This window comes from Coturnix japonica, chromosome 2 (assembly GCF_001577835.2).
Source record: "Coturnix japonica isolate 7356 chromosome 2, Coturnix japonica 2.1, whole genome shotgun sequence".
Classification (NCBI taxonomy): domain Eukaryota; kingdom Metazoa; phylum Chordata; class Aves; order Galliformes; family Phasianidae; genus Coturnix; species Coturnix japonica.
Genome location: NC_029517.1, coordinates 33,814,054 through 34,079,961, shown reverse-complemented (window position 1 = coordinate 34,079,961; position 265,908 = coordinate 33,814,054). Strand labels below are relative to the sequence as shown.

At 38.9% G+C, this 265,908-nt stretch overlaps 1 protein-coding gene and 1 non-coding gene across 4 annotated transcripts; one reads left to right on the top strand and one right to left on the bottom strand.

The window, feature by feature from the left end:
* The first annotated feature begins 10,297 nt into the window (after window positions 1-10,297).
* LOC116653060 lies at window positions 10,298-10,456 on the top strand. The gene has a single exon (XR_004306468.1). It is a non-coding gene; the product is annotated as a U1 spliceosomal RNA (small nuclear RNA).
* A 46,248-nt stretch (window positions 10,457-56,704) lies between these two features.
* Window positions 56,705-265,075, bottom strand: LOC107309305 (ubiquitin-conjugating enzyme E2 E2). Of its 3 annotated transcripts, none has more exons than XM_015853993.2 (6): window positions 264,774-265,075; window positions 261,360-261,548; window positions 253,635-253,685; window positions 94,964-95,096; window positions 80,741-80,888; window positions 56,705-57,456 (listed from the first exon to the last, which is right to left on the bottom strand). In XM_015853993.2, the coding sequence occupies exons 2-6, from the start codon at window positions 261,533-261,535 to the stop codon at window positions 57,359-57,361; spliced, it is 606 nt and encodes a 201-aa protein (XP_015709479.1). In that variant the 5' UTR covers window positions 261,536-261,548; window positions 264,774-265,075; the 3' UTR covers window positions 56,705-57,358. The 3 variants fall into 3 exon arrangements, with proteins under 3 accessions (XP_015709479.1, XP_015709480.1, XP_015709481.1); XM_015853994.2 differs by having other exon boundaries at window positions 261,360-261,543; XM_015853995.2 differs by lacking the exon at window positions 253,635-253,685.
* Between the last annotated feature and the right edge of the window lie 833 nt (window positions 265,076-265,908).

The window sequence follows — 265,908 nt, the reverse complement described above, 5'->3', positions numbered from 1 at the left end:
CTGTGTGTCCCTTGTTGATGAAAGGAGGGCTGAATTTAACTCCTTTGCAGCATAGAGTGTCTGTCACCATCCTCATGCAGGGGGTTTTGGAGGATGAGACTGGTGGTACAAGCAGTGGGTGCGGGAGGTGAAAGGACACAAACCACTTGGCTTCACAAATGCTACTGCTTAGGGAACAAGTTCTTAAAAACAGAAAATCTTCACTTTCACTGAAAACAAACCTCTTGCGCTTTCCTGTCATCGCAGGAAACCTGCCTGAAAGTCGAGTAAGACAACTGATATTAATAATGAAAGCCCTTCATTTCTGTAGCAGGGTTCAGGGAAAACAAAGATTTGTGCAAAATCGCACATACACTTTTCTTATGTTAACAACTTTGTTGGGGGTTATCTGCAGACTAACCTTTTCCGCAGCGTATGTTTCTTAGTAAGCCTATTCAAAATAGTATGATAACCAGCAGCAGTGGTTATTTACTTTGAAGCCTACCCAAAAACACACGCTCTGAAAGCACTTACTAATGTCTTCTCTCGTGCAACTGTTTCAGTGGCAACTCCCACTGTGTGTTATGGCTCACCTTCTAGCTCATGGCCAAGACTAGGCAACATTCTGTTCTCCTGTGCTAGCCACACCATACCCCTCACCAGGGAGAGAAAGGGACCCAAGGAGCCCACTTCTGTGCCCTGAGATGTTATTGCAGCTTTCTCACCCATGATTGTCCTACCAGCCCTGCACAGACACCAAAGAACTGGAAGAGAGTCTAGAATATGTTCCTGTTGTATTTTCTAGGAAATAGGTGAACTGGCTCCTCCAAGTGTATGTACTTTATCAGGTGAGATTTCCTTCTTACCAGCACTTCCTCTTTCTGTCTCCTAACTTCATTTAACTTCATTTTTTAATTTTTTTTTTTAATTATTATTATTATTATGGCCAAGTTGCGCAAATGACTTGCAGAGAAAAACTGACCCAGATTACTCACTTTCTTTGTGCCCCAAGCGTTTTTAATCTATGGCGCTAGCTCAGTGCAGCAACTGAATAGGATTAGTCACTTTTCCCTCTGGATTGAGTTTGGAGGAGGCTGCAAGGCTAGATGACTGGAGTCGAGTTGCCTTTGGGGCTTTGAGCTTAATTCACAGCAGAAGCTAGCCAATTCAAATCAAATTGAGCCTGATGTTAGAGGAAGGTGACTAGGATTAGTTCCTTTGTACCATCTCAACTCCAGATATATTTTCAGCATTATTCCTGGCTGGTTTATTTGGGCCCAAGATAAAGCCCTTTATATTTTCACCAATTCCAGTGAGTTTTGCATCAGGCCTTTTGTGGGGAGCAGAAAAAAAATGATCATCTGTTTGACTTTCCTGACATCAGCTCACTGCTAATGTCTTGTATGCTGGTGGCTGCAGGAAAACCAGAAACATGCTGCTATCTCACACAGTCCTGTGATGACACACTTTGCCCTGTGTGTGTGACTCTATGACATAAGGTCAGATAGCAAGGAAAATGCATGATGAGCTCAAGACTCACGACAAAGCTATTTGAATAAAGATAGGCAGAAACCCTGAATTGAGCCAAAAGAGGAAGGAACTTCATTCAAATGAGAAACAGAAAATGCAAGCACTCATTACAGTGACATAATGTTAATGAATCTATGGGGTTACTCTTCAGTTTCCTGCTCACAACTCTCTTGCCATGACTTAGTGATGCAGCCCAACTTCAGTTGCTGTAATTTTCTCAAACAGTATGACTTTCAAGTCCTTAGAGCTACATCTTTTTCAGTTTGATTCTTTACAGAAGGGTCCACAGATAGAAAAAGACTTGTTTCCTTTGCTCTTATTCCAGCGCTAGAGAGAACTTTGTTGTGGAGGGAAAAACTTAGGACTCCTTGTCAGACCACTGCTCTTTGCCACTTGCTCTTTGTTTGGTTTGAGACTAGTACTGGGAGCTATCTCAAGGCCTTGGTGAAAGACTGTTGTGTGATCAGAAAGTTCCATTACAGATTTTGGCCTTATTAAGGTCCTGGCCAAACTCCCACAGACTGGAGTGTGGCTGGAAATTAATTCCAAAGGCTGACAAGGAAGTATAGTTGTGTGTAGCCACCCCTATATTCTATTGCTACGCTGCTTCTTTCATGCTCCTCCTTCAATGGGATGTGGTTCATTTTAGTAATTGAAAAGCTAAAGATGATGAGATCAATTCAGTTTCACAACATCATAAGAAGTTTCATGAGAAACTAGCTTGGATTAATCCTTAAAATGGTTTTACCTTGAAGATAGAATGATTCACCGCTTTCTCAGTTTACCAGATCTATAGCTAGTACTTAGTGCTGTGCCCTGCAAGATATATGACTTTTCTGTTGATGTCTCTAGCAGTCACTCCATGTTTCTGATTCACATTTTCCCTCCTGTAAAAGAAGAGAATAATGTTAATTGAGTGTTAGACTGAAATGTAAATTGAGGTGCTTGTACAAGCTTCACTCATAGCCACCCATCACAGACTTCTCTTGTCACTTACTCTTTATGCCTGATGGATCTGCTTTTCTGCAGAATGCTGCTTCCCCAGTGGTCTCTGCTTCCTTTGGGCTTTGTGGTAGCTGGCTCTGCTTTTTTTCTCTCTGTCTCTGCAGTGTGTGGGCTCACTGGGTTGCAGTATTCCTTACTCCTCGGCTTTTTCCTCCTGGCACTGTGCGCTTCCTCAGTTCAGATGTTTTTCCTGTTTCTGCTTCTTTTTCAGTTTACTGAAAGGTACTGCTTTATGGTTTGTCAACAGTTCTCCATGTCTACATACTACCTTTTCCTGGCAGCAGTGCTCAGATCCTGAAGAAACTCAGTAAGTGGAATTATTATTGTAGATTAAGAAGTAGATGGATTGTCATCAATCAGTCCTGCGCTAGGAAGGCTCCCAGGAAATGGCATTGCTATTGGTAAGAGTCCTGGGAGAGGTGGAAAGCGTTGGCCAACATTACCCAGATGAGAGGGCTTCTGGAGGCAGTGGGCTGAACAGCAGCAAGTGCACTATTTTTGCCACTTTTGCAAACTTACAAAAATTCTAAGTTGTTGTTTAAACACGTGTTTGCTTTTTATTTGTCACCACTGTATGGCCAATAGCAATGGCCACTGCTGGACCAAATCAGTATTTGATGCTTTTCCACTATCTTAACAAATAGACTGGGACATTCCTGGCGTAATACCAGATGTAGTCTAGAAAAAGCCAGTCTAGGACAGTTTTGCCAGCATGAAGTGCGGCTCTTGATGTTGTGTTTTGCCCGTACAACTGCCTGCACAACAATCCCAAGAGAACTTTTTTTCTGGTGTAAGCTCAACCTTGAAATGTGTCTGTCTTGTAACAAAATAATCAGAGAGGAGAACTGCTGGGGACGGCTCATTAATAGTGTATGCTCGTGGCTTATGCCTCTGCCTTTGTAGAGTGCTTTGTGAAATCCAGATGAAAAGGAAAGTATTTTTCATACTGTCGACAGAATGTTACAGGTTGACCATAGTCTCTGAAGATGTACCCTGGAATGTCTCTCGCTCATTGTGGAGATGCGGATCCACAATAAGACGTACAAAATGTTGGTCTATAGTGCTGAATGGGCTACTTAAGAACTCAGCAATAAATGGATAAAATAACATTCCCAGTATCTGAGACAAAGGAGTTTCTCATTGTATAAGTAATACTTCACACTTACAGTCCTTTATTTCTGCCTTTTCAACTATTTCTCTGTGTCACAGTATGTGCCACTCTCGCTCAGATGGGTTAGCACAAGAAAATCTGCTTTGCTTGCTCATACGCTGAATTGGTAATAATCTTATTCTAGTTTATTCTTTCTACTAAAAAAAAAAAAAAAAAAGTAAGAGTGATTCTCTGTCTGCTCCAATTCTGTGGATTTGTAAATCCATGCAGGGTAAAAATCCACATGTTCTAACTTCTCAGAAAATGTATTTAGTGAGGATTTCAATTGACTCTTTCAACCTCTGCCTCCTCATCTAACAAAGGTTCTTCTCAACAGAGAAGGATCAGGAGAGGTGTTCAGGGCTCAGTAATTTCACTCTGTGGCTTGACTACAGTTCAAGACTTCAATGGTCTTCAACTGCAATTTTTCTCCCTAGGCCTCCTTATTATTACAGAGCCCTTCAAAAGGCAGCAATAGAAGCACTCAAATTTTTACAGATCCCTGATGCTGCATTCTTGAGAAGCCAGTATATAGCACTTCTTTTCTTCTTTTTTTTTTCTGTGGTCTGACCAGCACATGAAAACAAAGAATAGTTCACGCATCAAGTTGTTAACTATTACTTATTTTTAACACTTAAATCTTTTTTATTTCTTTTTTTTTTCCCATATTTATTGAGGGATATAAAGAACTTTTTTCTTTTTATTTCCCACATAAATTCCATAGTTAAAACAGGTGCATGCTACTAAAAACTCCACCATTTGTGAGCCTTTCATTTCAAAGCTTCTTAAAAGCCACTGTCCATTTTTTTTTTCCTCCCTGATCTAGGCCATGGTAACTCACAGGTGCCAAAGGTTATGGAAGTGTTCACAGCATGGACCAAGACTTCACACATACTGTTTTCTCATTATCCCTTCTCACGTTCATGATCATAGAAAGTCCATGTAGCATCTTCAGCAATTGCTTACATGGAAGTAGAAGCTTAGGAAACCTAAACACCTCTGAATACCTATAATAGACATTTCTTTTTGTTGAATAGCGTTGTATTGTTCTGCTCTGCTCCTATACAATTATAAAAGGTGTCTTTGAAATGTGGTTTCTTGCTAAGCTAAAGAATGTCATGTCAGTGGCCTGGAGGACAGCTAGATATTTCAGGCTTTGTCCACACAGGCACATTTCACACTTCACCTGAATGCAACTACACAAGTATAGATAAACAAGCATCACCTTGCCTGTGAACTCCTGTCTTGATGTAAAAAAACTTTCTCCAGTTCAACTGGAACCCTTTCCAGAGCAACATAAGTCGACACTGAAAGAAGTCTCACTTTGGTAGTGTTCACATGAGAACTATATCAGTATAATTATAGAACATGACATAATATAATAATCTCTATTGTTGTACAGACATACTTGGAGAAACTTTATTCACAGTATAGTGAAGTTGCTTCTCAAATCCTTTAATTCAGTGTTATATAGAGTTAGATCTGAGGCAGCAGGTCCTTGCTCTCATGATGTGTTTGCAGTCCTTTCTCAAATAATTCATTACATTTTCTTTCTCCCTTTGACTTACTCTTTTCTTTCTCTGTCCTCAGAGCCCTACATAGGGTCTTTCTCCATATTTCACTGTCCACAGTTCTCTTCTCCTTCTTTACATTTTCTGCATTTTCCTCTTCACACTCTTCCTTGGTTTTGGCTTTTCACAACTCCCTGCAAGTGACTCCATGAATTCTGGCTGGGGTGTCCAGTTATCCAACCTTCTGTTTATACACATCTTCTCTAATTGTATAAAATGGATGCATAAGTCCTCTTCCCCACTTCCTTCCAGGTGGCTGCTTCTCTAGCAAAAAACACTGTGTTAGATCCTTCTCATTACTTCTTGCTTCTTTCTGACTTGCAGTCTGTTCTTGAAATGCCCGTGGAAGCAGCTTTCTCTCAGGAGATCAGTAACAAAGCAAATACTCTACAGTCTCATCAGTCCCACCCTGTACTTTGAGAGCCACTATTTATTGCACCAGGTAGCATGAGAAAAATAGCAGCTCTCTGGAGAGTGACTGTATTTTCTTAAAACTTAACCAGGCTTTAGGCATTACTACAGTATGGACATGACACACTGACATAATTGCAGAAACCAAATTCCTGTTTCAAGAGGTTTAACTTATTTCTCGGACAATATCCCAAGTCACAAAATATTTTTATAGGACTCGATTTAGCAAGACATCTACCAGCCTAGAGACATATGGCTGGTAAGAACCCAGTCATCTGTGGGCACTTAAAGTAAATACAAAGAACAAGTCTCCTATCTCAGAATATAATATCCATAGAACTGCGCGGCTTAGTGGCATTTTGGGTGGCAATTGTACCACACCTTGGAAGGGTTGCTTTGGAAAACTGAGGTAAAAAAAAAACAACAAAAAACGATAGTGAAAGGGACACTGAGCAACAGATGCCAAGATCACTTCCTCCACCAGCTGTAGGCAGAAGAGAGTGAAATCTTTTTGCTTCTTCACTGAGGATTTGCACACAAATTGCTGTGCCCCCAGAAATGAGACGTACATTTCAAATCCCAGAATTTACATGTTGAAACTACAAACTACAGGAGGTCTTTAAAGGACAGGCTAACAAGAGAGGCTTATTCATAAGATTTATTTATTTTTATTTTTTAAACAGCTAATAACAAAATGGAAAATGGAATACTGCCATTTTTTTCCTAGGAATTTGTTGTCAAGGAAAGTGGAGATTTTACAAATAGCAGAGACAGGACTAACACCTCTCCAATACCGCTTCTAAATTCTGCCACTGTTTATATTTTAAACATTTGCTAACCTCGAAGATATGCCCATTTATTTTTTGGTCGTGTCACAGAAAGATGACACCACCCTTTCAAATATATAATGTCACATGGGACAAACAATGAAATGCAATTCTCTGCGCTCTAGGACAGTGCAGGTTCATTCTACATGGGAGTATTTCGCTAGTTTGCTTTGTATTTAAATTCATCAGGCCTCACACACTGGATGATGAAGTCAATAAGGTTCTTACCGTTAACTTAATCTGTTTCAAACCTATTCAATGAATAGTAGCAGATTTTCTGGAAGGAATTTGTTAATGGAAATGCTGCTGCATTCTGCAACTCCCAGGTATCCAGTGGAAGAATCCTTTGGTTGCCACAATGTCTGCTGCATCCATGTGTTGTGTTGTGGCTGTGTCACTCAGATATTACGATCTTCTTTAATTTAGCTTCCTTGATCTCCATTCAGCTATGCCTTTTCTCCTGCTGTGCAATATTATTTTCCTGCCTTCTAGTTTCTGTGCTATTGGCAGCCCTTTCTCTCCACTTATCAGAAAAGCAAGAGAGAGGACAGCGTCACACTTGAATGATTTTTTATAAGGTTGGGATATATGGTAGGTTTCACAATAAGATAGCCTGGCCAATAGAGTTTGTATATATAGATTTTTCGTTTTCTTTGCAGCTATGGGATCAGCTTGCACAGTAAAAGAGAGAAAAAGAAAAGCAAAGAGACAGATTCTGTTGTTGCACTGGGATAATTCTATTGACTTCTGCAGAATTACTTCAGATTTTTGCTGGAATGAAGGGAGTTCAGAGTCAAGCCCAATGGATCAGTTTACAGCGCTTTTGGAGGCATCAATTTACTTCATCATTTGGAAAATCTTACTTCCGTACTGCTGAAGATCTGGGACAATTCTCAATTCTAATGTATTAGGGGGTCTGCTCTGCAGTGTATAGATGTGTTTGCTTAATAGAATTAGAAATCTGTAAAGTAAACTTTATACGCCAAGCCCTGCCCTCTCTTGTGCTTGAGGGCAAAGCGGAGAATAAGATGCATAGAGAATTTCCTGCCCCTGTGCAAAGAGAAAATCTCATGAGTGTTAGCCTCTAGCAAAGCTGGATATAGCCTCCCTGCCAGTGATCATTTACACAGCCCTCAGGAGCAAATTCTGACTAGACACAGCTCTGAGCACTTTCCTTCCTGGGCACAGGATGCCAGCAGCCTGCTGCAAGGAGTCTTGGGATTTCTCTTGGGAGTGCCTATTCTGAGTGGAACCTTTGCTCCCCTTCACTGTGAGGACAGTGGCCCCTCTTAAATGGCTTAATGTCCTATCCCTATTCTGTAATAAGACAGGCTTAAGCAAGCCTACAGGTCTGGAAGGAAGGCTGCTTTCTTCATGTATCAGATGCAATTACAAGAAGCATGCTTCCTGCCTTCAACCACACACCATTTTATTTTTGAGGAAAGGGATTCTGTGGTAACTAAAGATATGGAAATGTTGCTGTTTGGAGCTTTGTTGACAGATTTTTGTGTGTGTGTGTGTGTGTTCCCCAAGGTGTGAAATCACACTTGGCAAAAAGCATCTGAACACTCAAATGTGTCATTTAGTGCCCTGAGTGTTTACGTCCAAGCCCGTGCCACTGATGACACAACATGCTGTAGGAACAAAAGTCTGTTGGCTGGAAGCTGAACTGGTTTCCTAATTTGCACCTGTGTGCTGGCAGACAAGCATCCATCAGTCACTGACTGCCATGTTTCCTGGGTACAGTGGGCACCCGCACGGCCAAAAGCATTTCTCAAAGTACTAATGGGGTAGATAGGGTAGAAAAAGAGAAGATTAAAAAACAAAAGGTAATAGAATTACAAGAAACAGAACTGAAAGGGTTGTCAGGAGGCTGGATTGACTCTACCTGTGTAATTCCTGACAGATGTGATTAAAAAAACTCTTTGAAACGCGTTATGGCCACAGAGCCACAGATCGAATTTGTTAGGAATAAATCACTCTTTACATCTGCAAAATCTTAAAGCACCGCTCTGAAGTGGTGAATGGCAGTTTGAGTCACTGTGTAAAAGTTCCCATATCTTGTTTTACTTGACTTTGTATAAAGTGTCTCTGTATTTATCTTCAGAATGGAAGAGCATAGATACGCACGGTTTTGTAGCACTCAGCAGGAGATGGAATTTTGCTAAAGCAAGACTTGTGTGACATGCTTGAAATCGGGCTTATAACCACCTTGTACAGCTTGCCGTTTTATGGGTGGATTTTGCATTCAAGGAGAACAAGTAAATAAAAGGAGGGAAAAAAAAGAAAATGAACTCCTGTGCAGCTACATCATCTTTCAAAAGATACTGAGGTCAGGTCTCCTCATTAGTTCCTTTCTTCATTAGCATTGGAAGAACAAAGAACAGCATTTATTTTCTATTCTAAAGATTAATTGAAGTGAGGGGCGAAACACTGAAATTGGATTAGTAAATTATTAACCAATTTCTATGTAATAAGAAATAATCTATTACAGATCCTATCCCTCCATCTAGAGATCTGTCTTAGGCATTTGTCTTTAGGAAAGAAGGTGGAAGGGATAAGGGGACACAGACTAGAGACTATCTATCAAGTCAGCTACTGGAACGTTAATAATGAAGACCTTTGAACTCGGCAAATCTCCTGTATCTCTCTTAACTGCAACTTACAAATTGTCCCAGGGCTGCTGCCTGATCTAATGGCCTCTTTTTAATTTTTACCCTCCCGTTATTAAAAATGCCCCCGTTACAATCTCAACGGCTGACAGTGGAAGCAACAGTTAAGAAAACCCGAAGCTGGCAGCCTGCCGGCTCAGGAACTCCCTGCAGCCTGTGAGTACACCTCCACCCACTCGCATTTCTGGAGAGGAGCCTGATGCCAAGGCGAAGGAGGTGGCTGGGAAGTGAGGATTCTGCCTTCTCTGGTTTCTGAGGCTGCTTGGGAACAACTGGGCACTTTTTTTCCCTTTTGAGTCAAACCCTTGACAGCTGGAAGGCTTCCCCATCTCTTGTTTCTAAGATTAAATCTGGGCTTTGTTTTTAGATACTGTAACAGTAACACAAGCATCTGACGAAACCAACAGACTCAGCTCACGTCAGGTTCTCACTCAGAGGAAGAGGCTGTGTCTGCAGTGAGCGCTCCTCGAGGGTACTTCTAACCTGTCCCACCCGGTGTCCTGATGTGGGAAGGGACAAGTGGGTTTTGTATTATGGTCTGGCTGCTCCACATTCTTTGTGGCCCCGAATGTCCTCGTTGTATTTTAGAGATGGGGACTGAGGTGGGATTTGGGAAACTCCCATCCTGCTGTACCCGGGCTGTGCTGGAATTCACTGGTTGGGAATTTAACACACAATTCCTGTGTATTAAATTCTTCCTTCCCACCTCCAGCCTGCAATGAGCAGCTTCTTCACTCATTGTACCCTGCACTCACCTTTAACAAATGACTTCATCTCTAAGGGCGAGCTTCCCTCCCCAGCCTCCTTCCTTGGTTCTCAGCGCCCATATCTTCTCCCAATCTCTGGCGAGTTCCGGTACCGAGCCGAGCCGAGAGGAGTCAAGCTCGGCTCGGCTCGGCACCGACTCGGCGACAGGAGGGGGAGCTCGAAGCGCGCTGGCGTTAATCCGGGATTTAATTCAGCCCCGCAGCGATTCCAGCCTCTCTCTTTGCAAGAAACCTCATGGAGAAAACAAGAGGCGCTGGCTGCAAGTTGCGCCGGGAGAGCTTCCACTTTACCATAATACATTTCTTTTTTTCCCCAAGATGCACTGTGCAAGTTGCGGAATCATCTCATCTGGGTTCCCTTTCTCACCAAAGGTTGGATCCGGTGATTCTACCTGGCAGTAGCTGCACCATGATCAGACAGGGCGAGGCTCATCCCCTGCACTCCGGGTGTGCTGACCCCTGCGATTTCCCCAAATGCGGGAAACTCGACTGCATAATTTGTGGTAGTGGGGGACTGTGTTTTTTTCTTAATTGTTTTCACCTTGAGTATTGTGTTCAGTTTTGGGCCCCTTGCTACAAGACATTGAGGCTCTGGAGCATGTCCAGAGATAGACAACAAAGCTGTGAGAGAACTGGAGCACAAGGCTTATTGGGAAGCGGCTGAGGGAGCTGGGATTGCTTTGTCTGGAGAAGGCTCGGGGGAAACATCATCACTCTCTACAACTGCCTGAAAGGAGGCTGTGGCAAGGTGGGTGTTGGCCTCCTCTCCTGCATAACTGGTGATAGGATGAAAGGGAATGGCCTCAAGTTGCTCCAGGGAAGGTTCAGGTTGGGTATTTGGAAAAATTGCTTCTTGGAAAGAGCTGTGAGGAGCTGGAACAGGCTGCCCAGAGAGGTGGTGGAGTCACCATTCCCAGGGGTGTTCAAGAAACATGTAGGTGTGGCACTTAGGGATGTGACTTAGTGGGTGTGGGACGGGCTGGCAGTTGGACTAGATGGTCTTAGTGGTCTCTTCCATCCTCAATGATTCTATCATCTTTTGAGGTCCCTTCCAACCTGGGTTGTTCTATGATTTTACAGTTCTAAATTCAAGAGAAGGATATACAAGTCTGTGCAGAAATACCCATCTGTATATAGAGTAGAATCTGGCCACCTGAATAAAGCTCCTGCCACACACCTTTAGGCTCAGCTGAAGGTAATGCTGAGATTTCTGAAGTCAGGGCACTTCCCTGAAAAACTTCCTCTTTGACTCAAGGGCACCACTAAGAGAATTGATTTACCTGTTTTCACTCTTTTCTGTGAGAAGCTGACTTCTTGGAAAAATTCCCTGCGCGTCAAAGCACCTTCCTGAAGTCATCTCTCCCTAAGGATGCAGAGGAAATCACAGCTTTCAGATTGCATTTGTCAAGACAAAACTAACATCAGCTTTTATGGAGCTAAGCCACTGGAAAAACTTGTATTGGTTTCACAGCAGCAGTGAGAACAGGATTCCATGACAGAAACCAAGTCCTGCCTACCCCAGCATGCAGCCTGCTGGCATGGCTCAGGTAGTCTTTAACATGGACGTTATTTTTCCCAGTGCAGACAGTAGTCTTGTAGAAGACTGGTCTCCTAATTGTGCAGTGATACCTTTGAGAGAGATTTCTTTTATGATCCCCTAAGTGCCTGCATAATTCTCCCATATAAATTCAATGAAAATCCCCAAGTTTGCAGTCCACTAGTCTCATACGAGATAGGTATCTAAGGTAAGGTATCCTCCTCTTTATACTAAAACTCATGAGGATCATTATTACTGCAAGATGGCCCTATGATTAAAAAGAAAAAAGAAACAGTGCCACTTGCACTGGAGGAGAAAGAATCCAGGCTGGCATCAAGGCAGATGGAGCCAAATTAAAGGATTTCCTGAGTGGCAGTCCCAGACAGTGTTGTATCTTCCCTTGCTGAGGAATAGCAGGAGCAGGGTTCTCTGTAAGCACAGAAAGCTTTATACAGATATAGATCTGTGATATGTTTAAAACAGAATGAACTCACTTAAACTATCTGAAAATGTTAGTGGAATCATAGACTCTGACCTTAAAGTAAAAAATGATTTGCAACCTTTATAGTGGTGTCTTTATCATAGTGCCACGATTTAAAGTGTGTTATCCGCTCAGCTACACAATCTTACCATTCATTTGCAGTTGTCATTTTACCTACAAAAGAGTTCACCTAATATCCCTCAAAGCAACAGAAGCCTACTGAGTATTACAAGGGGGAAAATGTTACTAGTATATTAGGCAGAAAGACTGTAAAGTTCAAACAGAGGCAGTTGTGTGTGCATACCATGTTTCATGCAAATTATGCTTAATAGTTAAACACTGCATTATGTTTTGCCTGCTGAATGAAAGTTCTTCTTTAGTTATTTTTCTAATAATCTGTGTAACATCGGGGACCTAATTAAGGCAAACCATTCCAAATATGTCTACTTTGCTACCTAAACCAAATGGCCTGATTTTCAAAAGTACTGAAGCTATATGAGAAGCTTGGCTCATCTTACTATTTGGTCATTTTATATGTTCTTATGAGAGATTTAGTTGCCCTGTGTGAGATGCCTAAGCAATATTTTTAGACTAATTATTTTAAACATAAGTTTGTAACAAGAAAATGAAATCTATGAAACATCTCTAGTAAGTTTATTTCTCCACTCTCTTCTCCCAAGATCACCAACTCAGCTATAGGAAAAGATGCTGACCTACAAGGCTGCATCAAAGTAAAGGTGTTTCTGCAGGAAACTTCTTGATTGCAAAAGCAGCACGTGATGCATACATAATTAATCCATGCATGGCTAAAGGCTTTTTACAAGTCTGCAAATGGAAGATTGATCAGGAATAAATGCATCTGATGCTCACGCTGAAAAGCCTCACATCTGGTGGGTGGGAGTGCAGGCAGAGCAGCACATGGGATCTGCACTCCCTTGTGAAGGTGTATGCTGAACTGAAGGCTGGCTGGCTTCAATTTCACTGGCTTAGCAACTGCTGAAGTATGGGTTTATCTTGCCTGGGGTAGAGTTTAGAATACAGTAATCTATTCCTAGCCAACTAACAACATCTAGTAGGAGTATTTTAAATCCTAAACTTTTGGCATGGTCCGTACACAGATTTTTCACTGATATAACCAATGAAACTTTTAACATTATCTAGTGATTTTTGTTTTTGTGAAGGGATATCTCCCATAGAAGCAAATCTCTGTTGGCAAATGGCATGAAAACTGCATACTGATACTTCATATTGAAGGGCCAAAGTGGCTGCCAATACAGATGCCAAATTCTCCTTGACTTTAGCAAGTGATCTACCTCTGAAAAGACAGGAGCATCATGTTTCCTATCCGAGGGCTGACTGCTGGAAGCAGCTGTGATTCCCAGTCAGGTGCAGAATTGCTGAGGTCTCTGACAGGGAGCTGGTGTCTGAGCACCATCAGAAACATTTAGGCTGATTTACCAGGTTCCTCTTTCCTTCCTCAAAATCTAGATAAACACGATGACAAATTAATTGTTCAGCACTGGATGCCATACCTTACAGAGAGATTTACAGAGCTGTTTGTAGCAGGTGCTTTGGCTGTGCTGTTTACTGCTTAAATGAGAGACCAGGCAAGATTTTTATATTCGTCTCCCATAACATTTAATGAGCAATATTTATGCTTATGTCAGAGATAGGCTTTGAGCCATCATTATTGGCTGCAATTTTGCAGTTTAATGCAATGTACAACTTCAGTACTCACTGTTATGAGGCACTGTTAAGTGGCAGTGGGTCTTGTAGTCTGCTCTTACAAAATACAGAGAGCGATTATAGTTTGGGAGGCTGGAAAGGCTGGAATGTTAGTGAATTATGAAACCATTGACTTTTGTGTCCTGAATCTGAAGAGCAGCCAACCAAAGCAGTGTGCTTACTATATATATAGTATAAAATATATATAGTCTCACATTGTATATATATGTGTGTATATATACGGAGACCAAATTCAACTCTATAAGCCTGTCTTGAATCAAATACACTAAAAAAAACTTCAGTGATGTCTCAAAGGTGACCCATAAAGAAGTTCTCAGACAAGTTTGGTCCCACTAGCAAGGTACTATCCACCAGCTGCCTTCTAATACATGACTTGATGTATCTGTTTCTTCTGTTATGTTGCCTTCCTTTTACAATGGACCAAGGGAAGAGTAAAATCTCCCATCTCACATGTAGCTATTTGTTGTGTCCTATAGTGCAAGCACTAGCCTGAGTTGTTTCTGAGGGAAATATGTGACATAAGGGTAATTTAAAGAGAACTTAAAGGATAAGATACTGCTGGGGCTGAATCATTTAAAGTACTTACATCAAAGTACACTGATTTGCATAAGTATCTATGCTGAGGTGTATATTGAGAACCCAGAACCTTAGGGAAACACAAGGTGCTTTCTCTTTAAACAATCTCTTACTCATCATAGGTCAGATTCAATGACTGTGACAAAATGCAACTGATGGACAAAGACTACAAAAGTACTTCATGCCAAGGCTTCCCCTGAATACTCATCTTTGTAGGACTGTGTTTGAAGTAGACAGCTTCTAGAGGCCTTTGCATGGAGGACTTCCCTCATGGAAGGCAGATGAAAGGAAGGTAAAGGATAAGCAGTACTCGTGAGTGGGCTTGTGAAAAGAGAAAGAAAGGGTCTTTCAAATGGGAAATTGTCAAATCTGAAAAAAGAGGCTGTCAAAAAGGACTTTCACACGAACATACTTTGGGAGAGCTGTTCTTCAAGGTGTCTTGAGACTGTATCAGACAATTAGAACAAGTAGGTAAAGTAGTGGCAATGATCTTTGAAAAAAGTCCTATTTCCACTTTCCATTTTGTCATAAACTGTCAGGAAGTGTTACACAGTGCTATTAAACAGCTGTTATCTTTCTTCTTAAAGTCAGATGAAGTAGCACTGGTAGATAGCGTTACTCTCAGTAGGTGTGTGAAGAGTTAAGGAAATTCTCCCTGCCCCATATCTAGAAAATCTTGGATGCTCTGGATACTTTTTCTTTCCGATTTTGGGAAACTCCAGTTTTGTTCCCTCATCTGGATTTAAATATCTTGCTCCCTGGTGGGTGCTGTCACTGCCTGTCACTGCAGGTGGCTCCAGATCTGGGTAAGGAGAAGGTGGAAGGAGAAAGGGGGGTGGAAGAGGAGGAGCCCCTGCACTAATGGGGACAGATGTCTAAGAGCTAGGCTAAGCAGCTACTTTCCAACATGGTTTTGGTTTTGCTGCTGACAGACAACTGTTCTGTGCTGGTATCTACACTTGCTTCACGTACCTGGAAAGGACTAAGGCTGTATTTTAAGCCTGATCTCACTTGCTCATTGAGATCTTCTTGACTGACACCAGCATAGATGAGAATCTGATGTTGGGTCTTATAAAAAAACCCCACATTTCTAAGCACATTTTTTTTCACATAATTAAAGCTGTCATAGCACTGGTACTACCTCAGAGAGAACTGAATCAGTAACACAGTCACTTGGCTCCATATTCCTGCTTCTCCCGAGGCAGCCAAGCAGCAGAGGGGCGGGAGGAGCTGCGATGGATGTGTTGCAAAAGCAGCCAAGTGCAAGAGGATAGGGGGCGAGGCAAGCAATTTCCTGCTTCAAAGCACTACCCAGGGAAGATTCCTAGCTTGCACAGAGTGGTGCAGCGGAGGCTGTCAGCCCACAACTGAAGGAGATGGTTTGGATGCTGAACCGCTTTGTGCTCACCCCGTGACTGGGTCCCAGCTGAAGCTGTGGGGTGTGAAGGTGGAGGCAGCAGTGGTGCTGTCACCCCACTGACAAAAGGTTGTCCTCATGTTGTCTTCTTTGCAGGAGCCTGAGGCTGTGAGGACTCACTAAGTGCATCTGGGGTGAGCATCTCTCTCTGAGCATGGCTTTGTGGCGGGGAACCACAGAGGACAGCTGCACTCTTTAACACCTCCAGTGTTTGTGCAACGTGAGGGCATTCAAATACCTGAACACCAATACCACAGACTACCGGCCAAGAACTGACGTTTAAGTCTCACTGCTCTCAGCCCACAGGGCCTACAAATCCCACACTTGAGCTGCTTCCATCCCCTGGCTGCGAGGGACGGCCCTGCTGCTGGTGCACAGCAGCCACACACACCAGGCTGCAAGCAGGCAAGAGCCAGGCGCGTGCACGCTGCCGCTGAAGACAGGCTCTGTTTGCACAGTGTAAGGGCCCAAATGCCGCTGGGAGGAATCAGCCATTTCCAGGCTTTTCAGAGGAATATTATAAACAAAGCGGAGTGAAAGGAAAGGTGTATAAAATGTCTTGACAGTGCCTTTTAAGCGAGTCACCATGTGTTATTTTAGCCGAGTCTTTATTCATTTCTACTTAATGCTGTGTGCTAAAGGTCTCGGTGCTGCTGGCAATACTCAGTGGAATAATTTTAGAGCAGCCTTAATAGAATGAGCAGAATAAAGGACTGTTCAAATACACTACAGCAAGATAGCTTTTTAATAGAACAAGTTATCCAAAACACTGATGGCTGGGGCTCTGAATGGAAAAAGATCTCCCCTGTGTTTAATTACCCCAGCCTGTCTTTATTTCCCTCTTATTATTCTAAACACAGTTCGCTTGCGCTGGACACAGTCCATCTGGAAAGTTGGTGTTTGATCGATGATGTATCCAGTTCACAGGCTGGAGGTCCAGGGAGGAGGACTGCAGCCAGTCGTCCTATCCGACCTGCTGTATGTTGCAGGTTATGGCATCCAACCCATGAGGTTATAGTGGAAGGAATTACTCTTTGCTGTTATTCCATATTCAGGAAAGCTGTACTGAAGCACACACTTAGCTTTAAATAATGTGCTTAATTCCCTTACAGACATCGCAGTTCAGTGTGACTTTGAATTTGAAAGTTTGGGATCAGACACTATGGGGTGCAGGAACTCGATTGTAATTGAAAGCATACTTTGTCACTCTTAGTGTAAAGCGAAACCTTAAGAGTTTAGACTATAAAGTCAGTTGGCTTGCTAGTATATCTCTGGTGAGCATGTAACCTGCTTTTCTTGGAGATGTTAAGGCCTGTAGAGGTTCAATACCATCACCAGTTGCAATACCAAACTGCTACAGGAAGCAGAAGTGATATCCCTTTCCATTTCACTTATTGGAATGGCTATATGAATCAATAGTATTTCATTAATTCAGTAACAACCTCTGCTAAACCTCTCAAAAGACAAGAAAGAAGAGAAGCTGATTTTGTCTTCATTTTCAAGGTTTTTTTTTTACTTGCTTGGGGAATGGAAGAAATCTCTGCTGCACTGTAATACCTTACCTAATTGAGCTCTTAGATTAATGTTTAAACTTCATTTGCAAGTCCATTACTAAATCTAATCAGTTACAAAGGTACCATTAAGGTAAGGATTTTTTTTCTACAGCTGCGCTCAATTCACATTTCCCCCCACACAACTGTCCAAGGCCCTCACAGTGGCTGCAAGTACTGCATTATAGATTTTGTACTTACACCAGGAGGGAAAAAGAAACCACCGAATATCTTCAGTAGAGATAATAATACACAAAATGACATGGAGTTCACATGCTGGTATAAGCTATAAAAGAGTAGGTTAGATCTTGAATCTACTCAAACTTTCAGTTATCAAAGGGAAACAATACTAATGTTCATTCTCTTAAGAAGTGATGATACTGCCATTGAGAAGACTTTTTTTTAGGTCCATTACCTGCAGGAGTTATGCAGCATGGCCAGCGTTATCCACAGCATCTCCCAGTATACTGAAATCCTGACAGAGCCCAAAATTTTCAGGCCTGCATAATTTTCCACGCTCACATACATCTCAGCCTTGTTGCTAATAAATCCTCTTCACATCATAAGCAAAATATTCCTTCCAAGCTACACACCAGAATAAGACCACCAACTTCTTAGTACATGGAATAGTGGACAGTATAAATACTAACACACGTCTGACCTAGCTGCAATTGAATGGATGACTTAAAGCCAAAGACTCTCTCTCTCCCATTACCTAATCCCTGAGACATCCAGACCCCCATCCTCATCAGCACTTGAAAAAAGAAAAATTGGATTTTATTTTTATAACTGTTCTCAGAATATAAACAAAGCTAAAATTGAGATATAAAATTCAATGTTGTGATGTTCTGCAGACACTGGTACTTTCAGGGAAGTAAAAAACTTGCTGCTGTGTCTGTGCAATCGCAGAAAGCTCTGACTGTCTGGGGGGGTCAGACCCAGATCTGGGAGGCAGAGGTGTTTAATGGAATTCGCTAAGAGTCAGGGGGTTTGTCACCTTCTCTAAACCTCCTGATACACATATCCATTTCTTGATCGCAGAACACTTTTTGCAGCCCACTTACCCATCCAGCCTAGGAATCTCTGTGGGAAGCAGTGGACGGGAAGGAGCTCTGAAGAGTCCTGAGACAAAAGTAGCTCTATTGCTGGAGGGGAGATGGTGTTACACTGCACTGGTTTGTCCGCTAACATGAGGAGCCCTGCAGCTCTTAGAGAGCACTGCTATTCAAAAGGATGCTTTTTGGTGATCACAATATCTGTGATTAGGGACAAGAGAAGTCTTTCCACTCGGCTATTTGGATTAAAAGGCTCATCATGTAGTAACCAACGTGGTGCTTGAAAGCTGTGAGATCAATTCCACCCCGTATCACCTGCCTGCTGCATGCCCTTGGGCTTATCTCTTAGCCTCACTGCTCTGATTTGACAAACAGGGATGATAATTGTAATATTAGCACTCACCTAGTAGAGCACTTGGAGATCTGTGGATAAAAATGTGCTGTGTAAGGAATTCTGCTATGATGTGCTACTGCATTTCTGTCTCCTCAAGCTGAACAGAATGAGAGCCAAGAAGAAAAAGAGAAGGTAAGGATTAATAAATATGCAGCTTGTGATGGTCTCTCTCCTAGGATATAGTAATAGTAACAATGAATGCAGAAGAGGAGAGGGGCCAGTGTGCAGCAGAAATGAACCCTTAGACAATGCTGGCATTATATCCATGGATCCTCATCTCCTTAGCCTTCAGTTTCTGCTGCGTGCTTGGAGCCTGTCATGAGAATCCCCAGCAGAGGTGTCTGGCTGCACATCCTTGGCTTGATCACTCTGCCTGCCTTAAACATTAAGAAAATGAAGGACAGGGAGGGAGAACTCCAGGGTTCAACAACAACAGGATCTAAACTATTTGACATTCTGGTCCTGAAATGCCAGCTTTTAAATTATCAAGGTCTTTTTGTTTCCTTCCTTTCTTATATAACTTTTTCTTTTTTTTTTTTTCTTTTTCTTTCTTTCACTTTCTCTTTTTTTCTTTCCCTTTTCCTTTTCCAGGTGCTCAGTATTTCCTCATGTAACAGTGTGCAAACATTTTATCAGCAAATACTGGAGGGTGGCAGGGGGGGAATCAGCTATCTAAAACTGATAAAGCAATTTGGCACAGAGGCAACAGCTATCACTTCTAAATGGATACGAGTTTTCTGAAGTATTTTAAGTTCCATGGATAACACACAGAGAACTGTCTGCTCCGAGGGTGGATGAGAAGTTGTGCTTGCTCGTGCTGTGACATTTCTACCTGCTCCACTGCCCACGTTCCTGGGACTGTGTCCTAATGAAAGGAGTTATGCTTCTTGGCTGTACAGTGCCAGCCCATGACACTGTGCTAACAGTATGTTTGGGGCCATTACTTAAGTGATAATCTCACTGCTCCTTTGTTTTATGAGGCAATAATCTGATTCCCATGTGCATAAAATGAGGCCAAAGGGTAAATAGTCTGTTATAATGAGGGAACAATATTAAGACTGATGAAAACTAGAGGTCAGTGCTATTATTTCTGTTATGACACCCATTCATTTAATAATCCTTGTGTTCATATCCTAACGGCAGGGATCCATGTCCTGGGTTTTCAAGGCACTATCTGTACCCTAATAAATGCAGATATTATCCTGCTGTCTCTTGTATCTAACTCAGCTCTCTCTCTATATGGTTCCTCATTACAATCCAGTCTAAGAGGCTCACAACCTGTCTGTGTAGTGAAGAGCTACTGAAGGGGGACCAGAGGCACTACAGAGAAATTCTCTGCATGGCCTAAAGGCATGGAAGTATCATCAGCAGGACATGGAACTCAGTCACATTTTCTAATTCATTATGAGCTTCCCAGTCTATGGGCTTCCCTTCCCTTCCCTTCCCTTCCCTTCCCTTCCCTTCCCTTCCTTCCCTTCCCTTCCCTCCCTTCTTCCCTTCCCTTCCTTCCCTTCCCTTCCCTTCCCTTCCCTTCCCTTCCCTTTCCTCTACCTGCTCTTATTCTATTATCTTCTCTTTTCACTCAATTAAATTCCTGTTAGGTAAATGCCTTCTTCATTCTATTAGATATATTACGTCTTCTGCCTGTAGAATATATAATTATTATTGTGATGTTATTATTATTACTATTATTATTAATTATTATTATTATTATTATGTAGAGCTACCTAGGAAAGCATGTACCAGTACTATGCACAGAGTGGTAGATGCTTCTTTTCACACATCAGCTACAGGCAAGAATATTACAATAAAAGCAGTAATAGGAAATCTGCTGAAGAACAGTGGCCTTACTATATGTTTTCTAGCTTGCCTAATGCACAGTATTCAATATTGCTGCTGCTTACATTATATATATATATATATATATACATACATATATATATATATATATATATATATATATATATATATATATAAAACAAAACTTACTGATATTAATATTGAGAAAATTTGATGTGCAGTTCTCAGTGAAATCAGCAGGAGTAGAGCTGGCTCCTAGCAGGGCACATCCAAGATCTTTGCTTAAACACATCTTTTTCAAGTATACCTCCAGGGTGAGTTTTCAAGGAAGCTTGATGAAATAGCAGCAAGCTAAATTTGATGAAGCAGGGAAGCAGGAGTGACAGACAAAAATGAGCATTTCTGAAAAGGGTACGTTTATGAATTCCCTCCAGGTCTCCTAGAATAATGTCTCTTGTTTTGGTGAGAACCAGATAGGTTCAAAAAACAAATCATTGAGTACTAGTATTGTGAAAATGAACTTTATGATAGAAGCCTATATTCTCCTGGATATTGAAAAGGTGGTGTATCTGCAGAATAACCTGAAGCTTGGCAAAACAGTTTTCTCCAGCAATGGCAAACAGACTCTTAAATGTCATTTAAAAATGCTTCTATGTGCTTTATGAAAAAACAACCCACAGAATGCAGCTTTTGAACCAAAGCAGATGGGTTTCCCAGGTGTGCACACAAATCTATGCAATGTAGTTGATGTCTACTCTAATTGCTGTGTCTAGATACAAGAAAATTGCACAATAACTGCCCGAATGTCACTGAACCTGATAAAACTTCCTCTCAAAAAGTCTGTGGAGACTCCTCCTAATTTCAGTGGACTTTGAACTGTGCTTAGTATTAACTATATTCCACAGATAATAATAGGAACCTCCATATGATTTGCTTCATTTGCTAGCAAATGAAGGCATTCATTTGCCTTAATGAATGTCTTGAAAGCATAAATTTACACAGAAGGAAATAAAGAAATTTTGTTTCCCAAGACTGCTGGTAGGAAAGAATTTAGCAATGGGAATCCCTACAAAAATAAATCCATTTATTGCTCTTTAATGTTATTACTAGAGTCTGAACAAACTCCTGCTTGTTAGAAGCATCCTTCACTCCCCTTCGGATGCCAAAAGCGCCAGTTCATCCTTTCCCAATTTGCAATACCTTTCTGCAGTACCAGAATTCATTCCTTTTATTCACTGATGCGCGGAGGTTAAGGTGAAAAGCGATCATTAGATCATCTGGTATAGCCTCCTGTGCATCACAGGCCATTAAATTCTGTGCAGTTGCGTCTGTAATGAGGCCAGTAATTTGCATTGAGCTAAGGCACAGCCTGATTTGGAGATGTCATGAGATGGAGAATGACCTCTTCCTTTGGTCATGTGTTCTGGTGCTTGATCACTTTCACTATTAAAAAAAACCCAACAAAACAGCCCTTAATTTTCTAATTCCAATGTGCCCAGCCTTAGTTTTCAGCCATTAGTTCGTATTATAGTTTTCTCCCCTAGACTGCAGGACCTTTCTATTTTCAGCCTACAACAAAGGTACTTCTGTACTATAATCCACTCCCTTCAATATTCTTTTTGATAAGCTAAAGCATTAAGCTCTTGCATCATTTGCCACAAAGGTTCCTCTCCTTCTGGAGGCTCTTTCCTGTTTCAAATATCTTTTAAACATATGGACATCAGAAAACAGATGTTGGAATCAATATAACCTGCCACAGTTCTCTATCCAGTAAAATCACTTCCTTAGTCCTACCCGCTAATCATCAGTTTAAAAGTCCCAAGGTAAGACTGGTTGTGCTTTATCACAGAATCACCTTTTGAGTTCATGTTGAATTGCTCTACTGCTATAATATTTTTCAGACTTGTTCTTTAGCAGGGTGAGGTCTGTAACTCTGGCTCCATTCCATGTTGCTAAATGAATTACTTTACGTTTTACTGCATTAAAACCACATTTTGTTTGAATGATCCAGGATTGCTAAGACCTAGTGGTTGGCCACCCTGCCCCCAGCAGGGGGTTAAAACAAAATTATCTTTGAGGTCCTTTTCAACCCAGGCCATTCTATAATTCTATGATCATGGTCAGTATGTATGAATGCTCTGTCTTCATCGTTATCTTTATGTCATCCACAAATGTTATTAGCAGCAATTTTGTATTCATTTCCAGAGCATTCATTTGAAATGTTGAGGGGCTACTGAGCCTAAAGTAGGTGCTGCAAAACCCTTGAAGAAACCCCCCAGTACCATACCATACCATACCATACCATACCATACCATACCATACCATACCATACCATACCATACCATATACCACACCACACCATACCATTACTACTGCTTTTTGGAAATCTTAATTCCATGTTTCCACGCTCACTGTAGGCATGTTCTAAGCAAATTGTGCAATGTTGTCTTATAAAAAATACAGATTGAAGTATTATGTTAAACAAATCAGCTGGTAAAAAGTGTATAGATTTGAAAAACTCCGTTTGCTTGACCTCTTTTCCATAAAGTCCACTGACTGGAAATAATTATATTTCAACCCTCAAATTCATAATTAATTGAGCCTTGTGTCATCATTTTTGGTTTCCTTTTTTCTCTCTTTTCTCTGAGAACTGAAATCCATCTAGCCAGTCTGTACATCCTGCAGTGATCCTGGAACTTTACATCTGTTAATGACCAGCACAGCAACCATGCAATTGTGAACTTGGAGGTGCTCCTGAAGTTCAGGTGCATCTTACCATAAAATATCTAATGACAAAAGAAACTGGTACAAACTATTGGGGAACTGACCAGGACCATGGACTGTATGCTGTTGGGATGCTTGCAGTAGCTTGCACTGGCCCATGCTGTAACTGTTATGCTAGGACTCCTGTTGTACATTAGGAATCTCTCCAGTGTCTGAAGCAGGTAGGACCAGAGGAGCACAAAGTCAGCCCTCCTGTAGACCAGAAGTCTTATACAGCTCCTTTCAGTACACCTTAGGTGGGTGTTTCTGTTCTGCCTAACACAGAGATGTATTAAGTACTTGTTTTCAAGGCTGTCAATTTGACACTTTTCACAAGGACGAATATGATGCTTGTTCTCTCCATCCCAAAAACAAGTGACACAGAAAGTTAGCATTAAAAATGACAAGGTGCCCAAAGACATGAATGTCTTTATATAACTTCATTGTAAGACATACATGCACTACTCACTGGCAATTGACAATATTTTTGCCCTGTCCTCTCTGTAAGCAATTTTACACCCAAGCCTCCATTTCCCTACTTTCTACGTTCCCAACAAATACCCATTATCATTTGGAGCATTTGTATTCTGTGGTTCAGAACAAAAATCTAGTCATAAAAACAGAAAGCCCACACTAGGAAATAAACTATCAGTAACTGATGTTACTAATAACACCAGAACTCTCTGGAGCCCTATATGATGTGGATAGTTAATGTACCAAAAGTACACTGTGGGCCTCCCTGAGCTCAGTCAAGGTTTCCTTGGTCTTGTTGGAAAAGGGCAAGTCTTCAGTATTCCTTATTAATTATCTTTATTATCAGACTCAAAATTACTTGGATCAGGGCTCTGCTTTGTTTATGGTGTCACTGATGGAAAAGCTCTAACTTGCACTTAGGCCTGAGTCATAGTAAGGAGTAACCAAAAAGTGGGCATCATGAATCTCCCTACAGCCTGAGTGTTGCATGGTGCTGTGTTCACAGTGGGAAGACAAAGTGGCAAATGGGTGATTCTCTAGTCCTTGCTAGGCCCTGCTACCAGAGTGTTGGGAGCTTGTTTCTCTGCTACCAGTCTCATTTACAGTTGGAAACACATTTTCTTCAGCTTCTAAAGAAAATACCAGTGGTAATACAGTATCACAAGGTCAACTGCAATCATATATGTTATCAGTGGTTATCTGGAAACCACATGAAATAACAATCTCTTTCCTCTGCATTATGCTCTTGTGCAGCTCCAGCTTGCAGATGAGAAGCTGAAAGTGTTTTTATTTGTTTTCCCTGCCATACAACTTGTTCATGACTTGCACAGCCTTTTGTCTTGCAAAGTAGCTCCAAAGTCAATCCGTTCCCATGAACATTTCTGAAGGCAATGGGAGTGGAGGTACCACTGCTTGAAGTACAGCCCTCCATGCACCTTCTGCAGGCCTTGAAGGTGTTGGTCTAATTGCTACTAGAGAGGGCAGAGAAAGGACTTCCTCAGCTATTTCATGGCTGCTTGAATACCCACAGTGAGAATAACAGTGTGAGCAAGATGTGGGCTGCATCTACCTAGTGTAAGGCCAAGGAGGACTCAGAACTGCAGAAATAACTTCTTGCCTCTGTTTCATTGTTTCAGACAAATCAATCCCTTATAACAGACAGAAAAAGGATGCTATGAGTGCCTGGTAACCATTTCTGGCAGGCAGGACATGGGCCCAGCAGGTGTGGAACCTCCAGCTGTGCCCCAGTGGTGTCAATAGCTGTGCAGCCTGCGTGGGATGGTGTGGCACATTCCTTCTATGGGAGGAGCAGGAAGTGGTGTCTCTGTGGTGTAGGGGTAAGCAAACCATTCACAGTTGTCGGGGTTTCATCTTCTTGCAAGTGAGAACTTTGTTTGTAAATGTGTCTTTGTCATTCTGTGGGCTCTGACAGAGTGCCACTTTCAGGAAAATATTAATGATTAATGTTGAAGACATACAAAAGGATGAGACTGATGTGGTGTCTATGGAGAAACAACCGTATTGTGCCACAGTTTACAGAAAACCAAGGCCATGGCCAGTGGATGCTGAATTCCAAGCCACCACTTACCCCCATACCATACACTTTCTCTTCAGACTCCCAGAGATGGGGCCCTCTCCCAAAATACAAAACCCATGGATTCTTACCCTGATACTTCCCTGTCCTGACTTCCCCCAGCAGACCAGGTGGTAAGGACTTGGAGACTTGCTCAGCATCAGTGAAACTGCAGGAAACTTCCTCAGTTTTCCCAGGCTAGGAATTAGTATCCATTCAGCCTCCTCCTTCCTCCTCTGCTAGCACCAGCTGCCACAATGCATTGTGCCCTATAAAATACTTTCCATTCAATTCTGGTGCCCTCAGGTGCCCTTCTCCTCCCCCCTGCTTCCAGATGAACACCTGTGAGAGGCAGATGGTACAGATAATCCAGAATATATTTCTTGAGTCCATGTAAAGAAGTTGCCAAGCTGCTGATTTTTTGGCACTGTGCCTTGCAGCATCCATGGCTGGTGAGAGACGTAGATGCAGCCTGAAAATAGCTGAAGAGGAAATTTTCCCAGTGTCTCCAGAGGTGTGGGGAACATGGCTGCTGCTGTGGGGCTTCACTACTCATATCTACATCAGTGCATTTTCTGGCTTCTTTGGCAGAGGGCTCAGGTGCCTGTGCCCCCAGTCAGGCAGGTGTAAGGGATTCCTGGTGCAGCCCCACATGGTGCACGAAGCCTGCACCAGTGACCTGAAAAACCATCCATCACAGCTGAAGCTGAATTTTTCCAGAGCTGTCCTCAGGAAAAGGAGCTGGGACATCTTAGTAACACATCAGACCAAAAATAACAAAGAGTCAAGACACTGTGCTCTTTCTATTGTGTGGGGCTCCTGGGCAGCATAAATCCTTGCACTGCCTGGCTAGTTTTGAAAGGCTTGCTTTTATTGCTCAGGGTCTGCCAAACACTTTCTGGACATGAAGGAGGGCACAGTCTTTGCCTGAGAGAGATGATGGTTAGTAGTAGATGAGCAGTGAGGAAAAGAAACAGAGAGCAGGAAGAAAAAGGCATCTCAGTGCTAGAAAGTCTCTGGTTCACCCCAGTATATTTTGAGAAGTTACAGGAAATGTAGGTTTATTTAAACCAGTAACATTTCCTTTATTAATTATTCTTTATTAGCTCTATAGCTTTCAGGGTCCAACATCATTTACAGTTTTCCATCACTTTGCAAAAAAAATCTCTCTTGCTCCTTGCCTCTCTTCCTCCTCACCCAATCCAGGACATTAAACACAGGGGTACCTAACCCCACTGAGATCAAATAAGCTTAACCAGATTTAGGGACCTAAATACCTTGGAGGATCTAGGTTTTAATCAGCTCATTGAATGATCTCCTATAGTCAAAATGCACAAACAAGGTCTTAAAGCCAGTGGCTTTGCCACCTGGTGCAGAACAGGCCCTGCAAATGCTAAGTCTGAAGCAAAGGGTTGGGGAATTCTCATAGAGGGATGCTGAGGTGGAGGTTGTATACATCCTGAGCAGAGGCAGTCCTCCTGGCCAACTCCCTCCAGTTTTATTTTTTAGCACAATGCCATATGGTATGGGATGCCCCTCTGTCCTTTCTCAACTCCTTGTGCACCCACAGCTTCTTCACTGGCAGGGCAGTGTGAGCAACAGCAAAGGCCTTGACTTGGTGTTAGCGCTGCTCAGCAACAACTGAAACATCAGCGTGTTATCAACATTATTCTCATCCTAAACCCAAATCATACAAGCTACTAGAAAGAAAATTAATTCTATTGCAGCTGAAGGCAGGACAGGAGAGAATACCACTTCCCATGAAAGGATGCAGGCAACAAGGCAACTTCAGTCACATGCAACATAATACAGAGACATCAAGGAACACATAGCCAGTCACTGCCTACTACAGAATGCAACATTGCTAGGTAATGTACGAGGAGAAAGCAAAGGAAACAGAAACAAAGAAAAAAGCACCTATAGGTTGAAGAAGTTTAAAAAAGTAGATAGTGTCAGAGAGAGTGTCAGTACTGTAGTTGCTAAACTGTGAGCAAATTTGGGCTGTGGCTTTTGGGAGAGCATTTGAAGATTCAGGAAAAAATTTTAGAGGAAAATAACCTGACTGTTTTTTTCCTGGCTCCACAAAGGACAACTTAAGAGTTCAATCATATATTTAAATGCAGTGTCCAAATACTTTTTGAGTAGCAGCAGGCTTGGGGCTGAGGACACTTCCCTTCAGTGCTGCCTGCTGTACCTGAACACACGTCCACTCACTACTAGACACAGTACACTTGGTTTGCTGTTTTTCTATATTAACAGGCCTTGATATCATAGCAATGCTGTTAGCATAGATTAGAAAGGGGCAGAGCATTGAAGTAATGACTGCCCTATTAGTGGTAGTTCTTGGAGATATTGTTTTATTCAAGGAGCAGTCCTCAGGTCTGGAGCTGTGCTGGGTTTTGGATGTAGACTTCCTTCAAGGCAGTTGTTTAAGGAACCCTTACAGATTTCTTAGACTGCTCTCCTTTCAAGTCAGCTTTCCAGCACCCACTTCAGCTTTTCTCTTGCTTTAATGATGCTAAGAAGAGCTCAGACCAAGAGAGATGAAGGAGAGCAAAGGGCAGTGAGTATCTCCTCCTGCACTCCTGTGGAAGCAACACTACGCCCAATGGTACTTCAGGCTACCACTCTCCACCAAGGAGCTGCTCATTTCCATCCTGCTCACACACTTGTCAGCTCTCCTGACACAGCGGCTTTGACAAGTACCACCCGTTCCTTCAGATTCAGCTGAGTCCTGATGCACAGCCCAGTTCCTGTTTGCTGAAGAAGCAGGATTTCCCAGGTTTATGAAGGTACCAAAAGACTAGTTAGGCAGTTCCACAAATCCTGCTCAGTATCGGTGCAGCAGCAATGCTTAACTCTTGACGCAAACAGGAAGAGCCAAGGACTTGACCTGAAGAGATATTTTTAGAATGAATATATCATAAAAGTATGTCCTCTCTGCATTTTCAGGCAAATATCCACCCTTGAAGATCTGCCCCCACAGACTCCCTATCATTCCAGCAGTGCCTGGGGTATTGGGTAAATGTCGCAACATTTCCAGTGAAGGATTGCATCAATGCAAATTGTAATCAGGTCTGAGGAATCAAATCATCCTTCCAGGTACATTTGCATGACCCTGATTTCAGGAGGACACGGCTCCATGTGCAAAATGGGGATCTCTCTGATCTGTCTGTGTTAAGAGAGATTAGAAATTCATCTCAGGCCCTGTACAGCTGCACTGTAACCTGCAGGGGAATCCTTGCATATGTGTTCAGCTTTCAGGTGAGCTTTCACTGTTCCTAATTTCCTTTTATAATCTCCATTTCATGTTTACCAGCCCAGGACCAGATTCTCAGCTGGTGTAAATCAGCAGTGATCCACAACAGCCAAGTGAGCAGCGCTGCATTACAGCAGTGGCGGGGACAGCCCTTAGCTGTTAATTTTGCTTTGCTCCTTTGACAAGATAGGAACAATCTCTTTCAGAATTTGAGACTAAAATATTTTCTAAAGATCACCTCTTGAATAGGCCCGTAACTCCCTCCTGGCCTCCACCTCTGCTGCCCATAGAAACAAAGAGCACAGAGCACCTGGTGCATCAGGCCCTCGGGCGGCTCAAGGACTTTGCCAGCCCTCTAATTCTGGGATAATGATAATGATCAGGCTTGCAGTGAGTCTTGACACATATTTATTAATTGCAAGGCGCGGCTGGCATTGCACTTCGCTAAGACAAACACTTGCAGAGCAGCGTGCGCAGAGGAGGCTGGAATTCACCCAGCCATGTGTTGGCAGCGACTGGAAAGGGAGGAAATGGCCGACTGCCCTCCTCCACCAGGCCAGGAGCTCAAAACCCTGCTGGAGGAGGAAGGACCTCCTTTCAGGGAGTCTGGCTTTCCTCTTGGAAAAATGCCACCTTTCCTTTTCCACCAGACAGCTTGACACCAGGATGAGGTGACACCAGACACATAGACCCCCAGCTTGGCGCGGAGGAGAAGCCTTTGTCGTTTTAAGTAGTTTCAGTATGTCTGGAGATGTCTTGTGGAAACAAACTCTACCTGATAAAGTGCCAGCGTTAATCCATGCAATGTATTTAAGTGTGGCTGTTTAACAGCAACATATCAAGTTAATGCAATACTGATGGAATAAGAAATGGCATCAGAGTGTTTCAAAAGATTTCTTATCACAAGGGAAAAAAGAAAGGATTTTGACTTCCCATTTCATTTCTCTGTGAATGAGAACACCTTCACTATTTACATTATTTACTGTTTACCGTAGTAGAGTCACTACTAAAAATCAAAGTGATTTGCAGAGCCCTGCCAGTTCCTTTTATATCTCCTTTGCTGACTCAATAAACATCTGACACTCTGGTATTGTAACTAAGCACTGTACTGATTCTACTCTCATTGAAAACATCTTTCTAAGAGAGAGGAATTGTTCTGCTTCTGCTGAAAATGTGATTTGTCTGGCGAGGCATTTGTAAAAGCTTTTTTCCCAAAATGTTACTGTGGCAATTGGAAGCAGTTAGGCATGTACAGTAACTTGTGAAGCTCTGTGAAATCTTCTGTTATGCAAATACACTGCTGTATACATAGCAAAGAAGAGCTATGGGCACGCTTACATGAAACAGAGCGGCGTTAACAAACAATTCGCTTATATGCTGTGTTGAAAGAAAACGTCATACTGGAAAATGATGCAGTAAATATTCCAAAAAGCCTGTAGTGGGAGAGAACTGATTCTGAATGTGGACCAGCTCGTTCTGCTTGTCCCAGAGCGGCCACTTTGAAATGCCAGAGAGCAGAACTGGGGTTGAGGACCTGAGCTAGGCCATGAGGAAGGAGGACACACAGACATCAGGAGGCAACCACAGGGCATCACAGTTCCCCACCATCACCAGGCAGAACTGAGCCAGCTGGGTGTCTCCCAGAAAAAGGTGGCCTTCCTGTCTGAAGAGGACACAATGCCTCCAGCCAGTATCTGCTCCTGGGTCAATGTTCAGGCAGAGAACAGGCAATGGGAAGCCAGAAAGAAAGGCGTAATGAAACTGCACCACGTTGGATCCCAGCCACAGGCAAACTTTCCAGGTTAAGTACAGAGGAATTTATGAGTGCATAAATCCCAGAAATGGAAGATAGGAAAGACCACTAAAAGACTAGTCAATGCAGGCCTGTTTTCTACAGGGAATTTCCCAGTGTGTTGACAGTTTTAGGAACATCAAACAACAGGGCTCTAGCTTTGCTCTGGAAACCACTCAGGGTGCTTAGGCATCTACCCAAAACCTTTCAGCATCTCAGTGCATTTCACGAGACAGTCCTTGTGCAGCTTTATAGCAGCTTTGACTGCAGAGCACCACCCTCACATCTCTTTTTATGTTCATCAGAGGATGATTTTGTAATGCACCAAATCCAGAAGTGAAGGTAGTCACTTCAGGCTTCCAGGAAAACTGAGTCAATGGGAAGAACAGTAGGGAAAAATCTTCCTGTGCAGACAGTCTGGGTTTGGATTAGAGTGAACTGGGAGAAAGCATTATAATAATGGAGCAAAGATGCTGCATGCAAAGTTATTGTGGAATATCTACAATGCATTGCAGATACACTCTGCCCTGCAGCAGAAAGTTCTCTGCGCAGTCAGGTTCCTAAGATTTCAGTTACTTCCACAGATTGCTTCTAGAAATGAGGCTTTTAGCAGCATAGATCACATCTTCAAATGGTTCTGCTGATGTGTACTGGGGCAGACTGTGCATCAGCAGCTACTCCCCAGCAAATTCCCAGAGAAGATGTAAAAAAGAGAGGGCACACAGAGAGATCGAGGAAACCGCCTCTGCTCCTAACATCTGAGAGTAAGGCTGCTAGAGCGAGAACAGAGACCTGTTTGTGCTTAAATTCCACATTATACCCTCTGCAGAGCTGAGCAGAGTCTGCTGGCATTTTGCAATGATTGCAAGAACTTCAGTGGTTAATTATATCCTCTGTTTTTGCCTTGCTGTCTCTGTGCACATTCACATGAGTACTAAAAGAAGCTTACTGTTCAAATGCCTAGGCTCTGGGCCAGGAGAAGTGCCTAGATAGAGAACTGTGAAACATCTTCTCACGTGTGGTGATAAAGTGCTCGGGGACATACTATATAGAGCTCTGAGTATGTCTGCAAAGTCATGAAACGTTATGTCATCAGTGCTGCAAGTGCTGCAAGGTTGTAAGCTCAGAGCAGCCTGTTGGCCATAGCAGGAGATGAATGAATGGCAGCCAGCATTCAAGGGCTGTGTCACTGTGAGGTGGTCTTAGATTCATAGAATCACAAGGTTGGAAAGGACCTACAAGATCATCTAGTCCAACCGTCCTCCCATTACCGTAGCTACAACAAACCACTAAACCATATCTCATAGCTCCTCATCCAGACACCTCTTGAACACTGGCAGGGACAGTCCTTTTCAGCCCTCTACCAAAAGCTGTAGGGATGCAACTGACCAAAACGTGTAGATGAGTGTAGTGGAAGAAGCAGCTGATGAACATCCTGGGCAAAAAGGCAGGCAATAATGAAAAGCAGTTAGAGTGGCAGGACTGCCAGAGGCTCACAGAGGACTCTCAAAGTAGTGATGTGCTGAACCTTTTCTTCTTGGTGTGGGTTGCTTGATCGCTTTCAGCATGAGAAAGGGGAAGGCAGTGGTGTGCCACTGTGGCATGCCAGGTGAGAGCCAGAAAGGAATGAAGTGGAGGGGGCTGCAGGGGGTTGAGAGCTCAGCCACAGCTGGAGGAAGGTGGCTAATGTGAGCAAATGGCTTGTTTTTAGAATTGATCTCTATCTTTCATATAACATTGTTCTCACCACCATTTAAGCACAAGTGAAATGTCAGAAAGGACATTCTACTGAGGTCCCTTGCTGCAAGCTGGACACCTGTATGCTTAGGAACAAATTGCATTATCCACACGCCTTTCCCTCTTGTTTTAGAAAGGGGTCCTCCCTTAGAAGTGTAGAATCATAGAATCATTAGTGTTGGAAAGTCAGGTAGTTTAAAGATCACCTAGTCCAACTCCCCTGCAATGAACAGGGACACCCACAGCCAGATCAGGCTGCACAGAGCCTGATCCAACCTGACCTAAAGCATCTTTCAGTGTCCAGCCACTGTAGAGACTCCCTTGTGTGGGGATCTGGGCAACATCCAGACAGAAATCACCAAACACAACTAGTGCTGAAATAGATGAAGGTGTCTTACCTCCTAGCTTCTCTCCGACCTTTGGTTAGCTCTGCTTACCAGTGAGGTGTCTTCCTTCACTGAGACTGTCTGTACCAAAACACTCAGTAGCCTTAGGCATCATAAGGCATACTTGACTGAGCGACCCATGATGAGACCCTCGCTAGCACACCAGGATTAGGCAGGTAGCACAAAACCCATTGGAGTCCATCTTCTTTCCTTACAAATCACTTCAGCTCCAAGCTCTTGAGCAATCCCTCCAAGGTGCCCTGACTCATTCTTCCTCCTGCAGTTCCTCAGCTATGGCTTTTTGCAACGACTGCAGTATTTTCTCAGAGCTTCCTGGCTCTCCCCAGGAGACAAGAAGATGCGCGATCAGCAGCAGGGAGGTGCGTTGGGCTCAGGTCAGCACTGCAGTTCTGTCACGCCCACAGCACAGTGTTGCTGCTGATCCCGGTAGTTTGTGGTCATGAGCAAGCTGCTCTGGACTGCAAGTGCCCTAAAACACAGGCTTGACCATCTGGCCAGCATGATTGCAAATGGGTGGAGGATGTGCAGGTACTGATCAGTTTTGGCATGACACAGGATGCAGTGGGAGTGTGACTGGAGGCCGAGCAAATGAGCAGAGAAGTGTTAATCCCTGCACAGTTCGTGCTGTTGGCGAGCAGAGCGAAGATCGTCTCCAGCATTAACACACAGAAGAAATCACATTGTGTGGTTGAAGGGTGTTTCAGCTGATGGGGATTGCCAAGGGTCTTGTGCCAGCAGCCTCTGAGAGCAGCATCAGGCGTGGGCATCAGGAGGCACAGAGCTGATTTCTGTAAGGCTCCTGGGGCAGAGTGGCTGCCTCATGGCCTCTCTCTCTCCTCCCTGGCACTGCCCAGTAGTGAGGCCTCTGAAGCTGGTGGTTACTCCAGGGGTGTGTATCCATAGGTCAGGGTATCGTCATCTCTATGCAAATTCAAATAATCTCAATGAGGTCCTCTCTTGCTTAATTTTATATCTTTGCTCAAACCTCTGCCTGAGTATCTTTGTGACAGTGGCAAAGTGTGGCAGGAAAGGGTTAATTTGTTGGCGGGGAGGGGGAGGTTTACAGGCAGAAGGGAGGAGCAGGAGAGCATTTCTGTATTAACATGCAGCTGGTTAATGCAGCTGAATAGCCCTGGCTCAGCTGTTACCTTTCTCAAAGCCAATGGCAAATGATGAAAAACCGTGGTAATATCTATTAAAAGTTTGTGGAAGGGGCCTGCTCAGTGGGAGCTTTTCCATCTCACATACAAGTGATGATTTAGAACAGAGAAAGATCCCCTCGAGGGGATTTTGTGAACCAAGCAATGCTAATTAACTCCATTGTTGTATTTTGTTTTGAACATAAGAGTCCCTCTGGGATTGCAGCACTCTTTCCTCCTGCAAGAGATTTCCATTTTGCACCACTGTATAAAATCTCCTACACACGCATCAGCAAAAGGGATTAACAATAGGGAGAAGCATATGTGCATAGTTTCATGGGGTTCTGGGGAGGAATGTCTCCCCTCACCTCCCAGACACATTCTCAATAGGGGCTATTCTGTATATCCTTGCTTTCTCTGTTTCTTTAACCTTGAATTAAAAACAAGTGTACATCAAACACTGGGCAGCACCTCCCTTTGATCTTCAGCATATTCAAACCACTTCCGAACATGCTGTGCTGGAGTTTGTTTTAGCGGTTAACTTGTTTGGGCACAAATGCAAAAGAAAAAAGGAAAAAAAAAACCAAAAAAACACAAACCCTGCACCCAAAAAAATCAACAAAATCCATCAACATCAGAAGTGGAAGCACTAGTCAGATGCTGATTTGCTCAGCTACAGTTCATCCCAAAAGGAAAGCAAGAAAATGAAAGCTTCCATCTGTCTGAACCCCTTACCATCCTGAGTAAGCAACATGACAAAGAAACTTGACTCATTCTGTGCTGGATCTGCTCTTGGTTCTCCAGACTTCTATTATCCCACTCCAGCTTGCCTGAATACCCTCCTGTCTGCTCACTTGCCTTACACTGAGCAAAGAGGGTTGGAGCTCATCCCTGAACTCTGGCTGCTACAACGTAGTATCTGCTTCAGCAAAGCGAAGCAGGAGCATGGACAAGAGCAAGGTACATCAAGCCTTTTAGGTGAATCAAATAGTTTTTAATTCATCCCCAGTCACTGGCTCCTCTGATTGAAATTGGAACAACTCTGGGAGCTACCAGGAGCTCCCCACTGTCAACCATAATGGTGATTTGATATGTACTCCGCCACCAGGGATTTTGCAAATAAGGGATTTTCTCCTGTGCCATATAATACTTTGTATTCTTTTTTCACACCGGAATGCCCGTAATCTGGGCAATATTTGAAGCTTCTGAATGAACAACAGGAAAAACATTCAAGTAGCATCTACAGGAGTGATTTTTCCCTTGCAGTAGCACATTCAGTGATCACAGCAGAAGGTGCTCCTGAGACCTCTCTTGTTCAAATGCTGTGATGTTATTTTATGCTGTAGGGTCCTGGCAGCTATTACTACAACATTGGGACTGTCTATCACAGCAGAGGCCAGAGCATGCTAGTGTACATAAAACAACAAAGCAAAGGGTTTTTCAGAGTCACTCCATCTGAAAAGACCACTAAACCTTTTCTGCTTGAGAGTTATTGGTCTACATAAATACAGATCTTCTTTCTTTGTGTGTGTGTGGTTTTTTTTTTCCCTTTTAAATTCTGTCATTCGTTACTGAAAAAATAAAGGAAAAAAAAAAAAGAAACTCAGTGGAAGGAACTTCCCATTCCAAAATCCTCAGCTTACTTCTAACACACTTAGTGGTGAAATGACCTCAACATAGACACTTACGTCTACATGAGATAGTCAGAGCAGAACCATAGGTTTACCCCCACCAACAACTGGAGAAGGGAGGATAAAAACCAGTCTATTTCTGAGAAGCATTTCCAGAGCAGTGTTCTCAATAGAAGCCCATATGCCAAAGCCTACTGTGTTTTTTTTTGTTTGTTTGTTTTTTTTTTTTGTTTTTTTTTTTTTTGTTTTTTTTTTTTCCCACTCTTCAATATATGTAGTTACAAGAGAAGATTTATGTGAATAGAAGAATCCCACAAGGGTTATGAGGCCTTGGCACACGCTGCTTAGAAAAGCTGTGGCATCCCATCCCTGGAGGCATTCGAGACCAGATTGGATGGGGCCCTGTGCAGCCTTAGCCATGGCAGTGGAATTGGAGTTTTAAGATCTTTAAGCCCCTTCCAACCTAAACCATTCTATGATTCTACATTTGTCCAGTCTTCATATAAGCTCATCTTCTTCAGTGGCCTGCTGACCACTGTTTTGTTAATATTTAGGTATCAGCATTGGTCATCATCACACCAGGCATGATCAGCCTCTCGCAACACATTAGTCCTTTATCCACTACCCTGAGCAGCCCCATCTTGTGTACAGCTTATGCCCAAATGCTGATGAGCAGTTTCCTGGCAAACGTTTGATAAGGAGACCAAATGATATGTGAGAAAAATGAGCCTTGTTATAACTATTGTGGACCACAGAGAGCTAAAATGCACTAAAAGCAGTGAAGGCTTACTGCAGACCCCTGTAAGCAGATTTTGCACAAAGCTTTCAGCACCATGAAGGCATTGTTTCTCTCATCTCTCTTGTGCTGAGTATAGAAGACAGTTGAATTCTCAGAGGTTTTACTCACACTTCAGGTTTTCCTTCTCATCTCAGCCCAAAGAGGTCTCAGCTGACTCCTCTGGGTTCCCAGGTGCACATCCTTCAGCCAGGCCAGCTTATGTCTAGTTTCTTTACTTCAGCAGCAACATAGAGATATCTTTGTAGTTGCCACAATACAGCACAATATAGAAGTTCACTTCGGTACTCTTTTCTCTCCTGTGACACGAGGTCACACAGCTAAATGTTCTTCCAGCCATTTCCTGTGCTTTGCATCACCGTAAGAACAGGTTTTCCCATGTCAGATAGAAATGAGAGATAGGGCAGTTAGTTAGCCCTGCTAATCACACACAGCACAAGCTACTTGCAAACATTGTTTTGTGTTGTGATACAATAGAAAGTGCATCAGTGACTGCATAGTAGTCAAGTCCTAGGCCACAGCAAGTGAGAATATGCTGAAATGCAGCAGCTGTGGACACAGAAATGAAAGGAAGAAACTGCTCACCCACAGAAGGCCTCAGGTACACAGGGATTTTCAGCAAAACACCCTCATCCCCACTGCCAACCCTTTAATGAAGTCTGGGAAGAGGTGGATCCTGGCTTCACCCCTTCTGAGCACTCAGATGTATTGGATGCACCTGAGCTCCCCTGGGTTGATCCTGCCTTTCTACCATGTGCTCAATCACTGGTTCACTGTGACTCAACATTTCTGCTACGTGTGTCCATGTTCTTCCCTGTCTTGGCCTAATATGAGCAGTGGATATTTTCTAAAGCCTAAATAACACAATCTTGTGATTGAGCATGCTTTTCCTGAGCTAGAATCCACCCTGTTTCAAAGCAATTTCTTCATGCAGTGTTCCATGTTAAATTTTTAGGAGAACAGGGTGAGATTCAACCTCCAAACCTTGCAGCCCAACTGCAAAGCCCATGGTTGCCCCACCTGATAGCAGATCTAGAGGCTCTTGTATCACACTTATCCATCCCTCCTCCTACATCCATCCCTATGAACCCCATTGTTAGGCAGAAGTGGGTGTTGTGCTATATTGCCCCCAAAGCCTTGCTTTAAGCCTTTTGCAACCTTTGTGTTATAACCGTGCTCACGGAAGATCAGTGATCAGGCTTTTAAAATTAATTTATATAATTGGATCTTTTAATTCTTTTAAAGTGGAAACTAAAATGGTATTGCTCACAGCAAAAAAAGACATTCACAAAGCCAAATGGTTGGTGCCAAGGTGGAGATGTGTCTCTGGGCTGAAACTGAGCGTACCACACTGGTATGGATTCTGATTGCTGATAGGGTGGTGAATGTCTAAGGAACAGCACCAGTTTCCATAAAAATACTTCATATTCATGTCAGCATACCTGAGAATGGGTCTGCAGGAGGAGCTTCAACTTTTCAGCCCTGCAGTTAATTAGCAACCATTTCAGATTATGGTTTTTATTATTATTATTTTTTACTCAAAAATTTAATAGATTAATAAATACTGCAAATATTTTTGTAACAGCAGGGCAAATGTTCCATTTGTGTAAAAGCTCAAGATGCCGTTTGAGTCAATCTAACTGTAATTGTTTAATTCAGCAGAATTTTTGGCCCGCTGAGATATGACTATGAGAGCTGTGCATAGAAAACCAGAGCTCAGCTAGCGAATAACCATTCTCATGTGCTCATAAATGAAAAGCAACACTCCTAATGAAGTGCAGTATATTTTACCTCCTGAATTACATGTGCAGCTTTATATGGTGTTTTCACCTTTAAATAAAAAAGCAATTTTAATAGATCCAATCCACCACACTTGTTTCTAAGAACTGTTTTTATTGTTAGACATACCCACATTGGAACGTACAAACCTGTTCTACAAGAAAGCTCAGTTTTCTCCCTCTGCTTGCAACAGTTCACTCTTTAATCAAATATAAAGAAACTCTGCCTGTGTTCTGTGCTCACCAGTGTTGTCAGTTATCCAAAGCAGCCCAGACACCAGCCAGAGGCGTATGGCCATAAACCTTGTCGGCCTTTGCTTCAAACCAGTAGTGGGATCGGCATGCTGGAGCTCAGGGGAGCTGGCAGCACAAAAACAGATTTCCATGACTTGCCAATCCTCCTGGGTACTCCATCGCTCTGTGTGCCATGGAAACATGGTGCAGACAGTGGGAATGGGCAGAGAGCCCGTGGATAAATTCTGCTCACAGGTATCCTCGTGTAAATGCAGAACAGTGCCATTGGAGCCAGTTGGCTTAACTGGGATTTTCACCTAGACTCCCAAAATGCCTGGAGAAATAAGGCTCATCTTGGCAAACAGCGCCAGGAGTAAAGTGGAGCAGTGGAGGTTAGTACTGCTGTCCTACTGCCCACATTGGTATGAAGTCATTTACAGCTCTCTGAGATTGCAGTGCTGCCCATATTTTTGCTTGCTTGTTTGTTTTGGTTTTGCTTCGCTTTTGTACTTTTCCAAAAATCCCTGTAAAAATAAAAGCTGTGTCGCTGTAAATTAAAAAAGCCTCACGTAATACAGCCAGAGCAGCGCATACTGCACCATGGCACCAGGGATGTGATCTGCTGTAGGAAACACATGGCTTTATGTTTAATGAAGGGAGCCTGCTGAAGGATTGCAGACCAGGAGGACACACTAGATTTGTTGTTTTATTAGGTTCTGGGTTATGTACTTCTCCTTTTGCTGGGTATCTGACAACATATGCCATTGCACTCACAGCTGAATGAGCCAGAGGGAGGAGGGCAGAACCACAGTGTTTATGAAGGACTGAAGCACTTTATTTTCTACCTTTTGAGAGAAGTGTTAGAGGTAAAGAAAAAAAAGAAAAACTGTATAATTTTGTTTAAACTAGAAACAGATGAAAAGGGAAACGATATTTAAATAGGCTGAGGAGAATAAACGTTCTCCAAGAGAACACAGAAGGAATTGTTACACATGTATAAAGCACACCACCAACTTGAATTCATGCACTTAAGAGGTAGCAAAAAAAAAAACCCTCTCCAGTTTATCGGGGCCAGATCTTAAAAATACTTCACTGCCTACAAGATGAATCAAAGGCCCTTTCTTTGACACAAGGGATAATTTGCACTTCGTGGAGTCAAGATCTACAAGCCTGTAATCAGACAGGACTTCCAGGTACAGCTTTTTACTCTCTGTCTTTGGAACTGTCAGAAGCTGGTGGGTAAGGGGCTGCGTAACTGCAGGTCACTGTCAAAAGGGTCCATCCCAACCTCCTCTCTGACCCTGTTTATCTCTAACTGCTTCAGTCTGGATTTTGTGATCCCACAGCCAACACTGCTTTGTTTCATGTCTGACCAACTTCTCAGAAAACTGCCCTTTCCACACATATCTCAGAAGCCCCTCGACATCAGGTTAGCAAGCTGTGTCAGTTTGCCCGCAGCTGTACAGAACTAGATTTGTGGCAAAAAGAATTGAACTGGAATCCATGGCTAAAGCAGAGAGAAGAGCTGGTTCACCTCTTCCAGTAGCAGCCTGTCTTTGACCCCTGGACAGAAAGCACCGTGGGCTCTATTTGCCATTTCCAAGACCTTCTATCTTCAGTGACCAACTCTTCATAGGAGGATCAGGCTTGCTTATCCCCCCACAAAACCTCTTTCCTTGCTTCAATAGGACATTTCAAGCAAAAAAGCCTGAGGTTCTGACTAAGATTAAAGATTAAAGGGCCTTTTTTTTCCCTCTAGCTCTTATTTTTACTCATTTTAAATCTGTAAGATATCTCACTGTGACCCCTCCTTTTGTTTTGAGCAAGGGGAAACCAAACAGCAACCTTCAGTCTGTTTTAGCATTGTACATTCTCATTCCCTACTTCACAGCTCAGTTGCAGATTAAATTTCTGGGTAGCCTTCAGAGCCAGTTTTTCTTGCTGTGTCATTACATACTTACCTTCAAAACAGTTATGCAGACTCTCTCATATTACTGTACAGGAAACAAGCAGACTCCTGTATAACTTTGCTCTTTAGCTCTTCTCCACCATCAAGATCAGTGCCTGGATCTTCTCATCTCTTCATACTATTGTGGGTTTCACGCATTTGGCACTTAAGTGCTAGCAGAGCTCTTACACTTAAGAAACAATTTCACCTAGTAATAGCTTTGTTAGAGTACTTTAATTGTGTTTCACAATGAAATCATCACTATGGCCATTGACACCAACCCCTTAGGTGGCAATCCTGAACACTTTTCACTCTCTCCCCAAGCCCATTGAGGGTCACTTTATGAACACTGTGGTAGAAGTAATTTTGCACTGGGAAAACCAGCTTCAGGATAATAACAGCTGGAACTTCTCCCTCCCACACAATGCAAATAGCCATTTGTTAGGTACTGGAACTACTGGATGCTCTGGTGACAGTGTCTATCAAAACTAATAACCAACTGTAACCCTTCAGTAAGGGAACCAATGTATTTTAGCATATCTCTGAAAACATTAAGAGAAAGTCCCAGACCCGTGGAGTTTTGTTTATAATTGCTGCCAGACTGATAAATCCTGGAGACAAAGGAGTCTGTATAAACCAAAAGATTTCCAGTAGCACAGGAAAGCTGTGCAACACCGAGCTATCATCACCTTGTGACAGACAAAGCATTTATAGTTTACTGTCAGGAGGACTCTGGCAGAAAAGCCTTTGCCTGCACCAGAACTGGCTGACCTTTTGCAGTGGGCACAATAAGGCAGCAAGAACCACTGAGCTGTCAGAACTTCTGCAATAAACCTAAATCCCCTTTGATAAGGAAGGAAAAAGCATACAGCTCCCCACCACCTCCTAGTAGCACCTCAACAGTGCCTTACAAATGTTCTCCATAGTTTGAGAACCAGATGCAACATTTTCCTGCTGGCAGTACCTGTTTGGTTTCCTCTAGGTAGGTGCTGAGCAATTTAAAATCAAGTTCCCCAGGTGCTGGCATTAGAGTCATAAGAGAGTTTTCATTTCCTATCATGCTATCCTAACCTGACCTGCCCAAGAATCTTCATCAATATTACAGCAGCAAATAGCTTGGCAGCTTCCTTATACATAGCTTACACCCTCTATGCCTTGTGCTCTGCATTTGGTACCAAAAAGGATATTTTAGAAATACTGGGAAAGTGTTTGAAGACATGTGGTGATAAATGTTCTGCCTATCATCAGTCACAGTGCACACATTGCTTACACCTGGTACCTTGTGACTCACTCCTTAGTAAAGACACAACTAAGAGACTCCAAACAAACCTGAGACAGATATAGTTGCACTTGTTATATATATAAAATCCCCACAATACTGATCACATAGAACTTAGTGACTGCTCTTTGTTACAGTAATTACAGTAAGTAGATGTACTTACTACAGCATCAAAAGTAGCAATCCATCCAAATCTTTTGCTTGATTTGAATTAAAAAGAAGCAATTATTATTTTCCCAGTGGGAAATCTCCAGCCTTGGGTGGTGGGTTTGAAATGCAGTCCTATACCCCGAGCCATAGTCTCAGAGCCTAAGCCAGAGCACACCTGTTATTGCAATGTTTGAGCAGTTATTTAAACATTAGGCTTCCACAGCTACCCCCAGAGTCCCTCAGTGCTCACAAAGCCAAGCTGCTCAGTGGCTTTCTCATCCCCAAAGCCTGTTCTGTGCTCCTATCATTCCCACACCCTTATGGTGGTTATTTGCAAGGTCAGTGTGAGCCCAAATCATTTAGTAGAATAACTGGATGTGATTCCAGCCCCCATGAAATAAACACAAATTCTGGATCTGAAAAGGATGAGGGTTCTTCCATGTGTCTTTGATTCAGGTCATGAGATGCTAAGTAGAAGGTTGGACTCTCTGTTTCACATTTTTGCTAGCAAAGGAGAAAATTCTCCCCTCAGCATGCTGATTTGCTGCAATTTGCTTATACACCAAGCTTCCATCTGCTCTGGCAAGATCATAAACCTCATGCCTTGGGGCTGGGTTCTGCTAGTCCTTTGCCTTTCTTGCTGTCTCTCTTTATCCAAGGATAAGAAATGAGGTGAGGATAATAGCATTTTATTGCCTCACAGCAGGGCTGTGAATATAGTTTAAGATGTTGAGGTTAGAGTAAGGGGAGACCTATACAAAGCTGGGAGGAGTGGCTGACACACCAGAAGGCTGTGCTGTCATTTAGTGAGACCTGGGCAGGCTGAAGAATTGGGCAGAGAGGAACATTGTGAGGTTCAACAAGGGCAAGTGTAGAGTTTCATGCCGTGGGAGAAATAACCGCATGCATCAGTACAGGTTAGGGGCTGACCTGCTGGAGAGAAACTCTGCAGAGAGGAACCTAGGTGTTCTGGTGGCCATGAGCCAGTAGTGTGTCTGTGAGGCCAAGAAGGCCAATCGTATCCTGGAGTGCATTAAAAAAAGCACTTGTGTGATAGAGCACTGGAACAGAGAGGGTGGAGAGTCTCCTTTGGAGAACTGTAAAACAAGCTTGGATGCTTTCCTGTGTAGCCTACTATAGGGAATCTGCTTTAGAGGGGTTGGGCTGAATGATCTCCAGAGGTCCCAACCAACTCTTGTGATGCTGTAATTCTGTGATTCTATATGTTCCTTAGATAGCTGCACTTATTTGTACCTAAAAATGGAAACCCCAAAGATGACTGAAACTTTGCATGTTTCCCTCCCTGCTCCAAGCAACTGAATCTATTTATCTGCATTTTGGTCAAGATACTGTGCAGCAAGTCCCACTCCAAGCAAGGCTTTTCTGTCTCCCCTTTTACTCCCATCTTTACAAGCAAAACTTGAGTTAATTTGTGACAAGAAAACAGTAGAAGCTCAAAGTAAAGCTGTTTATAAATTAAAGAACTAAGGGGAAGATTAGACAGAAAACGAGCCTCATATTTTTTTCTCCAAAATTATTTTGATTAATGAGGAGAAAGATCAGCAGCCTACCTATAGCTGCTATGGGGAAGACAGGGTGAAGAGTGAATCCAGACTCAAGTATCCCCATGGTGCCACCGCATGACGCTGCACAACCTTGATATAATGAGCTGCAGGGTTAGATCCCATGCAACAGCACTATAACCTGTTTTTCCTTGCAGATCCTCTTTCCGGTTTGATGGGATCAGCTTTAGGGCACTAAAAGGTGACAGGTATAGCATATATTTGTGAGTGACCAGGGAAAGGGGTGCTTTCATTCCTGCAACACTGCTTTCCTCCAGCTGTAATAAGAGGCCCAAGTACCCCAGGGTTCTCTGCATGTTGCTGTGGCATGCAGCTCTGAACTCATACACAGACTTCGCACAACACATAGCAACACACCTGGGCCCTTGGCCTGATGCAAAGCATGCTGAAAGTGGCAATGCATTTCCACTGATATTTCTGGATTTAGTTTTTCAATCAGCTCTCAAATGAAGTGCCTGAGATACTGCTGCTTCCTTTATTAATGTTCTGTTTAGGATCTCTGTAATTATGTTTAACAGCTTTTGTGGGCCAGCAGATTCCTAGACAAAATTACCTGGATGGCTGCTCAGGTCATTTCCACTGGTTTTGAAGTGCTGTGCAAGGAGAAAAGGACTGTTATTTAGATGGATTCCCCAGCCGAAACAACATGAGGCATCATGCTCCCATCCTCTTTGTCTTGCCCCAGCAACAGGGAGAAAGTACCCAGCACTGTTTCATTAAGGCCTTGGCATGCTCCTTAATGGCACTTCTAGTAGTGACAGGCACAAAGGAAGCCCTTATCCCCTTTCACTTTTCCCATCTGCGGCCATTCATGTGCAGATCCATCCAGAGATCAACTCTGGCATGGGAGATAAGGGGACCATGATGCTGGGCTTCAGAGATTACTACAGCCAGGCAGGCTCTGGGGGCCAACACAGAGCTGCAGGAGGGTGCTGCATTTCGAACTTCACTCAGTGCCTGCTGTCCAGAAATGCTATCACACGTGACCTGCTCCAGGCTCTGCAGAGGGCTGGTGGGCGCCAGCATTCTAGTATGATTAGGGAACAAGATCTCCTGCAGCGAGGAGAAATGTATAACCAGCAAGCAGGGCAAGGCCAGTGCCAAAAACATATTGCTGACACATATTTGCCAAAGGAAATTCTGCTTCTTTTCTCCAGAAGTCGCAGTCTTCTTTCTGGCATCATCCTGCTCCAAATGAGGAGGTGAAGGGAGGTCTTCAGCAGAAACATCTATTGAAAATATGCACTGCTCCTGCAGCCTTTGCAGTGACAAGCAGATAAGGGAATGCAGTTCTTAAAGATCTGCCTCCTTGACTATAGTTGTGCTCAATTTATAAATTCTTCTTGTATTTGTAAAATGAAGAGAAACAACCACACAGTGCTCCTAGTCAGACTTGCTGAGGAAAATGCTTACATCTGGGAGAACACTTAACTGTATCCTTGCACTTGTTCTTAAACCACCCCTAAAACTGGTTCAGGCTACCACAAAACAACAGCTTAAACTAATTTAAGTGCTGCCTGCTGCAATTCCACCCGCCTTCCCAGCCCTGGATGTACATTCCCTGACTCCTCTTTGTGCTCCTCTCAGCCTGCTCTGAGCCAATTGGAATCTCAAGCCAGATGCACACCCTCAACACCCAAGTAGTCATCCATCCCCTACCAATTTAGCATGCTGAAGTGACTTTTCATGAGGTCAGATGTTTGCTGGAGCCAGTGTGAAGGCAGGGGTAGGACAGCACGGTCACAGGGTGGGACAGTGAGGACATGCAGTTCAGAGCTGAATGCAGAAAGCTGGGATCCTGCTGTGCTCCTGCTCTCTCCATCCACAGCTAAACTATTTAATCCCAGCCCTTGCTGAATGATGTGAAGCCTGACTCTCTTCCCTCCACACACACACAGGCTTGGTTCCTGCAGGGTCAGTAAGCTGAAGAAGCAGCACAGCAGGATCCCGTACCAACACAGCAGTGCACGACTATGTGGTTCTCTGATGGGAGAAGGAGGCCATGGATTAAGTCAGACCTTTCAAGGTCGGTTTAAAGGAATTTTAAAGTAGTCAGAACCTAATACAAATAAGGAGAGGGGTGGGGGCGGAAAGGAAGCAAAACCACACAGCCTGGATAACCAATGCTTCTGACAGGATACCCTTCACTAAGGGTCGATGTACAGTAAATGTGAGGATGTGTTTATCCGTGATGAATTCTCCTGCATATATTATGTAGCACTGTCTCTTCCACACCTCATATGTAGCTGTCTGTACCTATAAATAGCAATGATGCCTCGTGTGCATTTCCATATATTACAACCTGTGACAGTGTGGTAAAGGAGAGGAAATGAGCAAAGGAAGTGGTGTGCTCTGCCAGAACAAGCAAACTTAGCAGGGCCGTGGTAAGTAAACTCTGGGCAAACCAGTTCTGTGAAATATTCCAGAAATGTGTGGAAAAGCAAAGTGCTTATTGAGGAGATGCTAAACCGATGAGTTTGTTGCATGATGCAGAACAAAAGACCAAGTAATCTTGCTGAACAGCTAAAAGACCAAAAAGAGTCCTTGCATGCCCCAAACTACACTGCTGTACAAAGTCACGAAAAAGGAGGAAGAGCCAGAATGAACTGGCTGGAGTGAAGCTGCTCAGCTGCTCTGGAACAAGATGAGAGAGAGCACAGGGAGAGGACTCCTGTAAGGCTGATCCCAAGACAGAGCCCAGCTCCCTTCTGCAAGAGGCTGGAGAAAGAACTGTTGATCTCTTTCCTCTTTCAGAATGAGTAACCTTTGCATTATTGGTTTGCTTTTTCTCTCCCTTCTCACACATTTTACAAACTGATGAAATATCTTCAAGACTTGTTCTTTGCTTTTTCTTTTTCTTGTTTGGAAATTCAGCCTGACCACTGTGCCTAAAAGGCTAATGAGCTGTGAGTGACAATACAAGATAGGTTTGGTGGCATCCTAACAGACAAAAGTGTTTTAATGAAACTGAAAGAAAATCTCTGGTTATCATCAAGGAAGCAAGAAGCTCTTTACTAAATAATCAGAAGTAAGCCCTTTGGTAGGAAAATCAATGTCATGTGTAAGTGACTGGAAGCTGAGGTTTCATTCTTGGCTCTAGCAGATCTTCCACTGAACCAATTGCTTTGGGCCAAGGGTGTCTTTTGACTTGCCTAGTGGAAGATATGCACAGTTGATAGTCTCAGCCTCCCAGGAACTTCATCCTGATTTTCACTATGAGCCTATCAATACACAGCCCAAAAGATGCTCAGGCTCACTGCTTAGCATCAGGGTTCTCTTCCACCTTCCCAGTCATGAAAAGGCGAAGCTAGATCTGAGCTAGTTGGAGTTATGTTGAAAACCACAAGATTTATAAAGATCAGTTCCTTCTCCCCACTCCTTATGTCTCAAATAAATAACAAATCTTACTTAGACTTTATGAGAAGTAAAGTTAAGCTCTCCAGGCTTGCTATTTTAATCGACTTCATCTAGTTTGCTTCAGCTTTGAAAGTAGTACAGTTTTGAGCAATGTCTGATTCATTGTGGAAACGGCATACGGAGAGAGAAAGAATAGTAATGAATCAGTTCCTCTAAGATAGAAGTACCACATGGAGGCATTTCAGCATTGCAAACAGGCCAGGTAGGCAGCATTACTTTTTCAAGCTGTGTAACACATTTCATTTTAATACAACATTGTAATTTGCTTGGCCTGAAAGCTTTCACTGGATGCTACAAGTCCATTGAGAAGACGAGGACTTCTGGCTTTATCCAGTTTTACTATTTTCACTGTAGTGTGGAAAAGATGTATATATTAAATGTCAAGATTGTCTCTTTCTCCACAGCTGGATGGAAGCCATGGCAGTTTAAGGCATTTGCTTTATTTTTAGAGTCCAGAAGAGAGCATGACCTATGTAGAAAAGAGCAGAAAAATACAGTGGTTATGTGACTGCTCCAATAATGGGTCAGTTAAGGTGGTCACCCTAACTTAATGAGAAGCTCCAGACAGAGGGCCATTTACACAAGAACAGAAGTTGATTCAGGACCATCATTATCTCAAGACGGTAATCTCCCTTCTAATTCACATTTAAGAGCTACGGCGCTTCAGAGGTCTCTCACTCTTTCAGTCCTTTAAGCTACATGTAAATCCCTCCCATTTCCCATCAGCTTTCACCTGAAAAAGAAAATACATCCCACGGGTTTTTCAACTGTCATCGCTGAGGCACCTCCCAAAGCTTCCGCGGCTGGAACGTAACAGCTTTTGACTTTGCAATAAGTTTCATATGCCGACAGATTTATAAACCTTTCTCTTTTACCGTTTTTAATCTCCACCACACAAGCATCTGGAGCATCGGGACCCTCAGTAAAGCATTCCCAGACAAAATGCCATGCGGGGCCAAGCTACTGGTGGAGCTGAACGGGGAGTAGCAAAGCCAAAGGGAACGCATGGCTGCTGAGGCTGGTGGGCTCTGGCCAGGCAGAAGCATCCCTCTGTCTGCATTACGCTCTCTGACATGGCCTTGCTGTTGCCTAAGTGCACGCTTAGAGTACACTGCTTTTATTGGAGCCCAACCAGGAAGAAGAAGCATGTATTTAAGCTCAGAGAGTAGGTTTAGAAAAAAATAAAATACAGAAATGAGATGTTTAAATTCAAATTTCAATAAACAGAAAGGCAATCGTGATAATCAGCCTTCCATCATCACAAGAGCCCTGCTCACCCTGCTGCAGTAACACCTGGCTCCATCAGTGGCTGCATACAAGGACAGGTGGTCATCATCTGTCCCCTGTCCTCTCAGCCCCCACTGTGATTCCTCATCATCCTAGGAGATGTGTCCCCTATGTGCAGCACTGGGCCCAGCTGCACACAGCTTTGCTAATGCTGCTAACGGCATCTCAGCTCACCAACTCATAATTGAATCTAATTTTCAGCCTGCTTTTTATATTTTCTTTTTCTCTCACCTGAGAGAATAAACATCAGCTCCTGTAAGGCAATCTCATTTAGGTTTATACCATGTTTTATGTTCATATTTTCAATGCTGCAGCCTTTGAGTGGCAAATCCATGGAGGACTATTTGTAAGTACTTCTGTGAAATTAAAGCAGACCCCTACTGGGGGCAGGCACTTTAGCAAGTAAAATAATTTAAAAACAAATAAGTATGAAGGAAAAACAATATCCTAAAGGAAAGTTATTTAGCCAACTGTAGCACGTACATTAGTGAGATCTGATATACACAAAATAAACACTTTTCCATGCATAAATTTTTGAAGGACTGGTGACGCAGATATGAAGCCATTTAACCATTATTTCTTTTTTTCCTGCTGAATTTCACATTAGATTTAATAGAAAATACTGCTTATTTCTTCCCCTCAGACAAAAATAACTCCTGTATAGAAGGTGTAGACTCTGAAAAGAAGCATCCATTAACTAGGGATAAGAAGACAGAGAATGATATAATTTGCACAAGGGGAGGTTTAGGATGGATATTAGAAAAAGTTTATTCTCTGGAAGAATAGTAATACATTGGAACAGGCTGCTCAGGGAGGTGACAAAGCCACTGTCCCTGGAGGTGTTCAAGAACCTTGTAAATGTGGCATAAGAGACACAGTTACTCACCATGGCAGTGCTGGGTTAGTGGTTGGTGTAGCTGACCCTAGTGGTCTTTTCCAACCCTAATGATTTAGTGGCTCTGTGGTTCTATGTGCTCTGCTTGGTGGATCATGGTGGCCTCACTCATCTAGGAAGCATGCATGACTCATGGCTCTGGAGGCCTGTGCCTCCACAGGTCATGGGGAAGTCATCCTGTTCAGAGCTATCACCTCACTACTACTTCCCTAAAGAATTACCAACTTTAATATGTTTTACTTTTCCCAAAGTCTTTAACAAAAATCTGAAGATGATTATTTTTTCTCCTTCTCGCTACACGGTTGATGATGCTACTCTCACACAATGGTCAAAAGTAACATGAGCCAAGAGGAGAGCAATTCTCTGAGCACAGTTCTGCTTTGGCCAATAGCCACAACGTGGGCCTTGCTGCTTTCTGGGATCAGGAACATTCATTGGAAGGGATAGACCTGTAAAAAAACAGTAATAGCAGCTCAGTGCATGGACTTTTTTTTTTTTTTTTACTTTAGCAAGCTTTTATTATTTGCAATAATTTTTACAATTCTAATTAGGCTGTGTAATAGCATCTCTCTCCACAGAGCAGGGTAATTCCACAAATTTCAGGGCCGTGTACCACGTGTTTTGTGGCAATGGCTCATTCCTGTTTTGCCAAGGTATTGTGCAGTGCTAAACAGGCTCTCTGTAGTTTGGGACATTCATTTGCAACTGCTAGGTGACATAGTTATCCTTATTTCACCCCTTTGGATAACTTTATGTTATATCTCAGCAGTTATCTGATATTTCCCTCTTTTATTTCATTACTAAATACCTACTCATCAGTTCCTCTTAATGTCATTTTGCTAGTTTTATAAAAAAATCATAGAATATCACAGAATATCCTGAGTTGGAAGGGCCCTACATCCAAAAATCAGACCCTATGGCTGAGAACATTGTTCAAATGCTCCTTGAACTCCAGCAGCCTGGGGCCATGACCACTGCCCTGGGGATCTTCTCCCAATTCCCAGTCACCCTCTGGTGAAGAACCTTTTCCTAATACCCAACCTGACCCTCTTCTGGTACAACTCCACACTGTTTCCTTGAGCTGTAGGCCACAATGAGGCCTCCCCTCAGCCTCCTCTGCTCTGGGCTGAACAAACCAAGGGACCTCAGCCACTCCTCATACACCTTGCCCTCCAGACCCATCTCTGTAGACTCCCTTGGAACACTTTCTAATTGTTTTCTGGCCTTTTTGTACCGTGGTGCCCAAAACTGCACACAGAGCTTGAAATGATGTGGAACAGCTGGGAAGAGGAAGGGAAAAGACGCATGCACAGAGGTATTTCTTTGAAAAAGACAAGAAAGACCTTTACACAACCTCTTCCTCCCTCCCCACACCCCTCCCTTCAAACACTAGAGTTTCCTAACATCGATTCTTCAGGCTGGTGTTTGCCAGTGCTGTTGTGTGAACACTGTGTGATGCTACGGGGACAGACTTGTCCTCATGTGAAGAAATGTGCTATGGGAGAGCATTACGTACTGGCAATTTTGTCTCTGCGCGTGGTCTCTAAATTATGGAAAAATCTTTTTGGTTCTGTGTTACATTGAATTTGAGCATGCCAGAGACATCAGTAATTTTCCAGAGGCATAGCCAAAGTGACTGCATAGAAAAAATTCAAGACTGGGATTATTTATTCCTGGCCAGGCATTTGACTTAAGCCATGGCAGGAAAAACTTCAGTTGCCATCAGCATGTAGCTGGTTACTCCACTGTTTGGCTCCAGAAACCCCCACTGTGGCACTGAGCGTGAGGAGGATGCAAGGAGGGTTGATCCCCGCAGCCCCAGAGCCAAAGGTTTTAGCAGGGGCATGGGGCTGCCCTGCTGGGGGTACCCCAAGTGCTGGTGGTACCAGGGTGATGTGTCCCTGGTCACAGCTGTGGGCCTGGTGCACAGCAAGAGCTAAGCAAAGCTGTCAGACTTGAAGGAAGCAAATCCCAGTATATTTTGCTAAAAGAGTTTGGTAGCCTGCAGCTAGAAGGGTTTGTCTTGACCTGAGGGGGATGCTGCAGGATGTATAGATGACAGGAGGAAATGTACAGCGCATGAGTGCAATGTGTATTTCTGTAATTATTTTACTTCTCATTTCCTCTCGGGCTTTGACTGCATCCCTTGTTCTCTTCCTCCAGAGGCAAAGTGCCACTCTGTGAAAAATCAGACTTAGTTATTACACCTCGCAGCAATAGCCACAGCATTAGCACGGCTCAAGGGCCAGATGTCATTTCTCATTTGCAGACTTTTCACAATACTGTGTACAAATTGAGAGGAAAACGTTGCAAATGACATTATGTTTTTGAAGACGAGGGCAGGCAGTGCTACACTGAGGAAGCAGCAGCGTGTCCTTCCACTAGAAAATTTCAGTTGAAGTTATTCAAATCTCTATCTGAAATAGACAGAGTTTACAGAGTAATGAAATATAGCATTTCATGATATATATCATGAAATAGAAGCAAATGCGATTATTTCTTTAAGCATATCAATTATTAAATTATCGTAAGAGTGCATGCATATAAATAATTCTGGGAGCCACTCTGATTAGATTACTTTGATATGACGGAGCGTGTTTTGATTATTTTTGCTGCTTTGCAATAAGGATTGAAATTCTAAGTAGATTTCAGGAAGATTTTCTTCTAACACTGCATCAAGGGGTAGCAGACAGACAATAAATAATAACGTAGAACAGGAAACTGTAGAGACTTTTTAATTCACACAATTACATTCCTGTATAAAAGATAATGAAGTTCTCACTGAACACAGATTTATTTATTTATTTTTTTAAGAGTTTCATTGTATTTATTAGATAAGCAACATGTAGGGCATTTAATACAAACCATTCTGCTCCTGCTTACAGAACTCCTACAAGACCAGTGGGCAGTGCCGCTGTGAAGTGGGTGGCTGGGAGATCTGTGGACAGTATCTGTGACATGCGCTGAGCACTGACAGCATCACCTGCTCCTTTCCTCCACTGAGCATAAATAAGTCTTCCTTCCTCACCTTGTGCAGCTGGTGGCCATCTCATGTACTGGAGTTAGCTCCCTTCTCCATGAGGTGTTGGCACACCGTGATGGGACAGTGAGGGGCTATGAGGAATGATGCAGAGTGGCTTTGGTGGTTGGAGTTTGGTGGGCTCAGCAAAGGATTTGTTGATGAAACTCAAGGGAAGAAAAAAGCAGAGAAGTGGGGGTGAAGTAGAAGGCAAGAGTGTGGTCCAGAGGAGGAAGGAAGAGATGTTCATGCAGCTTCTCGGTGCTGAGCAGTAATTGCAAGAGAAAGAGAACTACAAGAAATGTAAATGTAGCAGTGACTACAAGAAATGTAAATGTAGTAGTGACGATGGGCAAGAGCACAGAGACGCTTCCCTACAGGCAGACTCCAAAGCGCATCGGCACAAGGTGCTTCCTTTGCCAGGTTTATGCCAAGTGGAGAAAGGAGAGGGGCTGTATTGAAATCTGTGTGGCAGGAGCTCCATTCATGCTAAGAGACTGCATTCAGGGGCTTACAAAGGGCATGAGTCAACTGCAAAGAAAAGAGGCATTTCACAGAAGCTGAAGTGTGACCCTTTGTTTTTCCTGACCCCAAGGTCACCAGTGACACAAAAGGAGACCCTAGCACTGATTCCACAGTAACAAATGCCTGTTGTGAGTGAGTGTATTTGCTGAGCAGTGACAACAAGGAGTGACTCGAGGTGCATGCTTTGAGCCCTTGTTTCCCAAGGGACAGAGGGGGAGAGGATAGGGCTGCAGGAAGCTCTGCCCACTGGAAGGTCTATGGGGAACCTCTCTTGAAATGGTTCACTCGCTGACCATGCTCACTACTGGGACAGCCGCAACAGTGGGATTTTGGATTGGGTGCTGCAATACCCAAGGAAAAAAGTACAGGTTTTACTTAATTTTTAGGTGAAGAGGAATTTTCCCAATTTAGGACTAGCAAGGGATTAGGGTGGCTTAGGAGCATTGCCTTTATCTCAGTCTTGCATTAGCCCATGACCACCTTCTCTCACATTCAAAATCCATGTGAAAAGGATGCTTTGCTTTGCCCTTTCATTATCTTGGTGTGCTGCAGCTCCCCGTTAAAGTTCATGACAGAATGAGGGTGCAGAATGATGGATTTAAGGGTGTCATAAAAGCTCTTCCTGGCAACTGGCAGTTCCCAGATATATTCTGGTTGTGACCCAAGAGAGGCTTCTGGAGGCAACCGGGACTGCAGAGCTTTTGAGCTGAGGAAACATATTTGCATATGGATGTCATGCTAAGGAAGCAGGGCAGCACGGATTTCATTACTGCTAATGACATGTGGGAGAAGTGATTTAGTTTACAGCCAGTGCCAGCGGTGGCACAATGAGGAAGCACTTAGTTCATGCAGAGCTTTATCTTGCTTCTAAGATCCCAAAATCTGCAGCTATGGGAGGCCCAGTGTTATGTGACACGGTCTCGTTAGCACTGGAGCACAAGCAGAGCTGTCACTGATGGGAAAGAAGAGGGCTTCAAGATATGGTGCTGATGTCGTAGAGGCAAGAACAGGAGTAGAAATTAAAGGAGAAGAGGAGGAGGCCAGGACAGAGAGCAACTAAGGTCAGAAACCCAACAGTTAGAGGCAGCTCTGAGGGGATCACAATGGCCAAGGCAGGACAGTTGGACTTGGGAGCTGCTAGAAATTTTATTCCAAGTCCTTCTTTTAACATGCCCAACACAAATCATTGGAAAATGCCCTGTGCTTAAGACAAGGTGTCAGGCTGCAAGGTGAGGAGAAGAGAAATTTCTTAGAAGGAGGAAAAGGACCCCAGGACATGTTGAAGCTGGAGTAGCTGGGAGCTGCTACATGGTAAGAGCCCTCCACCCCATCCTCACCCTCATCCTCCAGCAGAGAGCTACCTCTTCTTTTACTGCTGCAGAAGGCACTGCCTCAGGCAAAGGAGAGCAGAGGGGCCTAGGGCACTTTCTGGGTATAATCATTAAGGTAGAAGGAAATCTGAATTCCTGGGTAGCTTCATGAAGAGCAGTTTGAACTAGGATCAGTTTTTAAGGTGGTTTTTCAGCTGAGAGTAATGAATCAGTGAAGCAGAAGAAAGCAGCCAGGGAGAAGGAGAGGGTGGTTGAGAAAGAGGAGCAAGTCAGAGGGATTAATGACAGAGATAAAACAGCCATGAGCCTGGTGCATGCTGTAACAGCAAGCTGAGATAGCAGCTGAGAGCCCACACTGCACCCAGGGTGTGCTGGGCCAGCAACACCCTCTGCTTTCACAGGAGCACTGCTAGGAGCCTACCTGCAGCTCACAGCTGGAAACCTGCAGCGAGGTTTTTAAGCAGGAATTATTCCTGCTTTATGCATAGCGCAGCAGCTGTTTTTAATGGCTTGTAACCATTTGGCTGCAATCACCCACAATGCATGTAATTAAAAATGTTATGAGCTGCTAAAACTCACTCCTGGAGCAGTCTGCAAATGCTGTCTCTAAAAATACAGGATGTTTTTGGGTACCTTAATTTAAGCTACGTTGTGTTATGTTCTGGAGAGGGAAATTAGCTGGTCAGTTGGACAGGGGATGTGAAAACTACCACAGTGATTAGTGAACGGGAGGATAGTTTGGAGAGGTCTCTGAATCAGAGCTGAAATCAAGGATGTGCCACAGGGGTATTTATTAGGGCTAACTGGAAAGTCAATGTTAGTGGTTATTGCAGCTGAAGTTAGAAAAGCTGTAAGATGTCTTTAAAGGCCAGCTTTAGTCAGCTCTATGCCACTGAACATGCTTTACTATGTGCCATCTGAACGATCTTCATACCCAGTTGCAGGGGGCAGCATGTGGACTTCATTTAAAAAAGACAGAAAGAACATGATATAGCATAAAAGATGAAACAAGAATGAGATAAATTTGCATGGAACCTGAAAAACAAAAGCTAGATGGAATAACATGCAGTATTTTCTAGAGGAAAAAAGAAGAAAAAGAAACTATGCCAATACATTATTTTTCAGTGAGGCTCTGGTGGCAGGCTGAAATCTGCTGGGAACGGCTCATTTCTCCTCAGCAACAACAGCAAGATTCAAACAATGCTTTGCATTTCCCAGGTTCTGCAGATGAAGAAAGAGAACTACTTGGGAGGCAAACAGAGCAGATTTGCAAATAGAGGAGAATGTTTTATGACCAGACTTGCAAACACTTGGCTTCTGTAGACGCCATAAGACTCTGCATCTGCTTTAATGAACGTAGGTTGATCTCTTCTGATTATTCCTTTGAGATTCCCACTGTTCCTAAGGAAGTAGTTTTATATTATCTGTGACAAAGCCAGCATTCAGCTTAACACAAAGGGCAACTTACCTGAAAGCCCAAACTGCACAGATCTTGATAAGCGAGGAAGGTGAGCTGGAGCAGACATCTATGAAGCATTCTGTGGTTCCTCTTCTGAGGTACCTCAGCTGTCTTTCAGTTACAGCGTCATCAAAGGTAGAATGGGCTCTTCTGTTTATGTCTTCTTTATATTTTGGCAAAACAATAGATGTTAGTAGGAACATTTCTTTTTCAAATGTACCTAGGAAATTACTGCATTCTGTTCAGCTGAGTGTAAATACAGACTGCAGAGCAGCAGAAACATACAGTAATTCATAAGAAAACTGAAATTGGTCATTAATTGCTGTCTCAGGGGATAAAGTTTTTTCATGGCGTGAATCTCTTTTGCAGATACGATAGCAGCAGAAGTAATGTTATTACTCTACTGGGCAAGACTGAGTTGTCCTTCTAATCCCTTTGCTCCTATCGTATTTTTACAGCGGGAATGTAGAGGTACTTAGTAGTAAATTGGATGGTGGAAATATCTTCCAAGGGAAGCACATATAGCAGTTGTTCCAAGAAGGTGTTCTAGATTAGAGAAGTCTGTCTTCTGAATTTATTTCTTTTTCTTTAACTTTTATTCTTTCAATTCTGTATCAGGGATCCTTTTGGCCTCAAAATCTTGCACAACTGGGCCTGTAGGCAGTTGGCTTCTGCAGACACCAGAACACTCCCCATTTGTTTTGATCAAAACAGATAATTTTGTCAAGATCCACATGGTTCTTGGGACAGTAGTTTTCATATACTACCTAAGTCAAAATCACTGTTCAGCTTCTCTTTATACAGAAGAAAACTTACCTGTAGATTCAAACTGTACAGCTGTTTAGCTACAAGCAAATGGATGAGGGAAAACCAGAACAGCCTGGACATGCTGTGCCTCAGAGTGGTTGCCATAAGGGACCTACAGTGTCACCTTGACTTCTTTCATTTCCAGGAAAGCTGGATCTGGGTTGACATGCAATGGGGTTGGGTCTCCCTGTATCTTTATGTTGTTCCTATTTTAATTTATCTTCCCTAAGATAAAATCTTCTTTAAACATAAGTGGAAAAGAGAGAAAGAGAGGGCAGCCAAGGATTGTATATGGCATCTGTAACATTTAATTATATGAGACAGGGATTTTCCAGGATGCCATTGCAACACAAAGAACATTTAGATATCAGCATCACAGTATATATTTTCTAAATCACAACACCCACGCATTTCCTCAGCCAAGGAGAAGTTTTCCTTCTATGGCTGCATATCTAAAATTAGCCTGAAGGTCAAATCTGAATAGAAATACCCTTGCCTTGAACGTGCTGGGAATGATTGGTGCAATGGGCTCAATTTTCCCATTGAAAACCTTCATTTATTTTTCAAATAACAGTTGCTTTTACAATTAAAGAGCTTGGAAAAAGGCAAAACGAAGCCCACTGTATAAAATCATCATCAATATTCTGCTTTCATTGCAAGGCTATTTTTATAGCCAATCATTAAAAAAGTAAGAAGATGGATACAGTGAAGCTATACTACAAAAGATACAGCACAAGGCTTCAGAATAGCTGGGCCGAGCGTGTGAAAGAATGGCCTTTAAATTTAGAAGATGTTTGTATATGAAAGATGCACACAGTGAAGAATCCTAAGTTAAGAAAGATGCTATTAAGAACAAATGAATAGTTTAGGTCTAAAAATAATTGCTTAACCTGCAGTCATATTGTGTGAGGACTGCGCAGTCTACACTGCTGCACAAATGCGAAAGCACCGTCTTGCAAGAAGTGCATTTATCAGCCACAGTGTTTTATTGAGTGCTTTAATAATACAAGTGTACATCAACTGATCCACAGTCAAAAGTGGCAGGTCCCTAAGAAATTTACAAGCACTTTTCTTTTAAGTAAATCAAAATACATATTAATTTGTTCAATGCAATAGCCTTTTGTGTGGGAAACAGAAGGCTAGTGATAAACACAGTCTTAGTAATGCACAGTGATTCTTGATTTGAAGCTTTTATACAAAACTTGTTCCCAGTAGCATGCACCCACCATTAAAGACTTCAGTACAAAAAAATAACCCTAAACACTACATTTAAGTAGAAACGAGATATAATTCTGAATTTGTTTGTTTTCCCAAAAAACACATGAAAGAAAAAAAAACCAAAACACATTAATACAAAGCTTCGTGACAAAGCTCTATACTATTACAGATCCAACATTCTTTGCACTGATAACCAAAATTCCCTGTCTACATTAGAGGGAAACAGCTTTCAAGTTAACAGAACAAAAAACCCCCGAACAAATAAAAATAAAAACAGAACAATAAAAGAAATGGTTCGAAATTTAATAAAAAATAAGAATGAAGGGAAGGGCTATTGAAGCACTTAGTGAATGTGCTTGCACAGGTCCAGCAAATCCTAGAGGAGGTTCCTATGTGGCGTATCGCTTGGTCCACTGTCTGGCCATTCTGTCATGCTCTGCTCTGTTAGTCATATACTGAGTGGCAATGCTTCCAACCAGGGGGTCAGCTGAAAAGGAAACACAAACCGTGAAATACTTGTCAGCCTTGGAAGGAAGAAAAGACTGTCCTCAGATGCAGATTTATTCTGTCCTCTTAGTTTTAAATGTAAGAACAAGATGTCTATATATATTATTCTCATTTTGAAAGCATGCATGCACACAGGAGGAAAAGAGCAAGAGCACGGGGAGGAGCTAGTGGGGCAATTAGTTGCAAGTTTCTGGTAAACATATGACTTGAATCATTTTCTAAAATTATGCCTCGTGAGCAAATGTTCCAATCATTTTAGTTTGGCTAAGAGTGAAAAATAGCAAGAAGAATTTCAGATGACAAGAATAAAAACACTAAAAGCCATTTATTTACAGTATTAAACTTCCACAGATACCCATATTGCTACCTAAAAGGAGGATGGGCTCCAAATCTATGAACAGTTTGTCGTTTTCATTTTGCTTTCTTTTTTTCCCCAACTGTATTTTAAAAACTTTTCAAGCATAAATAAAGGTCAGAAATGAGGGTAATGAATACTGTTATCAGAGCAGTAGAAGTTAATTCCAAACTTTGGGAACTGGCATTCAATTTGTGAGATCTTGTTGAGCATTCGTGTGTCCAGAATGCTTCATGATTCTGTCTTCTAAGCTACTTTTGTATTTCCAAAAAGAAGAAATAACCAGAAAAAATCTGTTCTCGTTAATCTGGACCTACAAATTACTTTCTAGGTTATTAAATAAAGCCATCTAGCCCTCTAAGAAAAACAAACCAAGAAAAGACTTTCCCTGAGTAATCAACGTTTTTCTCCGTTCAGTACTGAGATTCTCCTCTTTGGAGGACCCATACTCTTGGTAGTCCTCCAGTAACAGTAAATTTCCTGACTATGCCATGTCAGTTCTGTGACACTTGCATCCATTTCTTTCCTGACTTAGGCTACATGCACGTGACTTCTTATTAGGGCTAGTTAATAATGAGCTCCACAGTTGACTGAAGATGGTGCCATTGAACAATATGAATGTCAGCTTCCCCCAGTACAGTCATAACCCGAGTGTTGTGTTTGCACAGCATTATTAACCACAAGGATTCCCAGGGAGAGATGTCATGCTGTCGGTAGAGCAAAGTCAATCCGAGGTTTTTATTTGTTTGTTGATGATAAGCATTTATGATAGGATAAGTACATTGCTTTAGACAAATCAATTGAATGAGTTGCTGCCAACATCACTGAATATTAGCAGATAATAACTAATGAAAAAATACTTTGCTTTGAATGTGCACTTTCAGGAAGAGCCCATGATTTGAATACTAAGTTTGCATCTTCTGAATTAGTAAGGCAAGTTACCACTGCAGCTGTGGCATACTAAGACCCCATAGTCTCAGTCTGCAAGTACTTAATGCATATGTTTAACTTCAATAACTTAATATATCCAGAGGAGGTCACTGAGGCTCAGACTTTGCTATTTTTACATGCGTAAGTGTCAAAGAGGTACAGCTGAGCTAAGATCCATTTAAAAATTTTCAGAATAGAAAGTATATCACCTTTGGCTCCGCAGCCAAGGAGAAGAATCACAAGGGATTACTGGAAGGATTTTGTTCAGAACAAGTAGGATTCTGACAGTCTCCTGGTGTTTAAGGAGTGCAAAGTTGTTCACAGTTGGAATGAGCTTTGAGGCAAACTGTAGGATAAACGAGCAACTTGAGTAATGAGTGTCTTGACAAAAATTTAGGGAGTAGTTGGAGGGAACTGGTTACTGTGGATCAAGGCTGAATTTGACAGTATTGGTCCAAGAAACACTTCCATGCAACTATGGAGAAAGAAAGGGAGTCATTGAGCAATTGCTGTTGGTAAAGGTGGGCTTTGACCTCTGAGGCAGCTGGTGGTGACTGCTTAGAAGAGTATCATGACATTGCCATCTGCCACGGGCAGAGTTGCCACTCACCAGCTCAGGATTCCATCCAGCCTGGCCTTGAAAGCCTCCAAAGATGAGGCATCCACAGCTTCTCTGCACAGCCTGTGCTACTGCCTCACAGCCCTCTGAGTAAAGAATTCCTTCCACTTAGCACATGTTTAAATGGCTGCAGCTAAGGTCCTCACAAAACTTGATGTTGCTGCATTGAAAAGCAATGTGGTGTAATACAGATTTACTCAGTTCAAGTCTGAACATCTTTTCATGTGCAGGATGTGTGTTTACAGAAAAGTGTCTTTCACGGTCAGAGTTGAAAACCAATTCCCTGATAAATGAAAGGGTATTGAGTATTACATAATCATCCCTAGCATTTGATTGCCTGTGTGGGTTTCTATCTATGTTTCCCTTTGGGCATAAGGATATATTTCAATAACATATATCTGGAAGAGTTTGGAAAGTGTAGGCTTCTTCCTTCACCTCCTCCCAGACACCAGGAGGTCGGCTAATTTCTTTTGAAGTGGATGAATCCATGAGAGCAGTTCCTGACATGAAAGTGGTGAAATCAGCTGAAGCCCAGTAAGGTGGGCTTTCTCCTGTGGAAAGAATTCCCAGATCCACATACTGCTGCTGATGTCCTACATATTGCTGAAGTGAAGACACAAGTGTATTCCTGCATGAAGCTGCACACCTTCAGACCCCAGCCATGTAGTCCTTGCTGGAGGAAGCAGCTATATGGCAGGCCCAAGGAGACAGACACTTCTTGTAACTCTCAATGAGTCATGAGTTGGCATCCTTACAGAGCTCATGTGGACAGGTCATAAAATTGAGATTATCAGACAAACTGAATGAACTGAAATAAAATAATTTCAAATACTTCATCCTCAATGTGCATGGGCTCTGGCCATTGTGTTCAAAATACTTGATAAGAGAAACCCCAAAACTGTCCCCTCAAAGTAAGAAATGGTTGAGCACAGGCCAGTTCTTAGCTGGGCTGGAGAGTATGAGGAATACTGCAAAATATCCATCAGCACAACAAAATGCATATTTATAAAACAACCGCTGCATAAATAATTGAAGAAGGAATAATCTGGATTCGTAGAACTGCTTTCCCCATGTTTCTCATTACTATAAAACTGTTCCTTATTTCCCATTTGTATATATCTGTTTTATTCTCATTGTTAGAAATTTGTTTCCATAATTAGTAAGCCACTCTAGCTTTTTATTTGTTTGGAAGTAGTGTGATTCATCGGTGAACCAGGGACCACTTCAGAAATCTACTCCAAATGGGGCTTTGTCCAAATGTCAGTGAAAATCAGGGTTTGGAATATAAAGTTATGCAAAAAATACATGATCAGGATGACCTAATGAAATAAACTAAAACAGAGCCACAATAGATTAGTAACAGCACAAACTAACTTTCAAATATACAGAAATCAAGGCAAAACTGGGGCAAAACTTTGTTACAGAGAACACCAAACACAACCTCTGGAAATGCCACACTCAGAAACTCAGGCCCTTACAAAAATGAACTCAATCAAACCATGAGCTACAACTAGCATGGCAAGATGCTCATACACTGGGATCTCTCAGGTCACCAGATGCACCATGCCTGGCTTGAAACCTGCTGTGTCCTTGGTGTGATACCCTGTCCTGTGGCCAAGCAGAGACATACCAGCCCTCAGGGTGCCAGAGATTTGGGAAGATGGAATAACAAAGAATGACTGTGTGCTGCACTCAGTGTAGAGAGCTGGGTGAGTTGGAGTTTCTGCCTCACTTAAATGTTGGATATGCTGCTCTGTAATGACTTGTCATCTTCTTTTGCAGCCACTTAATGTGACTGTATAAGGAAGAACATTTGTGTCTCATATCTGTTGTAAAGCTAATCAAATTTACAGCCCAATTCTGGGGAGTTAATGCTTTAGGGGATTTGGATGTGCCGAGGTTTGGTCATTACAAAATTTCAACTGTGTTTAATGCTAGTTATACTGCTTTATCATTCAAAAGACAGACTATAATTCTTCTATAAAACTACTTTCCTCCAAAATAAATGAAAATATATTGCTATACTGTATTTTTCCCTGCTTGTATTTTTACAGCTATTTCTATGTCAGCAAATAGCAATTTCAGAGCAGAACTCATCTCCTGGGCTTTTCAATGCTCTTTTAAAAATACAGCAAACATACTCTAGTGAAATAAAAAAGAGGAGATGATAGTGTATTTAACAGCTTGATTTCAATGTCTCTTCTCCATCAGCCACGCAATATGCAAAGAAATTCCAATCGTTAGTACCAGTGTGGTTAAAGAGACACACATTTAGTATTAAAATGCACATTATGGGTGTTTGTATGCATTATATATATTTACGAGCACTTATAAAATAGAATAATATTTCGATTGCAGTATTTTACAGTTTTAATGGAAAACAGCTGATGGAACCAGTTATTACACCACCATAAATGAGTTCTCAGAAAGATTTCTGGGGCACCTTAAAAACTAAAAACCACAACCCTATAAAAATCTCACAGTTTCTTCAGCCAAATATTTACAACATATACATATATATATATGTAGGTCCAGGTACAGGTTCAGCTCTGTATCGGGGGAATTCTGAAGAACTGGCCTCCAGCTGATGAAGCAGAATTAAACTGGAAGAATTGCCAAAGGTCAGATGTAACTCGAAAGGCCTTAGTCTGTCTCCTGAGCTATATAGCACTCCTTTAACATAGCTATAAGAGGTATCCCATTGAGACGCCCTATGAAACTACTTGCACTGAAACATCAGTCACCAAAAACAAAATCTGCTTTCCTTTCTTTGAGCCAGCTGTGTGAAATGCAGAAGAAAACAAACAAAGCAATCTTTACTTGTTTATTTATTTAAAGCAATTTGGACTTGTGCTACCTATTTAGAAGAGTTTTTGATGTATAGAACCCTGATTGTTTTTTATGTAGAGCTACCTCTCTTTACCAGTATTCTGTTGTACTGTTTTTTGACTCAATAATTAGGAGTGCTAGCTTTTTCAAAGCCTCTTAAGGAAAAAAATAATATATATCTTTATATTAAATAATAATTATATATATATATACACACACATATATATATATGTATATATGTATATATGTATGTATGTATATATCAGATGCTCTCTATGCCATCTATAGTGTAGCTGCCTTGGAATCGTCTTTGTACAGCAAGATATAAACTTGTTTTCATTTCCATGTAGCCAATTCTACATATTTTCAATAACTACAGTTTGTTTGGTGATTTCAGTGTCAACAACAGTGCAGGACAGTATATATTCGCACACTGGTTTGCAGCGCAAGCTAAGATCTTTCAATCCATTCTTTTCTTTGGTTTGTTTTTAATATTGTACCAACCTTGAAAAAATAAGTCCCAAAAGCCAAACTAAAAAATAAAAACAAAATTAGGATTGTGAGAGAAAAAAAAACAGAAACAAATAGTCTGCTGAAACACAAGTTTCCTAAAGAGCAAATGTCGACAGTTTGATACGCACCAAAAATAAACTCAATTTGAAAAGTATATTTTACCTTTAATTACATTCTGATATTGTTTTCAGTGGCATCCAGTCACAGGAAGACCAGCCAGTGAAAACTGAAGACAAATTGGCTATCCCAAATATGCCATAGAAGAATTTAAAACTCCAAGAGGAAGGGATTAAGAAGAGATGAATTGTTTGTGAATAATTTTTATTCCTTGTGTCACTTTTCCTTAGGAGGTTTCCACAGTTTGCCACATGTCACCACTTTTAAACTTAATCAACTCCTAGCAGAACATGTCAAGGATGCTGTGTGTCTTGATGTGGAAAACGAGGTAAGTGAAATGCATCATAGAATCCTTCAGTGATCTTATAGCAAGAAAGAGAACAGCATTGCTGCTATCATTAATAATAATGCACGGACTAAGTAATTCTTTGGAGGCAGAGGCAGGTGAAGTGGGACATTGAATTACTCCACTAACCTTTCACCTTCAAAAAGAGTGCTCAGAAACCAGGGGACAAGTGAAAATGAGTACAGCACGGCACTAATCCCTGTTTGTGTGGCAATAAAACTGGCCTCGCAGTTGGAAGTCTGATCAACACGTGCTTATAGACTGGAACAACAGAATGACTCAAGACAGAACAAAGAGCAGTAGCAGGGCTCTGGATTGCTTTACACACCCTACAAGCAGAAGGGCAATTTCTTCCTGACTTTAATGAAATCACAGTTCCAACTATCAACTGATAGCACGTTTATCCGTCTACAAGGCTCTTTGAAAACTGTACAGAAGAATGATGAAGTGATCAGTAAACACTAAGAAAAGGAGAACAAATAAAATTAATTGTTTCAGTAAAGGAAAAAGTAATCCTTGGAGGAGAAAGGAACAAATTCAAGAAAAATCTAATGCTTACTAGGAGGTAACATTTTAGCAGTTATGTTTTCAAGCAGAAATGGTATCATACAGAGTGTAATGAATTCTGCTTCTTGTTTCAGGAGTTAGTTGTGCAAATTAGACGGGTCACATCTCAACAGAAAAATTCTAATACATATAGGCTACCTCAGCATGCCTAACTATCAGGATATACCTTCTGGAATTACTTTCCAGCTCATGTACCTCATTAGGCTGACAACTATGGTTGATGTAGCTCAGTGAAGTAGACAGCCATATGACCTTCAAGGGTTCCTCCCACCAAAGGAAAATAATGAGAGATGCAGTAAGATACCTGTGACATAATCTTCCCAGATATAAGGTGATCTACTATATTGGAGTCAGAAGAAATAAAGATTGACTTTGTTGTATCATTTCTCATTTTCAGTTAAAACCCAGGACAGTCCTTCCAGTCTTAACATAAGGAGTAAGGGAGTAAAGGGCAGATGCATAAGAACTCGAGACACAGTCTCACCAGGTATCAACAGTCACAGTAATGACATCCACATTTAGAGAAACAATAGCAAACTGGGCTATATACAATAGCTTAGAGACAGTATAACTTTAAAGTCCACATTTGCCTAAAGTTTTTGATTTTACACAGCTACACCTGTCTAGTGGTCACTGTACTAATGCAGGGCTAAAGGAGACTTACACTTTTGTACCAAGCTTCCTACTAAGTTGTGTTCACCAGTACATCCCATAGTTGTGGTTTCTCAGTCATCCAAGTCCTTGGGTACCTTTCTAGCTATACACCTAAGGCTTTCTCCTGGGAGAAACCAGAATAGGTGCAGGAGAAAAAAGGGAAAAAATAAAGCATGGAAGATTGTGATGTCTTTTTCTGTTGTATAGCCTGGGTATGTGGCTGGGCAGGTGTAACACCATAAAGTGATAGAAAGTAAAGTGATAATAGGGGGGCAAGAAAGTCTTCGGCTGCACCAAACAAATACAAGCCCAAATGCAGCAGATGAGAACACAGAAACAAAGGGAAGGAAAACAAACAAACAAACAAAAACACCTGCTTTCCTCTTAAAGACCTCAGATAGGTAGGAATCTCCAACAAGATACCCTTACCTCCACTGCCAACCTTTAAGTTAAGTCTGGGAAGGGGTGGATCTTGGCTTCACCCCTTCTGGACACTCAGATGTATTGGATGCACCTGAGCTCCCTGAGTTGGCCCTGCTTTCCTACCATGTGCTCAATCACTGGTTCAAGCTGTGACTTAGCATTTCTGTTACGGCAGGGAAACAAGGAAGCTAACGTATCATGCTGCTTACAAGATGTGAAATTCTAGAGTGCTCCATGGTCTTCATGGTTTGCAAGTTGTTATAAGGCCTCTAAGAAAGTTAAGTGGTCTTACATTGATGCCTTAATTTCTCATCCATGAAAGTGAGATAATGCTTCCCTGTCACACTGGATATTTGGAAAATAAGTTTGCTAAACATTGCAAGCTGTTGGATAATGTGGGAAATGTGATTGTATAGACCTATCATAAAGAAACTGTAAGTTATGACTTGAGCTCTGTAGAATTGTCAGAAACACATCTGACTTCTCTTAGTTCATACAGTGTCTGGAGAAGTCGCCACACAAATATTAAGGCATATATGACACAATTCCAATGTCCAAACTGATGTTTGGAGGAAAATGATACCAATCTTCAAAAATAAAAGAGCTCTACAAATCCAGTTCATCAAACATTCACTTACTAAAACATTTTGAATACATGGAAGGAGAAATTCATCCCTCTTTAGACTTGCATTTGATTGCTGTCAGGCTACCTACCACAGATCTGTGTGAAATATGAGGCTGCTTCAGAAAAAGATGTTCCAGAAATAAAGAGTATTATCTGGCCCGATTATACTAACATGACTCTTAAAGGGAAGCACTGGCAGTGATTCATCCCTGGATCTTGCCAAGGGAAATCATTCTTGTCTGAAGAGTAAAGGGTTTTTTTTCCGTCTGCTGTTTTTAGCAGGGTTTCTATAAACTTCAGTGGCTGACTGGGAGTTAGCTGAAGCAATCATGGATCAACGAGGCACAGTGTACTGATCTTGAAGAGCTGTCTTTAATTAGGGAAGAACATGCACCTATTAGAAATGCCAGCATGCTGGAACAATTAAAGTTCTGAAATAACACACTTTGCTTTGATGCTTGAATGCATCTCAAAATTAAAAGCATGGATACATTAGTAAAGTATCTGTTCATAACAATGAATTCAAAACAATGAATTCAGTAGAGAAACAGTTGTTGTTATTAATAAAAAAAAATTAATAAAAAAGTTATAGGAACTAAGAACTTGATTTGGAAGACGCTGCATGGTACATGGCTCAATAAAAATTTCAGAAAACAGAACAATATGCATTCAGCTTGTGGAAGATCACTGTGCATGAAGAAATTACAGCACTTTGATCTCAAAATGCTGTGAAACAACCAAAGTGCGAAGATTCATAATGTAACAGGTATACATCCATAGGTTGATAACTATATTTTCAGCAAAACTCTGAGGATATATATATATATATATGTTTACAAGATTTACTGAAGGAGGAATAGATATTTTATATAAATTCTGGTATGTTTAGAATTCATATGTTTTAAAGAAAAAAGAAGCAGTTTTCTACAGGATTTCTGTCTTCTTCCCATTGATTACCAGCTTTTAGCAAAGGGGTGACATACAGCCCTTAAACACCCCAAACAAACATCCCAAAGCAATTGTGTGTGAATGCATTTCCCATGACCATGCTTTGTATAGTGTTAGACATCCTACAGTCACAGGTACCAAATGTAGATTACTCTGCAAGAGAACCATTTGGTCCAATGGGATCCACCAGCCTTGTGGATGCACAGGTGACAGAGAGGGGAGGGAGTGTTACTGAACAGGCACTGCACTGTCTGGTCATCTGGTGGCATTTTGATGCTGGGAGGAAAACAAATCTCAAAGGCATCTTCATTTTCAAGAGAAGGGTCTGAATATGAGCAGTACCAAAATCTTCAAGTTAGACACGCACCAGGGTTATTTTAGGTCAGATGCATCTGAATCCTACGCTTGAATCTTTCCCTTTGTTCCTTTACCACAATTAATCTGTGGACCAACTAGAAAAGCCTACATACATTATGAATGCTGCTTATTTTGGTATAATCTCATTTTATTCTTCTCATCCTTTTAGATCTTGGTATTAATTCGACTTATTTAAATCTAAAACTGTTGTTAGGAATCCCACACAGAATGTCAAAGGAATAAAAGAGGCTTTTATTTACTAAAAGGCATCTCGGTGAAGAATGTTGTGCTTATCAAGGCCAATAGGACTCCCTTGCCGAAGTTCAGGGCCAGAAATCCCTTGGCAAGTTGAACATCTCTTGGAACAGAAATAGGAACTTCTGTGTGCTTTGCATTAGCACACCTCTTACTGTTATCCAATAACTCAAAACATTCTGGTCTCTTTTTTCCCTCCCTTTTTATTTTGTCTATACTCCCCATTCTCCAAAGGAACATGCAGAAGGAGGTTGCAGGCTGTATCTGACTCATAGCATCTAAGTTTATATCTATACCTAGAGACACTGGAAGGAACATGCCTGGAAATTTGTGTTAAGGAGCTCTGTCAGTAAGGCCCAGATGAAGCTTTTGATGGGGCAGACTTTCTAGGGCATTTCTGGACTACAGACATGGGCCATTTGAACCAGGTTGTGTGATGACAGCCTGTGACATTTGCTATCTAAGGGTGACGCTTGTACCAATGCACAATGGCTCAGTAATGCATGTAAAGCAGGGTGCCATTCTGCATATTTGTACAGGCCTACTTGCATAAGCATACTTGCATACTTGCACAGAGCAGTGTTTCCAGATGCTGATCAGTGATATGACACAGGGTGTTGCAAAATGGGAGCAGGGTGCTAGCTCTAGCAATGACTAAGGAATCAGCAGGTGAGTGAGAAAATAACCCCATTTGAGTAACCAAATGGACTATCCATTTCTAAATTAACTTCTGAACATGAATATAATTAGCTTAATTACAAACAAGTTCTAATAGGATTAGAAGGAAAAACAGGTTAAACAAAATAATTAGCATCCATCATGTAGGCAGGTTTTCAGCTCCTGGATAACTTGCAATGAAGTTACATGGCAACCCTGGATGAAGACAGAATGTATGATATTTGCAGTGACAATTCTAAATTTAGAAATAGATTAAATAACTGCCTTTGGATACTCTATCTTTCCTGTGTGAGAGATCACACTGATCCCATTGTTGTGGCTGGCTCAACAATAGTCCATTTGCCAAGGAATTTCAGGCACTGGCCTATGAAGTGCTAACACTGTTATTTAGGGAAAAAAATGTATAAGTTAGAGACAAAAATACTCATGAAAGATAATGAGGCCATTCCTTCTGCTAGTATAATGTTGTGTCTTACAGTTATTTCTACTACTTCACCACTTTATCTAATCTGCATTACAAAGACTGTATGATGAAGATTCCAGACCTTGAGAATTTCTGAAAATCTAATTCATCTTAAAGTTGCAAAATATTTCAATCCATAGAAAGGCTGTTTTTCTAGGCCTTGTCCAGATGGAGCATCCTACAAACAATTTACAAATCAGAGCTCTATTTTCATATCTCCAATATGAACATGAAATCTCATTGTTGGTACATTCGATCCTTAAATTCAGGACAGTTAAACAATACACTTTCCTACTTAAGAAATCAATTCCTATTCCAATTAATTCACCTGAACTGAAATTGCTATGGAAAAAAAAAGAGGGATTCTGGAAAACACACTGCACATAATTTGTTCTATTTGTTGCCTTTGATGGATTTGCAAAACAGCAAAAACCAAACAACTGTTTTCTCCTCCCATGCTGAATAACACAGAAAATTAACCACGCAAAATAAAATAATAAAAAAGAGACATATCTTGCAATAGTGTAAATCATCTCTGCAGGCAGAATCTGAACAACTCACGGATACCAATTTCTAAGATCTTACTCAAGAAAGTGAGAGGCTAAATGATTTATCAGCTAATGTATTTAGAACCAGGATTCTGATTCTACATTGTGAATCGGCTAGAGAGCAAAATGTAACAGGCTTCTTTTCAGGCACTTAAAGAATATGGAACAATGTGATTTCTATGGTGAAGCTAGAATAACTGTGTTTTAAGTACAGAATGAAGCAGCCTTAAAAATAGTTATGTGAATTAGCATCCTGAAGGTGCCTCACAGGCAGTTAGAAATATATAGTAACACATTGCCTCCTGCTTTTGCTTTCATGTAAGATAAAGTACAAAGGAGAAAAACCAAACCAACCAACCAACTGAAACAAAAAAATCTTCAACACTTAGTAAAACTGAACAAAGTCTAATTAAAAAGTCTGGGGTAAAATTTTCAGCAGGAATGATGCCAGTTTATTCCAGCTGAGATTTCACCTGTTTGTACTAATTGGAATAGTGGATATTAGATAAAATTATTGTGAGATTACAGAATAAACAGATAAGATGTGATGTCTGAAGTTATTTAATTTTTAGTGTTAATTATTTATGCCTTAAGTATACACAGATCTATTAGTGAGAAAATATATCTGTTAAGGAAACAAGAATAGTTCTCATTAGAAACAGAACTGTCTGAGCCCAGAAGTGCAGTATCTACTTCATTCCAAAGACCGTGGTGTAATTAAGGAAGTCTGTATTGGCTAGACAAAACCTGCATGAAACAAAGAAAATATGCATAACAAATATCTTCTGTATTATATATTTCAAGCAATTAACAGCTTTATTTCAACATTAGAAGTCGTAAAGCATTTAGCATTGATGACTTCTTTTGGTCTTGGTTCACACAAAGATTTTGTACGCATATGCATTAAATTAACTGTATTCTCTCTAAGGAAATGGCCTTAGGAAATCTCCACGGGCATTATCTTAAGCTACAAATGTTTACTGGAGGGAAAATGAACTGTAACCTTTTGTATTTGTACCATTTATCACTTGTGCATTTTCACAAGCGCTTTAAATTTTAAGATAGCTAAGGTAGCTTTACATTTATTTCTTGATACAGATGTACAAAGCCTCTTCACTTGCTTTGGGTTTTAGTCCATCTCTGATTTAATCAAATGCCATCAAAGTTTGGGCACTATTATGTCTGAAGTTCAATTTTTCTCACATTGCCTTAAGTGAAAAGAACACCAATCACCAACAATGGCGGTAGAAAATTTATTGCAAGGGATGAGAAATCATTAGCAGCGCTGTCAGACCTTTCCCATTTAAGGAATGATTAAAATCTAAGCTTAATCTTTGCTGGATAAAAGAAATAGACAGGAAAACAACAAACAAACAAAAAAAGTGATGGGTCATTTTATGAAGGAGATTTTAAAAAAGAAGCGATCTTGCTGATCTTTCCCATAGTAAGAAAAGAGCACGTACAAAAAGATGATCAGGTTTAGAGAAAGTTAAAAGGAACTAAATGCTTCATACACCAAATAGTTAAACACAGACAAAAATTCAGTGTAGGAAAGCTCGAAGATAATTTAGCAAAATTAAAAAAGAATTAGAAATCACACTGGTCATGGCACCATCTAAGTTACCGCTGCAGAAGCTATTACTGCTCATGCTTCAACACACAGTCTGATCATTAGTTGTGGTTAGGAGGGAATTTCCTCTCAAGTATTACTGTGTGAATAAAGTGCTTTGAGGGAATTTTTCACTTTTCACTGAGCTGCTGAGCAATGAGCAGTCGCAGGCAACATATCAGACCGAATGGAGCGTGATTGTTTTTCTGCTGGAGAAAGACTATACCATCATTCTTTGTAGAGTTACAGATACATCAGATGAAAAAAGGACAGGGTAAGAGCATGTGTGACAGCTACCTGGAGCTATCGTTAATGACAGTATTATACTTCAGATAGCACAAAATCCGGACTGTATTCTTTATTTTTAAAAAGGAATTTTTGCCATTTACTTTCTAAAGTACATAAATCTGCTAATATTCTTATGCAGATAACTCCAGAAACTTTGCAGAGAAAAAAAGATAGTTAAACCTTTATTCTATAGCTGTGTTAATCTTTTTAATGATGTCTTATGAGTTCTGAAAGGTGTAAATCTCAACATGTGAAATGCCTATATGCTCCTGAACAACACTCTTCTACCCATAAGGTGTTGTCAATGTGCAACTTAAAGGAGCAAAGGTTCAGGCCAAAACAAATAGTAATCCCAATCCATGCAACTTCTCCCTGCACACATCATTAGAAAATACTAAGATCCAAGAAGATGCTAAATCTAAGGTACAACAAGCACTGCTCCAAAAGTAATGCCTCCCATTTTTATATGTAGACCCACAACATCAGAGGTGGATGTTGGTGGTATGGCTGTAGAAACTGAACCTTCCCACCAACATTTCATTACATGCAGTTGCTGTGCAGCAGTTGGCAGCCAAGGGGCAGTCTGACAGAATGGCATCTGACATGGAAGTGCAGATGAAGCATATGAAGTGTGTGACTGAATTCCTCCATGTGGAAAAAAGCAGCACCCAATGACATTCATTGACGCTTGCTGAATGTTTATGGAGACCAAAGAGCGGACGTGAGCACAGTGAGGCAGTGGGTGGTGCATTTCAGCTGTGGTGACAGCAGTGTGAAAGGCAAGCTATGTTTCAGATGATCATGCACAGCTGTCACACTGCCAAATGAACAGCATTTCAATCAGTTCATCCACATGAATGGGAAGACAAGCAAGGAACCTTGTATGGAGGTGAATACTGGCTTCAAGGCATTGGAAATGATAGTGACAACACTGAAATATCACAAAATTTGTGCCAGGTGGGTCCCATGAATGCTCACACAAGAATAGAATGAACACTGTAAGCAAGTATGTCAGGACCTATTAAATCAACACGAGGCTGAAGGTGACAGTTTCCTGGACAGCATCTTTACCAGTAATGAGACATAGTGCCACAATCACGAGCCAGAGACAAAATAACTGACAACATATGCATTCCCCACTGAAGAAAAAGTTTTAGATGCAGACCTCAGAGCGTAGAGTGATGTGCACTGACTTTTGGGATAGGAGAGGGGTGATCTCTCTGGATTTCCCAGAAGCCAGACAAACTATGAATTCCGACTGCTACATCTCAGTGCTGACTGAGCTGAAGGCTTGAACTTCCAGAGTCAGACCAAAGAAGATGGCAACCTTCCTCTTGCAACATGATAATGCCAGGCCCCATTGAGAACTGTGGAGCACATTGCCAATCTTGGCTGGACTGTCCTACCACACCCACTGTATAGTCTGGATTTGGTACCTTCTGACTTTCATCTGTTTGGGCCAATGAAAGATGGACAGTGTGATCACCTCCACTGGCACAGATTTTTACCAGTGCGGCATGCAGGCTCTTGTTCATTGCTGGCAAAAATGCATAGCTAATGGTAGCGGCTCTGCTGAAAAATAGTATTTCATAGCTGAGAACTGACTCTATCAAACAGTCTTATTGAGCTTTTGTATCTGTTGTAGTTTCCATGGAAATAAATAGGCGACATTACTTTTGGAGCGACACACATATTTCCATGAGAACTACTCAGGGGATGAGAGTTCACAATTTTTTTTTTCTGCTGTTCCAATAGTCCCCACAGTTATGAATTGATGCTGTGGGACTCAGTCCACCAGTAAGAACAAAATATCCCCGAGGGCATTTGGGCCGGGTTGGATGGGGCCCTGGGCAACCTGATCTAGTACTTGATCTAGTGATTGGCAACCCTGCCTGTGGCAGAGGGGTTGGAACTTGATGATCCTTGAGGTTCTTTTCAACCCAAGCCATTCTGTGATTATATGATTCTATGAATATCTCATAACATTTTTATCAGTTTTATGGCAAAGCAAATTAATTTTCTTTCAATTCTTATCTATGGATAATTTTCATAATGTGCTCCTGCATTTCTTGCATTTGCTTAAGTTTCATTTTATGTTTATACACACATAGCTGTATATGTTTAACAGTTATGGGTGTACATGTCCACAAGTCTATAAAGATCAGCTGCAGAAAAAGTCTGTTGTTTCCTGATGGTGCAGAGAGTCCTGGTGGGACTCTGACATGCCTAAATCCCCCAGGGAGTACTGAAAAACCTGCTGTTTGTCTGCCTGCATCTAAATGCCTGTGACATATTGGTGCTGTGTAGGAGGAGCTGCACATGATTCAAACCATAGTGTAGTAACTGATATAGTATACATGCTATAGTACAGTACAGATGGCATACTACAATATCTTTTAAAGGGAATGGCAATAATCAACTATCTTGGATTTGTAAATATCACCTCTAGAATATATGATATAATCAGTGCTCTAGAATATATGATATAATCAGTCCATATATGCACATATTACTTCAATAACTGTATAGCAGGTTCTGGAGAAATAGCATGAGAACATGAAGTATTTAAAGATAAATAGGTACGTTAGGCAAAAAGAGCTTTGATGCAGCAGGCAGGATAGCTTTGCTCATGTGATTGAAGTGGATGCTGATGAGTTTTACCGAAGCCAATCCTGTTTTGGGTGTTGTCAGTCTACAGTCACAGAGAGCAGAACTAAAATGATCAGTTTAGTGCTACATTTACTTTCCATGATACATTAGGATAACTTATTATGGCCTTTATGTATGTCATGCACATATCCACTCTGCTTATAATCCAGAGACACCAATACAGCAGAGTGACCACATGCTACCTTTGTATTTCTTAAGAAAAAGCCTCAGGAGCGAGCTAATATCATCCAGAGATGTCTCAAGATAGAGACTTCTAAGAGAGACAGAAAGCTCACGCTGAAACTTAAAACCTAATAAAAACATTACTCTGTGAACTGATTCCTAACTGCTCTTTTATCATCTCTTATTTGTTGCCACGTTTGACTGACAAGGAATAGATTTTTTCCTGCTCGAGACACAAAGAGAGTATTTTTCCATTGTGCTGAAACAGTCTAGGAACCATCCCATTTCCTGATAGTATATAAACTCTGAAGAAAGGGGAAAAATAGCTCCAAGCTGAGGAATATAAATAATCTCAGACAACAGAACAATTTTATTGTTTACATGGCCCTCTGCTGCTTACAAAAGGGGTATGTGGCAAAACAAGACTATTTTGTTGTAAATCCTATGGCACTATTCTATGGCAGCACAGCTGGTAGCCTGCAAGTACCAGAGGAGAATTAAAGCATCAGGGCTAAGCCAGCCTCATAAAATTGAACAAATCAAATATTGTTTTGCCAATTTCTAAGTATTTCACTCATTTCCTGGAATACTCACCACATTTGACATATGTACTCTAACATATTCTGGGTTACTGCGGGAGTATTTAGGATTTTCCCATTTTCTATATGACTTGACAAAGGTGCTCTAAAAGGAAATGTTGCTCCATCACAAAGCAGTACAAAATATGTTTAAGCACGGGGAAAACTGGAAGTGCTTTTGATAAACTGAACAGAGCTGTTTAGCTGCCAACTGAGAAGGAGAAAAAAAACAACAAACAGAGATTTGATTGTTAAGTAGATTTTGATAGTATCAAAATGTGCAGATTATGGCTTTAAGGGAAAAAATTACTTGAATGAGGAAAATGAGAAGTGGCTCATCCCTTGAACTTGCTGTCATCCAGAGTTTCTACATTCACTTCACAACTTGGGGTGAGGGATTGGAAGGAATGATAATTGGGAAGCCTAAAAAATTGCAGAAGGAACATCTGACATGAACCGGCACTGACACAAAGCAGCCTCTGCTATGGAGGAGCACCAGATGAGAACAAACACCATACACACTTCCTAAAAAGCCCAAATATAGAGAAGCAGAGTAAAAAACACCACCTCCAGTCTGCCGAGCAGTGAGGGGCATGGACCTGTTCCTCATTACCCGGGGCTGGGTAGCTATTTTAAAGTTGGAACATGGAAGCCAAACTGCAGAGCTGTGACCACAAGGCAGCCAAATCCTTGCTCAGAGCCAAACACTCCAGCATGGAACAGATTTTATTTTTACAGCTATGTTACATTTTCCTTTATTAAGCTGACTTAGATTTATTTTTAAACTTTTTTTTTTTTTTTTTTTTTTTTTGGGCAGGCAACTGCTTTCAGAACTCAGCAACTCTGAAAATAGATCTTTTTGTTGGTAGAGTAGGCACCTATTAGACTATTAAAATGTGTGCTGGTATGGCTGGAGCTTAGAGGCTGAATAAAGGAGATATTCCTGTGGAATCTAAAGCACTGATAGATGCTCACTTTATAATCAGCCACAGCAGTGCAGGATGTTACTGCCCCTGCACCAGGGGTGACCACCCCGAAGTGGCATCAGGAGAATGGAGCATGTCCATGGGTATCACACTGAAGTCTGGCAATCAAGGTCATGATGGATGGGTTTTCCTCAGAGGTTTCAATTGAAACCACTTGACCAGAGAAGGGAAATTCTCAGCTGGCTGGCTGTGGTCTGCCAGTGCCTACCTGCTACATACCAGTGCCAATTGGTAGTGATGGAGTAATGAGGCTTAATTTTTCTAACCAATATGACAAATCCTCTATGTAGGCACTCAAACCTTTCCAAACAGCGAGTCTGCATAAACTATGTGTAAAACTTTAGGGAAACAACAAAGGAAAAAAAGAAAAAAGGATATTGAATTACCTCCCGTTTCTAGTTCCAGCAACATCATGGCTGGTAAGGGTGCTAATACTTTTAGCAGAAGATATTTAGGCAACCTAAATCATGCCAAACCGCACGGTGAGTTTATGGTTGCAATAGAAAAGCAAAAATAATGTTATCTGCAACTGCTAACTATAACAACCCTGTGATGAAAACAATCAAGTTTCTGAGAAATATAAAGGCAAAACATAAGGATGACTCATACAAAGAAAGCTTGAAAGCATGTCTCATGTCCCTAGGTGAGATGAGTAAGGATCCCCTAACCCTAGGATGTTGCTTGACTCTGCTCATCAAACTTAGATAAATGTAAGTCATTGCACGGTCATGTTACTCAGTGTGGGTTAACAAAGTATGAAACCATCCACTAAAGCCTTGACTCATGGCAATACTTGTAAAAATCAGCAGGCGTGTGTCTAATGGAGGTATTATATTTGAGTACCACAACATGCATTGAAAAGCCTTTAAACATCAGCAGTCTGTTTTTCAGACATGCTGAGTAACTGCAGCTCCTATAAAAATTGATGGGACTCACATGAAAGTAAAGCAGTGGTATCCTTCCAGCTCATTTACTTCTATATGTATGCTTACTATTGAGTACATGCATGCTTTCATCTGAAACTACATTCACAGCAAATTTTAAGTCTGTGATTGAACAATGCCTTACATTTTCTGGAGTATTTAAAGAGTAACAGGGGACAAGCAGCTTTACACTGCTAACATAAAATGCTGTTGCATCATCTAGGAGTAGAGTCACAACAACTAACCTGGCTAGTGGTAAGCCCAATTAAGTGGTTACTGCTGTCAGTTTGCTCACTGCCTTTGCAAAACGTTAATCCTTTCTCTCTTCCTCCCCTCCTTCCTTTTCCTTCCTCCCTCCCTCCCTCCCTCTCTTCCCCCCTCCTCACCCCCCTTTTCCTCCGTCCCTTCCTCCCTTCCTTCCTTCCTTCCCCATTTGTTTCTTCCTTCCTTTCTTCCTTTGTTCCTTTTTTTCTTTTCTTCCTCTCTTACTTTCTCTTCCTCTCTTTCTCTTTCTCAAATTTCCATGCATCAGTTAAATCTAGAAATTTGGCAGATGTTTCTAAAGAGCAAAGAAAGAGAGGCTCTCATGCGGCCTTTCATTAGTTATTTCCATTACAGTGGCCAGCTGAGTGTTTAATGGAACTGGACACATTTTGGGGAAAAAAACTACCATGGTTGCTTACAGCCTTGAGTTATCTCTTTTCCTGCTCTGTTCTGTACCACAATACAAACCTTGATCTGCAAGGAGGAGATTCTAAGTGCCCAAATGAGACCATGGGGCACAGCCTGTACTATAGTGACTAGTGGCGACAGCAACATTGAGGCATCAGGTTCAGTTTTCCTGATACAGAATGCCAATGGGGCAATCAAGGGATAAAATTCTCACTGGCGCTGGAACTCTAACGTGGAAAAAATGGTATGCAAGTAGAAAACATTGACAAAAAAGCAAGGGAGATTTAGCAGGTCTTGTTCTAATGTCCTAATCAAGGCTTAGCCATGTGTTATTAAGCAGATGTGGTTTGATGTTAGACTGTTCAGACATCAGGGATAATCAGGCCAGCAAAGTTCAAATTTTGCATGTGTGAAAAAGGAGGCCATGCACAGGAAAAAGTTCCATTGCAGTCTCGTCAGTGGTTCAATTTATTTTCTCTGAAGCATTTGCAAATGAAAATTTTCCATATGACTTGAGAACCTCTGGCAGGGTTGTGATGGGAATGACCAACTGAGAACAGTAAACATGTTAACCCAGCTCATCATCATCAGCTGTCTAAATATAAAAATAATTAATTTGTTTTTGTACTTCAAGTTCTGTAAAAATGCAAATCCACAGGGGCCATCTGCACTTTAAAGCTATTTTGGATTAAGGTAGTGTGGGAATTTATACTCCCCAGGCTACTCTTCCATACTTAATGCACAGTTGACTTTTGCTCCAAGTAAGACAGATTTTCCTGACTTAATACATTTTCAAAGAAGGAGGGTATACACATGGAGTTACTCTGGAATAACTAACTGCCCATGCAGGCAAGCCCTAGCAGCTAACACTGAAGTAAATACGCTCATCACTCAAGCACACAACCTACAAGCTCTTACTCACACACAGCTTTATGCAGATGAAGCCATATATCAGGTTTCGTAGGGCTTCTCATGCACATGCCAAAACGTTTACAGGACTGGGGCCCTGCTTTGAAGGAAGAGAGGTGTGCTATGCCCCAGAGTACCACCTTAAAGAGAAGCACTAATCCCCAGACTGAATGCTAGTGCATCCCATCATCTCTCCCATCTCTCTGATATCATTCCAGTTGGCTCTCCTGCACTCACAGATAATTCACACATGTTCGCTCATACACAAACACTACAGCACCCCTTCCCCCCACAAAAAAGTCAGCCAGCTGTTACAAAATTCAAGACATTTCATTAACACAGTTTACTGCCTGATAGTGCCAAGCAAAATAGAGACAATTAATAACAATCAGGACTGAAGGGACTGAGACAGCTTATAAGTAAAAGATTGTATGAGTTGTTTAAAAAGGACAAACTAGCTCCTGCCTTGAGTGATAGGAAACAAAGGACGGTGATGTATAACCACGGAGGAAAGAGACTCTCTCAATGTCTTTTGTAGATGACTGTGTGAATGACAGAAGCGGCAGGGGCAAATACCTCTTTTCATTTGCTCAGCCTGCTGGAGAAGAATAGCAGCTCTTGCCAACGAAGCTGCAGCTGTGCTCCAGCTCAGTTTAATCACCGTGTATGACTGAGGGTTAATTAGCTGCCATTCTTACTGCTATTTGTTGTTCTAATGAAGATTTGCATAAATGTAAGGCTAGGGGGTAACTGATACTTTATTCTTCACTTCAGAGGGGCTTGGGGGTGGAAAACTTACCAGTCCCAAGTGTTTATGTTTGTGGAAGACTCAGTGTTTCCTTTCCATTTGACCTGATCTACTTCTGACTGATGAATGGTGAACAAAGAGTTCAAAGTTGCTTATCAAATTGAGATCCCTGTTAGGCTGCTGCCTTTAAAATGGGGCAGATCAGCACAATGAAGAGAGGACCTGGTGATTAGAAAATCACTCCCAGCTGATAGAGAGCAAAATATATGCATATATATTTCCATGTGTATATAGATACACGTGTATGTGATATGTATATGTGTTATGTATCTCAGTGACATATAGAGATCAGTGATACCTACGTATAGAGATCAGTGATACCTATATCTATCTATCTATCTATCTGTCTGTCTGTCTTTCTTTCTACCTATCCAACTACCTACCTGCCTATCTACCTACCTATGTTCTGGGTGGATGGTATGACATGCTAATGATACAATTTCATAAAAATGAGTGGGACAAACCAGAACAGGCTCTAGCATATTAGGTAATACACTGAAAATTAAAAAGCCTTCTGTTGCACATCACTAAAATTTGAAGTTCATTTTTTAATATAAAAAAAAATGTATCTAACTCAAGGCAAGTAGTCTCAAAGGAAGGCAAAAATGACTCTGTTGTTCAGATACTGCTATCAGCTCCTCATAGGAGGGGAACTAGCAAGTAAAGAAATTACATTCTCTCCTCACCTCCCCCAAAATAGTGCAAATTTTAACAAGACACAGCAACAAACCCTACAACCACTTTGTATTTACAGAGTGCATTTAAATTGAAAATGACATGTCATAAAATTCTTTTATTTACTACAGACATGACAATGTTTATAGCCACTAACCAAAAAAACTGAAAGGTAACTACCAATTTTTAGAATGTTAATGTGGTACACATGATAATATCTTATACAGCTTTCAGTGTTCATCTCAACTATTTGCTCAGTTAGCACTGCTGTTTGACAACATCTGTAAACTGGTCTAAGGGAAAGAAAATGCCTGAGAGATCAGAGATGGTAAATTTCTAAGTTTCAAACCACTGTTTGGGACTGGTAAGCTTTCAAGGCACTGATTTGCCCCTAAAACAGGTGAGTACAACTGAATCCACATCTATTTTCAGTTTCTCACTCACAACACAGCTTTGCTATTAACTTCTGAAATGGTTGTATTTGCTAATAGACAGCTACTGATTTTGCCACAGTGACTCAGCAGGCAGCTCTTTACCTGGTCTCTAAGACACCTGAGCAAATATCTGTTTCCTATCTTTATGTACGTGACCACTCCACCTGACTGCACACAGGCACCTCTGCACAGGTTGGGATGGGCACTACAAGCAGTCTGTCTTCTGTAGAGGCATGCAGAGAGCATCCAGCACTCCAGAAATAAACGTATCTGAAACGGTACCACAGCACTCCTCTATAGCTCCTCAACACCTCTGGCTCTCAGATGGAAGGAACACTGCAGTAATTAATGCTACACACAGTAATGAACACACAAGGAAAAAGTGCAGCCAACTGCAATTGAAAGTTGACTTTCACTTTATCTGGAGCTCTGAAATAATTCAGACTTCTGCTACAGCGTGTGACTCAGCCCCTGATTACACAAGAATCTCACATTCCACACTTTGAAATGCACTTCTGTAGCCTTTTGGCTGGGGAGAAAAGTTCAGAAACAGGAAACCCAACGTTTTAAAACCTAGATAGTAATTAATCATAATACAACAAAACTAAGCATACAATAAAAAAACAAACTCAAGAACATTCAAGATGTGTAAACAGAGCTCTTATTTTTTCTTTATATGACTCTGTATACAAATTTTTGAAGGCTGCAATGAGAACCATTCATTGGCAAATTGATTAAGAGAAAATGGAAATTACAGATCTAGTGGTCAATTGCAGAAAACAAATCTAAAACAGCTGAGGGAATAGGTTAAGTGCTATGCGAGTTAATATGAATGACAGCTTGCTTTGACTGCTCATACAGGCTGTCCAGGATATTGAATAAACTTCATTTAAATTAATTTTCATTATTTGTAGATTCCGTGTTAGACATCCATCATTGTCGCCACTATTCATATTCTTTTCAGAGGCCATACTACCAGCATATTTAAATGAAAGCTTTCCTTTTCAATATTTATTAACTCATTTATCTTTCTTGGTACTAATGTCCTGGCACTAATTTACAAATTGGTGCCTACTACAAAGTATTTTCCCCTAATTAAACTTTCTGAATTAACAGATTTTTATTCCCAACTACTAAAAATACAAGAGGTCTTAATATCACATTTTCTTTCTTTACTGTGCTTCAATTTTAATTAATTTGAGACTTAAATTTTGGTCTTTTTTAAAAAGCAGAGCAGAAGAAGAGTGCACCAACCACATCCTAATCACTGACAGACTATGAACCGCAAAGGAATGCAAATGTATGAAAGTGAATTTGTCTTACCCGGGTTGCAGTCTGTGAGGAGGGAGCAGATGGAGAGGAGAACTTTAGAAATGGTTAATGCTGGACTCCAGTTGTCTTTTAAAATGTCCAGGCAGATGACGCCTTGGCTGTTAATGTTACAGTGATAGATCCTTGTCCGGAACGTTACCTAGAAAAGACAGCGTGTTGTCTAAGTGCAGCCATGTACAAGCCAATAATTACATGATTATTAAGCAATAAAAAATTGGCACAGGAGATCATTCTGCTTTTGTGTTTGAAATGTCAGTATCCTGTCAGTTCTGCTGTAGTGCTCAGGGTGAAGAGTTAGAAGAGGGTGGAAGGGGGGAAAGTGTTTTCAGTCTGGTTTTAGTTCTCACTGTTCTCCTCTTTTAGTAATAGACAATAAATTACATTAAACTCCTTGAGTCTGTTTGGTCATGACAGTAATTGTTGAATAATCTCCCTGCCCTTATCTTAACCTTTGAGCCCTTTTTCATCATCATTCTCCCCTTTTCCTTTAAGTAGAGGGAGTGAGAGAGCAGTTGTGAATTTCAACTGTTCATCAGGGTGAAGCCATCACAGTGCCCATTTTATAGATCATCCCAGCAGATCCTGTATATATCAAACTCAGGAGGTAACCACTTCTTTCAGCCTAGAATGACATGCTTCTCCTACAAGTGGAAGATATAGGCCTTTTATTTTTAAAGAATTTCAGCTATGAAAGTCTGCTCTGCTCTGTAGTTCAAACTGAGTACTGGGGCTACTGACAAGAAGGGAGAATAAAAACCCATTGCATTTTGGGGTCTCCATCAAGGAGACATGGTAGCTGTTCTACCTCTCATAAGAAAAACATCACACTAACACAGAGCAATTCTGTTTCTGATTAAATCAAGCAGCTTTGAGAAAATAATGGAAAGGAAGGTAATAGATTTCTGGTATCACAACATTACATCCAAGAATAAATGTGTTTTCTTGTAGGTACTTTTCCACATAATTCTGGGAAAACATTCCTGGAGCTCAGTGTCACAGACCAATGATCCATGTGATAAAGATCCCAGCAAAGCAAGTTCACCAGTTCATACATGCAGGTATGTCTAAAGGTATTGCCAATTGATAGGCAGAGGTTTTTCCCCTACATTTGTGGATGTTCTTATTCTTTTCTGACCTAAGTAAGTGCTTCACTTTGAATACCTTTATGAGAATGTAAAGTATTTCTGGCACAGTGAGATTAATTCATCTGAACACTACAGCCAACCTATTTTTTCTCCCACAAGAACTCCAAGCACGTCCAGCATTTGGAGTAAAAAAAAGGTTTTCTGTAAGAACAAGAAAGTAATATTTGGTGATAAAATGAAGTGCTCATCTATAAAGAGAAGTTACTATGAATTAGGAGTGCTACGAATGCACAGAAGCAGGGAACTGTCTTACACAAGGATCACGCCAAATGTGTCCATGAAGGAAGCTGGTATAAAGGAACTTCCTGTGAAGAATAGGTGATAGTTCATTAGGTCCCCAGACAGATTAACTCTAAGGTACTTGAGATATAACTGAATCAGGGAATATTTCACAGAAGGCTGTCCCACGACTCAGGCAACACTTTATCACCAGCTTAACTTTAAGGCAGCCTTGACCCAAGTGCAAGATTGCATACTGCTTTATTGAACCTCATGAGGTTCTCTTGGGCCCAATTCTCAAGCCTGTCTAACTCCCCTTGGATGGCATTCTGTCTCTTGGCTGTGCTGACCACCTCACACAGCTTAGTGTCATCCACAAATGTGGGGAGGGTGCACTTGACAATGTCAGCGATGAAGATATAAAAGAATATTGGACGCAGCACTGACCCCTGGGGGGACACCATTCATTGCTGATCTCCATCCCGATGTTGAGCCATTGACCACCACTCTCTGGACTTGATTCCACAGCCAGTTCTTTCTCCATCCAACAGTTCACTTATCAAATCCATATCTTTCCAATTTGGAGAGAAGGATGTGATAGGGTACTGCGTCAAAGGCCTTACTGCAGTCAAGACAGATGTCATCAGTGGCTCTTCCCTTGCCCAATGATGCAGTGACACCATCATAAAATGCCACTAGGTTGAATTGAGCAGGACTGGCCTTTGCTGAAAGGATGCTGGTTCTTCTATATCACCTCCCTGCCTTCCATGTGCCTTAGCACAACTTCCAGGAGGATCTGTTCTATGATCTTCCCCAGCACAGAGGTGAGATGGACAGGTCACTAGTTCCCAGGATCATTTTTATGCTTCTTAAAAATGGGTGTGATGTTGCCATTTTTCCAGTCACCAGGGACTTCAGCTGATTGTCATGACTCTTTGAAAGGGTAGATAACAGTAGAACAAAAGGAAATGGTTTTAAGTTGAAAAAGGCAAGATTTAGGTTGGATGTCAGGGGGAAGTTCTTTACTATGAGAGTGGTGAGGTGCTGGAAGAGGCTGCCCAGAGAGTTAGTGGATGCCCTGTCCCTGGAGGTGTTCAAAGGCAGCCTGGTCTATCATAGTATCATAGTATCATAGTCTTGTGCGGGTCCAGTATTAAATGTGGAGGTTGGTGGCTCTGCCTGTGGCGTGGTGGTTGGAGATTCATGATTCTTGAGGTTCCTTCCAACCCAGGCCATTCTGTGATTCGGTGATTCCGTGTGAGAGTTACTTGGTAACTACATCAACCAATTCCCTCAGAACTCTGGGATGCATCTCATCCCAGGACCTATAGTAAAGTTCTGCATGTGGTCATGAACCTGACCTTCACTTACAATGGGAGGGATGTTGCTTCCCCAGTCCCCTCCTTCCAAACCAATTGTTTGAGGGCTGTGTGATAAGCAGTTATCAGAGAGAGTGAAGGCAAAAAAAGCTGTTGAGTACCTCAACCTTCTCCTTGGCTGTTACCAGCTTGCCTGTCACTTAGTAGGGGGTTACACCCTCCTGAACTTTCCTTTTCTGGTTGAGGTAACTGCAGAAGCTTTTATTGAACTTGGCACCTCTTGATGATTTTAATTCAAGTTGGGCCTTGGCTTTCCTGACTCCATTCCTACACAGCCTAGCAGCTTCCTTGTGCTCTTCCCACAGTACCTGTCCCTGTTTCCACTTTCCAGAACATAGCTGGAAAAAAGTTTTTGCTTAATTACTTTTCCTGAAAAAAGTGTTTTTTCATCCTTCCATGAATAAAAAATTGAGGACTTTTTTCAGCAGTAACTGAATACACTGAGTAATTATATGTACGTGGTCTCATCAAATGTGAGGGAAACCCACTGAGTCCATTGCACAGATTAAATTATACTTTCAAATTATTTCAAGATAAGGGTCAGTTGTAGCTTGCTTAGGAGAATGCCATCAATTTGAGCCCATATTTTAATGTGCAACTGCTTTGTTATTTTAGAGGACAGACGAGTTGCCACATATTCTTTTTAAAGCAGCCAAGAAGGAACACTATGAATTTGACAGAACTCAGAGAGCCACTCAGATGAATGGAGGTAGTTCTTATCTTATTTATCTTATGTAAGCTGTTCAACTCCATTGACACATTAGGTTATTGGAGGATAAATGTAGTCAGGATTACATATGTTTGTAGTTGGAAGCCTATTCTTCACAAACACATTGATCTATCTTTTTTTTTTGTTTTTTTTCCTTCATCTTAAACTCATGACTCGGAGGAAGACACCCATTCGGGTAAGTGAGGATTGCTGCTTATCACTGACAAACAGGTCATCCGCTCACCAAACAAGTCAGTGCACTTGAAAATGACTATACAAATATACTGTGGCATTTTAACGACAGAATAAATACTGAAATTTTCAGAATTTCAAAAGACACTGTATGAATGATGGCTGTAACACACTGAGAACTGTGGATGGGGGGTGGGAGATCATGCTGCCCACAGGTGCTATAAAGCATGGCAGTACGTGTTGCCCAGGCCTCCTTGGCCATGGAGGAGAGACAACCCAGAAAAAGCAAATCCAAGTGTCAGATCCTGAACTGGCCCACAGATAATTTCCATGTCCTTTGGTGAACCAATATATACCCGCCTTCTGCCTGCCTCCCTACCCAGGCTATTTTGTGGAGAGATGCTGCAGTTGGTGCCAGAAGAGGTGACTGCCCTGTATAACTCCTCGGCTGCTGAGGAAGCCTGCAGGAAAACCATCATCTTCTTTCACCTTGCAAGTTCTTGCAGCGTCTGATGCACGGACTCAGATGTGAACGATCCAAATCATTTATTACAAGTTCTCACATCACTTATATACCTTCACAAGTTTTCTTTTTCTAGCTTTCCCATTCACCCCTACAACTTTCCTGTCCACCTTTACATGTCAACAGAGCATTCCACAAACTCTTCAAACATTCATGCTGGGTGCTTATCCAATCAGAGCCGTGAGCTGTTCTTTCTTCTTCTAGAGGTGTCCTTGGTTCTCATGCTGTTTATCTTGCTCCCAGCTGCTGCTCTGTACAGTCCTCCTTGTATTCCCACAAGTCCTGGCCTGGTGGTAGTTACACAATCTTAAATCTGTTGAAAAGGTCAAGCTTAGCAGCCCCATCCTATTTTCATATGGCAAAGAAGCAAAAGTAAGATGTGGGATAGCTGAGATGACATATTGCTTTCCTCATTCAGGCACTGCCTCAAATTGCATCTAATGTGGGAAACGCTGATGTGTAGCTTTCTGGATGCCGTGTTTGTCATATACACATTTTAAAGTTTTGCAAGGTCATCTCTATTATGTATGTATAGAGAAGTCAAGTGATAACATCATTCCAGGTTAGCTCCATTTTCTTTAATATGGTCATATTTTAACCTTTGATGCCACTTAAATGGTTCCTATAAAGGATGCATTCTAATTCCATTTACCCCCTAATGAAAACACCTAAACAATCCCATTCAGAGACTCAAGGGAGCGTGTGGGTGTATAGTAGGAGTTATTCTCAGACAATTGAATGGTAGAGGAGTAATTTATCTTTTTTTTGAAAGATAAGTGCTCTCTATGGATTTACTCTCTTTGATTCTGCAGTTTTTAGAGGATATCTCATTTTTTATTTTGAATAAAAGTTCAGGTCAGAGAAATGTGAATTATGGGAAATAAGGAAAAATAGAGCTATCTTCTGAAATTGTAGAAGTACTATAAAGAAGCTTTTGAAGGGTAATGATAAGGAACTTATTTCAGTTATGGAAGTAAATAACAACAAACTCATCTGTTTACCTACTGCTGAATGCCAAAACCTTCTGAGAATTGTAAAACAGAATTATACAAATAAAATAGTAACAAAAAAACCCCTTTGTATAGTCTCTAAGAAGAAAATGAGGTTATTTTTCTAAAGGAGGGAGAGGAAATGATTACAGAGAAAAGAAGTACATATAAAGCTATGACTGGCTTTTCATTGAGTGTAAGTTTTATGACAGAAAGACTGTTTACAAAACTGAGGAAGGTCAGAGTGAAATGGAATACACTTGAGTGACTGGAGTGAATTGATTGCATGCAGGACAAATTACTCCTGGATCTCTGAGTAATTTTGATCACTGGTTTTCCAACATGATCTAGTCTCAGAATCCGTCACTGTCTCAGTTTTGCTCCTAATGTTCATACGTTAGGTCTAAAGCCAAGAAGCCACCACGTCATTTGCAGCCATGAGGGTGACCAGCTTAACCTTTGGTGGGACTTGGAGGTAGGCATGTAAAAGCACTACAGCTCTGAAAGGGCCAACTCCACAAACACACCTTGTGCACTTTCAGACCTCACTGAATTTGTAGTTCCAAACTGTATCTAGAGGAAGAAATGTCTCTCCATTTTTGTGTATCAGCAAGCAAGGAACTACAACATACACTCAGGAACTGCATTATTCAGTCTGTTTTGGTTCAACTCCTATCCCCTGTTCTTCATTCTTCTCACTGAAGCTGAGTGACTGAGCAGGGACAGATTCAGAGTCCACAGGAGAATAAATGGAAACAAAACTCTTTTGCTTGGCCAACACTGGAAGCAGGACTGAGATCCCAGGGCTCTCATTCCTGCAGTTTTACAAAATTTCCTTTCACGCTCTTTCATTTCTTACAAGGGTGCAATCCTGCAGTCCTTCTTGAGATGAAACTTCTGTCTTTCTCTAATATTCCCCAGGAGTTCTGTTTTAATAAAACTGCAGTGGCACTACCTGAAGTGGAAGAAGTTGTACTGCATACAGAAAAGGTTATATATATATTAAAAAATACGATGCCCTTTATGATGATGTTCATGGAGCTCAGGAGGGAGTAAGAATTCTCATATCGGTTTGTCAGAGTTTATGAGCAATAGATTTGTCTGCTCAAACAGAAAGAATAATAAAAAACAAGAACAGGCCTGCACTCTTTAGTCATTTTAGAAAAATACTGTAAAGCAACCTAAGTGAACATTATTTACAGCTATGAGCGACACAATATCCGTGTAATAACCTTTGTGTTAATTAGCATCCTTAAATTTCTGACTGGGTGCACTTCATTTTATCTGTGCCCAGCACTGAGGCTGCCTTTTTATGACAGAATGATCCATCTCTGTTTTGCAGCTACAGATTAGTAGCATGCACACAAGCAATTGCTGGGATACTTAATGGATTATCACATCAAGTGTATAATAAATGACTGACCTCACGATACTCACTGTTTAAAGAGCAAGGTTTAAACATACGCCAAGAGATGAACTTCAGACAGTTCTTACAAAACTTTAGTTGGCAAAAAATAGTCACGGTTTAATACATCAAAGGGAAACATATGTGGTCAGTGTTAGCAGGAAATATTAACTCATAATTACTTTTGTTTGACCTACAGAAAAGTCTGATATGCAAACTATTCTGTGATTGCTGCAACAAAATGCATTGTGTGAGACAGTTAGTGAAAGTGATCATGATTTAAAAGGCATGTAATAGTATTCATATGAGGGAATCTTTTGCATTGTTGAAAATGAAACAGCATGCAATGCGAGTAATTATTCATTATATTCATGGTAATTATGAAGCTGAGTAACTACTCACCCTGTCTCAGGAAAAAAATATCAATATGAATAAGCACAGCAATGCTAAATGTGTGCTCTATAGAAATATACTTAGTTTACACACAGACATAATAGCAGAAAATGTGAAGGGGGATTTAAATGATCTCTGATGTACTCAAGAAGGCAAGTAAAAAAATTCCTAAACTGTACAGCTTTTTGAAAGCAAAAGAACAGCGTTAGAGAAAAAAAAGGAAATGAAAAACTGTCCAGGTTAGAGAGATTCAGAATTGAAACAATGCTGTAAGATGCAAAATGTCAAAAGCATTATCTGACAAAGTCAGTGTAAGTTTTATTAAAATGATTTCAGTTTAATCAGTGTAATCTTTACTATACTTAGTAACTACATATGGAAAGTCAGTAATAAAGTCTGTTTATAGGCAGCAACATTTTTAAGGACTTACTGCCCTTTTAACTTTTACAAAGCAAATCCTCCCTTACGTAGAATAAAACATTTAGGCTTTATTGTCCAAGACACACTTCCTCCCTGAGTTCCCCAAGTGCTCCTTTCCCTCAGAACTAACTTGATTTTTCATCTTCACAGTTTGTCTTCTTTAGTAATAACATAGATAAAACTCCCTTTCAGATCTATATACATGCATCTCTACTCATAAAAAAGGACAAGAAAGAGCAATGATGTAAGAAGTATTTTTACCTCATGAGCAGATTTTATGCAGTAGTGAGAATGTGTGCAATGTGATAGAACTACTTAGCTCCCAAAGCATTGGAAGACACTCCAAGGATTATTAAGTTCCAACAGGCAGAGCCACCAGCCTTCAGAAAGAAGGAAGATCTTTGTTGGCTAGAGTGATTTTCATCAAGACTAAACAAGTAAGTACAAAACAGTGATATAAATTAATATATTTAAGAGATAAATCCATTCATTAGAAGAAATGGCAATTCTACTAGGAGGGAATTCTCAGATATCTGAATTCAAAGGAAATCTCACAGATTTGCATGGTACCGTTCTATAAAATGTCTTGCATTTACTGGTCATAAAATATAGTTGTGGATGTCTTCCGGCCTTATGTGTTTCTTCCCTCCATGTCTCCATGATGCTGTAATTTGGGAATGCACTGAAGTTTCTGAAGGAGCACCTTGAGCTGACCCACACTGAGCTGAATAAGGCACAGCACTGCCTGCAGACACAAAGCCTATGATATACAGGGAGCATTACAGCAAGTGGTGATGAGGGGTCACCAGGGATAACAGTGACAAGAAGCCATTGTATTGAAAGGCTGGTCATGTTATGGGGAGGGCAAGAGAAGGCAGACTGAAGCCCTGCCTACAACAGAACTGAAGATATGGTACATAGTGGTGATTAGACAGCTTGGATTTAAGGGGACTGTGAGTTTGGGAGGCTCACATGTAAACTGTGTTAAAGGAGAGAGACGTAAATGAAAGTATGGGTCTGCCAGGTAAGATTTGTTTGAGCAATTTAGACTAGCAATATCAAGGAATGCTTATTTTTTTCTCATTTACCCAGACAAAGGTGTCCTTAACAGCCCGTCACTTACACACTAAGTGTGATAGAGGAAAGCAGAGAATAAAAGGAAGTGTCCATCATACACATAACTGAATTTATGAAATTGATACAAAGATTTTATCACGCCAGAAGGATTCCAAATAATGATATTTTGAGCATGGAGATTAGTGTTATACAGCAATTACATATAACAAACTGAAGAGATGTTTAATATTGCCATTAAGACCAGACTCTACACACCTTGTATATTATATTTACAAAGGGAAAAGACTCCCCGTGCAGTCTCAGAGTTAATTTAAAACAGCTAAGCTTTCAAATGCTGAGAACAATTTTTCAGTCATTTGATAGACATATGAGATTTACAGGGAGGAAATGGAGTTTTCTGTTATTTTAATTTTGATTTAGAGGTGATTTAGCATACTGCAGCTTTCAAGTCCTGTGAACCATTTTTCATTCAACTGAGATTAAAGTCCCCGGCAAGATTAATTGTAGAGTTGGGATTAAGAGATTTTATAAATCACTCAAATTAAAAAATAAAGCTAGCAGAACACTAGGATAATGATAGATATATCCATATTGTATCAGCTACAGCTAAATTGAATTGACACTGTAATAGACTGAACGCAGTCAAATATCTGTGTAGAAGTTATTAATGAAGATTATTCTTGATGTAAATGCAGACACCACTGCAGTGACAACTCTTGCGGGGAGTGTGCTCTTGTGGAGTGCCCATGGTTCTGCAAACAACTGTATGAAAAACTAAGCAAAGATTTCCTGGTCTGGCCAGACAGTATGCAGGATGACAGAATTATCACCCTTCCTTCAACAATTCTAGCTCCTATAATATTGCATTGTTAATTTGCCACAGTAGTTAAATTGTAGAAAATTTCTGGTCAAAAAGTTTGTATACTTATATATAATTGGCTAAATTCAATCTCTGAGCTTTAACAGGTGCTAAGTTCTGCACTTCAGTCACAAAAACATCCACCTACCTATGCAAGCTGTATATCCCATCCAAAACCCAAGAGACAGGGATGGAACGAGAGAGAGAGCTTTCCTCCATAAAAGTCAAGAAGAGAACTGTCTGAATCCATTAAGGAGGAAAGAAAGATAGCAGGAAAAAGAAATCTCAGAGATATTTTTACAAAGGGCTGAAGGGTTATTAAAGCATTGGAGAAATGCAAGGTTATTTCTTTGGCAGGCCATCTAAGCACTTTTCGTCATTTCTTTAAGTGGCTGCTTCGAATCAGCCGCAGCTTTCTTGATTCTAGAATTGGTTGCACTTTGAGGCAGACATCTCATTTTGGGGCTGAAGTGAAGCCTCCTTGCCCTATGACCAAGACTGAAATCCCACTAGCATTTGGCCTTTGGCAGAGATCATGTATGTATTATCAGCGTTTTGCAAACCCAGTGTGAGACCTGGGGCACTGCTGTAACGATGGAGCGGTTCTGCAGGTTGCCCGCTTCTTGGCTTGCTCAACTTATTCCCATGGAGTTACTGAAGCTTCCTTGCAGTGGAGGCCAGCCAGGATTTTTAACTGATTAGGGCATCCAAAAAAGCCAAAGTTAATTTGTCCATTCTCAGATGAGCTGTTCTAAAAGTCTTATTTTCTGGTTACACAGGGAAATCAAAGTTAGTCTGGGAAGGCAAAATGAAGCAAAATGCCATGAGTCTTCAAGGCAAACAGAGCTAAAGGGGCACTGAACTTTGCCTCAGAAAGCTGGGAGTCCAGTTTCAGAACAAGTTGAAAGACAGAAATAGACTGACTTCAAAGGGGAAAAATGAAAATCATGAGACCAAGTTACGCTCCAACCTACCACGTGGTATCGTCTAGTTTGTTGAAAAGAAAATTTTACTTTGATATTACGGTTATGGCTCAGCTTTAGAGAGACACTGACATAACAGGTGTCACTACAAAGGCAGATAGAAGGAAAACTGACCTTTAGGGGAAAGACTGAAGTGAAGACTGATGGTGGTGATGCTTGGGTGTACAAAGCCATGAACATAATAAAATGAGGCACATAGTGTAAGGAATAGAGATAAAGGAATAAAAACTGAAGAAAGCAGGTTAGCTATCATAGAATAATTAAATCAAAGAATGGCCTGGGTTGAAAAGGACCACATGATCATCTAGTTTCAACCCCCCTGCTATGTGCAGGGTTGCCAAATGAAAATGTCTTTGTGCATTCCCCTCATTCTCAAAAAACAGGTTGAAGCATCTTTTCTTCTTCATGCTCAAATTTGCTCTCAGATTTTTAATTTTAATCCATGTTTTCCAATATGAAGCAGATCAATATGGTCAGAATAAGCATCAACTCTGTTTATGAAAAGAATTTGGATCCTCTAGAAAATATGAAGATCTTTGTATAATATAAAACAAAAATATGGTTGCATCATTTTTTTAAAAAAATATAATAATAACAAACAATAAAGTACATTTATCCAGAATCCACTTCCAATATATTAATTTACTTTCTTAATTTAAAAATTATTTTTCACTTCCCAACATGCATTTAAAAATACACATGTATGGTAAGAGTATGCAACATCTCAAAATAGATTTGGAATAGGGCTTGTAGGAACACTTCTGCAGGTTTTAATACACTTTGGATTAGGCCCTTTAATAACAATAACTATGTGACACAGGCATTTGCCTTTGGAACCTCGAGCTGGGTCAAGTAATCACATCTGGGAAATACAGTTTCTGTTTCTTCCCTGGACTTCTGTGGTCACATTTTTAGTAGATCAGTTTTGACAGTACTCATTTAAATGTTTCCTTAGTTCCTGGTAAAAGAGGGATGAAAGTGGCCCACAGAAATCTCAGGAGGAATGTATGAATTCAATCATAGAAAGAAACATGAATTAAACCCTTTCTGCCATGTGCTGACATGGAGGTAACCTTGCCAACAGTTAGGGATACATTTAACGTCCTTCTCTGTATGTTCCACAGTTACGTATTTTCTCTCTAGTTTTCTTTCTTTGTCTTTATGTATATATACAGAAAAACTTTTTAGAGCCTTGAAGAGTGGGATATACTTAAGGAAATAATTCTAAGATTATTTACTCACATAACCTTAAGAACAATGATTTTAAAAAGAACCCCAAATATCACAAATCTCTGGTGAAGCAGAAGAGTTGCCAGCACACAGTGACACAGATAGCACTGTACAGTGATGCCATATGTTATATTCCACATAACCAGCACTTTTCTTTAGCTAGAAATAAGTGTTTTGAAAACCCATTTAGATACCATTTCCCAATGATACTGACTGGCAGTAGCTACTTTATGACCAGAAGCCATCTTTCCACACTGCTTTATTCAAGGGACTTCCCAGGTTATATAACCTGTGAATCAATTTCACAGTATCTGAAAAAAATGTGTAATGAAGTAGCAACAGTTTAAGATTTTCTACAGCGGGACTGAAAATAGGGGTTATTTATGACAGTGGCTCAAGTGAATAGAATAAGAATCTATGTGTACAAAATACACTAGTGAAATATTAGTTCTATCTGACACTATAGTCCCCTGTGCACATGTACTCATTTCTTTCTTATAGATAACAGTTTCTCACACCATAAATACTGCCCTTTTAGTAATACAATTTGGCATCATCAGGTATCTTGTCCTTTATCAAGCTGTACATTTACATATGATTTATATGCACACATTTCTCACAATGACAATTGGCTTCAAGATAAAGACAGACAAAAAATGTATTAAAAAGCAGAATAAGAACCACCACTTTGCTTGATATTTCATTAATAAGCAATGCACAGCTGCATTATTCATGTCTGAAAAAAATACAGTTGCCAAACACAACTGAGGGTGGACTGAAAAAGTCTTTGTCTCATGGGCAAACAGCAAACGATACTATTACATTCTATTTTAGAAAGATGCTGTTGTATACGTTGCCTAAAATTGAACAGATTCAACAGGAGAAAATGTAACACCGCAACTTGGTTTTCAGATTTAGTTCTTTACATATCAGTTTTGGATCATTGTGAGAACTTCATGTCCTGTATTATATTCAAGAAATCCATTCAATGGATATGTCAATACCCACTAAACAAATATACTCAATAAATAAATAGAAGTGAGAAGAAGAGAGCATTGCCTGAGCTCAGTGTTCCTGTGCTTTAATTGATTGACAAAAGCTTGCAGTTACAAAGTTTCAGTGTTTTTCTTCATTGCACGATCACAATTATCAAAATCAGAAAATTTGTGGTCAGCATAGATTACAACTCCCTTAATATTTGTCTGCAGCCTCAAAGTTCCCCTAAACTGGAACACTAGAAATGGGAAACAAAATTAGGTCATCTCTATCTGCTATAGCATGTGGTTTTGTCCCATCTTTAGGCCAGTGATTGGGAAAGTGCAGTTTACAGAATGACAAGTATTTTGAACTAATCTCTCACTCTTTTCTTAAAACCTTTTTCTCTGATAATAACTACTATGAACATTACTATCGCTGCATAACATTTTATTTACAAATGCTCCTCTTTAAATATATTACAGGAACCAAATAGGAATCAACGGCTCCCTCTTTCAGTGCAGTCTCATCTGCTATTGGCAAACATGATGTCTCAAACCTTTCACAACTGTGTCAAAAACTGGGAAGCATTTTTGGTCTCACAACTCTTATGGGGAGCTGTTCCAAAACCTCATTGTCCACACTTGGAAGGCAGAAAATTAAATTATTTTCACTTTGTTTCATAATACACAGGCCCATCAATTTATTTAATTCTATGAACAGCCTTGCTGGGTAAATTTTAATGTTTCTCCTTACGCTAGTGAATATGGGTGTTAATAATTGTAGTCAGTCTTCCAGATGAAGTCTTACAAGTGTCTTGTGTATGATGGCAGCAATTCCTTAGCTCTATAGGAAATGCCAGATGATGCATTTTAGGAGTGTATTTGCTTTCTTTTTTTCCCAGATGCATTAGTCTGGTGGTTTGCAATAACACTGTGATCAACCAGAAAAATTCCATTTGGACATCCTCTCTCAACAGTTATTACTATTGGTTATCAATGACATACTACTCTACTGCACTTCATCCCATTTCTGTTTCTCTGGCCTTCAAAACCACTAGATATTTCCTGCATGAAATTCTAAGTCTTCTCTGTCATGGTAATGATCTGCCAGCTTCATATTATTGAAAGAGTTTTACATTTTGTGGTTAGCATCATTACTGACAGCATTAGAAAACAAATCTGTAAGGAATTCTGTTAGTTCTTGACTTTCTATCCAATTTCTTGTCTTTGCTGACATATTTCTAAAGCCTTCCAGAAAGCTAACATAAAGCAATTAAATCTTTGCAAAGAGTAGTGTAGTCTGCATCTGGAGAAGTAATTTGTATGAGGTAGCACAAAAGGTGCACATTTTGTTGGGCTGCCACAGACCTGTGGTGAATTATATGGGTCAACTGGAAAGATTCTTCAGATACTTACAAAGGATGCAACTCAAATATAATTACCTTCATATTCGAAACAAATCCAAATCAAACAAATAACTGCTGGAAATTATACAACCATTTGCTAAATAAATCCATATCTATCCAACTGTACCAGAGACATGCAAGCAAATTTTAGGCAATCATTTAAATTCTTTCCATCAAAATACTCTGTTTAAATATTCATTATTGCCTTGGAATTTTTATATTTCATCCTACAAGAGTATGCCAACATAGATGTTAAAAATATCACAAGGAGAAGACTCCTATCAAACTTTTAATATCCTCCTACTAACCTTAGGTGGTTTAAAAGGATAGTCCGGTGAAAAGGTAATGTCAAGGAAGAAAACTCCACCTTCATATACTGACCCTGGAGGCCCCAGTATAGTTGACCTCCATTCATAAATGTTGTCTCCTTTGGGTCCAGCACTAAAATAGAAAACAAACAAAAAAATAACATAATAACCACATACAATTAAGAAAATACTGCATCAGTTACAGTCTACTAGTAGTAGTGCTGGATTTGCAGCAATGCTGTGGGTTGAAATTGAGTACTATAGTTGCTTAGTTAGTCCTGCATGACATATCTTACTGGTGTCCTGAGCTCTGTCAATGAAGTGATATACTCAGCCAGGAAGAGGTATTAAAATCACACTATAAATTATTCAAATAAGCACAGAAAAATTCTTGACGGTTTAATCTCAAATATTTTAGTGGGCAGATGTGAAGTACTTACTGTACTAGCATACAGAGACTTTGCTGAGATGCCTTGTCACTGTCTTGCCTCACAAGCCTTCCTATTTTCATCTACCTTCTCATCCACCTACCTCATCAGTAGCAGCATAATTACACACATTATTATACAGCACATACAGTACTTAAGGCAGTGTGGTACGAATGACCTTGCAGCTGCACTTTCTAAGTAAGTTACTATCCGAAGGACTTCTGTCACTAGTACAGAAAGCTGCTTTAGTTGGCAATTTTTACGCTATCTTAAAAAAATCATAAACAAGAAGCAGTTCAACTGTTGGATTCTGTTAATTCAAAGTTTTCACTTACTAACACAGCACTGAAACAATATTTAAAATCTGTGATGAATAGTTCTACACATGAAACAAGAAAAATCTCTTATCTACACAGTCAGTGCCTGGAAAAAGACAATTGAAAATTACTGAGTTTATTTGACATTACTATTCCAAATGCTTATATAGCCTTCCTTCATACAACATAATGTTTATCCACAGAAAGGTGTATTTTATCCAGAGAGGCCTTTTGAGGTATATGAAGACTTCTTTTTGGTTCACAGCCTGCTGATACAAGTCATTGAAAAAGGACATGAATTTTAATTAGGATCAGTTGAGATGGGAACTTTTGAATAACTGATTAATATTTTTCAAAGGAATGCAGTGTTCGTAGATTTTTCAAATCAGTGACATAGTATTGTCTTAAAGCATTTCTTGTGAAACCATTCTTGTTATATTTGCAATAAAGATTTCCACAGTATGCAGGGGTTAGTGAAATAACCCTGCGCATAGAACAGATGAAAGCTCTTGGCTATGCTCCATGCCTCACAATGTACCCAAGGCATACAATTATTATACGACATCATGTCATGTTCACTACTCAACTATTCATTTTGTTCGCTGAAAGTTAATAAAACCCTCTTTCACCTGAAATTCCTTGGGCTCCCTTCATTAAAACTTCTGACTGCATGATTCCCTTCATACAATGCAGTGACTTAGTGTGGCATAGTTCATTAGTCATGGTACCTACATCAATTTTCTCTAATAGCTGTTAATGCTTCTTGGCTTTCTAAACTATCTGCTTTCTTAACAAAAATGGGTTACAGAGAATATAACATTATGGAACATTAATTAGCTATCAGCCATAGTAACACAACTAACAATTGTTTTAAAGATAAAATCTGGCTTTTAAAATGTCACAGTAGCAAAGTGTTGACTGTTTGCCATCCATCCATCCATCCACCCACCCACCCACCCATCCATATTTCACAGTGTCTGCAATACATCAAGTTGCTAGCTGCCAAACAAATTTAATTTACCCAGTTCTCAGTTTGCATTAACCTTTGAATAATAAAGCACAGCTGAGACTGCTCTAAGAAACAAACCAGAGAATGAATAATTAAAAACACCTCCACTGCCTTTAGAAAGACCAATGCCGAGTCAACAGGGAAGGTTTAATTGTGACTGAACTAGGCATTAAAGGGCTAATTGAACTCTTTATGAGCCCAACAAATGTGGGACTACATCAGAGCTACGGTATACAAGGTTCACAGAAAGTAAAGCCTTAAAAAAAGATAATCAGGCAATTAGTTCAAATAGAAAGAAGTAAGAAGCAGGAGCAGCCTAAATCTTACATGAAAAAAGTCTATTATACGTGAAGGAAATCCTTTCTTATTTCCTGCATAAAAAATGTTCTAATACTTGGAGAAGAAATGACTCAGTTGATGCCAGCAGGTTAAAATGGAAGTGATATAAATGCCAATCCCTGAGAAACAGTTGAAAAAGCAAGTATCAAAAGCAAGCCCTGTCTTTATTAGAGCTTACGTAGCAAGCAGAGGATGGCTGGGCTTTTCTTGGGTTTGAGCAAGGCTCACTTTTTTATTCAAAAATTCCTCTGATAGTGGCAGTTTCATAATGTATATTATTTTTATTTGTTTTGTCTATTTATTTAATTGCATTAACATTTGAAATGAGCATTCATTAATTAAAATAGTTGGAAAATGCTCCATCTGTCAGTTGAACTGTTTCGGCACGTCCAGCTACAAACCCAGCCTGATCACATTCTGAGGATGCTGATTAACATTAATTGAAGGTTTTCTTTGCAAATGAGAGATGAAGCTTTATTAAGCGTTATTATTAATTTGAAGAATAGCTGGAATTGTATGGAGTGTGGGTAGATTGCTGTTATCGATGTTGCCTGTTGGAGGGTTTGCTGGCAGCAAGGCCATTCAGCTCATGTAAAATACGGATTCACACGCACAGTCAACAGCTGGTACTGAGGGCAACAGCATGCACAAGCATAACGTTTTTTCCCTTGCACATTAATAATACAACAAGTTTGACAGGTGTATTATCTTTGTTTCCTTTCTGTCCTAATTGTTAAGCCTTTTATTTATCCACATTATTGGCAACAAGCACTACGACTCATCAAGCTTCACCAGAGAAAATTCCCATATGTGCAAGACCTCAGCCAGAACCTGATTCTATAAGGTTTATAATGCAAGAGGATTTAATTGCCCTTCTCTCTACATGGATATTTGCCCAGCATGCTGAAGCCCAAATGGTTTACATTCACTGTGATTTATATTCCAACTCTATTAGTGTTACTGGCAACTGAACCACAGATCTCAAAGAAAGTAAACTCAACATCTCAGTGCCTGGAGTCCTGTCATCTCTGGGAGGACAGATTTGGATGTACACCTGCTCAGAAAAGGGCAGACTAACTGCCTTGAATCGAGCTGACCCAGACAGGGCATATAAGGGCTGATGCTGCCAACCTGGTGCAGAATCGATGGAGATGGCACTCCCAGTGCTTCCAGTGTTACCTCCTAGTGGCTTAGGGCCAAGGGGGTGCAGCTAGGCAGAAAGACCCTGGAGGCTTCAAGTTACCAAGGCTCATCAAAAGGCAGCTCCCCTCTGCCATTATTCCCCACAGAACAATGTCCGTTCCATGTGCCTGGAGCTGTGGGTGGTTGGATGTGGAGTCACTTTTGGCATGACATCAGCATGGGTGTGTGATATTCAGGAGAAAGAAATCAATAAAATCACATCCTTTGTACTCCATTTTCCTTTGCTTCTGCCTGTATCCTTCTGTTATGTCTCTGCTTCAACATGTATACTTGCAAATGAAATGTATGCACATAAATTGCAGTTAGTTGCAAAATACTTTAAATGCTGCTATAACTGAATTCATTTTGCTTTAAATACACTTAATGCACTGAGTGTTTTCCATTCCCTTAAGATGTTTTAGGCAGGCAGTCACTTGAAAGTAGTGCTGCTAAAAACTGCCTGTCCCGTACAATGAATCAAAAATCCCAGGCATTCCCTGCATTTAGAACATACTAAAATATTCAACTTGAAATGATGTCGAAAGGCTGTACATAAGCAACAGCTTCCATGAGACATACCAGATGAAAACTTATCTGGAGAAGTTAGGAGAGTAACGTTGCCTTTTAGTTTTATCAGAGCTGATTTGCCATTGCCAGAGTATAATTCAAAACAGTGAAAATACAGAAGGTCAAAGAAATAATGGTATCCCACATGTTTATCAAGTAGCCATATGGAACAAGTTAGTCAAAATAATGTTATTATTTTCTAATCTAACTTAGGTTTCTTGATGAGGGATCGCATGCCTCCCCAGTGTCTATAACGAGGTAGCATGACTTCATGCTGTGTTTGTGGTGAAGTGGAAAATGAGGACCAATCCAATGTCTTCCTTTGCACTCTGTCTCTAATCTTGTGGAAATCCACTTTTACAGTATAACTGTAATCTTTAGCACAAGGGAAAGGCTAGCCTGTAGCACAAGACAAAGAAGTAACCTCAGCTGCCTTCCTTGTTCTGATGTGTGATTGGTGTGTGGAGGGAGGCAATCAAGCCAAATAAAACAGGAAAGCATCATGGATGAGAATCCTTCCCATTCTTCAGGACGCAGAAAGAACTGGAAAGGTTCTTCCTGACTGGCTGAGGTTAAGTTCATTGTTATCCTCATCCTTTAGAATAGGGTGGAACCAGTCTGTTATACTAACTTTGTCCATGCTAACTTTCTTTGACATTCTCTATGGTAATTCATCTTTGCCTAATGTGAACTGCATCAGCACACAGAAGCAAACCTCAGAACTAGGGTTCCCCTGTATGAAGTGCAGTCCGTGGTGTACATAGACCCTCTCAACTATCTTTGGTAACATATGGCAGCAGAAGAAGGCCCTATGTAATGCTTTACTACTTAAGCAATTTCCCTCTGAGTAGAGAAGCTCACAACACAATCATCTCCCCTTACAAGACACACAGCACAATTTCTTGCAGTCTTGTTTTGTGCACATCTAAAGTCATGCTGGAGTAGATTCTGCCTCTAGCTGCCTCATTGCATGCTTCTGAGGAGCCACTTGACCTGAGGGCAAATTCGATATAAAAGTACTGGGAGATTGGCAAAATAATTTAAAAGTGCAGCTGGTGGGAGAAGAGGATGAATGTGACGAAACTGAAGACTGCAGATTCAGCTCTCAGTGAGATACATCTCCTGAGAAACTCAGATGAAGCCTAATTGAAACAATTCCAGTACGTAGCCCTGTTCTCTGTTTTGAATGCTGTGTTAAGCAAAAGCATTTCTTTGGTCTGTACCACAGCAGCAGGGCTCTGTGTCTGCAGGATAACCTAGGAAGAAGTATATCAGTAGAAGGCATACTGAACTTATCAATAACTGACCCATGTGCACACCCAGCTCAGGCCTATGCAACAAGACACAAAAGCAGTAGAGCTGAGAAGCATTGGCATCATGCCCTCATGAGTAGATGTGGTCCTCAGGCCTCCTTTCCTGCTGCTGTCTCTTTGGTGGTGTCAGTTGCACCGGTCATCTACTCTCTTCCCAGTTTCCTCCTCTCTCCATTTTCCACTCCCTCTCAAGTTTTCATCCCCTCCTCTTCCCTCATTTCTGACAGTTCTACCTGTATTTTCTGGTTTCTCCTTGAGGGTGATGTCTCTCCCTGTTCTCTGCATGATAAGGAATCACTGTTCCTTCTTCATGCTTCTTTCAGATTCACGCAGATCCCTTTCCCATAAGCACTTCCTTTTCTTTTTCTCTTATCCACAGGCATCAATGCATCCTGCTATTTTATGTCTTTCTACAGAAAGAAGGAGGGGACAGGAAATGGTGCAGGGGAATTTTATTACAGTACAGCAGTTGCTCATTTGATCTACTTTTTCTCCATTTCCTTTCTTCTGAGATGTACAAAATGAAGAGCAAGCAGAATGGGTGCTGCAGTAACAATGGGGTAGGAAAGGGAAAGGAATCACAGCCGCCTACCTAGATGCTTCAGTGATATCAATAGGTACTTTTATAAATGTATGCAATAAACAGTTGCCAGAGCAGCCAAGGGAATACATTTCTACAAAACAAAAACAAAGTGATAAGCAGCGAGCACTGAGACTGCCTGTGGCAATGGGCACAGTTGTATGGTTAATAACATCTCTGCTATGAATAAAATTAGTAAGCTGGTCTCCTAGCAGTAAAATCAAAGAACAATTAAAGAAATAAGCTCCTTCAGTATTAGAGAGAAGTACTGCACTTTGGCTACCATATTCATGACTTAAACCCCCATCAAGAGACAAACCTTACCCAGATTTTTACCTTTGAAATATGTGACTTATCTTCACTCTGAACACTTGCATTTATTTATTTATTTACCTATTTATTGTATAATTTTCTTCATGTAGGTGGTACAAAAACTATCATTATCAACAGTTTGTAAGGTGCTCATGGTTCTTTCTGGTTTCAATTTAGACCAAAGCTGGATAATTTTCAACAGTAAAATCTGAGGACAAAAAGGTCTTAACTACCCTAAGAAGGGATGTTTTTGGAGACTTGTTTACTTTTACTATATCTCATCTGCAGTGCAAAAGCTTGTTTTTCCATAATCTACATAGGTCACTGCTAAAGTAGTGCCTCCTATTTATTTCCATGGAAACTAAAACAAAGAGTACAATAACACAATGTGACAGAGTAAACTGTCAGCTACAAAGTACTATTTTTCATACATGGTCGCCATCATTAGCCTGTTTGTGTGGATGAGTTGACAGAGACTCATCTTGTGATGTAACAGCTATGCATGGCCATCCAGAATGCGCCTTGTTTTCCCTGCCGCTGCTGAAATGCACCACTGTGCTCACATCCCATTCGGTGCCCATAAACATTCAGCAAGCATCCATCAATGCCAGAGTGCCATGTGTTCTGCATGGAGGAATTCAGTTCTGTTTCATACACACACAGACTGTGGTCAGACCACACCTCTGCTGCCATCTGTCATGCAGCAACAGAATGTAACAGAATGTTGATGGGAATGTTCAACCTCCACTTCATACCACTGACATCAACCTTCAACATTGTGGGCCAACATAATAAAAGAGGAGGTAATATTTTTGGAGCAGCACTTGTATAACACTGAAACTTGGGTCTATGCTATATCCAGTATTTGGTCAACCTTCCAACAATTAGATGAGGTAAACACCATTTTGGGGTATACATCTTTCATTAGAATTATTTATTCATAATGGAAACTGAATGTGAAGCAACTGGGCCACTAATTGCTCAGAAAGGCTTTAGCAGAAAGAGATTTTAGACAAATCACTTTTACCACTCAGCTTCCACTACAGTGAGAAAATTCACTGTAATTCATTGAAAACCTGGCTCAGATCCTCTCTCTGTTCTTCCAGTTTTGTGATTAAGACCATTTTTTCCATAAGAAACTTAGAAGAAATAATATTACTTTGAGGCAAGCATTAAGGGAAGGAGGATATTAAGATATTTTTCTAACTCATGCTACAATCCCTTCAAAATGGTTATATCCTGCTTTCATCAAATGCTTTTTATTGAAGTCAGTTAACATTTCCATCTACACTTTGGAACCAATGTGTTCGTGGTAAATGCGTCTGGAAGAACACCTAAGACAACAGATCCCAATGAGCTGTCAAAGGGGCAGCAGGGTATTACTGGGTAACACTAGATATTATTTCATATACTTACTGAGAGCAATTGAATTCTGAACAATATGGCACTGTCTTACTGTTAGCCTCCTCTAGCTTTAGCAGGATGTTTCTTAGGGGTACATTTATCACCAAAAGCAATTCTCGGTTTAACTTTGGGGCTTCCAGCCACTTTCTTTCTTGCAACAAACCTGTGGCACAGTGTGCCTGAAGTCAGTATGAGGCAAATTTTTTTTCCTTGTGATTAAACTTCTCTGCATGCCTGCCACTGGAACCATTAAAAATTATTAAGGGAACCTGAAACACAGGTTCCCTCCTGCTGGAGCTGTGTTGTGTTTAAAATTCATGAGTTTTGGCCACAGTAAAAATAACAAGTAGATTAAGAACAAAGCAAATGTCACTTTATTATTCACTACTAAGTAATAACACTAAAAAGTACTAAAGGCATCCCAGCACTTTTGCAGACTGGTATTATACCAAGAGTACTGCAGTGCTGTTATCCTCTAAAGTCCTGTCTTCAGAGCATTCCTGAGACAGACACCATCATGAAGAGAACTGCTTCTTAATGCACAAAACAGTTATTTATATTACAGTATCTACAGCAATTTATTCACTGCAAACACCATTACACAGTGTATGATCACAGCATGCTGAGTATTCACAATGAGATTTTAAAAATGGCAATTTTGTTAAGTATTCTCCACTTTGTTCAGCTGAACAAAATTTTCATAAAACCTTTCACAGACGGCTTTCCTTGTTCAGCTCCGGAAACAAGGATTTGCCTCCCATGACACATCTATGGGTTCAATTCCCTTTTGCCATGTTTACTTTCTTTCCTTTTAAAACAAGATCACTAACTGCGGTCATTTCATAGAAATGAACAGTATAAATAAAATGTTTATTGGCCTGATTTGCCTCTACAGTAAACTATATCAGGAGTGTCTTGTAGTCATATTTGAGCTAAAGAGGAAAACACAAGTAACCATGAATGAAAACCACTACAAATAAATGAAAAGACATTCCTGGGACCTTTTAACATGACCTCCAACCTTGCAGCTTGCCAGGTGATATTATTTCCTTGTAGCTCCCAATTAGCTTATCCCTGAGGCTTTCTTTTCTTTCCCAGTATGATAATTTATTTTCCAAAATGTAACTGGTTTTTAATTTCACAACATTTCCCCTTACCCACACCAGCCGTAATTTTGCATTCTATCTCTTCCAAGTTAAACAGCAAACATGTCACAAAGCAGTGGGGTGGCACCATCAGGCATTACATTTATAAATTCTAAATCTAATTTAAAGGGATGAAGTGATAGAGTGTGGACAGATAGCACAGAAACCCCATAGCAGCCAGAAGATTTAAGAGGTGCAGCATGGAAGAAAGCATTCTTTAGAACAGCATTGCCCTTTCAGTTTCTGTGGAAACCTTAGAGGCAGCACAGAGGAAGAGAGGTAGAGCCCTGGCTAAGGCAGCCCAGCTGCAACAGACCAGAAAGACTTGTAATTTATATGTATATATATATATATATATATATAAATATATGTGTATATTTATATTAAAACTTTGGATATGACATCCATTTGATTTGTTGATTTGATCATTTATAGAAAAATAATCCCGAACTCCCACTCTTCATTGAAAATTATGAAAAATGGAAAAAGCTCACACATGGAGTGCTTTGTTTTCTTTTCTTTTGTTTTGTTTTGTGATGGATGGATCTGCTGAACTTCTTCAAAAGCATCCTTCACTTTCTGATGTGGAACTGAGGGACCTCACGTCAAGAATTGAGTTGGGTTTCCAGATTCTGGGGTGGAAGACTGCAGGCTAAAGTACACTGACATACAGCAGTGCCTACTATCTCACACCATGGGTTGATGACTCCTCTGAACATAGTGGGGATCAAGAGAAAGTAGAAGTGAGGGAAAGCAGTGCACCCCTATCATACATCCTCAGTTTTGCGTTACATTAGAACTAGTAATTGTATCATGAATATCACTGTATTTTACAACTTTTACAAAATGAATGGCAAAGCAGCTGCATATCAGATGAACTTTAATGCCTGACCATGGCTCATATATCTTAACCTGACTTTACAGTATCAAATGCCAGTGGAATAAAGACAGAGACTTTCACTCTTTTTCCAATTTCCTGCTTCTAATAGCAGGTGAACTGATTTTCTGAACAACTTGTGTTAAACTTCATCAGCTGTTTAACTGTTCAACTTCCACTATTCTTGCTTTTCTCAAATAGGTGACATTTTAAGTTTCAATGGAAAAGAATTCAGATACTCAAATGGGTTTGTCAGCTTTCCTAAAACTTAAGTATGAAAAGGAGATTTTTAATTGTTCTTCATTTATTATGACTATTAATCCTTTAAGATCAAGGGCACAATGTAATAAGGGAACATTTAAATTGAGACTGGATTTAGTAGCATCCAGAACCATGCTATATAATGATATAACTTACAGAAACCTGTGAATACATAATGAGGTCATTAACTTTGGTGTCCAAAATGTGAGTATAAAAGATTCCACATTTTGTTTAATATACAAAACCAAAGTAACACAGTGCTTTTGGTTAACTTCTATTTCAGCTACCTCCAGTCTATTTGAACTTGAGAATTGCTGACTACTGTTTGTTTAGCATATTGAATTTTTCATGTTATTATTGGCCATTAAATTATAAAATTAAATAAACAAAACAAATATGATCCTGTATGGTTAACTAGTGAAGCAAAATCTTTTACACACAATCAAAAAGAAATTCAAGGTGGATACGCAAGAGTTTTTTTTTTGTTTGTTTGTTTTTTGTCTTATCCAAAAAAGAACTTTACAGTCTCTTATTTTAATTAATATTAGTGTAAAGACACTCTTGGCGGTAGCCAGCCATTTCAGAAACTGAGAATGACTTACCCAGGGTGATTTCTAATGCATATATATGTGCATTTTCTGAGGATTATGACTACTACAAGCAAAACATCAATATTTTTCATTGTTTCTCAGAAAGATTGCTCAGCATACGCACCGCTCATTGTTTCCTCCACTTGGAAATAATTTCTCAAACAGCCTATTAAGAGGTTTGATTTGCTCAAGCCTGTCATCTTTAATAATTCCATCTGCAGGCAGTTGTCTGAATAGGAGCCTCAAAATTCTGATTCCTTATGCAACAAGAGTAATTGTGTAGTTGTTTTTTTTTGTTTTGGTTTTTTTTTTTTTTTTTTTGTGAAATGGTCTGACCCCGAGATTTCCTTTTTCTAAGTTCTAGATTTTCTAGAGATAAGTTGGTGATAAAACTCACCCAAGATACTGATGAGGGAAAGCAACAAGAACCAAAACCAAATAAATTAGTTTCCACAGAGAGACCTTAAGCACCCGGCTGTGTGGCCAGCTACCCTTCTGCCTGTCCTATAAACAGAAGAATAGGCTCAAAGAGAGACTCTCCTCATTTCAGTAAGAGATTCACACATGCTTACATGTGAACTGCTTGCTTACACAAGGGAACAACTTTGTATTATGGCATAGATTAACTAACATGATGTTAAACACATTATAAAACAAGTCATTTCCTCCTGAGTAAACAAGCCTATAAAGCCAACAGGCACAGAAAAAAGGAAATTTGATTCTGAAATCCATACACTTCAAAAGCAGATTCTTTTTATTTAGTCAATTTAGTTAAGAGGCTGTCTTATTTCTCCAGATCTCTGGTAAACAGAAGAAAATATGCTTGGAAATTGTTGGCAAACTGACACGCTTTTGTAACATTTGTTCTTCATTTGAAATTATTCTCATATTTCAAAATGGAGAGCAGCCACAGGTCCAAGGTGAAAGAAACCTTAAAATATCTCAACTTTTCATTGAGACTGGTTGACCTCATTGTAGGCCACTTTCTGACTTACCAGAAAAAAATGAACCTGACAATGTGCTCTGCAGTTTCTGAGGATGGAGGAATTTCTATCACTTAACCAACCAGCCCAAATGACGGGGGATTTAGGAAGCTCTTGAGGAGTGTTGGAGCGAGACTTCTTAAAGTGCACTTCCTCTGGGGTGGAAGACTTATCTGGATACATCACAAAGTAAACAGAAAATAAGACAGATGGGAATTTCCCATTTTTCTATCCATTAAGATTATTTTCTCCTGGAATATTCTGGGAGCATCTCCAAGACTGAGGTTACGAAGAAGCATATGTTGGACCAATCTTTGCCCATTTATGTCACTGGAAATCCTCTCAAAGTCTGAGCCGGAATAAACAGTGTAAACGTGTTAAAATTACCAGTAGTTCCAGGAATTCTTCTTGTGCCACAGCCTCCACCATAAGAACAGAGGTTTCCTAATGTGTTTTTCAGTAAGTTCATTTAGGACAAATGAGGCTGAGTCAACATTCTTCTCACTTCACCGATCTTCACTGCACTCCCAGGATGAGGATTTGTGATGAGAAAAATCTAACACATTGGGTTCATCCCTGATTTTATTCCAAAGCAGTAGGATGGAAGACAGACTTGGTGCATAGCTTGCAGGAGAAGGTTCCCAGCTGTAGGGCACACACAGATGAAGTCAGGGACCTGCTTGTAAAAGCAGCCTTCATCATAGAGTTGGAGTTCATGGGATCAGTCACACACAAGTGATACATTCTCTAATGAATAATCAACATTTCTAATTAGTAAAGGACAGGCAGCATTCTAGCCTGTATGCTGTAGTTGACTCATCTCACAGAAGAATTAAACTTCACCTATAAAGGTGCTGCTTTTACTTTTATTTTTGATAACTGTGATGTAGATTTTCTATATCAAGATATAATACCAACAATAGCTGAAATTGCCATTATACATAGGTTTCTCCAAATGTAATGCCTCCAAATTATTTTCATGGTAACTACAACAGATACAAAGAGCACAATAACACTATTTGATAGAGCAAACTCTCAGCTAAAAAACATTATTATTATTATTATTTTTTTCACACAGTCACCACTATCAGCATTTTCACCACTCACGAACAAGAGACTTCATTATGTACTCATAAAAATCTGTACCAGCAGAGGTGACCCACTGTTGCCATCACCACTGCTGAAATGCATCACTCACTGCCTCACTGTGCTCACATCCACTATTTGGTCTCTGTAAACATTCAGCAAGCACTGATGAATGTCAATGGGTGCCACATTTTCTGCACAAAGAAATTCAGTTACACACCTTTGCTTCATATACGCCTCCACAGCAGACACCGTTCTATCAGACTGCCCCTCCACTGCCATCTGTCACATGGCAACAAAGTGTAACTGAATAGTGTTGGGAAGGTTCAACCTCTACTAACATCTGCCACTGATTATTGTGAACCAACATAATGAAATAGGAGGCATTACTTTCAGAGCAGCCCTCCTCATAATTTCCTTGGGAACAACAGTTTGGAATCCTTATTCACACAGATGTTTTTTGCATGATAAAAATTACATTGTTGTTATTTTCCTTCCTATTTTCAGTCCCAGCTCATCTCCCTGCTTCAGCTGCTGGTGAAACTGTCTCTCATCAATGTTTATTTGTTCATAATATTATTGGTGGTGTGTATTCATTGCAGCAAGTAACAAAAGATGGTTTGAGTCAGAACTAGCACCACAAGAAGAACCACACAACAGAAAAACAGTCATTCTGAAATTTTCAACTGGAAAAAGATATGAAGCTTAACCTGTGAACAGTAGAGTTACATTACTTATTTTTATCATATTGCTTATCTTTATTGTCCTAATTGAGCTTGTTTAATCATTGCATATTCAAAGCAAACAGCAGATGACTGCAATTACAAGACTCTGCACTCAGAATAACACGGATACATTTCTATAAATGATTAATTGCTACATACCACAACCACATCATGGGATAGACAATGTCCTGTTACACTCAGGCTCCATCCAAATTACTGCTTTCAGAAAGACTCGCTAAGCAAAACTGAAAATATGTGTACTAAATAGGGGGATGCTGAAGAGAATGCAGGATGGATAGGAGTGTAATGTGGGGTAATAAAGGAAAGGGATTATTCACTAACAAAGAGTAGGGATTTACACAGAAGGTGTTTTCACCTCTTTGTGGTATTCACAGGAGAGCAAATATGAGTGGAGTAAATGGCTGTGAGCTACAGAAATGTCCATCTTGTGGTCTCTGGTTCAGTGCTAGACTAGATGGCTTTTGTCCAAGTTGTGTGTTCTTGGAAGCTCTTTGGTGGTCTGTGTCTAATGAGCAGTTTTTAATAAATTCATTTCTCAGTGGACAAATGTCCCAGGTCATGAGAATATTATTGCAGCTTTGCTTGGATGGAGGAAGAAATGCTCTTTGGCTTCATGTGCATTCTCCTCGCACAGACACACAGAATGCCATGAGAAAGTGTGCCGTACTGCTGCCTGTCTTTGCTTATGATTTGTGGGTTAAGTGGAAACAAAACTGTACAATTCCCTGTAGTGGTCAGTCCACAAACATCACACTGGGTGTAATCATTTAAACAGAAATAGGTCTTGTTTTTTTCTAACGCAGTGGAAAGGCCTGTATAAATAACTTGGATGTGATCAAAATCAGCAATGGTTTACCTGAACTGTTAGTGACAATTTAGCAGAAATCTCACTGTCTGAGAAACACTTAAATACGCCACTTTCCATATTAAGAGGAAAAAGTATTCCTCTGTCAGATCATATCGAATTACAACAGCGTGCCCATGTATTCTTGTCATTCGTTTCTGCACTTATGCTGGTTTCGATGCTTTCAAAATAATCCTTTTTCAAAATTAATGTACTTGTCAGTTGTACATTCTGGAAGGGAGAGCAGATGTTTCTTCACAACTGTATGCACAGCTTTTTGAAGAAAATTCTGTTTATTAATAGTAATCATTTTCTCATCGCTTCGCAATTTCTTAGATAATGGTGTAAAACACAATTTTCCTTTCATGTTCTCCGCATACTGAAGAGACAGATGCGGCTGTAAGAGACTACTTATACTGAGGGCAAAACTTAGTACTGCTTAATGTGACTTAATGACTAAAAAATGCGTATCATTTAGAGATGGCATGTAGTACTCAGCTAAGATATTATTATGGTCAATGAGTACACTTCCCTGCCAGTCTGTAAAAGGATTTGGAATTAAATCAGTTTTTATTTTATTTGTTCAAGTAGACACACTAAAAGCAGCTGAGCTAACCACATGAGTAACACAAATGGGATTTAGTTCTTGCTCTTAATCTTCTTCGAGACAGAAGCTCACATACAACAATATATAATTCAGCTTGAAACATCAAATTGAGAGAAAGAGGGAGAAAAAAGAGGACCGCAGAAAAGCTATTTTACAGCTGCGTAGACATGCAAACACCTCTAGGAACTTCACTTAATAAGGCCAGCCACTTCCAGCTATTGCACCACAGCCCACGACAATCTCTGCATGGAAGCATTTCTTTCAACCCCAGGTAGCACTATCAAGTTAGTGCAGTTCCCTCAAAACACATCCATGCCATATTTAAAGCTAAATGTACAGCACATGCAGGGCTGGAGCTGTGCTCTGGGAACAGCCACCCAGCTACCTCAACACACATCCATATGAAGTGCAGCAAAAATGACAGGAGAATGTCAGGGAAGAGGAATTTCCTATGGCTGGTGCCAAGTGACACTTGTGTAGCAGAGATACCGCAGGCTCCGCACAAACCTGATCCTGAATTACCTCAAGATAGGCTGCACACAAGGAAACAGCCAGCTCAGCAGTGTTCAGCACACTAACCACCATTTCCCTGATGGGATGCATCAGGCTTAGAGCTTCCCTCCTTTTTTCCTAAAAGCACCCATGTGGTTTATGTCTTCCTTTCAGGCACTCCATTGAAGGCCACGCCAGGTGTGCTCAGCCACTGGGCTGTGGTACTTTTAATTGTAAAATCTCCCACTGTAGCGAGTCTAGTAAAAGAAATCTTGTATATGCAAATTCATGTTGATCTACTTCAAATTGTTTTCAGTTTACCCCATTAAGAAATGTATCCTGAAGCTGTATTCTCAGGTCATAAAACCACCAAAGATTCAGAAAAAAATGTTCCCCAGAAGACAACAAGGCAATGCAGTCATGGAAAATTCAATGTGCTAAGCAGAGGCAGGAGGAAACTGAGTGGTGAGGCACTGGAGGCTGCTCAGAGAAGCTGTGGGTGCCCCATCTCTGGAGGTGCCTGTGGCACGGGTGATAGAACTCCCTTCCATTCTAAGCTGTTCTGTGATTCTATAATCTATGATCTTCCTGGTCTATTAGATGTGTAGGTCTGTCCTGGTCTGTAAATTGTGAAGCTAAGGTAAAGCAATATGTCCATGAAGCAGCTGGATGAACAGTTTCTTTTGCACAGGCCCCCAGCCATCACTCTGGGTAGTCAGATCTCCAAACATCTGAGGCTGGATCAATCCCAATAAAGGTGCTGTCAAAACTGCTGTGTACTCCTGTAGCACTTTCACACTCTCTTCAAGAAAGCTTTGCCCATAGTTAAGGGACAAATCTGATTTTTCAATGATCATAGGGGAAGTGAAGGAAGAGGCACAGGAAGGTATGGGGCATAGGGGTGTCTCCACATGTGCTCCATAACAAATATCAGTGCCCACCAAGCCCTGTATGCGGATGCCTGCAGGCATTTACCAAGCAGTGAGTCCTCCAGGGTGGGGGCAGTCAGTACTGAAAGTGAATTTTATCTATTTAAAAGATATTTCTGTTTTCATTTAGATTTTTATGCTTCTATTCAACTCATCAACAGTAGTGATTATTGGTGACTTTCGGATTCAGATCCTGTCAAAGTTTTAAAAAAACCACAACACTTCAGAATTTCTCTGCAGAAGTAAAAAGTTACACTGAGTAGCACGGGAAATGAGAAGAATAAATTAAAAGAAAAAGAAGTCTGGTTTATTTTATTTGCTGTAGTGTGTGTTATTTTTAACTTGCCAGCATAACTACCCCAGTGCTCTGGCTTCCTGCAGTACCACTGAAGAAAGTGTGCCAAAAGAAACAACGCATATAAATCCCACAGCTGCTTCTTCCTAAAACGTCCTGAGCAAAGAAATCCCCTTCCTGATGAAAATCAGAAAAGCTGAGGTAAACTGGCAGGTGAACTAAATTTGTCTTTCTTAAAAATATGGTTGTGTGAATAGGGGGTGTTCACGAATGCAGATGTCCAGATACCTCCTTGGATGTGACCGCAAATACTTCATTTAAATACAGAATCATAACATTTACAAATGGAAATTACACACATCATGTCTTTTAAAATCTGCCTTCCACTGTCCAGAGGTTTTTGTGGTAAATAAACCAGAATAAACAGCAGGAAGTAACAGCGGTTTAAAAATATATGTATTTTTTGAAAATGAGTCAGTATTAGTAACATCGACTGCTACTGCTGCTGGAGAATTTATCTAATTTTACATCTTATTGCATAAATAGTTTTATGCATGAGCTCTCATGTATTTCCAAAAAATGATGGGACAAGTCAGGTTAGATGACAAATAAAATTTCAGTGTGTGGTTTTAGGCACACTATTTAGGCAACAACACTAATTATTATTTTTTTTTTCTATTGGCATATCTCTTGCCCAAGAAAGCTTTTCATGCTTCTCTATAATAGCCACAACTATTTTTCATTTGTGGGCAATAAAACATTACAGTTATTCTTTACATATGGCATTGGCGTACTTGTTATAGCTATCCAGCGTACATTTCAATACCAAAATACATTTCTTAGTTTAATATACTACTAATGAGTCAAATAAAATTCAAGTGGTTTGGGGCTTCAGCTGACACTTTAACTTATTACCCCTGAAATCACATCAGGAGAAGAAGTGGCCTTGTAACTCTCACTGAGTGCTCAGGCAGCTGCATTGGAACTCACTATAGTATTCCCTACTCATTTATCATTCTGGGATTTAACATTACTTCTAAATTTTAGAAGAGACATTTACAGGGCTGATAATATTGTTTTTCAGGGGAGTTTCTGTTACACTACACAGATACCTAAGAATAAACATGCAAAAAAAACCTCAACCCCAAAACAGAGGCAAATATAAATCCCAATTTACTTTTTGTATCATTTCAAGCAAAAAACTTTGCTTCTTTAAAACATTTCTTGCTAGAGTGCCTCATCAGATATTGAGCTACAACCAGAAGCCCCCAGATGGAGAGCAGTGTTCCATGCTGAACAGATTTTCAAACACTTTGACTTCTCATGGTCAGGGAACTCTTCATTCATTCTGCAACATTACTTACAGAGACACACTGAAGAAAAAAGAGCAAGGATCAGAGCAACACCCAGCTCTTTCCCGTGGGCTTCCCAGCACCGCCAAGGAGAAGACCTGGCCTCCAGGGTTTAGAGAATGACGCTATGAAGCTGTCTCTCTCAGCCGCACGTACACGGCCTGCAGGCAATGCTCTACAGCAGGTAAACCTTAATAGCATGTTGCTGCAAACACTTTCTCCTGGATGACGTCAATGAAAACATTCACAGTACTATAAAGAGGAGTCATTAATTATCATCAGATCTTACAGTACTTTAGGACCTAGCACCAAAAATACAAACCGATGCCAATGACAATGCTTTGTGCCCATAAAGCTACTTAAGGACATGCGCTTTTCACAATCAGGTTCATTTTCACTTCCAGGCTGCAGCTTGCTGGTTTTGTCACTAAAGTGACAAATCCAATTTCAGAAACTGAAATATATTATCTTATAGTATTATTTTTCAGCAGTACACTATTGGGAGGCACTAATGAAAAAGGCCTTTTTTATTCTGTCGGACAATGAATAAACTCAACTACCCAAGGATGGAATGTTTCAGAACAAATCCTAAGATGTTCGTGTGGGATTTTCAGGGGGTTTAGTTTTTGTGGGTATGCAACATGAGATTAATATACACAGCAGGCAAAGAGCACAAGGCCTGTTATCAGCGCAGCAAGAAAGCCACACGTTTCATCTGTTCAGCAGAAGTTCACAAACAGGACACTGTGCCAAACATCCACATCTGCCACATCACATGGGAAACACATTTGAGAGATGGGGTGAAGGGATCTAACTGTTTCACTGCAGTGCTTCAGTGTGCAAGTGGCTGGCAACTGTAATAGACTTTTAGCTACAGAAACAGGTTCGGTCTCATTGCAGTGTATCCTGCAGGGAGAGAAAAATGAGAAAACAGACTGAGCTACCTCTAATGAGCAGAACACTTCAGCCCATTTTCACTGATTATAAGGAATCTATTTACTCTAAGCTGGGTGACCAAAATCTCTGTCAGTGGGTAGAATAAACATTACTTAGAGTGGAACCATTTGTAATATGCTTTAATTGGCAATTTTCCCTTAATAAATAATATAACATCTCACATAGGAGGATTCTGCAGCTCTATGACTTTTTGTCCCTATGTTAGAGATATGAAAACTGTTGCACAGAATAAGTTTCCTTAATAATGAATGTACCCTTTATCACAGAGATCACACTTGTCTGCTGTAACCACATAAATGCAAACAGAGCAAAAAAATAAATGAAAGACTCACACATATTTAAAAACATTTTTTTCTTTTTTTTTTCTTCAGAACAGATGGCGATAATATGAATGCAAAATAACTCCACACAGAATTAAGGAAAAAACTGATTTCATTAGAAGATGATACCTGACTGTTTAGAAATGGTGTTTTCACTTACATGTTTCTTCTGCAAGAAAGCACAGCCCAGAGGTTCAGCCAACAAAGAAGGGGTTACCTATCATTTTGTAGACTACACAGTGGTCTGCAGGCTAGGCAGAATGACAATGCCAAAATGTCACTGATGCTGACTTTTCAAGGGACAGTGAAAGGAGTTTTGCATGAATCTAATGTGCTCCAGGAAAAACTCAATAGGAAGTGAGAGCCCAATCTCATAGAAAACCACTGATTGTTGATAAAGGTGAGCTTTGTTGCTAGGCTCAAACAAAAATGAAATTATCTCTAAGTTTATCTTTCAAATAGGCTGTGATATACTCTGCTCTTCTCATTTAAATTAAGCAGCATATATCACATATACTGTCACTATATTCAGAAATAAATCAGACAATCATAGTACATGAGACTCTATGGGCATATATGCATTTCCAAAATTTCATTTTCACTACTATAAACACCTAACCCTCTTCATGTTCCCCAGAGTGTTCTTATCAGAATATATACACTCTTTCAAGAGTTTATGCATTCCTAGTAGAGCTGCTTGGAGCAGAATGAAAAAATAAAGCACTGCTTCTATGTAAGTATGTAAAAACTTCTCATAAATCACAGTAATGGTCCCAGCATTGTCATGATGCAATTCACTGACTCCAGTGGAGTGGCACTAGATTACTTTAGCTAGTACTTTGGCACAATAAGATTACTGGGAAAACAAAAGACTATGGAAATACTCTTTTGAAATCATGAAACTGGATTGTGTAAAACCACAGTGGAGTAAAAATGTAAATATAAGCCTAAAGATAATTACACCAAAGTCTGCATGAGCACCAAGACCAATTTTATCAGTATGTCAACTGATGTAATGGAGCACACGCACATTACCATAAAAACAAGAATAAAATAATTTCTCACAGGTTGCATGCAAAAGACATTTTCCCTTAGAGAAAACTTTATGAAAGACATCCTCTCTTTAGACAAAGTAAGAGAATGGAAGGGAATTAAAAGCGGTAGGTAAAAGCTCTGCATCTCCAAATATTATTCAAATTTAGAAACAAAAGAGTGTTTCATCACAAGATGAGGAAAAAGGCACAGCTGCTCAAAGTCAGGTGACTCACTTATCCATGTTTCTGCAGACACCTCAGGTCTACACTTTGCAAATCTGCGGAAATCAAAAGAAAAGATTCTTCTAACTTCATAAAAAGGGAAGAAATGGATTGTGCTCTGATTTGTTCAGCTTAGGCGATACTTGGCACCATTTATCCTGTTTCTCACAGGACCAACTACATCTACCTTGAGGGTTATTTGAATTTCTCAAAGTTTCCTCAAAGAGGAAAAAAGCCTCGTTTAAACAATAGGTTGCCATAGGGGTGCAACGTTGATTCTGGTCTAATTGCCTGACATAGCTGAACATGGTGACCACTGAATGCTATTATCATTGCTCTTCTGTAGCTCTGGACGCAGATGAACTAAAGTATAGCGAGAAAGGACTTTTAAAATTGTTGGCAAAGTCACATGGAAACACTATGAGGAGACCTTTTGAAAACGTGTTTACGGCCTGGAGGTTTCATTCAGCTTCCCAAATGGTCTTCTATTCAGAAAACACCACTAAAATTTGTAATATAGCACTGTATTGGCACAGATGCATCTAAAGAGAATGCTATGTCTAAACATATGGGAAAGGGTGAATTTGTCCTGGCAGTAGTGTATTTTCACATTCATCAAGAATAACTTCTGACAGAAGGTATGTGAGTTGGAAATAAGGTGTTCACGAAGCTAAACACAATTTTGCAGTATCCTGCTCATTCATTCTTACCTAAGTATGCATGCTGTCAAGATCTACATATGGATATGTCTTTGGACTAGACAGAATTTACCATTTTAAAAAATTATGTTAATTTTCTTAAAGGTACGTATGTTGAAGAAAATCCTTTAAAATTTTTCAGTGTACTGTTCAAAACACTGGAACCTCTCCCTCATCCAAACTAGCCATTTGAGAAATACAGCTGTACTGTTCTACATCAGATGGCATCCACATACACTGATAGTAAGGGAAATATGTCAGGCCTGTGGCTGTGGAAAGATAGCTTGTATGTGTTGTTTGTAGAATCAGTACAATTTTGTACTTTCTGTATGCATGACTTCTTCAGAAGAAATGTAAGCTCAGACTTATTTTGAGATCACTTGGTTTCCTGCATCCTGATGACTTTCTTTCAACAAGTATTTGCAAAGGCCAATTGGCTCTGCCACATCAGTGCACTTTCTAGAGTGAGCAGGACTGGCACCAAGCAGATGTTTTGACAGCCATTCTTTTAAGCAAAAATAAAAGGCTGCAAGAGAAGATGCACCTGCTTCTTATTCAAGATTTCTCATTCCCTCTTCAATGGTTTTTGTTTGCTGACAAGCAAACATATGACCTATGTATCAGCAGCTAAAATTACCTGTTTGTTGTGTGTTATTTGCTGACTTAATGCATTCAGCATTTGTCACATACACAGAGGACTTGACAAATACAATCTTCTTGTCCTTAATAACTCTGTGGAGCAAGAAATGTCTCAGGTCATGCTTCTTCCTTACTGAACTTGTTCATTATGGTAGTGTGCCAAAATCCAGCTCATAGTCATTTCTCTTTTCGAACATACTAAGTCAAAGTAAATTTCCAGTTGGCAAATAAAATACAGTGTTGATGAGGAATGCAATATATTTGAAACATTCGATCTAGAGAGCACAAAAAAAGTGTATTAGAAATATAGTAAGTTTGTCACATATCCACAAAGCCATATCAAATCAGGAAATGCATTTAGATTGATTAATGCTGACTTTGCAGTTACATGATTTTTCTGTGTATGTGTCATAGTTCTAGCTCTGTGAAAGGAACACTGCCAAATTCTTGACTTCTCAAATATGTTCTGCTTTTAAACCACTATCCTCTTGTGGAATTATGTTATATATATTCCAATTATATGGTGCTTAAATAAGATTTCTGATTTTATCTCTGAAATGATGAAGTGTATCAAAGCAAACAGCCAAGAACTTGACATTGAAATACACTATAAATCCTACCAGTTTCATGTTATTGATACACTGCTATGTAAAAGTCACCATACTCTGAACTTCCTTCATGCTATTTGGACATTCATCCTCTGAAATACAAGCAGCAACCCAAACAAGATTCTTAAATTGATTTCAGACTCAAACTTCTTCTGCTAAGTATTTTATCTCAACAGCATACGTCCTACTTATTTTGAATACAGAAATTTCACATTGTAAAAATTCCAGGAATAAACCCAAGCATCATGTAATTCAATGAGCTTCTGCACCGGAGCAAAGGAAGATGTTGATAATTTTCCTTGAGAAATGATGGGCAAAAGCTTAATACCATTAAGTGAGTCCGATCCAGTTGAACTGGAACAGCTGTACAACACTTTGTTATATCGTTATTGGTACAAACAAATTCTGATGTGGAAATTCCCTCCTAAAAAATGGAGCCCACAGTAAGGACAGGCAGAAGACTCAGTTTTTGGTTATAGAATTCCTGGCTGCTATAAAAAAAAAAAAAAAAAAAAGCAACAGGCTAAAGGAAAATTTTCACATTTCACAAACACGCTTAAAGATTTTTAATAAATACAAAAGCTGTACTTAAGATGCATGTTCAGGCTTAAAGTATCAAACTGATCACCCATTTAAGAGGCCTGGGCTTCTGAGTAACTATGATATGTTAGACATTTTTATGTGAAGACCTTGCAAATGCCCTTAAGGCTAAGGTGCGGTTGCCCAGCCATTCCAAAATTAGACTATTAGGTCACGATTCAAGAACGCTTTTTAATAACAACTTCATTACTAACCCAAATGCATATGTTTTATTCTGATCTTTAAAGCCAGACTCCAGAAACAGCATCACCCAACTCAGGAAACAATTCTTGAGATCACTCCAGTCTGGCAGATGAAGCATTACAAGGTCTGCTCAGGAAGGCAGCTGATCAGATTTGAATTCTGTAGAAGCTCTCTAACACTTCAGAGAAATACCTGTATTTTCTTATTCTCCAAATGTGGTGCAATTGAAGGAAAAAAAAAATCCAAAAACAAACAAACAAAAAAAACCAATAAACCAACCCTACTACAATATCTTGGAAAATCAAAATGCTTTTTTTTATAGATCAAAGCAATTGGTACTTAAAAGGCACAATACCCTTATGCTACATGTCAAGCTATTTTGATATTGTGAACATGAAGTAAATTCTGCTGCTTAGTCTTACCATCTGTGGATTCAAATGGAATGATGAAGAGGTAACTTAGGAGAACATGAGCTCAGAAGTGGTCACTCAATTGGTATGAAGCACAACAGCTCTAGCGGGTAACTATGCACATCTGTTCTACGCACACAAATATGGGGGTTTTATATATCAATGTTGTGCATGTAAGATAAGCATCTAACAGTTAAAGAAACAATTCTATGTGTACTTTTCAACTATGTGCACAAGGTCAACTCGTTATCAACTCTTTGCATGTATCTCCATTAATGACATTCAACATCAGTGCAAGACCCAAGTTGTCTGGCAGGCCATGCATGTCAGCTACAGTGACCCCACATGCTCAGGCATCATTTCATCCATAGGATGGAGGCTTTGCCTGGTATACGCTAACATCCATGACACAGCTGAAGGCTTACAAAATTCAAAACTCAGGTCTACCTTGTTCTCAGAGAAACCAGATGGAGACAGAAAGAGAAAAAAAGAAACAGGAAACAACTCTCCGGTAAAGAGCAGGATTTGATATTTTCTCCAACTAGGCTGAACAGACACAAGCCCTGACAGAGTGACTTGCTTAATCCCCCCAGTTGCTGCATTTTCCCTTTAATCTCTTGTAAATGCAATATTCTCAGACAGCCCTTCTTGCCTCTAGTAGGCTGTCTTGTAGCTCACATCCTACCCAGAAGGAGAGGATCAAATCCAAAGGCCAAAGGCCCCACTAGTGCCAGCAAAAAGTCAAAATGTTTTCTGGACCATAAACGAATGCCTATACTAAATTATTCTCAGATGCCTGCAGGCTAATTCCATAATTAATGGAAGACCTGACATTAAATGAGTTAATTTAATTTTCCTCACTGTGGATAACAGTGAAATTTGAAATTTCCTCTCAAATTATTAATTGATTTTTCCTAATGCAGACCATAATTCTCCCAAGTCAGGGAAACTGACCAGTAGTGGGTATGCTGCCCAGGAACATGCTGCATAACAAACTCTGATGGTCAGCTCCAAATAAAGCAGCATCTGTCTCTGTGGGAACAATAGCAATTGGGAGAATTGTATATGTAAAAGGCTTACATGATAATTCAGGGAAAAAGATGGACTTCCTACTGAAGTTTCAATCATAACAATTTTGTTGTGGGTAACTTATTCAAAGGATGCAGTCTGCCTCTGCTGTCCCTAGCTGTATTTATACCAGTCTGGATTGAAATTCAAGGGATCTGCATTCAGCTCCTGACTCTCATAGCATCCTTCGTCATCAAACAGGACACCAGAGCCAACTCATCACAATAGGTCTCATTTCTCCAGCAGTAACATGACATGAAGCTTTTTTTCTTTTTTAGCGGGGGAAGGGAGGGGAGAAGACAGAACAATGACCTGAGAAAATTTTTTACAATGAGAAACTGGAACCATTCTCTAACACTAAGTTGACACATTTCCAGAGGAAATGGGAAAGAAAATAAATCTGTATATATGTCTTTTCCAGTGAAACTATGTGGTTTACAGAAAAAAAATATTTTCAGTTGAAATAAAAGAGAAACAAACAAATCTCACCCAATTCTGTTCACTTAGGATAAGTCACAGGCTTAAGGATTTGAAAAAGTAATTCTAAAACCTTGGCTTTGCCTCATACTCGAGCTGCAGTTTCAGGAGTAACTTAACCTTATTTACTGCTACTGAGAGCAGCAGCCCTGTCCTTGTTGTTTATGGCTGTGTGCTCCAGCTCTCTTGTTTGCATTGGCATCAGTGCTTGGGCAGCTGGGCCATTGGTCTGAAATGTAATCTGTTCTGAAAAAAAAAAAAAAGACTTTCTGACTTTCTTCAGCTGAAGCAGCTCCCTGAACTGATGAGCCCTGTGCTGCCACAGAGAGAGACAGCAAAGAATGGCTGAAGGATAAAGCATATGGGGGCACAAACTCCTTTAGTGATCCCAGGGATTTAAATAGGCTTAAATCCATCATGAATCCGCCTCCTCAGTCTTATACCCACTGGCCATACGATCTGCTTCTGTCTTTGGTGGGGGAAGACCACCTTCACACAAACAAGGCTAACAAGTTGCTTCCCTGAATGCGCAAATATTGGAAACGTAAAGCTACTCAAGACAATTTGGTCTGGGATGAAACAGGTAAGTGCTACCGAATATACCATTGGATAGGCTGTGGCCATAGTTAGCAGCCACCACTGCTCTGTATCTGCCGCACTTATGGCCATTTTGGTAATATGCATTTTTACTTAGCAGAAAATAAGAATACATGATAACCCAATATATAAAGTCCTCCAAAAATGTCAGAAAAAAATACTTCCTTGGACTCAAATTAATGGAATAAAAGGGGAAAAAAAAAAAAAAGACGAAAAGAAAGAAAGAAAGAAAGAAAGAGAGAAAGAAAGAGAGAAAGAGAGAAAGAAAGAGAGAAAGAGAAAGAGAGAAAGAAAGAAAGAAAGAAAGAAAGAAAGAAAGAAAGAAAGAAAGAAAGAAAGAAAGAAAGAAAGAATCTATTAGTAAGAAGAAATATTAAAGAGAAATAAGTAAACAAGAATTAACGTATGAAGAAGTATAAATAATATATAAGATTATATATAAATAAATATGAAGAATGAAGGAGGATCAGGAAGGAAGAAGTGAAGGAGAAGGAAGATAGAGGAACAAGATTAAATATGGAGGACGGAAGAGAGAAGGATAGCATAAAGGGCATGCAAGGAGACATGAAAAGCGCAGAAGGTTGAAAGGATTAGCGGTCGTTAAGAATGGAAGGTAGTGAGAGGGCGAAAAGGAATGACTAGGGAGAGAGGAAGAAGAAGGACAGGAAGGAAGAGGACAGATGGAAGGAAGGAAGGAAGGAAGGAAGGAAGGAAGGAAGGAAGGAAGGAAGGAAGGAAGGAAGGAAGGAAGGAAGGAAGGAAGGAAAGAATCTCCAACAAAACCAACAAACTCAGCAGAATAAATCAGAAAGCAAGAAAATATTTTGGGTCCAGGGAAATATGGAAACATTATAACAGAGTCTAAATATTCCTACATAGGTTCCCTGGTACTGCAGCATTGAAGTCAAAATATAATAAAGCAATACCCACAACTTTAATACCTAATAATGTCAATGCCACATTGGCACTTCAGTCTTGTGTTTATTATATTTCTAATATTCCTTTATGAGCAGCTTAAAAATAATGGAGTAAGACAAATGTGTTCATGTGATTTAAAACACCAACAACTGAAATGAATCTTCATGCTTAAATCAATTAAATAGATCCAGATCTTAGGAAAGTTCTCTAATTATACTTCAGTTATTATCCAGGCTTTAAAAAAAGGCAGAAAGAAAAAGGAGAAAGCTTAAAGTTATCAGGTGCCTCATCTTCTCTGTTATTACTTAGAATATGCAATGTTAAAAGACATCGTATGTTAAAAGACAGCAGTAATGAGTTCTTCATTTATGCCAAGTGAGACCATCATTTTCTGATGATGAAAGCATTTCTCTAAGCAGTAACACTTACTTAAATAAAAATATTCACAATCTTCCTCTCTGGCTAATTAAAAGCACTCCGTCTGATTAAAAATGAATCTGAACAATGTTTTCTATCTCTGTTCCTCCCCCTTCCATCATAAATTTGAGCTCTTGAGCAAGCTGAGGCTCTTGTTTTAAGTACTGTCCCTACACTAATTTTATTTTTATTATTTTAAGAGTTTAAAAACATTAGCTCGAGGGAAACATGGTTTGGCGCCTACACAAAGTCCTAACAGATGCTTGCCAGCTTGTTGTTTCTGACACTTCAATGAATGACCACTTCCACAAAGTAAAACAGATAACGTTTTGTGCTGATTATGTGGGCCATTTGTTCATTGGGAGGAAATGAGCCGAATCCCTCCACACCCCACGAGCTCCTCTCAGACCTCACACAACATCTTCTTGCTATGCTGTCATTTTGGTACTTTGGGTGAACAATTGGGCAGGCAACAGGCAGCTTTTCTGGAATTAGTAGCAACTGGAAGACTAAACTAGATCTTCTCAACCTCTCTACGTAATGAGCATCAGAATAGATCTAAGGGGAACAGTATTGAATTGAAAAGCAGTCCATACCTTCCACACTTTTACACTATGAATTCTTAGCTGTACAGAACTGCTCCTCAAAGCCCAGTATTGCTATTTAATCTATTAATAATCCAAGCCTTTAAAATGGCTTGGCTTTGGAGAGCACTTCTGAGTGTTGGAATTCATTCTTCCTACCTAAAACTAAAACTGTTTCTAAAACTACTGTCTATATTACTTTTCTGAATATTATTACTGTAAATACTCGAATGGATTACTTAAAAAAAAGGGGAAAAAAAAGCCCAAATAAGACTTCGGTGAACCCTGTATTATTTATTTTGCCAATTGTTGCTAAATTTATAGCAAAATGAAACAAAAAAAACCCCACCAAAACCTTTTAATTAAAAAACAAAGAATTAGGCATTCAGTACATTTTCAAAGGAAGTCCTACTCCAACCAAACACCACATGGTCAAAAAGAGATGCCTAAATATTGTGGCCTGCTAATGAAATCTTTCCTGTCTTTGCCTGTGGAGCTCCAGTTCATGTTATGCAGCTTGGAAGAAAACTGAGACACACATCTGAGAAATATAATTATTACTCTTCAAAAACCATGGCTATAGGATTACCTTCAAAAATGCCTCCAGCTATTTGAATTAGAGGTAACACCCTTACAAGGGCAGAAAGTGCCATCTCACAGTAGTAGGGTCTGTGAGGGCAAGACACGAATGTAAAGGAAAACAGCAGCTCCTCCCCTCTACGAACCCAGAAATTTTCAAGTAAATGTACAACTAACAGACCGTGTTTAACCTTTGGAAGAACACGACAGATCAAACACAGAAGCTGTAAATTAACAGTAATGACAGTAATCTTTTCATTTGACTATCAGTATATCAAACCACAAACTCACTGAACACAATAATAATGTGAAGATAGGAATCTAAGGAGACTCAGTCTGTGTGTTTATTTGGTTCTCAGGTGCACTGTAAAGCTGGAAGAGAAAAATATGCTTGGTTTTCTCAGCAATAACATAGGTATAAAAAGAGGTTTATGCAAGAGTCAAACAATTGAATGCCAGAAGAACTGAACTTCCCAAACATCTCAGGTGCAGCGCCAGGCTCCCAGTGCTCCAAGAAAGCATTCTGTGCTGGAACATGAAGGCTAAGGGAATACAGGGCCCCAGCCTAACACTACACCCGGGGGACAAGCTAAAGGCTGATCTCCCTTGAGGTCCCACTCACTATTTCAGGCTGTTCTCAAACCTGGAGAAGGAGACCATATGACATGAAGAGGTGAAAGATCCAGGATTCCTGGCTGTGCCTTCTACACCACATGGAGCACAGATGGGGGCTGAATGTTGCTCAGGATCTGGGGTGTGACTGGGCATTCTGGTGTCTCTTTTATGCCCGGGAATCTGGCCTGGTTTCTACCTGAAATTCTTCCTGTACAATCAATTCACTCATCATTATTCAGTGCTATTTTGGTACCAAGATACTGCTACTTGGAAAGGGCTTAGTGAGCTTGTAACTGTAGGGCTCTATTGCTACCTGTGTTACTGTAGTTATTTCCTTTGCTAAGGTGAAAAGAGCACACAAACATAAGCAAAATCTGCATCAGCATAGGTGAACCACATGATGGTGATAGTTTTAAAAACATGTATGTGTTTAATAAATATATTTTATAATGTAATTAAGAAAAAAACAGTCAATGATAGCCAGCTGTAATTTATGCTGTAACAAAAACAATACAACCTGACAGTGTAACCATGCACTATTTCAATCACAGCTGCTCCTGTTTTTTGTGACAGTGAAGCATTTGGTATAAATACTGCACTCTCAGTGCTCAGTGATAAAGTCTGCAAGGGAGAATCAACACGCAGCACTAAGATTTAGTTCTTTCCTCCTTCCCTCTCCCATATAGTGTTTCTGTGAAAGCAGCATTCTCTAAAATTGTTTCACAGTCACCAGAGACTGCAGTTTGGAATCTGCACATCCCATGCTTTTTAAGGCACAATTACTCTAACGTCGCAGTATACATTTAGATTGTCCACATCATTTTCTGGCTGCACACCATATCCTTTTTCAATGGTGGGCTCACTTCCCTCTTGTTTTCTGATGAAATCCTCAATTCTGTGTGCAGATTGTGGCCACTATGTCACTGAGTGAACAGGGATGTTTTTTTGCAGCAGCAGGAGATTAGCACATGGTTGGCATTAGATGTGTGAAGGGATTTGGGCTCAGTGACGCTAAAGATCACAGCTTCTCTCACTAAATGCCTGGCATCCAGAGAGTGTTTGGTGCCTGAGGTCCCTGCCCTGGGAGAATGAGATGCCTCAGAAAGGAATTTGGAGCAGACACTGAGGCTGAGTTGGGAGCTGTTGAAACTGGCCAAGAGAAACGCTGAGAGAAGGGTGTGCCTTAAATTCCTCTCCTTTTGCAAGCTTAGGTATCTTTTTATGGTCTGCAAGGCAGTGCCTATGTCAGGCAGGGTTTCAAAGCACCTCTTTAAATAGTGTAGTGCCACAGTATAGAGAACATGAGTTTAATCCCTTCTTTTGCCTGATGTGGTTCAAATCCATACGCTTGGATTCCCAGGAGACTGCTTCAATCTCTGGAGAAAACTAGGGATCACCAGCCCACTTGCATATACTGTGCCAGTGCTACGATGAAGACATCCTGCATGGGTTATCCAGGGAAGGTGCCTCTTCTGATGAGTAATGAGCTCTCATACAGGAAAGATTCTCCTCAGCTCTCAGCCCTGGGCTTAGGATTATGTTTGTATTTTACTCAATGACATGCATAACTGTAAAATACTGAATTAAAATAAACAGTACTTTACAGCAGTCTATTGCTTTTTGGACAAAAGTCTTTTTATAGCATAGTACCCCCTTCTCTCTCATTATTATTCCCTCAGTACGTGATGGTCTCCTAGGGTTCTTCACACTTCTTTTTAAATTTCAGGGACATACTGCTTTACAATGACATTCAATTAATTCTCCACTTAATAAATAAGAGCATATAATTGAATATCTTTGTGAGCATCAAACGCAGAATATTTTCATTGTTAAAATTTAAGATCTTCAGCTACATGCTCGCACCCAATGAATGGCACTGTTCACATTAAAATAAAATCAAGTAATTATGACTCAAAATGCTGATGTTGGGAAATGGATCGTTTGCAATTTAAGAAAATAGATAATTTATGAAGTTTTAAATAAAATACATGATTGCATTGTTCTAAGCACTGAGGGACTGAACAAAAGGCTTCTATTTCCTTATCAGCATCAATTATGGCATGAGTATGAATAATATGAATTGTGATTGAATCATTACCAACCGTTTTTGCATAAATTTCTAATTTCACTTCTCCAATATAACATTTTCATAAGAGATAAAGTTATAATTCTTCTAAAAAGCCACAGAGCCCGATCTGTGACAATTATTGTAGAGAAGATACAAATGGTCTCCCAGACCATTGTCCCCCTCACAGAGGGCCTTCAATTCAGTTCCCAAGAAGCAGAACTGAGATGACATTTTTTCTTCTGTGGTCTCTTAAGTTCTCCTTATGCCTTCAAGATGGTCAGAAGCTGAGGACTAGAGATGACACACAAACTGGCTGCCAGCTTCTGTGCAGGAAAAGCAGGATTTCTTTGCTTTTCCAAGGACCCACAGCATGTGCTGAAAAAGAACAGTGTGGCAGAGGTACATCTGTGTGAAACTGAACCAAGCTTGCACAGAAGACCACTAATGGAGGGACTGAGGGAAAGAAAATCAATCCTCCGTTAATTACAAGCCAGCAGATCGTTCAGCAGCATTTCTTTTGTTTGGAAGGTGACTGGAAATGGTGACAGCTAAAGATGATTACCATATCAACACTACACGTTTCCATTTCTTTCAAATTTCGGCCTTAGTTTGGACCAGGAAAAAGAAGAGACTGAAAGAATCTTTCATCACTGATAATCAATCATCCAGAAAAAAATTGTTTGATTACATGTATTGTGTTACTTAAGAGCTCTTTGAAGGCAGATGAGATGAAACATATGTTTAAATATGTCAAACATGTTCAAGGAACATTTTAAACAGCTATTGTACACCGAGACATCGTCAGGAACAGGCTCAGGGGACTGAAGCCTGGTGCCTGACTTTCAAAATGGGATACAGAGAAGCTGGATTCCGGACTACACAAATCACTCCTCACGTGCCTGTATGGGGACCACAGAATGTAGCAAAGCCATTTTTCTACATTTGAAAGCAAAAATATTGTTGGATTTATTTATTTATTTATTAATAAGTTATTTAGTATAAGAGGTATCCCAGCATTCAGCAGAAAGCAATTTTAAGACTGACTTCTCTCCGTGTTTGTGCAGTTCTTTCTCTAAGGATCATCCTTAGCAAAGTATTCCTTAGAAGCACTGGGATTGGTAAAGAGACAAGCTCATAGTTTTTCTGCTCTCTGATTACCATTTTTTGTCAGGTATCAAGGGGACAACCGATGCATTTAAATCATTAAATTAAATTTAATGGAAGACAACACAGATGTTGAACTGTAAGCAACCGCTCTGAACCATTCAAGAAACCCTGAAAAGTAGGGGGCACAGTTCCCGCCAGGAACTTGCAACAATATAAGCACTGAAAACCACATTTTCCAAAGCAATTATTTTAAAAGGCCATTGTAGATTGTAATGTGGTCACAATCATCCCTTTGGTTCTCAAAGGAGCTGTGATGGCAAAGGAATATTACAGAATCATAGAATCTTTTCAGTTGGAAGGACCTTTAAAGGTCATCTAGTCTGACTTGTCTGCAACTAACAGGGACACTTACAATTGGATCAGGGTGCTCAGAGCCCTCCCTCAGCCTAACCTTGAATGCCTCCAGGGATGTGGTTTCCACCACCTCTCTGGGCAACTTTTCCAGTGCCTCACCACACTTACTGTAAAAAACTTTGCCCAGTCCAGCCTGACCTTGAGTGTCTCAAAGGATGGGGCTTCCACCACCTCTCTAGGCAGCCAATCTGTGTCAGTGTCACTTACTGTAAAAAACCTTCTTCCTTATGTCCAATCTAAATCTCTATTCTACTTTGAAACCATTTCTCTCTGTCCCATCACCACATACCCTGCTAAAGACTCTGTCCCCTTCTTTCTTACAGCCCCCTTTAGATACTGAAAGGCTGCCTTCTGGTCATCTCAGAGACTTCAGGCTGAACAGCCCCAGCTCTCTCAGCCTGTCCTCATAGGGGATGTGTCCCATCCCTCAGATCATTTTTGTGGCCCTTCTCTGGACATGCGACATGCTCTGACTCATCCATGTCTCTCCTGTGCTGAGAACTCCACATCTGGACAGAGTACTCCAGGTGAGACCTCAAAGGGCAGAGAAGAGGGGCAGGATCACCTCCCTTTCCCTGTTGGCCATGTCTTTTTTGATGCAGACCGGGATACAGTTGGGTTTCTGGGCTGTGAGAGCACATGGCTGGCTCATGTCCAACCACAGTGGATGGTAAATCCACCAATACCCCCAAGTCCTTTTCAGCAGGGCTGTGCTCCATCCTTACATCCTCCACCTTGTACTGACAGCAGGGATAACCACAACGCAGTCCTCATTCTCATTATGGCCAAGCAGGTGGTTCCAGTGGGCCAGACCCCTTGGGACCAGAAGAATCCCCGGTTAGTGCATGTCCATGGGTTACAGCTTTCTATGACCCCAGCTGTTTTTGATCACTTTCTCCTTGATGGTGAACTTGGTGATGACAGTGAAATTTCTGGTGTAAATTTGCAGATTTCACTTCTTTGTCAGAGCGTTATTTCTTTTGTAAAGCTAATGCAAACACCATTCCATATGTCATTAATATTTTTTTAAAAAGTGCTTACTATTCTTAAGAACAACTGCAGTGAACCTCCTGATCACTGTTTTCTTTTATGGACAGCATGCTACACCAAGATGTCACTTATTATTTATTATTTTGTATACCCATTTTTTCCCATAACTTTTTTTACTGTGATGCTCAATAAATATTTAAGTGCCAGCATGAAGTGGATTATTGTTAACATGTTGCAGGAAAATTGCACAGTGCTAAAGCTTGCAATAAAAATAAGCAGAACACCCACTGTTAATACACAGTAGTTAAGTGTATTAGCTGTTTTCAGAAGCATTAACTCCCACACAAATAGCAATGCTATTTTGTCCAATATATTATTATCAGACAGTGAAAATCAGTTGGGGACTATCTGAAGCCTTTATGCTTGTATGTACTACAACAAAATTGGTTCACAAAATTAGGAAATTGTGTAGGGACGGCACTTAAGATTTTGCAAGGTGTAAACAAATAATAATAACAATAAATTATGAAATTACAGACTAGTCCTACAAATGATTCTTCAATTTTCCCTACCTCATATTCAAAATCATTGAAAAACATCCTTTTTTCCCCACTTCCTTTCACTTTTCATTGTATGTTCTATCATTTGCTGGCGAGACTTCATAAGTATTGAACTCTTGCCCTTTTCATTTCAGTGAAGTGGGAAAACTAATATTGGATAAAAATGATACATAAATAAATTCAATTTTTAATGATCTTAATGTAGCAGTGGAGGCTCTTCATGAATTTACCAATTATCCTTTCATTTCTATTTCCTGTTCATGTGTTTCGGCAGTGACATCATGAAAATAATAATAATTTGCACCCTGATTCTCAAAGTGGTTTGCAAATATTAATTAATTGCAAACCTAATTAAGCCTTTGAGACAGATTTTATGCTCGTATTGTACTCTGGAGACCTATGTGCATCTCTCCTTAAAGCATATTTCTTCTCCTTTCAGGGCTACTTAAAGACCCCCTGAAACTAAGGAATAAAACAAGAGAAAATTAAGAGGCAGGAGAGGGAGAGGGAGGAAAGGGGAAAGGGGAGCTGGGGAGGGAGAGGTATGCACAGAGAGAATGAAACCCTCTTATTTTGCTGGGCATTGTACTGCTAGGAATTATTTTCGAAGTATTATCTTGCTAGCCTCTAACAACCTGATGTACTGTTTTCAGTACATTTTCTATTTCCAGTAATATTAAAGATCACTATATTTTGCCTGGGGGGGTACTGTGAGGGGAAAAAAAGAGTAAAATCTCTGCTGAAAGGGTAAAACCTGTCATACAGTGCCTTACTTCTACACGTTCTCAGATAATGACCAACATGTGGTAGGCAGCAATCTCAGCTCCCACGTGGCTGTGGTTTTGGGCTGGGGCTGAGCAGCACCACTGCCACACACTTTCTGGTGCAGCATTGCCACTGGCTCAGACAGCAACTTTTCAACAGCAAAAAAAGTGTTTGAAAATGCATCGTCTAGGGAAGATACTGATGATTTATTTATTTATATATTTATTTATTTGGACGCAGACAGGATATATGTCAACTGGAATGACAACTGCAAGAAATCCATTCTTTTCCACCCGTTTTGTTATGATGCTCTTATTCCTCTTTCAGAAAACCTCTCATCACTCTGAGGGACCAACATATAAAATGTACTGCGCGTTACCCTTTTCCTTGCTTTACTGTCATAGGCAGGCAGGTAATTCTACCCCGAAAGTACTGCTTTTTCAACTTCAAAAACTAGCAAAGGTTGTCATGGGGCCTAAAATGCCACCATTTTAGTTTCACCTCAGTGCAGCAAAATCCTATAGAGGTACTACACATTCATTAAGGTCCCTAACAACCCAAGTAATTCTACAGTTCTATGATATGTACATGCCAATTAGTGTAAGCAAAATAATTCATTTTCAAATCATCACCAAAATGTCTACTCATTGAAATGGAAATATATTTGCTCCCATAAGATTTACCAATGCTAAAAAATCACAGTCTTCCAGGTGTCTTACCAAACTGAAATATTCTACCTCCAAGCAAAACATTGGTTGATGTAGAGCAAATAAGAAAATGGGACTAAAGTGATGTTTGGGACACTGAGAATTTTCTGCAGGAGTCCAGAAAATTTGGGTAAAGCTGGCAGATGAGTTTTAGACATTTTCTTTAAGACAAATTTCAAACATCTACAAATGTTGAAATCCTCAGTCTTGACAAGCAGAATGCAAAAACGTGAGCATGCTTGGAAAAGATCATTCTTGTTATAAAATTATTCCCATGCTATTTTACCTATTAATGTAGTAGCATAAAAGCAGTCTGAGTAGCGGTCAAAAGGAATTACAAACAATCTGAACACAATTCTTCCAACAGTCCATGAGCAGCGAGTGTCTGACTTCTAACATGAAAACAATTTCTTTGAAATTTTGGTCAAATTTAGAAATTTGGTTTACTCATTTTGTTTCTGAGATGAACAGATGACAGTGGTTCTGTTCCTCACAGCATTTACTCATTTTGGAACAGAAAATTATGTGCAATGTTTTAGAGGTGTAATTTATAGCAGAGTTGTTAAAATGATAACAACAATATAGTATGTAGCTTTCTCATCCAATCAATCCCAAAATCTTTGAACTTGATCTTTGTGGAAATTTAAAATCAGAACTTAAGTCTTTAAAAAATAGATCTGAAGGTGCATGAGAGTCTAGCAGAGAGGGAGTTAGAGCATTCTGGCAAAGATCTCTGGAGAAGCAGATGGCAGGAGTAACTCTGTCTCTTACCTTTATTCACCATATGCCATTTGAACGATTAGACTGTATTTATATTGCAAAAATAACACAAAAAACACACATAACCATAACTCTTCAGTGCATGGAATAGTGGGATGATCCCACTATTTTTATTTTTCTGTGTTCCAGTAGCCCATCTGCAAATCTCACGTATTTTTGTCCACCTCTCTTCACCTTGCATGAACTTGCTTTACATTTCTGCACCTCTGCACAAAATAGCATATACTCCAAAATGCTAAAGCTGTGATCTTCCTATCCAGCACAGTAAATACAGCTGAAAATGGGAGAAGAGGGAAGACCTACAGAAAGGATCAAGGCATTTCAGAAGGTAATACAACAGGTGGCATCTGAATCAGTAGTGCCATATGGTGCTGAGGAATACTAACACATCTTACATTCAAGAATGATCTTTTTCTTATTATTTTGACTGATTTGATCATACAGGTGGGTATCAGAGCAGCTCTCCATACGCTTAAACATCATTACAAGACAGCTTCTTTCTTTCTCTTTCAAACTGCTAGTACCTTTATTCATTTCCCTTTCTCCTCCAAACACCAGCCTGCACCCATCCCTCCCCTGTTCTCTGGTACTGTCCCTGCTTACCCCAAAGCCCACAAGGCCCCACAGGTGCCAATGCAGGCATGGTGGTCCATCATACCACCCAGCTGCCACCCATGTCAGTGAGACAACAGCTGTCAAAGAAGGATAGTGTGTTAGTGATTTAGGTCAAAACTGCTCAACACGCTCTTGTCACTCCTGCTTTTGAGTTTGGCCCTGCCATAGGAACTGGGCCGCTGGCCCTGCAGAAACTCTCTAAAAATTGCAATATTCTACATGAAACCATGAGGTTTGTAGCTCTGGGGTGATGTTTAATTTGCTTTACTCTGATCTGATTTTATCATTTCCCTGAATGAGGTTAGGGATCACAGTATCACACAGTATCACAGTCTCATGCGGGTTGGAAGGGACCTTAGAGATCGAGTCCAACCCCCGGGATTCGAGCCTCTGTGTAGCAGAGCGGCACTTCTACCACTTGCGCCACAGGGGGGATTCGAACCAGGGCCCTCCAGTGTTGCAATGTGGCATTCCTACCACTTGCGCCAGCGGGATCCTTCTCATCATGCTGCTGATGGCTCCTTAAGTGTCAGTCAGCCCTCAGACAACAGGTCCAGACTGGAGTAGCTTGATCGCTAATGAATGTAGAAAAGTTATGAGAAATGCAGGACAAGTTGTGCAATGGGAAGGCAATGGGCCATATAAAGTTTGGGAAAAAGTCATCAGCTAGCCACCCAGCCAGCTCCATTTAAACTGGGAAAAAAACTCACTCTCAAAAAAGCTAGCCAATTTTTTTTTTCCCGCAAATCCAATAAAATTAGCAAATTGTGAACTCTCATTCCAGTGACTGCTCCAACTGTTCCTCTGTTTGACTTCAACAGAGATTTACCATTTGCATTACCTGACAATTGTAGCCCACTGCTAGAAACTGCTAATGGCCCCAGGCCATTATCCTTTGTCTTGATGCTTTCCCAGACTGTGAGTAATTCCTTCCTTCGCCTATACTGTTACTGTGAACATTTTTATAGATGAAAATTGGGTCCTGTCCTTGCATCCCACTGAGCTTTCACTTGTCTGAAAGATTGTCTTACTATTTGCTGTGTTACCCTATCTCTTGGATTCATTGCTATCTAAACAAAATACAGCTTCATAAAGGCAATCAGAACCATGTTATACTTCTGATGGTGCAGTTTCCAATAATGTAAATTGCACATAGAAACTATGGAAAATAAACTAAAAAAGGAAGGTGAAAAAAACAAAACAAAAAAACTAGTCCTTCCACATACAAAAGATGATCTCTGTGAGGGTCTGTGAATATCCATTACACAGGTCAGAGTTTCTGTTAGCTAAAGCCAGTAGAGTACATAAACAACAAAATAACAGATATTTCAATAATATTCAGCAATCAGCTCAGCGAAGCTTCTGTTGGCTGTTAAATTCATAATGGCCTTTTAATAAGATATTCCATATTCCAGTATTACCACAATGTCTCCAAATATGAGTTTTTGAGGATTTTATTTTTTTGTCAACTCCAGTATGTTATTAATTCTCTCTCTTCAGGGATTATAAGTAAAAAGTAACAGATTTTTACTTTAGCCAGCTCTGGACTTAAATGTGGAGTAAGTTACCATATTAAAAACAGCATAAAGTGTCTTTATTGGGAAAACAAGTATTATTATTTTGCATTTTGTAGGGACTTGAAATCAAAGAGAACTTTGATACCATACATAAGGCTAATACAAATGTGAAAGTGGTATATTGATTCCATACGAGTATTTAGAAACTGGATTAAAATTTTCCTGGTTCACACAAGCCATCACAAACTAGCAAAACCAATGAAACCATCCCTTTAAAAAGTTCCTCATTTCTATTTAACTCTGCCAATTTTCAGGCTATTCATGAACTATTTTCAGTGCTCCAAAAGACGGTTTTCTGTTGCCAAGGCTTCTTCACCCTCCATATTCCAACAAATGAAATTAGACTCCTTTCCATGCTGGCTGTCTACCACTTTATTTGGTGATAGATTATCATTAACCATCTTCAAAAGAAGAACACAGCTTTATTTGCACACATCTGGTAACGATATTCCTGGCTCTAGACAAGTGAAGTAGGAGTTTGACAAGATATGTCAGTGAACTTTGTTCCATAATTTGAAAATAAAAATTAATGCTGAATGTAAAATTTAAAAATGATGTAATACAGTACAGTTGAAAAAAAAAAATGCTACTCAGATGTTTTATTCAAGCCCTTGGAAACTGACATAGGGACAAATTCATGCTATCTACTGTGATTCAGTACAATAAAACAATTCATATTAAAATTAAACTGAAAACAAAAATCCCACTCTACTGAAAGAATAAATACTGACAAATCTGTTTTGTTATAACAACATATGGGAAAAAATTCATTATCTTTTAGTCAGAGCTCTAGTAGCTATAACATCCTGGATTCAGTTTTCTGTCCCTGCCTCCACATTATGAGGTAGGAGACAATTTCAGTAAGGGTTACTCTGGGCAAATTACAGACACATGATTCTTAGGTCACTGAAGCAATTAATTTCATTAATTGAATGAATGACATGTAAAAGAATTTTAAAAACCTAAACACCTCAATACTTTTGGCTTTAAAAACAGCATTTACAGTATTTTTTAAAAAGCCCCAGACTTTTTTATCTACTGAGAGAGTTATTCTAAGACTAGATTTATTTCAAACACATAAGTCTTCATCCTAAATAATGACAAAAACTATTTGTGTAAGACAGATAGTATTATTAATTATTGCTCTGCTTATTAAAACTTACAACCAGTCTGTATCTCATTCAAACTCATAATGACTGTACACGTACATGATTAGGAAATCACTAATTAGCTACTATGGTTTGGAATCTTAAAGTTTGTATTAGTTTTTGATGACTTGTAATGTGTTTAATTGATATAATTGTCTTATATGCCTATATTATATCATTTTAGTGCACCACACACTCTAAGGTTTTCTTTTAGTATGTTTCATTTGTGAATATAGGAATAATCATGGTAGATTCAATATAATTATAATACAAATAGACAACAACAGTTAAATTTATGGAACATTCTAAACGCCCTGACGCTGGATAAAACTAAGTTATTTCTTTCTGTCTGAACAATGGCTCTGGTAAGGGCTCAACTGCTATACATACTGATCAGATTCAAGTGTATTCCAACCAATCCCAAGTAGGTCACTTCCATAAAGCTCATTTCTTAGGATTTGCGAAAGCAACAAGGATTTTGTCATAATATTTAGAATTAAACTGACTATCTTTAGAAATCTACACAAATCTTTCCAGCCAGTTACATGAGGCTGCCATTACTGTGCCTTTCTTTCCTCCATAGAGGACTATGATATCTTGCTGGTTTTTTTTTTTCTTTCCTTTCTTTTCACCCACAGTTTAGAAAAATCTACAGTGTTTCAGTTAATTTGCTTTGCTCTTGTAGTTTATGTTAAACATTGCCTTAGGCTAAGAGCTTCTTTTAATGATAATATAAGGTTATAAAAATTCGTACAGATAGTAGAAAGATTAAAAATGTGTTAATCTAAAAACTAAACCTTTGATTTCCATTATCACACATATGTATAAATACATATCTTTCTAAAAGAAACAACCTCCTATCTTTGTTTCATCATCTTTTTTTCCTCAGTAACAGATGATAGTCAGTGTAATCCACCCAAATTTGTTATTTCAACAAATGCTCTGATAATACCAATAACCCTGTGATTTAGAGTATAACATAAACAGTATAATTTGTGTGTCACCAGCTGTGTTATAACCACTAGGCAAGGAAAGAGAATATTCTTAAGGAGTCTGAAGCACACCCGGAACTGGTTATGAAGGTTGAATACTGAGCTCTAGCCAAGTTTGATTATCGATTAGATATCTGCTATTATTGAACTAACCCAGACAGGTATGGGGAAAGAGAGGAAACTGAAGGTGAAGCCAATGAGGACAGCTCTCTCTCTGAAAGAATCTTGCTAGCAATTTCTCTAGCTTGCCTGCAGTATGGGTCTTCTCTAACCAACCACTGCAGTAAGGAAAGCCTGCACTTTGCATTAGTTGGAACCAGCTAATATCCCCATTTACTGAGAAGCAAATCATACACACGGCCATCACTGCTGCTTTTGGAAAACATATAGCGTCTCAGGAAAACATACTTGTATTTTTCAACATCTTTCATTGCATATTAGTAAGGACCAAAGCCAGCTGCAAATGAGTGGCCATGCCCATTTGGAACACTGCACACATTTCATCAGTAATGGTCTGTAGGCCTGTTTTCAATTTGCTTAATTCTTTTGGAGTTTGTTTGGTATGATGATATTTTAATGGAGTCCAGTTACATTACATACATGAATGTACACAACTGGAAACAAAAAGATCTCAAAGTCAGCACCTGGAAGTGATGTACACTGAGACAGCGCTGGGAGTGGGGGACTGAAGGAGTCACACTTTTATAACTGTGGGACATTGCTTTCATTAAAATGAACAGTTACACTCATTTTGGATTTTGTGAGGCTCAGAAACATCTGGATTCAACAATGAACAAACAAAACCATGAAGCTAAAATACTGCTACAAAGATAGCAGATTATTTATCTGTGAAAACAAAAATTTCAGCAGTGAGGCTCTGCACTTGCAACTGAATACCATATACAATTGAATTAACAGCGCTAAGTCTCAACTGCTGATTTACAACAGTCTATGTTTTATATAACTGCATAAACAAATCTACAATTCTGCAGGATAATATGCATTTAGAATGATAGTTCATTATAAAACAAAAATAAAGATAATTAAGAACTAGACCTGGAAAGTGCCAAATTTACATTGCATTTGAGTTTGTTTCTGTCTCTTCTGGATGATTTGTTAAACATTTTTTTCTTCCTTATGTTCTTTCTTTTCCCCCAAAATATTTTAAAATGGTATCCAAAGAAAGATAAATGGCCAAAAAGAAACAGAGTTTTAAAGTTACTGACTCATCATCAGCTAAATTCTGGGGAATTTTAAGCACTCAGCAAACAGTATGCACTAAGAAGCCCTTTGCTCATTTCTGCTTGAGCACTGCTCTTTGCCATTGAGCACGATGTGTATCTTTTCCTTTTATCATTTCTTCTGTGAATAAACAAGCATTTCAGGAACTGAATTATTTTTTCACAAAACAAAATTTTACACAAGATAAAAGCTATGGAGTGGCACTTTACTGAATGAATTAGCTTAGTTTCATTCTTCCATTCGTTTACCTTAAAAAAAAACAAAAACAACAACAACACTTTTTTTGCTTGATGTTTTTCATGTAACTCTGGATATCAGATTAAATAAAATATTCAGCTGCCTAATAATTATTTATCCTTAAAGGATTAAATTGTTTATTTCCATGATACTTTGCTTATTTATTTATTCTTTCTAAATACTTTGAAGTCACTTACTTACAAAAAAACAGTAATTTAAACATCTTAAACTGTTGCTGTTGCCATAGCTGAAATGAACCAGCCACCACCTCGCTGTACTCACATTCACTGTTTGGTCTCCATAAACATTCAGCAAGTATCAAATAATGTCAATGGGTGCCATGTTTTCTGCATGGTGAAATTTAATTCAACACCTTTGCTTCAACTGCACTTCCATGTCTGACACCATTCTGTTGTACAGCTGCCATCTGTCACATGGCAACAAAATGTAATGGAATATTGTTGGGAAGGTACAGTCTCTAGTATTACACCACCAAAACCCACCTCTCATGTCATGGGCCAACACAGTAAAGGAGGAGGCATTACTTTTGGAGCAGACCTTATAAAGACCAACTGACTTCTTTATTTACTGTAACTGCACTTTTATTTATTTCTTATAATATCAGGTTACCACTTTGTTTGTGGCTTGTCTGAGTTATTGAAATAGCTTACTTCAGTTCAATCTGTACTAGAAAAAGCTATGCCATGGTTATTTTCTCTTTCTTTTTTTTTTTTCACTCTTGATTTATATAATTGAAAGGACAACAATCATAACAGTCATTATTAAGCTGATCATGGTTCTGATATTGTACATCTATGTGTAGAAGTCAATTTTGAAGTAAACTGATATATTTTTATTCTTCTCCTTTTCCAAAGGCATGAAAAATTTGTTTCAACTGAGAGAAGTGAATCTCAAGATTTTTTTCTATAAATTGTCATTTTCACTTTTACTGTATGTGGTACACTAATCAATTTTACATCTACTCATACACTGAAGTACCATAATGTCATCAGTGGTCATAAATTATAAAAGTGTTTCGTAATCTGAAAAATGAAATATTTTTCCCTAATAAAAAAATGGTGTAGGGACCTCTATTACTGTAAGTTTTATTAACTCATACTACCAAGGCCTGAATAATAAAGGTAAATGCAGAAGTCTATTATTAGTCAGGTGCTTTTTAATTTCACTTGTATATTGCTAAGCATATTTTAAGTATTAAAGTATCATTTGCAAAGTAATCATAGAATCACAGAATTACTCAGGTTGGAAAAGACCTCAGAGGTCATCAAGTCCAACCACAGCCTAGCCATAGTACCCTAACTCTAACAACCCTCTGCTAAATCATATCTCTGAGCACCACATCCAAATGGCTCTTAACACATTCAGGGATGGTGAGTCAACCACCTCCCTGGGGAGCCTATTCCAGTACTTAACTACCCTTTCTGTAAAGAAGTGTTTCCTGACGTCCAACCTAAACTTACCTTGGCGCAACTTGAGGCCATTTACCCTCATCCTGTCACCTGTCACCAGTGAGAAAAGACTTGCCCTGCTCTCACTGTAAGCATCAAGTATTGATTTGGATGTGACTAAACATGGCTTACACACTTAGTCATTGCCAGATTGTACAACCTCAAATGTGCTTAAAAAAATTACGGAAAGTCTACGTGAGCATACGCTTGCTTTTCATTATAGCAACATCTCATAATAGACCCAGCATTCAAAAGATCTTTCTTTTCGCATCATTCAGTACGCAAGTGGGCATGATCCTTGCATAGGTCATTGACTACATCTCTATAACAATGGGCCAAAGAAATCAAAACATAAATAATAGACTTGAATATTTAAGCACATATGATATCATCCTAAACATATTCTGAACATTTCCCCATATGGCAGTCGTGCTCTTAAAAAAAATTAAATCAGCTTAAAGATTGTGATAAATCAACATTGCAGACTGATGAAATTAAATGACTTGTTCACTTCTCCTTTATTTGCACATTGACAAAAAAAATTATATTAAATATTGCAGGAAATTGTCTTTCTGTTAATAAGAGAAGCACAGATTCATAGACTCATTGTATCATTAAGGCTGGAAAAGACCACTAAGATCATCAAGCCCAACTATCAAACCATCATCACCATGTCCGCTAAACCATGTCACTCAGTTCAACATCTTCTGTTGAACATCTCTAGGGATGGTGACTCCACCACCTCCCTGAGCAGCCTGTTCCAGTGCCTCACTACTCTTTCAGGAAAAAGCAGAGCGTGATAAACTCAAGCATAGTATATAATCACATTTAAGAAGTTTACAGGTATTTGTGTAATATCCGACTGCTAAAAATCATGAGACTTCTACAGTGGAAAACCAAAGGACTGATTATCCAAAGAACAAAATCCAGAGTTGGAAGTACAAATTTGCTATTGCATTTAGTGCCTGTGGATACAGATACTTAACAATGTACATTAGAATTGCAGAAATTCAGTCTGTTGTACAATATTTTGGTTCAGACATTTGCTTTCATGCTTGCCCCTGTAAACACATCACCTTTCTTCTCCTGACACTCAGAAACAGCTTCTGACACAGTGACACTTGTAAGTTTAAAGTTAAGCTAAAGATTTTTACTGCAAAAAGGAGCTTTATTAAATGGATTTGGTTTCATTTTGCCAGGAAGTTAAATTGTGTTTTGTCNATATAAGTTACATGCTTCTGAAGAAGGCAATAGCTTCTGAAAGTGGACTCCGAAGTAAAGCCCACTGAGCTCAGGCTAAGCCTTTGGTCAAGATTTTCAAAGATTTTTAGACACTGATGGTCAAAATAATTTTGGTAAGTTCTTATTTCATTAATGACACTTATAGAAATGGAAAAGATATTAAAAAAACACTATTCTAAGTTCATGGAAAGGTAAAACCTTCATAGCTGTGATAGATTGCACATAAAAAAAAATCATAAGCCTAAATACTTGTAAAACATGATAGATTACGTCAGTGACAGAATTGCAATATCTGAAAAACACTGTTCTGGGCCTACTGCTTGAGAAACTGTCTATCCCCAACAAGGATACAACTAACAGCTGCAGAAAAGAAAACTCACATGTACGCAGAAATTGAGGATGATATCTGTGTTTAAAATGTGTGCCTCTCAGCTTCCAAAATCCTTGCTACTGAGACTGACGTTTTTTTTCTCAAGCATGTTGCTATGGACTGACATATTTGCAGTTTTTATTCTAAATATTTATATGACGTATCTTTTTGGTTATGCCAACTTAGCGTTGGATAGTCAGCTAGGTTAATCTCACATCTGTCCAGTAACGTGAGCTAAGCACAAATCTCACCAAATCCATGAGAACTGCTTATTGCATTTCATATAACAACAGGATAACTCTTCCATTAATCAGAACAATGGTCAAGATCAGTTTCAGTAATAGAATCATTGCATTTAGAGCAAAATCCGAAGTACAAAAATCACTTTCTTCTGATCATATTTTATTCCTCATAAACCATAGCTACTTTGCTGCCTGAAAAGCTCCCATTGTAATTTTCTTTCCTTTTGTAAAGAGGTGACTTATCTTGGCAAGTGGCTGAAACACTGGACTGTTCATTTGCAAGTTTAGTTGAGATTATCTCATTTTATAGATTTGTGATCCCAATATATAATTGAAATTAAGGATCAAAAGCAGGGACCTTTTTTTATCACAAATATTAAAGAATGGGTACTTCTGTGCTCCCCCTTGATGACATCTGTGGAATTTGACTGGATACAAACACTCAAGTCTTTTTTATGAGTCTAGAAAGGTATGTAAGTATTTCTCAACCTGCTTAATGAAACAACTCAAAAATCCCAAGTCAAAACAAAAAATTGTTACAACTGTGGTTGGTATAATGACTAAGTAAAAACAACAGTATTTTTTTTTTCTCAGCAGCCTGGATGAGTTCACAATCTCTTGAGTTTTGCAGAAAAACCACAACCTTATGACTGCACTTTATTCATCAAAACTGCAGAATCAGCACAGGCATGACAGGTAGAGAGTAGGACCTGTTATCACCTCAGATTTTAACAAGTAGATGGCAACCATCCCCAAAGATGTCTTTGAACTAGGAAACACAGAGGTGGGGTGAGTGCTTCTAGGTATCATTATCTTTCCTGTTGCATCGCACAGAAACACTTAAGATAAAATTAGAACCTCAGTAGGAAGTGTGCAGTTAATGTAAGAAGATCTCTTTTGTTTATCAGCTGAGCATTGCTGTATTCTAAATAAGTAAAAATTAGTCATTCTGAATTTTTAGAATAGTGATTTTATTAGGCTTTTTTTTTTTTTTTTTTTAAAAGATGCCTTTCTGGTTTTTTTTGGCAATTGCTAAGATAGTCCAATAGTCTAATTCTGGTACATGTTCAGGCTGCATGGGTTCTTAAAGCTGCAGTTCTATAAATAACACAAGAACATTCATTTTAATAAGAAATGGCAATGTTAAAAAATATAATTAAATGATAAAATTATTTTTACATAAAAATTAACTTAGGGATCTCAATTTTTAGAGATCTAGTGAGTCCAGAGCTTTACCAGCTGAGAAAAGGAGATGCAAATAGATTGGGGAAATCTTGATTTATCTGTTGTTGGCTTTTCAGGGCCTATTTTCATTCATCTTTCAATGTAAAACATTGAACTAGCATCCCTGCATGGCTGCTGGTGTATTTTCTGAATATTCAGCCACATTAGATTTTAAATACTACTGGGATAGTGAGGGGCTCACAATGTTCATGAATTTGAATTACTGTTGTTATTATTTTACTAAATGATAATGTCTATAGGTGGACTTGGAAATCCACTGTGGCAGGTACTGTGGTCATAGCCACTATAAGCTGCTTCCTATCCCAGAGAGTTTATGATTGCAATTTGAAATTAATGGATAGTCTTGCTGTTCTTTCTGGAGAAAGTATTAGCTCAAATGGAGTAGGCATTAAAATTTAAAAGCTATGAAAATATTTTCTGTCATTGCAATATTATTGAAATAGTCTGTTTATTACTTGATTGGACTTTGAAGGCTTTATATTTTTTTTCTTCTCTGGGTTAAGAATGGTACACATTTTCTAACAATAGTTTGGGGACAAGTATTATGTTCTGCTGGTCCATATGAATACTAGATATGCACATGTGATTTCCTTTCCTTCACTTACATTTCCTTCTGTCTTTGTGACAGCTAAATTTGGATAGCAAGCTGGCAATGCATAGTATCACTTTCATTGAGTAGCATAAGACTTAAGAAAACAAGAACAAAAAACCCAGAATATTTTGTTCCTTTTGTTGTTCGGTGTGATCTGAACAAGGTCACCCTGGGATTCTTCCTTCTGTAAGGTGGCAGAAACAGGAAGAAAGAAAATATTACCAAAGCAACAGTCCAGCTTCTTAGATGGTTTTGGATGACCTGCCTGCTCTAAGTCATTCTCTCTGTTTTAATGCAACAGTACCACTCAGAAGAACGTATGAGAGGAACTAAGTATTACTGCTTGTATATGAACAAGAAAAGAGCAATTTATGTGTACAGTCATAAAGGAAAAGCTGGCCAAACAGCTATCAACTAAACCCAATGTACATGCATTAATATCTGCAGCTTACAAGCTGTATTTAGGTATTTAGTCAAATCTATAGCTATCTATTAATTAATCAATTTTAATATCTTGATTTGTGAGACAAGGAAAAACATTGCTTGCTTCTGTCGTATGATATCACAAACTTAATTAAAACTCTAGTGGATAAAATGCATCATAAAAATGTAGGGTGTACAAGTCATTATCTCAGGACAGAAAAAGACACGTTTTACTGGCCATAAAAACTAATTTTTTCTAATACTGGCACCAATAAACCTTTCAGTTAATTTAAATGTGTACAGTGTTTGTTAAGGGTAAGCATAATGAAAGTATAATCTAGGTCAATTTTTCTTTTAATGAACAAAAACATAAAATTAACTGCAAGTGTGCTCACAGTATTGACTGTACATAAATGGAGACTGCAGCTACTGCATAGACACGTACATTAGGTATGACAGGCCTGAGTAACCCACGAGTTTATCAGTTCTTCTAGAGCAACCTTATGTCCTAAGAAAGTATTGAGAAAAAAAGAGTGGTATCCTAGCCCTGTTATTAAAGGCAACTTGGGATATACAAAGAAGAATGATGGTGAGAACTCAAAGTCTCTTAGTGTAAGTAGTAAGTCTAAAACAATTACTATCTGCTGCGGAAACACTCTATTGATTTGTCCACTTAAGTTTGATAAATGGGTGTAACACAGCAGAAACCATAAGAAGGAAGAAGAAGTTCAAAATCTTGGCACTGAATCTTAATTTATTGCAAGAATGTCAAAGTCAATATTTAAGAAAGACTCTGATATTTGTGTTAATGCAGACTGCTTTCAAATGACAGCCTCTTCCCCTCAGCATGGCGAAATGTCAGAAGCATTAATATTTCATCATAAACTGCTTCTTCCACCAGAGAAGTTGCAGTATATACCACACAATTTCTGTTCAACACAGAACACATAAATAATACTTGACAAACTTTGTGCTACTTATCCATAAAGATTATTTCACAGTGTTTCACATCATCCACTGGCAATGACAACAGCCACGTCATCACTATTTTAACACCTTCTGTTTATTTCTCCCCCTGTGATGTACTACAGAAAATAACAGAGCACTGCACCACGGAACTGCTAATGAAATTGTACTGCATGTAGTAGAAATGTTTCCAAACTTGAATCGCCTATTGAAATACTCTGCCTTCCTCTTGGTCTAAGTAGTTTATGTGCACAAGTACCATTTCAAAAGGTCTGTACTCAAATTACTACTAGACACAGCTGCATGGGTTAAGAACTGTTACAACTTGTGTGCAGAACTTCTAGGACAGCAGTTTGCACATCCAGAATAAAGGATTCAAAAACCTGTATGAGAAAAGGAGACAGAACCTCTGGAAAGGTGCTAGACAGTTTCCTGGACTAGCTTAGGATGGAAAAGATGGGAAAGTGCACTGAAACATTCGAATACAGTAGGCAAAGGGGGAGCTCCACATCTGAGTTAGCTCTGGGTTTAGCTGCATCCAAGAATGTCCCCTAAAGATTTTGCATTCATATAGTGACCACAAACAAGGAAAGGTTCATGACTAAATATATATTTCTAATGCTATTTCCAGGGAGAAGTGTTAGAACCAATACTGTTCAACCATTTTCATCAGCAATCTGACATTACTGGTAAAAATCACAAATGTCATAAAGATCAGTGAAAAGTAAAATGCGAAAGAGAACCCTGCAGAATCCTGACAGGGACAGATAATCATTCCCAGTAAACTGCAGAGTGGAGCAGGATGCTGACCCAGCATCGCTACTTTCAGGTTGTGTCTGCTTCTCAGGGCTCCAGCTCAGTGGTGCTTAATGTGAGTACACCTGTGGAGTAACTGGGTCTGTGGGGAGAAGCATCTGTGAAGTAATTGGGATTATAGTATAACTGGAGCCTAGTCAGACAAAGCGTATTTGAATGCTCTCAAAACACTTTGGGACACTGCGCATTGGAATACACATCTGAATGCTGAAGCCAGATTCATTCAAATAAGAAATAACGTGTGAAATTATAGTAGGAAAAATGAATTCACTGAAACAAACTGCTTGGGGAAGTGGTGGATTCCTTTGATGTCTACCAGCCAAGAGAAGACCTTCTGGAGGATCAAACCTGAGATTAGTAACAGTAATAGTTATGTGATAAACAGTAATATAGTAATGCGATAAACAGATTAGCCTGCCTTGTAGTCTCTTCTGACTTAAACCCTGTGAATCTAAAAATGTGAAAAGCAGGTAACTGCACAAGGTCCTATTGTATCATTTAATAGTTGTACCTGGAGGTATTGATCCTGTTTTTCCCAGGAGATAAATGGATCAATAGCACAGGCTCACAAAAAGAAAATGAAGTTTGTCTCTAAAACGAGTAACTACATCTAAAAGCAAGAAGTTGGCATCTGTGTTTTGGCTGGAAATACACTCTACAAATGATTGTAAGGTTTGATAAAATGAGAGGAGATTCCAAATGAAGGGCTGATATTTTTAGGTAACTTGAAGCAGACACAGGGGTTTTTGGGACCTATCTTTGATACAAGACTAATCCATACAGAATGCATTTGTTAGGTTGGGAAAAATAAAATGACTTCTGGTGATCGAGCCAGGGAATTATTTCAGAATTATTTCAGAAAATAATATTGTGAACATTGCTTAAAAACTGGTAAACAAGTGCTCAGAATGAGAGAAAGGAAAATGGGCAGATACTGCAGTAAGAGTTTTTTTTTTCACTGATAGCCAGAGGTCAGTAATTATGCGGAAAATCTGTAAGCAATGTCACACAGGAGGTGAGAGAGGAAATGAAATATGATTAAGAGTCACATTTAGCTGCACTGCGTGGCAGGCCTGTTTGCCACCTCAGATACAGTTGTTAAGGATATCATACTGTAAAAAGCTGTGCTTAGAAAAATATTATTTTGTTTCTTATTTAATGGCTATTGCTTCACATGACTGTATGTGATCACTAGGAATTTGGTCACATCAGTGAATCTTGTAAATTCATCATCTCATGCACATCTTTTCTGTCAATCAATTTTACCACTATTCTTGCAAATAGATTATCAGGGAGACATCAGTAGACTGTCTTCAGATGCAGAGCTGTGTCTTCATCAAGCTAGGCTGTGCATTACAGCTGCCATTGCTCTGTGACACCACAGGAAATTCTGAGGAGCAGGTGTAACTCAGAGCTGTGCCCAAATGGTTCCAGTGCTTCCCACAAAGATACTGCATAAAGTTCTGGACTTAGCTGCTGGGGCAGTCATTATAGTCGCACAGATGCACCCACAGTGAAATGCAGGGTGCATATATTATAAAGGTATATTTAAGTACCATGATTTGCATATTAGAGATTGTGATGTTCTGCTAAAAGTACTTCACCTGTAACTACAGGCAGCTGATTAGTATGCCAACATTTAGACAAGACTTTTATTGAAAGAAGGATGGATTTTCATACTCTTTTCATAACTTAAGAAGTCAATTTCAATTTTCAAAAAGACAAAAAACCCATCAAAACATTTATGACATTTCTGAGAATTCACTGCCTTCTTACTAGCGTATCACTGAGTAAATTTTTTCATTAAAGCAATTTGGTAAAAGGAATAAATGGACTGACTTTAATAGATTTTGGGCAAAGCATTTTGTCTAAATGTTACATCTATAATTTCAAGTACTTTTCCTAACAGGCTGATCTAATGCTCACTGAAATGTGCCAGATTCTTTCCTGTTGACTGCAATGAAAACTGAATCCAGCATATGGAGTATTCACAATGAGATGCATACCTGGGAGGAGAGACTGAAATTTCATACCCAAACTACAAAAAGAATCAACTGCAGTCCCTCCTAAGAGTTCTTAGAAAGAGAAATGTAACCATCAGACTAGTCCCTCCTTTCTTCCTGAATGATGGCTCTTTCACTGGACTCACATCTATTTTGCCTGTGATCTTCAGCAAAGATCTGCTTCTCAGCAGCTGAGGATTAAATCCTCAAAACGATGCCATGTCAGCTTCTAACCATGAAGTACTCAACAAAGTATATCTTTATTCACCCATAAGCATGCGGCATTGTAAACTGATATTACCATCTAATTGTTGCATATATGAAAACAAAGTCAGTACAAGCCCAATTCCTTTGTAAATCGGATATTACTGATATAACAGAAACTGGCAAATTAAACTAGGCAAAAATTTAATTCAGGAAAGTACAAACGTATTCCACAGTTTATTAAAAGTGGAAAAAGAATACTGATTAAGAATTACTGATTTCAGCATTCACCTGTGATTTCCACAGCCAGGATATGGTGCGTGTCTTTGACAGTCAGGTACAGTCTCACACCTTCAGCTACAACTATTTTCTGAGTTACAAAGTTAGTGCAGAACCTTAAATTGTTTTTGGCCTTAAGCCAACCTGTACTTTCAGGCGCTGCCCTGAGTAAAATACCTCCATCGAGGAACTGAGAGTGAATTTCCAGAAGCAGTCATCAGCTTTAAGACCCCACTCCCATACTTGGAATGCACACACCACCACCGTCACCCTGGCATAAATACATGGCATTTATCAGTTGGTTCATGAGAGTCCTCTAAATATTCCTGTTTTAGCCAAATAAATAGCAAGGTAAGTAAGGGCAAATCAACTTATTACATCAACTTGTGTGTCTGGAGATAAAAGACATGTTTCCAGACGCTCAGCCCCTGTATAGCTCTGAATTAGAAGCAACCATCTTCAAAATTATATACAAAGCAGGAAAAACTGTTCTAACTACATGCATTAATCAGTCAGAGCACCTGAAATGAAAAGAGATTCAATAACTGATGAGTAAGTAGGGTATTAGCAGGAAGAGAGCTGATAAGGTGCTTATCTCTATAACAAGAAAAGAGATGGGTAAATTATCAGGAACTAATTTTGTTCTTCACTGTTTAAGCATCTGTATTTGACAAGTGGACAAGGCCTTAAGTAAGAGATACAGAGACTGCTTTTTAACAGCATGTGCCTTCTTGAACGCTATAGATGCACAAAAAATGGCATTACACTGTGCAATGAATGCAAGCAAGAAATCTGAACTTGAACTTCCACAGCGGCAGTGCCCCATATAAGCACTTAATTGTAATTTGAGAAATTATCCCACAAGTCCCGATATAGCTTCTCAGGGGCACAGTGGTTACTGGAAAATGCCTCTGTTTCAGACTGAGAGCTCAAAATTCCTGTCTTCAAGTGCACCCACCATTTAGCTCCTGCATCCAGGCATTAAAAAGAACACTTATTTCATCAGGAATTATAACTCTGTGTCACGGGTTACTTAGATTTACCTATGCCCGTGACAGGGGAAGCCACCCCGTAGGGCCCCCCGGGGCCTGGAAAGGTGGGGGAAAAGGGGAATGGGATAAAAACAGCGGCAATCTAAGGAGGAAAAACTTATTTTACTAAATATGATATCGAAATACAAGATAACACAATATAATATAATTGAGGCTAACAAATCGAACGAAACAGAGAGAGACCCCGAAAACCGAGAGGCCTACTGTGAACTCTAGGCGACACGGCTGGAACGCTTCCCACTCTCCGAGAAGTTCGAGAGAAGAAGAAGAACACTCCAGCCTGGGAACAAGATTATATAGCGTCCTGGTCCCGTGACTTATCACTACCCGTGTTGTTCTCTGGGATATGTAGTCTTCTTCTATGGACTGCACATTCAATAGAAGTATCCATGCTTTACATGATGTTATGATGTGGAATACTGATAGCAAAATTACAAAACCATGACACTCTTCCACAGAGAGAAACAGGAAACCAGTACTTCACTATCTATGTATCTATGTATCTATCTATGTATCTATCTATCTATCTATCTATCTATCTATCTATCTATCTATCTATCTATCTATCAATCTATCATCCATTTATCTATCTATCTATCATCCATTTATCTATCTATCATCTATCTATCTATCTATCTATCTATCTATCTATCTATCTATCTATCTATCTATTTTTGAGATCAAGCCAATATTATGATAAGACAGAACCTTGTTAAATGTTCTTATTGCCAGTAGGATAAATAGGCAACACCAGAGCATCCATATAATTCCTTTAAGTTATGTGCATAAATCTTGAACTATCCTAATCCTAAATTATTCTCAACAGTTTAGAATTTTCTCATTCTTTTCTATTGCCTTTCTCATTTATCTTTGAGAGCTTTTGTCCTAGACTATTCTTAAACAGTGTTTTTAAACTGTCTTGTAGTTGGTAACACTCCGCCCATTCTATTGTACATACTCTGGTACTGGGTGTAACTGATCTACTCCATATTTAAGTAATAGCTTTTAAAATTTTACTGTCTGATTTCCTAATTCAGATGTTTTACCTGATATTTTTATCTTTCTGCAGAACAACGTAGATCATATCCCCACAGGAATTCCTTTAGTTCCATTGCACAATACTTCAGCAGTAGCTTTCTAAAATTATTTTTTCCATGACTGCATTTTCTCTTTATAGAAACAGACGATTTTCACTGTCAAATGGGAAAAGGGACTGAAATAGCTCAGACTTACTCTTTGAGTTGTTATGCTATTTTTTTTTTTCATGCTTGGAAGTATTGTAACATTCAAGGGAGCAATTAAAACTGTTCTGCTGTGTAGTAATAAAGAATACGATTCTCAAGTGAAGAGCCAGCCAAGAAGGTTTTGTAAACTAAAAGAATGCTGAATTTGTGAATGCTGTAATATGCTACATGGATATTTACTCTGATAAATATAGATGACATTATAGTTTCAAATCTTTAAGAAAAAAAGTGAGAAGAATTTAAGCAGTGCCATTGCATCACATCAATACAGTGAGCCACTTAGAGTGCAAAACTTTTCAGCAGTAAGATTAAAACCCTATAATTATAAATAATGTCCTTTTATGGTTGACAAAAATTTCTTTCAGAAATGTTTTAATTTTCTATCACATACTACAATATATATGTGGGTTCAGCAGCTTCATCAACCTTTTTAGCATAATCTTTTTCTACTTACAGAGACAAATTTAGTCCTATTACTCCTTCTATTATATGTTAACTTTTACAAAAATATTGTACCCATGATGGTTATATTTCTAGGATTCAATTTCAGTACTTGAAACAGCACTGATTCAGAGGCTTTTACAGAAGTAATATGTGAAAGCATTTCTATGAAACATAACTGCTTCAGGATTTCCCTTCAGTCCCTTCATGACACACTTAGCAGTATTTCTCACACTTTCAAAGAGATATGGTCTCTCAAGGAAAATGCAGACAAAAACTGTAAAAATAAAGAATCTGACAGTTATCAAACTTCAAGAAAAAGTGAAGTAACACTAACATATGGCAGAGCGCACCACTTCACTAGGTACAAATTATTCTGCAAGCTAAACAGCAAGAGATAAGTATAACTTGTAGCCCCCCTGCCTTTTAGTTATTCCCAAGCCTTCCATTTCATGCAACTCCTGAGTCATGTGCTGTTAGGCCTGGCACTGCACACATACAGGGCCAGGTACTGAAGATAACTCCTCTGTGTGGAGGAGGCAGGAGTGCAGAAAACCTTGATTTGAAGCCATCCAACTTCCACACATTAAGTCCTGGAAGTTTTCCAAACAGTGCAGTCTCAGTGAGCTGAAAGATGTCAGTGCACACAGATCAGAGAGGAGCTGAGGACATGCTAAGAAGTTTGGTTCCATTAACTGGTGTGTAGTGGTGATGTGGTCCAGCCACCTCTGTGCTGTGACCACCTGCAAAGCTGTGGCTTCTTACCCACGTAACTGGGAATGGCCTTTACTACCTGGACTCTTTAGGTTGCTGCAATATATGTATACTTATTATGAATGTAACAGGCTAGGATAAACCAGACTCCAGCTGAGACCTTGATTGACAGCAGAAAGCCAAATAACTCACACATTACGTTACTTTGTTCAGTGAGGAGATGAAGCAGAACTGTTCCAAGTTATCCTATTAAACTGAATGTTCTCCCAATCTAGCGCTGTAAATTTTTTGTCTGGTGCATCTAACGTTGTGAAAGCAATTCTGTTTTTATGCATAACATGCCTGAGGATGATTTGCCATGGAAAAAACTGGCACTGGGATCCTGGATTGTTTATACCTATGGCAAGTAGCCCTTCAGTGAGGTGCTCAGAAGTATGCACCAAGCACCCAGCCACATGCTGAGAAGCTTCAGACTTTGCACTGGGCTCAGCACTCCCCCTGCACAGAGATGGTATTAATTTCATGGACTTCGGCAGAATTTTTGCTCTTATGCTCCCTTGCACTTCAGCAATGGAGAAAAAAAAGAGTACAGCCCTGAGGAAGGAAACCAGCTGCTCAGCTCTGCTGCCTTTGACTGTGGAGCAGGAACTCCCTGAAGTGAGTGTGAGGATGGGCACTGAAGAGAGCACAGGGATAGAGAGCTGACACGCACTAAAGAAGAAACTGAGGGAGATATTATTTTTAGTTTTTCAGTAATACCATGTTTTGTAATAACAGTAAATGACTATGTCTTTTGAAGTATCCTTTTCTAGAAACAAAAGTTAGCATTCTGAAGAAAATAATTTCTCTTTAAGAACTTCCAGGTAAAGATGAATGCGTGAACAGAAGGGTCTGAAGACAGCTACAGTGCAGCACTACAAAGCATACTTGCAATTGACTACTTCACCCTCAACATATCATTGCTGTCTGGGAGGAAGCTCAGAACTCTGGAACCCTGAGTACCTTAGGACTCTGAGGCTGAAAAGATGAAGATCTTAACATCTGGCTGATGGTGGAAGAGAAGATAATTTCAGTTTCCATTTGCTACATTTTTTATACCAAATATTTTTAAAAAGTTTGAAACTCTCCACACAGACAAACAATGGGTTTCTAACAAAGTTCAAATTGAAAATTAAAATGAATTTCTATCAAATTGACTGTATTGTTTTTTATTTAAACGTCTGAGGTAAATTTAACAGGCATTGTTTGCTTCAGGAACATTCAAGAATAATACATTGTATTTTTGCATAGTAAGATAGCTTTATTAATATTCATAACTGGCACAGAGAAAACTCGAACCAACTGTGTTAGGGCAATTTCACACCGTCTTTGTGTCAATTTTACACCAGGTCAATTTAACAGCGGGTGAGCAAGTAACACCCACAATGAAAAAAAAAGACCAATAGTAATGAGTAACTGTAGTCTTTCAGCTTTTCCTTTATAATGTGCTTGTGTGCACATACAGAAAGTGTTAGTCTATGATTTGAGTAATGACTGCAAGACAGTGGTGTCAAAACAGTCATTGACTAAACCAAAATAATATCTAATTTTCCTTTGAACAAAACAAACAAGACTTGCATGGAATAAACTGTCCTATGCCGTAGATGATGGATAAAATGTGACAGGGAAAAAAAACAAGCATTTAAAAGAATTTAAAGATATCTTAAGAAGACAGAATAGAATCAAGTTGGCATACAAATAAAATTAGAGTGCTAGACTAATCACTAGAAACACAGCTGGAAGAGCAAGGATAACAGATCTGGGTCTCTGCCATTCTCACTAAAATAATCCTTGCTTTTTTATCCTGCAGCCTCATGTTTTCTGACAAGTACCTTCTACCAGCGAAATAGCAAAATATAAGGTCCCCCATCCTCTCTAGGGTCACACAACCAAACAGTTTAAGAAACAAAAACTCCATCTCATACATCTTCTTGCCTATTCATGTTTTCTCAAGTGTGTGCCACTCTATCCCACCTTTCAACATACATTCCAGATTGCTTAACCTCATGTGTCAGGGCAGGGCAGCTGGAATGAACCATCACAGAATGCCAAGGACACACTTGAGGAATCAAAGATAATGTAAGTAACACTGAAAAGTAAAATCAACAGAATAAAGCCTAAATAATGGGCTACATTAGGACTAGATTAGGCTATTGGAATTTTTGAGACTTGGACTCCTTCCTTGCTGGCTGTTTCAGAGGAAATGAAGCTCTATCAAAGTCCACTTTAAATTGCCACACTTACCAAAGTCAAGGAAACAAAAAAATGAGAAGAAAATTCCTTTTTTAATGCTACAGTATTCAAATGGAATAGCAAATACATGGGGATTGGCTCTACATTTCTCAGGCTTACTCAGGCTGGCAGAAAGGAGAGATTCAAACTGGCGATCAAAGCACTGACTTCTTTGGAGATGTGACAAAGTGCAGAGAGTGGTGCACCTGCTGAAAGAAATTGTTCTGGTTTGTGGGTGTTGGTTTTGGACTTGGTTCGCTTTTTTTTAAGGTTTTGGGGTTTTTTTGTTTGTTTTGTTTTGGCAAGTGAAGCTCTCATTCAAGGAGAGGTTTTTGTAATTTTTTATTATTATTATTATTTTATTAGGCTTAACTGTGATGTAAAAAAGATCCCTGTTATTGATATAGCCTTCTCTTTTATTCTAACCTTCAAATGACTCCTGCAGTCATTCCTGCACAGTTTGAAAACAAGAAATGGAAAGCTTCCCAAATATGAATATACTGTAGTCAGATGAAACTGGAAATTTGGAACTTGAATTCTGCAGACTGTAAATGGCCAAAAAACAACAACAACAGCAACAAAAAACCCAACCCCATGACAGTCCCCCTTTATCCATGAAGATTCCTTTGAGCAGCTACAAGTCATAGGAAAAATCCTGTCAGATTAAATATGAAAAACAATAGCAGAAAATAATTGCTTAATGCATGCATATCTGAGCAGTAATGCTTACAATTAGTAACAGAACAAATGGTTTTGAGGAAGACAGATCCTCTTAAAAGACATAGATAATTACAGTTGATTTCAAACTAATTCTGTGCAAACCCTTAGAAAACATTACACACAACGAAACAATTTCTTTAGCTTGTGTACAGAGGATTTTGAAAACCCACTGGTATATACTTCATTTTGTTCTTTTCACATGAATAAATTCCACTAGACGGAGGAAAGGAAAGACAGGTGGATGCTTTTGGAGTATGTGAACACTATCTATCCATAACTTGGGTAAAGCTTGTGTAACAAATGACCATACCTATGTAAAAATATTCACATCATTTTATGCTGGCTGTGTGTATCTTGGTGACCCATCTTTCACTGCAAGTTGTTGCTCTTTTGTTATTTTTAGTTAACACTGAACAGGATTCCCTGGAGTGCCACAAATGCCTGCTATAATTGCCGCCAGAGAGCTGAGTCTATTCCCATATGTGCACAGTGCTGAACGCTGATTATCAGACCCAAGTTCTATGCAGACTTCCCGTACACTTCAACAGAGAAAGGTGACCTCAGTACAGTGCTTGATACCAGTCCACCCTTATTGGATGTTCTTATTTTGTGGTTATTTCTTAGATATAGTGGATATATATGTGGATATTTCTTAGCTTAGTGCTGTCTGGAAGATGCATGTAAGACTGTAATCCTTCTCCACCTTTTGCCATCTTCTCTAACTTCTGTGCAGACAACTGCACAGTTGATTTTTGGCAGAAGTGGCAAGAACTTGTTTCTAAGTTACACAATCATCTAAAAATATATCTTACTAGTTGCTTCCAGTCAGCTGATAACTCACAAAATAAATGGTGTAGGGTATGCTGCGGGGAGTCAGGAAAAGAATAGCAGACATGCTGTAGAAATGCAGAGGAGAGCTGCAACACTTAATTGTTTAAAGTGCTTTTGGGGATTTTCAGCCTATTCGTTCATTATTCAACTTTTTCATGAAGTTTTAAATATTTTCTCAGTTGTTAAAGAACAACCACGCTGCAAATGAGAACCAGAGCACATATTTCTTTTAAATTTCTTGGTAAAAATCTCTGGCAGAGTGAGATATTTTTTGGTTTTCCTGCTGTAAAAGACTGCAGCCTACTTAGTCTCATAGCTTTTTTCCATTATTTTTGTGGGAAAATAAAATTGAATAAATGGATCAACAGAGAGCAAAGATTGAAAAACCAGGAGGAAAAAAAAAAAAAAAGAAAGAGAGAGAGAGAAATTGTGTTTGTTTCTTGTCTTTATCTTTTCACTGTACTTTTCCAGAACTTTTGTCAAAATGCATGTGCAGGGCTTCAGCAGGACCCAAGCTAAAGGAAAAACCCTTTGAATACCAATATACTCACAGAGACCTGCCATAAATGTGGTTAAAATGGTTGGGTTTGCCCTGAGTAAAATGTAAGTTAGAAGCAATGTAACAGTGATTTTGTGAAGTCAGAAAAAAACAGGGTTTGAGCTCTTCTTTTCCACAGGCCACAGAAGGTCTGGGTGAGATGCAGACTGACAGCCTGAAGATCAAAGGCTGGATAGGTCATTAGCAGTGCTTTATGGTAGCCAGCCTACTACGAACAGCAACTGAGAGGAGGAGAGCCAGTGCTTTCTGAAAAGATGCTGAGCTCTAATAGCCCAAGCCTCCTGACACTTAGGCAGGATCTGCCTTATTCTGCACTTGGGCAAAATCTTCCACTTATTTCTTTCAGCCTGGAATGTACACTTGAAGAAAGCATTCCCGTTATCAAATACAGATAATAAAAACATAGAACATACACTAGGAATTAAATGCAAAGCCATTCACAGAAAAATATTCCCAAATCTAAAACAAATCCTGCAATTGTTCCAAGCTCCTTACACTAACCACACATAGGTTGCACTCCCTTTTCTTTCCTTCATATGTACTGATAACAGAAAGTTCTTATCCAAAATACAAGTCTTGTTCATCCCAGATCTAGAAGAAAATACACCTTGCTTATACCTGCAGAGGAAGAATTTCTTGCCCTCCTTTCTGTAGTCTCATTATCTATGCTGGGATAACCACTTGAAGTCTATAGGATGACGTGACATAGCTACAAAACAATAAGCAATAATAATAGCAGTAACAATCACAGAATCATAGAATCGCTCAGGCTGGAAAAGACCTTAAAGATCATCAAGTCCAACCACAACCTAACCATACTACCCTAACTGTAACAACCCTCCACAAAATCATGTCCCTGAGCACCACATCCAAATGGTTTTTAGACACATCCAGGGATGGTGACTCAGCCACCTCCCTGGGGAGCCTATTCCGTCACTTAACATGAATGACTGACTATTTAGAGGATGGGACAGCTGCAAAAAAAGATGTAAGGAAACAGAGTCTTTGTGAGATGACATCTGTAATGGCTATTTGTGCCCCGAGTGTACACAACTATTTGTACAACAGCACTAAACAAAGGTAACAGAGGTATTGGCTTGTAAACCCAGTGATTCTGAATGTAACCTCATCACTAGCTCCTACTACACTGATTTATTATCCATTTTTGCCTATCACAGCAATCTTGCACTTGTCTTCAGAGGGCACAGGTGGAGACCCATGAAAATGCCCATGAAGCAGGGTACAAAATGGTAATTTCCTTCAAATTTAAATTCACAGAAAGGTGGAATTTGATTGATTTGGGGTTAAAATGAAAATCAGAAGGATCTCTGACCTCTGAAAAATTACATGGACAGTTTTTTTTTGCTGAGTTAGGACTCAAATCTCCACAAACCGATATATATTTTATGTGACAGATACATTTTACAACTGATGTGTTATTTAAAGCACATACAGTATAAATTATGGCTAAGTATTTCAGTAAACTTAAATAACAACCACAGAGCACCAGAAAAATGCTGTAAAATGACCTGGTTCAAATAACCAAGAAATTGTGAATTGAGGCTTGTAGCCATCAGTAAATCCCCTAAACAGAAGTGAATCTCAGGGAATTTCAGGGAATTAAAGAAGATTCCAGGCTATCCATTGAATCAGGTCATTAACAATATTTGAAATTAATTTTCATTTGAACGTGCTGGTGATTTTAGTCACACGACATTACAAAAACAAGCAAGGGCAAATTTGATGTTTTAATTTATGGCACGGCAACGGGAAATCCTGCTTTGCTGCTGCACCTGACCTTGGTACGCTCCCAGGGTCTTGTTGCAAAACTGCTGAATATTAATTTTTAAGCACATCGTCCTTCAAGCACTGCTTTAAGCACCCCCTGCTACAGGAACAGATGAAGCAAACTGCCAACAAGCTGGAACGCATGTTGTACACATTGTGGTTAGCAAACAGGCTGCCGTAAAACCACAAAGGCCAGCTAAGTCTCTGATTAAGTCAAGTGAAATCAGCCTTGTTACACCAGGATTAAATTTATACCTAGCTTCCTACATTTTGTGCTTCTCTATTCACTTAAACACAGGCATCTTGAAAAATCTCCTACTCTCACCACAAAATTATCAGGCAGAAACTAAGCCTGACCTTGGAGAAAAGTTGTAGATGGGGAACAAGGCGACAATTAGCACTGAGGAATTGCCCTTCCATTTTCTGCCCTCCCACTGCTGACTTTGTCATTCCTTTAATAACAAGGGGATTTTCAAGATTTCTAGCCCATTAAGCAGTGCCTTATGGACACCTAGAAGCAGACAGAAGAAGGCAGCATATTAAAAGCAGGTTTTGTTCAGGAAAGAGAAAATAGGAAATGTTGCATATAACAGCCCAGAAAGGAAGACCTCAAAATAATGCATAATCTGGAGCTTTAAAAAGTTCTTAGAGATGCTCAAACCCACTAGAATAATTCATTTGTAACACCGTAAAAACACTGTCCATTTTCATGGCTTTATTTTATGTAAATGAGCTTTCTAAGTTGTAAATTACAATCTTAAGGGACAACGTCTTATATCTCATCAGATTAATGCTCTACCAGTTTAATGTGTTCACCGTGAGCCATAGTTTTTATAACAACCAACTAACTCTCTGAATCATCTTTTGGGTGTTAAAAGCACATTATCTCAATTCCGAAGATTTTTGCTATTACTCTCTCCAGACACAGAACATTAGCTATCAGAAGATTAATGCAATATATTAAACAGCTAATAAAATATTTTCTGTGTTTTGTATTTATTTGGGAAGATCTACTTTCCCTCATTATCAACAGTGTACTGCGACAAGGGCTCTGACAGTGATTTTATGAATTTGTTATTAAAAATTTAGTGAGATCTATATTCAGGTTGTAATTTGACCTCACAGAATTTCCTTCCTGAGCTTCCTTTATGGATCTGGGAATGAATAAATAGAAATTCCTCTGAGGCTATACAGTTTTTGGTGTCTGAAACAAGAGAGAGACGAAGAACTGGAATTCTCCCTTGTTAACTAGATTCTCTCACACACACAAACAGATAAAATCAAAGAAAGGCCACTCCGAAATGCCTATGTTCCATTTCCTTCCCCAGCCAATGACTGATTACTTATAAAAACCCAAACAGCACCACGGGGAGACATCAAGAGTACACCTCCCTGGAATATACTATGGCCAGCATTTGCCCAGACATATTCACAGGAAATGGAAAGTGTTGATTCAAATGTACTCAGGACATAAAGAAAACTGAGCAAGGTTTTCCTGCATTTGAAGGCATTTCTCTCTCTTAAGGGTTGGAAATAACACCCGTTTTCCTCCCCCTTTTGTGCACATATGCCTTCTTTTTGTTGATGTTGCCGTCTGTAACACTTTCATCATTAGAACAATTTTGAAAATACTTGTATGTTTGGAAAGAAAGATGGAAAGAAACAAAATGACAACTGAAAGAACCTGAAAACTTTCATTTCAAAGGTGTGGAATTACAGAAACCCAACAATATTTCCCAGTATCCTGCCTTTGCAATAGAAATACTTGAGTGGTTGCATTCCCTAGCATGTCAGAGAAGAACACAAGCACTACAAGCCTTATTAGAAGGCTCATGGTCCTGGAGCTTAAGATTAAAACTTTATTTTTCACTTATATGAGGAAATATGCTTTTCACTTTCATTTACAAGGAATGCAGCTCCATTTTCACAAATCCACAAAAAGTCCAAGACAGCAGCTTTCTTGACGTTAATCCAAAGCTCTGGGGAATCCCACTAGGAGCACAAGCAGGGGGCCATACACGTGACAAGAGATTAAGTTAAAAAAGAAACCCTTTCCACCTATAACTGGAGATTTCAAATACATTTCAAATACCAAGTTAGCATTCAGAAGGCTTCCCCTGCAAATGTATCTGCTTAAGGAAATCTGCTTTTTCCAAAGAGTGCAGGTTGTTGCTTTATCAGACACAAAGACATCACTTGCCCTGTCCCTGCCTTCTCCATCGAGTCTCACAGCAGCTCTTGCATGATTAACAGAGCCATGAAGCAATAGCAAGTCTTAAGACTGCCTTAATTAACCCTGATTCCCCTCACTGCTTCCTTTACCTTTGTGTTCCAAGATCTGAGAAAGCACTTCCAATCCCCATCTGCACCTTCAGAGAATTCTTCAAAAGGTGGCAGCTGGTAGTGTCACTCTCCTCAAATTAATCTAAGTAGCTTCACGGGGATATCTGTCGCTCTGTCTTGTGACATGAATGGTCTCATTACTGCAGGACAGAAATTCCCATAGCAAAGAGTGAATTTAGAAGGAACTGGTTTCAGACTCTGAAGCATCTCTTTCTGTTATACAGAATGGGTGAATTGTTTCCCCCCTCCTCATTGTCTTTGCAAGTTGCTCAAATACGAAAAAAGCTCGTGGTTGTCTTTCTCTTCTTTCTTTCAAGGCATAGGAGAGTATGATCCATACAGCTCCAACCCATTGCAGACAGTAAGAACATTGCTGTTTCACTCAACACCGCACAGCCACAACATGGCAGATTGATGTTCAGACGATACTCAACCAGAGAAGCCACAGACCAAGGAGCACTTGCCTAAGATATTATTCTTTGTATCAATATATATCTGAGGTTATACATCTCCACAACTGGTAAATATATTTTCATGAAAAGATTAATGTCATTCACTTAGTCTCACATTTCTTCAGCCTGTTAAATTCTATGAGGTGCTTACACAGATGCATGCTAAATATGTCATTTATATGTCAATAAAGGACAAAAGCAATTACAGAGTGTTTTTAAATGGTACAGTACATGTTGTATTATGCCAGTGAGGAGCACTACATCAATCTCACTTTTCTAGTTGAATATAAATGCAATATCTGTAAAATCCAATGAGTCACATCTCAAGCAAATATTGTAATTGCTTTGTCTATCCTGCTTTTCAAGATCATATAGCAGAATGGTATCACACACAATAAATGGTACTGTATAGGCATTTATAAACACTGGCTTTGGAACAGCATGGTTTGGGAAACATTCTTAGCATAAATTGCAGGACATGTATGGGAAGATCACCTGCCAGATTATCCTGGGGGAAAGGAGCTGGCATACTGACAGATCATTAGATGTGACATACTCATCACAATTATGCCTGTGATGAAAATGGAAGAAGAGGAACTGTCACAGGAGATGCTAGAGAAAGAACTCGACAATGCAGTATCATACACAGGCAATAGGAAACAAAACAAGAGCCACCAGTATTCAAAGAATCCTAATTAAGTTGAAAAATCAAGTGCTTGAAAGTTCAGGAATGTCAGATTTATGGATGGTTGACTGTGCACTTGTATTTCCTACCCACTGAGAAGTCATCTTCTGCACTACATAATCTAGCTGTCTCACCATTTTATTTACACAAATATACAGAAAATTTCTATTAAGGACTTCTTTGTTCACATTGTCAGTGCATGGTTATTAGCTAAGTGGAATGTTTTCTGTGTATACTATGAATTGACATGAATGTCACATATTCACATTATTCATGATAACCTAAGGACTTTTAGAGATAAGGATAGGGAAGAAACAAATGTGAAAATACAGGCACAATCTCAGAAACATTTTCCAGTTGGTTTTTGGTTTTTTTTTTCCCTTTTCTCAAGTGGATTGGAACTGAAGTAGACTAAGGATTTACTAAAGACACTCACTGTTCTGCTGAGATGAATCATTTCACCTCACTCTCAAACCTAATTAGCAATATGTTAGCGGGTGGAGAGAACAGATAACAGGCATCTAATCTGCCAAATGCTGCATCCACAGAGGCCTATTTATCTAACCTGCATGGTGTTTGGTGAAAATCTGGACAGACTGCTCAGATCTTAGAGGAGAACATCTTTGTATCAGACGTGACCTTGTAATTTCTGAAACATCGGGTTTAAGTTTCAAGTACTGAATATTTGGGTTTAAAATACTGAGCTTAAAAGTATGAAGAATTGATTCACATGGACGCATATACTATTAAAAAGAAATTACCTCCTGGGTCACTTAGGAGTCATTACTATCACTACCTCACAAAGGTGACAAAATTGTTCTTAAAAAAAAATTGGCTTTATAGTTTGGGAGCCATTTTATTTGATATTTTAGCTTATTACCTCAAAATGAGAATAAAGATGTACTAATACAGTTTGCTGGGGATCCAAGTCAGGAAGTAGAGTGATCCTAGAGGAGGATTTGAATGTACTGTGGGGGAAATGCATGATCTCAAAGACCCCAGAAACAGAACTGGACTGAATGAAATAGTCCAAAGGGCATATGGGACTAATAACAAGATTTTCTGATATATACTGGGAGCTCATTAGTTGGAAATAGCAGCCTATTTTAGTCAGTCACAGGATGACTATGAGCCGTTTAATTGAATCTGACCATGAAAAGGGCAAGGCAAGGTATTTTGATAAAGAAGGGGGAGTATTCATACCATTGTGCAGCCTGTAGTGAGACCTCATCTGAAGTGTTTTGTATGATTCTAGTTATGCAAGTCAAAAAAAAAAAAAAAAAAAAGATGAATTTAAATCTGAACAGGTGCTGAATAGGATTATTACAGAGATCAAGTATTAAGCTATCTTATGGGAGGAGACTGAAGGGACATGCTTTATTACACTGAAAAATGAGGGCTGAGAAGAAAGATGATACCTTGCAGCAAATGCACTGCGGGCAAAACATTAGTTAAATTTAAAAGACAAGTTGGTGTTAGAACAAACAGGTAAAATCTGAACTTGAATAAATTAAGGATGTATATTTAATGAAGGTTAGGAATTTTCACTACAGGAGAGAGGTCCTACAACAATCTTCCTCAAACTGAGTTTAGGGAAGGAAAATCTAATAGGTGAACATAATCAGACAGTGGAAAAAAAACTATGTAATATTGTATGCCAGGGCAAAGGACTAGATTTGGTGATCTCTGAAGTTTGTTCAAATCCAGTGTATCTACTGGCTGAAATGAAAACCCTCATGTCCCTAAAAGGCTGCTTGCACATAGCTGCACTACAGCTTGCACAATGATTTAACTTATTTTAAACAGCCTCCTTTTAAGTTTTTCCTTTTTATTATTCTAAGCTATGTTTATATTTCAAATAGCCATTTGAGAAAGCTTAATTAGGCACAAGTGCACGGTCATATTTTCAGTACCCACAACAGCATTATAGTCATGCAGTTTAAGACCAGATTCTGTGTCATACAGGGTACAAGCTGGAATTCTCACTACCACAGGTTTTTGTGGTTTTCTCTGTTTTTGCTATATGAAAGCTCTTCCAGATGAAATAGAATATCTCAAGAAATAAATAATTTCTCAAAATTGCTAAATGGAGTTATTGGCTCAGTAATGAGTCATAACATGGGAGGGAGAAGGAAACCTCACAACCTCCTGTAATATTTACATTTCTAAATGAGCATTTCCTTTACATTGGTTGAATATTTTAAGTATTTAAAAAGGTGGACAGTTAATATACCAGTGTTGAAAAGGGATTAGCCTGTCAGTGCTCTAATTGAAGACCATTAAAATCTGCCTCCTCATGTGGAAGATTCACGGCAGCTCAAGTAATTTCTCAAGATACATGGCTCTACAAAAGAGTTACTCAAACTGTTGTACTATCTGTACAACATTTATATAAACACAGCGGGGAAAATAAGCACTAAATAATTTAGTTTAACAACATTGTAATTCCTTTTAAAATAGCCTGTTGGAAATGCTCTGATTTTAACTCAGTGGAATGAATGGAACTGCAATTCCATCATTAAGGCTGTCCAGAATAAAGTAAATAAGCAAATAATGACACAAATGTGAGAGTTCTTAACTTTAATCCAAATGTAAATTTTCAGCAAAGTTATTCTTTAATCAAAGAGTCATTTCTCTTCATTAGAAGAGACTTCATTCTTCATACAGAGCAAAATGCTTTGATTCTTGCTCAAAGTATAAAGTAAAGCTTTTCAGTCAAAGCTGCTCGGTACCACCAGAATGCAAATTCATTTAACGAAGTGTCAGGACTAGCCTTGAAAGTGCATTTGGAGTTTTATCCAAACCTGAATTGCATACACAGAACCTGTGACCTTTATTTAGGAGGTTCACATGTTTTCATTCACCACATTACAAAGATTTTAAAATATCAAATTACAAAACAATTGTTAAAAAAATATATATATATAAAATATATGGCTAAATAGTATATAATTTGTGGACAAACCAGGCCTTCAAACATTATCTGAACCAAAAGCATTTGCTCCTTTCAAAGGAGATAATTAATTCTTGTATATAATCACATGTCCACTACAAATATATATAAAAATCTGTTTAAATGGTGAAAATTCATAGTAGACACAGGGATGTGCAGATTTCTGTGAATCTGAAGAAACGAATTTACTCCTACATAATGAGATCAAATTGTTACATCGGAAAAAATTCATTTAATCATCTTAGATTTGCTCAACTTAGGAAACTATGAAAAAATGTGCAATACATGTCCGTGTATTGAAGTGACAATAGCAGAGGTTGACTCTATGCTTCAGTTTGCCTTGCAGTTGAAAGAGTCCATTGCTAGTCCTATGATCATTACAGACTTGTCAATCTGTCTTAGCAACTTACTAATAAAAACATAAAACACACTGACTTGTCACACTGATTGATGAAAATACGAATAATACTCTGCTTACTTATAATAAAAAAAAGTTACTCTGGTTCTTCAAGCAAATGAAATTTTGTGAAAGTGAGTTATCACAATGTAATTCTAGAGTTTACACTGAAAGATGTCTTTAGATTTAAATAATACCAATAAGCAAAGTTATTATGTGAATAGTGGATTTGAAGAAAATCTTTTCCTTTCTGGTATGTCTTATACACTCCAGAAATGATTTCACTTTGCTTCAATACAATACTGTCAGCATCTCTCCACTTTTACTCAACCCAACCAGCATTAACATTTTTTCTTCATTTTCATCCAAATATTTTTGGGCACAGGTATTTGCATGGGTACAGATTGAGTAGATACCAAATGATAGCCAAATGAACAGAGCTTTCTCCAGTTAATGCTGCAAACTTTTCCCCAGGTGGGTGAGAAATGAAGAGGAGTTAATCAGTTCCACTGTTGAAACCTGTATAACAGGCCAGTGAACATACGGACAGATAGCAGAGTGGTGTATGCCTCATTTCAAGACAAAAGCAGACTATAGAGTTTACAATTGCCCAGACCAAACTGAGGAAGCAGAAGCATCTCTAAGAATGGTGCATCATATTTATTTTGCCATTTGTGGCCAAAATAACCCTTATAACTTAATTTACATTTATTTCTTATCTGTGCTGTGTTTTTATTCCTTGTGCCTGAGCCTTTTTTCCTCAGTTTTAATTTTAAGACACAGCAGGGTTCCTGTTCTGTTCTTAATAGCTTTCACTGACAAAAGAACACATGCCCATAATACAATAGCGAAAAAATTATAAGCAGAAAGGCAGCAAACCAAAGCAAACCAGCACCCAAACATGCACATGTATCAGCTGGAGAATTTCCTCAGACTTCAGCTGCTGCTAGCTTTTTATTTGGCAGCTTTCTCTTCCCCTGTAAAGCTCCAAGCTCATTTAAAACCTGGCTGAGGATGTTCAACAGTAATTCCGCTTTCAGTTAGTTTTAAGTGGCTAATAACAGGATATTTCCATGCTGATGCCTGGAATCGCAGCAGGGTCCCAAGGCATGACTTGTGATTTACTTGAGAAATTGGTCTTGGAAAGTCAATTTCAAGTCCCTAATGCAGCAGTGCCTTATATGAATTAGAGGCTGAGGGGTATTCCTCTGTTATACCACAAGCAAAAGAAAAAGCCCCTAAAAAAAGTACTAGGAGAGTTGCACTTCAGGCAAGAGCTTTTTCTCTTTGGAGGAAGATTCTCCACTGACTCCTCAAGAAACTTTAAGACCAGTTATTGTGTTTATGTAGGATGGTACAGCGATAGGAAATCAAACAGTGTAATGTCTGTATTCTGCCAAGCGGTAAATAAACTTCACAAAGAAATGGGAATTTTATATCACAGTATTACGGACTGACAAATAAAACACATGTATATGTTTCTATACCAAATGCATATATTCCATCATCAAATTTTCTGATGCATCATTTACATCAGCCATTTATCACTCAGTCATTATAAAAGTACAAATTTAGATTAACTGGAAACACCTGCACTGGAAATTCCCTGTCAGCATCAAGCTGATAACATAAAAAAAAAAGGGGTCTTTTGTGTTAACAAACAATATAATGAGATAGAGACAATGTGTAGCTATTGTCCCTTCAAGTTGCTTTGAGAACATCTACATAAATTAAATGCTTCTTTTTTTCATTAGCAACTCTTTGAGGTTATGATGTGCTATACTTTATTAGTTCTCTACTCTCATTCAACAGTAGCTATCTTACACGATCCTTGCAATTAGTACCTTATGTACATTCTTGAACCAAATTCTTCCTGTGGGATTTAAAGAAAATCCAGGGTCTCATTTGTGTCTCCCCTGTAATTCAGCTACACAGTGCACATTTACTGCTCTGCAAATTAGCTTCAAAGAAAACTGTAACATTCAGGAAGAGATCTGAAAATTAAAATCCTGCAGGAGAGAAAATATTTTAAATTTTCTTTACATTTTTCCTTTTGTTTAGCTAATCCCTAAAGGCATTAGAGCAGCGTCTTCCATCTTGAAAGTCCCTGTAGAATCACGTACTATTAAGCATAGCTACAAATGTGATGCTTTGAGCAGCCAGATAATGTTTTTTAATTGGCTCATCATTGCAGCTTCAACCCAAAAGCACAAAAATGAATTTAGAACCAATATTAACAGGTGATAATTAAATTATGGGGTCTGCATGCTTAATATATTTGGAATAAGGCAGATGAAGCTACTAAGACCATTAACTTTAATAATGGAAATCAGTATCTACCTTAAGTAGCATTTTATAGCACATTAGCAATGGTTGATTAGTATTAAATCACAAAGTAAATTTTGTTTTTCAACTAAAGCATTTTTCACTTCTGCTTTGTACCTCTGTCTTTAGTGTGCATGCCAAACTGAAGATGCCCATTTAAATCACTGGGTAAATGATCAGAGCCCACAAATAAAACAGCTAACCATTTTACTGTGATGACTTCAGTACTTTATTTGTTACTTGAGTAATTAATTTATTATCTTGTAATATTAAAGCAAACATAGACTGAACAGTGAATACAGTAGAAAATGGTATGTATTGAATTAAATAACGGTAGAACTATCCATCATTCAGTCAGCAAGCCCATAACTCAGACTTCCCATTTTCATGAGATAAAGCAGAACACATTGAGCAGAATGCATTGGTCTTACCACTGTCAGAAGAGATGCCATGTACAGATTAACCTACACTTTCTCAGAGCAACACCAACAAACTTTGTTATGTCTCAGCATCACCTGAACTTGACAGAAGAAAGTGCTTTACTCTTTTTTCCATTTTTTTTTCTCCATTCCTTCAAACCTAAGGAATGAGATAAGCTTTGAATTTTCCTCTCTTCTCTCTATATGGTCCTTCCACTATATATCTTTTCCTCCACACTCTTCATTCAGTTTACCTTATCTAATGCAGTACAATCTCCTCAATCTTGCAAACTCTGTATCCTCTCCTTTTTCTGAGTATCTCATGACTGCTGCCTCCAGAGCACAGCTTTCATTTTGCTTGCCTTTCTGTCTCTGTCTCTATCTATACTCCTTTGTCACTTCTGCAGTCTATCCTGTCAACTCTTTCTTTCCCTTCGTGCGAGAGTGCAGTGGTTCCTTTTTCTACTTCTGTGTCTCCTTCTTTAGCTGGAGCTCAGTAATCAGATTCCACTGTATCCATTCCTACTCACAGATCATGAGCTATTGAGTGCTTTAGGAAACTTTTTTTTTTTTTTTTTTTTTTTTTTTGGTGAGACCTCTCTCAGTTTGTGAAGTCTCTCATTTCTGCTTTTCTCTTCCTCCTTGAGCTGAGTTTTGATCAGCACTTGTATCTTTTGTGCTACTAGAACTACTTAGTAAGCCTCCACCTGAAAAAACCTTCTTCAAAAGCTAGCCATTCATTCTCTTTTACTTTCTTTTCCTGCCTTTTATCTTTTCCTAACGTCTTTCATCTGAATTGACATGTATGAATTCCCTTACTCCTTATTAAAAAAAACCAAACATAAAAATGGACCTTGAATCTATAGAGTGAAGCAGCCATAAAGTTACTAAAATACTACCGGTTCCTACCCAGGAACACAGATAAATTAAGGAATGGAGGTGTATCCACTTGTTTAGGCAGGCAGGTATGAACCCAGAGGCCTGGGTACCTAACTCTTTGAATTAAAACATCTGTTAAGATTGAAGGTTAGAAATAATCTGTGGATCATGAACCTCCAGGTTATCACTGGCCCTCAGGGAATACATTCCATAACTCTTTTCAAAGGTGCATATTTTATTAATACACATTCTTAACATCCTAAGTACTCTAGATAGACTCTATGTAAAATGCAGAAATGACAGGCAAGGAGATGTGTGAACAACAAGATCCTGAAGCAATTATGTGTAAGTCAAATGTGATCCACATGTTTCTTATGACATAATTTCTACCCTACTCTTATTAATGTGAAATTCCAATTAAGTGCAAATCCTCAGCACACAATATAGAGCAATGATTAAACAAATGAGGTAATGAAATAATGATTCATCAGAAAAACAATAACTCATTTCGAAACTGTAACTCAAATTCAATATAAAAACATTAAATTATTCAAAAAACACTGTTTTTCACTAAAAATAAAATAAAACAAGTACTTAATATGCTAGATGCAGCTGCGATGAAAGTTAAAGACAGAAGAGATCTTGCAGGAAAATAAAGCTTGTTGGTTCTGTATCAAAAGTTATATACAAATGTGAGTGTAACACACTCCTGTAGCTATAAATTGTTACATTTGTTCAAATGAATTGTATGGCTAAGGTTTTATTATATATGAACCTAGTGATACTACCTTACTTTAATGTAGGTCATCTCAAGAGAGTGCTCATAATATCTCAATTTTGCAACACCATTTATCATACTTATAACATATTTTGAAGACTGTATTTTAGATCTGTGATAGAGTTTTACTCTACATGTAATGCCACTTGATTTTATTATCATGAGTTGGACTTTATAAGCCTTAAAAGGAGAATAAAATGATAATGAATACATTTCGAAAACCTGTGAAAGTTATTAAAATATATTTCCTATAAGTCATGGTACTACAGTTTTAACATCCAATAACTGAGAACCAATGAGGAATTGAAACGAATGTCTTGGCATGCTAGCAAACAGAATTTTCAGCTTTGTAGATCAAGCTTCTTATGGCTTAAAAAATGTTGGTTCTTAGACCGCTCAGTAAGATAAAGTAAGACAAAAGCACTTTAGATTTGTTTTGGAAAATGCATATGGCACAGTAGAAAAGAAATGATTCTAGGGCAGCTATTTATCTTGCACCATGATACTCCTAGATAACACCGAGGCCAAATCAAAATGACGAGTGAGAAGAGTGAGTGGGGCAGTCAAACATGCATCATAACTGAAATTTATCTCATGGTTCCACTCTGTCACAAAAATCACAGTCAAACATAATAATGTGGGCACACAGAGCTGCACATTCTGCGTGCTGAGGATTCTTTAAAAACACTGCCATTGTCCAAACTGAGGTAGCATTTGCATTCTGTTTGCACAGAACACAGCAGAGAAAATTCATTCTGAAAAAGTCTTTATATGTCTTTCAAAAGAATTGGTACAAGTTGGAAACTATGCTCATGAAGGAACCTCCAGTCTGTTAAAAGGAATTGTTTTGAACTTCCAGCAGCAGAATTAAATGGTCTTTCAGTGAAACTACTCTGTAGTCATTTTACTATGAATACACAGAGGATCTTAAATGCTACCATGGTCTTTTGTGACCCGATAAGAAATAACAGCATCACAGGGCCAGTAATACTTATGTGAAGTGACAGCAACACAGAATTCACTGAATTGTACTGTAGCCTTCATTGATTTTGACAGCAGTGTCATCTATGCTACTGTTAGAGAGACATATCTACTTCTTCCCTGGTTTGTAAAACAAACTTTTATTCTCACTTTATAGAAGTCTTAAACAAACAAATAACATTCAACCCAGCACTGCTAACTCCAAATACTCAAATAGAAGTGAGAAAATAGTAAGATTTGTTTGGTATTCCATTTATTCGACTTCATTAACAACTTCTAGGAACACAGAATCATAGGGATTGGAAGGGAATTCTGGAGATCCCCTGTTAAAGCAGCTTCCCTACAGCAGGTCGCACAGGAAGATGTCCAGACAAGTCTCAAATATCTCCAGAGGATAAGACTACACAATCACTCTGGGCAGCCTGTGCCAGTGCTCTGTCACTCTCACACTCTCACAGTGAAAAAGTTTTTCCTCATGTTTGTATGCAACTTCCTATGTTCCAATTTGTGTCCTTTGCTCCTTCTTCTACCACTGGGCACCTGGAAAGAGCCTTCCCCCAGTCACTTGACTTCCACTCTTCAGGCATTCATGAGCACTACGATGCCTTCTCTTCTCCAGGCTGAACAGTCCCAGCTTTCTAAGACATTCCTCATAAGAGATATGCTCCAGGCCCCTCATCATCTTTGCGGTCCTCCACTGGATTCCATCCAGTAGTTCCCTTTCTTGAACTGGAAGGCCCAGAACTGGATATACTCCAGCTGTGGACTCAGCAGGCAGAGTAGTGGGGGAAAATCACTTCCCTCAACCTGCTGGCCGTGCTCTTTCTAACACACCCTAGGATATTGTTGACCTTCTTGGCCACACAGGTGCACTGATGGCTCATGGCCAACCTGTTGTCCACCGGCACAACCAGGTCCTTCTCTGCAGAGCTCCTTTACATCAGGTCAGCCGCTAACCTGTACTGATGCATGCTGTTGCTTTTCCCAAAGTATAGGACTCTACTCTTGCCCTCGTGGAACCTCATCAGGTTCCTCCCCATCCAACTCTCCAGCATGTCCAGGTCTCACAGAATGGCAGCACAACCTTATGATGTGTCAACCACTCCTCCCATCTTTGTATAATCAGCAGACTTGCTGAAGGACCCAGTACAGGCTCACGCATTATTTTGGTTTTCTCCACAATCATAGCAATTAGACATTTTACTCTTCCTAAGCAAAAGCTGAGTTTTTAAAGGGTCTATATGTCTCCTGAGCACAGTGCATGTGCATGCACAGACACAGAGAAAAATACAATAACAGTGAAATGGAAAGATTTGTTTGCATCGTGTATCCATGCACATGTTTTCTCCAGAGGGAAAAGGTAAAATGTAGATAAATATTTGTACATTAGAAAATAAATAAATAAAAGTTGTTGCAAACAAGGACAAATTAATCACAAATTAATTGTAAAACAACTTGGAGAGAAATCTTGTCACTTCTGAAGTCTAACTGTGCTTCCTATTAAATGCTGCAGCAACCTAATCTCAGGTTGTTCACAAATTCCTTTAATTGAATACACTTGTTGGACTTGCTGTTCAGCAAATATGATTTTAATTCAGAGTCAGCCCTGGTGGAACTCCACACTAAGAATACCTCATGCAGCTATGCATGGAGCCCACAGAAACAGACGGAATCCAAGGAGACCCCCGGTTGTTTCCACAGAAGTACCGGTGAATGGAGACAAGGTTTGGACATTCCTGTAAGCAGAGCTTGGTATATAACAAGGCCTGACACAACTCATCTCCAAAAGTCTTTTCTTTTCACAAGGATCTTCCATGGAACACAGCAAGGAATCCAGAGATAACAGCCCTGGGGCAGTGAATGCCAGAGCAAACCAAGCCTAGCAGGAAAGAGTGAGCAGCTGCTACAAGGAAATCAGAGCAGCAAAGAGAAAAGAAGAGCTAAAGAATACATTTAAGTAAATAGTTCACAGTTAAAGTATCACTGAAGTGTTTGCTGCTGCATGTCACACTGCCTTTAGTTAAGTCAGTGCAACTTGCTGTACACTGCAAAGTATTTCCTACATGCAGCCTTCCTTATTCTTCAGCTCTTAACAATCAGAGACTCATATTCCTTTTCTAATATCACCAAACATTACTATTATTGATTTATATAGCTCTGCCAGACAGAATTGAACAGAGTTGATTTCAATAAAAGCCTTTATTAAAATGACAGTGTATAATTATAAAATAAAATTGAAGTTTTAATTTTAAAGAATTAATGGAAAATGAAGAATTCATATTTATGAAAAATGGAGACTGTACTTAATACTAAAAAAACCTTTGCAAATTATTACAATCATAAGTTTAGAAATGGAGAATCCCTGGCAGCAAAACGTGTGAAGACAGAATGTTTATTTATTAGAGTTATTTTTAAAAGGATGTTTCAAGTCAAACTCAACCACTTGTTTACAGTGAGGTCCTGCCCAAGGGTGGCTTAAAAGATATTAAACAGGCATACAACCAGAATATCATATTGCTGTACAAGATACAAGTTTGCCTCTGGCTTGATATTACCGTGACTGCTTTAGCAATTTGTTATTTATTTTTCAGGAAGCAGTGATCTTTTCTAGCTTCTCCCCACTCCAAAAAGAAATTCTTCAAGTGTGTAGATAGATAGACAGATAGTATTATATAGGAATGAATTAATACTCATTCATTCTTACATATAATACAAAGATACGTATACATAAATGAATGGGCAGGCTGACACACGGAATCTTATCTGAGCATTGCTTCTGTTTCCAAGTCTTGGCATTTCTTACAGAAAATCAGCTGTAGTAATTTGAGGAAAAATAGCACAGATTTCACAGGTCTTTCCTGGTTTTCAGAATGAGTTTTGGAAAGGTGGTTTCATCATATAATAGCAAGCATGTGTTAGTCCTTCCCAGCAGGCAGGTTTAGTAAGGGAAGAGCTTTGAGAAGGAATGAATTTCCAGCAGGCAGTACCCTTTGCAACATTATGTAGGTGACTTACATCAGAAGTACCGCACACCTCTCATTTCTAAGGCTAGTAACTTTAAACTGGAAACCGAGTGTGCTAGTGGAAAGTTTCAATCCCATACTTTATTTTAGAAAACCTTGTGTTCAAGGAACACCTTCAAGAAAGAAACAAATGTATTTCCGACTTCTATTTATTTATATATTTATTTATTTTTAAGAAATTGACTTTCAAAAGAGCTCTAACACTGCTCAGAATCTCAGTAGGAAAAAGAAGTTTTTGACTTTGTAAAAAATGTTTCTCTGATCCCAAGACCTCCAATATAAACTGGCCTGATCTTCAAATTCAATTAATGTCAATGATATTTTACACAACGTGTCAGGTAAATTCTATATGTTCATAGGATGCATAATGCCACGATATTCAAATGGTGCTGGAACACAGAAAAGGTAATTTTTCTTTGAAACTATTTTTAGGGCTCCTAAACCACCACAGGATTTCCTCATTTATTATTGCATATGCCTACAGAAATACTGGATGTGATGTGCAACAGAATTCCCTGAAGGTTTGAAAATAAAATGAGTATATGGAGCTACTACCAGAGTAGATTATTTTAAAAGATATGTAGCAATGAGTACTTTGCATATTAGGTTGAAACTGAAATTTGACAGACAAAATTTTGCCCTAGATTACATTTTAAACAGCATCATCTAAGTAAATAGAATCATAGAACAGTTTGGGTTGGAAGGGATCTTTAAGATCACCTGGTTCCAACCCCCTGCTATAGGCAGGGACACCTCCCTCTAGACCAGGTTGCTCAAAGTCTCATCCAGCCTGGACTTGAATGTTTCCAGGGAGGGGGTATCCACAGCCTGGCTGGGCAACCTGTTCCAGTGTCTCACCATCCTCATAGCAAATAATTTATTTCTAATATCTAGTCTAAATCTACCCTCTTCCAGTTTAAAAAAGTGTGCCCCGGTGGCGCAGTGGTAGGAATGCCACGTTGCAACACCAGAGGCCCGGGTTCGAATCCCCCCTGTGGCGCAAGTGGTAGAAGTGCCGCTCTGCTACACAGGGGCTTGAATTCCGGGGGTTGGACTTGATGATCTCTAAGGTGCCTTCCAACCTACATGAGACTGTGATACTGTGATACTGTGAAAACTAATTCCCCTCATCACCTTTCATATAGGCTCCCTTCAGGTACTGAAAGAGCACTACAAGGTTCCCCTGGAGCCTTCTGTTCTCCTGAATGAAGAGCCCAAGTTCTCTCAGCCTGTCCCCATAGGGGAGGTGCTCCATCCCTCTGATCATCTTTGTGGCCCATGTAAATATGTTTGGGTTTTCCATTTGAAACAGATTCCAATTAGCAACATTAAAATAGCATGATCAGCCATTCCTTAATCACAACAATAAATTTAACTCCTCCCCAGCCCAAAACAATGTTTACCAAAGAATTGGACAGCCAATTTAAAAATGAGTTCTGCATACAAAAAAAAAACCCCAAAACCCCAACAACAACAACAATAATACATTATTCTCTACTTTGACAATAACAAAGAGCTTTCTTGAATCATAATTTAATGTTGGTATTTAGATGTAGCAACCTTCAGTGCCCCACTGGAGATATACATTAAAATACGGCTGGACATGCCTTCCTTTCAATGGTATGCTGGCATAAGTTCTCAATTTCCCTGCTGTTTTTTTCCCCTGTTGTCTCCAGTTTGCCAGTGCAAGAAACTGATTGAGTTCAAAAATAACCTTATTAAAAAAAAAAAAAAAAGTGTCTTTTTTTTGTTTGTTTTTTGTTTTTTCTTTTTTTTATTTCTTCTGTTACTTGGCTTTGCTCCCTGATCTGGTTCACTGCATGGCTGCACAAATACTTCTACCAATACAACCAAGGAGTTACAAGGGCTGTATAAGCCTGAACTGCAGCCAAAAACAATTTCATGTCAAACAACGGTCTCTGAGTAGACAGTTTGAATGTACTAGATGTGAAGGATGTTGAGATGTCTGTAAATGTTATGATTACATAGTGTTGATTTATGCTGTCTGCTATCAGAAGAGTGTAACGGGTTAATTCAAGTGCATTATTTAAAAGGAATGTGTGCATCGACCTCATATGGACCCGTTTAAGAAAACAGATGTCACTGAGTTTTGACAGTTTACTACTACAAATATTTCATGCACAATAACTTTTTAAGTCTCATATGTTCCAATGTAGACCATGTCAGATGAAGTTGCGCTAAGACCTTGAGAATGACTAAAAAGCAGAGCCTCAAGGGACACCAGGAGGCTGACAGTGAACAGGGTTGAGCTCGAGAAGAATGACACAACACTTAACATTTTATTTTACTTTTTAAACCTGATCACAGTTCCATATCCCTCTTTTATATCATCTGAGAGAAAGAAGGCAGGGTAGAACAGTGGCCCTAACAAAAGAGGCTCCAAAGCAAGCTCATGCCTTCTTACCAGCTACTAAAGAATCCATACCAAGACTTGGTTTGTGTCATTACCTAATGTCCTTTTGCCACTCCTTCCCTGACATCAACTCTTCACCTGCAGGAGAGCACAAATGGAAACACTTGCCCTTACACAAGCCCTACGGTTGTTCCTCACTAATTCTTCTATTGTGCACCTACTGCAGCATACAGAGACCAGTTTCCCATTTCAACACAAAAGATCGCAAAAGGGCAATTATAAAGTAGACTTTCCTGTGAAACTGGTTTTTGTGTGTATCTGTCTTTTCGCTTCTTCTAAAGAAAAACCACCAGACAGCCTTACCAAGGAAGGCTGTCTATTATGGAGCAAGCATGGCTAGAGGTCCCAGCAGCTCTGCTGCCACAGTTAGACCTGACTTGAAAATAATTGTAGAGCTCAAAGTAATGGTAAGATTATTACCAGCTCCTTACTTTGAAATAGAGAGCACTCTCCTCCTTGCAGAGAGAACATAGAGCCGGTCTGCAACTCACAGGATACTAAGCAACTCTGTGTGGTTGCTTGTGGAGTCAAACAAGGGTGTGAAACTGCAGGGTGGTACAAGGTAAAGCATCAGGAAATTTGCAAATTCCCAGCCTAAGCTACTATGCACCAAGGTGTCCTGGGCAGCAAACCTCTCTGAGCCCAGCAAAGCAGGGAGCTGCTGCAGGGCGTACAGCCTCCCTAGCACTGCCTGCAATGTAACACAGCACTTCAGCACTATCTGCTCAGGTCACAGCTGATGCCTTTTGAGTCTAGATATTGTTAACTGCAATTGCTGTGTTGGCAGCATATGACAGAAATGGATCTGAACACAGTTTTTTCCTTTTATAAATTCTATCAGTAGTGTGCTTTTGAAAGATGGTATTTCCTTAATCTAAAATGATCACAGGTAGTACATCTCTGTTAGTTTCAAACGTGAGAGCCAAGATTCATGACACCATAGTTTAATGCTCCTCTTATCAGAAACCTGCAGAGATTAGAAAATGTAAGAAATGCATTGATGGACATTTTCAGGCTTTCTGGATTAGTTTGGAATTAGCCACCAGAGGCTTGCTTTCTTTGACAACTCTTTTGTAATTGGGCACAGATGGATGAAAACACACTACAAATGCAGTGAGATTTTCTTTAATCATTAATTTTCACTTAATTTGCCAGATGGCTTTGGTTTCTAGTGTAAACTTTATTTGCTGTTGTGTCATTTGCAAGGTAAATTTCACTTCTATTTATTTATTTATTTATTTATTTATTTATTTATTTATTTATTTTCTTGTTAAAGAATGCTGTACATCTGATAACCTTAATTTATTATTGTCTTCTGGGCACTTTCTGAAACTCAATGATGAATGTGTAATAAGTATTTCAGTTTTTCCCCTGGGAAGCAGAAGACCAGTATTTCCCAATAAAGTTTTAATACAGAAATTAAAACTGTGACGTAGCACGTTCCTAAGATCACATATAAAGTGTGACTCTAAAAGTCATCTGGTTCTTAGAAATGCACATGCCATTCCTAAGGTATATGTGTATTGTTCATGGAAATGGGGCATTTGCATTCACATGGTTTCGCAACTGTTGTTAGGTACTCTTCTCTGCCCTGCCTGACTGTAATTGTTGAATACAGACCTGTTTGTGAAAGCATTTGAATGAGAAAATGGAAATACTACGTTCAGGATAAAGGTGTTTCTTAAGCCTGCATGCTTTTCCACATCTAGGAGTGACTTAACAATCATTTACGATCCCTGAAAATTCATTTTCTGAGGCTTTGTTCATTTTTCACATGAGCAAAGATGCTCCTTTATAAGCATTAATTAAAAGTCATTTTCTTCAACCAAGATGACAAGATGCTGCTGTTCTTTTGTTTATTTTAATTACATCTATTTAAATAACCGGAAAGCTCTTTCTGATGTTGAACTACGCATGTTGGCACTTCTTAGTCTTTTTGTAGCCCAAGATGTACTCTGAGCTATGTGCTGCCATATTTCCCTGGCAGAATGGTGTCTGGTTCTGTGAGAAACATATCGGACATAAGAGAGGCAGCATGTGAAGATAACAGCTTCTTGTCAAAGGGGTGAAGCAGCACAGTCTTTTAAGAAATGTTAAGTCTCTGATAAGCAAAGGGACTCAAGGAGATGATGCTAAATTTGAACTTGGGCATTTGGTTGAAATGCTGTTTTCATTTGTGTTTATACAACCCCAGTTTGCTCTTAGGGACTCTTCCTTCAATGCGACAGTGATGAGATTATGTCTGAAAGGTCTTTGTTGTGCTTTCTGCTGATACATTGGATGTAACATTATTCTGAACTGATGAATGAAGGCAGAAAGAAGAATGGAGAAGGTGTTAAACGGATATGAAATGGAATATTCAGAAAACAGCCCCAGGCAATCGGAATAGGGCAGGGATGAACGAACAAAGGAACAAGGTTATCTACTCTCATATGTTAAAAATTCTCAGGGGGCTCTGTGTCAACACTTGGAGCAAAAAAACCCAACAAATCAGAACAACTGAGCAACAGTAACAGAAAAGGAAGAAAGGAAAAATTCCCCATTTGTTTTCTGCTAGAAAATGTTACTTTGTCTTATATTACAGCAATAGATGCCTTCATAAGAACAAAAGGAAATGAGCAGGAGGTATGTCTCAAAACCATTTATTTTTATTTTTTATTTTTTTTTTCCTAGAGAAAGGTGCTTCAGATTTCTTAATACATGGTATTTTACTACAATAATGTTGGGAGAGCTGCCACAGCACCTGCCGGGAGCCAAGGCTCTTTTCATACAAATCTGGCAAGCAGAATCATTATGTAGAGCAGCGTGTCTGCTTACAGACATACACAGCTCTCAAAATAAAGATGAAATCTGAATAACGTCAAATACAGATTCTGCCTTTCCATTGCAACTCCTAACATTTTTAATAGAAATTCCTCTTTGACATGTCCTCGCACTCATAAAAAGTAAACAAACTCTCTTCTTCAATGAGTAAGAATTTAAACTACCAATGTAAGTTTCCATTGTTTTTCACACTACTCCTGTTTTTCTCATTTCCTTTTGTAAAAAAAAAATGAAACAACAGCAAGTAAACAACTCTCCCAGTATAACAACATAAAAATTCTAGTGAAATAATTCAAAGTAATGTCTCTGTGGAAAAGTAACTAAGACATCAGAACTTTATTAGTGCTCTAAGAAAGTGAAGTTACAAGTGCTCGCATGCATATTCTAAATGGAACCAGCAGCTCTACTTTCTGTACCTGTCATACCATGTCCTGTAGAAAATCTTGGATTCGCTTGGCACCAATAGAAGCTCCACAAGCAAAACCAAGAAGAGATTTTGACACTGGGTGGCAATTGATAGGCAATTGGTATGCTGATGGCAGATATGGATTTCAAGGTACATATAAATCTGGGCTAATGAGTGTGGGTGTGACACTTCAAAGCAGGGAATAAATAAGTCTAAGAAACATACAACTGAATTTAAATAGTTTGGCCTTTCCTTTTAATTGAGGGAGAAAATTTGAGTCTCGGCAAACTAAAAGAATTTCTATTTGACTAATATTAGCTCTAAATATAATGCGTTGCTAGCAATGGCATTTAAGAAAAGGGAAAAAGTCAGAGTTAGTGAGGCTTAAAAACAGCAAGGGAATAGAATATGTTCCAGTAAAAAAAGCATATGAATCACAGTGAACTGCTTTCTGTTATAGCAACAAGATCAATTAGATCTGCAACAGCTGAAAACCATTAACTGCTGTTGGCTGCTGTTAGTGTAATGGGATTTTTTTTTTTCTTTGCTCTATTCTAGTGTTAGTTTATTACTTTACTACCCAAACAGTTCTGCCTGAAGCCCTGGTAATCTTAAATATAGAATTGCTAGGGAAAAAAAAAGGGAAAATGTTCCTGCATACAAATTGAAGTATTAATTATTACTAACCTGTTTATAGATTGAACACAGCTTCAGCTGCCAAAACTTTTCACTGCAATGTCAGAGATGTCTTTGTTGTGTGTTTTTGGTTTCTTATTTTGTGAGACAGAGATGGTCACCTAATGTTAGCCATGTTAATTAATTTCTAGCCAGACACATACTGGGAAAAAAAATAAAATAATAAAAATAAAAATCAGTGCAAGAAAAGCTTCCCTAGCACAGCCAGCAAAGCACTTCTTTGTTCTTTTTCTACTTTATGAAAAATAAACAAAATTAAGTTTGTAAGAGGTTATTCTCATTTTCCCTAGGCTCTTGCACTCTTGCCCAAAATCCCTTACCAACTGTGCTTGGTTCTCTCTTTCAAATGAGCAACATATTGCCTTCCTTAAAACTGGCATCTTTTTACATAATTTATCTACAGAACAATTTATTAGTTTCTGATTTTCAGATGAGAAAAATGGTATGTCTGGATTTTTTTTTTTAATGTTTTCTTTTAAATATTCATAACATTACATTCAAAGTGACAGGCGGTCTTCTTGTAGATGAGGTTTGTTTTCTTTTGCTCATTAATGGCTCAACCTCAGGCAGCGTTATTTCTGTAACTTGTCAACTCTATTTTCTCAACTCAGTGCTACTCCCCTTCTTCATCATGGTGGTGGTTGCTTTTACATGCTTTCAAATGGTTGAGTGGGAAATATCAGGAACACCACTGATTACCCTGGGCTAAATTAACGCCTCCCACATAAGGAGCCATGTAAGTGGGGGTAGGGGAAATGAAATGCCAACACTGATTTACGTTCACAGGGTTCAACTGCAAGATAAGCCTTCAAATTAAGAGGTGTGGTGAAGAGATCCACAAGATAGTACTAAGCCAACCAGAAATGTTTGCATGGGGCATTTGGGATGGCTATGTAGTACAGCAGCCCCCAGCTTTGACAGAAAGGTGGCAGAGCTATCATGAGCCTGGTGCCAACCTCTGCCCTCTGGATTTATCATTTAAGTATCCGGGCAACCACGCTACCCCCAGTTTTGGAACAAATCACAAGCAGTGGGTACTGACCTCTGCTGCACTGTACAGGCATGTCTGGGTGATAGCCGTTGCAGAGGGATGTACCTGACACCTATATTGCTGTTCCAGACACAATTACATTATAAATCCTTCTGACTAGTGCTGCAAAGAAAAACTGCTTTCTTTGCCCTCTTTATCAAATTTCTTTCCATATCTTCTCTTTGCTTAGGATGGGACAGACAAGTACAGACATTTGAGATGCGCTTTCAAGACTTTAACGCATTCAAGCTATATGATTACCTCACCAAAAATTGAACCAAACTATATAATTATAATGCTGCCAAGAGCCACCTGTAAATACAAAGAGACAATCTGAAGAGAAGGGTGCAACCTTCTGTGTATGAATGACATAAATAAAAAATTTACAGTATTTAATGTTAACTCATAGCTGCCAACCCGTATGTCTTTGGTTGTCCTAACTTACACCACATCTAAAAATGCTGTAGCTTAATGATTCAGTGTAACCAGCAACAGAACCCAAGGCGACAGCATGGAGCTGCAACATGGGAGGGTCATGCTGGATATCAGGAAAAGGTTCTTCACCAAAGGATGGTTGGGCAATGGTCACAACACTGAGCTTCGTGGAGTTCGAGCAGTGTTTGGACAATGCTTTCAGACATATGATCTGATTTTTGGATGGTATGTGTGGAGCCAGGAGTTGAACTCTGTGATCCTTGGGGGTCCCTTACAACTCAAGATATTCTGACATTCTTTGATTCTATGATAATGTGATTTAGTATTTGACCCTGTCTTATAAAGGAAAACAATTAGGGAATGTCCCTGTGCAACAGAGGAAACTGCAGGGGAGAGGAGACAAGGTGAAGACAGAGAATAATGCGTCTATCTCAGGTTCAAACACAAGATGTATTCACTCCACATGTACCACTCTGTTAATTAGAGAGGTGTGTACTTACAGTAGCCAGCCTGGAGTGTGAACCACATTTCATTTTGTTGTTTGCTTGTTTTTTTCTTCACACAGACACAGATGTTAAAAAATAGCAATCAACCACCACCACCAAGGGAGAGCATTTTGAAAGCTTTCAAGATTTCTGTCTAACAACTTGTCCTTACTGCAAAAGGCTGTGCTGCTGGAAGGGAACTGTGCTTTCCCCAGCCTCAAATGCATTAGGAGCCGTAACGTGTGCTTTGGCTGGAGCTCTCATGCAGAAAGCACAAAGCACTCTGTTTGGTACAAGATCCTTGCTATCACAGTCCATAGCTCCGGAACTAGATTGCTAAATAAATGCTTAATAACGTCCTGAAGTATACTGGGTTCCAAATGCATCTTAGGAGCCTAATGAACACGTATCTCTGGAGCATTTGGAATTACTGCAAATGGGCGATTTTCATCTTTCCTGTGGGGCACTGAGCAAGCCCTTTCAAAGAGTTTTAAGTCTGAGAATTTTAAAGTAACAGCATTTGTAGCTATGAAAAATGTCACAGACTACTTCAAAGATTTTTAGTTTTAATAAAGGCCTTATTTCAGAGTCTCTGATATTGTTCCTTTACTTTTGCTGAATTAAAGGGAAAACTATCATGTAATGTAGTGACTACGTATGCATTTAGAAGGCGATAAATTTCAATCCCCACCACACTCCCTGTTTGGGAAAAATCTTTTATAGTCAGCTGGTGTGAACAGGGAATGAAGAACTGCACTAAGACTCTTTTATAAAAAGGCCTCCTTGCACGGTAGTAGAAGATGTATTTCCCAGCAGTGATGTAATATGAAATGCCACATTTTTGCTGGAACAAATAATTTGTCTGTCTTGTTTAATACTGAAGGGTAAATGTAAGAAACAATTTCAAGAAGCAATTACAGCTCTTTATGTGCAGGTTTAAATACATTACAAAGCATGATTAAAAAGAAAACCAAAAAACGTAACGCAGATGTTACGGATGGTTTAATGTCTCCTTTCCTTACGATCACTGAACCCAGCCTATTATAAATTAATCTTGATTTCTTTCAATGGAAATGTGACATGTAGGAGACATTCCTTAAAATTCAGATGTTTTGAATGTATGAACTACTGTGAAACAGCTGACAAATGGAAGCCCATAAATTATAGTGAAACAGCAGGTAAATTACTTTCTTAGTTAATGGATATCAAGATGTTCCTTTTTGTCATATCTCTTATTCAGATACCTGAGTGGCAAGGCATAACGGCCGAGAAGATGTTGCCTATATAAGTTGGCTCGTGATGTCCTGTTTTTACATCAAAAATGGAATCTGTATTGATAGAACAGTTACAGATGAAATACAAATCTCTGGCACATACTGGCAATGCAGTAAGTAGTATCTATTCAGTGCTTTGGAACAAGAACTGAACATGTCTTCAAAATTCAAACAACTTTACTATTAGTGAAGACACATAAATTACATCACAAGTAACATTTGAAATTGCTGACTTATTTTTAATGAAGGAGGGACATTAAAAAATAAAAAATATTTTATTTTCATTTATTTTCTATCTATTTATTAGGGGCAACATAATTTTAATGCACAAAATGCTAGCCACCTCTCAGTATTTCCTGCTATAGCTCTAACAGCTACGCTGTTAAATATTATAGTTTTGCCTGAACAATTTCACAAGTCTTTACTCTTTCCTGACATTATGAACAGCTTGAATATTGATTTTGGTTTGCTATAATGTGAGAAATCTGTTCAGCTATAAAAACTATAATAAGCATAGGCAAACTATATGCCTGTGTTTATTTCTGAAAATATAAAGTATGTATTGAATAACATTAAGCTCTTAACCTCAGGAAAATTATTAGACTACAGTTTGGCATAAGAACATCTGCAACCCTTAAATGTAGATACAAATTGAAAAAAGTGTTGATGTGCTGTGTGTTTTTTTTTTCTTTTCCTATTCTAGGGAATAAGCTGCATTTAAGTAGGAATCTGAAGCCCAGCTAGAAAATAACAGCCAAACTACCTTGAGACAGACAGACATAATGTTCCACTAAACACAATTTGTTCTGTATTCCATCTTAATAGAGACATGATAACTATTTTTATTGTAACCCTCCCTCCTTCCCCCCAAGAACATACATATATTGGGAAATTCTGTCTCGTCACAAATAATACCAAAGGAATAATATTTTCTCTCATTTTTTTTCTCATAATTACCAGGAACAATAAAAGAAAAAAAACATCTGGTAAAAGTTGATTTGAGGTTTGTATCATTTTTTAGTGAAATGCTTCTGAAGTCAAACAAATATTTTGCAAACATCTTACTTCAGGCAGCAAAACACAACTGGGAAATACAGCTAGTAGAAACAAGAGCATTTTCTCAGGAGAGGGCTTTAAAATTAGAGCCTTGGCCTTAACCCCCAGCATTTCTCAGAATAATACAGCCCAAGTTAAAGAGCACTGATGAATCTGGAGTGCTCTAAGTATCAAAAAAGAGAGACTTTACAGAGCTTTCACGGACTTTTTACTCTCCTTCGTGCCTCAAAAACCATCCACTGACTAATCTGAAAAACCATACAACTTGATCAGCTATTTCATCTTATCACTAGGTTAGGTTATAATGAGAGTTGCTTTGGAGCTTGCACAGTTGGCATCCATCCGTGCAGAGCGTTTAAAGGGCTGAAATAAAACCTGCTGCCAAGATGACAATGGGGAAGTTCAAATAATAAGAAAGTATTTCTGACATTAATTTAATTTTCAGTTCATAATTAAGCTTCAGTGAAAGTTACTGTCTGGGGAGAAATCCAAGCTTCTGACCCATCCGATACTGACTTACTGGTATGAGAATTTTCATGACAGTGTGTAGTTAGGTTGCATTATTGGTACCAGTTTTAATGTTAAACTTCATCGTTGGTAAAAGGAGAAAAGTCACAGTTAGGTCTTTGTTAACTGCTGATGTAACCAGTAATTTCAGTTAGAAATTTGCATGATATAATTAAAGGAAAGTTATCTTAGATTGGCTGCTTTGAAAGATATTCTGTCTTCCCCCAAAGCTGGCAATTTTGACTGTGAATTCCCACTGCAAAGAAAACATTAGGAGTGCAGTAAAATCAACTGTGCAAGACATAACATAAATAACTTTTAAGAAGAAGGAATAATTAGTTTGTTTCATTAAAGGGAATATACAGAAATGGTAGTTGAATATACCCTTCTATGGCAATGGTAGTTTTAACACCCTATTTACAAAAGGAGAGTGAAGAACCTTGCTTGTTGTACCTGAGTTTAGAATACGTGAGAAAAAAGAGAAAGGCTTGCTGAGGAAAAGGGAAATTACAGAAATAAGGAGATAGATCATGGCTGTCACTCAGGAATCATAATGAAAATGTTCTGGGATATTGTCATTTTCTGTAAGGTCTGTCTTTGCATACCTGAGGGTTATGCTAACATCTACAGTACCAGATACAGATACCATGGACAAAGCATCAAACAACTGTTACTGTTTAGCACCCTGTCATGGTTTTGTAATTTTTGCTATTGGTATTCCACATCATAACATCATGTGGAGCACAGAAAAGAACTACATGTCCCAGAGGACCTCATGGTCAGGGAGGGAAATATGTCATGGAAGTGATGCTCGCTCTCTCTTTCACTGCCTGGCAGCAGGTGTGGGTGTAAAGCCCTCCTAAGTGTATATACAGAAGGAATACTAATCTTCGCTATCAGCCTGTTTATAGAATAGTTGAAAAATTACCTTCAATCAAAAAAGATGTTCTAAGCCCCAACTGTGAGAGTTGGGTGAAATATCTTCATTCATAATGGTGGCTTTATAAAAAACAACACTTGCTCAGAGAACTTAGTTTTAGTACCTTGCTTTGTGAAGTACCTCACGTTTAAAATCTGCAGAGGATTTCATCAAACAACATCTAGCCTTTCTCTCTTTTAGTAACAGAAAGGCTGTGCCAAGGTTGCTCTTCTGACATCCCTCATCTGCCTGCTGTGCAGGAGGATTTCTTGAGGACAAAGGCCCGGCCTTTTCTGTGAGAGGAAGCTTATTTTCAAGAGAAGGCCTAGCAGAATTTTCCTAAGACTGCTTAGACTATGACTTCATATAATTACTTCCTCTAGGGTGTTTATTTTACACCTAAGCTCTGCTGGCTAAGGGTCTTCATCCCTATTTCTTGCATGCTTTCTCCTGGGTGTTATCTTCTGCTCCAACCTCTTATAGGTAAAACATATTAATTTCACCATTGATCACTTAGAGTTGTCATCTGAAGTTAAGTATGCACATTCAAGAGATGATAAATTTCAGAAGAAAAAGAAAAGGGCTGCCTTGCACTGCAGCTTACACCAGTGCCTTGAATGGAACACATAACTTCATCAGAAAGGGACATTTTTGACAGCATTAAGTGTATCTGAACTAAGAAGTTTTGCCATTGGAGCTATGCCTGGTAATGCCACGGCCACGACATTTTCCACCTAATGATGGAAACAGTAACAGTGGCAGAACTTTAGAGCATAAGGAGCCTTAAGTCCTATGACTGAGATCAAAGGCACATTTTTAAAGGGTTTTTTTCTTTTTTTCTTTCTTTTTTTTTTTTTTTTTTTTTTTGCTTGCAGGCTTTGTTCTAATAGTAATAGTCAGCAGAAAAGCAGAGCAGCCTGATGATTACTCTGTTTTTAACAGATGAGTCATCCTTTGATGAATCTTGAGGGAAAAGAGCACTGGGTTTGCTTATATCTTTCCTGGAGTAGCTTCAGGCCTCAGTGAGCCGAGCTTCATGTGCTCAGAAGCACATGTCTACAGCATTTACCTCCTTATTAGTAATGAACATATTTTGCATCAACCAGCACACATTCCTTCTAGAGGCATATATTTAAAACACATTAGTTCAGCAAATATTAGATTAGATTTCACAATAAAGCAGGATATGCATAGATTTTCTGTGCCCTAGCAACACGAGATACAATTGGGCCAGGTAACAGGTATGGTTCAATATTACAGTTAAGTGTGTTTAGTTCTGTTAACATACATAGTATTCAGCAAACAACTGCATTGCTACTCTCTTGACAAAATCTGTGCTGGCTCAGATACAGTTATTAAATACATGTGGTTTAAATACAGAACATAGCTTTTTAAAGTGAGGATTTGCTTGCACTAATTGGGCTCTTATGTGTTCAAGCCACTTTTATGATTCAGTTACATAATATAGTGCTCCTCTTCAGATGTGCCCTCCTCATAAGATCACAGCAAAAAACAAACAAACAAACGAGATGCACAACAAAACTGAGGAAATATAGGACAAAAAGTTTTTCTTAGTCATTTTAAGTTCCTCCTACTGCATTTGATTTTCTGGCTTCCATACCTTCAAGATTCTAAGATCTGTTTTCTATACTTCCCATTACACTGGTCTGTTCAATAATTGTAATTGAAATGTAACTATATTGAGTTCATATTTCAAGTTGTACACATTTTTCCCAGTACTAGTGAACACTAGTCTCAGCTTTTTTGTTTGTTTGCTAACTCCTCTTTTAAGACTTCACGTAAAAAATAAATTAATAAATAAATAAAATAAAAATCTGAGAGGATCTGTTACCTGGGCTATAAAAGCAGAAAGAGAAGTATTTGCAAATGCTTTTCATAGAAAATACCAGGGGAAGATGATATTTATATAGCTTCCGCTACTCTAGCATCATTGACTGTGAAAAATGTCAGTACATTTATTGTTAAAACCACTCTGCAAGACAGAAAAACTAATTATTCCCATTTTATACATAGACAATTAACACACGGACTAAGCAACAAGCCAAGCAATGAAAAAACAAGGACATGAACCACAGTCTTCCAAATAACATAGTAGCACTTACATCATACAAGCCTAATTGCTTATTTTTCTGAAGATAAACAGCAGACAACCAAAGGAGTGTATTAGTGTTCAACTACAGAAATCATTTTCACATGGAACATATTTCTGACCTACTTTTAACAATTCTTCAACAGACTCCTCTTCTACATCAGCTTAACCCATCCCCAACAACTACTCAGACCTACAAATAAGGCCAACTATGTACCACAGTTACAAACAGACCATGATAGTTCTGAATGAGGATGTTAGTTTGAATGATTCTGTTGTGAGTTAAACTTCAGAACAGGACATTTGGAAGTTCCTCAAAGTATGCCTGCTCACTGAAGAACAATATAAAAAGATTCTTCCCTGTATGAATAACCCATGTTGTTCTTTGTTTATCAATCCTCCAATTACCTGTGGGCATCAAACAGTGCAAGTAATTTTATTTCCACCAGCTCATTGATTAAAATGTTGTGCAATGCATAGTGAAGAACTGATTCCAACAAGATACCAACAGAACTGGTTTTCTTGTAGGGGTTAAAACAACAATTTGTTCACCAATTTCTAATCCACGCAGAAAGCTAGATCAATCTCATATCACTGTTTTTAAATCAGAATGATAGGCAGCACTACATCAAGCCTTCCAGAAAGCTGTATATCTTCTATCAACATCTTTCATCCACCAAAGCTGTAATCCAATAAAGATGGATATTCAGTTAAACTAATGTTGATTGCTAAATGTTACACATCTTTACTTCGTGTCAACAGACCTGCAGCAACAATTCCACTTCTTAAACTAGGACTGATGTCAGGGGCAGGTTTGTCAAACAATTTTCATTTATGTTAAATAGATTACATACAGACAAGAGAAAGATACCAAAATTTCAGCCAAATTAAAAGGAGAAAAAGACCCAAACAAGAGCTCACTAGACTAAAGATTTTGTAATGTTGGATTCTAATTCTGAACTAGTTGGATTATTGCAAAATTGAAGAAAGATTGGATTTTCTAGAATTTCCATCAACTATTTTTCTGTTCTTCTTGATCATTTGGTCGTTGTTACTGAAGTAATTTCTGATGCAGTATTGACCCGAACAATGAAGGAATCATCTGAAGATGGAGGAACAAAAGGAAAGAAAAAAGAGGAAATAGAGCGAGCAACTTAAAAACCACTCTTCGTGTTGTAGCAGAAAAACCTCTAAGGTCATGCTTCAAGAGTTTTGGTTACAGGCCCATTGGCCTCTGCCCATCGTGCAAAATGCACACCCAGCAGCTGCAGAAGGGAAGGCAGCACTGCTTTGATGCGTGCCCTGGTTTCACTTCAAAGAACCCTACCTTTTTCCTACCTCTAGCCACCACATGCCCACTCCATCCTCTGCTTCTGTAAATTTTTGCGGTACAGAATACATGTGCCAGAAGATGTTTTTCTCTCTGTGTTCTATCTCCCCTTTGCCAACACATCATCTTCTGATATCCATTCAGATGAAACACAACATTCAGTCTCTGTCCAACCTCATGTCCAAACTGTTCCAAAATCCCTGAAACGCTGGGGATATAACATGAAACTGAAGCAATGAACCTATTCTAGATATGCAACAGAACAGTACTACAGCCCTAGTATTATCCAGGACATGCAAGACTAGATGTGCATACAACTTCCTGAAGAACTTTGTAGAATAAGAAGGTAACATCTTGAAGAAACTTAAGACTGCCTCCACATCAGCCATGTATGAAAAAAAAATGTATTATTTAGAACCTAGGAAGAATAACTATGCCTAGCTCTGTTCAACAGAAGATAAAGAAAATATATACAAGGATTTGAATATAAGAAATGTGACCAAGCAGATTGTCTTCTTTCAGAATCTTGCCATGGAAAAGAGGATGGACTGGATGTAAAGCTGTATATGGCTAGACTTCAACTGGCTAACTGTCCCTAAGCCACCATTTTGTTTTATTTAATTTAAAAAGCTGGTCAAATTACTCTACCAACACTGAAAGGATCTGCTGCTTATTACACTTAACGCACCAAAATGTCTTCAGTGCATTACAACTAAACTAAACTGTATGTCTTGCTGAAGAAAAAGCATCATGACTAAACATTTTTTAAGACTCAAAATTTTGAGAAGATCATTACTAACACAACTTTGCATCTGGTTTTTTCAGCCAAACATATGTGAAAACACCACTTCAGACTAACGGGAAAGAATGATTTCAGTTATAACTAATTTTCCATAATCCTCTCCCTTCCCTCCTACTCTGGTTGGCATTTATTTCCTTTAAGAGAAACTGTTTCTTCCATATAATAAATCCTAATAAAATTATTTAACAAAGAATACACAATCCTGGAAATGATATTTGAAAGTGTTCTAACAAAAATAATAACAGCTTTAAATTTAACATACATTAAAAGATAACCGATTTTCATTCTGAAGGATTAGAGAATAAAACAGTAAACGCTAAAAGCTGAAAATTAGAAAAATAGTATCTTCCCTTTTACAAGATCTATCCTTCAATATTTTCTGCTATCCAAATTCTAATGTGTAGCAAAGCAGGTTTAGAATTTGATTTCACTAAGTCCTTCTGGCTTTCATACTTTACTAAAAGCCATACTAACGTGGTTATAAAAAGCTAGAATAATTCCACAGAAGGGCTTCACGCACATTTTCATGCAAATGGTGTGAGGGCTGAGAGAAGTGTGAAATGCTCTTTGCACTACAAGGCTGTATCAGACCCTGCTTTTGAAAGCTTCTGTTTGCTGAGAGAAGTGGATGGAATAAGTAGAACGGGTGAAGTTAAACAGTTTTTGAAGGATTATGACCTTGTTACCACATTGGTTGGTTTGCTTATTTCTAAGGTGCAGAGGGTGACTACATCCTCAGTTTTGGTTTTCTCTAGATCAAATTCACTGTGGTGGTTGTNGAGGGAGAGAAAGCCAGTACTATTTCAGCAGCAGCTAATCAAAACAGAAATTCCCAGGCTATTTACCATTAACAGTAGAAGTGGATTGCTTTGTGGAAAGAAAACCTGACAGTCGTTCAATACTGCTGTAATAACAGTGTAATTTCTCTTTAATAATGGCATCAGTCTCATTTGTTCAATTTATAAGTAATCAACAACAATCATTTAATATTCTGGAGAATTCTATTAAGAAAAAGCAGTTGCATGCAGGATGATAAAGGCTATCTGTTCACAAATTAATGCTTGGCTTCAGAATTAAATATCATGAGCTGTCCTCCAAACAAGAGCAGGTCTGATGTGTAGACTGAAGGGCTACAGTACAGTCCACTTGCTCCAGGCAGTTTCCCTATCTGAACCATAGGTGCAACCAGCCCTATACAATCTCAAATTATGTAAGTTTGAAAAATATTAGACTGAGCTAAGTGGCTTTGAATTTACTTGCTTTACACAGCTGCAAAGTCATTCTTATCTCACTATAAAGAAAATTATGCATTTTTTGCACAAACTGTTGCATCTATTCATAGTATTAAATGCAAAATATATAATGAGCCACACCAAAATGTGTACAAATCTAAAACGTGTTTCACAGGCAGATACAAAAACAAAGGCTGTTACAGATGTGTTTGCATACACTGCAAGTTTGCTGGGTCAGAATGCCCAAGAAGTCCTGGACTTCCTATTCAAAACTTCAGTGGACTACACAAAACTTACTGCCAACCACTCCCCCCCTACCTTTAGTTTCAATTTAGAAAATAAAACGTCAGAGCTTTAATTTGATATTGTAATCTTTCGATCTTTTCCCCCTCCCCCAAACACATGGGTCTCTGTATTAACTGTTTGCATGAAAAAAGAACTGCAATCTCCAGACTGATGTAGCTGACTTCTTAGACAACAACAGAGTGAGTATCAAGCATCTTGCTGGACAGTGGCAGAGATAAATCCACCTATTTTTGTAACTACATATTTGTGAGAATCTAGAGGGGAGCCTATACATACATTCACACATTCATGAGAAAGGTCTTGATTTGACTATATATAAGCAACTGCTGTTGATGATGACAGTTTTCAATATATCATCACAGCCTTCAACAAACACAACAAAACACTATTTCCCTCATATATTTGAAATGACAGAACATTAAAACACCAAATAAATTATCCAAAGCTAGTTATTACTTAAACATTAAGCTAATGAGACAGTTAAAATACTGGAAAATTATAATCTCATCACAAATCAGATCACAATGTATCTTGGCTAATTAGCACCAGAAAAGCAGCAATAAATTACTTGTATTTCTTATTGTCCACTAAATCTGCTATCAACATATTCTAAACACTTTTAAATTTGAAATCATTGTTTCTCACTAATAAAAAACTGTTGAAATATCAAATATTATTCTATTTAAGTGTTCATTATTGGAAAACTATACAGAAAATAACATTTTTATTTTCTTGAGAGAGAGGAAGCTATGGATTTTTTCAGAACACGTGCTTAATAGCAGCATTTATTTATCTCAAACACATGCTCATACCTGATAACAAAAGGAAAGGTCAGGGCACAGCATCTGGTCTAATTACATTGTGGGAAGGGTTTTACCCAAAGCAAAAGGAATTATTCTGAGTAGGCAGAGTCATGCAACTTAATTGTCCCTTCTGCATTAATGTGCAGGTTGTTCTTAAGTTCTGCCAACAGGAAGAACACTGGGGGAAGGACCTGGGGCCTCCTCCTGTCCTTCAAAAAGAGGGAAAGGCCTGTCACAATGGACAGCCACTGTGTCCCAGAGCCCTCTCTGAAACACAGGAGAGAGCAGAAGCTGCCAGCAGAGAGTTGGTGGCATTCTAGGCTTTTTTTCCCCCAGTAGAAAGGGAGCTCAGTAGGCCTGGTGTGTGCTCAAGTGCTGACGAAGAAGAGAGACCTTCCAAGAACTTGTGCTCATAAAATTGCATTTCAAGTTTAAGCTCCCCAGACAGCACAGGCCTCTACTGAAAGTTCTCACCTGGGTAAGGCTGGGAGCTCTGCTGCTCCAACTGAATGCTAAATGTTCTGCACATCTCCAGAGCTGGGCATCCTCTGATCCGGCACAAGCTGCCCAGAGAAGCTCTGGTTGCCCTATCTTTGGTGGCATTCAAGGACAGGTTGGATGGGACACCAGGCAGCCTGAGCACATGGCACAGGGTAGGAACTGAGTGGGCTTTGAGGTCCCTTCCAACTCAAACCATTCTATGATTCTGTTCAGGCCCATGTCTGAAAATAATCCTGGGGTTCCATTTTCAATAGCTGTTCCCTGCAAATACTTCTTTCACTGTGTGGCTGTAGGTCAGCGTGGTGGACTAACAGGAAGATAATCAGGTCAGTAACAACAAGTCTTCCACACTGCTATTCACTGCTATGGTGCAGAAAACGAGGCAGTTATCCCTTAAGTGTTAAAAAGGGGAGTAAGAGGTCTGTTTCCTTTTGTGACATTTGCTCCCTGAAGAGCTGCACTGCTAGGGATGGAAGAAAAAAGCAATACCTTTCTAGAACACTGGGGTAAATGAATTGCAGTTAATTCTGTGTGCAATGCTAAGAAAAAGTATCTATGAATTTTGATACTAATTATTCTGACACTACAGGCTAATTAAGCAACACATACTTCTCACACGGACAAAACATCAGTTAACTAAGGGTGAGGGTGTTCAGAGAAGGACCACAGGTGTTAAAAAGTCTACTGAAAGTAGTTGTGGTAGAGAAGCAGCATGAGAAAACTTAATCTCATACCAAATTTCACTATTTTTCCTACTCAGCTTTATGTCCCTATTGATGGTAGCACCTGCTACAGGAGATGCTTCTAGAGGCACCCATCAGAACAAAGTCCCTAACCCCAGAAGATCCCCGCATCACAACAGACAGAGGCTGGTGAAAGAGGAACAAAAACTAATGACTACTACTTTTAAGCAAAACAAAAGGAAGTGCTTTACGAGGTTGACTCAGTGCACCAACACACTTTTCAATATATGCACTCTCCCTCCTCCACTGCTTCCTACATGGGCTCCCATTGACAACAATAAAGAAGTTAAAAATTAACCCCAGAAAACTGCTCAGTTATCAACTCAAAGTGAAATCTGCCTCCTGGTATTAATTAAAGTTGTGAGACTTGTCACTCTTGTTTGCTCAGGGTCTCCCTCCTCTACACAACCTCTCTCCTCAGTTTGCTTTCTATTTTCAATCACTTCTAGTCCAAGCATCCCCAAGTCTCTGAAGTGGATTTATTTTCCTTTCCTACCTCTGATAAGCTGAAATACTCTAGAAGGTTTTATTTGCGTCTGTAAATGATAAAGATCCTTCAAAGGGTTAGCAGCTGATGGGAAACAAAGGATAATGTGGAAGCTGTGAAAAGGTGAGCAGTACTGAAAGCAGGGAAGCAACTGGAACAGGCAATTTGTCAGTATAGGAGGAAGCACTTATTCTCAGCTTTTAAGCTGTGCTGGAAAGGGTATGGTTGCCCCCTGCAATGGAGTTCCCTGGGGAACAGTTCATTGTACTGAAAGTGGGAAACATGAAGGCAAGGGAAGTATGAGCTCAGATTCAGGGACAATGAGCACAAGGCTCCTTCCAGAGTGACTCATCCAGCCTTTGGGATAGAGGAAACAGATCACTCCATAAATCAGCACCTTTTGCTTACTATACACATAGTGGCACTTGGCAGTGGGGGAAAGCAGCTGTTCACCACTTCTAGCAGATCATGAGGTGGTGCTGGGAAGCAGCAATTAAGCAGATCTGGAGGAGAAAACATTTGATGACACGCTGAGAAGGAACCAGTACAATGAGATACTTAATGGAATTAACTTGTCTTCATGCAAATTATGGGCAGCAGCATCAAAGTAATATTCCAGCAGCTCTAAGGTTCTGCTATAACAAATGAATATTTATTTTTATTTTTTCCAAAACTTGTGTCCCATTGAACATTTTTTTTCTCTAGTAATTCAGAGCTCATTTTTTGCACAGTTTATGTACCAGTAATGCCATTTTCTCATAAAGAAGTCTAATATATAATTTAAAAGTGATTTTTGGAAAAACATTTATTCACATAATTATTAGTTTTAGGCAATGAAATTACATGCAAACTGAATGGGGGAAAAAAATCAGTGCTTTATTCCTTTTCTATTTGGCATGGTAATGCTTAAAAGCAGGCAGGGAGGAGTCCCTTTTCTGATGAGCACTTTTGTCATTTCCTGCTTTGAAAAGCCAAAGAACCTTTACTCTTATCAGACAAGCAACACACCATAACAGTGAACTGAGGGACCACAATGTGTTACATTAGTTTCACTATTATTAGGCAGAGCCAGGGGTTTGAGAATATTGTTTCTACAGTAGACTTTCTTTTTTAGTAGCTGCTTTCACAGCTGTTCTTACAGGTTAGTTAGTGGTTATGGACATCTCTTAGCAATTTCTTCACATCCCCCTCTAACCCCAGAAAATCTGGAGGGTGTGGGGAAAGATTAGTTTTACTCTATATGCATTGTCTTTGCTTATCTGCTCAAAGATTTGAAGGATGCAATCTAAAGGACCGTGAAATTTTTCCATTATATTAATGGAACCAATCTGATTTAGACAGCAGGACTGGGAAAGTTCACTCTGCGTGATGCAGGTAGGACTGGGGCTTCTCTAACCCATCTATCATCTGTCTGCATACAGACCACATGTAAAACAGCTTCCAAGGATGACCAGGCTTTCTGCTGACTTAAACACTCAGCTTCAACAGCCCTAAGGAGGACAAACACGCCATCTGGAACTGTTTGAAATCCTATGATATTGTCTCACACATGGAAGCTGAATCAAAGGCAAAGTGTTTGGAACATTAGAAATTTGGAACATTAGAAATCCCCTCCCAATCAGATTATTAACAGGGAGCCATAAAAATAATTAAAATACAAATAAAAACAAGTCAAAGGTCACTTTGTAAGCAATGGTCATTCCTCAAGAACTACATCCAAATATGTCTGAGGTGACTGGATGTTCTGAACCCCATTTAAGTGGTTTTGTGTTGGAAAAGAAGCAAAGAACAGCAGGCAAAAAAGAGAGACAAGCTCTCCCCTTCTTTCTTCTTACCTAGGCAATGCAATTTGCTTCAAAGAACTGGGATAATCTACTAAAAGAGGTGGCTCCTTCAAAATCAGAAACCTTCAGCAATTAGCCGAAGTAATTTTGATCGAAATAACTCTATTTAAACCCCTATAAGCCCTATGTAAAAAACAACCACCTACCAATGTCCCATTCCTAATCCCAAGAGAAATATCCCTAATAAGAATACTGAAGTAAATTTTTTCCCCCCATAAAATAACTTCATAAAGACAGCTTTATCTGAGAAGAATTCCTAACTCCTAACATCACTGAGGAATTTTACTGAGCTGGGAGTAAAATTCTCTCTTCATCCCTGACAATTTGGAAAAACTCTGGCTATTACAACAGATACAGGTTGAAAATGAAAAATAACCCCAAAACAAATAGTCTCACTTTTAGGTCTTCTCACAGTCCCAACACTTGAATTCTTCCTACCAGAAGTAGAACAGCCTTGAGAGAATGAACAGCAGTGTCTGAAGCCATGGAAACTGCATTTTTCCTGCTTTTTTCTTCAGAGTTGGGCAAAAGGGCCTGTCTGAAATCTAGGTTCCACGAGGTTTTGCAATTAGAGAAGTATCAATACAGCACATTAAGGAACAAAAATAAATAACATTTCATACTTCATCTGAATAGTCCCTGAGCTATTATGAAAGCCTTTTCAGAACCAACCTTTGAGAATGAAATTACTGGGTTATCATCTGATTTTCTGGCCAAAAGAGCTTGAAATTTAAAGCAAAGCTGGATAAAAAGCTTTACTGATGTGACACAGATGCTTTGCAGGAAAGAATTTATGTATCTTCTTTTCTGGTGTTTGGTATCTTATTTGAAATAGAACCATCACTGAGAAATTACAGAGCAAGAATCCAATTCTGCAGTTGGCCTGGAAAAAGACAACTGTAGAATAACGGAAAAGAGTTGTTATGGAGAAAACCTTTCAGCACAATATCATTCATGAACGTTGACTAGAATTCCTCCCTGCCATCCACGCAGAATTTGGTTAGGGGTTTAGAACAGGGTATCACACGAAAAAAAGAAAAAAAGACAGCTACGAGTTTTGCAGTTCTACAGAAGTGATCTACATATTCACTTCTCAAGAACTGGCAATTTATATCCTCCATCACCTCTTGCCCCACTGCTCCTCTGAATTTTACAGAATAAAGGCAAAGAGAACAGAAGATTCATTTAGGACCTAAGAGTGCTGCAAGTCTTTTGTCCCCTCTTCATACTCTCTGCCATGGATTTGCTGGCAGGCAAGACTCAGTTGCAGAGGCCAAAAGAAGGAATTCCAATTCCTGATGCACTCACAGTCCTAGAATTCCTTCTTCATCAGCAGCATAGTATTGCAGTTTCTTCCCTTATTGAGGACAGAACTAATTACACATGTTGATATGTAGCTGATCCAGCAGATGAAACGCACAGAACTAGGAAAAGAGAAGTGGCTAACTGGATACCCAAAACCACAAACAGCATAATAACATTATTGCCTTCCTCTTACAACATGATTGCTCTGCTATTCTCCTACAGATGCGTCACATAAAAAAATATCTGCTCCCATTAATTAGTCCCAAGTACCATGCCCTGCATTTCAGTTCGCAAAGACCTCTCAAATCATTTAGTCCAACCATTTACCTACCACCAACACTGTCCACAAAGCTATGTCCGTAAGTACTACATTTACCCTCTCCTTAAACACCTCCAGGGAGGGCAACTCCACCACCTCATGCTAATACCATGCTAATGCCATTTTGGCAAAGTGCAGAAGATGGTGTTTCCCAGCACTACAAAACAGCTCCAAAGGCAGCTTTTGAAAGGAGTAGAACAGCCCTCATCTGGGTCAGCAAAACCAACAAAGATGTATATGTATATATACACATATATACATATATGAAAAGATCTGTTCTATATCTAAAAGTCAGCTTAATGGACTTTTTATTCAATTGGAATAAGTAGGTTGCATTGAATAAAGATGTAAATTAAGATTCAGTGTCATGTACGTTCTTTAGCTGACTAGACCTGAAGTTTCACTTTTGCTCCCCAAAAGATTCATAGACACTATGAAGAACAGAACTGGTTTCTCTTTTCTTTCAAATAAACCAACATCTTCATGAAGATAAAATGTTCACAGACTCAAAATCTCAGTAAAGATCCAGGAACAAGGAGAGAGCTTGCATTCAAACACTGACCTACTTCCTATTATAGCTTTCCTCATTGCTGAAGAGCACCCAGCGCTTCCTTCAGTAAAACTGAAATGCTGTGGCATATGCTTCTGTAGACAAATAAAATGCTGACAGGCAATGCAGTAAACTGAGCCATGCTACTTTTCCCTCCTGTGAAAGCCCTTTAAACATTGCTATTACTTTATGCACTGGGATAATGACCGAACATTTTAGAATAATTGACTTTCTGTCCCATTTACACACATTCATAATCTCAAGCAAGAGTGTGAGATCAATGCGCCTATAACCTCTTTTACAAATGCTTTAACAAAAAAGAAACAAACAGGAGAATTAAGTTTGCTGTTTCCTAACACTTTCCAGAGCTGCTAATGTATGTACTGTAACTCACAAAGGTTATTTATAGAAGGCAAGCTTCTGCACAGCATTCTTAGAAAATCATTCTTATTAACCCTCTGATAACGTTTGTTAAAGCCCTGAGGATGTGTTACAATTAATAATTGGTGTGAAATTTGAATTTCAACACTGTTTTTGATTGCCCAGACATAAAAAGCCGGTTGACAATCTGTGATTAAGATGAAACACTAAAGATTATTGGATTAAAGTCAACAAAAGAGCAGTAAGAACTCCCAGACCTAAATACCCCAATTTTACACACAGCGCTCATACTTGGTAGGAAACATGCACAGCATGGGTGTGACTTGCAAACAGGCAAGTTTAAAATAATAGGATTCATTTTGAACTAAAACAGGTTTGATATTAGATGCCTTGTACCTCACCAGTCTTGAAATGAATACACTAGCATTTGTTGTCTCAGTTTCCATTTACAAGAACTATGATTCTTCTTTCACTAAAGCAGGGCAAACCTTAGCTGCACCATGAAAAATAAGACAGTTCTATGGAGTTCCAGTTGCCAATTTATCGTAATTATTACAGTAAAACATGTTGATGTTTTCTACAGACAACACATTAAATCTACTTACAACTTCTCAATTTAGGATTAACCCCAGATATGCATATTAAGCATAAGAATAGAGTGAGTCTAGAATGTGATACCAAATCTCTCTAAATAACAGTAATGTTTTAAGTCTTATAATGTTTCAGTTAATAACTGCTTTATTTTAAAGAAATTAATTAATGAAATATAATATTTAGGAGTACTATTATGTGTCATAAAATAGACATAACCAACAGTTTCTTCCCACAAATTCACAAAAGCCTTTTAACGTTAGCACATGCTTTAATATATTCCATATAAAAAGGCACCAGAGGGAGGTGTTCTGTTCACCTCCTAAAAATATTCTGAGCCAAATATTTTTGCCATATACTTAAGTTTCACTGGGAATGCTTTTAAGCAATTTCCTCTCAACTCATTGTCTAAATAAGCAGTGCATTTGAGTAAAAATAGAGTAAACACACTGTCTAAATAATATGGAATACCTAGGAGATTATGGTGAAAATTTTAACAGTTCATAAGAAACTGCAGTCGTATTTGCTGCTGTATCTTACTAAACCTATGCTTAGTCTTGCACATGAGAAAAAAAAACAAAAAAAAAACCAACAAAACAAAAGGCAGCACTGAATTACAGCGCACACATGGTTTCCTGGGCACAAAGACTCCTTTGGTCAGGCTACATGTACACTCCTTGGATTATGGTTATGAAAAGCTACCAAAGTGAATTATCGATACTATAACTTCCTCACATGGAAGCTCAAGTAGGGCCCATGCATGAAAGACAGTCACAAGAGCCTACAAATCCCAGACTATATTAGTGATTCCATGCTTCAATACCAATAATTAAAAGTGAGAATCTGCAGAACGTACTGCTCGATCAGCACAGGTAATGAATTATAATTAGAGAGGTATACTTAAAAAGCAGTGGTGAAAATGACTAGGTAATTTGTAGTTAGATTCTCAGAGCTTAATTAATAATTCTAGCTTCAACCTTGTCTGAGTTAAAATTCACTGCCTGCAATCATTATATGATAAGCTTCGGGAAAGAGGAGCAGGCATCTCGCACCTGTAAAACCCAGTGCTGGCTGAGACCATGCCAACACTTGCTGGATCAAGTAGTACTTTGCACATGATAGCTTAGCCCACAACAAATAGCTCTGGCTTAGCTGGCCACAAGCATGCAAACTGAATCTCAAAATAGACAGAACCAAATATGCCGTTAATGTATTTACTGTAATGCAGCTATATTTCAGAAACCTGCACCTAAGTATATTTATGTGAATAGGAAGACAGAACCTGCTTTTTTAAAAAAATGCTGTAGTTGTATAAATCCTAATTTATTAGAAGCAGAGAATTCTGAGGCATTTAAAAAGGTAAAAATACTGCCCATTCGGGATATATTTATCTTCAAAAATACCCACTGGAAAACTGATGTCAGAAAGCAAGAACAAGTTGCAACTGAGTAGTTAGAGATTTCTTTAGAGAAACAGATTCACTGTATGCAAATATTGTAAATGGTTGTAGGCTGTTATTTAATTAATATGCTTTTCTAGACTTTGCATTCCATATGCTTTACGAGTTGTTTTTTTTTCTTCCAATTAGTCGGTTTACCTGGCATAACAACTTACTGCTTTATAACTAACAAATAATATCTCTTTGTTTTGGGGACACAGTGCACACAGGCTGTTGGTAGCATGATTCACGTGTAAACTACAGAACTACTGAACTCAGAATAGTTGTGTGTATTCTGGTGGCCTTTGTGGGTCTGGAAACCATCCAGCATTTAAAGTCCATCATCATCATGATGTAAAAGAGCTATAATTTCTGTAGCAAAATCAGTCAGCCAATTCAAAGTGGAATAATACCAATCCAAAAACAACTAAGGAATCTGGCTGCTGCTGGTATAACTCTAATGGCCAGAAGAATTTATATGTCAAAATATCTTTTCAGATAATCTGTGTTTTCCTTTTATTTTAAAGATGACAGTATTATTTATTCAGTATCTAGAAGTCCATAACTTGGACTTGACTCCCAGTCTGAAATTAGAGAAAAATATATCTACCCATACCTGGCTCCATCCAAAGTAAAATATTAAAAAAAGTAAATATTAAAACAATTATTAAAACCACAGCAGAACATTCTAACCATGATTACTGCTTCAAAAGGAATTTAATAGCAATAGTAGCCAAACAGAAAGTCATGACTCCAGAAATAGAATAAGATAAACAACACATTTGATCTTTTTTAACCTGGCTTGAAATATTGTATCTAAGTAATATCTTTGGCACTCTGTCCCACTCTGAACTCAGAAGGTGAGAAAGTGCCAAAGAGAAATCTGTGCCACACCAGCTGAGAACACTTTCACAGCTCCTCACTTTCATTAAGTAGTGAGAGCTTTGTAAACAAACCCTCGATGTCAAGCATCGGCATCTGAAAATAAATTCTCAGCTATTTAGGAGCAATAAAAGACTTCAAAAATAAAAAGTGTTTAAGAGTTTATTTTTAAGCAGTTATTTTTAAAATGATCAGAACAGTGTCATAGTAAAAAAAGAAGTTTAAGTCTAAGGGATCCAGCTGCTGGCTTTACTTTGAGTTCCGTAATTCTCCATTTCCAAACTCAACCAAAGCTACCAGAGTGAAACTGCTCACTGGTAATTGTCTTAAACATCTAGAGAAAATAACAATTAAAAAGGTACAAAGGGTTTCCTGCTGTACAAATACATTAAAGTAGGTAAATATGAATTGTGAATAAATGAATTTTTAATACGCTCACTCTTTGAAAAGAACTCTTTTATTCTGTATATACAAGTGTCACAAACTGTTTATGAAAATAACTACTTTGAAAAGTAAATAAGACACCGGCAAGGAGTATGTTGTGCCCTACTTTTGTGGCTGATCCAACAGTTGCTAATTCACTCCTTTGCTTTCTGGTTTCATTCCCTTAGTGCAAGTATTGCAGTGGGTGGGCTGAAGGGTCACCTTCAGTAATGCTGTACTCTGATAAAACATTTCAATGTTCATAATATCCAATGCAGAAATACTGATGGACAATAGCATGTAATGACGCATGGCATGTTCTGCTGTTTAAAATTCCCTTCCCATGACTGACATAAGGAAATCTGGCTTTGATTGCTGTCCCTGATACAGCATTTCTTCATGTGACTAATCATCACATCTCCCTAAATTGCTTTTCTTACAGCTTAAATGGGATAACATTTGTTTACTTTCCCAGACACCAGCTTATTTCTACTTTGGAAATCATTACAGATTCAGAAAATGGAAGCTTCTACTGGACCTTAAGCAAACAGATGACCTGTAGACCAGAAGTATTTCTCAAGAGTGAGCAGTCAGGCTCAGAGGCCCAGAACACATTCACTACAGTTTGACTCTCTTTCATGTAATTTCTGCCACAACTACTGACATAATATGTTTATTCCTGGCACGCTACCATTAGCAATCAATCTTGCCAGTCTCACGTGAACACACCAGAAGAGCGACCAGATAAAATTTATTTCATTGCAACTGTAATATATTAAGGTACCTTAGTTGTCACTGGCACAATCACAGGTCTCTTTCACATAAGGAGCATTTCTCCTTCTACCACTTCTCACTACTAATTTCTTTTACCCTGTCTTTACCTTTATGTCTGGTAAAGACTTCAGGCTCATTTATAACTGCCTCAGCATGTGGTAATTTGGTACCCTCTCTTCCTCTTCTGCTATTCTGAGTATAAACTATGAGTTATAAAATGAAGAAATAAAACTTTAAAAACTCTCCAGATAAAGGCCAAATACCTCAAGGGGAAAAAATACACATAATACACAAACACACACAGACACGTGCATGTGTGTATTTGTATCACACTGAGGGAGTGGAATCTGAGAACTTTCTTGAATCATTGTCAGAAAAAACAACAAACAGTCTTATAACTTCACCATAACTTTATAATAACATCATAAATAAGTTATCACTAACTGAGCTTGCAAGAAAATACAAATTAAAATGCTGACCTTTGAAACTTAGAATATACATACAGGAAATATACAAAGAAGCTTACTGTCAAGGTACAAAGGTACAGAATCTAACAGTGTGAATGGCCAAAGCAATTCTTGTGATAGCACAGTTAGGTGCTGCTGAAAGAGACAACATAATCCTAGATTAATTTTTATACCAAATAATTGGAAGAAAGCTCTGGATAACTGTCTCATTGCTGGCAGGAATCCAGATACTCCCAGGTAAAGAACTCATAATTCACATGGCATTTCCAGTGTCTATTTAGAAGACAGCATGCCTATCTTAATCTACTGAAATCATATTTCTAAGTCAGAGATATTATATTAACTTAGCTGAGAAGCTGAGAACAATATAAGTTATAAGAAGAAACCATATGTTTTAACGGTGAAAAAATATATATACATTTATCATAACAGACTTTAAAGAAAACAATTGGTTTTGAAAATAAACTTCCATCTCAACTGGAATTTGAAACTTTTTTTTCTTTTCAGTCATGAAAGTTTATAAAAAGTGAGGTAATTCTGATTAGTTTACTTACATTTCATTCTCTTGACAAACCTTGCTCTTTCCACCGATTAACAGCACATATCTGAACAGATTACTTGCGTTTGCAATTGGTTTCATTGTCTAAACTCCCAAATGAGGACTGAGGAAATATACTGTCATTGTTCCAGCAGGCACAAGTTTTAACCAGCTTACCACTAAATACAGGTTCAAAGCTGTGGCTGCTATTTCTTGTTCTTCCTAAAATAGTAAATGGAAAGAAGTGGCTAAAGAACAAAGTGCTCACTGAAGAAAAGGCCAACTCTGATGCAACTCCAGTTCTGTTAAATAAGAGTGGCAGTAATTAAGTACAGACTGTCACCTGCTGCCGTTTTACTCTCAAGAACCGAAAACAACAATTAATTAAATCTAAATTAGAAACGGATGTTCCAGTCATTGAAGGGTTGCAAATACATACACCACAGAAAAGGCAAAAGCAGCAGCATAACATGAGATGCTACAAGTTGCTGCTGTGTCAGGAAAATCATGATGTTTCTTCAGAAGGAAATATGGGTCATAAGCAGAGAGGTGTCAGTGAAATGAGCACTCATAGAAGATGGTTCAGGGCTCCAACCAGAATGGATGGACAGACACAGAAATAACCAGCCCCCTCCACAAACCTCAGGAGAGAGGGAGATGCAGCATACCCAGTAAGATGACTTGCCTGAAATCATCTAGGAGCCAGAGCTCCACCACAGAGCATCACTAGGGATGTATTCACTTAATTTTTATGTCTGTAGTGAAGACCTACAAATACTACACAGAGTATTCAGTATGTCACTGTTTTGTTTGGATGAAAAAATAATTTGAATGCTGTGATATACAATTACATGGTGGTTTTTAATTATTAATTTGTCTGAGTGGGGAAAATGTACCTGCAAGATACTCTGGTCAAAACCAATGTTTCCTGTGCAACTGCTGATGGCAAAGAGGAAGATGACCTCTGGGTGGTGTCATGCTGTGATATGTTTCTAAAACTATCTAATATTCCCTTAATGAAAAAGATATTTTATATATAGCCATTCTCAAAATATTATTTTTTTCATGGTTTTCTTGTCCAGTTAAAAACAATAGAATACTGAATAAGAAAAATCTTTGCTTAGCATTTATTATACAAAATGTGGTGGGATGACCTTATCCAAAGAGCCATGAAGCAACAGTGGTAGAGTAGCTTCCTGTATAACTTGAATTTAAATATCTTCATTCCATAGCAAAATACAGCTAAGAGATCCATGTAATGATGCTCAGTAAGTAGGACAGGGTCTGATCACAATAGCTGGGAGATGATTCAGTTCAAGGAACATGCTTTCATTCAGTTTTCACTTGTTCTTCCTTCTCACTATATTTTCTAGGCTATTCCACCATTATAAGCTGTTTGAGTTATTCCCAGAAAAAAAAAAAAAAAAGAAAGAAAAAAAAGCATCCCGAAATCCTACACCTGATGTTAAACTGCACTGGATTCTGAACAGAGTGAAACACTCATGTTTTAATACTGTGAAGCAATATTTACATAAAACTTCAAGTATTCAGTTTGGATTTATTTGACCATATTGAGAGCTTAATCCACAAGTAATATGAATTCCAAAGCATGGTCTTGGTTTTGCAAAAAATTCAAGGGTATTTTCAAGAAAATCCTAGAAGCCCATTACACTGTTACATTGAGGAGAGTGGTTTTAGGAAAGAAAGCTGGGTAGCAGCCAAAAACCTACACAATTCCCTCACTAAATTACCTGCTTACGCAGATTCTGTCATTTACAGAGCTCCGTCACACATAAAACACAATACAAGCTCAAAAGAAACCAAGAATGATTAAGGTAATTTTAATTCTTTTTATAGTGTTCCAGATCCTTAACAATTCATTAGTAGATTAAAGCTGTCCTTTAGTCTTCAGGCCTGTTTATGCTGGTGGTTTTTCTATTCTAACACTAATGCAAAATAAGAATCTAATTCTTAATCAGTTCTTGAGTCAAAACTTGATCAATGCACTGTCATTTTATTTCTTTCTTTCCTGAGTACATCCAGCTGAAATAGACCACACTGATACATATTTCCCTGTTTTTTAGTGTCAATTGTTTTCTCTGTAAGAACATATACCAGTATACTATGTATACCGATACACCAGCATCCAAGTTTTCATGCACTACCTAGAGATCAAATCTTTATACAGTCTAACTGGAAGAAAGTAAGTTCAGGGAAACATTTCAGTTAAGCTTTTGTTCATTACAACAAATCACAAAGTTTTGAATCAGTACAAAAATAGCAACTATGTCTTGGGTTGTTAAATCAACAGACTCCCAAACAATGCTATGTTTTCGCTACGCGTGAGCCTGTGATACCATCAGCTGAGAATCTGATGACTCAGAACACTGTTAGTTTTGTTTGTCGACATTGTTCAGCTTTGTACCCTATGTCACAACTTCTGTGTAGTTTATCTTCAATGAGCCCAAAGAATGCTAACTTTATCATTCAAAATCAATTGCTATACTAAATATCTAGGGAAGAGCATCAAGTTTCAAACACAATGGAGTATTTCTCATAATTTAAGACCAATCCTGCTGCTGCAAGCAACATAAATTCACTACCCAAAGCAGTATTACTTGCATGAAAGACTTTTGATGTCATGCACAATTCAGCAGGGCTGAGCTGACCCCTCTGATCAACTGCTGCCTTGTCCCACAGGCAGCAGCTCTGCAGGTTCTTATTGCTGCAGCACTGCGAGGAGATGTGCCCAGATGCCCCACTCCTGTGTGGCAATGGATGTCTATAATCACAGCTCAGTCACGGCACATGCTTCCTGAAAATGAGCTCATTCTTACTTGCACCCACTTAGCCAGCCTAGCTGAAGGCCAGGATTGAATCTAGGAACAAAAAAAAACCACAGCATCTCAACTTCCAGTCAGGCTGTACAATGAATTATTTTATCTTAGATCATCCAAGCTCCGTGCATAAAAACCAAGACGCTTTCCACCCAAATCAGCCAATATTCAGCCTGCTTCTAAGTTTTAGCAATGTTGACTCTGCTACTGGGCTCATTGGTGTCTTCGGTATCACTTGCGTTCCTTTTATATATTGTATTAAAAAAAAAATAAATGAAGACAAAACACTGTAGAGAAAATATGTTAAAATAAACTCTGTGGTCTCTTCATCTTTCTGTAAGAGTGTGTCCAACCCTCAGGCTGCAAGGCATGAGCATCACTGTAATATATGCTTCACTGGTACATGTGATAACATTCTCCCTATGCATCCCCTTTTATTATAGCTGGAGAATAAAAGAGAAGGAAGCTAAAGAAATCCATTAAAGAGAAACATTTCTTCTAGTTGCTTATTTTACTGAATTACTAATGAAATATTTCCCGGTCCTGTTCTCTTTATGTAAAATATAATTCCAAATACAATCTCTTCTTCAGCATTCTCATCTGTTTTATACACACAATTATAAACATCCTTGTATCCTTCCATGTTCTGGTATCACACCTGTTTATGGGGAAAGATAAGGTTGTTGAGATAACAGTGAGGATGAAGATGTACACATAATGAGTAGGAACACCCACACTTTCATACTCTCCTCCTTTCCTCCACGTCACCCTTCCCCCCGTCCCCTCTCTTCATCTTCTAATCTTTGTTTCTCTTACAAAATAAATGTAATTTATTTTTCATTAAGTATAGAAAGAAGCTCACCTTTCCACATCCTCTTGACCCTCACAATACTCTCCTTCACAGTATCATTCCAATAAATGATGAGAGTCTTAGGAATAAGGAATCTTCCTGCTCCTTTTACAGCATAAATTTGCATTCTGCTTTTCATCCACGAGTGTCAAAAAAAAGATTGATTGGCTGTTGAAATATTAATAGTTACATCTCTTTCTCCAGTTTGGTCTTCTGAACTGATGTAAAATGAGTTCATAGCGCAATACTGTAGGTGACACATGACATAAACTGTCACATCTCCTGATTTCCTATTTCTCTAATCAATTGTCAACTGTCCCCTTAGGAAGTGCTTCTTTATCTGGACTTAAGAACTGAAGCCTCCCTTAAAAGAGGAGGGACAAAAGGAGGGAAGGTGAATTCTGTATTTTTTGAATTAATTCCATTTATTACTTGCATGTTATCTCTGGGTATAGCCACCACCAAACTCACTCCGCTACCAGTCCTCAAAGACCTCTGGAATATCTGTGATTTTTTGAGATACCCTGAATTCTCATGACTGAAATCTAAACATAAAAGAGCTCATATTTCACTTCCACACCTATCCCTCCTTCATCTCCCCAAGCAATATACTCAGCCAGCTATTATGCAAGCTGACAGTAAAGAAAGTTTCTTTTTGATTTTTGTTTGTTTGGTTTTTTGGGGGGGTGGCGGAGGGGTCTCTTCCTAGATCTCTATATTTGAATAATTTCTAAATGCTTGCTTTATCACTGCCCCATAATTTACATTTTACCACATTTTACACCAAGAATATTCCCATCTGGGATCTGATCACATCACAATTCCTTATTGGATCTCCTATTTCTCTGGTCTTTTTCCTCTCACATTTCTTTAACAAATACAGTTTTACCACATTCACATCTGCTCAGAGTGCACCTGCAAGGATCAGTTTCCTAAGCTCTTTGAATCACCATGTAACCCTCTTTATAAGTTCCTCCCGCTGACACCTGCTCCTCCGTTTTATTAAACACAAACCATTTGTCTTCACTTCATGCCTTATTTCCACTTGGCCATTTCCCATTTTTATCAGCGTTTTTTCTCCGAATGGCCAACATCACTTCCCTTCAACATTCACTTATAAAATTCCTAAGTACTATGTATGGGATGCTCCTCCACTATTCCATTTACCTAGCACTGTCCTAAAATAAATAATGTTAGTTCTACAGCACACAGAAGATTGCATTACAGGCATAAAAGATCTCAACCTAATAATAATAATAATAATAAATAAAGTCAGATCAACTACAAAAACTCTAAGTTCCTTTCCCTTTTTTCTGGCAAATACTGTTTTTCTAAAAAATAAAAAATCTTATATTTCAGCCAGTGCTCATAATCATCATTAATCATTCAAATACTCCCACTTTCTTTGCCCTCATGGGCAGGTATGCTGTATTTGGCCAGGTGACAGTCTCTACTTATCTCAGTATGAGCTCATTAAATCTTACTCATTTCACCTGCCTGAGCACCAGTTGCTTTTATTAGAAAGCCTTTTCAACTTAAATACAGATAAAATATTTTCACTTAAGAATTTGACACGCATACTGTAAATTACAGGAAATTCTTTAAAACACTTTAAAATCTCTATAACCTTCTATCTGTTATCTGCTTACAAACTAGCTATTACAGTATGTGTACAGAATTATTTTGAAATCTTATTCATAAGAAGATTTTCCATAACATATTCCACTATACTGTATGCAGGAATATTTCCAAATCCCTCCTCCTTGCAAACTTAACTTTCTTTTCCCATTATTATAATCCACACTCAAACTTACATCTTTGCTTACAGAAATGATTGCACTTATCCTCTCATTAGTTTACGCTGGAGATAACAAATTGAATTTATACAAGCAGAGGCAGCAGGAGGCCTGAAAGGATGAACAAGGAACTCCTGACAAAAGTCAAGCACAACAAGGATGTGTACAAGATATGGAAGCAGGGCCTGGTGACCCAGAAGAAATACATGCACGCTGAGCTTGCAGGGATAGGGTAAAAAAAGCCAGAGCAACCCAGAGCTGAGCCTGATAAAGTTATGTGAAGGCCAATGGAGATTTCTAGGAAAGCAAGGAAGCAAAGGCATGGGATAATGTGGGCATGGCCCCTGGACACAAAGAATATACTGTCATGCTAAACAAGCAAATAAACAAACAAAAACAAAACAAAACCCCCACCTTTCCTTCAAGATTCCAAGGCCTCTGCAACAAGGGGTAGTTTGGAATAATGAAGATTACTCTGGGTAGAAGATAACCAAGTCATGAAACACTTAAACAGGACGCAAATGTAACCACGAGACTAGACAGGATTCTGAGAGAGCTGGCTGATGTTCAAAGGCTACTCTCAAAACAGTACTCAAGAAATTATGGTAACTATAAGAGGTTTGCTTTCTTCCAGTCATGAGGAACTACTCCTATCATTAACAAGGGCAGGAAAAACTACAAGCGAGTTAGTCTTACCTTGATTTCTGGGAATATAATGGAATGACTAATCCTGAAAAACAAGTCCAGACACATGAAGCAAGAGGGTCAGCATAGACTCATGGAGAAATGATGCCTGACCAACCCAGTCGCCTTTGACAATGAGATAACTAACTTAGTGGATGAGCACAGAGCAATGGGCATCAGCAGCCTTGACTGTATTAAGGCTTTCAATACTATCTCTCCTAATATCCCCATAGACAAATTGACAAAATATGGAAAAGACAGTGAGATAGACTCAAAACTCTGAATTGCTGAGCTTTGAGGGTTTTTAACCAGTGACACAAAGTCCAATAGATCAGGCACTAATGGAGTGCTCTAGGGGTGATACTGGGGCCAAGACAGTTTAGCATCTTCACTAAGGAGAAAGATAGTAACACAGTGCACTCTCAGAATGTTTTCACAAACAAAACTGGGAGTGACTGATAAACCAGAAAAATGTACTTCCATTCAAAGGAACCTGGTCAGGCTGCAATAACTGACAGAAATCTCACAAAGCTCCGCAAAAGGAAATGCAAAATCCTAAATTTGGGCAGAAGTAACTCCAACCACCAGCTGAAAAACATCACTGCCAGTGAAGACACAGATATCCCAGTGGACAAAAGCAACAACAACAATCTTGATTCGATACTGCCTGTTAGCAAACAGCTACCGTGGAAGAACAGAAGCTGGTATGGGCTCCAGCACTGGCAGCTGACAATTTATCACTACAAGATTTTCCCTGTCAGTAGGGCAGATTTTTCCTGTCCTAAAGTCAGTAATTGTTTCCAATTAAATGTTAAAGAAAATTTAATCCAATATGTGGATTATTCATCTCTGTTCAAGGGTCAGAACTGGGAGAGGTAATAGCATACTTAAGCATAAACAGTAAACACATGCCAGTTAAGGTGCTCTAAAAGACAACTTGAATATGACCATTTTCAGACTTGGATGCATTTATCTGATTCAACAGTGCCATAACAAACAAGAAGGATAATTTCCTGCTTTGTCTTAAGCAGAAGCTGGCAGCTATCTAAGGAAAGAACAGAGAGATTTTTCCATACTGTGATTTGGGTCATAACAAGTGCAGCAAGTATGTAGGAGGTTACTTTCCTCTTTAGTAATATCTCTAAAAATTACTGCAAATATTTTTCAGGACACATATAACTAATGCTATTGCAATTTAATAGGCCAATTTTATTTTTTTTTTACCAAATTATTACTTTCATAAGCATATGATTAGCATACCTACATTTTTTCTTTATTTTTAAATTAGAAGCACAAAAGAAAGGATTATTCTCATTACTGAAATTGTGTAACATAATGACCCAGGTAAAACAGACGCTATGAATTTATATTTTAGCTGAGCACAAAAAGAAGCATCCACAGGAACATCTTACTCATTTAAGATGTTACATTCCCTTAAAAAGAAACAAGTCAAAGTCAAAAACAAGTATACAATATCCTGAGGGGAAGGGGAGGTTGGGGAGGGGCTAAGTAATATTTAATATAACATCTCAACATCTCTGGGTATTTTGGTGTCAAACTGCTAAGCTTAACTAAAAGCAAATTAATATTTTCAGTGAAATAGAAGTTGCCTCCTATTACTCCAGTAGACACCTAAAAATATTCTAAATGAAATTGGCATCTATGTATAAAGACTCACTTAATTTTCACAAAAGCTTTTAAGTACTGCTGCAGTGAGAAGTCAATATTACCTAGTTGCTGTAACCGTGAAATAGTTGGGTGCAAAGCAAAAAAAAGTAAAATAATTGCAATCAAAGTAAATGAACTGTGATCATACCAGCAGGCCTAGCAAAATTAGCTTTAATCTTGAGAATATTTACAAAGTGTAAGTGCAATTTTTCATGATAATTTTTTATCAACAGTTCAGTGCATACTAAAACGCTTTTTGATACGTATACAAAACAGTTTGATTGGAAATACTTATCCACCAAGCAAACTTGGAAAATAAATGAACTTCACAACCAGATAGAATGCTTCTGTCTCAAATTCCAGCTTCTCATCTGCTTATTAGGACTGTCTCCTGAGTGAGTTAATTATCATTAAGGAACCACACACATTGTATCCAGTCCCATTAATAATATCTTTTAAAATAACCCTTCAGGTATCTTGGCAGGCATGGCTAAACTAGTAATTAATATTCCTCTACTGAACTAATTAAGATGAACATAAAATATGAAATACGGGATTTGTAAAAATGTTTTCTTATGAAATTACACATAATTATAGTCCTTTTCAGCTATGTGTACTTTTTAATATAGTACTTAATCTCTACTCTCTTCTATGAAAAAATGTGAAATAATAGCAGAACCTATAAAGCTTTTCTCGTACCAATGCGCAGAAAAAACTCAACTGTATTTAATGCAGCAATCTTTTTGTCATAATGAATATGAATTCTAGTATAAAACTAGCTTTAGATTAGAGATAATATAAATATTTTCCACACTTTATTCACTACAGTTCCCATGTGTCGATTAATTTCAAGTCTTAGCAAATAATTGGGGGCTTATTAGAATAGATTTGATCTATTTAATCCTCTCTTTTCCCATAAACATAACCTTCTTTAAATAAAATCTTTTTTCAAAACCACTTCTTCAGTTAGGACAAATGACAAGCATTCATCCTACACTCTGCAGAACAGCCATCACAACAATAAGAAATACCACCACATACTTGTGCTTTTTCTTCCTTTCTCATTCTTCTATTCTTTTGTCCACTTGACAAGCCATCTACCAGCAGCGCTTAGTAGAGTACCCCAAACTGTCACAGTCAAGCACCCATTCTTCACTTACAGAAAGGTTGCTTATCCAGTGAAGTCTATAGAAGTCCTCGTGAAAGCAGTTTTCATGCAGTATCCACTCCAGACAGTTTTTGGCAACAGAAATGTAAGATATGCTATCACACATTAAAACAAAACAAAATGCAATTGATGAATCACTTGCATGAAAAACAGTGTTACTAGCAGGAACAGGAGGTAATTGTCCCCCTGTACTTGGCATTGGTGTGGCCGCACCTCGAGTACTGTGTTCAGTTTTGGGCCCCTCACTGCAAGAAAGACATTGAGGCCCTGGAACGTGTTCAGAGGAGGGCTACGAAGCTGGTGAGGGGTCTGGAGCACAGGCCTTATGAGGAGCGGCTGAGGGATCTGGGATTGTTCAGCCTGGAGAAGAGGAGGCTCAGGGGAGACCTTATAGCTCTCTATAACTTCCTGAAGGGAGGTTGGGGGTTGGCCTCTTCTCTCATGTAATCAGTGATAGAACTAGAGGGAATGGTTTTAAGCTGCACCAGGGGAGATTCAGGCTGGACATTAGGAAGTATTACTTCTCGGAAAGGGTAGTCAGGCATTGGAATGCACTGCCCAGGGAGGTGGTGGAGTCACCAACCATGGGAGTGTNGGAAGTATTGGTAATGGTTGGACTAGATGATCTTCTAGGTCTTTTCCAACCTTGATAATTCTGTGATTCTGTAATAAAAAAAAGAGGTAAACCAAAGTAGGAAAGTTTTGACATTTCCTTGGAAAAAGAGAGTTCTGCTTTACTCTGAGAATGGCATACACCTTGCAGCACACACGCTAGTTGTAAATGCTAGTTAACTAAAAACTGAGTACTCCAGGTACCTACAAAGAGAGTACAGACCAAACGTGGGGGGAAAAACCACCACTTTTTCTGATCTGGTACAAGTTTTGGTAATAGTTCTTCCAGCACCAGCTTTCAGTGCATTAAGCAGACATGGATCCATCACACAAAGCCAGCTCAGAAGTAGGACTGATAAAGGAAGATGATGGTGAACAAAGAACGGAATGAAGGGAAAAAACACAGGAAGGCTTCTTCGTTGCAGGAGAGGCACAAGCCCAGGCAGCTTACCAGGAAGAACAGGAGCCCCAAAAGAAAGGGTCAGGTTGCAGCAACTCATTTCACAAAATGAGGCTGAAAACACTCAGTTTTCAGTCACTCATTAGTGCTCAGCACTGATTTTTTCTTTGTTAATGTTGTGTTAAAAAAAAAAGATTATATAGCTATTACCAAGGCTAGTCTAGAATTGTTCCCATGGTATTACTTAACAAGTATATTTGCTTGTTCTGAGAAACAAAACCTGGTACTGTAAATATCACTTCTGATAGCAAGTCTTTCTCTTTATTCAAACTACTCATGGTTGGTGATCTTTGCCAAAACTATGCCATCTCCACATATCTAAATATTTTCCCCCGACTGTTAAAACATCACATAAGCAAAAGATTAAATTAATTGGGAAGATATGCTGTCAAAACTGTATTTGGTGGTAGATTGTTGGTGTACCTAAGTACAAATTTTCACCAAGAGTAAATATAAAGTAGTCAGCAGAAAGCTATCTTATAAGGCAACAAAAGAAACACTGCTTTGAAGAGCAGAGGAAGAGATAAAAACCTACTGTGAATGTATAAAGTGATGTTCTGCTGCAAATGTAATGTAATGTAACTAAGAAGGTGAAAGGAGGTGGAAAAATGCAAATTCTACAATGTAAGAAAGCGTTCTTCTTTTCTGATTCTTGATGCCTACTGTAATTTCAGTAAGGCTTTTGTTTTGAGAAGGTGGGAATAGGGGAGAAAATGAAGGGGAAAAAAAAAGGAACATGGGAAAAGAAAAATTTAATTTTCAAAGACTGTAATTTGAGTACTTTTCACTTTTTTTTTCTTCCCCCCCCCCCCCCAACAGATCTTGTAAACCTATCCAGATCCTGTACTTAGTTAAAAACAGATCAAGCAACAATAGATACTAAAAACCAGGCAAGATATCACTGAAGTGTAGCCAAACAGTGAATTCATAAAATCACAGGATATGCTTCATGAACAATAGATAACACTGTAAAATAACTTGGGATGGTTTATCACCAAAAAGAAATTGGTCTTCCTAGAATGTATTAAATAATATCATTTGTTGGAACTGAAGAGCTGGAGTAGAACTTTTATAAAAGTGGTTATTTTTTGTGTCTGTGTCTGTGAGAAAGTGTGTGTACACCCTATCAACAGCTCATACAGGCTATCAAATACTTCACTTCAGTCTGCTATTTCATGACAGCAGACTTTCAACTAATCCTGGTGAGCAGCCTTAATATTAAATTTTATTACTGCTATCAACCTGACATTGCTACTTCTACTAGGCTTTTTGAGGTTTTGAGAGCTATGCTTTGCTTCAGTAATCCAAGATGCTACATTACACATTTCAAAATTTAAAGGCAATGAATCACAATAATTGGAAAAGAAATTCAAATGGTCAAAATAATCTTAAGGTATCAACCGCTTTCTGTGTTTTACATACTCTTTACTTTGCAAACTTTTCTTCGTTAGCTTCCTCACGTATTACTCTTTCTTTTGGCATTTAACAGAGTTTATCCCTCAAAAATAATGAAAAGCAAGAAAGACTTCCCTCTTTCATACACAAGCCTAGAAGTGGGCCCTTTCAGTAACCACAGAGCCATTTACGCACAGCCTTGAAAAGCTCTGAACAGCACTGGATCTTTCCATTTCTTTCCACTACTTCAGCTGCAGAAACTGCTTGCACTCAGCTGAGAAAGAAGCTTGTAAGCCTCCAAAAATACAGTAAGAAACTTCCAAGTGCTGTCTAAATGTGCCCCTATTCACATACACATAACACACACTGGTCAGTTTTAGCATCACAGCACACAGAACAGGTGTGCAGTAAAGGAAGGCAAAGGCAGTGCCTTCCACTGGGATACAAGTGCTATGGAACAATGAAAGACAACAAAGCAAGCAAATTAGCTCACCCCTTCTGATGATCAGTGATGGCTCAAAAGAAGTGCCATCTCTATCCAGAGATACTGCTCCCTCAGCTGCTAACTCTTAAATGAGGGTGAGGAGGGGTGGACCCAGGCTCTACCCTTCCAGTCACTCAAATGCACTGCTTGCATCTGGGCTCCCTTGGGTTAGCCACATTTTCTCACCTGATGCTCAACTATTTGTTCAGGCCATGAACTGTCAATTTCCAAGCAGGTTTGTCATATCAGAAACTGCATAGGCCAGGTTCATAAGAGGACGTACCCACAAAACATGAGTCAAACCAGAGCTAATATGCCTCGTGAAATAGAACTATGAGCGGTCTGATCTCATCCACGAAAGTTAGTCTTTTCTAGCAAAAAGAAATAAATAAAATTCACTTGAAAATGGAAGGTGGCTCTCATAGAAACTGCTACCTCTAGGAGTGGCCTTTTTTTCCCCCTACTAATTCAGAGAACTTCTAATCTAGTGTTAATGTGAGCATAGCAGAAAGTTTGAATCTTTCTCAGCACTGGAGTGCAAGTCATAAATCAGATCAGGATCTTGTTTCTGATAGCAGACAAAAGGCATGTAGTGAACATGCTGTGTTCTCCTGTGTACATTCAATGCACCTTCCAGCACAGCTGAGAGACCTTCTGTTACTGAGCCAGGAGTGGGTTCTACATGTGTTGTGGATGTACCAAGAACTTCTCTTCTATGTGTTTTTCCAGTCTCTCCTTGATTCCATCTAAGTGTTAGCATACACAGTAGCTGTCAGAAAGGACTTTCATAGCTTCAGTGGGCATTTTGTCACACCCTTTTAAAATGAGTCAGCTGCTAATTTCCTTTGATGGTTCTCAAACTGTATATCTGAAACTGCAGAGAACTGAAACCTCCTAATGAAACCGGTGATTCTACACAAACCTCTTGTATAGGATCTTTGGTTGTTATTGTTCCACACTGAAGAAGTTGACTCAATAGTTCCTTAAATGGGGGAAAAGCATTCCATACCTCTCCAGAATACATTAGGGGAACTCAGAAATGAGGCTTTAATTTACAAACTACACTGCACATATTCACTTAGGAGTCTGCAGAGCTAGAAAAGTTTAAAATGATGGTTAAAAACAACATTGTAACATTTAGCGTGCTCAAAGTTTTGCATCCTGTTAAGTCATCCAAACAATATATATATATTTTAAACAGCATTTAACAGATTAAACAGAAATTTTAAATAGGTAAGAGTTACTGATGGCAATGTAAATCACTGCACATGACATTGCAAGGAGTGTTACTCAGAGACAGGTCAGTTTTTTTGGTACACAACACAGAACAGAATCTTAATGATTCTTTCTTAATTTTTTTTTTTCAGTTTTGTTATTCTTACACCGCTATAAAAATTTAAATACAATCGTTATTGTTGTTTTCTCACAAATTAGTACGATAGCTTGGTCTCTTGAAAATGATATAATTTTGAAGGACAGAGGATTTTAAGCTTTTTCAGTTCTGACCGCACTTCTGATTATGAAACCCACTTCAAATGGCAGAAAAGAAAACCAAAATATTAGTAGAAACAAATCATTTCACTTCTCTTGGGTCATGATCTCTGATCTTGGTGTGTTAGAATGAGTAGTGCTTCCATGGAAGTTTTTTCATGCAAAGTATTACCCAAGACAAATCAAGACCTTGAAAACTTTCCAAAGTACACAGTAAAGCAGGGGTTTACTTCTCCTTCTGATGAATAAGGAAAGCATGAAGCAAAATTTTAAATCAGGAGATTGATATAAAAGAACATATAGATAATGTTGATGTACACGGCTGATAGTAGGTGAGTAGTTTTGCAAACAAACAAACCGTAAAACTGACTAATTGCATAACGGCTCCACTATAGGCATTATTCAATTATCTATTCGCTTTGCACTGAAAGCATGGTTGCTGCCTAATTATTGGGAAAGCAAGGAGAGAAGCAGCACACAGAATCACTTGATTATATTTTATATATGCAATTTCATTCTTTACATAAATATAAATTGCTCAATTGGCTAATTCAGTACACCTTAATGTGCCATTGCTGCAGTGATGATCAACAGCAACATGCTTGGCAATTATATGACAGTAAAGCAGAACAGGCTGCAGGTGAAGTATTAATCACTTCTGTGTATCCTCCTACCAGAAGTGGGAATTCAAGATAACTTTCTGAGCTTATTTTTAAAATACCACCTTTAATTTGATGTAATATGCATTATTCCCTATTCCAATATTCTCAAACCACGCTAAGAAATACTAATTTATTTCCTGCTGTACATTCTATGTGACAGCCTTTTCCCTTTTCCATAAGGTTGCACATGGTTACACATGCACAAGTGTACAAATCCTAGAGAAAAAGAAAAACTATTACCAATAGTATCATAGGCATCAATACAATTCATTGTGAAATGGGTTTAAAAAAAAACACAAAGAACTTTTAATGCCAGCAGATGATCTGATGGTGTTCACTACAGGCACCCTATCAAGCGTAGTGTGGAAAAAAGAATTGAACATAGTGCAGAAATGATGCATTTTCCAGCAGGGACAAAATAAGAAAGTCAGTTGTCCATAATGCAGTAGAAGACTGTCTGAATCACACTAGCTTTATGTTAGCACTTTTCCAAATTTGTTCCCATCATTATTGATGAACAGCACTAAGCTGCTGCCAACCAGGAATAGTGAAGTTGAGAAAATGTCTGGCTGAACATAAATGAGTGTCACGACATGACAGAAAAATTTTCAGAGCAAATGAAATGATTGGAGCCATACAATCTATCAACCCCTTCTTTCCTATTTCAGTTACTAACCTTCTGCCACATTTAATGCAAAACAGAACAATTCTGTCATCTCTGATGGATATGGACATTCTTTTTACTGGAATATGTTTTTCTGCTACCAGAAAAACAGACAAAAGCACATGCATATCTTAGCTTATATTTATTTTCCTTGGGATTTTACCTACTCTGAGACGACTAATGGTAGGCAATGCCTAAATGCTAGAAAATGTGATAGGTCACTTTATCAATGAGTGTCCTCAGGTAAGTGTCCACATCTAATAGAAGATCAGTGGTACATTCCTAGTGAGGGTCTAGCTGCACAAATGAGATTACATATATTTAGCAGAAATAGCTGGAGACAAAGTTCTTCATAGATCTCTATCTAATATTCTCCTTGTTTATCAATGCCGCAAGAAAACAGGGCATGTCTGCACACTGACTTACACATTTTATATCATGGCATTACAGAGGAAAAATCATTTTTATCCTGCCCTTTCCCAGGCAGCAAGTGCCAGTAAAGAGACTAGAAGCATATGAGGATGGTAACACCTTAAGCTGTTGCTCTTAGGCCAGACAGAACCCATTGGTCAGTGCCAGGAGGCAGCAGGAAGCTACTATTGATGCTCCAGGTATGGGTCAGGCAAAATGTGTGAAACTGTAGAGGCCTGAGCCTTTTTCAGGCTGCACTACAGAGAAAGCCCCATCATGGGTGCTAGAGGAGCATGGAAAGAATGCAGCCCAGCAGAAAACATGCACCAGTACCCTGTGGTCCTGATGCATGGATTAGTGAAAACATAGTGCATATTTCAGTTGAGTTGAAATGTCCACAAACAGTCCCAGTTTGGGTTTTTGGGTTTTTTGTTTGTTTGTTTTTTAAATTGTTTTCCATTTTTTGTTGTTTGTTTGTTTGTTTGTTTTTAAATCACCAACAGTTAACAATTCTCTGAGGAAAGCAGGGAAATTAATGGAGGTTTATTGTCAGAAATGAGAGGATGCCAACATCAGGTTGATACATATCACACTATCAGGCAAGCAGGATGCACTTGCTTTCTTATCATAAATGGAACAGTAGATTATTATTAGAGCATTTTAAATGCAAATTTTGTAGGAAGTACTTTAATTTATAAGCATTTGCAACTTCTATTCTGCAGTAATAGCCACATAAGCATAGATAAAAAAGAAAGAACAGAAAATCAATTACTTCCTAGCTGTCTTATTTTGAAACTACTTACTCTGTAAATCCATACCCTTAAATCAGTTGAACCTGCACACCAGATATTTAGGAAATGCTAGATCGTTAAAAGTCTCTTTCACCAGCTTGATCAGGTATATTTAAGACATTCCCTTGCTTTGTTACCCTAACACCTTTATGACAAACAGGATTGAATGACTGGTTGCAGGTCCAGCAAAAATACAACACCTTTAAATTACAGCACTTGTGTTTTTGTTTGCCAAAAGCCACTATCTGTACAAGTAGCATCTTCAAAAATGATTGCCCTCAGAATGAAAGTGAACAAACACTTGGAAACTGGCAAGAAATTATGCTGTTTAATAAAGATGCAAATATAATTTTATAATACAAAATCAAAGAAAATTAGCCTGAAACTTGCAACAGAAAGACTACATTAATTAGATGCAGAGAGAAATTAGGAAGGCAAGTTTTGTAACAGGCCTTAATTAACAACTAGAGGTAAGAAATAGATTAACTATAACTAATGCATTTATTACATATGTGTGATAAATACATCAGTTTCTGAAATACATATGTATATACATGTGTACATACACCCAAGCACGAATTAACAGCATGATGTATCACTGAAAAGGCATTTACAACTCTCAGCTCCCTACTCCAATAAACACTTTTAATACCATAGAGACTTATGACAGTCACAGTGTACGGACTCTTCAATGCACTTGGTCAGTGAAGCAGCACACAAGCTGGGACACTACTTTTTTACCACATCTCTCTGGCACAAAACACGTGTCTGGAAACTATTATGACCTATGACACATGACAGCCTCCTAGCCTCTCTTCTTCACAACCCTCCAGCTCCTTTTCATACCAGATAGCTAAAATCAGAGGTCAAATGCACTACAGACATTTCCACAACAGGGAATGTATGGTGTTAGGAACAGCTCTGAAATCAATTAGAGTTTTCCTCCTCTAACAGAGTAGACAGAATTTTCGGACGGACACAATCAGACACATCATTTGTTTTGTTTGCATTTAATTAATAATACTAATATTAATAGTAGGAAAAACAAATATCTGGACTAGAAGATGATAAAAATTAATATACTTTCCATGCAGAATTTGTAAAGCATATTTGACGGCTTAAATTAAAAAGCCTAGTTTTGTTTGTTTGTTTTTAAAATAACCTCACTATGGTTGAATAAATGCCACCCCATATGTACATAAGATACTCTTGGTGCGTATATATATATATATATATCACTGTATAAGAAATAGTTATTCTGAAGTTGACTACACTGAGAAATGTTGCAAACATACGGCACTGCAAGTGCAGTCATTTTGTTTGTCACTTATGGAATGATTCGAACCAGAGTTAAAATTCAGTGTATTGTCTGACATTTGTGATTGGCACTTAAAAAAATCTTAGTGGATTAGTTAAGCAAAAAGACAGCAGGCTGAAGCAGTAAATAGTATCATATAGAAACTGAAGCAATACATGTTTTATCAGGTTAGGCATCTTTTTTACATTTACAATCCAATCCGACTCCAATTTTGCTTGTGAAGTTAAGTTGAAGTTAGAAAGGCCCGCTTAATCAACTTGAGAGTTGCAAAGCAAATGCAGTAAACCAAAGAATTACAGCTAATTCAAACAAGAGATACTTATCTAAATAGCCACTTCAAAGAGCCAGATAGTTTCACAGGGAAGGAGGGGGAGAGCTGACAAGTACAGCACAATCCAGCAGTGCCCGTAGGCTGGGTACCACCTCTGGAGCTCCTTGTCTGTGATGCTCTGCGTGTTGGCCTTCATCTACACTGACTGCTTCCACATTTCAGCCTGGTCTTGCACAAGCAAAGTACAAAAGGAGAAAATGACCTACCGACTTCATGTCAACCATTGCTGTAACTGCTACATCAAGAGGAGAAATCACTGGCAGGAGATGCTTCCCCTTTTCCATGCCCAAAGGTGGTTAATGGGCTTCTTTCAGGCATTAGCCAAATCCACAGAGTCATGGTTACCAGGACAAAGGGAAAGTACACTCCCGGAAACAGGTTATAGTTTGGAGCCAAGTGATTGCCTATGATTCATAAACTCCCATAGTGAAAGACTCAATACCTATTTCCTCTCACAGGACAAAGTACACTGGGGGTGAATATCCATGTGGACTGAAACTAACCAGTGTTTAAGAATGTGTTATTTCTTTACATTACTTGTTTTTGCTTTTCAGTTTTTATTTACAAAGGAAGATGTATTTATTTACAATAGGCCAGGTAAACACCAGCTTAGAGTTCATAACAACTGTTTTAGTGGCCCAGTTAACTACACTTGTTTACTCTAGGCACCTACTACATTCATGCACTACCAAAGCCATTTAAAATTCCCTGAATATGTCACATCTCTTTTTATAAACAAACAACGTCTTTAGAGAGAATTTTCAGGAGCCATTTTCAAAAGCAAGATGCTTCTTTTTTTGTATTACTTTCCTGGAGATACTAAGCAGAATAAATCCACAATATAGACACACAAAAAATACCACCTATGTGTTTCAATCACAGTTAAAAAGAGAGAGAGAGAGAGAGAAATAGAAAAAGGAATTATGCTTTTTAAACCCAGACTGAAGCAAGGTAAACAGTTGTGATATTAAATATAGACAGTTATGCTTTCAGTATCATCTTAAATTATGACTAAATACAGTTACCTCAGAATGGGAGGAAGGGCTTTAGTGCTTTGGTTAGAGCACATCTCTCCTAAATGCTAACTTCGTAACCTTTTTTTTGTTCAACCCACAAAAGCAGGTTCACAAGTTAAGGAATAAGGACTATAACAGAATATGGGATGGATGCTTTACATTCTAAAACTAAAAGCATCACATAATTGATACCATGTAACTATACCTAGAGTTTGAACAATCCTTTACAAATCCAGCACCGTGGTTTTCATATCTCCACTTGTTCCCTATACTTTGTTTCAGCTTTGCAATGTACTTAATTCAAGATGAACTCATAAAATCAGAACGCTGCCTTGCAAGGATGTTTAAACCCAATCTGATTCCAAGCTTAATGAGAAGTGAGAAAAATAATGGCACACTCAATAGTATAACCCCAATTACTGATTGCAAGAATATAGCTTTTTAACACAGCATGTTTATTGCATTAACTAGAATGCCATTATTGTTTTGTTGTCTCAAAATCCCATTCAATCACCGGTATTATAAATTGCACAAAGATCAAACTTCACATTTCATTTTTGAAATAATGGATTTTAGGGTACTTAGCATATGCAAGAAAGGAGGTTAATGAAGTAAAAAGAAACTTCTTCCATCTGAAGGCACTGCTGCATCACTAAACAAATAGATTACTTTCCATTGCCAACCATAATGCCTATGGTAATTTTGATATTCTAAAGACACACTGACATGATGAAAATTACATAAAATCTTGTACAAGCTGGTGGATAAAGCAAACTCTCTTTATCTGGAATAAAGATGAGACATAATTAAGCTTCTTGAAGTGAACGACTCAGTGGAACAGGGTGAACCACTGGCTCAACCACAGTCCAAGAAAAGCTGCATGTGCTCTTGTTTGAGGCTGACTGCTACCTTAGAGTTCTAGCTGTGGCTTGATATTCCTCTGCTATTGAGGCCATTGGCAGAGAGAAATGTACTAGGAATGTGCTGAGGAATGCAAGGAGTGTGGTTCCTCTTGTCCTTATGAAGTTTCTTTACTTGCAGCTGGTTCTTACAGACAAGGACTGTGTGCTCTGGTTTACAGCATTGATTTGTCCTCTCTGCGATAATTCCCCGAGCTGTGGGCTCTGCCTGAAAATCTTTCCATACAAGAAGACCTTGGGTGATGGCTAAGACAGAGCCTAATCACACTTCCCCAGTGTCCTTGAGGATACTGAATTTATAGCTCCTTTCTCACGGCTCATGAACAGAAAAGCTAAGCAAATGGGCACACTGGTCACTATGCAAAGCCCTATAAAAACCATTATTTCCATGTTTTAATTAGTATAAGATAGACACAGACCTAAACAAAGCACTGCAATACCCACTTTGCCATGTCCCTGCAGGTGTTTTTTCTATCTCCTAATCAAGTAATTTTAAGGTTCAGAAAACAGGATCCCAGCTTGCACACACTTTCTCTTTCCATCTCTCCTCTCCTGCCAGCTCTTGCTGTCATTTGTTGTGCAATTACAAGCTCACATCTGCAAAGAAAATATCCCTATTCGTTCCTCTCTTTTGTCCATAGTTTTTCCAGTCTCCTGTTTCTTCCAAAACCTCTTTTTGTAGCTACCTCTTTTTGTAGCTGAATCCCCTAGGCTAGCTGAGCAATCAATACTTGCTTTTGCTGATCCTCCCTAAGGACAAAACTTGAAATTTCATCCAAATCATGATCAAAGTTTAAAAACTAAGCAAAAGCAAGTTCTCTCCTTCCCATGGCTCAGTAACAGCATCTATCACAAAGATTTATCTTGACACTATCTTGCAGTTTTTATTCGAACAGAGAGGCAAAATATAGCAGGGGCTGCAACCTGTTCTCTTAATGAATGTGTTAGGAAAATTTGGGTAGTGACACAGAAAGAGCCAGGCAGACCTCAGTGTTCAGCAGAACAACAACTCAGGTTTGCCACAACAGACTATTATAGAAAAAGCCAGATGAGAACAGTTTTTTGGTAAAGTATTAAACCTTTAACTATTGAAGATGCTTTCTTCATTGTTGAGATGCTTATTTATGAGATTTGTATATAAAGAACAACTGTTCATGGTTAAAAATAAATGTTGATTATGGGATTAATAAGAGACTGTCAACCTTTGAAACCTCAAACAATACAATCAATACAATTCCAATGCTTATCATGCTTACTTGAAAAAAGTATTTGAAGATATATTTTTTGAAGTTCCAACTATTTGATACAATGTGTATGCTAATTTGAGCTGCACTGGAAAATGTTGCTTTCTGTTTTTTATTAATCTTTCAGTGCACAAAAATAAAAATAAAAAATAAAACAACAGGTGAATATTTAAATTCATGTTTTATTCAGTATTTAAAATAACAGCATATAACAGCAAGCTCTGTAATACTTCTGAAAGACAAGTTACTGCAATACATTATGTTATACCTGTGTTACATATAGCAAGCTGTTAATAATTGGCCACAATCTAATATGTTCATTAAGGATAAACACTGAATAAAACAAGATGCTAACCTAGAATTCTCTAAGTCTGATCTGCAAGGTCATGAGCTCCAGGGAAGCCAGTTCAGATTTGAGTTAGAAAAAAAAATATACAAATAAAACAAGAGTGAGACCAGGTTCCATTTCCTACTACACCTTTCATTCTCTTAAAGCAGTTCTATTTGCATAAATTTGAAGCAAGCAATACCAATTTGCTAATCGGCCCCTAAGCCCCTCCCTCTGAATCCTTGCCTAGCCTCATCATTTTAAGGAGGAAATGGTAATTTCTTCCTGAAAGGACGCAATTTTTACTTCTGTGAAAACCCTCAGATAGACCCAGGTTGTTACCAAGACTTTCTAACCAGAAGTCCTCAATGCCTAGCTATTTCCCTGGGTGTTGCCAACTACCCTGTCAGACACATTGTTCTCCTGCTGGCTGTTCATCAAACAATGCAATTCAGTACAATGATGAGATTGATCAACTTACTTGCACTTAAAATCAGCTTTCTCCACTGAAGGGAGAAATCGTTACTTAGTTGAGGTAAAATGCCACTGAATTCACAATACATTTTCCCAAGAGAAACAATTTAGCATTTTCCGTGCTAGTACAACATAATTCCAATGTCCCTCTTGCAAAGTTAATGGACATAGTGTGCACTGAGTGATACTGTAAGCCATTCTCTCCCTCTCTCTTATTTTTATATATAAAGTTTGAATGCAGAATCTTTAGATCCCAAGACAGAGCCTTTCTAATCTGTAGTGACATTTGTCCCAAGGATCAGTAAACATGTGAAAAGATGCATAATTGATTCTGCTTTCCACTACATTAATAGATTTTCAACAGTATTCTACCAACACAGCTATTCTATAAATTAACACCTTCTTTATTCCTGATAAAAATAAGCATTTTACCTTCAAGTCTACTCAAATAAAAGTAATTCCTTCACTCTCTCAAACATAAGTTTTTTTTTCTCTTTTCTTTAGTACCCAAACCTCAGAAACAACGTTTTGTGCTCCATTGTGTCATAGATTTAATGTGGAATCTGGAAATATTTCTGCAATTATATTAAAATTAATACTGCTGCACTAATAATATAAATTATTTCCAGTTACTTTATTAGAGGCATAATTCATATCAAAAGGAAACATTTTTCTTTTGATGCAAGATGACTCATAAAAAAAGTAGACTTTCAATGTATTTCTTATTGTATTCACTCCAATATTGGACTGAAAATGCCACTTTCTTTAGAAGAATGATTATCATGTTCCAGCATGCTGAGTTCACTATAACACATCTATTGATGAGAACTGTTTGCTCTCATTCTTTGTCCTTTCATATTCAGTTATTTTTTCGCTGGATCTTACACAAGACACCACTGTTTCTTTCTCAAACAATGACAGGCTTTGTCGTCAGATATAAAGTTCTCCTATTTTTAAGACAAGGAGTAAATTGAGCCCTCCATTCTACTAGAAAGTGTATGATATTTTATTTGGGATTATATTTCCAGGATTTATTTGCCCTATCTTTGAATCCAACCCAACTGCCTAGAACAAAATTATATGGTCCTCTGCAATAGTGCTGTAAAAATCCACTCTTCTGAACAGTAGTGACAAGTGGAAAATGGCTTATAACCACTTTGTCATCTAATTCAAGAATTGTTTTTATGAAAAATAATTACATTTTGCAGCAAAAATAGCTTCCTCTCTTTCTAGGGTAAAAATGTAATTTTCCAATTATGAACTTAATAACCAACTGTAAACCAGCAAGGCTGTATTCCCAAGTCTAAAGAAAATTCTATCTGGCTGCACACAAGAGCAAAATGAAAATTAACGTCTTCTTTTTTTTCCCCCTGTAGCAATTCTTTTCTTCAGTCATACGCCAAAAACAAACTGGCTGTAAGCACGTGAACCTCACTCTACTGGTGGGGGCAGGGGGGAGAAGGGGGAAGAGCAAGAAAAAAAAGCTTATCATGAGTAGTAGCAATGACTCATTGGAAAGAAAGATAACTCGGGATAACCCAGATAACCCTGGGGAACTGTGTGAAAGACTTTAAAATCCCCTTTTAAAGCAACAGCAGGCAGGCTGAAAAAGAAGCAAGTGATCTAATCCTAGCATTCAGCCTCAAAGCCTACAAAATACTTTGGACAGCCTGTTCCACCCAGCTGCTGGTGGCAAGTGGAGGTGCAAATTCATAAGATAATTTGTATTCAGATACTAATAAGACAGGCAAAAATCCTCTGCAAAAATCTAAGTGGGAAGGAGGAAAGTCTCTAACTGAGCATTTCCCTAAAATCTCTTACTAGCAGATATTCATAGGCATATGGTGGAAAACACCTACCAGCAAGGAGAAAACGTGCTGGATTGATTTTTGCATCCTATGCACTGTGTTATGCAGCATTGAGCCAATCTTGCACATCCTTCCAGAAAATCTGTTTTCTTTTCTCTGCCTTACTGATGAGAACTGACTCCACTTTATGCCATGCAGGATTATCTGAACCCCTTCAGAATAGCTTCCTGAGCTAAATTAAATAAGTTTGACCTGCTAAAAATAACATCGAAATACTAGAGAGGAGACATTGAACACTCTGGGCTATTCAAGTCTATCCTGAACAAATCAGAATAGTAGCTATAAAAGCTGGAAATACTGATTTAGGTGTAGCAGTCACATAACACTACAAGAAATACGTCTATAGAAGGGTTGTTTCAATTGTTGCAACCATTTGTATTATTTTATTATCTGGGGACTTGGTCAGACCCACAAACCAATTTCATTCGGCCTTAAGTAGAACAGAATTAAGATGTGAAACAATGAATGAGACCTATAAGGAACAGAAGTTCCCCACTTCACAGTAAATACAAATAAGCACTCCCTGCAGGGCTCCTAGAATATCAGACTAGTAACAATTTCATCTATCATAACAGTGCTGTAGAACAATATTTTTCTGTCACATGCAAGAAAAGTGATCTGTAAAAGGATGTCATACAACAGCAGTTTCAAAATACCTTCACTATTGGCAAGGCAGCCCCACAACTGGCAAACAAGGATGAGTGTGAAAGGAAAACAACAACAAAAAAAGAAACCAACAAGAAAGAGAAAACATTTTACGTATGCTTTTATAGTCTCTTTCTAGTTAAATACACATTGCTATAAATTACATGACTGCCAGATGCCAGCATCTCTTGCAGTGTTAGAAATGTTCTGCTTAAACATTCACTTATACTCAGCAGCATTTCCTCTTTATACCTGACACAGCCATCAACTTGCTTTGCTTCTCACCTCCCTCTCCACTATGCAGACATAGTGGAAAACTATTAGTGCTTTTGATAGTTTTCATTGATTGAAATCATGATTTTTTTTTTAATTGCTCAATCACTGGTTTGATTTGCCTATGTGTATGTTAACACTAATTGTCTTTCAGGCCTGCAATAGTGACCAATGTTGATTTATGTTACTGGTCTTTGACTGTGTTTTCCTGGGTAATTACAAGACTTTCATAACAATTTTTCTTTGCTTACTTACACTGTATAAATGAAATGCCCCTGTTATGTTATGGTGAAGCACATAAAGCTGTCATTGCCCAAGATGCTCCCATTATCAAACTTGGAAAGGCAGGAATATCACTGCAGCCCTTACAACAGCACTTTAGTAATCACCCTAACATTTGTAGTGAGAAATTTTATATTCTGGAAAAAAAACCAAAAAACAAAAAAAAAACCCCACACCCTAAATTAGATTTCTATAAAACTAATTAGCATATTTCATTATAATTGCATTATTCATTTATGAGTACTTCTAAATTTTCCTCACCAAACTTACAACCAATTATTCTGTTCTGTCAGCAATAACAGCACAGGTGTACTCGAACCTCTCTGAATTTATCTAAGCCTTATTGCCCTATTCACTCTCCGTAACATTTTACCATGCCGCAGCTATTAGAGAGAGCAAAGACCAAAAAGATCACTAAAAGCCCAAGTCCGAGACTAATTTACTCTTCCATTAGTAATGCAAAGAAGGAAAAAAAAAAAGAAAAAAGAAGATTCTCAAGAGGAAATGATTCTTTATAAGCAGCTCTGTCTAGGGCATCAATTACAATGTTTGTCCATCTAGGACTCAAAATCTGGAGAGGAAGAGAGGTGGCTGCACTCCTCCAATCCTCTTGTAGTACAATGAAGACAAAAAAATAATATGGCAGAGTTTTTTGCTCGGTCAGAAAAGGAGGAATTGAACGTCCTTGTAGTAACCTGCAAGATTAGGTCCCGGTCCTTTGCCATTCAGCATTTATATTCATGACCTGAAGTCAACTAAATCATCACTGGTAACAATTACAGCTTTGACAGAGACGGAGGAAATGGAAAACACTGAATTGCCTATGCAAAGCAACCTGAACTTCTTGATAAGTGCAAGCAAATAGCATGATTTGCAGTACTGAGAAACAAATCCTTACGCGTCAGATGCAGAAATGAAAGCTGTGTTTTCATAACAAGAGAGCTCGATTTGAGAAGGAAATTCATAAATGTCTCTCAAAAACAAGCTTAAGGCAAGCACCTCAAAGCAAGCACATTGTGTGATAATTAAAATCTAAAAAGCACACTTCAGAAGATTCCAGAAACTTAAATTATTTTGACTTAAAAGAGAAAGTTAATGTAGAATCGCCAGATAGCAGTGCCAACAGCAGAATCATCTATTCATTACAGCTAAAATAACCATAAATTAACTAGAAACTAACAATAATAAAAAAGAACCATTGTATAGTTCTACTGTATTATAACTACTGTAGAAAGATGTCAAGATATGTTGTAGCTTGAGGCTAAACAAATCCAGAGCACAATTTTCCTGTAAGGGCAACTGGTTGCTGAGTGAAATAGCTAAGGATGGCAGTTATCTGCTTCATTATTATTATCATTATTATTTTTAAACCTAAACTCAATCTTTTCACAAAGACATGCTTTAGTTCAAACAGGAATGAGCTCAGAGGAGTCCTAATGTCATGCAAAAGGCAGAAGGTCACACCTAATGATCACAATTGTCCCTCCAGACCTATTAATCTATGAATGAACATCACATTAACATCTTTGAGGCATGCATTTTATTTATTAATAGTACAAATATTCTCTATCAAAGGCAGCTAAAACAACGTGTCATAATACGGAACTTGGAAAAGACAAAGAACAAAACTCAAATATTGTTACTTTGTCACATAAATACATGCTTAAACCTGCAGCTACAAAATGATTTAATTATCTTCTTTTTGGCTTGTCTAAGTCATTCAGGCCCAGATGATTTAATGGTCTTTGAATCTTAAAAGAAATACCTGTTTAGAATACACTCTCTTCACTAAAGAAGACAGGTACTTGGAACTACTGACCCCAGAATATTTGGAAAAATGTGATCCAAAAGAGACCTGAGATTATTACCAGGTGAACAATGTTCATGTTTTGCTTTTCATTGCGTTAGTACTAGAAATAAAGATCATCTTTATGGTACATTTTTTAGTTTCATGTGGAATACAGCTTATAAAAGAAGTTCAATATTATTCCCTGATGTATTACTATTCCGCTGGTGTACAGCTGCCAACAGTAGTTAAATCTGATTAAGGCCCCCTGCCGAGTTAATCAATCTGATAATGTCAGACATTATTAAGGAAGCATACATGATACGGTCACACTGTCTATTATCAGTGGCATGTACACCAGTGCCTTTGTCTTCACAGAGCACTGAAGCTACTTAAAATAGATAAGCGTAAAAGGGATAAAAAAGCATTATAAACTTTCAGTCTTGAACATTGGTATGGTAATTCCTTCTAAAATACAGCTATTTAATACAAGACACTTTCATTTATTTAAGTTCTTTTGGGAAAATTAAAAAAACCCCACACTTTAAATAAACAGAGTGTAGATTAACAATACATTGCATCATTCTGATCAATGCAAGCTTGTTGCTAAATAACAAACTCTTCATTTTACAGAAGCTGTGTCTGATTTTGAGACATTCTGATGCACAAAAATGCACATCTTCAAAATCTCGTGTATTACCTGACCCAGTCTGATGTCAGTAGACATTGCTTCTATGCTACCGTTTCACTAACACATTTAATGCTGAAATCATTTGTTTTTGAAAGGAGCTGCTTCTCTTCTGTTTACATTACATTAAACAGCAGTCTCCTATCTGTTTACACGAAGCTGCATTTAGCCTTTGGATTTCGGCACGATCAGCAAAATGACCTGCCATTAGCTCTAAAGCTAATCAGCTTCTCAATAGATGCGGGCTTTGTAACACCTGACCCAGCACAACTGCTCTGCAGAACGTGTGAAACACTGCAAAGGACAGAAGGACAAACTGTGTTACTTCCTAACACACACAGTGAATATGCAAAGCGTGGAGGGAAGTACTGGGGAGAAAGAACAATTTAACATGACTAACAGGGTTATGTAGGCAAACTAAGTCTGTAACTTTCATTTCACACTTTCCCCAAAACTAAGAGAAAGAAAGTTGTCTTTAGTTTGACACCAGCATATCATTTTTGTATAATGTTCCCTCACAACAGACTAACAAAGAAGCATATTCCAAAAATTCTATGTCTTTAATAATAATGATAATAATAATAATAAGTAAGCATTTTGCAGTCTCTTCTTTCTCTAGAACTCATCAACAGCTACAACATAATGCCACTTCGGGGATTCTCTATTCTACCATTAAATGTGGTCTGTTTTAAAGTGAAACAGCCATATGATTTGGAAGTTGAATATTCATTGCATGCACCTGACAGCTGAATCAGCAACAAATGCAGTTTTGCACATATGCTTAAGTATTAGGAGAGTACTCTATTGCTTTAGTTGCATTCTGAGAAGCATAAAAACTGCTACGGAGGGCACTTCCATCTCAATGATGGGAGCATCCCAAAAGCCACAACACTTAGCTGCAGATTCTAAAAGATACTACCAAAATCACAACAGTTAGAGAATTGCTCTTTTAGAGTGCTCATAATTCTGTAGGAATTAACATCTTCCCATCCTTGTTGGCCAAAGGAATCATGAATCGCACCATAGATAAATGCACATCAAGGACCATCAACTGCTGCACCATAAGCCAACATGGAGTCCACTGCCTCACACAGAAGCAGGCATTATCTTAAAATTATTTCCTGATAAAAATTGCACTATTGTATCTCTGAAGGATAAAGAAACTCCTTAACACTTAAAGAATGCCCGTCAGCACATTGTTTCTTCACAATATCCGGTATTTTGGCAATCAGAGGCAGAACAAGCAAGAAAGAAGGCACAAGGGAAAGTTTCTGTTCTAGCTCTCTCCAAAACTGCAGATCCCTCACTGTGATAAATGCAGATGGAACTACTTCCAAACACCAACTCCCTTTTAATATTAAATACCTCCCTCAACTGGAACTTCTGCCTCAGAAAGTATATAGAGATCTTTTGTGTTGGCCCTGAGCTTATTTCACTAGAGAAACTGATGCAAGAATCAACTCTGTAGTTTTCAGGACAATTTGTTGAATACTTGATGAGAGAGAACATGTTGCCCCCTGGCCACTGGCACACGAAAGCAATAGCTGCAAGGATTACATGTGGGCTCTGAGCCATATGGTGTGTAGGCTTATTGTAGGAATTTAGCATCTTCAAGACTCCTACTTTCCTGTCAAATTGGTTGAAATTAGCAACTCAATTTCCTCTCTAAAAACTTTGGAAACAATACCATGATTGCATAATCCCTTACCACTGAAAATCAGATTAAAAGGTAGACAAACCAACGTAAATCAATAAATATTTCTGTTCTTCAGAAAAGCAAGAAGGGAAGGTGAGAGGTGATGGCTTCACAAACAGAAATATTTACTGGAAGCTGGAGCTTTAATAAATGTAAGCTTAGCATTACAGAAATGAGCATATATTACAGAGTACAAGCTTACTGCTATGAAAATGGAGTTCAGAAGCTAAGCCAGTTTAAGCCGCAGAGTACTTACAGAGTATTCCATTATCCTTACAGAAAAAATAGTACAGAGTTTGTATGACTGACATACAAAAACATAATCTTATTTGCTATTTAGCTACTTCTAGAAACCCAATATTATGCTAAGATGTCTGCAAATAATACAAATGCTATTTTCTGAATGAAATAATACATCGGGTAAAATAACAGGATATTGAAGTTTACACCTGAAGAATAGCCCCCAGATAGTCATGTTTGAAATGAATTTATTTTAGATGTACAATGACTGCATTTATTCAGAGTATTTGTGTTTCTACAGATTCTTAATCTGGAGAGTACATGAACTATAGAACATGATTGTAGACAAGTTTGTTTTAAACAGAACAGTTTCCTATCCACCAACACAATCAACACATGCTTTGCATTTTATTTCAGTGGAAGAAGTTTATACGTGGATTAAGCAACTCAACAATATTCTCTATTAATCCATACCAATATTCTGAATTATTTTCATGGACCTCCAGTTGTCTACTAAAATGCCATCCTATTCTGTACCTCACCAAAACACAATTTTAACACAACAGATTTCTCATTATTATAATCTAAAACCTAACCCTAATTCCAAGATTGCAACAAAGCCATCAACTCATTTGGACTATAAATCTATGTATGTGGGCTGCTCAGAAAGTAATATATTTATTTCCATGGAAACTACAGCAAATACAAAGACTACAACAACACTACTTGATAGTGGCAATTCTCAACCACAGATCACTGTTTATCAGCATAGCCATCACTGTTAGCCATACATTTTCACCAGCCACAAACAACAGCCTGCATGTAACACTCACAAAATCTGCATCAGAATAGGTGCCCCCCAGCCACCACTACTGAGATGTACCACCCACAACCTCACTGTGCTCACATCCACTGTTTCACCTCCATAAAGATTCAGCAAGTGTCTATGAATGTCAGTGAATGTGACTTTTTTCTGTGTGGAGGGGTTCAGTTCCACACCTTTGCTTCATATGCACTTCCATGTCAGACACCATTTTGTCAGACTGCCCCCTGCTGACATCTGTAACATGACAACAACATGTGGGGAAGGTTTGGGGGAAAGTTCAGCCTCTACTGTCATACCACCAACATCCACCTCTAATGTCTTGGGCCAACATAACAAAATAGAAGGCATTACTTTTGCAGTAGTTCTCATACTACTGCACACTAACTTCCTGATCACTACTGAAATACACACAGGCACATCAAATTTGATGCATGCTACGGCATCGTTACTCTGCCATCTAAGACCAAATTGGCAACTGAAGTTTTCTCAGTTAATGCAGCATGTAACACAGATAGCTGTTGCTGTTAGCTTATAGATGTTTGAGATAAAGAAACACACCTTTGAGGACAGTTTGGTCAAAATGAAAAGAAGTGAACAGAACTTATAACGGCAAAGGTACTCCAGTAAGAGAATCAGAGGAACAGCACAGAGCAACTGACATCTAGAATACTATTTCCTACCACTGATTAGGAGAAAAAAGAAGGGGGTATATTATCAAGTACACATCCAGCTTAATGATGACAGTGGAGACCATCTAATGATCAGTCTTTTAAGCATCAAAGTAACAGACTTGACTTGACATCTCTGAGGACCATAGGTGTCCAACCTTTTGGTCATTTTGCCTGAGCAACACCGAACAAAGAGGAACTGCCTTGGACCAAATATAAAATATATGATATAGTTAACATATATAAGTAAAAAAACTTTTTTTTTTTTTTTAAATTAAAATAAAATAAAAAAGAGCAATGAAAACAAAAGTAGCGGGGTATCTGACCTTGTTTTTGTGTAACTAACTTCCATCAAACCAGGCCGATGCATGTTTGCAATTCTTAGTGAGTTCTAAAGGTATTTGTCATAAATTTTTGATGAAATTTTACTCTACCCATACTTTATCCTTGAAAATAGTTGTTCACAAATTCACGTACTACCAAAAAGTGGCAAATGCACATGAATAAGGCATGATTGTGAAGCAAGGGATACTCTTCTCTGGTAAGAGTATTATGAAAGTCTTATAAAAGTCTTGAACTCTGTACATTGCATTTGTACATATTTATTTCAACAGAAAACGGAGTCATAAGTATATACATATAATTGACTATATTTTCAGAACTCATGAAACCTATTCTCAAATGCCTTTTTCAAAACGGAAAGCCAGGCTGTGTATTTTTTGCTGTTCGTAGAACTGTGTTTAGCCAGTGTATCCAAACACATAAAATTACTTCCCACAGCTTGGGCACCTCATAATTTAAGTTTCATTTCAAATGCTGTTATGGTTTTAAACACAGCACAGTTAAGTCACTTTTCACCTTGAAGATACATGCTTAACTCATTTAACCGAGCAGTCAAATCAACCCAAAATGCTAAAACCGTGCACTATTTTTAATCTTCATGTTCTGGCACAGACTTTCCTTTTGATTCCATAAATGACTCAATTTCACAAATCATCATTTTAGCATTTTATTTTCACTTAACCACCTTATTTTAGAAAAGTAAATGATGTCCCCATAATCAGCATCCATACTTCTAAGGAACTCCTGGAATTGGCAATGATTCAATCCCTTGGACTTTATGAAATTCACAGCTTTGATGATGATTTGTGCAACACTCTCCATTTTTAAAGCTTTCACACATACATTTTCTTGACATATGATACAGTGGCAGTTCATCAAATGCAAGTTGATAGCAGCAATTGCGTTGCCTTCTATTAATTTTATAAGTCCTCCCCCCCTTTTTTTTTCTTTTTTAATAGATTACTGTTGGGGCACCCTGAGTAGCTATATCCAAATATGTTGACAGATTAAAGAAAACTGCTTCAATGTAATTTTACTGCTTCAGACAAATGAAGAGATTTAGTTGTGTTTTTAATGGCACTGAAGAACGCTTTTTTTTTTTTCCAGTGACTTTCAATGATATTACATTCATTATCAATATCTCTAATAAAAAAAGCAAGTTGAGTCATATCTGCAGCATCAGCACATTCACCATCTATCCCCAATCACAAAATTTTACGTTAGCATCTTTACTCTCCAAATTTCTTTTGATAGATTTTCCTGTTTCTTCAGTTTGCCTGGCCACAGTCAGACAAGACAGATTTTAGAAATTATTTTTAAATCAGACCACAATATATCTGTTGTGCATTCCATACGCTGCTTATTAAACTCACCACCACTAAATGATTTTGTTTTTCGTAATCAGATTTGCAACCACATAACTAACTTTTGTAATAGAGTCTGTGAGTTTTAAGTTTTCAAACAAAATTTTATTGAGATTACAGACTTTTTTCAGTTTGGTTATTTTGTCCCTGATGTGCATAAAATTTGCAGCATGTTTCTGCATTATGTCTTTTCAAATTGTTGCCTTTGAAAACTGACACAGTTTCCTCACAAATTAAGCATAGTTCTGAGCACAATCGGCTGGGCTACAGAGACAGCACAGCTGATTAAGAGGGGTAGGGAAGAGCTGAGATTTATTTTCAGAGGGACAAGTTTGCGGTGTGTGGAGTTTACACAGGATGAGGAGTCATTATGTATGTTTGTGTGTGTGAGAGAGAGAGGGAGGAAACTGCTTCATGTGCCCTCCCTTTTGGAACACAGAAGAAACGAAGCTTTCCACTCCACATCATCAGGAACAGCTTCCCTTTTGACTTAAAGGAAACTACCTGAATAGGATGGTAAGCTTCTATCGTATTCCTTGATCAAATTAGCTTCCAAAAGTTGTAATAACACCTTCACTCTTGAAGGGAAAAACTAATTTGTTTGTTCTACTTGTAATTACATGATGCTATCATTGACTGATCTATTTCAGGCAAGGAGAAAAGTGCAGAAATAACATCTACCACGCTTCAAGCACACTCAAAGCTCAGTGAACCCTGGAAGGAAGTGATAGATTAAAAAACAAGCAAACAAACAAAAATCTAAAATAAAATAAAAACAAACCACAACTCTCAAATGAAAAAAAAAAAAAAAAAAGTCAAAACCGCAAACAAATAAATAAATAAACAGCAAAAATAAAAACAAAACCCCATAAAAACAAGAAATACAGTGGGCAGAAATTACCTCATTACCTCCCTGCATACACCCTAGTAAAGACATATCCAACAATGTTGCATAATTTGATTTCTGGAATTGCTACACACAAGCATGTGTCTAAGAATCAAGAGCAACTGAAGATAAATAAGGAGTGAAACAGACTCCAAAAGCAGATGAATACAGCAGAAGCAAAAGAGGGAAAAGGAAAAAAATGTAGTTATGGAGAGATATACAAATGTAATCTGTTTATACTGGTATCCTTATCTCAAGTACAGACAAGAAAAGCAAATACTATAACATCTTAATTCATCGCCGTGTCATTTACTACAAAGCTTTCATCATAATTAGGAGTCAAATGGACTCTTTTTCACTATGAGATGGAGTTTGACTTTAGAGCAATTAATACGGATGTATTTTTTTTCCAAGCATAACTACAGGAAACTTATTCTAAATGAAATAAAGAATTAAACAAGAGAATTTCATGTTCTCCTTTTACTGCTTGCTAGTTCATTTAGCATATAAATAATAACAGTAACAACAAAATAAGCAGAAAAGCCAGCACTAAAACTATGTAACTAGAACTGGTTAATTCAGGCATATAAAGTGTAATAACTGCCTTCTGAGCTTTTTTTTTTTTTTTTTTTTTTTTTAATTTTTTAATTTTTTTTTGGTCCACTTACAGTGAGAGGACAAATATGCTGCAGGATAGTCAATAATTCAAATTCAATTTTTACATACGGTAAAAAGCGACAAGATTGATAACAATATGCCATCTACTCTCATCAGTCACACTTAGTCCTCAGCCCTCTATTATCCACAAATCCTGCTATACAATCAAAGAGAAAGAACTACTGAATTATTTATTAAAACTGACACCATCAATTATGCTCCCTTGTAAAAAGTCTCCAAGCAGCCATTTAACGAATTATAATGCACGTTTTGGTAACTTCTGACCAGGTTAACAATGGCTGCACTTTGGGAGGTGATGGCAGTTCTTCTTAGACATTCTGCATCTGAAGAGTTAAAATCATAAAGCAGTCATTTTCTGCCACTGCAAAGCTAAGTCTCACATAGCTGGCCAACACAAGCTAAAAGTGTGACACAAATACTCTTTTGAATTTATTTATTTTTTTCTCCTCCACCTTTTAATGCAATGTGACAAGTCCACAGATTTGTACCTAGAGTGACAGCTTTGGAATGTTCTTTCCACACAGCAAAGCCAGCCACAGTGGCCATCACTGACGCCAACAACCTCACAAAATATAACTGGATTTGGTTGATATTTCTTGGCAGCCAGCAAAGATTGCAAGCCAAACTTTGAATCTCTTAGTATAGACCAGGCAAGGAGCTGCCTTGTTCCCTTTCCACAAGTTTTTAGTTCATTCACAGTTTTCATGATGTTTCTAACGCCTTTTAACATCATTTTACATTTCTCTTAAAACACAAACTTCGTAACTATATTATTGCTGCATAGCACCAAAATACTAGCAGGGCTTGCATTTAGAAGGGCAAGCTACATTCCAAAAACAGCCTGTTTAGACAATCATGCAAAAGCAGAGCCCACTAAAGCATTTCCCAGAGTCACCTGGTGCCCCAGTCACAGCTATAAGAGTTCCTCTTTCAACAGCACCCAGCAGCAAGGGGAAACCTGGAAGCAATCTAATAGACAAGTGATATATAACCCCCTCATACATACACACTCTCTGCATGGAAAAGTGCCCAGATTTGCACAGTTTCTGTTTGTGGTAGTGTACGAGACAAAGACCGTGCCTATAACAGTAAATTAAACATGCCAGGACTGTCTCCTGGCACCAAGGCCAGATGGCATAGAACAGCCTGTGTCCATACTCCCTTACCCTTCAACATATGCAGCTGCCAATGAGAATGTCTTTCAGCTTTCACTCTCCCTACCCATGCCCAGGATTTTTTTCAGAACACTGGCTGATGCTGTCCAAAACCTTGGCAGACTATTCTAACAATTTAGGAACATAAACAACCAAGTTTCACAGTCCAGGAATGTGTTCTGGTAGTGTTCAATCTACCAGTAACAGCCTGGGTGACAAGTCCAGAGGGCTCTCCTCCACTGTGTAACACAGAGTGGTAATACAGAAATAAATGAAGGGAGGAAACCCAATGGGCTTGGTTAACCATTGAATAAACACAGGAGATGGACATCTTGTTACCAAAAATGTTAAATAGCATTTTCCCCCTCAAGGTGCTTTAGAAGAAAGACTGGAAGGTATCAGAATAAGAAAGATGCTCTCAGCAGTAGGTACCCAAGATATTTTATTTACTGCCAGTAGTAACTCTTCACAATGTTAACTGCCCTGAGAATTTTTCCGAAATATCTGCAGTGGGTATACTACAGTCTTTGTGCAATTGCAATTCACAGGTGGATCCAGAAATAAACCATTGCCATGTTTATATGTTTATGATTCTATCATTACAGTGCCTAGTAAAATCCCAATTAATATACTCAAAGTTTTCCCCATGCTTTCAGCATTTAGCTGGACTACTTTGTGAATGTAAAGTCTCTTATTTTCTGTGGTACGAGAAGGCCGATTCTATGTCATATGTTTTACCACTGGCATTTTTAATAATGAAGTTCACTAAGTACACAGTCTGAGCAGAATTCTTGCTCAAACACGTAACTATTTACAGTATGTATACAAGAAATAATTGGCAATGAAGGTATTGGGAAATATATCCTCTGGATCACTGACTTCAAATTGGATGGTAATTTAAAAAATCATTTTCTAAAGCAGTTTCAGGAATCTTACAGCTTTTATATGAGGAATTATGTGGCTCCTTGGATGTCACTAAGGCAGGAAAACACATTTTTTAAAAGGAGTACTTGAACTGTCAGCCACAGGACAAACCCCTCCCAATTATACTTATGTAAAATAGTCTTGCGAGTATTCTGTCTGCTCTCTATTGAACTTTAATTAAGGGAAAAAAAATCCATTTTAATAATAAAATTACTGGGAACACGATGATTAAATGATTGTCACAAGTGTTAAACTTTGAAAATTAGAGAACCAACTCTTTATGGCAAGAATAAAGAACCAAATTGTCCATGAATAGAAACCAAGTGGCCCAGAAAGTTACTGGGCTACAATGGAACAGTTTGTTTGTTTTCACTTGTTTTTAAACAAAAAAATACTGAAACAGAAGAAACATTTTTTAAAACCCCAAAATATAATTTTGCTGTTCTTAAAATGTTATTTTAAAACCTTTTTCTTTATATTTTTTTAAACTTCTAAATAAATGTAACCACCAAATTATTTGTATTTTACATTCATCTAAAACAGTCTTTCAACTGAACTTATGTATGCTATTTGTGGGTGGAAAATAAAATCAGAGCACAACCGTGTCATTGTTAATGTAGTCTCAATCCTGTATCAGTGTCTCTCAAGCAAATTGCCTTTTGCCTCTACAGAACGATGAGGTGAGTCTCTCCCTGGAAATTCATCAGCATTTCTCATACCCCTAAGATCATTTTTACTACCCTAACCTTGGCAACAAATGCTTCTGCTTTTCATCTCAGGAATGCCACTTAGGCCTTCTAAGAACCATATCAAAAACAGAAGAGAGGCCCATAAGATTACTTTGTACGCAGACAAATTGGGTCCAGACTTCTTATATTCTTATTCAGTGCCAGTTCTTCATCTAACACAGAACATGCTTGATGTCACACCATAAAGATCTTCATGCTGGCTGAATACCCCCATAAAGCGACTCAAGTTACACTTAGTATCACCTGCTCCTATTTTTTCTTGAACAATTTAGTTACTGCTTTAAGGAGCAGGAAAACAAACAAACAAAGCAAAACAAGCAAACAAAAAAGTACAATATATAGTGCTTTGATATGAAAGAAAATTTTGAGCAATATGGGATTTCTTCCAAACAAGCACCCTGGCATTCCAGTGAGAATAAGCTGGGGCAGCAAGGAGACTCAGGCAGGCAGGGCAGGAGCCATAGCACTGCTGGTAAGGGTGACTACTCCACAGAAGCTCTGAGGTTAATCAGTGGACATGCTCTTCCCCTATGTGGAATGAGATGTGTCTGACTCTATGAGATGAGCTACACTCTTAAGGCAGGTTTAAGCCATAAGGAACAGGCCGGCTCTTGGTTACCGATTCACAAGGGAATGTGTTGATCACAAAGGAGTCCAGAAACTTTCAAATGCAGAAAACAGTTGCTCAGGAAAGCACTTAACGGCACTAAACTTCACCATTAAAGCCAGCAGTTGGCCAACACTTATTAGAAGTCAAACAATAAAATACAGCAACACAGGCGAGTAAAGCAGTTACATATCAATCAAACAAAACAGTTCTGCAAAAGCTTTAATCAGACGTTTATTCACTGAATTCAAACAGGGCAAAAAGATCCATCCATTCCACAGTATCTCAAAGTTCATTCTCTAGTTTCACACCACAGGGCAACAACTGCAAAATATGCATTGAACACATTCACGCATGAAATACAGCAAGACTCACAGAATGTGAGGCAGCCACCACACAGACCATTTTTAAACTGCATTATCACCCTCACTGTTTTAAATGACTCTTAGATTTTTAAATTACCTGCTACTGGAATATGTTGGAACATTTGTGCTTTTCAACAAGACAAAATTAATTACATTATAATGAAAACTACAGTAGATTCCATAACAAAACTGACGCTTCCAAAAGCATCTTTGTGGTAAAGTAGGGCTCCCATCAGATCACTGAAACCAATAAAATTTGTAAAGACAAAAGTTAATTATGGTTAATCAACATTTCTCCAGCACATTACTTTGTTTTTGACTTTCTATCCTTCTTCAGGAAGAATGAGAGGAGAAAGTAGCAAAACGGGCATGTAGACGAGGACTCACCTATGCATAAATTTGCACAGTTCAAGAAAACCACATGAATTAAGATTATTTTTGGCTAAACCAGTCAAAAAGCTTCAGGAACATTTAGAAACAAGGTTTACATTGATTCAGTTTAAAATCAATAGACTTAATATAATGCTAAATAAGACAGAAAGGAAAGGTTTCAAGAATCTATCTGGACACTTTGTAATTAAAAACAGCTTAAAACTAATTCAACCAATTCATCAACTTGCACAGCTTACATATTTAGATAAAGCTGCTGAATGAAGTCACTGTATGAAGAGGATAAAGGAAAGTGTTGCAGAAGCTGGAAGTGAATAGCATCAGACTTGCAAGTCAACTGTTTGAGTAAAACTGGTGAGGAAAATCAAACAGCAAACTGTGGAAATTTTAGAACTGAATGGCATTTACTATTGAAAAACAGACAGGAATAACACTGCATCTCCACAGATAAAGAGTATATTTACTGTTTTTTATTCACTGTCCACACATTCTGCATTTGACTCTGAATTCTCAGGTGACTGACCACTTTCTACAACCAAAATGAAGGAAGGAAGAATTGCTGGTGGCACACTAGCTTCAAATATGCCACAGAGGGACACAGAACATTACCAGAAATACTTGAGGATAATTAAAATTATGAAGTGGAATACAAGAATTTTTTACATGTATTCAACTGATGGAGCAGTAGCGCAGTTTTAAGAATCACTGCATTTGGATTCTTGTTTAAACTCTCAGTGGTGGTTTGTTTTTCTTTCCCTGTGCTTTGTTTGTTTTTGTGTGTGTTTGTTGGGAGGGGGGAGGGAGGGATTTTGTTTGGTTTTGGTTTTTGTGTTAAAGCTTACTTGCAATAAATTCTGCAAAATAGATTGAAATGCAGTAACAGCATTTATACAATTGAATTTTTTCTCCTTTACTTCTCACACTACTGTTATTTCCAATCCCATTATTTTATTTCAATCAATACACAGTCAGAATGGATGTCTGTTTTGTACCCTTGATGATGTCTATGACATAAAGACTGAATCTACTTATCTGTATCTTTGATAAACATCCAATAAACAATTGTTTAAAAATAACAGCCCTCCTGACAGATATTTTTTCACATTTTCTTATTAGCATAAAGTAACCTCTTATCAGTTTGATATTTTGTATAAACTACCAGATGGCATTTTATACACTTCTGCAACACATCCATTTATCCAAGGAAAAAAGAATTTATTTCTTCTTTGTAATTCACTATAAACGGCTGCAGAAATTAGACATTACCAGTACCCATTATGGAAAGAAATATGTAAGCATGTACTTAAGCATTCATATGAATAACCCAACAAGAGCACTTCTGCAGTTGGACAGTCTCACATCATTGTGGTACTTACTAATCATCTCTGCATGTTTTCTCTTTGAAACATTGTTCTAGTACTGAGCTATACCAAACAGACCGTGTATGGCTGATTATGCCACCACACTGACAATTACAAGTTGGCCCTTTTCCATTTTGTTTGTTAAAATCTTCATTAGTCATGTGGAAAGCTATAAAGCCACGCAGAATGTAAAAAAGCTATAAAATTGTATGAAAGTGTTTGAGAGGGAAAATAAACCATTTCAGAATTTGTTTCTTAACCACAGGACTGTAATGCATACTACATGACAGAATTAAATTCACAAGAAAGCAGTCTTTCTTTTCTCCTCCTAAGAAAAAACAACATGCAAACACCTGAGCCATGAATCTATGGACAATCATGGCAAAAAAAAATCACAGGCACAACTTCATTTTTTCTTTGCTTTTCGAAGTCAAAGTGCATTTTAATGCACTTTGTGAAAGTTTCAGACATATTTGCAATATAGCCTGTTAAGTAATGTTACACCAGTTACAAATTTAGTACAAAAACAGTATCCAATTAATACATTAATAATAATAATAATAATAATAATAATAATAGGAACAGAACTCACTTCATTGAACTATTAGCAAAACCAAACAAATCACTGAACAGAAACCCAAGGGCTCTCATGTGAATAAGGGTAATTTCAGTGTGGCAGCGTGGGAAAGAACAGCAGTACGTGCATCTAGACACAGCTACTGCAGCACAAAAATGAATTAGCAATTCGCAAGGCTAAAAGACCCGGCAGCTAATAATTTTTAAAGAGCACAAGAATAATAGTAATAGAAAATCCCCCAGAGGGAAAGCAGGTGGAACAAAGCATGTGCATTCTTTTAAATTAATATGTCATGAGAAGAAAATCTGCATTGTAAAATCTAAATTTTAAATACTCTAAGTTGGATGGGGTTATGTAAATTGGACATAGTCAGTCCCTGGTTTTGGAAGAGCCTTGTGGATCTCTGGGATATACGAATATGATGCTCCATATGGACTAGTAGCTCCCTAAGGAAGTGGCGCAGCTCCCAAGGATTAAAAAAGTAAATCTAGTAAGATTTGCCTGTTTCTGCACTACTTCTCTGACTACTGTACTGCTTGCAATTCCCAAAATCTAGAGGGGAAAAAAAGATGTTATCTTTAGAATCAGTTTGAGATGCACAGAGTAACGCTATCAACTTGCAAGGCACAGCACAAACTGCAAACCTCTCAGATGCCTCCATAAGGTCGAGTGTCGGTGCATACAGAGCCAAAAATAAGGTAACAGCGCAGCTGTGGGAAGCAACCACAGACATAAAAAAAGAATTTGGATGTGTTGACAAGAGGAACTCGAGTTTAAAGTATTTCCCCACAGCCCACACTGAGGGAAACCCACTCCTTGCAGTTTTGTAAATACACGGCATGTTTTCAGTAAGGCGTCCATTAGTGATGTTTATACACAGCGATGACCTCATTCTCTAGCACAGTGAATGAACATAGGAGGAAAAAAATATTTTGGTTGTGTATTTATCGGCATTTGAGCTCATTTAAATACTACTTGAATAACAATTATCTTTCTCAGCTGAGCAGAGCATCAGGTTGGCAGACTGTGCTTCACTTCTTCTCAAAGTGACAATTAACCTTGATATCAGTCTGCAAAGTGCTCTGTACTGGCAGCTGAATAGAATTATCATTATCATATAAATCATAAAGATTCTAGTGAAACTGAGAGAGCTGTCATCCCTCAGTTATTTGTGTTCGGCAAGGAGCAAAGCAGGTTGTTGCAGAAGAGTTTAAACACGTCATCCTGGAGCTGTCGTGCAGTGAGCTTTTGAGGTTGTTTGTGGCTACCTGAAAATGTACGCCATACATGTATACCAATACACTCACTGTTAATATACATTATTAATTAAGTATCTCCCAGGGAGGTTCATAATGCAGTAGGTCATTATACTTCAATCATGAATTTAAATCTGATTTACACTACAGCAATTCCAGACTCAAATGAGATTTTCGAGTTGATAATGCAATGTTTATCAGTTAGACAGCTTCCCATCCCCATTACACTTGTGATCACCTGACCTTTTTGTTCAAAACTACAGTTCATAAATCAAAAGAGTCTTTAATTCAGTTAATGCTGGATCAAAATTCAAAATACTCCTCTTGTATTAATGCCTAACCACCATGTTAAGGCTGCGGAGAATGTACTCAGACAGACAGGTTACAGCAGTGATACCCACAACAGCCCATTGCAATGCCACATTACGGAGATGCTACTTCCCTTCCAGGCAGCCCAGACATGGAGGGAAAGAAGAAAACAGTCATCCTCTCAGAGAATTTCTCACCTTCAAACCTTCATTGACAAGGGACTGTGAAAATGTTTACAACCATTTTTGATATGACACTTCCTTTTTGTAACATGCACACTGTGTGTCAAAGTGTTTTACTGCTCTCACTGCTACCGACAGGACATTCCTGGGAATAAGATACAGCAGTGAAGCAAGCCCACTTTCAGAACATTTGTATTTATTTACTTTACAAGGTGACAGGTCTATAACACAAACAAATAAGACAAACAGCTAATTGGGGGCCTGGAGTGTTTGTGGTTGGGTTTTTGGTTTTTTTTGTACTTCACTGCTCCCCTGGGGCTGGCAACTATCTCTGAGTCAAATTACGCCATGGCTTATCCAGGTATCTCAGGAAAGGGAGAGGCATAATGAAGAACCTGCTTGTTGCACCTAGGCACAAAGTGACTCCTGAAGATCATTTTGGCAAGCACTGAGCCAGACTGGAAGCAAAAGATGCCAGATGGTATGCTGCTGGCCCAGCCAGCAAATCACACCTGCATGGGGGGAAAGAGCAGAACCCATGCTCCCACAGTGAACTGTGAGTGAGCAAGCCATGTTCTTACAGTGACTGCTGCAGAAAGACAGAGTTATCCCAGTATGACACAGATCAAGGCTAGCACCTGTCTGATAGTCAGAAGCCAGGCACTCTTCCATTAGAAAAATCAGCTGGGAACACCATTCATCACAAGCTACCCAGCAAATTCTAAGATAATGGGAACAGAGTACTTTCACAGTATAGATTTAGGCAAAATTCCCAAGCAACATTCAAGTCCACTGACCTCGAGTCAATGGTTCAACCCAGAGACTTCAACAAATCCCATCCAGCGTTACTTTCTGTTACTGCAAAAACAAGCATTGCATTAAATGTAATAGCTCTGAAACCTATTTTCTTGTGAAGCCACCCTGGCTGCAAAGCCCCATATTTGAAACTGATTTTTCGTCTAGGTTTGCAATCCTAGCCTAAATACCACAGCTACGAGCTTAGCAATCAATTATTTATATCAAGAAATCTGAAATTCTGCACTAGTCAGACATCTAATATTTCATTCATAAACTTCTCTGAAAATTAAATGAATCACTCATATTCCATCCATCCAATTTTGAAGGGATACAATATGCTTAATTTCACAAGTAATACATACATTTATCTTATTTGGGCTAACCAAGATACAAAATAATGAGGATTTACATCATTTTTAGGTCCTCTGGATCACATCTATGATAACAACAAACTGAAAAAATAAATTAATAAGTAAAAAACTCTTGAGCTCAGCTATGTAAATTCCTAAACACAGCCTTCTTGGAAGTTAGCAGACAAATAGAAAGTTAAGAAAAAACATTTATTGCATCATTTTAGAATTAGAAGAGCTGCAAATGAACTATGTGTTTTTATGCATTATCCATATAATTGCAACTGATGCACATGGATGCCATGAAGAAAATAAATTATTTTGGAGACTTTAAAACTTTAAAGTTATAATAATAAGGATAGTCATCTTTCTTAGATCTAGAATCAGGATTTTCAGCAGTCACGGCTACTGATGCCTTCTAAATAAAACCAAAATTGAATATCAGCTAATCTGACAACACAGAAACTGCTCCCCTCAGGGAAGAGTACCTGCACAGGCAATAAATTTGAAATAATGAAATCTTGACTATTTCTTTACATTTGCAGATAAATTTCATTATGAAGAGTCACTACTGAGTTTTATATAGAACGACTAAATTCAAGCAATTCATAACAAACATTTTTTAAAAGACCTAAATTTCATGATGGCTACATTAAGCTTCAGTTTTCCTAAATGCTACACTGAGCCTTAAATTTACAACAACTTGGAAAATCTAATCTCTGAGTTTGTCTGCTGTGTCAGATGTTACTTAAAGAGTAATTGCTGTAACAGTGTGCAGCCTATTATTCAAATATAACTCCTAAACTAAGCACAAACTGTACTATTTTAGTCTTAGCTACAGAACCACCATCTCGGCCTCCACAATATTTACAGCATTAAAAGGCTATAATCATCAAGAATGTATATTATTATCACTCACCTATAGCCTTCTTTAGGCAAAGCATACATCTCAAGTTAATAAAGGCCACATAATTAAGACTTTTGTGCATAGCAGGCAGTAAATCATGTATTTAATTACATATTTCTCCGTTAAAAATAAATAAATAAATAAATTAAAAACCAGAAACAGTTGGCTCTCTTCTATTTTTGTTAACATTAATCAGAGGAAACTTCAGATTCTGGCATAAGTTTGACTATCATATAAAAGGTAATATTTAAAATACATAATGCCTTACCACACAAACACGAGCTGCCATATGTGAGGCGCTGCTAAGCATGGTTCCTATTAAGCCGATACACAGTAACTGGCTTCTTTCCAAGCAACATGGAAGTGTTTAAAAACCCCCGTTTAATCCAATTCCACAGCTTTGAAACAAAAATAAATTAAAGTGCTGCGAGAACTGCTAAAATGAAAAATTAAAAGCGTGTAAATAAGTGAAAAAAATAAATTGTCAGAGAAAATGAAAACAAAGATTATTTCAAGTAGATGTCTTAATTGTAATTAGCAACATTTGGCATGTGTTGTGATATGATTCAAAGCTGCAGCCAATTAGATACCCCAAAAAGCTTGTAACAAAGCTGCAAATGTGTAACTACAGTATAAATAAGTTTTATTGCACACCAAGAAAACAGCACACAGACCGGCTTCAGAGTTTGATTCTGAAGTACTGTAAAGCATTCTCCATTATTATACCCTCGCTTTTTATTCTTAAACTGCAGTTTCCCTGCCAGGAGATTTTTGGAAAAGAATTTCATTAAATTTAGGCTATTAACTGTAGATTTGTACACACTCGGGGTATAACAAGAATAAAAGACAAATTATAGCATTGCCTCAGACTGTCATGCCCATGTAAAAATAAAACAAACAAACAAAACAACCAAAGGAATAAAGTGCGTATGTTAACAGCTGTTAAAGTGCTGTAGGATTGTGGGAACTGTGGCGTTGAAACAAAGAGAGAAATTTATTTATTTTACCCAGTGATTCCCAATGAGGAAGGAGGGAAACAACACAAAAACAGACAAAAAAAACCAAACCCTCTCATTTTTCCTTGACAGGAGTAAAGATAACACAGTGGCAGTCAGGAAATAAACTTGATTTTTTCACATGCCTTTAAAGTTTTCTTAGAAAAGGAATATTTTTACATTATTACATTACAGATCAGAATTCAAATTCTGAATAAATACGGGTGCACTTAAACCAACAGCATTGGGCGCTTCTGAGATTGTGCCATTTATTTAAGGAAACAAATACTTCATTATCAGTAATGCTGTCAGTCCTAACCAACAGATAAAGTACCTTCCATTTCCCCCATTTGCTCAATAATGAGTAATTTACTAAAGGGTAATGAGTTGCTAATAAAAGCATGTTTCTTACATGATTGTTATGAAATGGCAGCGACTGCTTCTTTGATGCAACAGTACTTACTGCAGTCACTTTCAGATAACTCCATCAGATTTCTGCAAATAAATGGACTCTCATGTGGTCTTCATACAGAACACTGAGCTATATTTAGAAATTAGAAATAGGGAAAAGAAATGCACCAGAAAAAAAATAGATAATTAAACTTTGAAGCTACAAATTGAAATACTTCTTCAAAAAATCTCTTAAAAACGATGCAGAGTCTCAGCAAGTAGGGTTTTGTTTCCCCTGCTGGCAAGCAATGACTATTTGACACATTTATTTTAATGTTTGGTGAGGGGAGGTCAGATTTTGGTGTTTCTTTGAAGGCTGTGTTGAAGAGATTACAGAAGTGTAATATTTTGTGTGTTATAAACCACATTCATGCTCACAGGGAAAGTTTTTTTTTTTAGAAATGCAGAAAAGGCCAAAGGAAATATTTATGGGAGGTTAGTCTGAAAAATTCTGGCCGGCCAGCCTTTAGTATACTTCGTAACAAAGTGACTTACAAAGAACAGCTGGAACTAGATGTAAACCCTCTGGAAGTAAAACTTCCCACTCTGGAATTATCTACAATAGAAGTGGCTTTTATTTTTTGTTCGTTCATTTGTTTTACCCTTGTTATAATAATCTGTTCCACCTTCCTCATACTTCGGGATTTAAACTAGAGTGTTATTAATGCCGTATGCTAAGCGCATTACAAATATCAAGGATCTGTAGATCCAGCAAGTCCATCGTAATCTTCTTTTGGGGCGTTTTTGTACCCTTCTCTACTTCAAGGAATGAACAACCATCATGGCTTCTTGATGCCCAGATCCCCTTCCCATACCTGCCTGAGCTGTTCCTGACATAAGCTGTGGAATACACTGTTTTGACAAATCTGCCCTAATGCAGTGCTTGCTGAAGTACTCTTATTCTTCCCTAATACATTTTTCCTCTTCTCTTTTCCTTCCGAGAGGGAAGTGCTCATCATTTGAAAACAGGGAGAACTGGTAGAATAACATGCAGGTATTGTTACTCTGGGAGGTACCAGAAGGTGCTGTCATCCTGTTCCTTACTTTGTAATCATGCACTATTTCTAAGAACAGCTGCTTTGTGAATAATACACCTTAACACTTAGAATCACTTTCACAGTCAAAACCAGACATTTTTGGAATTTATATATATAATATATATATTATATATATATTATATATATATATATATAATATATATATAATTATATAATATATTATATATATATATTATATATATATATTATATATATATATATATATATATATAAATATAAATATATATATACACAGAGCTCCATGCTTCAGATCTCAAAGCATGACACACTGTCCTGCACTGTCCTAAAAAAAAACAGCTACAGAAATTAAAAGATCACACTTTAAAAAGTAACCTGACAGTTTTTATCCAAGGTACCTCAAGATATCAGGGTAATAAATCTGAAATAGCTACCTGTTATAAAAACAAGGCAAGTTAACTCAAGCAATAAAAAAAATAATATAGTTGCCACGATAGAATATAATCCCAGTGTGATCATTAACAAGTTTTTTTGGGACATTTTCCTTGATGCTTTTGAAGCAATGCTAAAAAATAATGTAATTGCAACAGGCACCTGAACAGGTTTTTAATTCATTCTCTTATTCTCAAATGAATGCTGATATATCATAGATCTAAAACAGCAGGATTCTGCACACTAATATCACTGCTCTTATGCTTATCTTTCAGATCAATTCCTACTATTTGCTGTAAGTTCTAAAGAGATCCAGCCAGGAGGAATTATACAGAACTATATCTGATTTTCACGGTAAGGTAATAGCATACTAGGAGTGGATGAAAGTAAGCCTATATGGGCAGAAGGTAAACTCCATGGGTGATGCAGTGGAATGGGAAGAGAGCCCAGCTTCCTGCCAAAAAAGCTGGAAGCATTTGAGAGGAAAAACACTCGAAGAAAGCATTTCTTATTCCAGTTTTCATCTTGCTCACACCTTAGCATTACTGTCACGTGCCTATGGCAACAAACTGATTCATCCCTAATCTAAACGATCAAAAATCAATGGTAGCTGCTTATTTTAGAATGAAGATATGTTTCATCTTAGGGGACTTTTTCCCACTTGAATTTGGCACCCAGACTCTCAATGGTTTCAGTAAAACCACGAACAGAAAAAACAGGATAAAGCCTTCCTTTAAGCTACTAATATACTCCTAAGTGACACAACCATTAATAAGATGTTGGCCACACTCAGTACTTATAAAGTTTTAGTTGTGAATCAGCAAACACAGACATACCACCTTCACTCTTCGGTTACAGAGCAAGGCAGCATCTCACAGAAAATAGTGTGTGTGCTGCAGGCACCTAAAGGTAGTGGAATAGGGGATCATCAGTACCTAAGCAGATGCAGTTTTACTGAGCAAAGTCATTAGATATGTGAACTCGGTGCAGTTTACAGCACACAATAGAAGCGCATAAAGACTGAGCAAACTTCTCTAAAAACAGAATCCTTCCAGTGCCAGAGATACTGACTTTGCATTCTCTCTACTTATCCAAATCATTTCACATTTATTCAAATATTTTAAAGAAACACAGGAAACCATGATTATCCAGAAATCCCCTACCACCTTCCAAAACAAACTGATTTTGTGAGAACATAATCTAAAAAACAAAGAAAGAAGCAAGCAAACAACAACAACAACAAGAAACAGTAAGGCATTTTTTTGCTTACACTGCAAAACTACGTGAGTATCACATTGTGGAGTGATGCTGACAATCTTTTCCCTCTGGTCTTTGTACAAAATTGTTCTAACATTTGTTCTCTCGTATCAACACTTGTGCCATCTTCTTAGCTTTAAAGTACTACTAGGCAAGTATTTAAACAAATGGGCCCAAGAGAAGATCTTAAATGGATGGGATTCATGTAATTCCTTACAGCTGGGAAGACTGTGGCTTCACCAGTTAAACGAAAACAATGCCAGAGCAATACTGAGCAGGAATATCAACTTCAAGATAGTTGTTAATAATACAAGAGGAGGTATCCATAAAACACACTGACCTCTCCATCCAAGCCAAGCCAAGGAGTTTTCCCACTCCCATTCACTCTTAACTATATCACTGCAAGATGAATTGTGCTTTAGCAATCCTTTTTGTGATTGGCTTTTGCAGCCAAAATATGAGGACTGGGTACGTTGGTTGTTTATCAGTTTTTCAGATACTAGAGCAAGCAACGAATGAATGTAATGATTCCAAATGAACAGAAGAGATAAGGCTGCAAACAGGGTTTTAAATTGATTATTTTGGAATGCGTATCTGTCAATTTAAATTGACAGCTGCACAGACATTTAAAGTACATTTCTGAGCCTTGTGCATTACTTATTTTGATGCAGGGAAAAAGAAATAAAATGAATGCACGTAAAAAGAATTGTAAGAAATACACAGAAGAGAGAGGGATGGTGACAGACACCTATCCTGGAGGACATCCAAAGAAAACATGAGGAAGAAGATAGGGAGAAACAGCGACTTAGTAGGAAAATTCTGAGCAGTTGCCCTAAGTGGTGTCCACAGAGATCTGCCTTTTGCTTTATGCTGGCTATCCTTGTTTCTAGCAGTTAAGATTAAGAAAAGCTAAAAATACATTAAATGTTTTCCAGATATTATTCTTTCACATGAACAACTGGTAAAAGATGCCATAGAGATATTCTCTTTCCAGCAAAAAGGGAAACAGCACACAACGCTGGCAATAGAAGATGTATTTTATGAAATCTGCCACCTTTGACAAGACAGTCCAAAATATAGGAAAGTTTTAAAAAGCATCATTTAGGTAGGATTTCTGACAATTCCTATATTCCTGCGATTTCATATAAGAAAATGATGCCTAAGGATGAGGTTTTTAACACCTTTGAAAAAAGGTATACTCTGTGTCACTCTGAGGTAGATGTATAACATATTAGCAATCAAGCTGCAGTAACTCCATGAGGAGGAAAAAAAAATAGAGATGAGTGCAAAATCTCTACAATTTAGCTATATTGTCTCCTGACAAACGAAAATGTGACAATGCTGCAGATTTAAAATACAGATGTACCTGCTTAGCATTCTTGACTTTCCTTTACTGTAAATTAAGTTCTACACAAAAGTAAAGGGGGGGAAGCACATAGTAGAAAACATCCAGTTCTTTCTCCAAGATATGAAGAATAACTGACTATTTTATGACACGTCTTCCTCTGAAAATAGCAATGATTACATTGCTCAACTCCCACACAGTCCCCAATGCGACTTTTTGACACATAGTACATTATAAGTACATAATATATTCTCAGTCCTAGGGGATGATCCAAAGTTTGACGATAGGACTCCCTTCATTGCCCAGAATGCAAACTGCAAAATACAAAACCTAGGAAAGCAGGCAATCTTGATGTTTTATAACATTAATTCTTCTTTAAAAGACCAACATGATAGATACGTACTTCTTTTTCCCCCTTTTAGGAAATCCAAAATCCACAGCTTTCCACATTTTGGAAAGATGCTACAAGTCAAAGCAAAGATAATCTGCCAACTACAAAGCACATGTGTGAGCAAGATTTTTGTTTTTTGTCTTTCAGGCAAACAAGATTATATAGCCTATACTCTTTGTGGGGGATGAGGAGGGGGAAGTGTTAACATTGCAGCTGCTGCAGAAGTGGAAGCTGTAACTCCCTGGGAGCTTGTATTGACTCTGTAGCCAACCATGCCATTAAGAGATGCTTCTGTACTACAGAAACAGCTCCATTTGCATTTTATTTCCAGAGTGAGAAAAACCTGAAGTTCTGACTTGCTGCAGTCAACTGAAAGTCTTACTGCATATCTTGCAACATTTCACACAATTTCCAATTGAGCTCAATATCCTGCCTGTTGAAGTTCCTAAAAAACGTACCATTCCTGAATTACAGTTTTTCTTCACATCTGGTGGTGTTTAATTCTGAGCTTTATCACACTGTTATTACCCAGTCATTTATTTCATACACACAACTCCCTATTAAATAAAAGAGGACACACAGCAAAGGTAGGCTGGGAATCACAGACATTTTACGCAGCTTTTATCTGTAAGGAGCTTATCTATAGGAAATATGATTTAATAGAAAATATAACGATGACCTAAATTTTACTAAAACCAAGAAAGTGTGTATCAATATTTTAGGGTAAGATATACACTATCACAGCTTGGCTTTCTACAATATGCTGAAGAACCATGTCTGGCTGATGTATTTATTCTGTAATGTTTAACTATAATAGAAAATAGATGAAGTTCAAATGAAAACACTGTTTAGACTATGTCAACAGAACATAAAACCAAATGAAGTGATTTTGTATTGACTGTAAAACATATTTACTAATAGTAAAGATACTAATGGTTATCTATCAGGATCACAACATGAAATAATTCTTTATCTTGAGAATTGTGTTAAAGCAGCAGATGCACATAGAAAAATGCAATATTTTGATTTTTCAAAACACCAAACAACATATTTTATTGCTATTTTATCATTAGTGTAAATAATTCAAAACCAAACCAACCAAACAGAAAACCAAACAGGAAATCTTCAGCTCACTCTTTTTAATTGCAAGTCACAAAAGGGCTTTCCACTATGACAGCCAACTCACTTTATATTTGCTAGCAAAAGAAAAGCAAACAGTAGCTTGTGCACTGAAACAACCGCTTTGTTACAAAGGGAAGGATTCAGAAACAAGAAGAAATGATGCTGCTGTAAATACTGTATGTCTTGTAGACTCAGTTCAAAGTCTTATGCATTCTTCTGCAACAGACTGAAGTTTTACATTCATCTCAACAAATCAATCCACTAATAGGCATCAGTCATCAACACCTAAGTAAAGATCTGCCATTTGAAACAGCTTTGATGTGATTGAAGACTCACACATGGTCGTAAGTATGACAGAACAGCTTAGCTATTAAAATGTTTTATCTAGCAAGGAACCGTTCATCCTAATTGACTGAAATGCTCTTTGAATGCTTTTATTGCAAGGCTACTTCACTATGCAGTACTTTAATACATAGCCACTTGACTTACATCTTCATACACAGCACGACCACATCAACTCTTGTTCAAATGCTTCCTCACACATGCTTTTGTCAAGAGACCAAAACAATAATGCTGACTGCCACTTTTACCACCAGTTGCTCAATTAATTCAGTACCAAAATGTACTGGGATTCATTCTGAAAGATGCATGTCATCTTTCCATCTTTTCTTTTACCACACCAAGAGGACAACCACACTTGCTAGAATCAGTGGGCAGTACTGGATGGTTCTGATCCTTCCAACCTTACACCCACTGCTAGAGGCATCAACATAGGGCTGACCATATGTCAAGCCAACAGAGAAGAAATCCAAGATGGCCATCTGTAAGAAACAGCAAAGTGCCTGGCCGCGAGGAAACAAGGTTTTCTAGGCTTGCCTCATCAGCCATCTCAAAGAAGATTTTAAGCACACCTAAATCAATGCACCTGACAAAAACAAAACAAAACAAACAACCCCCAAAAACAAAACAAAAAAAACCCACAAACCACAACAACAAAAAAAACAACAAGCAAGCACAGAGTAAGGATATATGACGATGGCCTCTATTTCAAGACATTTCCACTGCATATCATAATGGATCACCAGAAACTCCATCAAAAGATTAATAATAATTTGTGCATGTAACATTTTTTGTTCTCCATTATATTCACAGTGTTAGTAATTTGCAAGAAAAAGGAATCAAACACACCAGTAACTGCACCAAGATTACAGAATCAAACAAAACGCTGTTGATTTAATACCACAAATGAAATACAATTCAATTTTTACCCTATATCTATTAACACATCATATATTTCATCAGCTTTTACCGTTACTTCTGTTACCATGAAGTGCATCATATCAATTTTCCTTATATAGGCAAACATGTCCTCTATTATCTTCTATTCAAGAACTGCCAATTAGCACAAAGCAAGGGCAAAGTTTACCACAGTCCTCTATACAATTTCCATGATTCCATATATTCAATTCCCATATTCTAAATTAATAAAATCAATGTGATCTTACCTACAGTTTGGAGGAGGGTCTAATGTAATTTCTGCAAGTTCTTTCTGAATCCTTAAGAGGGGGGAAAAAAACAAAAACAGGATATTAACAGGACTGACTTTTGCAAAATATTTCTTTTGACCTTATGAACATTTCTACAGCAGTCAATTATGATAAAATACAACTCTTGACATTGTTAATAGAAAACTGATGCTGTAAGAGTTCATGAAACTGCACAAGATCAAAATGCTAAAGATCAAATCCTAAGAAAAAAAAACAACAAACGTAAGCATCTAAGTCTTGGACTAACTGTTCCATGTACAGATACCTAGAAAATCCTACTTTTCCTGTAGGTCGGTGTGCTCAGCTACTGTGCTCAATTACACAATTAGATGCCTTATACACCATACCCTTTTGTTTACCTCCTATCTATCTGCCTCTCAGCCTAAGTCCCACTGGGCAGTAGCCCTGCTCCCTTCAGTCTGTTGTCATCTGAAGACCTGCACACTGCCTTGTCACGTGCACCAGGCCACTGATAAAGGCCTGCTTGCAGCATGTACCCAGCAGGTGCCTCTTAGTTACCAGCACCCTGCTGGAGCTCCTCCTTTAGGCACTACAACACAGTTGTTAAGGATTTGGATGCTTTTCAGGCCTGTGCTACCATGCCAAGCACTTGGATTCTTGTTCTGCTTCATATCTGGCAGTATGGATCCTTCACTTTGTGCTAGTGTCTGCATGACAGTGAGCATCTTCACCCACAGAGAAGATCAAACATGAAGGATAGGAGCTCATAGAAATTCCACGGGAATTTGTAGGAGCTTACTGTTCCCAAGTCATACACAGAAGCGTAATTGTCATCTATAAACTATGTCCCAAGGCTGTTTTATAGGCTGTTTCAGGGCAAAAACATAAATGATCAGGAAGAGGAAAGAAAAGGAAGTGTACCCTCAGTATTTTCTTCGCTCTTCCTCCTGCACAAGATCTCATGCAGCACAGATGCATATTACACTTTATATCCCACACTAAAAAAGAAAAACTGCACAATAGCACCACTCAAGTTCCTTGCATAAGTACCCAAGCCACAGTCTTACTTACAGATCTCAGATCTGACATGAAGTACATACACATCCAGTTCAAAATGACTGCCACCCTTTTAGTACATAATACTGGACAAAACCAAACAAACAAAACCAAAATGACACATCAAAATAAACATTCACGTACAACAAAAAGAAATGACCAGTTTACATTAATCCTCCATAATTTCAAGATACAATCTTACATGCTAAGGAGTCTCACAGACACTATTAAAGTTCCCATTATGCTAGTATGAGTTGATTTTGTGGCTGTAAAGAATCAACAAACTGAAGGTTGTAGAGGAAATTGACGTGAACCAAAAATTCCAGTTCTTTAGTAATTACATTCTGAAATAATTAGGACATACATCAGGACGATCTGTTAATAAAGAATATTACTTCGACCTACTAATGCAGTTGACAAGAAAAAACAGTCTTTCAGACACTCTAACTTTTCTTCCAACCCCTGTCCACCCCAACCCTACATACAGACACCAGTTACTTCTGTAGATAGGAAGAAATTGAATGTTTATTTGCTTATTCTATTCGTTGAAATATTTACAACTCCAAGAAGTAGAATTTCTCCAGTAAGCATCATTTCTTTCTTGTCAAGATACAAGTGCAGACTGCTTAATCAATATTTGCAGAAACTCACAGTAACACTTCAAGTCCAACACATTTTTCAAAAGGAAAAATCTGATCAGTGAAGTCTGAGTATACCAAACATTGCGTTAAAAAGTTACTGTATTTAAACTACCTTGAATATTTGCATCCTTCAAAAAGAAAGAGATCCTAGAATCATAGAATTGCCAAGGTTGGAAAAGGCCTCCAAGATCATCCAGCCCAAATGTCCACCTACCACCAATATTTTCTCATCTTACATCTGTAGGAAATGCTTAAAATATTTCTTCAGTCTATGTCAAAGTTTCATCACGTTTTTTAAATCAGCTGTATCACAATTCCAAAACACAGAAAATATGAGTGAAATCTCCACCAATTTCACACTTTATAGGTGTATTTGCTTTTTCTACAAACAGCTTCTAACTTCTGGTAGATTAGAGAATTGTGGCGTTAAACTTCTGGAGTCAGGGATCATTCCTTTGTTGTGCATATGAAAATAGGAGCAGTTAGTATTTCACTGCACTATGATGTGTCCTTGAGACACCAATAATGGGTTGGCAAACACAGCCTAAGTCCTAGATCTAAAACCTTTCATTCACCCTCCTAAATCTGAATCCATTTCACTTCCACTCTGAAAACAAATGGGTAGACTCTCCTCTCTTTTTCTCCCTATGTTCTAGTTAAATAAAAATAAATTTCAATTTCAAATGCCTACAGTACGAGAATGTTTCAAGATTGAGCTTTTCCTGTGATTCAGGAAGCAAGAGCAAAACACCTTGCTGTTTCAAGCAACAAAAATTGATCAGATGATACTTTATGTTCAAAAGTCCTAATTGTTTTCCAAATTATCTAAGATAAAGAGACATTTCATTTATGCTTATTTTTTAAAAAAAAACCTGCAACATTAACATCCTACTCAGCAAACTGTTCGTGCTTATTCCCCTCCTCTGTGCCATTCCCCAAATATATACACCTTATACCTCTTTTGTTGTAACTTTAATTTACCTTGCATTCATGCTGGGAGCACATTCATAAACAGTTTCTGTACAGCTGACATGCAATAGCTTGCTCTCATGTCACAGCATTCAAAGTTACAATTAAATCATCAGATAACATCCCAGAGAGCCTTGCTCTGATAGAGACCTCCTACATGCAAGCTAGCCTTTGTCTGCATGAGTTATTCCACTGCTCTGGCACTCACTTCAAATCTCCACTGAGTTGCCTTCAGAATCTGGCACAGGAGAAGATGTGCCTCATTTCCTTCACTGACCACAGAGGATTCACTATGAGCTGATGCGGCCTCTGGCAGAGAAAAACTACACAAAACAAAACAAAACCCCACATTTTTGCAGGATTCTCTCTGGTACTTTTTCCTTTGGATTTTCTGTCTCAGTACAGTTATGTTATTGTAAAGTAAAAAGGATTCTATATTAAAATAATTAAATATACAATGTATATATATATGTGTGTGTGTGTGTGTATATATATATATAGAGACTACTGACATGCTGGTTTACAACATACTGGGAATGGGGGAGGTAGAAGTCTCTCTAGTAATCAAAGCTCTGAGCTGTACACACAGAACATTTAACCTGCAACATCAGATCTGTTGTTCTTTGTTTGATCTTAAAAGACATCATCTGACCTCTGCTTGCCTGTCTCCCTCTCTCCATATAACTATATAAATATATAAAATTACTATTACCATGTTTTCCCTCCATTTTACTAATGGGAAAGAACAAACGTACTTGCCTTCAAGTAATAGTGCAAAGGTTAATCTTCCCCTAACTTCAGAAGCACGAGAGAACATTGTGGATTTCAAATATTATTAATTCTCACAGACATATATTTACTGGTGTTCCAAGCCTAGGGGGACTGTCTGTTGTTTCCTTCATGAAACAGTTAAAGTTCACTAAAGCTAAGGGACAACTGAACATGTTAGAATATTTCCCAATGGGATTAAAAGGAAAAGAAGCAGAGAAGGACTATCTGACAATAACCTACTTTACCACATCTACTTTTCTAGGATACATGCCTCTTTACTCATGGAAATGACACGAACCAATATTCCATACTGAAGTACAGGTTCTTTAGGAAATACTAAGAAATGCCATCACCAGTATAAATTTCAGTCTCACAGAAACTGTGACTGAGTAGGAAATTTATCCAAAGATGGTCAGATTCATGCTCAAAGAATTAAAATATTCAATCATCATATTAGATGCACATGTAAACAGCAAGGATAGTTCTCATAAGAAAGAACAATCTGTTTTTCTACCATGGTCAGCAGGTTCCTTGGAAATAGCACTATGATAAGCACCCCTAAGAAGAAAAAAAGAAGCTCATTTTAGTCTGATTTCTAACAAATGTAACCTATTAACTAGTAGGCATTCCTTCTTTCAATTATATATATATAATATTCTGTGTATATATATACATACAGCTATATGTATATACCTACAGCTGAGATTTTAAAGTTCACAATTCATTGTAAGCACAGATATTTATAAAAAGAAATCCTGAACTGGACACTCAGATTGACAGATTTTCAACTATCAACTTCAGAAGCAAAACAATACATTTATTTGTCGAGCTACTGTGTCAGCCAAGAGTGGTTACACTTCTCTCAATTGAAAGGTCAGGCTAAGATTTGCTGCTTAAGAGGTAACAAGATGCCTGCTGTTTTCAAGGACAGCAATTCAATTCCATGTCTGAACTGTAATTGTGATATGCAGTGAGTTTCTCAATCTTGACATGTTAGGTAAGAAAGGTTGCTGTTTAGGGTGATGCCCTCTGGGTGAGGAAAATTGAAGGACCGGAAACTGTACAACATATGCTGTAAGCCATTACACCTGTATAGTGGCTAACCTTAAAAGAATTAACAGAGAAGGACTGAGCATGGAGGCATTCTGCTTTCTTAATGCCATCTATAGCAAAGCTAACAGAAGTAAAACAAAATCACTGCATCTTAAATGCACATTTAAGCAGCCTCACATACCCTTCATAACAAAACCATTTCGAAAAACACTAAATTGCTACAGCAGCACACTCCTGCATAAGGCATGATAGCAGGGTGTTTACACAAGTGGAAAAGAGCTTTGCTAAATCTTGATTTATATGAAGTCAATACTACTGAAAATCTTTAAAAGTAGATCTAATTGTCTACATAACCACACAATTAGAGAGTAGAACAGAATTAAGCCAACTAGAAATGAACAAATTCTTACTTTATGCTACCTGGGTTAGAATTAATTCAGAAATACTGTGATTATATTTCTGTACACAAGGAAGGTCTCTTCAGGTGGCAAAACGTGGCTTCCCAATTCAGGTTAGAATAAAGCCCATAGCCTATTAATTAGACCAGGGAATGATTTATCTCCAGTGCTACATTAACTTGCTAGCATTCTCTGTTCTAAACATAAGTTGAGGCTTTGGTCAAAATTCCTTAATTACTAAAGCCTCTGTTGTTTGGATTTTTTACTGATGTTAGCAGAGTTGCCTGTTTTAATTAAGTGAAGATTACTGTCACCTCAGTATAATGCCATGAAGACTACAGAATTCAAAAGCTAACAAAGGAAAAAGTTGCTGAACACACATCCAGTCTTTTTTCCCTTCCAGAAGGACAGCAAAATTACTTCAATTTGTTTCCATTTAAAAAACCATAATGGTCAAAAACTATAGTCAATTGAAGGAGCATAGCCTTATTCTCACAATATTATTCATTTCTGATGAAAAAGGTATCACAGAAACTGAGTACACAAAACAACATCATTGGCACAGAACGTGATAATATATTTTCCCTTCTTTGATGTTACTCGTCTCCTTTCATTCCTCCACTTTAATTTCATATTTTCCTCATCCTCTAATTTCTGATTTTCCTTCTGTGAGGTTTTACAGCTTTTAATCAAAAAGCAAAGAAACAAAACCTGTTAAATACAAATACCAGATCAGATTAAGAATGTTTACAGTAACGTTGTCCTCATTGTAACACGCTGACAAAACCACTGAATAGATTACACAACTATAAAAACTAAACCATGTGAAGACTATATCACTGTGATTCTTCCCCAGTTTTATGACAACCAGCACTCCTGAAAATACATTTATCAAAAGTGCTATTTATTGTGCGCTTATCTACAGAAGCCTTATACTTTTATAAATCATCTCAGCTTTTAAAATGCGTAATCAAAGGCTTTTCTTCAATATTAGTAAACGTGAAACTCTCGTTAGAGTCTAACCAGCAAATGTACTGATGTCAGCAACTGGCATAATTAGTTTCAGCAGAATCATAAGCAGATATGATTAAACTTTAAAAGGTTTAAGTAATTTTATCACTGTGAAATGCATGTTGATAAAAGCCCTAAGCTTTGAAGATGCAAAGCTAAGATTAATAGACCAATTTCTGACATATCATTATTAATTTTTTAATAGGATACTGTCCACAGGCCCTTGTTGGAATCACGGAGTCATCACATTAGACACTGTACAAAGTTCAGACTCTTCTCTAACATGTTAAAAATTGGATTTGAGACCTTTATATTCCTGTCTAGTCCAATATTTCTTACACTAAAAAACAATAGCAGCAAGCAGGCAGAAGAGAAGAAGTCCAGAAACTATAACAACTGTAGGAATTAACTAAATGAGTAGCACTATGGCTTGAAGAGAAAGCTTTTGGTTTTGTTTCTTTTTTTATTACTTCTTTTTCTTTTAGTTGTGAAAAGAAACCTTGGCACGCTCTGTTGGCTATCCTATAACCAATACAACTATGTCATCTACGCACAGCATCATATTAGGAATGGGTCTTGAAAAAGCATCTTGCTGTGGAAGGAGAAAAGGCAAAGGCCTCATGGGGAGGTGCCTGGGGCAGGAGAGAAGCATGCTAATAACACACTGGAAAGACAAGTGAGTCCAGGACAGAGAAGCACACAGATAGTAAAGGACAGAAGAAACCAAGACATAGGCTGGAACCTCGATGAGATGTAGGCACGTAGGAGAATTTTATAAATCACAGCAAAAGGGTCTCTCCTTTTTTTTTGCAAGGCTCCATGTGCAATTCTTTTTTTCCCCGCACAGCAGCACATCTCCAATGTTTTTTCTTGCAGTTCACACTGACTTGAATTAGTGAAAAACAGAATCTGGGACAGTCTGCACAGTTGATCTCATCAGATTCTGCTAAAAGTGTTTAACTACAACCACTGTTATCCCATCTGAGCTCTACTATATGGACTAACACCAGTAAGTACTGATGGAGCAACACTAAGCACTAAGTTCCCCAGGTCTGGACCAAACGTGACAGTCATTATCTGGAAATGAACACGACCATATAGATGTCTTGGAAATGTTCAGTGTCAGGCTGGACAGGGCTTTGAGCACTCTGATCTATCTGTAGGTGTCCATGTTCATGGCTGAGAAGTTAGACGAGATAACCCTTAAGAATTCCATCCAACAGAAACAATTCCATGAGAATAATTTCAGTAGCTGTTCTACAAATCCACTTTTCCTCTCAAGAAGTAAAGAGATGCTAAAGAAATAGGTATTAAAACAGACCACAGTTTAAAGTAATGAAACCAACATGCATTTGTTGTTCACTTCAATGTCTCTGACCTGACCATCTGGGAAAAGGGAATGCAGTTCTTTACAGCAATAGGTATTACGGTAGTCCTAACATGCTGAGTTACTGAACTGTCTGAAATGTTTATGGTTAATTAACTGTAAGTTACACTGACAAGTTTCAACATCAGTCATACATACACATACAGAGATGTATTTTATAAGGCTACAAAACTGTCTGAGTTTTACTAGCAATAAAAAAATGTCAGCTTTTATCATGCAGGCTACTATTAAAACCATGTGAAAGAGCCAATTTGTCAAAGAAAGGAAAAAAAATATACAGGTCTCGTTATCGTGACCAGCCTCAGAAGACTATTACACTGACACAGTAGTGCTACAATAAAACAGTAAGAAAATGAATATACCGAACCATTACATAACATCTGATGGCCAGCTGAAAAACAAGAAAGGAAGAGAAAAAGACAGAAGAACACTGTACCTTTTAGCACTAGTTGACAGTTTAGCAGCTGTTTTGCTTGATATTTTGCCCTCTTTTTTCTTGGGTTGAACTTGCTCCCTTTCTTGTTCAGGCTGAACGCCTTCACGCTGATCTCCATCAGAGCTGCCTCCACTAGTGCTCGGACTGTCATCAACTCTCTGCCCCTCTGTAGACATGGCAGATGCTGCACTGAACCAAACACAAACAACGAAGGTCAGCTTTCCCAGAAGAAGATGTCAGACAGTATTTCTTGCAGGAGGAAATAACACACAAGATCCGTGTCTCTATACTGAAACACTTGCATTACAGCACTTCAGTCATCTTAGTACTGAAGAGTTTTGCCATAAACATCTTAACAATAATTCAGGAGTTGGTCGTTTCAAATTCCATAACAAATATATATGAAGAGAGGACAGATTTGTTATTTATGATAATGACAAGTTACTGCAGTTAAGCACAAAACACGATTGTGTGAGTACTACACCAGTGCCATAAAAGAGATTTTCCCACCCCTTGGTCATATCATAAGTTAGCTTTCTCATCACTCTGCCACCAGCTCACATTTCACATCGTTTGTTAAAAACCCAGAGCTACTGCTATCTGAAGACTCTGCTATCCCATATGAAATAAACCTGTGAGTTCATTCCAAGTCTCTAACATGGGTTTCCACATTACAAACTCCACATCTTGGCACACTGGATGGAAACGCTTGCAGAACCAAAAGGCACTAACACAGAACTGTTTGTGTTTACTAAATGCAATGCTTCTAGAGCAGTAAGTATCCTGGGAGGGGATACAAAGTATCCTCTGCCATGAGGCACCAAAGCTGTCAGGGAACACAAGCTACAGGAAACCCCAACATGCTTCCAGAAGTCGAGGTCACAGTTTACACACACACTTCTGATACCAGTTAGCTATTTTCACTGTTTCCTTCATTTTAAGTAGTATAACACTATGGCAGACGAGGAGTTACAGCTGTTAGGACTTCTTAAAGCATTCTAATGAAGAGCAGACATCCATGTAAAACTGTCTATAAATTGGCATACGTGGTAGCAATGACTGCTGGAAAACTGGAAAAAAAAACAAAACAACCCCCAAACCAACAAACTAAACCCTCAATATATCTAAGGGCCAAATATGGGGCTGATATGGGCACGTTATCTGCCCTCCTCTAGAGCAAAGGAGCCACATTCAAGGTACACAGGCCTCAACATCCCTCACTCACATCCACACAATCCCACAAATCGGAGCGACTTTTCTGATTGAATCTGACCAAATCCAGAATCTGCTGCAGAGTTTTAAATTGCTGTGAACTTCCACTTGCTTTCCCTTTTACTTGGGTACAGACACCATCCCAGTTTAAGAGCCAAACTATTCACCGTGGAGATCATACAATTATAATCTCCAGGGAGAAGACTAAGGGTGGGGGTTTTTTGGTTTAATTTCTGAAGCTAAACAGAAAGGAGACCCTGAAAGCCTGAGATGTTCAACATATTTAGATGCTACAAGAAATAGCAAGCGATGGATATGGGATCAGTTCCGCCTTGTTCAGTTTATGCTACGTTCAAATTCAATTTTTGAAAATGGTGGGTTTTGAGACTTATTTTCTCGCATAAATTTATATAAAACAAATTTACACTTCACTGCATAAAACAACTGAAATAACAGCATGTTTGACTCCTAAAATTAAAGGAAGAAATTGTTCATTCTTAGCAGAACAACCTTCCCTGCGGTACAGCTACAGGATGATACTGAGCACAGTTAACATATTTACATGGGTTAATGCCTCTGTATTTATCTCCTGCTTGTCAGATGTAAAGATAAAACAAATAGAAGACTGGGAGGTAATAGAGCACAGAAGCACCATATTCTGACAAGTCAAAATATGCATTTAATAACGACAGTGCAATTTTGGTTGTAGGCACCTGTTTTCTTTGCTTCTACATACAGCGAAAATACCACCTGATCTCTCTCAATAGCACTTTTGATGGCCTTTATTTACTTTAGATTTTAGTTCTGAACTTTGCTTAACACATCTCATTTTCAAGAGAAAATTCCCTTCCTGATGTACACACACACACGCTTTAACACTGCAGGCCAGACAGTTAAAAACCTATTTAACGAAGCCTGCATGCACGGGACATCTGCTGCAAATAATCTTGGCTATAAATATTACTATTATCCCAAACCAACTGCATTGCTGGGTTAAGTTCAGGTTACTATCCAGCAGACAAACATTGTAACAGTAGCCCTGAGCATATAATTACTGTAACATGTAATGCCAGCATTTACAGCAGGAAAATGCTTGAATCTGTCATCTGATGTCTGGCTGCCTTCTGATTTCCCCCCTTCGCTCCGTGACACCCCCGGGCGCTCTCCCCAGCTCTCTCCTCCCTATAGCCGCAATTTTAGAGGATTGCTCTAAAGGAATCTTTGAATCTAAGGATGCTCCGTGCCCCGCTCCGAGCGCCTTCCAAAGGGCCCCAAGTCACACACTCTCAACTCAAACTCAGGAGGCAGACAAACAGATGAACAAATAAGAGAATGGAAAAAAAACACCGAGAGAAGGATGACAGCGCTGGGAAAGCATCTCGGTGCCACGAGCGGGTTGGGAAGCACTGGGCGCTGCTCGGAGCCGAGAGCAGCAGCGTGCCAACGGGGTTAGAAAGGCGTGGGGATGTCCTGCTCGGGGGTCTCGACCTCTCGCCCCACGTCTCGAAAGGGAACGGGAGGGCAGAGACCGGGAGCCCGCCTGCTTTCCCCGGGATGATTCAGCAGGGCTGGGATTAAGAGTGGGGATTGTAAACGGAGGAGCTCCGGAGGAGCTGCCTCGGTCACAGTCAGCCCCGGGCACTTCCCTACCTCCCCGCCTTCTCAGAAGGGAAAACAAACACGTAGACAAGGAGTGCCCCCGTAAACCCTGCGGCCGAAGCAAGGGATCCAGGCGGGTCGCGGGGGACTGGGGGAGAGTGGAGGTGGGGGGGGGGGGAGTCTAGTCCGCGGGGAAGCCTCCGTCTGCGGTCCTGATTTCCCGAGTGCGAAGGCAGGCTGAGAGCGTCATCCTCACCTTCATCACCCAGAGCTGACCGCGGGCCCGTGGCCACGGGAGGGGGCACACGGGTGGGCGCCCCGGCCCGACTCGCACCGGGACGCGGAGGGGACTGCGGGAGGGCTGCGTCGGGGCACAGCAGGGGGCACCGAGGGGTAAAGGGTGGGGGAGTGCTGACGGTGGGGGCCGGGGGTGGGATGTGGGGGGAGGGGGAAGTGGGGAGAGAGCTGCGAACGGAGAGCGAAGAGTTGCTAGAGGGCACCGGGGGCGGATGGGGCCGGAGGCGGGGCGGGGGAGGGGTGCCGGGGATGGAGGCAGGGGCCGGAGGTCGCGGGGGGTCGGTCACGGGGGTGGGGGGCCGCTACCTGTGCGCGGGGCTCTCCGGCTGCTGCGGGGCGCGGACGGCGGGACGATCCGTAGCGGCGGCCCCGGCTGCGGCCGGGCGAGGGGCTGGCGGGGGGCAGCGGCCGCTCACTGAGTCATGAGCCCGCCCCGCGCTGCCTGCCGCCCGCCCGCTGAGCTCCCTTTCTTCTTTCTGCCCTTTTTCCCCCCTCCGAGCCCAACGGCGACGGCAGCCGCTGCCCGCACCGCCTCTACCGCCGCCGCTCCTGCCCCCGCTGCCCGAACAGAAGTGAAGCCGCTGTCGCCGCGCGCGCGTCCCCGACGCCGACGCCTCCGCGCGCGCTCCCGCCAGGCCCCCTCCCCGAGCACCGCGCGCGCGCCCGGCAGCCAATTAGCCCGGCCGCTTAGGGAGGGGCGGGGGGACGGGTGCGCGTGCGCGCGCTTTCGGAGAGGGTGTGGGGAGGAAAAGGGGGCAGAGCTGGCGGCGGGAGCGCGCGTTAAAGGGAAGCCCGGGGCGGGGCGGGAGGAGCGAGGAGGAAGGACGAGGCGGCGGGGTGCGGGGGGGGTAAACTGAAGGATTCTCGGGTCTCTTGGCCGAGGCGCAGACGAGAGGGCGACCTCACAGCTCGAACTTTCTTTGCTCTCTTTTCTTTGTTCCACGAGTCTGCCGCCCCCCCGGTGACGTCCGTCCACTCCCCCCCCCCCCCCCCGTTGCACGTCCGCGCGGGCAGCAGAGGACGGTGCGAGTTTGCTTTGGGGTGGCACTGCACCGAGTGGGGCGAACCCCCGTCTGCTGCTCTGTGCCGCCGCCCCGTCCCTTACATCACAGCCGGGGGCAGCTCGGCTCTGTTATATAAACTTGCATGGGCTCACGACGACAGGCAGCGAAATACGTGGTAGTGGGTACGGAGGTAATGACAGCCCCAAATATTTCCCCCTTCTTAAGGGAATTTAAAGCCATGCTTCTGGTGTTCCACATCTAGAAGGAAAAGTTTCTCCCTGCGTCAATCGTGGGGTTTTGTGCTTTTCCCGACTCGTGGCAAGGGCAGAGGTGCAGCCCGTGATGCCCAGCGGGCAGAGATAGGGATGGGAACACAGTAGGAACGAGGAGGGGGTGGGGGGCTGATCGGCAACGTGAGCAGCGCCCGCGTCCCATGG

Excerpts from the sequence above, each read along its gene's own strand:
- LOC107309305 (XM_015853993.2), bottom strand. The coding sequence starts at position 261,535 with ATGTCTACAGAGGGGCAGAGAGTTGATGACAGTCCGAGCACTAGTGGA. Across the intron at positions 253,686-261,359 it reads CTGTCAACTAGTGCTAAAAG|GATTCAGAAAGAACTTGCAG; the intron begins GTACAGTGTTCT and ends CCCCCTCTTAAG. Across the intron at positions 57,457-80,740 it reads CCTCACAGACTGCAACCCGG|CTGACCCCCTGGTTGGAAGC; the intron begins GTAAGACAAATT and ends TTTCCTTTTCAG.